Source organism: Nymphalis io, chromosome 19, assembly GCF_905147045.1.
Source record: "Nymphalis io chromosome 19, ilAglIoxx1.1, whole genome shotgun sequence".
NCBI lineage: Eukaryota > Metazoa > Arthropoda > Insecta > Lepidoptera > Nymphalidae > Nymphalis > Nymphalis io.
The window spans coordinates 1,451,804-1,658,362 of record NC_065906.1 but is presented as its reverse complement, the minus strand read 5'-3'; the positions used below and the strand labels follow the sequence as shown (position 1 = coordinate 1,658,362).

Genomic DNA, 206,559 nt, shown 5'->3' with positions numbered 1-206,559 from the left:
CAAAGAACAGTTATATAATTCAAAGAATATCTTCAAATCCACAGGTTTCTTCTAGGCAAGCGTGCTACATCCTAGACCGTGTCGATACTTAACATCAGGCAAGTTAAGTGTAAAAAAATATATTTAATTATGATAAGCTAAAATTTCTAGATTGAATACATATAATTGTATATATTTTGACATAAATTTCACATAAATATCGGATTGTAGATTAATCTCGGCCGTAAATCTTGTTTTTCCGCTACGTACACAAAACCTACGAAACAAAGCTGAAATCGTAAAATGTTCTGTATAAGCGTCCATCGAACATGACGCCCCATGGGGCTTGCTAGTGAAACTGTCTGAAGCGAAATCGTTTATGCATACTTCTCTACTCTGATATCTTCAGCGACCATTTCGCTATTCATTCTAGCTACAGTATTCTTGTAATTTCTCTAACACTTATTTCATACATTTTGGGGGGAAGACTCCTTCTACTTCTCCTAACTTAACTTTAACTACTTTTAATAATGAGATTTAGAAGTATCTAAATCTCATTATTAAAACCTTCGCCATAAAGATAGCGCCGTCTTAATACTCTTTTTACCTGCGCGTCGATGATGTATGCATAATATTAGTATGCAATAAAGATTATACACGAAAATAAATAAAATAGTGACATCAACATATAATAGATGGCGAAAGTTATATTAAACTATTTTATTTACAATAAGTGATTGCGACGCATTTTAGATATATAATATACACATATGATTAAACTTGTAATAAACTTAACTATTCAAAAAACGAACAAAACCAGATTTATCCCAAAAAGAAAGCTATATATATGACGGCGCCTTCGATAGATCAGCGGCACGCCCGTCATCGGTAGGAGCTTCTAGTACAGGGTCCATGGCGTAGGTTTCAGGCAATTAACCACAAAGATACAGTATGATAATTCTTGTATTTTATGTAGGTAATCAGCAATCACAAATTATAAAGTAGGTATATTATAACTATCGGAGTTGCGTGAACCAACGGTCCCGTTTGGAAGGTCCGAACTGTATCGCTCTCTGTAATGAATTGAGCTTCCGGCTCATCGCTCTCTAAGCATTAAAATATGACAGTTACCCCTCCAAACGATTTCGATCACGTGACTCATTACGTCACGGCTTTCACAACCCACCGTTACAACAAAATCAACTGAGTTACTAATTATTCGTAACCGACGACATATATATATATATATATATATATATCTAAAAGATATTCCATCATTGCCTTTCAATTAGAGTCCAAGTGCTCATTCTTTTCCCGCCAATAATTCCTAAAATTTCATTTCTTATTAACCGAAGATAATAAACGAAATTTATCTTAATATATTCAATGTTTACATCAAACATCAGAATAATTCGGAATTTTAATATATTATGGTTATACGTAACGTAGAGGCGCGCTGCGCCGCTTGAACGTATGGTCATTTTGACCGCATGTCACATGTGACACATTCCGCTCTCTGAATATCCCTTGATATCCGTGCTCACCCGACATCTAAAAAGATAACTCATTAAAAAAGAAGATTAACTGTACAAACTCATTAAAGAATGAATTTTTTATTTGCATAGAAGTTCAAAAATTACAATTTAAACTCAAATAGATATACTATAATGAAATGATAATCATAATAAAAAAAATTAAATTATTCGTGCACAACGAAGAGATTAACAAAAACAAATATAATAAAAACAAAAACATTTTTGAACGAAAACGAGTTAATAAATACATTTCGTTCTAAAACCAACATGGGCAAAGTTTAGTATTTACGCTTATTAATTATCAAAGTTAAGTTTTAAACTAAAGCGAGCATGAAAGCAACGGTGCAACGTTTTTCGATAGCTTAACATGGAATTTAGGTATTTTAAGTATTATTTATATTCTCAATATAAACTATATTACTGGCCATTGCATATGAGTACAAAAAGCTATTTTAAAAAGTACCAAGTTCCAAAGAATGTCAAAGAAATTTACAATACACTCCAAAAAAAGAAAAAAAGAAATTTAAATCTAGAATTGATATTATATTTTGTTATTAATTCAATTAAAAACAAAATATACTCAGAGCTTTGGCATTGTTAAAAAGATTTAAGTATATTCAGCTAGGAGATTCCTTTGTAAAAGTATTAAAAAAAATTGGGCGCTAATTTCAGACCACCATTTTGTTGGTAGACAGAAAGGTTTTCATTACATGGACATTAATTAATTCATTATTGGTACGACTTGGGATTTGTGGAATGTGTTCAATTATGTTATTTGGATTTTTAAATGAGTAACATACATCAATTTGTATATTTTTTTAAATCCGGTTTCACTTCTAGATGCTGAATATACATTAGAAATATTTGCGTTATACACCTTATCTTTTATTGTGCCGTGTGGTGACGGCGACGAATATCACCACCCCATCTCATCCCGTGGGAGGCGTAGAAGTCGACCCGAGGGAATATACACCAGAGAACGGGCAGCAGCGTCTCTCTGAGTACTATGACTAACTTACTGCGATCACCAACCCGTCTGCCAAGCGTGGCGATTATGGCATATCCCCCCAATGATTCGCGCAACTAAACCACGGCCCCTAGTCAGCGTGGAAATCCTTGGGGGAGGCCTTTGTCCAGCAGTGGACGTCTTTCGGCTGATATGATGATGATGATATCTTATCTTTTCTTACTCGTCATATTTTCAGATACAAATAAAGATGTTTCCAATTAGGTAGGCCCTCGGTGTAGGACGCCATCGACGTCAGAAAAACTTATAATACAGTACGGGTACAGTCCTTATAGGACTGGACGTATATATATACGTGTGCAAAATGTTCTCCTTTTAAATTAAAAATACCATTATTTTTTCACACTTCGCAGCAAATCGGCATCATATATTCGCGAGCTCTTTCACAGTTTTTGTTTTATATCTCATCCACCTTTTATATTACATTATAGTAGTTCAAAATTCCACGTAACCCGAAGTGTTTTGTCTTTACAAACAAAATTAAATTCAAAATAAGATATATCTTATTCATAATCATATAATATGAATAAGATACATATATCATTAAAAAAATAAGGTCTGTGGTCTTATATATTAAGACCACATTATTTTTTTAATCATTAAAAACCTTTAAAAGTTATTGAATATAAAATAGAAATACTTCAAACCTATGTAAAATTTGAACACGGATGTTGGAAAGTTACTCGGTAAATGGCACCGACAATTTTATTTAAATCGCCATCACTCCCAGAGGAATAACAATTCTAATTATGTCCTTCCCTTCATTGAGATCATTCGATATACATTTTAAAATACCTCGACGTATTTTATAAAAAATAAAAATGATTTTTAATGAAATTTCACTTTTTAATCATATCTCATTCCCCTGCCCGAAACGTTTGTCGGCCACCATGGGTTTAATCTACTAGTTTCTGACTGTATGTGATATTAAGAAAATATCGAACTTTAAAAAAATCTATTAAAGAAGAAATAAATTTGAAAGTTGTTCTAGATAAATTTCTTCCTATTGAAAATAATAAAACTAGATTTATTTCCAAATATTTAATGGTATGTTTTGCAAATGCAAATCAGGTTGCAACGGTTATGAAGGGGCAGAAGAACTAACGTGCAACGTGTTCTCCGTACTCAAGCTTTTGCAGATCAGTCTTGCAATAGCAATACTTACCTTGACAAATTTCAAACACAAAAACTCTGAACAAATTTATGTAGCTACTTATATATTTCAGTATTATATATTTATAAAGTATATTTTCTATATTTAAAAAAACTTAATTACTTATTAAAAAATCTGTTCTTTTCCGATAATAAAGTTCCGTTATAAGGTGTAGAGTTCCTCAACTATAACAATTTAATGCTAAAAATATTAATAAATTGTTTTTAGGGCTAGGTCGACGCATTTTTAATAAAATCGTAGTCTATACATGACTTGCCGATAAGCAGGTTTTATTTAGTTATTAAAAATAATCTTATTACTAAAGCTAGAATAATTGCTGAACGTCGTGTAGGAACTAAGTGTGTAACTTATACTTTGTATTTTTTATTAGAAGGGAGTAACTGCTAAGCTTCTGGCCGGATTTTCATTCGATAGTAGCACTTGACGATGCATTGTTTCAAAGTCAATTTGATAAAAATGTATTGATTTTTTGTTTGAATATTAAATGAGCAATTCTTGTATATATTAATTGTGTATCTCAGCTCTAACGAGCAGTATGTAATATATGAATGCAATTCTAAACAAAAAATTGCACCACTAAAACTTAATACGTAAGGAACTAAGTTCTTCAAAGTTTACAATTAAGCTCGCCCTTGGATGTTAAGGTTTTCCTTTCTTAATCCGTGAGATAAGTTAAATAAATCGTGAAGAAAGCTACATATGTTAGACGTACCTAATTTTGAAACATGTATGCCGATCCTTAATTAAGGAGTATCGTAGTGTAAAGTTCCTAATTAACAGAAGACTAACGTGTGTCACGTCTTAAATTAAATTCAAAAACACATATATATAAATCCGTAATAAAACAGTTCAAACTTCGTATATTTCTGAACTCAATACCTCGTTGTTGTGTAACTTAAATATAAGGCAGCGGATTTCGAGTTCCCTTGTTCGAATTCCAATCCAATTAAAAGCTATGCACTTCGATCAAGAAATTATTATTAAGGCTGGCTGATACCAATTTGATACTTTAATCCCACTAACATGCATGTTTTTTTCACCCAAACTAACTTCTTTCACACTGACTCCTATTGACAACCTTAGAGGTCTACCTGGAACTTTGAGCGATTAAGGTGCCAAGGTATATATATCATTATTTATTTCTCCACTGACATGTGCGTTACATTATTCTCTTAATTTTTCATATTTGCTCCGAATTTAAAATATATTTATATAATATATAAATAAGTCTTTGAGATTGTCAGGAGATAAATAGTATAGACCCATTTGTCCGAAAGGACAAGTTAAAGTAAGAAATAATAACTGAAAAGTTATTATTTCTTACTTTAACTTAATGTCAGTGTAACGAAATCTTCTAAATTCTACAGGCTTGATGCATTATATAATAACCTCGCCATCTGCTGCTGACATCAGATGCGACCTAAATCTCATAACTATCTCTCCACTAAATAAATAAACGGTCAACTACAAAAGCATTTCGCTGGACATTTGCATAAATTGAGAACGATGCCGAGTTCGCCTTAACTATATTAGTTTTGTTCGCCTTAACTATGTTAGGTTTGTTGATACTTATAATTATTCTGTATACAGTGCAGTAACAGTAACAGCCTGTTAATTTCCCACTGCTAGGCTAACGCCTTCTTTCCCTTTTGAGGAGAATTGGTTTGGAGCTTATTCCACTACGCTGCTCCAATGCGGGTTGGTAGAATACACATGTGGCAGAATTTCAATGTAACTAGATACATGCAGGTTTCCTCATGACGTTTTCCTTCACCGTCAAGCACGAGATGAATTATAAACACAAATTAAGCACATGAAAATTCAGTCCTTGCCTATTTTTGAACCCATGATCGGCGTTCTAACCACTAGGCCATCTCGGCCATTCTGTATAATTGTCTATAATTTTGTGTTATTTGATTTTTTTGATATAAAACTATCTGATTTATGAAACAATAACCAATATCATGTGTAACATTTGTTATACATTATCATATTTATTTAATATATAACAAAGATAGGCAGACTGGCCCACTTGCCTTTGGTAAGTGGTTACAACCACCAATAAGCATTGGAATTGTAAGAAATATTAACCATCCGTAAGGGATCGCCAATACGCCACCAGCTTTGAAAACTAAGATGTTACGTCCCTTGTGCCTGTTACTCTGGTTCATTCACCCTCCAACGGGAACACAACAGTACTAAGTATATTTGCTAAAATAAACTAATACTAATGATTTTATTAACTTATGATTTTATGTGATCGGGAACACGCGCGAACAGTTGATCACGGTCTTCACACACACATACGAACACGTACATACGCAATTGAAAGCAAAAAACAAACTACATCATCTACAAATTTATGTATTTTTCAAAATATTACAAAGCAGTACTATTTTCATGATGTAAGTAATATTCTAATATTCCGTGCAATGTAATAAGTTTGTTCTAAAACTTGGTATGGTCAGCCCAAGAAATCAGGTTTGATCCAGCGGATACACGAGTTATTTAAGCTTCACAATTAATTTTCCGAAATTCAAAAATTATATTCCTTTTTCACGGATTATGATATTGCCGCGTTGCACCGACGTATCAATAAATACGCCAAGCAACAAATTGCAAAGGATTTGGAACGCAGCGCCACCTAGCGCATCGATTCCGAACAGATTTATAGCCATTGGCTCTGGAGTTGGCATGCAACCAATTATCGGTCGCGTTCAATGTCTGTTCCGGTAACCTCGATCGTAAGGAAAATGATCGTAAAATTCGAACAATCTTACCATTCCGTTACGTTATCTTTCATTTTAATTGCGATCTGAAGTTGTCTTTAATGTTGGTGAACGTTTGCCACTTGAAGTTCAAATTAATTACGTTAAAATATGGGTACTCATATTAAATTGAAATATGGGTATAAAAACTGAGTACCTTAATTTTTCATATTTATTTTATTAGGCTATAGTAGCCGTTCTCAAAAATAACCAGCTGACTGTTCATGATATATTATAGTGCAAGTGAGTGCAAATATACTTATTCCCTCTCTATCGATATCAAATAATCCAATGCGACCAAAAAAGTTCAGGCGAAAGTCCAGGCTTTACGCGCTCTCCAAGGCACGCGACTGAAACGCTGCCAAATCCCAAGACCTGCACTGCTACTGAGAATTTCTGAAAAAAAAACCAACTATTTATTGATCCGAACCAAGATCTGAATCCTAGATAGCCTTATAAACTAGCAAATAAACCAATGACAGTGTGTAAGTTAATTTAAATATTGACTTAACCGTAGCATCATATATGAATACTACCAAAGGACATTATTTCCACTATTTTATTTACCAAAAATGTCAAGGTTTTGACAACCAGAAACTTTCTGTATGTATATCGTGGTTATAAAAATTCATGGTCTCCAAAATATTGTCAGGTCGTAATAGCTATTATTTGGTGGGAGAGAGCAAGATAAGCGGAATGGTTTCGAAGCCAATAGCGATTTCGATGTTTCCATTCGAAGTGACATCTGCGTTGTTTAATGTATTTCTAATCGACACGTGAACACATAGGGTTGCCAATTTGAGTTTTACACCAAAGTTAATTTATACACGATATTTCGAACCTCAGAAAATATTCAGAAAGTTTGCGGCGTCAGCTTAATTTATAGCTGAATTTTTGACTACAGAAATGATTTTTAGAAGAATTAGAAGCCAATTTATCGAGATGTAAACTTTAAAAATATTACTTAACAATAGTATATATAAGCCTTCTTATTTAAACTCGGATAGAGAAACAAGAATCCTGATTGTAAATAAAATGTGAAAAGATTAGCACTGTATGAGAAATTACCAATATCTTATTTTGCAAATGGCTACAACCCAAAGGCCTATTTGTTCCTTTTTGCTCATAGTAGAAATAATTCACTCATGCTTTACATCTTAAGTGAATTTATACGAGTTATTTTAACCCAATTTTTTTAATAATTCATAGTGTATTCATGGAGAAACTGTTTTGATACTTCAAAAAAGATTGAAACCCTTTATAAAAGTTGTTTTTTCTTTGAATAAATCTTAACAGCCGTCTGCTTTTCTATTCCAGTTTTTTTTTATTTCCAGGAAAATAGTAATATATAATTGGTAAATTATAATATAATTTAAGCACTACAATTTTGCCTTCTGTGGTTATTTATTATTATATTAGTCACTTAAAATAAATTATACCATATAACAATTCAGATCATGTTCAGACGGAGGTTTTAATATATTTAAATAGAGGTAAAAACCTAGAATAATTGTCATTTCATTTTATAAATATCTTCAGTGTACCCACGACCTCTATTGCGATTATCTTGTGAAATTAGAGCTAACACCTTACACACATCTATATAAAATACTGATATTTGTTAAATAATAACCATCAAATGGATAGTACCTACCCGGGTCTGCACTTAGCCTTTAACTGTTAGTATTTTCCCTAAGCGTACAACATTTTATTTAAGAAACCGATAAACTGAAGTAAAATATCTTCAGTGATATTTTCCTTTCGCTTCTCCAACGCCAAGTCGTATATCCGTGGCCTTGAAATAATATTTCGCGATACTGGTCGCTTTATCCGCATTTCCTTAATCTTATATATATGGTGATGTATCTATCTGTGATTAATAGACTTTGACCCCGTTTTACCGGCTACCACGAAAGTAGATATATATGTATATATTTCACGGAGAAGGGTTTTTATACTAACGACTTTGTCGAAACTCGCCGCTAGTTGGCGTTGGCTAACTTCTCTACCGTTTATGATTATTATTCATTATGATAATTAGAATATATTTTAGCACGTAGAATATTGTAGCGCAAGTCGTATCGAATAATTTACATACTATTTTAAAGAAATTTATTATGTTTTATATAAAACTAGCTACCCGACCGGGCTTCGCACGGGTATAATTAAGGTCCGCCTATAACGTTTATATCGTAATACATAAAACTTTTTTGGTTTACGCGGCGCACGTAAAGCTCCCAGTCGCCATGTTTTTTTCGACATCTTCAACAATCATCGTCATATTTCTGCCAATTTGTACAAAACATTAATATATTATACACCTGCCTTCGTTTATTGGTGAAAACTGTATGAAAATCCGTTCAGTAATATTTGAGTTTATCGCGTTCAGATAGACAGACAGACGCGGCGGGTATTTTGTTTTATAATATGTTGTAAATACTCATAAATGTATCCCGCTTCATTTAAATTTCACTCGACCATATTATCCCCGGGAGGATCCAGCGCAGGGCCATTGAAATCCTCACCGTAATAATTTTATTTTTATTCATTTTCCTGACGTTTACGTTTATATTTTTTTTAATTTTTTAACAAGCAAATATGAATCAATAAAAATATAATTTGATACATTTATTCAGTATATTATTGTTATAGATAACACAATCTTAACCTGATAATTATGCAGTTTAACTAAGTTATTGATATTTATTTAATACAGTATTTATTAATTTTTATAATTCCACCTGATTGCCTTAAACAAATTTATTTAAATTATAAACACACGCTTGATATTTGAACCAGGATTCGAACTCTAAAAAGGATTTGCAAGCACTAAACCAACGAAACAGTTAACCTTCAATTCAAAGGCAAGCCATTTACTGATAATTTATTTTACTAGGCAAAATAGATAAGCTAAATAGCTACCCGGATTCGCGAGGGTATAATAATAAAATCATAAAACGTTTCTATTGAATAAACATAAAAAATCTAGGCCAGGACCATCTCTAAACCATTGCGGAACACCTCACCAGTTTCCACAATTGGGTGAATATTTTAGGAACGCATCCGCCCGCTGCTTCGATCACCTATGAGGCATTACAAAGGTTTCTCTATGATTTCTTTCTGTAACTTGAACAACGTGTACGAAAATTTCATGATGATCGATTTAATAATTAAGACGCGAAAGCGTCGACAAACTGATAAACCGACAAAAAAATGATTATTTAAAAACGTAACTCTACTTATACAAAAGTTATTTTATATATTTTTTAATATTATTATCAATAGCAATAACTAAACTGACTGATAATACGGCTTTAAATGAAAAAAAAACAATTTTAGCTATAAACAAGAACATAACATTCACGCTTGTCTCGTCAATAGTAAAAAATCGGCTAAAACTACAAAGCACAGCTACCTATATTAATATCCGTAACCGTACCGTACCGTAACAGCCTGTGAATGTCCCACTGCTGGGCTAAAGGCCTCCTCTCCTCTTTTTTGAGGAGAAGGTTTGGAGCTTATTCCACCACGCTGCTCCAATGCGGGTTGGTAGAATTCACATGTGGCAGAATTTCAGTGAAATTAGACACATGCAGGTTTCCTCGCGATGTTTTCCTTCACCGTAAAGCACGAGATGAATTATAATCACAAATTAAGCACATGAAAATTCAGTGGTGCTTGCCCGGGTTTGAACCCACGATCATCGGTTAAGATTCACGCGTTCTTACCACAGGGCCATCTCGGCTTTTTTTATATTAATATATTAAATACTAAAACATTTTCCAAAATGTGCTACGTATTCTGGTATAAGTTTTATGTATATTGATTTATCAATTACGCATTACAAACAAATATTATATATTATTTTAGATAAAAAGGCAATTTTTAGCCTCGACGTTAATATCAGGATTACGCATCAAACTGTCCGGACGTCTATTAATTATACTTTTCTTGGAATTTATTGTGAAATATGTAGGTTTTCTCAAGATAATTCCTTAACGAAATTAACCGCGAATTAATAGTAGTATCGTTAAACCTTATCCGGTGTAAGGTTTCTTTGGGTAATTGCTGAGAAAATCAATACTTGTAAGTTGTAGCGAATAGCGACACTATGTAGACCGAACAATCCCAGTCTTTAAACTAATTACCGATACTAAAATATAAATAATATTTCTTATTTATGGCAGGAAAAGGACTTCTTATTTACTTCTATTAAATTTAAAAAAGATCGAAAATGACCCAATGGTTAGAACACGGTAATCTTAGAGAAGGTTCCGGTTCCGGGCAAGCACCGCTGAAGTTTATGTGCTATACAACATCGTGTTAAAATCTGTTTGTGTCGGATGAAATTTAGACACAAGTGTGTTTATTGTATTTAAGGACTGTGGTGAAATAAGATAAGGGCTTGCCCAGGAATGAGCTATTTACAAACTAATTTTTAATTGTTAAATTTATACGTCAAAGTGTATTATTTGTTGTGTAAACTTATATTTGTATTGAACACACATACACACATCGCCTATAAACTAAGTTAACTGCATACGAATTTCCTTGTCAACTGAACGTCAATCGACGGGCAGAATGTCTGGAGATATTGCTCGTTTCCGCTCACTTACATTCACAGCTGCGGAATAATGTTGGAAAATTGTAGTTTTAAATGGAAAAAAATATTCTTTATCATTTCTCTTTTGTAAAATAAAAAAGGATATAATGTTCTTATAAAGTAAAACTATTTGAAGCCGAGCAGGAGATGAATTAAAAATAGTAATAAAAATTCATTGTTGCGTGTCCGGAATTGAACTACCTGATTGAGCAACCTTCTATTGGGATATCACGTGCTCTACATACTGGGCCATTTTGGTTCATTAAAGTATATATAATTTTTAACCAATATTTTCTTTCACAGCGTATGGTAATTCGTCTATGTTTTGTATTATTTATCTTTTTCTTTTGAAAAGAGGTGAGCCGACTGACAATTTGGCTACCTGATGGTAAGTGGTCACCACCCATTATTTGTTATTTTTATTTGGTTTGATGGTTGTACCTACCTTATATACTTTACCTTATAAAATATTACATAAATATACAGTATCCTGATTCTATTCAAATAAGGATTGTCATATTTCTCGCTTCATAAGACATTAATTGGCAAAACTTATGCACATCAGTCTAGACATATTGACTTGAAATAGTTTATGGCAATAATTACTAGTTAAATTAAGTTGGTATCGTTATTTGATTTCTTGCCAAACGATTTTCTAAACTGCGGTCTTTGAATTTTGCATGAAAAATAAAAATATTGAAATAATGTAAATATTTAAAAATTTTGCTTTCAGCGCTTTGACTTGCCTAGTATGCTACTATATATAATAAAACCATATATGTTTATAAAATTCTATCATACCCTGATTGTCTCAGTGATCTTGTGGCAACGTATAAATGTCACATTGCTGAACTACTGCCTACGTTTTTCTCCCCTCCCCTTTCCTGTTTTTGAGGGGAAACTAGGAGCTCATTCGTGCACGGTGGAGTAAGCTCCAATCATTCTTCTCATAAAGGAAAGTAGGTCTTATCCCGCTGATAGGATATTTACAAGCTATTACTGTCTTTCTTTTTTACTTTTATGCTCCATTAATGATGTTTATTCTTAAATTCTTTGTTACGCCGCTTTGTATAAATATTATTACGAATAATGTGTTAGACATTAGAAAACAGCCGAGATGGCCCTGTGGTAAGAACGCGTGAATCTTAACCGATGATCGTGGGTTCAAACCCGGGCAAGCACCACTGAATTTTCATGTGCTTAATTTGTGATTATAATTCATCTCGTGCTTTACGGTGAAGGAAAACATCGTGAGGAAACCTGCATGTGTCTAATTTCACTGAAATTCTGCCACGTGTGTATTCCACCAACCCGCATTGGAGCAGCGTGGTGGAATAAGCTCCAAACCTTCTCCTCAAAATGAGGAGAGGAGGCCTTTAACCCAGCAGTGGGACATTCACAGGCTGTTTTCGGATTTTCGGTGGTAGACATTAGTCGTAATAATATTTATAGTAATATTTATAGTTTCGTTCGCGTGAACTTTGCTAATAGAATTTCCGTTTGTATATCTTACAAGTTATTTTATTTCCTGTGATTATTATATTAATATCTATTCTAATATACCTTTAATTGTGTACTACATAACACGAGCTTAAAAAGTCTTCGCGAGAAACAGTATTCTGTCGGACTTTGAAATCTGGATAAGATGAAAGTGAATACTGAATTAAACTGGTAATAACCAGTCTCGTTAGTGTTGAAGGATAGTTTGTAACGACAGACGAGCTGTCGCTGTTACCACTGTGACCCGTACCGTACAATTTGTGTTCTGGTAAATAAAGAAAAACGAAGATTTTTGAAATTAAACTTTATAATAATTCCCTTTATATTGTAGCCACAACTTCAGATTAAAGGGAATTTTAAATAATTTCCAATAAGACCAGTTTACAATTGTTTTATTTCTCCTTTTCTTAAAAACACAATGTCCGCATACCTTATCGTATAACAACGAACCATCCCTTTTTTATTAATATCAATGTCAAAATTACAATATCATGGTCTAAATTTATTCATAAAGACTTTCGAACCAAAGAGTATCTATAACATTAATAAAAATCTGTAATTAAACCTAATTCAATAACTGGAAGAATTTTATAAAACCTATAATGATTCTTTATAATCGTATACAAATATGTTAAGTTAAATATTGTACTTACAATATGCGACACTCAGCAAGCAATAAAACATTAGTTAAACGAACGGGTATTCGTTAACGTGTTACTTCACTGATAAACTACACTCGTCAAGGAAAACAAACTTCAAAATAGCATATCACCGTAAGCCGGTTTTCATCCTTCAATATACTAGAAATAATAGTAATAATAGCCTACTAATATGAATTTTCATGCGTAGTCGAATTTGGAGCAACTTGAGTGTATTGCAAAATTCGAAGATGTACTCAATTATTTACCAAATATTTTTACTTATTCGATTCACTTGAAAACAATAAAGTCTTTGTTATTTCAAGCCGAACAAGAAACCACAAACCACAAAATAATATTAACACCATAAATCAATGCTGAAGGAACCCACATAAACCACTGAATTATGTGTTCAGAGTTCGCCTCTGATTGTTTCCAATGGTGCAAAATTAACATTTACTGGAAAGTAGCATTAGAATTATTAGCATTAATTATTATTATTCTTAAAAATAAATCAGTCTTATAAATGAATAATAATAAAACCGTGATATTTTTGAGTCTGCAGTGCTATTCTGTAAGAACTCATACTATTATAATAATTAAAAATCAAAAAGATGAATTTTAAATTAAAACAAGTTTTTTTAGGTGATAGCAAACTTTGTGAATGAAACAAACTATGAAACAATAGCCAACAGGTCAAATATAAAAATATACATTGCTAACAACAATAGTTGTAAACAAAAAGGAATCGTTATTGTTTTGAAGGAAATCGTTATGATTTCTATTCGCCAGTTCTTCTCAAATCTGATGTAATCTGATGAATTTGATGGTTATAGAACTAATTTATAATTAAGGAATACCAATAATACATGAATAAAAAAAATCGAGTTTAGAATAAATGCATTTTATTATTATTATAATAAAATGAACGAAATATACAATATACGCACCACCACCTCTCAAGACTGCGTAAGAGAATGTCATACCGTTTAACGTCATGGCATACGAGTCTGTTTTACTCCTAAGGTTCGCAAAAGATGTTTCACATCAATAATGTAACTTGTAGTACGGAATTTCTTACATCGCCAATGTCTATGGATGGTGGTGGTACCATCAAGTGGCCCATGTGCTAGTCCACCTATCTATTTAAAAAAAAAGTAAAACATTTTATTTCTAAACAATCATCAAAGAAATAACAAAACAGACAGCAAAATGGAATCTTCGCACATTATAAGAATCTTAATTGCTTGAATAACTTAATAGACTTATGCGAAGATAAGCAAAAGGCTCTCAACCAACTTGAACTTCTTCCATAAACTTACTTTACATAAACAAACAACATGAAATTTGAGAACGATGAATACATAGGTATTTATATTTTTTAATTAATTTATACTTACTATATGGCGGTTATTATTGCTTGAATTAATGACTGTGTAGCTTTGTGATTTAATTTAATTTTAATCACTTTTTATTAATAAATATGGAAAATAATGTTAAATATTATGACCCTGATAAAGTCAGGAAAAGAAGTAACATAAAAAGGCAGCAGAAGAATGCAGGAAAAAAGCAAAAATTGTAAGTCAAACTTTAATTTTACTTAACTAAACGTAAAATAGTCGAAGGGAAATTTTTAATAAACTATTTTTATTTTTTAATTGCTACTATTAGTTCACGCCCACCCTTTATTTATATAATACCGTTCTGTCGAAACCAAACTTAATTGTCAAAGTTTATGCCAATAGTCGATAATTAAATTAAAGAATAAGAAATCGGATAAGCGGCAATGATCACTTTTCGATTCGATTGCGATATTTTGACAATTTGTTAGTAGAAACCCTCTGGTCTCAATGTTATTTTTTTAAAATTAATAAAAACAACCAACTGATACAGGACATTCAATATCGTTCCGTGATGGAGTTTAGGCGTATGCTTTACTAAGTTTGCTAAAATATAAAGTATAAATTGTATTTAATAAAAACTTGATTTGGTGACAGTGGTAGTGTGTTTTTGTATTAAGATTATATACACATATTGGACAATAAATAAGCTTACACTGACAACGGTGCCTTATTTCTGTCGTGCTTAAAACATAATATAATAAGACAATATTTCCGACAAGATTTTTTTTAAACGATTACAATTAATTTAAAAACACCTGTATTTATTATCTGTGAAAAGTGTTGGCAAAAATCCTTGTGGCGGGAATCCAATCCACCAATCAAGGCGTTGCCAAGGAAGGCTGGCGTCACGCAGACGGCCTGCTGTGATAGTTCTTTATTCTTTTTCTTGCAGTATTATGAAACAACGACGTACTCAAATAGAAGAGAGACAGCGAGAGGCAACTGCACAGAAAATCTTGTAATGCATGAATGTACCCATTTAATGGCGTACTATAGTATATATTCTCTCATTCTTATAATCTGACATAACCGAAAAAATCTTAGGAGTATGAACAACGACTTTAAGCGTTTTCCGAAGCACGGGAGTATGGTACTGCCATTTCTATAGATACTAATGTATTTTTTTTAATAATCAATAACTTTTCAACAGCTCAGCTTAAGGCTTGAACCCAGGACATCGAGATCAGTGGCATAATAAACTAGTAGTAAGTAATGAGACAGCTGAATGTAGTGAAAAAAACTTCGTTAGAGGAAATCCGTGCGCGACCGAACTTCGCTCATTTTAATAATAATTAATTACAATTTTTTATGAAAAACTTCATTTTTACAGGTAAGATATGTAGATAAAATTAAAAAGCAAAGCCTTTTCTAAATACTGAGTCAATTTGTTAGAACCTTTTTCGAGATACATGAAATAAAAAGCAAGCTGCTTTTTAAGCACTGTTTCTATTATTTTTGGGTTTAAACCGTTTGTGTACTGCTGTGTTTCGATTGAAGGGTGAGTGAGTCAGTGTAATTACAGGGCAGATATAACGTCGTAACGGACGTTATAACGTCTTAAATTTATGGCTTGAGACTTGCGATGCATGAGAACCAGCGGAGGCCTTATATAAATTACTGCATGATGTTACTAAAACTTCTAATCTAGCTAATCGATGTTTTGATTGATTATACATATTAAATTTTAGTAATGGGTTATAAATATTATGATGGTGACATTTTGTTTCAGTGAAAACTCTCTTTAAAATAAAATATATTTAAAAAAACAGTGGCTTATACTTGTTACATTGCCAATGTCTATGCAGTGTCCTGCAATGATTGCTGTATCGTAATTAAATAAACATCGTCATCACCAAATCGCAAACCACTGCTGGACATAAGCCTCTCACAAGGTACGCGAAAGCTTCCGGTTCTACTCCTTCTTACGCATCCAGTCGGATCACGACATCTTTTTCAGGTTATCTGTCCTCCTGACTGGAGTACATACTGGCGTAATTATATAAAGGATAACAAACAATCGAGAAAAATATTTTAAGCAAAACTATAAATAAACATATGCAGTTTATTTGATATGAAAAGTTTATTGAACTTGTAAGCTCTTGTGTAAACTACACGTCAACAAATTGAATTCAAAGATTGCAGGGTTGCCAAAAATCTGTATCTTATATGATTAAATGTTAAACTTTCTGCCGAGCCTTGTACGAGCGGTTTCTGGCATTTCGCCAGCAACGCAATGTTGCCAGCCATTGAGATACTGACATTTAGATATTTTTTAGAGAAATATTACCATCGATATATAAATTTAGAAAGAAATTTTAAACAAATATTCAATTCATATTTTTCTGTTCCCCATACTAATTATTATTAAACATTGAATTTTTAATTTTTCAACGTTTTAAAATTTGTTTTGATTTAAAACAGTAATTATCCTGTTACTATTTACGTTATAAATGACTGCGCCGAAAAAATTTATTGGGTTATCCTGTCGAAGATTCTCAGTAGTAGCCCGGAGTCTAAAAGGTGAAAGTGAGTATTTCCATGCCTTGGAGACCTCCAGCGCCCAGCCCCTGAACTCTTTCTGGCCGTGACGGATTGCCGATAATGCATCTGTGTTCGTTACTTATCCTTATGGCTTTTCTATCCTATGTGACATTCGCGAAATAATGCGTGGTCTGTCGCTGTTAGTAATAAAGCAACCTCGGCATGCAATTTGATATTCGCTATTTTATGTATTTGTAATTAAGTGCAATAAAGTTTTTATGTATTTGTTACGATATCAATTAACGAAATAAAACACACCTTTTCTGTTTATTATACTTTTTTGAGAAATCCAAACCTTTTCTCTGTAGTGCTATAATAACGATGATATTTGATGACAGTTAAACTCGAATAATGTTGTAGTTTTATAATTTGACGACAGAAAAGGCAAAGGTATTAATTTATACAGAATGGAGGGGTACAATATTGAAAATAAAATCACACTGACGAGCTCTCCCTAACCCATTAATAATAAAGATACCCATATTCTATATCGTATTCAAGATAATCTTTAGGTTTTATTGGTTCACGGCGACGAGTCTTAAGCATGCTCATTAAATCTGGGTAAGCTTCTATTAGCATTTTCTTATTTTGCCTACTAATCGTACCGTTTACAGCTATATTTCTAAATGATGAATTCCTCGCGTACTGTTGATTCATGTCTTTTATTTCGTTCAAACGCTTTAGTAACCCTGCATCTATTTTAGTTAGCTCAAGTTCATGGATGTCTTGTACCGCCTTCCTATCTTTTATGTATCTTTTCTTCATTTCCTTTATAAACTTCTTCAGCTGCTTCGTCTTCCTCTTCCTCGCTGTCGTTCCATTTCTGAATGATCTGTTCAATACTTTACTAATTTCTCGTATGATTTTCCGTATAGTTCTCTTTATTCTCCGCTTTCGTTTCTTCCTCTCTCTTAATCTCCTTTTCCTATCTCGACCTTTTTTTCGTCTTTTCCGTTCTTTAGATCCTCTGTTCCTATTCTTTTTTTCTTCTGAGTCTGTAGCTAAACTGGAATCAGCGAATGACACGTCGATACCAGCGTACATGTCGTAAGTGGTTATTTGTAAAGCGCAACATATAAATTTCGTTCGACCACAAAAGTAGTCGCCACGATATATGCGGTACTCTGCCTCGCATTCCATAGGCAGCATGCATGATCCCCAAGGCGCGTCGTGTTGGTTTGGATCTCCACAGGGAACACCCCACGGTCCTTAAATTTCAACGTATAAAAAACTAGATAATAAAATGGTATAGTAAATAATGATGTTCTCCTGCTCAATTTCGTAGATAACTACTAAGGTAATATTATAGGGCGTAAGTGTGTGCGATGTACATGTGGATTATGTACACATTTTACACATGTACTTTCGTAACAGAAAAACCTTTAACATTTTATTGGCCCATCTGGCGTTTGAACCTAGCGCTTTGATATTTGCAAACTTATAATATGGCCACTAGGGTAACGAGACACATATTTTAATATTTATAACTGATATTTTATATTAAATACATATTCATACTTAGTAATTGTAAGTTGGAGGTGTGTACACTTCCGTACCTCGGAAAGCACGTAAAGCCGTTGGTCTTGCACCTGAACTCTTTCCAGTCGTGTCGGATTGCCGTCTCATCGGATTATGGGAGTTAGGGAATAGAGAGTGCACCTGTGTTTGCGCACACTTGTGCACTATAATATTTCCTGCGTAGTTGGCTAATCTCTCTTGAGATTGGCCGCCGTGGCCGAAATCGGTCTGGAGGATATTATTATTATTACTTAGTAATACATAGAAAAAAAAGTTAAACTCTTAGTTAACTAGAATATACAAAAAAGGTCTTGAAACTTTAAACATTACATAAGGCAAAACATTTTTGCGTCAGATACGTTAAATATAGAATAATAAATAACATGTTCTTACTCGCAGCGATCATATTGACTTTGTCCCCTTTTGGTATTGAGGAGTTGATGGCTTCCAACTTCTTTTGCAACCAATGCTCTTTCCATTCGTCCTTCCAATTCTTCATTTCTATACTAGAACTTGCCGAATCACTCGTAGTATCAGAACTCTCCGCTCTTCTGCCGTCGTATTTTGATCTTTTTTTCTCATAATTTCTTATTGAATTTCTTAGATACCGCTGTTTATCCGAATTTAAATTGTGTTTATCATAAATACTTTTTAATTCATCATTTTTAATTATTTTTTTATCTCCTGTGTATTTAGGATGTTCGTTTAATTTTTTATACATTTTTTTCGATCCATCTTTAAAAAAATGTTTTCGTTTATCAATTTTATATGTTGACGATATTGCATTATCATTTATATCTGCAAAATGCCTTGCATATATAATTGCTGTGTAAATTATTATTAAATACAAAATCGCCCTCATTTTACGTTCACAGGACTAAAAATATTCAGTGACGAATTATCAATTTATTCTGTAATAAAATTATTTTATAATGGCAACCATAAAATTTTAAACATCAAACTTTTTCATTACCTATTCGAAATGTTTTATACAATGTTTATTACATTTTTTTGATATAAGTTTTCAACATTTCGAAGAAATTTTCAGTCCTATTTTTTCTTATTTTGTATATATGTATAATATTATAATAGGTAATCGCAATATTAAATATAATTTGAAAAAAACTATTATGTTCAAAAAAAAGGTTAAGTATTACTATTACAGTTATTTATATAACTATCACTTTATTTTTTTATGTTATAGGCAGGCGGACAAGCAAATGTGGCACCTGATGGTAAGTGGTCATCACCACTCATAGACATTGGCGATGTAAGAAATAATAACTATTTCTCACTTCACCAATGCGCCACCAACCTTGGGAAAATAAGAATCTTATTTAAATAAGAATTATTTTCATTGATGACGTAAGTATAGTATACAAAATAAAAATAAATTAAGGTACCTACTGTACAAATCATAACTACGTAGAGTGATGGCAAGATTTGGACTCTACTACCACTTACCATCAGGTGGAGTAGAGTCATTTGCCCTCCCGGCGAATATAAAAAAAAAAGAAAGATGCAGTACTACAAACGCAAAAACTTCTTCAAGCTGATTTGAAAGTAGAAATATTATGTTATTTATACAAAATTGGATAAAAAATTGAAAATTTTGTTTTATACTAATGTTCGCACATTGGCTTATTCGACCATAATTATAATTGAATAGGGAGGAAAACATACTATGAATTAGTATGTTTGTTTTTTTTTATTATTGATAAGTTTTTTTTATTATTGGTAAGTTATTATTGATAATTGATAGTGGGTATTCCGGCGCGCTCTGCTCTGTTGCTACACATTATGTACTCCACCACTTCATGCATAAATAAGATTTTCCAGCAAAAAAAAAATAATAAAAAAAAGACTAGGCACTATATTGTTAACAATAGCGTGCCTAAAACGAATGCAAAATAACGCCATTTTAAAATACTACACGAGTAATCCGATTCCGAAATGAAAGACCAAATTTTATTTTATTCAAAAGTCAAGTGCTTGCGTTTGAATTTGATTTATAGCGGGAGGCTCATGCATTATGTAATATAGCTTTATCTGTGACCTATCGTGGCGGCTGGCGCTAAATCACTAAGGGTGACGCATACTAGAAATATTGAGTGAGTTTAAAAACTACTTTAAATAAATAATTAAAAAAAATACATTTTTTTTATTTATTTGTATGTAAGCAAAAGGGGACAAATGGGGCACCTGATAGTCAACTACCTACATACATACATTACGTACATACGTACATACAATTTCATTTTTAATCTTTCAAGCGCTACATTATATATTATCTATAACCCTCTAGAAGACCAGAAAGCGCGGAAAAAGACATTATTTAAATAATATATTTTTGATTACTCGAGTGAAAACTTAAAAGAATTGATCAATAATCTGGGTTCAATTAACTCGATTGTCATTTGACATATATGTACAAACTATGTGCAGTAAAAAAGCCATAATTAATTCACAATTTATCACAATTTGTTTTTTTCTAGAACCTTCCAAAAATAGCAATATTCAATATTTTACACACCTAGTGTGTGTGTAAAATATTGACAGTCAGCGGCTGACTATATGTTAGATGTGATCTACCTTAGATTCAATACCAGTGCTTTTACTGGGTAAGATGTGGTTTGCAGTTGGAATTCATACCTTTGCCTGTGTCTATGGACAGCCCCTAGTAGTAACCACTTACCATCCGGTGGCCAATTGCCACTATTTCAAAAATCATTGATTAGTTATTTGACGGTATATTCGCAGCAAATAGAACAACTTACATTTGAAACGGAGAATCGTACTTAGCATTAACAAAAATACACAGTACACAAAAAAAAGGAAAAAAAAAGAGTTTGCAGATAAATCGCTAATTGCCGACAAACAAGCCGTGCATTTTGATTACTTAAAACAATAATTTATAGATAAAATAAAAACTTTATTTCTTAATTAAATAATTAAAAAATACAAGAGGAACTGTTTTTTTATTTCATCAGACTTTTATATAAGACAAATTGAGCTTACGAAAAATAAAAATAAATGCAAAATTGTTAATAAACATATGTAGTGTTTAAACATTTTTTTTTAATTTAAAGAAAGATTAACCTTAATCAATAATTCTCCCATCTCTCTGGCAGGTTTTTTTAATACTCAGATAATAATATTCAAATTAACTACCAATGGCAATATTAAATAAAGTCAATTTACAATTTCTACAATAGCTTCAGGATTCTCTAGCCATAGTCTATGACTTTTCCCTTTATTGGCTGGAAAATATTTATTCATCTTACAAGTATTACAAGTCAACTGAATGAGTTTTCTTTTGTTTTCATTTTTTATCTTGACTCTTGCCGATTTTTTGTCTATGAGTATACAGTGGCACTTCTTGCATAATTGTCTCTTTATGTCTGGATGTCTGGAAGAAAAATTTAACTTATTATATGTCTGCCTAATGAAAAATAAATCAAGAATGAATGAGGCTAGTACCTAAAAGCCTACTAGATGTCAAATCTAACAATCATAAAAATCAAGCCCCAAGCTCAGGTGAATGGATGCAGTCAAATAAATCTGAAAGAAATAATTGTGAATAACCAAGATAGCTAAACTAAGGCCAGACCACACACGGCTGTAATGCCTTAGATGATGATGGATGAAAAATAAATATGTCTGAAATAGCTGATTACACTAAAATAAAATGAAAAATAAAATTAAACTAGTGGACAATTAGAAACATATACAAGCGTATCACAAATATAATGGAAGGCTTGAAGGAAAGTAGAAAATGGTGTGAAATCTACATCATTAAAACTTATTTATTTGTTAATGTAAATAATTAACAAACACATTAACAATTGACCAAACAAACAATTTATCCAGTTACTTAGCATAATAATTGTTTTCCAGTTTTAAGCATCATGTGTAGGAAATAAATATTTATATGACACTTCACAATTTAATAATTGTAAAAAATTTAAATCATTATTTCATGTTACATAGATATAAATACACAAGACAGAATTATAGATATTGATGTACATATCTTTTATATAAGTACTAGTATTTTACTTAAAGCTTTGCTCATATTATAATTCAGAATTGGTATATGCAATTTCTATGGCTCTTTTTTCAAAAGTTAAGGATTTTCATACAAACTCTTACCCCTACCAATCAAATCAATAATCCTTTCTTAATGCTAGCCTACCTAGTGTAAAAGAAACCCGTGCAAATTTCCATGATGCTAGTCGTTTGGGCTGTACGTGGCTATGTCATTCTATCAGTCAGTTATTCTATTATACATATGTAGATATAAATATTATTCCTTGATCACTTACTTAGATTTATGTGTTAGAAATACTTATTTATGTACTTCATTTAATATATTTAATAATAACATATTTCTATATTGTATTTGATTTAATATAAATATAATCGGTTTATGAACATCATTGGTATTGTTTGGTAAAAAAAAGTTAAAAAAATAGTTTTTCCCGCGCATATATAAAAAAATGGAGAACTGAAAGATTGTCATCGAATTTACAATATATGATATTTTGTTATAATTAAATTTCAAATATCTCATACGTTATTATATTAAAGATATTAAAATTAACACATAATAAAATTTATTACTTCTACTGGTGTATTTATTTTATGTAAGCATGTTTGTTTCTGGACTACTACCATCAATGTACAATTGATAGCGCCATTCAATAATAAAAACACTTACATTTATGCTGGCTGGTTAGAATGTACAATAATAAATAAAGCAAAAAAAAACTTACATTTTCAAAACATTTTTCTTTGCCACACTAAGTGCGAGATTCCCGTAGTAAGCAGACAATGCTGGGTTCTTTTCTACTACTTTTTTACTTATCTGTAAAAAGAATAAACGATGTATTTGAGTTTAAAAATATTAAATATTTAAAATAAATTTCAAAAAAGTTTTCTTACTTGGTAAAGAAAATTAATTCTTTGCAAGCAATCATTCCCTTGTATTTTTTTCATTTTAGACTTCAACAATAACTCTGTTTTTATAGCTTTTTAATTTAAAAAAAAAAATTCTTTGTATTCAAAAAATAAATGACATGGTCCATGACATTGATAGTTGACACTGACATTAAACTTATTTTTATTTATTATTTTGTGTAATCTTTTACTAAATAAATCAAAGAGTAAAATAACAATATATATCATATTAATAAATACATATATATTAATGAAGATATAAATAATATAGAAATATCTGTAATGATTGCCTTTCACGTTTGCTCGTTTGTTTGCTATATTTTTCTAAGCTATAAATTGGATTTTAATAGAGGTATTTTGTTAACGACGGGATATACATTTTAAAACAGCGTTCTTTTTCAAGTTAAAATGGAAAACATAACACTAAATTTATTTTTTAAGAGCTTGATGCAGTTCTTGAAATGATAGCTGCCATATTGAATATATTATTATTCTTTTACGCTAGAGTAAAAAAGATAAGAAAACTAATACTGTGCCTCCCTTACTTCAAATTTCCGATTAATTATTTTTATAAAATGCATATGACATAACAGAAATTATAAATTTATGACTTTGGGAAAAACAAAATAATTTTAGGAAACACTGAAATAAATTTGACATTGACAGAAAAACTTAATAAATTGTTATACAAGTGCAATTAATCTAGTTTAAAATAATAAAAATTGAAATACGCGATATTGAGATCTATAATAAAATTTATATCAATAAATAGTAATTACCTTTATAAATATTTTTTATGTGTTGTACATTCAATAATTACTTGTTCAATCGTTACTTGAATATTTCTAAGAAACATTGCTATGTTGCCAAAAAACCGTGCTGTTTTATCTAGATTTAAAAATAGGAGTAAATACTATTATAAATATCTTTCATCTCAATCAAGTGTAGGTGAAATTGATGTTCCCTTTTCAAATGGGTGAGTTTAAAGAAAAGTTAGGTTATGTCGATATAATACTACTTGAGAAAAATTGAAAGGATATGGATATGATTATTTTATAATATAGTGCTTATTTGCAGAATATCTCTTAAGCTATCCACTGGAAAATATGCTCGGTTTGCTGACGGAGCATGTGTGGCCACACTCGGGAACACTAGTGTACTCTCTACAGTTGTATCTAAAGCTAAACAAAGTTCTAGTTCTTTCCTTCCACTGGTTGTAGATTATAGACAAAAGGCAGCAGCCGCTGGCAGAATACCGACAAACTTTCTAAGAAAAGAACTAGGTAAATGAAAATACAAAAATTATGTAAAAATATATATATATATATAATAAATATTAGTTTTATTTGATAACTGCATTATTCTATTTACAGTCCTTTATATATTCTATATATATAACAAACTTGGCTTTGACTTTCTTGTAAATGTATGAATGTTACCGATACAAAATCAAAAACATACAATAAAAAATATTAATATGTTAAATATATGATGCTTTGGGTAAAGGTTTACACCTTTGTGCAGACCTGGGTACCACTCCCACATATTCATTCATCTAAAATTAATCATGCCTATAAAATTAAAAAAAAACTTAATCATTTTTATGTTCCAGGACCAACAGAGCGTGAGATTTTAACATCAAGATTGATAGATAGATCACTGCGACCATTGTTCCCACAAAATTATTTCTTTGATACTCAAATAGTGTGCAATATGCTAGCTGTCGATGGAACCAATTCGCCTGAAACTGTTGCTATTAATGCAGCCAGTGCTGCACTAGCCCTTTCAGATGTTCCATGGAACGGTCCTGTCGGGGCTGTTAGGTAATATGAATTCAAAATGCAGCAAATGAAAAATTAAAAGACTATTTACAAGACTTGTATCAAGTTAATCAAATTTTTATTGTATTATTATATACAATTGAACTCTTGTAAAATTAACTGCATTATTAAGATATTATAAGACTTTTTTACTGATAACAAAAAGCTAATGTTAGAATGTTAAAACATTTTACAGACTCGGTCAGATAGACAATGAACTAATCATAAACCCTACTAGAAGGGACCTAGAGCAGTCTTCATTAAACCTAGTCGTTGCAGCAACAACTGGCAATTTAGTGGTGATGTTGGAAGGTCATGCTAATATCATCCTGCAACAAGATCTGCTCAAGGCCATCAAACTAGGTATGAATGTAAGTCAAATTTGCTGTTATACTTTAATGTATACGTAATTAACGACCTATAAATGTCCCATTGCTGGGTTAAGACCTCCATTTAGGAAGCTATGGAACTTATTTAACCGTGCTGTTCCGGTGCAATGTTTTTCTTCACTTCAGTATATAAGGAATTGTAAACACAAATTCACTAACGAAAACAGTATTTATTGCCAAGTTGTTTATATGTAATTTTACTAGTTTTCTTTTTAATAGTATTGAGTAATCATAAATGTACTGTTTCTTTGGCAATTAAAAAAAAGGTCCATATTGTTCAAAAATGTCATGGTTGCTTATAAAAAAGTGTCTAATACTTGTCTTTCATATGATTTTGTAATTTCAGGTACCAAAGAAGCGCAAACCATAGTTAGGAGTATAGAGAAATTACAGAAAACTTATGGTAAAATGAAAAGGGAATATGAAGTTCAACCGCCGATAGATCAGAGTATTGTAGATTCTGTCAAGACTTTGTCTTCTATGAAGATTAGAGAAATATTAAGGTACTTATACTCTTAACTAATTATACTCTGGAATAAGCTCCATACCTTCTCCTCAAAAAGGGTCCTCAGCCCAGCTGTGGGACATTCACAGGCTGTTAATAAATATACTCTTAAAGGTTACTTTATTAAATTTTAATTTAATTTCTATGGAATCAATATTGGTATATAAAATTAATAAATATTGGTATATTTCCTTGAGATAATAGACACCATTTGACTAATCGCCATAACATATATGTGTAAGTACATTATATCTTATGTTATGAAGAAGGTTTTCATTATATCTACTTTGTTGTAACTCGCTGCTAGAATTCCTCTGCAGCACATTAACTTCTATAACAAACCAAATGAAATAAAAAATTACTTTACTTATTGATTGTTAAGTTAGAAACTACCATCAGTTCGGAAACGAGATACCCTGAGCCAAGAAAACCATTTTTATAAATCAAGTCTTTCCATTGTTTTGTAAAATGTGTTCAAGAATTAAAATTTACTGGTGGTAGGGCTTTGTGCAAGCACGTCTGGGTAGGTACCACCCACTCATCAGATATTCTACCGCAAAACAGCAATACTTGATATTGTTGTGTTTCGGTTTGAAGGGTGAGTGAGCCAGTGTAATTACAGGCACAAGGGACATAACATCTTAGTTCCCAAGGTTGGTAGCGCATTGGTGATGTGATCGATGGTTAACATTTCTTACAATGCCAATGTCTATGGGCGTTGGTGATCACTTTTTTATATATATATATATATATTTGCCGGGAGGGCAAATGACTACTCCACCTGATGTGTAAGTGGTAGTAGAGTCCAAAGGCGACGACGGCCAGTACAGACGGGAAAAACGTTCTGCACTAGCCGCCTTCGCCTTGTCGGCCCGCAAGATGCCTCTTCACGCCTCGTTTGAAGGAACCCGGGTTGTAAGAGGAGGGAAACACGTGAGCTGGTACGGAATTCCATTTTTTGGAAGTGCGACAAAGAAAGGAGTTGTTAAATTTCTTTGTTCGCGATGGAATTGATGTCACCGTTAGGCGGTGACATCGAGAACCAGCTCGCGTGGACTTAAGAAGGAAGGGGGAAGCAGGAATTAGAGAGAATAATTCCTCAGAGCACTCGCCGTGATACAGTCGATAGAAAGCGCCCGCTGACTGACCCGCCGGACGGAAGGGCCCCCGAACCCCCCCGAAAGTGGCCGCCGGGACCCCACCTTCCGGTCACCAATCGGCACGACGGTCCACCCCGAGATTATGCGTGGCCTGGTGGGGCAGCCTCGCGAGCTGGTTAGGCACGCACGGGCCCCTGTACTATGCAACAGGCGGCCAGCGGAACAGCCGTTTCTTCAGGTCTCCCTGTCCGGCAGGTCAATACAGTTTCCCCGGCATTGGTTCAACAGCCGTCTCCACTGAACCAACACCCATCGCGACAATACTCGCTCGGGCACTGGCTGTACGCTGGCTGACCTCGAAACGCGGCTGCTAGCCACTTCACAAGTTTTTCACCATGCGTACAGTGGTAACAAGTCAGGCGGATGTTTAACATCCTACCACCAGATGGTCGCTCAGATATCCCTTAGTCGCCTCTTACGACACCCATGGGAACGAGAGGGGCAGTGAAATGTATTTCCTTCTCCGTCCCTACACGGATAACTTAACATCAGGTGGCCCATATGTTCGTCCGCCTTCCTATTCTATAAAAAAAAATATCCTAATATGTCTAACACTCCTTTATAGTGACTTCAGTCATGATAAGACGTCACGTGACAATGCGATATCCGAGCTCCGGCAGACGGTCCTCAACCAGCTAAGGGATACGGAAGCGGACGTGACCTTGCTCCAGGACTGTTTCAACTCAAACCTAAAGCAGATATTCAGGGACATGATATTTGAAACGGATGTCAGGTGTGATGGACGAGGATTGGACGAACTGAGGAAGATCACGTGTGAGGTATCAGGTTTCATTGGATACATACAGATCTTGAATACAAAAATATTTTATATTTAAACCACTGTCTATTTTTATACTTTTTAGTACAAAAAATGACAATAATTTACCCAATTAAGTAAAAAAACATATTGATTGCCTCTTCAACTTATAAGGCTATAAGATTCCGAGATCCTTGACTCAAATACGAGGCCGGGACCAATTACGGCTGTTTAATAAGTCAAGGTTTTATTATAATTAGTTATTAAAACATAGTTTACTTAAAATTGTTTGTTTAATTTTCTTCTATCAAGTTTAAAACACTTTATTGTTTATCTTCAGGCGGGTCTCTACGAACCCCTCCACGGCAGCGCGGTGTTCCAGCGCGGACAGACTCAAGTGCTGTGTACGGTCGCATTCGACTCACCAGAGAGCGCTCTTAAAATGGATACACTCACCATGATCACGAGGTTCTTATTATTTAATTTTTTCCTATAAAATAGTCGCATGTCGTCCAAGCTTCCTTCATACTAAATTTCGGTTAAAAATATATTAACAGTGGGGTTAAAGAGAAGAACTTCTTCCTCCACTACGAGTTCCCGTCGTACGCGACGGGCGAGGTGGGGCGCATGGGGGGGCCGGGGCGGCGCGAGGCGGGGCACGGCGCGCTCGCCGAGCGGGGGCTGCTACCCGTCGTGCCCCAGCAGAACTGCACCGTCAGGCTCACCGCTGAGGTGCTGGAAAGCAATGGTGAGTGAGTCCTATCGAACTTATTATTTGAAATTAAAGCGATTTTGTGACGTAAAGTGATACTAGAAAAAATAAATTTACATTAGCAGCAATATGTAAATGTCCCACGGCTGGGCAAAGATCTTTTCATAAGCGAAATGCTCGGAGTTTATCCTACCATGGTTGATATATGTGGACTTGCAATTGTCACATGCAGGTTTCCTCACGACGTTTTCCTTAATGTAACACAAGTTGAGCGCGCCCCGGTCCCCCAGGCTCGAGCTCCATGGCGTCGGTGTGCGCGGGCTCGCTGGCGCTGCTGGACGCGGGCGTGGCGCTGGCGGCGCCGGCGGCCGGCGTGGCCGTGGGGCTCGTGACGCGCGACAACGACTACCGGATACTCACCGACCTCCTGGTTTGTACTGATCACTATACTCTATCTCTCTTTCTCTCCCACTCTCTCTCTCTTTCTTTTTGTTTATTTTAAGACGGTAGTCATATGATTGGGCCTGATTGAGTACACCTTCACATAACCACTGGTATACTCGTTCTTCGCTCTCCCTTAGCTTATCCCATATATTTGGATCCGAAGCGATGGGTTTTATTTATCACACTACCAGTAAAATATTTCACAAACAACTCTGGTGACCTGTTGGCTTTTTGTGACGATGTTATTGTTTTCACCGAGCAGGATCAAATTTTCTAGACAAAAATACTTTTTTTAACCATAACAAACTAAGCATTCATTCTCCCATAAAATAATGAAACAGATAATTATTCACTATATATACATATATAAAAAATTAAGCACAATAACTACTTACCTAAATACTCCACCCCCAGGGTATAGAAGACTATATGGGCGATATGGACTTCAAGGTAGCGGGTACCAAGAAAGGCGTAACAGCTTTACAAGCTGACGTCAAACTGCCGGGACTTCCCCTGAAAATAGTCATGGAATCCGTCCAAAAGGCATGCGACGCCAAGAGCAAGGTCATTGATATTATGAACCAATGTATAGATAAGCCGAGGTGAGTTGAACGCAATATTATTATTGAATTGTATTAATTGCACTTTAGAATTCAATCCGTTGCCAATAATAAATCCCTAATAGTCGTCGCGTTATTATTTTAATCACCAAATATAAATTAGACTTTAATCCGTCAACCCACACACATTTTAAATAATTCGATAACAGATAGAATTCAAAACATCGATAACAGTTATATACATATACGTAAGTATATACTTAGCCTGTATAATGTGTAGTGCAAAACTATTAGAAAATCGTTTGAATTATGTACGTATAAGTTTTGTTTATCTTTACCTCCTCTTGGAATTGGACTTTATATTATATTATCAACAGCATTCAAAGTAGTAAACATTTTAGCATAATTGGTTGCGTAACTGATTTTATTTCAGTTGTGAAATTCAGCTCATACACTTACAGGTTTAAATTAAGAACTTAGTTTTCCATAGATTAAAAAAATAATCGATTTTATTATTGATGTGTTAACATCTTAGCGCTCAGTACACGCTAGCTGAATCTTCGAACGCTAGACGAGTAAGCGTAAGATTTCGAGCGTCAGATGACGTCGGCGTAAAAATTGTTATTGTAAATGCGTTAGTGTGTGCAATACATGAGCACACATTAATTCTCGTGAGTACCTTGGCACACACACTTTTTTTTATCGAATGGCGATTGATAAATCGATTTTGATTGTTTAAATTATTAGACAAATTCACAGCTTATTTTGATTTAACGTTTTTCATTTATTGTGTAGTAGTTTAAAACATGGACTTTCTTTCAAGGCAAGACCGTAAAGACAATATGCCAGTGATCGAGGAAATGGAGGTCGAAGTCCACAAGCGAGCCAAGCTACTCGGAGTCGGCGGCTCTAATCTGAAGAAGCTGTATTTGGAGACCGGGGTTCAGGTACTGTACGCTCTACTAAACTTACTGTCTCGTGGGTCTAGTATCTAACTTATGTGGCCATTGATTCAGCGAGGCTGTATTAGAATTGCGGTTGGGGGATAAAAAACAGTTTTTTTTCACTCATATAATTTTTCTTTTGAAAATTGGCAATGATACACTCCTGTGCTTCGGAAAGCATGTAAAGTTGTTGGTCGTGCGCCAATGACCTCTCCGGCTTGCCTTCCACCTGGATTATGAAAGGGTAAATAAAATGCGTGTTTTCACACACACATTGATCTCTGATAGTCCATAATAGCCGATATTCAGTTAGTAAACCGCGCTATTAAACGGCGGTTCCTCTTTCCAGATCAGCCCGATCGACGAGACGCGCTACAGCGTGTTCGCGCCGTCGAGCGCCGCGCTGGACGAGGCGCGCGCCCGCCTGCAGCGCGCGCTCAGCGCCGACCGCGCGCCCGACCTCGAGTTCGGCGCCGTCTACAGCGCCAAGGTACGCTGCCGGCCGCACGCGCACACTGCGGGCCGCACGCGCACACACTGCGGGCCGCACGCGCACACACTGCGGGCCGCACGCGCACACACTGCGGGCCGCACGCGCACACACTGCGGGCCGCACGCGCACACACTGCGGGCCGCACGCGCACACTGCGGGCCGCACGCGCACACACTGCGGGCCGCACGCGCACACACTGCGGGCCGCACGCGCACACACTGCGGGCCGCACGCGCACACACTGCGGGCCGCACGCGCACACACTGCGGGCCGCACGCGCACACACTGCGGCGCCCGCATACGCACACACTGCGGCCCGCACACGCACACACTGCGGCGCCCGCATACGCACACACTGCGGCCCGCACACGCACACACTGCGGCCCGCACACGCACACACTGCGGCGCCGCACACGTACACACTGCGGGCCGCACACGCACGCACTGCGGCGCCGACACTCGCACACACTGCAGTGCCGACACTCGCACACACTGCAGCGCCGACACTCGCGGACCATTTCACTCGCTCAAAATATGCATCGGTTCCAGGTGGTGGAGGTGAGGGACATCGGCGTACTGGTGACGTTGTACGCGGGAATGTCCCCCGCGCTCGTGCATAACACACAACTTGATCACAGAAAGGTATGGTTATAATCTTACTGGCATGTAAAGTGTTTATATCAATGTAGAGGAGTATCACCGGTTATAAATGTCAGGATAGGACATGTAGCTAAGTACTGGGTAACGTATACCTCCTTTTTGGTTATGCAGTCTTATTTTATGGCCCGGATTTAATTAAGTTTAGCTTAGTTACTTTAAGTAATAGATGAAATCAACCATTTAATTATATATTTTTTCAGATTATGCATCCTTCGGTCTTAGGACTAGACGTAGGGTCAGAGATTCAAGTGAAATACTTCGGCCGGGACCCAGTGTCAGGGCAGCTTCGTCTCTCACGGAAAGTCCTCTCGTCTCCCCCGCCGGGGATCGTCAGGAAATTGGACAAGAGCTAAAAAACTGGAGTAATAAAATAAGAGACTGAAAATAAGTGCTAGTGTTTTGAAGTTAGACGTCTAGTGTCAAGCATTTTTTAACGTCTGATAGACGCTAGTGTGATAAAAACCTAAACTCAAAATAAATCGTTGAAGCGTCTTTGAAAATGGAACCTTATATCTGAAGATTAATTTGTATATTGCCATAAAAATATATCGTCTTCAGAATATGTGATTGTAAATGAAATGTTAATTAAAAATACGCTAATTTTGCGTAAATATTTCAAATTTAAGTTTTAATAAAGTTTAAATAATTAACCGTGTTTAATTGCTACATCTCAATGTTTTTGATGGTTTAAATAAACCGACCACAAAGCGTAAAAGCAAATTATCTGGAATTATATTAATTGAAATAAAATTTAATTTATATTATAATGTTTCGAATACTTGCAGCCTTTACTTATAAACGTTTCTTAGCGATTGTTAAGTCAAACACTTATTACACTGACGAAAGGAAAATATTATATACTGTTAAGGAATTAATTTTATACTCTTAATAGTTAAAAATCATAACTGGACATGTAATAAAAAAAAAACATTTTGTTTTCAGTTTTATTGAAAGAGATAATCTGTACAATCTAAGAAAAATATGTATCACAAAAGGACGTTTGTCGAAGGCACTACAGTACATTTATCCGCGTGATCGTTTATAATAAATATATGAAATAATTTACTCGAAAATGTAAAAATAATATTACATTAATATCAACAAATGTATACTTAAGTCTTATTGACGTTGACATTTATAATAACAATTAATTAACTGTATATATTTGTCTCGTTACATTTCCGAGTAAACTATTCGAACACGCGGCACCTTATAATCTACCAACAAATTGATTGTCAAAAAATAAAGGAATTAATAACAATACTCTATGCCGGCTGCACACGGAGCTACATTATAAAACTGTATACATGCCGTAGCTACATGTGTAGTCGGGTCTGATTAAATACACTTTTTAAATTTACAAAAAAAGAAAAAACACATGTCAAATTCCACATGGTACATACTCGCAGTCTTTGATTTCGTTGTGACTACCAGCATTAATTATTATTACGATTATAATCACTATTTACATTATATTCGATGAAATATTATCAATAATTGAATTAATTCGAATAGGAATACTCTGCGCAGAGCGAGGCCAAGAAACACCTAACACCGTGCGAACAAATACAGTGGCAACGTGACACGGGACTTAAGGCACTAGTGGCGTGTGGTGGCAAAGTTACGGCCATATCATATTATATGGCTACGTTATCCGTAACAATTACGCACATACGGGAACACGAAAACGGACGAACATTTATTCAAGACTCGATTAAAATGATTCTAATGACAGTGACGTTTCCGCCTTCACAGTTCGTGACGTAACTAAAAAGAAACTAATATCGACAGATAATAAATAAAACGCAACGTACGAACGAACATGCAAACACACTACTGGCTCTGTCAATGTTTTTATTTAAAGCTACGTCACAGCTGGATTTTTATATAAAAAATATATCTCTATACATTCGTAGACATATTGAGATCATAATGACTAAGTTGTCATCGATTGCCACCATATTAATTATACACTCGCATACATGTATTTAGTTGTGACGTCACCAAACACATGTGTGCGAACGCAATTATATTGCTAAATACATCAAAGGCATGTGCAAAACGCAAAAAAAAACAACATAAAAGACCTACACAAATACCGTGTAAAAAATATAATAGACAAAAAAAATAACCACAGACAATATATCGTCATAGAAATATTATGAAACTTATTTTTTATTTAATTAATTATAAATGGCATTAGTCTCGAAGCGTTCAGGTACGCTTTAAATATTAATAAAAAATATATATACTTTAATATAATTATTATTCGTTTGATTTTGCAAAAATCACACTAAACTAGACAACCTGGCCGGCACTAATTTGATATTTATAAATTAGGAGACGCGTTAATATATCATTAAATAATGATGGCAAGACATAACAATGCAAATTTTCATATAAAATAGCCTCTGAATGCCGTATGAGGGTTACATTGACAAGACGAGCTGCTTTTGCATTTATATAATAAAATTTGCGTGGCGAGACCAGCGCTCAGTGGGCTTTGTAACACAAACATTTCTCCCCCCTTATTATTTCCACTACCCGTCTCCCTCTACATCCCAATGTCATATTATTATTGTCATATATCCTTAACATGTGTATAATCGTTTCTATCGCTGTCATATAAATTGACGTCTGAAGAAACCAACATATGTATAAGTATATTATATGTTTAACTCTTGAATAAATCTCTTAATTAGGTAACATTCAATCGCTATAAATATACTTATTATATATGATTAAATATAAAATATATGTTGTATGAATAAAGGCACAATATTTCGCGTAAATATGGGTACATAAATATAATTTTCGTTTATTTAATTTCAATCACCAGGACCTGGAGATTTTTGGACTGTCAGATACAATATACGACTGCGCTCATTTTTATCGCGGGTATACAATGAGCTTTATCGTCATCGATTTGATTTTAAATCGAAACGTAAGCCATTTAATATATAAAAAAAACATTTCACTCCAATAAACCTAATCGACAGAATATCAAATCGTGTCACAATAATGACAGCAATCCCCAAAACAGGACGTCACGTAACCTGAAGAATAAATACCGTCATCGAAACGTTACATCGACAGTCCAAAAGTTCCAGATCCGGAGTGCGTACATTACTGGCTGAGGCCGAAGAGCTTGAGGGCGTTGAAGGCGGTGGCGAGCGCCACGTCCTCGGGCCGCTGCGCCAGGAAGCCGGCGATGAGCTCCACGATGGCGGGCAGCGCGCACGGCTCGTTGCGTTGGAACGTGCAGTAGCGGTTCACGAACGTCATGGATCTGATAGGACAACGGAGATTAGAAAAAAAAAATCGTTTTACCGATTTCTATAAGCCAAGGTTCACGTCACTCCACTGGCAAATTTCAGCACTGTGAGTGAGCCAATATAATTAATTAGGAATATACATTATACATATATTGGCAGTGTAGGAGGTGAGTTTTTCATCCGAAACCAGTGTTGGTGAATGATCACAAGACTGTAAGTGGTCATCGACCCAAAAAAGTTTATTTGGAACAGTATTACCAAGAGTTAAATTATCTATGACTCATCATTATATTATATATCTAGTATAAAATATTTTTGTCCTAATTATAACTGTCAGTTCAGATTTATCAGGATTTATATTTATGTTACTGTGATCAATGCTTCTGAAGATAATGGGACACGTCGATATACATGAATTCTTAGATAATACTCCGATACTAACAGATAAACTGACATTTCGATTTAGATAAACTACTTTCAACAATATTATTGACATTAAAATAAAATAAAAGGTATCGACAAAACTCTAAGCTCGTGATTTAACTTTAAACTCGATAAAAGCATAGCAGTTGGACGTTAAGAGGTGGTAAGTCTCACAACAAATAACGTTCAACAACTAACATTATTTGCGTCGACAATAATTTACTATTGATTGGCAAAATTGCGATAATTTCGGCATATCCCAAAAAAATCCCTTAACCTTCCATCTCGTCAAATCTCACCCAACAAATATCAGATGCCACCTACCTCTCAGTTAACGAGTCCTTAACGTGCAAGGGCAGTTTCGAAGCCCTCATATTCGGGTACATGAAGGGCGAATCGGTTTCGACGAGCAATTTGTCCAACGGCAATATCCTCTCTGAGAGCAGCCGTCTAATACCGCCGTCTGATTTATCCTTGCATATGTACCCTGTGATACCAAGGTAGAAGCCCTTCTCTATATACTTGATCCCTTGCTCCACTGAGCCCGTGAACGAGTGGATGACGACGGGCGGTAAGCGGTTGCCGAATTCATCGAGAATTTTTATTAAATCATCTTGGGCTTCCTTTTCGTGAACAAAGAGCGGTTTTCGGAGTTCGCACGCCATTTCGACCTGAAATTAATGTTCGAATTACAATAATTTGAGACATTCTATGTACTTAGCAACACATTATTGATCTTAAGTTAAGATTACTTAGCTAAGATTCGTTTGTGTAAAATATGATGTTATGAGAAAATCTTGATTATAATCACTCTATTTGAACTCTTTGAATACATAAAGTTTTTATTTTTATATTAATTAATATTGTAGTGTATAAAATTACTCGTAAACAAATTTCTCACCGTAATAACACGTAATTGGTCAGTTGATAATAATTATGAACAAAACTGACGGCGTCGTACCTACCACTATCCATCACAGCAATACCGCGTAAGGTATTTACTGAGATTTTTATTATATTTTGTTTAGTATCATCGACATGACATACAGCGAGTAAAACAAAATAAAATATTGTAAGGGGTAGATACAAATCTAACAATTGTCATAGTAACAGCCTGTGAATGTCCTACTGCTGGGCTAACTCCTCTCCCTTTTTGAGGAGAGCTTATTCCACCACGCTGGTGCAATGCGGTTTGATAGAATACACGTGGCAGAATTTCAATGAAATTCGACTCAAGCAGGTTTCCTCGCGATGTTTTCCTTCACCGTCAAGCACGAGATAAATTATAATCACAAACTAAGAGCATGAAAATGTATCTGTTAAGATTCACGCGTTCTTAGCACTGGGCCATCTCGGCTTAACAATATAACAAGTGTCATACTTACATATAACCACATTCATAGTGGACATCGACATTCATAGACAGTTAGTTAAACTGAACATTTTGAATTAAAAATAATATAAATCGGAGTCATTATCCAAAAAAGAAAAAATTAGTAAGCAAGCAAAAAATTCGTATTTAGTATATATATATTATACACTGGCCGCCAAAAAAATCGACCCACCCGTATTTTTTTACTTACAAAGTTGTTATCTTAACTATGCGACGACCTAGGTGGATTGTTTTACTTATGGGACATGCATTTAACATTTTATTACCCACTTGATATTGATTTGGAGGAGTTGTAAGTGTTATTGAGGATATTTGGAATATTTTTAAAGTATTGATAAGAAAACGTTACTTTGTGCACAAAGCGCATGGTTAGTTTATTTCCAGTTCTTAACGCGGAGTCATCTCGGTTCGATGTTTATTATTAATTAAGTGTATGAAACTTTGTTGAAACAATAATTTTAATAAGTTTAAACATAAAAAATGGATACTTCTGAAGCAGAAGCTGCTCAAGTCGTAGCTCTTATTCATGAGGGGTTAAGTCAGCGAAATGTGGCTAGAACACTAAAATTAAGTCGTTCAGCGGTGCGAAGAGTGTACAAATGCTACTTGGAGACTGGGGAGTATCGCCGGAGACCAGGATCTGGCAGGGGGCGTGTCACGAACCCGACCGATGACCGTTTTATTGGTTTGACGTCTTTAAGAAACCGACATCTTTCGGCTGTTGACGGTCAAGGTAGACTCCGAGAAAGTCGTGGAGTGTCTGTGAGTGAAAATACTGTAAGAAGAAGACTTCGAGAGCAAAACTTAACCCCTCACAAGCCAGCAACAGGACCAAAACTCACAGCATCCCATCGACAAGCAAGACTACAATTTGCTAGGCAGCACGTCGATTGGACACTGGACCAATGGGAGACAGTATTGTTCAGTGATGAAAGCCGAATGTCTCTAGTAGGCTCTGATGGACGACGTAACGTCATGCGAAGGCCAGGAGAACGCTACTCTCAGTGTTGCATTCGAGAAACAGTCCGATTTGGTGGAGGCTCTACAATGTTTTGGGGAGGTATTTCTTTGACGGGACGCACAGACCTGGTTTTTTTCTGTAATCGTGCTGTTAATGCTGAAACTTACATAACGGACATTCTGGAGCCTCATGTGATGCCTTACGCTGGATATATTGGGGATAATTTCCAACTTATGCACGACAACGCACGACCTCACGTCGCTAGAATTGTTAAAGACTATCTCAGGGAAGTCGAAATTCCAGTTATGCAGTGGCCAGCCAATAGTCCGGACTTAAACCCGATAGAGCACCTCTGGGACCAGCTAAAACGTACGGTTCGAGCACGAAATCCAATTCCAGAAACCCTGAATCAACTGGAAGCTGCCCTAACTGAAGAATGGCAACGGACCCCACAGGAAGACATTAAAAAGCTAATCAGGTCACTTAATAGGCGTATGCAGGCAGTGATTAGGTCAAGAGGAGGAAACACTCCCTATTAAAGTAAGATTTAGGCACCCAAATTTAAAAACAAACGGCATAATCGTTTTGTACACAAAAAAATAAAATTGCGTAAAATTTTGTATTTTCGTATTTTGTCACATATTTACCTAAAAACCTATTTTTTGCGCACTATTTCTGTTTTTGTACAATCCTACAATTGCATTTTTTCATTATCAATCTTAAAAATATAAATATGTGGTAGTTTAAAACCATACGATAGCTTTTTTACAAAAAATGTAGGTGGGTCGATTTTTTTGGAGGCCAGTGTAGTTTTAATGGCATTTTTTTTCTTATTCATCGTAAATCATATTTTAAATGTCTTAAATTTTTTTTAATTCCGAAATTATAACATCCGACTTACATTATAATCGCAGTAATCTATATCACGTAATTTAATAATGCTAATAATTCCAAATTTGGAAACAATGGAAATCTAATTATAATTGAAGCACAGACACCATGAAGTAAAAATCGTTTTTGAATTTAACGCGATACACGTTTGTGTTATTACAAAAACAATTACTGAAGATTTTTTTATTGAATAAAAAGCAATATCGAATTCCAATACACAGGGCAGCGTAAATGTATAAAATATTTTATCCACTTTATTATACGACGGTGACAAATTGAAATGCTATAATAAAACCAACATTATTGTTACCGAAGCGAAATCGAATATTCCTGATTCAAAATCAGGCAAGCAAATGTTGCTTTATTTGCATTTTCATGTTAAATATATGAAAATTGATAATTATAATTTATATTGTGACGGAAAACATTTCGATTATTATCAGGCGGATGAAATTTTAACATGTGAGTGAGTGTCTATGCGCGTACGCACCCATGCGTATTGGTCATGGAATTAGCTTCAAGCGTTCTCCTCAAGAGGAAACACTTATACGCTTACATTAACACAATTATATTAGATCAGTTTCCACCCACGGTTTTGCCTCCGTGTTGAGGCTTGGTGTTGGGTATAAAAAAGCAGTAGAAACCTAAGTCCTTTAGGGTTAAAGCTTGCTTCATACGAAACGCGTAAGAGACAAAAAGACAGAGAGAGTTACTTTCGAATTTATAATATTAGTATGGATAATATATTTTAAACGACCCTTTTTAATATCGTAAACATTTCCATGTGGCTGTCTTTCAAGTCAACACTGTGTTTGCGTTATCCGAATCAAGAGTAAATCTCTTAAATAATTGCTTTGATCTTCAGAGGTCGGAGCGATCAGAGCGCGATCGCCTACGAGTCACGGAATTTTCGTCAAACAGGGCTGTGTAAATTTTACATACCAATATTTTTCGTTAGGATATTTTCAAGTTGAGGGAAATTTTTTTATTGATATTTATAGTTTATTACAGTGAACCGATAGATTGAATCTTCTAACGATAGAAAGATCGCGGGACACAGTATATTAAAAAACAACGTGGCTATCACGGGACGACCGGAAGATTTGAAACATCGAAATTGATGAATATTGTAAGAAAACTAAAAACTGTAATATATAATAAACTGTAAATTATTAAGAAGTAAGTTATATATATTTATTTACTGTTTTAGGGGGGCAGACTGTCACCTAATGGTAAGTGGTCACCACCTCTAGTATCACTGTAAAGAAACAGCCTGTGAATGTCCCACTGCTGGGCTAAGGCGTCCTCTCCTTTTTTGAGCAGAAGGTTTGGAGCTTATTCCACCGCGCTGCTCCAATGCGGTTTGGTGGAATACGAAATATGAAATTAGACACATACAGGTTTCCTCACAATGTTTTTCTTCACCGTCAAGCACGAGATGAATTATAATGACAAATTAAGCAGTATCACTGACTCACTCACAATACAACAATACTAAGCATTGCTGTTTGGCGGTAGAATATATGTTGAGTGATTACCTACCCAAGACGGGCTTGCACAAAGCCCTACCACCACTTACCATCAGGTGTCCTGTATATAAGTCATGAAATAGAATTAGCTGTACGTTCAATAATTACGGTTTCATTACTCAATATTATCTCTCAATACAATAATAACCGTTTCAACGTGACAGCGATCCGATAACCAATCGGCGTAATGTATTTATATTTGGAAGTGTCGCTTGCATTTGTTTTGCTTATCTGTTTAAATATCAACACACGTTTCGTTCTGAACGAGGAAATGATAAAACGCCTCGGCTACTTATTGACCGAATTACTTTAATCTTAATATATAAACTAGCTACGCGACCCGGCTTCGCTCGGATTGAATAAGGGTCTAAATAAAACGTGTATATCGTAATATTATACATATATAACTCTTTTATTATTATTTATTACTGTTATATGATTTTAAATTATAAATTACCGTAATTTAGTAATTTATAAATTTTATTGCTTATTATATAAAGATCAATTAACTATATTAATATTATTTTAATAATCATGCCGTGTTCACATGTTAAGGAATGTTATCTAGCATATGTTTTTAATTATATCTTGGACTGACTTATATATATCAACATAGTATATAATAATTATTTTAAGTCTTTGTATTGAAAAAAAAACATCTATTTACATGCGTATCTGATTACGGGAAACCGCAGCATACATGTTACATAACAAACCAACTGTATATAAAAACATAATCAAACCAGAACCAACCGTTTACATAAGATACCTTGTATGGCCTATCACAGGAGTAAAAGACAAATAAACAGCTTTGACATTTAATTGACATAAGAGATCTTGAATAACCACTGCGTGCAAAAAATATAATGAGGTTTGCTAACCATTTTTTTTTTGTCAACGACTTGACCAATGAGGATGGACTATTAAAATGTTGACGCTCGTTAAATACAGGCTTGTTTTAGTATATGACGCGATGGTAAAAAAAAATTTAATGACTAAACAGATTTAATTTTATTTTTATAATTTTAAGCCGAGATGGCCGAGTGGTAAGAACGCGTGAATCTTAACCGATGATCGTGGGTTCAAACCCGGGCAAGCACCACTGAATTTTCATGTGTTCAATTTGTTTTATAATTCATCTTGTGCTATATGGTGAAGAAAAAATCGTGAGGAAACCTGCATGTGTCTAATTTCACTGAAATTCTGTCACATGTGTATTCCGCCAACCCGCATTGGAGCAGCGTGGTGGAATAAGCTCCAAAACCTTCTCCTAAAATAGAGGAGAGGAGGCCTTAGCCGAGCAGTGAGACATTTACAGGCTGTCACTGTACTGTACAGCATAATTTACTACACAACGATGAATATCATAGTTCTTTGTGTAGTTTTATGGCTAAGATAGAATAAAAGTATGTTTTCTTGTCTTCCAAATTGTATTAAGAAGGGGTTTTTGTTTTATAATATAGGCTAGCAGACGGGAAAATTGACAACCTGATTGGAATGTGGACACCAATGCGCCACTTTGCCATGTCGCCAATATTTTAATTTAATAAAAATAACTATGCCTGTCTGTATGTTACGCTTTCACGGATTAACCACAGAACCGACTTTGATGAAATTCGTTATGAAGCAAACTTGAACTCTAAGAAAGAACATAGGCCACTTCTTTCTAACACATGACACTACACCCCCCCCCCCTCTAAAAACTATTAAATATATATAGATATAATTAATTAAATCTACTTATGTAAATTGTGAAATAAGTTATATAACTTACATATACCTGTGTGTGTGTGTGTGTGTTTCATATCAAATATAGTTTTGTGTACTAAAAGATAATATTTATTTTTACTGATGGTAGAGCTTTGTGCAAGCTCGTCTGGGTAGGTACCACCCACTCATCAGATATTCTACCGCAAAACAACAACAGTATTGTTGTGTTCCGGTTTGAAGGTTGAGTGAGCCAGTGTAATTACAGGCACAAGGTACTTAACATCTTAGTTCCCAAGGTTGGTGGCGCATTGGAGATGTAAGCGATGGTTAACATTTCTTACAAGGCCAATGTCTAAGGGCGTTTGGTGACCACTTACCATCAGGTGGCCCATATGCTCGTCCGCCTTCCTATTCTATAATAAAAAAAAATATGTGATGATGAAAAGCATTTAATGCCTGCTACCCCTAACTGTGGCCTACTCCACTTGTACGTACAACGACACGGCGATGTCACACGCTATATATAGCGTCGAGTGGGCTCAATGCGTTTCGCATGTTTCGTTTCAGCGATTAAACCGACAGACCCGATCGATGCAGCGAAATTGAAATTACTTAAGCGCAACTCGAGTCGTCGGAAATTTTAATTTATTTATACAATGTGATAGTCTAAGGTTAGAACTATACAGGTTCGGTAAAAAAAAATTCCTGACATGAGAAAAACCGGCGAAAGAAACTCAATATTATTATTTATCTATTTTTGTAATAGTTCACAATTTTGAATATGATATTTCTTAATTAATATTAGCATGTTCCAGCATATCGACTATCTTAAATTAAAAGGCTACTTCCTTCAAGAGCTATAAACCGCTACTTAAACTTCTCGTAGTGAGGTGTTATCATCAGTATTGAGTACATGGAGAGTTCCAGGTGAAAAAAGTTATCCCTATCCCGTTCTAACACTCTTGCATTCCGCGAACTTTTTGACCTGCCCTTGTCAGAGGTCACTGTGCTGCCGACTATGAAATCTAATATGTTACGTCCGTTGTTCTTGTTAAAGTAAGTAAGTAACAGCCTGTAAATGTCACCCTGCTGGGCTGAGGCCTCCTCTCCCTTTTTGAGGAGAAGGTTTGGAGCTTATTCCACCACGCTGCTCCAATGCGGGTTGATGGAATACACATGTGGCAGAATTTCGATGAAATTAGACACATGACGGTTTCCTCACGAAGTTTTCCTTCACCGAAAAGCACGAGATGAATTATAAACAGAAATTAAGCACATGAAAATTCAGAGGTGCTTGCCCGGGTTTGGACCCACGATCATCGGTTAAAATTCACGCGTTCTTACCACCGGGCCATCTCGGTTTAAAATTAAAAAAATTAAATTAATTCATCGTAATTATACTGAATCATATTGTTTATGTAATTATACTGAATCATTTTATTTATTTATTTTATAGAATAGGTAGGCGGACGAGCATATGGGCCACCTGATGGTAAGTGGTCACCAACGCCCATAGAGATTGGCATTGTTAGAAATGTTTTGATTATAATTCATCTGATGGTAGAGCTTTGTGCAAGCTCGTCTGGGTAGGTACCATCCACTCATCAGATATTCTACCGCAAAACAGCAGTACTTGTTATTGTTGTGTTCCGGTTTGAAGGGTGAGTGAGCCAGTGTAATTGCAGGCACAAGGAACAGAAAATCTTAGTTCCCAAGGTTGGTGGCGCATTGGCTATGTAAGCGATGGTTGACATTTCTTACAATGCCAATGTCTAAGGGCGTTTGGTGACCACTTTCCATCAGGTGGCCCATATGCTCGTCCGCATTCCTATTGAATAAAAAAAAAAAAATCTCGTGCCTCACGGTGAATGAAAACATCGTAAGGAAATCTGCATGTGTCTAATTTCACTGAAATTCCATCAATGTTACCCATCGCTTACATTGCCAATGCGCCACCAATCTTGGAAACTATGTAAGATGTTATATCCCTTGTGCCTGTAATTTTACTGGCTCACTCATCCTTCAAACCAGAACACTAAAATACCAAGTACTTCTGTTTTGAGGTAGAATATCTGATGAGTGGGTGGTACCTACCCAGACGAGCTTGCACAAAGCCCTAACACCAGTAAAAACTGACTCACTCTACTTTTAAAATATTGCACACACATACAGTCCAGAGCTTGGCTAGCGTATTAGGTTGGTCAGATGTATAATATTAAAAAAACGTAAAGTAAATAATATCCTTGGCGTTGAAGCTTGCTTCATAGCAAATTATATCAAAATCGGTTCAGTGGTTTAACCTTAAGAGCGTAACAGACAGAGGTACTTTCGCATTTATAATATTTGTATAGATAGAATAAACAGGTTTCTTATAGGCAAGCGTGCTACATCTTAGACCGTGTCGATGCTTAACATCAGGCAAGTCAACGGTCAAACGCTGGCCTATTAATAGTAAAAAAAAATTGTATATATAATATCTTCTACGCAGTTGACTAGAGGCTGGCTAATAGTGGAAATCATTAAAAAAAATGTTTAAAATGAATTAATTTATATGCCACTTAATCCAAGGAGATTATATATTATAGTATGTATCTAATCGTTTATGTTATGTATGTTAATCACGTGATATTATGTGTATATATATACTTGTGGTAGGGCTTTGTGCAAGCTCGTCTGGGTAGGTACTACCCACTCATCAGATATTCTACCGCAAAACAGCAATACTTGATATTGTTGTGTTCCGGTTTGTGAGCCAGTGTAATTACAGGCACAAGGGACATAAAATCTTAGTTCCCAAGGTTAGTGGCGCATTGGCTATAAGCGATGGTTGACATTTCTTACAATGCCAATGTCTAAGGGCGTTTGGTGACCACTTACCATCAGGTGGCCCATATGCTCGTCCACCTTCCTATTCTATAAAAAAAAAAAAGCTGGTAGCCCATTTTACTAACAAATTGTCAGTTTATCGCAATCGAATCGAATCGTAATCGTTGCCGTTTATACGTTTTCCTATTCTTTAATTTAATTATCGACAATTGGCACAAAAGTTAACAATTATGTTTAGTTTTGACATAACGATATCATAAAAAAAAGATAGGCCGAGATGGCCTAGGGGTTAGAACGCGTGAATCTTAACCGATGATCGTGGATTCAAACCCTGACAAGCACCATTGAATTTTCATGTGCTTAATTTGTGATTATAATTCATCTCGTGCTTGACGGTGAAGGAAAACATCGCGAGGAAACCTGCATGTGTCTTATTTCATTAAAATTATGTCACATGTGTGTTCTACCAACCCGCATGTGAGCAGCGTGGTGGAATGAGCTTCAAAACCTTCTCCTCATAAAGGGAGAGGAGACCTTAGCCCAGCAGTGGGACATTCATAGGCTGTTACTGTATAACGATATATGTTAACATTATATCAGTTCCGTTCCAATCCGAATAATTATAGAAGTCAAAATTGGAATTGGATTGTAATGGAATCAGAAACATGTCGTAATCGTTATTGATTAGTAGAATTCGGTCCCTGTTAGTAATTATTAATTAATCCTTAATCATTCGACGGTTTTAACACCGATTATTGATTACGATGTAAGATTACTACCAGACTATCCTATATGCTACCAACGAGTCTTATGTTACTTTGGCCATATTGCCCGGAGACAACCAGACAATCTGGATAAATCGGTTGTAGTAGGGAAGGTCGAAGGCAAATGACCACGCGGTTACCTACCCGCTGGTTCGACCAGATCCAAAATATAACGGGACTCAAAATTCCGACTGCTTGAGACAAGCAGGACAGAGGTGTGGAGAAAGCTAGTCGACACATCGGTGAAAGCATTTCAGGACAAGCGCGACCTTAAGTAATGAAGTTTACGAAGAAGAAGAATGATTACGGGTTTAAATTCTCAGATTTAACGAAGGTAAAGCAAAGAGCGCGACCTATCACGGAATATTTATTAAACTTCGATATCGTTTCTAATTATCAACATAATGTTACAAATACGCATATGTCTGTATACACGCTGCGCGCTGCGGTTTCACTCGCGCTACTGCTTCACCCCTTGAATCATAGTATGTTAATCAGCCAACTAGTTTTCGTCTGGCGATTTCAGGTGTCAATTTATATAAAATTCAAATCTTTCCTTGGGCTTCAAATTTTCTTTATACAAAATTTCATCAAATTCAGTTCAGTGGTTTAACCGTGCAAGCGTAACAGATAGACAAACAGAGTTTTATAATATAAGTATAGACATCCTCTTTAATTAAATCGACCTTATTTATTTCAGCTTTATGTACTAATTAGTATATATTAAAATAATCTTGATTATGGGAAAAAATCCATTTTTGTCCAAATTTGTCCGGAAGAAATTGCTATTTCAACAATAAGACCACCTTTAATAGTTCCTTTCTTGCCGTTGTCTATGGGCAGTGGTGATCACTTACAATCAGATGGCTACCGAACGGGCTAATGGGCTCTTAATTTTATAAAAATAAAAAAAAGTAATCACATTGTAAAAATATTATCAATGGATTGTTCGCAATGTACATTGTTTACTAACGCCAGTAGTGTGAATAATAAAATTGCTTACATGAATAATTACTCATCCAATTACTGCTGCAATTATTGCAATTAGTGAATTACGTCAAATTCAAATCTATTCGATGGCTTACATAATACTTGAGAGGAATAAAGGTAACGAATTCACTTTCGCGTGACGAGAAATTGCCTACACCGAGGAATGTTATAACTCCGATTTTTTAGTCTGTGTTTATTTATTTTTATTTTGACTCAATTTTAGGCGAAGACTTTAAAACGTAATTCCTATTGAATCTATTCTAATTAAACCACAATAGACGAGGTCCAAGTGAATAGAACGCGTCAATCTTAATGCATGCTCGTAGGCATCCGGGCAAGGTCACTGATATTATATGCTTGATTTTTGTTTGACTGCCTCGTTGCTCTACTGGCTAGATATCCGTAGAACTTCCTGGGTTCAAGCCCCGGGTCGAGCCGATTAAAAATTATTGGATTTTTATGTCCAAGATTCTCAGTAGCAGCCCGGGAGTCTGAAAGTTGAAAGTACCTCGGAAAGCAGGTAATGCCGTTGGTCCTGTGTCTGAACTCTTTCCGGTCGGATAGCTGTCCTATCGAATATCGAGTGAGGGCATAGAGAGTGCACCTGTGTTAGGCACATTTGTGCACTGTAAAATGTCCTGCGCTGTTGGCTAGTTTCCCTTGACTGGCTGCCATTGACGAGATCGGTATGGAGGACCTCATCATCAATTTATCTTTATAATTTAAAGGTGGAGGAACGCGAGATAACCCGAATTTGTCAAATATTATCCTAACTAACTAATATTATAAATACGAAAGTAGCTCTGTATATCTGTAACGCTTTCATGGTTAAACCACTGAACCGATTTTGATAAAAAAAAAATGAATTAAACTTGAATCCACATGGAAGGACTTTAAGGCTACTTCAGTAACATTTTAGATGGATTTTTTTTAAAGTGTTATTTAGTGTGTTATAAATTTAAAAATAAAATTATAAATAAAATTAGAAAAAAACATATAATCATAAAATGCAAATACACATTAATACCCTTCCACAAATTTTCAATTAAACTATGGTCAAATTTCGACCACCGAGCGACCATTAATATATATACGTTGATACAAAATTCGCAGTCGCATTACACGTTCTAATTATAATTTATCCACACCATACATTGCCTTGAAAACGTGAAAACCGAATTAACTCATTATAGCGTCTGACATACGTGTGAAAAATACTATTAAAAACCTGCTCCTAAGGTTATTCAACTACATTTGAATAAATCGGAAACTATAACATACTATCTACCTGCAAGATTAAAGTTATAAAATAAATAACTACCATTAGGATATATGTAAATTAAAACCGATTTTAATAATATGAGACACCATTGTTGCCGGTCGGCGCTCACCTGCCGCTTGAAGACCTCCCGCTGCACGCCGGGCTCGGAGAAGTCCTTGGTGTAGTTGAGGCCGCACTCGCCGAGCGCGACGCACTCGGGCGCGGCCGCCGTGGCCGCCAGCTCCGCCCACGCCTCCTCCTCCGACATTGACTTCGCGTCGTGCGGGTGCACCCCTGGGTCCACGATACACTACTCATTACTTACTGACACATTACACGTGACACTATTCTATTTACAATTATTAATTAAATTATTCCAGCAATTAATTCATAAAATATTTACTCTGTGGAAGGACTTGGTGCAAACCCGTCCAGGTAGGCACCATCCCCTGATCATATATTCGACCGCCAAGCAACTTGGTATTGTTGTGTTCCAGGCAAGAAATAACATCTTATAGTTCTACAGTGATAGAGTACAATGACAATGTATATGGGTGATGGTGACCACTTACCACAAATTTGCCCATTATAAAAAAATCCCACCTATATTAAAAAAAAGGAATACAGGAGAATTTAGATAAGAGCTTGTAAAATAAGTCTGTCATCAGTTTACAGGGTAATTATTTATGTTTACATAATGAATCTTTTGAACCCAAAATAATGAAATCTTCAAACAATACCATTAATGAAGCAAACAATGATATCACATTTCACATTAGTTTGTATTCAATCATTCTTTTAATCTATATTTGTTTTGATGCATATTTTGTTTTTAGAGCATGAAATAGTCTAAAACACTAAATACAAAGTGAATGTCAGTAAAATTCATCAAATTTGTATGTCGATAGCAATATTATGAGAGCACATATGCAATTCTGAGCAATAATAAAAAGGTAATAAAAGCTGATAAAAAATGTGCACATAATTTTTTCCATGTTCCTAGCAGGAATATATATAAGCACAGCTCAGGTGAGCGAGGCAGTGTAAATTACACACAAGGGAAAGAAAATTTTACATCCTATGGGTTGTATATTTTTGCCAGTGGTGACCACTTTCCATTAGCTAGACTGTTTACCTATTAGATTATCTATTTTACATTTTAAAAACACATCATCATTTATATTTAAATTACGTACACAATAAGCTTGCTTAGATCTTGCAATTTAAAAATAGTTATATAAAACAATGTGAAAATTATGTAACTTTTTAGCAATGTATAAATTACAATAGATTTATTCAATCTCTTATAAACATGCTATTTCATTGTGTAGCTTGTTACTTGTTTAGAATTCAATGAACAAGTAAACCACACATTTTTTTATATTGTTTTAATTATAAAAATTTGATGAAGATATAATAATAAGATTTCCTTCAAACGAGGCTTGAAGAGGCATCTTGCGGGCCGGTAAGGCAGGGACTACTACTACAGAACATTCTTCCCAACTGTACTGGCCGTCATCGCATTTGGCCTCTGCTACCACTTACCATCAGGTGGAATAGTCATATGCCTTCTCGGCACACATAAAAAAATAAAAAATAATAATACCTGCTGTTGAGTATATTGTGCTCGGATATAAGCGGGTCAGTCTCAGTGCTTCTTTACTGCTTCGAACCGATGTACCTGTGACCATGATCTTCTGGACACCTGGGATAATTTTTTTTATTTAATTTGTATAATTTACCAGACAAGTTTTCATAAATAAAATATACTTAATTGAAGAATCTAAAAGCTCTATTATAATTATTACCAATTAAATTACAGGCATAATTAGAAAAAATCAAATTTATTTTCATATCTAAAATTATATATACTATTAAATTAATATAAATGCTCAATATATGTAAATAAATAAATAATTTAATACATTGAATAATAAATCTAACAAGATTACAATTAGAAAGTTATTTTCAATGAATGAATATTCAGATGTTGCAATGCAATGCTATTGTTTTTTTTAAGCCAATTATCACAAAAAGATATCTAGAAATGTTAAAACTAATGATTAAATCTACAACCTAAATCAACACAAATGCTTAACACATGCGTTTTTTCCGCGGAACGACTTATATTCATTAATTCTGTTGTTGCATACATCACATATTTGCACGCAACTTTAAGATATATATAATATTTTCGATTCTCACACGTACCTGCATCTTTTGCCCTTTGAACCACCGAATCGAGATCACGGCTATATTTCTTGTTTGTTAAGTTTGCGCCAATGTCGATCACAATAAGATTCTCGTAACATCCCTTAAGTTCTTCGGATATCTGGATTTCTTCAGACGTCATACTTAATTTTGTATGAAGCTTATTGGTGCGGTGTTTACCTGTAAAATTACAATAATTTTATTATTGCATTCTAAGAAACACTCTTAAAAACAATATTTTACTTACAAATTGTATCAAACACTCCTGCTTAATAAGCTTCTTAATTTTTATTATGAATAGTGGAAATATACACCCTTTTCACTGAGATGCCACCATGTTTTTGAAGAAAGTTTACGTTTTTCTTGTATAAATTGTAATGTCAGATACAACGGCCCGTGATTTGCTATTAAGTCTTGTGCTCTAACGTGCCATTGGTTGTTGACACTGTATTGCAAATGCAAGCAATAAGCACTTACAATTCCTGCAAATAGAACTTCATAGCTGTAACGTTTTGTTACAATACTGTCACTGCCTAATTGTATCTTCATGATTGTCAAAATTTAACTCCATTTGAGTTCTTTTCTTAATTATTATTAAGATGATATAAAATAAAATATAAAAATAGAGGTTACTTTTAATATTTGATAAAAATATTCAATTAAATTTTATTTAAAATTTAATTTCAACAAAAATCGATAGGAATAGCTTAATAAGAAAAAAAATATAATCAATTTTTAAACGCAAAACGAAAAAAAAATGTAATGTCAAATAGACGTTGACAGCAATCAAATTTGATAAAGCAATCAAATAAAAAAGTCTTTCGTATCGAGGAAACTACACATAATCATAACATTCTTACTTTAGCCTCGTATTACATAAAATATACAAAACGTAAAAACTTCAAAATACATAAAATTATAAAAAAAGAACGATGAGTGTACGTAATTTTGTGTCGAAAAATCTAGCTGTTATAGTAATGGTCCCATTTATTGTTGGCGCACATTACGGTTGGTATAAATTACAAAAACTGGATAGTCTCGTTCCAGCTGAGGATCGAAAAAAGTTACCATTTGCCTCGGTGAGTTCTTAAGACAATAATAAATTATGTCTAACTAAAACGGCTTCTATCCCACTGGTCAATTCCCAGTCTGAAATTCGTTTCAACCTGTTAAAACGAAATCAGACAAACATAAAACCTCTATATAACCTTTTTTCAAAAATGACAAGCTAGAGTATTTAATCTGAGCTTTTTTTTAATAAGGACTTTATTTTAATAACTTTATTTTATTCAACTTTAGTTCTGCTACTGAAGATGCTATTATATTATATATAATATGCTATTCCCTATGGTTTTTATTTCTTACTTTGCGAATGTCGTATGTTTGGTGGCCCCATTAAACATTGATGTTATAATTATTAATTGTTTCATTTTTTTTTTCAGCTATTCAAATAAGGAATTATGCAGACAGTCCATGTACATATTAGAATTAAAAACAAATGAATATAAACTATATTATAAGCATTGTAATATATGATAGTTATATTTTTCAGGCAATGTAATATTAAATATGTTCAGTTTTATAATTAAATATTAGTTGTAATTATAATAGAAAATTATTAAAAATTATTATGTTTTTATTTACCCCTAATTTAAGTGTTTGTATAGTATATAATGGTTTTAAAAGTCACTGATTATGTAAAATATATCTTTCACTTTTAGTTATATACACTATGCTTAAAAGTTTAATATTTACGAGTTAGTATTTTATATTATTATTCTATAAAAGCCATATTTTGTAACAAATTGTGTTATGCTGTTGTGCAAATACTATAGTGTGCGCCTTGTAATAACAATTACCGCAGTATTCTGTCTAATTCGTCTACCGCTAGCCTTGTTATGATGCAGTTTATCCTGGGTTTGAATCCTTGCTTGGGCTAATATTTAAGTACATAGATTTTGCACGGAATTTCCAATGGTATGTCGTCATAATAGAGAATGTAAAGAGCACCTTTTATACTATCTGGCTCCTGTGCAGTAGGTTATTCCCCTGCTGAGCATGACTGGTCAGGCAGTGAAGTTTATTTATATTTATTATGATTTAATTACAACTAATTTAAAAAAAAATACCTGATTTTGTTTGGAAAATAAAACTGCATAAAAATAAATTTAAATATTTATTATCCTACTCGCTTTTATATTCATTGAAACGATAGATACACGCGCGACTCAAACTCGTTGACACCTAGATATTTTATAAAAATAGTGATATTATTGTAATCGTCATTTAAATAAAATTGATAATGAAAAACACTTTATTAGAATAAATATTTAATATAACATCCGCTGTCTCGCGGGTGGTGCTTGTCATATGGTGGGCAAGTGGCCGCGCGACTCGATCTCGGATTTCTTTTTAGGCTGTGATCGCTCCGTCACTATCAGCTGTGGCAGCATTGGGGATGATTGCACCTGGAATTTTAGGATTAGTTCCATATTTAAACCAATTTATATTTATCCAGGGCTGTGCAAAATACATACTTGCTTACAATTAAAATACAAATTACAAAATACCATTTGGCAAGTTTTTAAAATATAAAATACACACAGTATTACGCATTATTACAAAATAGAAATTACAAAATGCATTCAGACCATTATTTATAATGAATTTTCGTAAACGTGCCCTTCCCCAAGAATGACTTTACTTACACATTTGAAAGTATTATATCGCTTATGTGAACTTGGAATACAAGCGCACTATACCTACTATATAAGAAATTGACAATATTTCTATAGAAAATTGTACAATTTTGTCAGATTGTAGACTTATTCAGACACCGATTCAACTTTTTGCTAAAAGCATTTTGAAGACAATAGTATTCGCAATACCAACTTATACAATTTTTTTTTTATGAAATAAATAATTTTGTTACATAATCAGCTTGTTTGAAGTTAAATGACATAAATACAATCTATAAACAATATTATTTTTACTGGACTTTCTACAGACGTTCTTTGATTGCTTATTTAGTATTTGTTTTTCTAATGACGTATTTTTAAAAACAAAATTAACGTAATTAGCTCATTTATTGAGGATATTATTACAAGCAATTTTTAATCGTCATTTTACAAGATTTAATTTTAAGTAACATCTGGTTTGGAAACTAAATTCTACCGAGACGAACCAGTAACAATAGTCGTATGGCGATTATTGGCTCACTGCAGTAGATTAGAGATATGATGAAGGGTTGACCTTTTCGCGTAATGCAGCTTACGAGTTGACATTTTTAACCCTCAATAGGTTGAACCTATATGCAAAATAGTTGTATGACCGCAACACGACGTTTATATTATATTCTATAAATCTTGGGTAACGTTGCGTTATTTTAAATAGTATACTTTTAAGCTTTAAAGCCTTACTTTTAAGTATAACTGATTTCTCTCGTTCTGGCATCATTGATATGACATTCGAAATAAGAAGACACAGCATTGATTATTTAATCAGCACCAAAACAACGTTTATATGTATAGACGCAAATTTAAGATAGGTAAATTAAATTCAAAATGACATGTAATTTACTTGGAGCCAAGATGGCACAGCGGTAAATATGTCAATCTCAACAGAAGATAGCAGGTTCACAATCTTGTCCTCGACGGTAAAGGATAACATCGTAAGGAAATCTGCATGTGTCTGATGAAAATCGACCTCATGTTTATCCACCAAATCGCATTGGAGCAGCTTGGTGGAATAGGATCCAGGCCCTCTCAAATAAGAGGAGGAGGCCTTAGCCTATCATTGGATCATTTATAGCACGTCATTTAATTTTAATTACCGTTTATTGTACAAAAATAATAAACATTATTTATATTAAAACAACTACTGAAGCAAATTTGATAATATTATAGAGTAAATATCTAGCTAAATAAATAAATAGTTATGGCGATTTATCCTACGTGTTTTTTACGTTCTAGCGTTCTTATATTAAACATTCATTACTTTAGGTATTTACCTTTTCTCCTGATAATGTATTTCTCTATTTATCTACTCGAGCATCTATATACCCAACAATATACTATTTTTTTTTTTCGAATTGTGTAATACTGTTGGTCTTACTGGCCTCTACAGCGTCACCGGGCGGGATGGGCGAGTTGAACTCAGCCGGATGTTGGGAGCCACACAGGGCTCAAGAGAGACGGACGTCCTAAGGGTGCCTCCTTTGAGGCCGGACCTCGGCTTAGGACTCCGTTGAAATCGGGAGGGGAAGCAATATACCTAACGCTTCGTCTATCTTTCATTCCATCTTCTATTTGGATGATTGATTGTGTCTCTTTAATCACATAAAAATAAATATTTACTATATTCAATGTATATGAGAACAATGTCACAGCAAAAGCTCGCCCTTATCTACAATTCAAATACAACAACCGTCTACTGATACATAAACGTACATTAAGTACATATAACACGACAATGTAATTATCTTACGGCAATTATTGATAGCAATCTGCTGTCATTTCCCTTTGACTTTTGACAGCGTGGTTTCCGTGGGGTTCGAAGAATTGTCTATATTATTTTCTTCAGCGTGATCTAGATATTCTTGCTGTTTACAGGGAAACATTATAGTTATGGTTTGACAGCTCATAATCTGACGTAAATCTGAATAACCTAAACTATATATATACATACCTAGCTATAAAAATAAATGTGGATGATTGACGTCACCGCCGTGAATTTCTAGTTATTTTATAAGTATAATAAATTGCTAGTGAAATTATAATCTTAGACTTTTTATGATTAAGTACCAATTTTCAAAGATTTACAATTTAAAAAAAATATATAGCACGGACAAACCGCAAAATTTTATGTGTGTGTGTTATATGCATAAAAGTAAGTATATGAATATCGATTATAAGAGCACTAATTGGGAAGCATGTTTAGCTAGAACAATTTAGTATTTTTGAGTCATTAGGTACGTCTTGATTCTAATATATTTTATAAATACTTAATAATCTAAATATTAATTTAATCTAAACAGATTTTAGACGTAGGCGTAAACTGACAATGTGACTTAACTGCATTAATATTGCTTGAAATTCAAATATTCCATTTGAATTTATGTCTTTAATTTTTTTTAATAAAGGTGTTAACTTGAGAGACTAGAGATTAAAAATACATTGCGTTAAAATAGTGTATTAGTGTTTAAAATCATCATGTTTAATTTATACATTACCTGTGTCCTTCTCGTCTTCTCGAAGTCATCGTGGTCGGAATGCGGCACTGTGAAGAGAAAGTTCTCGAATATAGGATGCCGAAGCAGCTGTTCGCAAGTCCATCGCATCATGGGATCCTTATCCAAGCATTTCTGAAACAACAAACGGCTCGAAAGACCAAAATCATGCAGCTCACTTCGAATAAATATTTATAAAAGCAGCTGTTCCCCGTGACACTATCCGCGTCGTAATTTGACTTTCCAGTCAGTCCCTATACGGTTCCCAGCCTACTTTGTTGTAATTTCATAAAGATCAGTTCAGTGGTTTAGTCGTAACAAGATAGCAAACACAGTACTTTCGCATTTATTATAAATATATTTTGTTTATTCTCATCATCATATCTACATACAATGGTGTTTATTTTAAAACAACGATAAAAATAAATTGTTTTATGTATCTTTTTTGTAAATAAAACACAAATTATTTATAAAAAGTTAAAACACAACAAAAAACAAAAAAAACAATATAGACATGATATAAAAATTACGTAAAAAACGCGGTTCAAAATGTATATAAGTTTTAAAAACACTTCTAGTGACCCAAGAGCTGTCGCTCACTAAACTCGGAGACTGATCCTAGTGATGTAGAGATATAATAATGCCAGCGTCCTGGGTACAACTCCACAGGATAATCTTATAGGCAAAAATATTTAGATGATTTTTATACAACAACATAAGTAACTACCATTGTTCTAGCTATTATTTTCAAGTAGGGATAGAATTTTCATCCATTGATTGCTCATAATATATATATATATAAAGCCTTTTTTTTTCAATATTATATTATTTATAATGGATACATTGACATTTACTCGGTGGTAGCACTTTTTGCAAGCTCGTCTAGGTAGGTACCACGCACTTGTCAGATATTCCACTGCAAAACAGCACTACTTGGTATTGTTGTGTTACGGTTTGAATGGTGAATGAGCCAGTATAATTACAGACACAAGGGACATAACATCTTAGTTCCCAAGGTCGGTGGAGCATTGGTTATGTAAGTGATGGTTAATATTTCTTACAATGCCAATGATGCCAATAGACATTGGCAGTGGTAACCACTAACCATCAGTTGGCGAACTTGCTTGTCCATCTACCTATTCTATAAAAAAAAACATAGCTGAAAAAGTGTAATTTTAATATGTGGAATTATCTATTGGTGATTTCAACTCACCTTTAGAAAATCTACTACCAATTCGTTGTTAGCGTAACGTTGCGGAATCTTTTTCTCCAGGGGTTCCAACGTATTCGGTTCTGGTAATGCCATACCCTAAAAATAATTAATAAATATAAGAATATATTATTGACGAGATCATTTCTTTATTCTATATCTAGAACATTTTTTAATTATCTATTTTATTCTATACGATTAGTAGCACCACATTTCACTTGCGTTAGACGTTATTGTTCCGCATACATCGGTTTAAACGATACCTTTTATAGGTAGTCGATAACAGCTATACCTATCTCAATAAATACGTAAATATATACACATATTGGAGAGAGTCCAATCGAGTCAAACTGCCGCTTATCAAGCTTTTATGAGAGAGAGGGAATAAAAAGCGCTGCTATTTGAACACACATTTGTATATTATAAATCTCCTACACAGCTATGCATCTCTTAAAAAATACTTACACTTATATTTTATTAAGTATTAATTATCTCTTTCACTTATTATTATAAAACAGTACCTGAAAGAATGTATTTTGAGAGAATATTGTCATATGCCTCGGTAGAAGATCACCCAGAGTTTTTCTGATGAGATACAGCTGGTCGAGGTCACTTTTCCCAGGCCACAAAGCTTCGCTTGATAACAATTCCGCAAAAACACATCCTGAGTTAAAAAATAAAGCTTTTAAAACAGTAGTCTGATCGTGACCAAAGGCTGAAATCCTAGGACCTAGACTATGAAATAAGCCAACTTCTAATTTATGTATATACTCATAATATTTATGCTAATTTTGTGCCACAAAATTATTAAAATAACATACTTGCGATATTTTACGGTATTTTTTATTTATTAATCGATAATTATGTCACCAACAGATATATTTAATTGTTTAATGGCATGTGATTCGGTAGCGATAGATGGCGGTAATAAAATCTGTCAGTTTCCTGAATCACGCTGTCTAGATTCTCTACTGAATATATATAATGTGAAAGTGAGTTTGTATAATTGATCAGACAAAATAGATTACAGTGTTAAAAGTGGAAAACTTTTCTTTGAATACATTTAATAAACGATAAAAGTGGATAACTTTTCTTTAGATGCATTTATCGTTTGTTAAATGAATCTAAAGAAAAGATGTTAGTTCGGCGTAAACATTAATTTAAAACAAATATGTACTAAAAAAATTACAAGAGAGACGTATGAATATAAAAGCCAAACTTATTCATTAGTTAAAGTACACCGATGGAAAAAAAGGCAGATAAAAATTTTCACACACGCGGACAATCATACAAAATGTATATTAAATCCAAATTATAACTTAGCCTATTTCTAATACAAAATATATAATATAAAGGAAAAATAATAATTTGTTGTATGTAAAAAATGCTAAGCAACACAAGTTCGATTTATATTACCCTCCGTACTATGTGAACTGTCTTACTGTACTTTTTTTATAGTTCAATTTTATAGTAAGATCTGATTAATAAATCAAAATAACAAACGGTTATATACAGATTTACTCAATAATCGATACATTATAACTAAATATATTTAATAAATAGGTATGTCACGCACCAATCGCCCACACGTCCACAGGAGTGCTGTACATGGTGTCACCGACCAGCAACTCTGGGGCGCGGTACCATCGCGTCGCTACGTAGTCTGTGTAGCTCTCCCCGGGACCTGGACATGTATTTCAGAATACCAAAGTTATTTTAGGAGTAAAAACTTTTGCTATTGATATGGGAGCTAGTTTTGCTATGCGCTTGATAAGTCATCAACGGAGGGCCCAAATACACGTCCACCTACCTATATTTAAAAAAAACAATGTCTCTTTCTGTTTAGAAATCTATCTAGATTAAATTAAAATGATTCTCATTTTTTTCTGTGTATAAAATTTAATCTAAAAATAGTTATCTAAAATAGGTACAATTTATAAACGCGTAACTACATCGATAACGTTTTACAACACAGCCTTATTTTCTTTTACCTTAGTACGGCATAATCGAAAAATGCTTTTACAATCTATTAAAAATCTAAGGCTGTAGAACTTATCGCGACCTTGTTTAGCAGTTATCTTAAAAGAGCGCTTTGTAACGCGCCACGAACACGCTAGTCACTAAAGGTTAGAGTTTGTTGGTTGCGCTCGAGTCCATCAATCTTCGTAGCGAAGGAAATAGCTTGTCTAATGCTCCATCCTCTATAAATACATGTTGATACTTCGTATTATTAAAGATTACATAAACGCTAATGGCATTTATGTAACGTTTCTAGTCGTTTCACCTTTTTTTTAAAACGTGTAGAATTCAAGTTACCGATTTTGCAAACCACCTAAAAAAGTTAATCTTTCAGCAATTATTAATAGCCCATGATAATGTTGATTTATACTTAAGACTATGATAAAGCCGATTAAGTTTTGCATATAAACAGTAAAATACTATAATATTTTTGTAAAATGTCCTGGGTTGTATATATAAATAATACGTGACTCTTAACCGACAATTGTGTATTTAAATTCAGACTTGCACTACTGAAATTTCTTGTGCTTATAATTCATCTCGGCGACTAATTAAAAAATCGTGAAGGAACCTGCAAATGTCAGAATTTTTTTCATGTTTAAGGCGCAAACGAGCATGAGGCTCACCTGATGGAAAGTGACTACCACCGCCCATGGACACCCAACAACACACTGCAACACCCGAGGATATGCAGGTGCGTTGCCGGCCTTTAGCGAATGAGTACGCTCTTTTCTTAAAGGTGTCTATGTCATGTCGTTTCGGAAAAGTTGCCGAAGAAGGCTGGTTCCACAGAGTGCGAGGCAGGAAAACGAGGTGGTAAGAGTGGAATTTAGAATTCTTAAATGTAAATGAAAATCTAACACATGTGTATTCTCCAAACCTCATTGGAGAACGTGGTCTAATATGATCTAAACCTTCCCCTAAAAAGCAAATTTTATTATTATAGCCCAGCTGTTAGAAAGTTACAGGCTGGTACTTAAAAAATGTCCTAACATAAAAAGAATTATTAATTTTGAACATTTATAAGTATTTTATCGAAGTTACCTAAATCTAAATAGGTAATTAGTAAAGGCAGTTACGAAACACCCTCAATCGTGACATATAGAAACATATTTACCAAAGAGAGCGTGTAAGCGTGATAACAAACCATCAAACGAAAATACCACTAAATTGAGGAAACCTCATGTTTTCTATATTTATCTTCATTCAGTTTTTCCTCAAAACAGCAATACTTATTAATATTGCTATATTCTGGAATGAAGGGTTAGCCAGTGTACCTATAGACACAAGAGACAAAACAACTTAGTTCCCAAGATTAGTAGCGCATTGACGATGTAATGGAGGATTCATATTCCTTACAGTACAATGTCTATGGGCAGTGGTGACCACTTACCATCAGCTGGCCCTGATGACGCCTGTCTATTCTATAAAAATTGTTATCTTTTTAAAAACGAAACGAAACGAGTCGAGCGAATAAAAATGTTGATTTTTACCTCTATGATAGTTCAATGTTTTAAAATAATACAAGTACTTAAAAATTATATATTTATTAATGAAATGATACGATTTATGTATATTTTCTTTTTTAATGGTCAACAATCTAGTGTTGCTAGATTTAAGAAATAATCACTTTTAATTAAAACGCATATAACAATATGTAAAAGTCAGTTATTATCTTGGTATTTAAATAAATAGATAAGGTAAAAAAGAAATAAAAAAAATACCTGTTTTATCATTTTCTAAATATAAATCGGCAGTAATGTGATTACGCTTTAGGAATTTCCTAAATGTGAAACACTGAAACGCAAGTCATAGCATTAGTTTCTTTGATTACAAAATCCAAACGTACAAAGCCCTGTACAATAACGGAGTAAAAAACCTAATGCTTCGACCTTGGGCCCACAAGGCCGAGGTTCTTGTAACCATGCAACTTTGACGTACTTAATAAAGTTGCAATTTAATTTATACATTGCATATAAATCGGTAAAGTCGTAAACTTTGGAATATTTTATTAATGGTAGCACTATAGTTTTTAGAAAATATCCGGTGTAGCGATAGAAAAATAACTTGAAATGAGTTATTATTATATAAATACGTAAGTTAGTAACAACTTGTGAATGTCCTCCTGGACTAAGGCCTCCTTTCCCTTTTTGATGAGAGCTTATTTTACCACGCTACTACAATGCGGGTTGGTGCCAATACACATGTGGCAGTGGCAATTTCAATGAAATTAGACACATGCAAGTTTCCTCACGATGTTTTCCGTCACTGTAAAGCACGGTCATCGGTTAAGATTCACGCGTTCTTACCACTAGGCCATCTCGGCGTAACTTAGTATTTTGAAAAACAATACAAACAAAACTTAGATTTACATATTCAATGCGATTTGCTATTATCATATTATGCACTAAAACAGTTTTTGATTAATATATCTTTATTTATAGGAAAAAACTATTCCACTTAACTACTTATATAAATATTTTAATTTTACTTACAAAGTTTCGATACTTCGCCGACTCTCAAAACCAATTTAAATGTTAATTAACGTCAATAATCGATAATTAAATTAAAGTACAGGAAAAAGGATAAATGGCAACAATAACGTTTATATTCGATTGCGATAAGGTGACAATTTTTTAGAAGAATTAATGATGTCCTCCTGACCGATTTCGGACACGGCAGCTAATGACAAAAGTCAACTGTGCAGGACATATTATAATGCACAAGAGTATACACAAACGTAAACTCTTGAATCCAACTCTCGTTATCCGATGGGACGGCGAACCGTGCTTTTCGAGGCACTGATATGTTTACACTTCCAACTTCCAGACATCGGGCTGCTACTGAGAATCTTCGGTTGTAAATTTATACTGGCACGATTTTTGAACCAAGGACCTCGGGATCTGCGGCCTTATATCAAGCCACTAGACAAACGAGGCAATAGAATTGATACGCACATGTTGATCAAGCGAATGCGGCTACTTGTTTTTTAACTATTTGTTTTGTACAAATAGGAAAAAAATCCACACAATTGTTTTCTTTTTCGTATTTGTTGATATAAGATTTTAAGATACATAATCTTACTATATCAGCTGCTGCAGTGTGCTGTTTGGCTGTTGAATATGTGCGTCGTATCTACCCAGACGAGTTTACACAAAGCCCTACTACCAAATACCTTGCTGGGTTTTTGGAAAAGTAACAAAACTTCATTCCACCTTTGCACATATATTTACGATATTTTTTTCTCCGTCGAATATGACATTGATCGTCATCTTTATTTTATTGTATTAAATATTTTACAGACCCGAGGCTCAATGGTTAGAACGCGTGAACCTTGACAGATGTTCACGGGTTCCCAGCACCACTGAATTTTCATGTGCTTAATTTGTGTTTATAATTCATATCGTGCTCGGTGATGAACGAATACATCGCGAAGAACCTGTATGTGACCTGTATGTGTCTAATTTCACTAAAACTCTGCCATTGGAACAACAAAGTGGAATAAGCTCCAAGGGAGGGGAGGCTTCGGTCAGCAGTGGGACATTCATAGGCTGTTACTTTTTCTCATTATAAATATTTTATCAAACGCATTATTCAATATACATTGACATTTAACATTTTGTACCTATTAAGCATATATGTACTATATATTCATAAAGTGTACTTATTGAATTTTTTTTGGTTATATACATGTTATGTGGTGCTCAATAAATGTTATAAGTACAAAAAAACATATTTGAATATTTATATTACAACTGCGATAAACTTTTAAGTTGAGGAAATATGTTAAGTAGCTTCCAATATTTCAAGACTATTTTCTGCCAGCGGCGTCGCCCGCTTGTATAAGGTGGACGCGCCAACAAAGAGTTACAGTAGCAGTCTATAATTAATAGATCCACTTATATCTGACTGATCTCTCTCCAGTCATAATGGATTACGGTATCATAGGGCTATAGGAAATAGGGAATAGAAAGTGCAACTATGTTGTATAATAATATACCCTAAATATCTAGCTAGCTTTTTAGATTCGATAAAAAGAACTTCTCCATTATAAATGCTAAAATGTGTTCGTATGTTTCTTCGTTTGTCTTTCGTTCTCAGTGCTCGGAAACGATGGCGCGAAAACTAAAAAATATTTACTTAATTATATACAAATTAGGATTAAACAAAGTTGTCTTCCGGGACAAAATATCCAGTGCCAGATAAACACACATTAAAGTATTTCTAACAAATTAAACCTTGTAAAGCCAGTTACTGCTTGTTAGCGATGACTTACTTAGCCGAACAAAGTCTAAAACTGGAGCGATTGTTGATAAGGTAACCTAGCTAGCTATCACTGTTCTCATCTAGCTTTATCGATTAGAAAATAAGAATTATAATTTATGCCCATTATTATTTTTTATTCGACTACGCCGCAACTAAAGAGGATAATGTTTTTAATTATTTACCATTACGAAATGTAGATTACATCAAGAGGAACCCGCAAGATTTCTTGTACGAGTGTTATTAATCAAATCAAATTAAATAATTAATTTTATAAATTTAATTATATAATTTTACATATTATCATCTGTGAAAATCTACAATTAGGTACTAACTACAACCTTTTTTATCGTCTATATAATCAAGTATGGTAATATTTAAATTGAATAATTAGCAGCACTTTTTACTGTCTAGTGACACTAAAAAAGTGCTGCTATTTAAAAATACCCACTGCAATAAACCATTTGCATGTTAATCGAATAATTCCATAGTCCGTCTCCAATCTCCGAGTCTCCAAATGTAAATTATCCCCGTTTATTACTTATTCGCGAATAATTAAGTAGTTGGAATTAGGGAACTTAATAATACGCCATATTTAATATTGTTTGGGGTAACCCGGTAGTACTGTACTTAATTTCGTATAACACCACGGAATTTGTACTTCTGGTCAGATAGCTTTACTGTTCTCTCACGTTTTAAATAGGCCAAGCCTTATTAAGTACTTACAGAAATATATAATTATAGCACAATTTAAAAAGACAACTGGCGCCATCTATTAACGAAAAGAAAAATTAAAATAATCTTGGATATAATGTAATTCGATCTTGAAAAGTTACCAATTCAATTAATATCATTAATGTTTGATATTAAAATTACAGATGTAAGAATAACCCATACAGTCACAAGTGAATTATTTCTATTTTATAACAAGTGTTTCAACTACGTCATATCTTTTTATTATTATTTCGCCTGACGTTTCAAGAGATATGCACTTGTGATAAGCCAGATGGTAAAAAGCAATAATTGAAATTGTTCAACTAAATACGAAAAAAAACTCTTTTGAGAAAAAAAGTATGAATTAACTTTCGATTGAATTGAATTTTCGTATAAGAGTATTTCACATTTATAATACCAAATAAGTAATAATCTAAGAGGAAGATGTTAATTACAAAATCTGTGTACAAAAATAGTATATTTTTTGTTTAATACAATATGTCGTTTATGAGACAAATGAGATATTGCTCAAATAAAGCAATACCTACGTCACAGAAAACTGACAGAACAAGATTATCTGCCCATAGTGTTTTTGTAAAGACAAAAGCCACGGGGGAGAGCAACCCTTCAAATATTTGAATTTTGGAATATTTGAAGGGTTGCACTCCCCCGTGGCTTACTCGTAAATATTCCAAAATTCAAATATTTGAATGAATATACCTAATATGTTTAAGGGAGCGATTAGTTAAAAAATGTCATGTCTTTTTCTTTCGAACGTCGAATCAATGATGACAGAAAGAGAGAAATCAGCGTTTCACTAAGCCACGTTTATAAGTAATGTCTAACATTTGAAACTCACAATTTGATATGGAAACATTGTAAGTCTGAAATAAATGTATTTATTATTTATTATATTAATGTCAATCGTCAGGTCAATAAACTGTAATTTACGAGATCGATATGATTTCTGTACAAGTTGAACACGATTATTGTAATGGTAACATTCATATGATATGTCACGCTAGTACACAATTTCGGCTGTATTTGGGCTAACGTAGGGCTGCCAGCCGTCCCGGTTTATTAAGGGCACATCCTTTTTAAAACTACGCGCTATATTGGATGTAAATTAGACTTGATAATCTTAAGTCATGTCTTTTTTTAACGAATTAAAAAAATATATCTATATCTAGTATCTTATTGGAAGTCGTTTCGTCGTGACTTTAAGTTTCTGTATTTTTTACAGATGAAAGAAATAAAACATTTATGTGTAATTAAAGCAAACTTAAATATATAATACACATTACTATTTCAAAATTAGAATAAATCTTCAAAACGCTTAAATCTTTAAGCTCATTTAAATTTATATTTGGAAGGCAGAACGAGCAAATGGGCGACGTGATATTAAGTTATCAACCAATATTTTCACAGTAACAAATATAAAAAATCCTGCACTTAAATGATACGTCCCTTGTGCCTTTAACTAAACTGAGTCACTCATCATTTAAACTGGAAATAGCAATACAAAGTATTCCTTTTTTTTTTTATAGAATAGGAAGGCGGACGAGTATATAGACCATCTGATGGTAAGTGGTCACCAACGCCCTTAGACATTGGCATTGTAAGAAATGTCAACCATCGCTTACATATCCAATGCGCCACCAACCTTGGGAACTAACATTTTATGTCCCTTGTGCCTGTAATTACACTGGCTCACTCACCCTTCAAACCGAAACACAACAATACCAAGTACTGCTGTTTTGAGGTAGAATATCTGATGAGTGGGTAGTACCTACCCAGACGAGCTTGCACAAAGCCCTACCACCAGTAAAATTTAATAATAAAAAATATAATTTAAAAATAAAAAAAATAATAAATATTAAATATTTAACGGAAGAGTAACTATCGAGTGTTCCGTATCAAATAAAATAATCTTGAAATATGTCAAAATCAAGCTACCATTTTAATAACAGATATAGTTAGCTATTGAAAGATTGAGATTACTTGTCAATGTGAAGACAATTTTTACCAATAGTCAATTCTACCAACCCGCATTGGAGCAGCGTGGTGGAATAAGCTCCAAACCTTCTCCTCAAAAAGAGGAGAGGAGGCCTTTAGCCCAGCAGTGGGACATTCACAGGCTGTTACGGTTACGGTGAAGCCAATCACGGTCAACATCGAATGGTCAATCGGCGGTTATTTTATTAAATTTTTTTAAATAGACTACCCCACTTTTGTCATTTAGGTCATTCTAGGTTACATAGAGGCGACAGCCCTAGTCTAATACAACTTTAATACGTTCGACTTTCTACTTTGGCTAAAGGGTAAATAAAATAACCGTTAGCTTTCACCGTATTATACATAAATCTTATCTATTCAGATATAATTTTCATAGGAAGCTCTTCGCTCAATTTAATTTACAGAACCATCTCGACGATATATTCCTACAAATATTTCATGTTAAAGTTTTATAGAAGCTACTGTTCATTGATATATTCATCTATAATGTACAGATAACAACTCTAGTACTTTTTTATATATTATATACTTAAAAAAATATTGTTTCTTATATCATTTTATTGCGAAATACGATACTGTCATTCCTTAGAAAAATCTTATCTTTATCTTAAATATGCTTGTTAAAACAATCCCGACGTCTTCCCGACAAGCGTCGAGGACGAGTATTTCGGAGTTTTAGTGGGTAAAACTTCCATATAATCCAATATTAAGATCCCAGAAAATTTACCCTGCGACACAAAAAATGATGAATTGAGGGTAGATACAAAAATCTCCTCTGTGACTACAGCGCATCTACAGATAAAATATATTCATTAAAAGTAGAATTAATAGTTACTAGCTCGTCTCCGGACATCGATTCCAAAAGGTATCATTGTGTGCACTGAATATTCTGAGGAGCAGCTTCCACCTGGATAAAGGAATGAGGTTTTATCAAGGGAATGGGTAACTGGATTGCTAAGGAGATAGTACGTTAAAGGACAAAGGATAATGGACGAGAGTTCTGGTTTCTGATCCATGTCTTTTGGAAACCAATTAACAATGAGTTCATTTACGATAGCTGGCCACTGGATTTAGCTTAGCTGTCACAACTTTACTGTTTGCTGGTATAATATAGAATTAGAATCTGGAACAGTTCCAGATTAATGCATAAAATCTTTTAATGGTTCATTTGCCATTTAATCAAATTGGGATTCATAATATTGCTAATCGCTCTTGTTAGCTATTTGTTTTATATTATAAACGATGACAAATATTGAGAACGATTATCGACCTCCTTTAATAAAATTACTGGACTCTTCATCGTATTTTGTCGGCGTACGTACGTCTTGTAATCTGTGTATCTTTTAGCATTGTCTACATGTTCTATAAATCATAAATAGATAACTTAATAAATAGCAGTCAAATACGCACTGATCATCCTCGCGAAGCCGAAGTCGCAGAGCTTGACGACGCCATCGCTGGTGAGGAGAATGTTCTCGGGCTTGACATCACGGTGGATGCAATTGTGTCGGTGGCAGTACGCCACTCCCTGGAGCGTCTGCCAGATTATTTGCTTCGAAAGCAATTCTGGGCAACCCTGGTGGAAAACTTCTTTGAGAACTATAATAATTGTACTTAATTTACATAAATATTTACAAATATGTATTATTTGAGTTAATAATTAAGAAATATCCGAAATAAAAACTCTTGTAGGTGTAAATCCCATATTTTTACTTATCATTTTTAAGATTAACATCACAAATTTAGAAGTTAGTCATCAGTTTCAATTATTATTCATAAAAACCATAATAATCATTATTTAAACCAACTGTATATTATTTATTCATGAGTCACATTACTGTGGACGTTTTGACTAAAAAAAAATACGGTGAAACTCACTAGTTAATTTGTAAATACAATCAGGGACATATATACATACATTGTATGTAGATTTAGACAAACGTAAAAAAAAGTCTGAATAATATTAACATGTTCTAACAACTTCATTACTTGCCCGTGAAATATTGACAACCGATTTAATATGGTGATACTACATATTTTTATTCGTGTATTCTTGTGTGTTCTTGTTTAAATGTTGTAATTGTTATGGTCAATGTCGCCTGTCACTTTTTCACATTTCAGGACCGTCTTCTGTGGTGAGTTTCGAGTTTATTCTTTAAGAGTAGTACTACAGTTTAGGTATTTAATTTGAAAATTTGTATATTTTATATTCAAATATCATTTGTTTTTCGTCGGCTTGGAATCGCCGATTTGGAAAATTATTTTCTTTGCTTTTTGTTTGTGATGATTTGTTCCCATTTAAAATTAAATAAAAAATACCACCCGAAGTAGAAAAGATAAACAATGTTTTTTTATGGTCTCGAATTTCAACTTCTTTCGAAAAAGAAGTAACTTTTTTTAAGCAGTTAATTAGGTATTATTTACAACACGGTAGCATTGCGAAAGCATTTCCGAGGCGCTCCTCGTTAAGACGGAAAGGGTACCGCTGTTTTTTTAGTGGGTATTCCGATGTTCGGGGCGCACTCGGCGCCGTGGACACCGGCGAGTCCCACATACCCCCCCACTGTTCCCGTGAGGGCAACGCGTAATGCGTTTTTCCAGGTATAAAAAAAGATATTATTTACAAGCCAATATGATGACGATGTTCGTAACTTTAATTAAAAATGTAGCAGTTATTATGCCTTAAAGTTTTATAGATGATTTTGTAAAAAAATAAATGTGCCATGACATTTGCAGAAAATTGTTACTTTAATTGTTCATAAAAATGTTTAATATTACTTTTTATGTTTTAAAAAAAGTGATAACAATAAATTATTTTTAATTATGATAGGTATCTAACCCACATATGTAATTTAACTAGTAAGATTATTTAGTAAATTATCTACTGCATTTCTTGCCGGTTCTTATCCGTTGTAACTACATTCCAAACCGGTAGTAACTTAGAACGTAAATGTTCAACAACTGTGCAAAGGCTATTAAGTTGAAGGTTAGGAACGTAATCCAGCATACCGTTCAACTGCGGGTTGGTGAATATACATGGAGTGTAATTTCATCCGATACTTGATTAGTTCGGTGATTTATATCATTTTATTATTTAGATACCAATCATGTTCGTAAGAATATTTAACATGGGAAGATGTTTAGCAAAGGGAATATTAATCCCAGGAAATTTCTACCAGCTACCATAGAACCGCCGTTCGTCCTCAAGCGTTGTTATCGGCATCGATTCGAAATGTGGATAATATGTGTGAGGTGCAGTCAACATAATAAATTAATATTAAAAAAAAGAAATTAAAAAATATATATATGACACTAAAAAATGTAGCTATATGTACATATAACGATTTCGCTCACCGCCAAATACGAAAACAATAGAAAAACTAATTATCCAATTAATTAAACACAGTAGTGATTGCCGAAATTTCAATCCGTTACGAGATTTTTTTAGGAAAATACTCAGAAAGATATAATGAATCATATTAAAATGTAAATGTTAGCAAATATGTAAGTTTACGTATGATAATAATGCTGGAAGCGTCGTTAACGCTTGATATATGTTAAATATTGAGAATCCTTGAACTAATAGTCATAGTTACGAACTCGTCCAATTAACCATCACTGTATTGGAAACATGGAGTTTTTTTATCGTCAAATGTAACACGCAAACACTTGACATGATATCCCCTTAATACAAATTGGAAACACGACAATATTTACCCAAAGCCTTCGATTCAAATCTAAGAAAGAGTAAACGTAAACAAAGCTAATATTTACATATTCCATACGATTTGATAACAGCTCTTTGTAATTAAGCACTACAAACAATTCTTGATTATAAAAAAATAACGAAGCCTGTTTATTTCATATAGGTTTTTCGGTATCTATGCTATAGAAACTTATTTAAAATGTTATTATATTTATTCTAGTATTATTTTTACTATATAAATATATATACGACTACCTTGTTAATCTAGTGACTATATTTAAGGCCGGAAATCCCGAGGTCGTAAGTTCAAACCCCAAATTGGGCTAATAAAAAGTTATTGGGTTTTTCTGTCGAAGATTATCAGTAGCAACCCAGTCTGGCAGTTGGAATTATGTACGGCCCTTGCCTCGAAAGCACATAAAGTCCTTGTTCCTGCGCCTGAACTCTTTCCAGTCGTGTCAGATTGCCGGAAATAGAGTGCATCTGTGTTTGCGCACGCAATTGTGCACTATAATATGTCCTGCGTAATTGCCTAACCTCTCCCGAGATTGACCGCCGTGGCTGACATCGGTCAGGAGGACATCATCAATCGTACACATTAATACAATATGTACACTAATATTATAAATGCAAATAATTGTTTCTTTTCATTGTTGAAACTTGGTGTAAGTGCTGTTCTGGTGTACGAGGTACTATCTTATTTATTTTAATTCATTAAACTAATACTTTAATCTACGTCTTGTGAAATAGGGGGTTGGGAAGTGTTTGAAAGACTTTAATGTTATATGTGACAAAACACCAAAACATGAGATTATCTTTTGAACAAGATTCGTATTTCGTTTGAGTTCAAACTCAACAATTAAGCAACGAAAAGAGATTTGCAAATTTTTATGCAAAGTTAGACATAAATATATGTAAATAAAAAATACTTTCTTGCAAAAATATCAAAATGTCCTTGTTCTCATTATATTCATTACAAAAATATCGAATGTAGTCCATAGGATGTTCGCTAGATTCGTTTGCGCAAGGATCGACCGGCTCAAGCGTTTTGAAGGTCGTCTAACGTTGGCCCAATACTGCAATTAACAAACACCGGTCTGTGAACTCGCCTATTAATGATTGTCAAATTCAATTCAAAGATAAAAATGTAATTTATAAAATTTCATTTATTTAATATTTGAATGTATTTAAAGCGTTGATAATGATAAATGATAAATGAGTTTGAATATAATTTAAAGGTCAGAGGGGTCAACTGTGTAGGTTGTACCTATTATATTACATAGCAAATTAATCGTCGCTGTAATTAAAAACTTTGGGGTGAGCTGTTGTTGCTCCCACGCGTACAAAGTTATGCATGGACTTTATTCATAAATAACTTTTTTTTATTAAATGTTAATCACTACAAATGTTTAGCATGCGCGGAATTGCTTTAAATTTTTACATGCCGATTTTATTTGGTAGTTGCTCAATCGATGGTAATCGTTGATATATAAATACGAATCTAAGCAGAAGAATTCGGAATAAGCACCAAGCTTTATCCTCTAAAAGAGACATCACCTGGCACAGGACCAACGACTGAACGTGCTTTTCGAAGCACGTGTATGTACTAACTTCTAATTTCCAGACTCCGAGCTGCTACTGAGAGTTTTCAACAGAAAGACCCAATAACTCTTTATTACCCCGACCTGGGGTTTGAACCCATGACCTCGGGATCTGCAGCCTCATATCTAGCCCAACGAGACAGTCATAGTCTATGAGTAATATTATATAAAATTCCAACTAACTTAAAACTTACAAATGAAGTTTTATAAACGAAATCAAATATACCTACACAATATTAATTTCATTAATATTGTGTAGGTAGTAAGTATATTTAGTTATTCTATGAAATATCAAATATTATCAGCAGAAAGAGGAAATAGATAATTACTACCTGGTACAGTGTGAAACTATATTAAAAACATTTATTATACACATTAAAATGTTAAATGTAATTGGTTTTTATTTTATAAAAACTAGTAATATAAATAGAAAAGATTTGAGTTTTTGTATGTTCGTTTGTAATGGATAAACTCAAAATCTACTTAACCGATTATAACATTTCTTTAACATTATCAGCAAAAAAATAGAGATCTCTACGCAAATTACAATAATGTAACCCAAGGTATAAATTTTCTTCAATTAACCGCTCATCCCTTATTTTAATCCTTTTGTTTACATCTCAAAATGCATCAACTGCTAAATGGTCAATTTCTAAGCTCTTTAAGCTCTGCGTTGATGCATCAACTGCTAAATGGTCAAGTATCTAAGCTCTTTAGGCTCTGCGTTGATGCATCAACTGCTAAATGGTCAAGTATCTAAGCTCTTTAGGCTCTGCGTTGATGCATCAACTGCTAAATGGTCAAGTTTTTAAGCTCTTTAGGCTCTGCTTTGATGAACAAGTCATTATATGTGTGTAGATAACAACAGAAATACGTATGTTTTTATAACTTTTGATAGACAAACGATTTTGATGAAATAAATACTAAATGGAACCTTGAAATACTTCCTATAATAATTCATTTCTTTCAATTTGTACATTTTCAAAGATTAACCTGGACAAACAGACAGACAGGCAGACAAAAATTTTAACAATTGTTTCGGTTTTTGTAAATCGTAAGTATCCTTATAAACTTTTAAAGAGGCAGTTATTTTGAAATCACAGACATACATTTCAATTTTATTTATATGTATAGATATATTTTGACGATTCAATCGTGTTTTTATATGACTATGGTAAAAAATGTGACCTTTATTGCTGTATTTACGGATTATTATAATGTTGGCAAATATTAATTATGTTAATGCTATATACATAAGCTAGTCCAATATTTATTATCAAACTATAAAAAGTGTTTATATTTACAATTTTAAAATTCTCTAATCCTTTTGACTTCCTTGAAATCATCATTAAAATCTTATATTTAAACCGTCAGTGTGTGGTAAATTTAATTTTCGATCAGGGGGCAAATTTGATTGTTTTATTTTTTTTACAACCTTTATTTACTAAGAAATATATTTTCTTAATGCGTATATGAAATTGTGTTACTAAGTAAATACCAATTACAGGCTAACTTTTCACGCAAAAAAAAGTTAAAAGTTGTTGTTCTAATTGACGAAAAACAAAAAAAAAAATTTTTTTAACTTAAATCAAGGTGTACGTTAACAAAATATGAATTTTGAAATTAACTATAATATAACATAACCTAGTGAATAGCTTTATGATCTTATTATGAAACTATTGATCAAAACTTTAAAAATAATATAAATATTTGTAACACAAACAAAATTATTGAAATTAAAATTTTCAATTTTAAAATTTTCTTTTGTTTTTTTTTTTTTTTATAGAATAGAAAGGTGGACGAGCATATGGGCCACCTGATGGTAAGTGGTCACCAAACGCCCTTAGACATTGGCATTGTAAGAAATGTCAACCATCGCTTATAGCCAATGCGCCACCAACCTTGGGAACTAAGATTTTATGTCCCTTGTGCCTGTAATTACACTGGCTCACTCACCCTTCAAACCGGAACACAACAATATCAAGTATTTTTGTTTTGTTTTTGTTATAAATGTTACGATACATTCCCGGTTCTATACCTCACAAAAAATAAGTTAATTAGTTGAATTGTTACTAAAAACCAATTCTAATAATTTATAACGGTTACGATTCTATTCCGATCCAACTTCGACCGAAATGCAACAATTCAGTTGCAAATAATCGTAGAATAGCAAAACGGTTAATCGGCAACGATTGCGTTTCGATTCGATTGCAATAAAGTGACAATTTGTTTGTAGAATTAAATTAAAGCCCCTTTCTTTTCTACCGAAATATTGCACACACTTTTTGTGATTGTATTATTATCAATAGGTATTTAGTCTCACATATGTTTCATCTATCAATTATGTTATTATTATGACCGAGTTATCCGGCATAGAACCTACTCACACGTAGCCTTGTGGCGTACTGTCAATACTACTCAGAGATATCAGGATGAAACCATAGACTCATCGCTTCTTTTTATTGATTTGTTATATTCATAACAGTTCCATACAATCTAGCAAAATAAAAATTAATACATAGCCATAAAGTTTGCGAACTACTGAGCGAACTATTGCATGAGTATGTTATCATTGTTTTTATGAAATATGTGTATTAATAAAACGATTAACGCTTACATTGAACTATTTACTTCAATGTGAGCGTTACACAGCCAGCGTTTACCTTTCCTTAGCGTGTAAACTTTAACTCATAGATAATTATATATGTATATCTTTCATTGACTGCCTCGTTGGTCTAGTGACTAGATATAAGGCCGCTGACCCCTAGGTCAAATCCCAGGTCGGGCCACTAAAAAGTTATTGGGTTTCCTGTTGAAAAATTCTCAGTAGCAGAACGGAATGTGGAAATTGGAAGTGCGTACGCTTCTGTACCTCGGAAAGCACGTAAAACCGTCAGTCCAGCGTATGAACTCTTTCTGGTCATGTCGGATTGTCGTCTCATCGGATTATAAGAGTTAGGGAATATATAGTGCATCTGTGTTCGCGCATACACTTGTGCACTATAATATGTCATGCGCCGTGGCCGGAGGACTAATATTGAGAAACGTCTATATACTAGATAATTGTCCATTTATCACAAAGACGCATGATGATGAGAATGTCCTCATATTGTTGAGAATGGGGAACTGTTAAGAAGACATTACAGTGCACGAGTGTGGCGCAATTGGGATATTAAGTCAATAGTCACTGACATTCTCTTGGCTAAGCTATCATCACACATACACATAATCAGCTCGACTATGATAAGACTTCATTTGAATAATATCGACGACAGTATGAAATAATATATCAATTTTGTATTAAGCGAATAGAAAAGCACGATAAAAGGAAAGAGAGACATGAATATGTCATGTCCTGGAAATGTTTTCAATAACTCGCAAAGTAAATACTGCCGTTAATTTTATTTTACGTGTATATATGTGAATCTGTATATGATGATGATGATGATATGTTTTATTGAAGGATAGTTAGCAACGAAGCTTGATTTTCAGATATTATGAGTATTCAAGTTTTTCTTCAAGTTCCGATGAAACGTAAGCAGGCAATCTGAGAGCTAGACTATTGTGGAAATATTGGAGAAAAGACAATATCTACCATTGGCGCCCAACGTCTATTAATTTAAATTTTTAATAATTGTAAATTGATTTCGTAAAAAGTATTTTTTTTAATATATGTATTATGAATTTGGCACCTCCTAAATTGTTGCCCGGACAAGATTTCTGTCCTTTAAATCCGGGGCTGTATATAATGTTTGTATTCAGAGTATAATATAAACTCCTGCTTAACTCTTCCTGCTTCCCCCTTCCTTCTTAAGTCCTCGCGAGCTGGTTCTCGATGTCACCGCCTAACTGTGACATCAATTCCATCGCGCACAAAGAAATTTGGCAACTCCTTTCTTTGTCGCACTACCAAAAAATGGAATTCCTTACCAGCTCACGTGTTCCCCTCCTCTTACAACCCGGGTTCCTTCAAACGAGGCGTGAAGAGGCATCTTGCGGGCCGGCAAGGCGGGGACGGCTAGTACAGAACATTCTTCCCGACTGTACTGGCCGTCGTCGCGTTTGGACTCTACTACCACTTACCATCAGGTGGAGTAGAGTCATTTGCCATCCCGGGGCATATAAAAAAAAAAAACAATGTGAAGAAATCTTTAACGATTTTCGACGATAAACTATTTGGATATTTGATTATCCTTGATGTTTCACGTTCGTATTCTGTTTTGAGTTTTAAGATTCCTAAATTATAACTAATAAACGTCAAACTAATAAAATATTAGCTTGGAATATTAATCGCCATCACTTCCATAGCGCCATGATAAGGTTACACGTGTTACCGATATTATTGGAAATCGACCGGTTTTTAATAATGAAACTAACGTGTTCGCTTTATTATTTTGCTATATTTCACACCAAATTCATACAATATTCAATATTTCCTTGTTAAAATATAATCCTTTGATCAAAATTTACGAAAATAATTTTATCGTATTTATTTTATATTTGTATTTTTTTTATATACTTTTAATTTTAACGTGTATTAATAATAAACGTAACGTAGGATGCACTCCAGCTAGGTGGAGTGACGATATACGCAAAGCCTGCCAGCGGATGGAGATTGAGAGCTGAAGTAGAGCTCAGTGGCCTGCCATTGGAGAGGCCTATGCCCAGTAGTGGACGACAAAAGAATGATGATGATAATAAATATATTTTTTTATTAATATATGTGTATTTTATATTTATATTGACATTTATTTGTTAGTTTGTTTTTGTTATAGATTTATGTTATTTTATTTATTATTATACAGTACCGCCTATTTCATACCCTACGAGTAATTCCTTACACCTTTGGTAGCCTGGAAGAGATCGTTATGTTGCGATAAGGTCGCCAAAGTTGTATGCTTCTCATAATTAGGATGTATCCATGTTTTGTAAGCAGGGATGGTCCAGTGGTTAGAACGCGTGAACCTTAACCGATAGGGTTCAAACCCGGGCAAGCACCACTGAATTTTCATGTGCTTAATTTGTGTTTATGATTCATCTCGTGCTTGACGGTGAAGGAAAACATCTTGAGCAAACCTGCATGTGTCGAATTTCACTGAAATTCTGCCACATGTGTATTCCACCAACCTGCATTGGAGCAGCGTGATGGAATAAGCTCCAAACCTACTCATCAAAAAGGAGAGGAGGCCTCAGTCCAGAGTGGGACAGCAGTAATAATACATCAAAACAAATGGTTATAAGTGTTATAGTTCGTTTGTTTATCTTAGTTCCATGTTTCACCATCCCGTCTTGGGGCTTCATTCTATTTTTAAATAATGTTAACATTTCATAACATGTCTTAAATAGAGGAAGGAATTTGATTATCTCTGTGATTCAGAAGTATTCAAATTGAATACCAAGTGTACTTTGATTTTAAATTATCTTATTTGAAATCGTTATATGTGAGATTCAATCGGTTTAGAGTTAGAAGCGTAATTTGTTCTGTTGATGCGAAATAAAAGAAACATTAACGATCAAACGTATAAACAAATGTTGGGCTTATATATTTGCTAATAACTGTCCTATATTACAGTTCTTGATTAATATGTCATTATTCATGAATCATACATTATTTCCTTAACTATATATACTTTAGTTTTAGATACAAAGGTCCAACACAAGTTGTATTGGAACTTTGAATATTCTCGACGAAATTTAAAATATAATTTTTAGTCAAATCAATAATTAATACATGGATTATTTCAGATCTCGTCCAATGATGTCACGCCAAAGTAATAATAATAATATCCTGAGACATTATTCACACACGGCCATCTGATCCCAAACTAAGCAAAGCTGGAAACCAGACAACTGATATACTACATATAATACTTTTCCTTTTGTAAATACATACTTATATAGACAATTACACCCAGACTCAGGACAAACAGACATGTTCATGCAGAATGGAAGATGTTTATTAATCTTTCTGTCATTGGAATAAGCTATAGGTTAGCGAGCAAAGACACTTATTAAAAACTCTCTTTAAATAAATCATAAATAATACCGTATAACTTACAGCGGGATATTTCTCTAGCTCGTGAAGCACGGTGTGATCGCAGTATTCGAACACGAGGTGCAATTTGCGTTTACGACGAAAAACTTCAATTAAATTCACCAAATTCGGATGTTTTAAATTCTGAAACAAGATTAGAAATTAAGAATATTATGTAAGAATATATACATATGTAACATTAGTCATTATATATAAATTCATATTCTCAAGAATCTAACGAAATAGCTCAGAAGAAACAAAGGAAAGTTACATAGTCTTAAAATAACAAACTCTTCACGGAAGCCGAAGTTTTCCGCATTAAAATGCCGTCCAATTACTTTCTGTAATTATGGGTGTATAATCTCCATTTACAATAAATTCATATTGACCGACGAAGACTGCGGTAGTAAGACTTTAAAATCCTGTTCATTGATTACCCTTGATGGATTTACGAGATCCTATATTTGTTTAATAATAAAAATATTATATGCTATAAATTGTAATCAATAATATAGTTAGTGTTTCAGATCTTGCAATAATTTCTGGATGAGCAATAACAACCTCATACACTGCTGGTAGGGCTTTGTGCAAGCTCGTCTAAGTAGGTACCACCCACTCATCAGATATTCTACCGCAAAACAGCAGTTGGTATTGTTGTGTTCCGGTTTGAAGGGTGAATATGCCAGTGTAATTACAGGCTCAAAGGACATAAGATCTTAGTTCCCAAGGCTGCTGGCGCATTGGCGATGTAAGCGATAGTTAACATTTCTTACAATGCCAATGTCTATGGGCGTTGGCGACCACTTACCATCAGGTGGCCCATATGCTCGTCCGCTTACCTATACTATAAAAAAAAAACAAAAAAACAAAATAAGACTATTACTATTAAAATATAGTCCAGATGATGAGTCCTTCTAATGATTGCATCATCGTTAAAATATAAAAATTAACTGCAAGAACTTGGAGTTCCATTAAATTTAAATACAATATTATATATGTCAGAGAATTTTTACCGCACAGTTCGTGACCGTGGCAGTTGCAAATTTAGTAAAGTTTCAGCAAATAAATTGGTAAGATTCTATATTTAAAGTTTTCTAGAACGACATTCTATTAGCATTTGTGGAAGCTATTTACCCGCAGGTTATTATAAGTCACTGAATGAGTTTTTACCTTTAGCATGCGTATTTCTCTGAGAGCGATTTTGCGTATGAGAGGATCATCTTCGTTCTCGACGAACTTCTTGATTGCTACTACCTCGCCAGTGTCTCTATTGCGACACTTGTACACGAGGCCGTAGGAACCTTCGCCGAGTTTTGCGAGCTTCTCGTAACGCTCCATCGCGCGACTGCTTGCGCGCGACCTGTCACCAAAAGAGATTATCATGAATTTAGAGGAACTTACGGCTACAGCCCTCGAACATATCGTCTACAGCGCAAACAATAATATGTTATGCTACTGAAAATTATCCTTTACTTAAGATTAAGATCTGACTTAAGAGGAATTATTCAAAATTGTTTTTTCTGAAACATGGCAGATGATTCTCACGGTGTTTTTATGTCAAATGATATGAGGATGAGATGATAAGATTAATATTTTTATACAAGTACCTGCATTATATAAATATGAACCTACTTGAAAACGCTTTAATAATAGTCTAGAACATTTTTCCTTAATTAATCAAATAGTTAAAATTCTTATTGTTATGTAATTATTTTATTGGAATTAATATATGTTTAAAAGGATGTTTAGGTTCTGCTTTGTCGCAGGTTTTTTATATGATTTGTAAAATTAAATATTATTTCCGTAATAGCCTGTGAATGTCCCACTGCTGGGCTAAAGGCCTCCTCTCCTCTTTTTGAGGATAAGATTTGGAGCTTATTCCACCACGCTGCTCCAATGCGGGTTGGTAGAATTCACATGTGGCAGAATTTCAATGAAATTAGACACATGCAGGTTTCCTCACGATGTTTTCCTTCACCGTAAAGCACGAGATGAATTATAATCACAAATTAAGCACATGAAAATTCAGTGGTGCTTGCCCGGGTTTGAACCCACGATCATCGGTTAAGATTCACGCGTTCTTACCACAGGGCCATCTCGGCTTCCGTGGTAAATATTATTTGCGATATATTTAAATTAACATTATTAAGTAAAAAGTAGTGTTAAGCCGACTTTTGTGTCACAAAAAATGCTAAGTATATGCTCGTGTTCAATTTATTTTTCGATTAACAATATTAAGACATTCACAAAAAATGACTATTCTTTAAGTCATTTAAATTACGTGAGAATATGTTTTTATAGTGTTTTTTTATGAAGGCCTTTTGGTAATCTTTAATCCTACAGCCCTAATTGCTAGTTTTGTTTTGTTTAGTTATTGCTATGTATTTATATAGTATTTAAAATTAGTATATAACGTCAGTAGAAGGAATTTTAGACGTAACCAGAACTTAAAAATGTGGTGAAATAACTTCCAAAGCATCTCAAAAAGTATTTTCACAGCAGTGGGGCATTTACTAGCTGTTACTTATGTTAGTTTGTAGATTATCTACAAAACATTATTCAGCAATCGTTTCCATTGATTGTAGTACTTAGTAGCACATTCATTATATTATAAGAAGCCGAGATGGCCCAGTTATATAAACGCGTGAATCTTAATCGATGATCGTGGGCTTAAACCCGGACAAGCACCACTGAATTTTCATGTGCTTAATTCGTGATTATAATTCATCTCGTGCTTGACGGTGAAGGAAAACATCGTGAGGAGCCCTGCATGTGTCTAATTTCACTGAAATTCTGCAACATTTGTATACCACCAACATTGGAGCAGCGTGGTGGAATAAGCTCCAAACCTTTTCCTTACATTACTTATAAGTTACTTACATTAATTATAAGTAAAGAATGAATTACCTTGCAGGCAAAACATAAGGCGATACAATGGAAATATTGATCTCGCCTTTCATAATGCAATTGCTTTCACTGTATTGTCACTATGTTTCATATTTAGACCTTTTAAATAAATTGAGTTTTAAGTTCCAAATGTATATTCGTCCAGCATTATTTCTTATAATATACGAATTTGGAGAGGACAAAAATGTCGTTAGGATTTCATATTGATTATAATTGAAGACCGAGAAAAGCTAATTATGATTTGATTTCCTTTTGACAATTATTCTTAAATGACGTTCTTAGAGTGACATAATGGAAAATATAAAAGAATAAAGTTAAGCTTTATGGTATGGTAATGTAAACACAAAATAAACGAGAAATGCGGTAAGAAATGTACACGACACGACATAATACAACGCCATATTACTTATTTATAAATTCATTAAAGGTTCGTTCACTTTTATATGGAAATAAAACCAATCACCGAATACTTATCTAATTATAATAAATAAATTTTATTCTAGAGAAAACACCAAGTGGAAATAAAAATTCAGCGCTTATATTATGTAACTTTTTTTTGGACAATTTAACTTTCTTCGGGAAAGATTCATATAGATTAACTTAAAAGATAAATACCTTATATAAATACAAAGTTTGAACGAAATCATTTCCGAGATACACGAAACAAACTTATATATATTTATATATACTACATATATATACGTATACAAAAATTGCTTACTTATTATTATAAAATGTAAATGTTTAATGCTTTTCATTTCATTGACCCGAAACCCTAATTCGAATATAAACGATTATCTTCTTATTTTATAAGTATATAAGATAAATTAAACTGTAGTTATAGTGAGGTGCCCTAGCTGGCCTAGATCGAAATGGTCTAGTGGTTAGAACGCGTGAATCTTAAACGATGATCGTGGGTTCAAACCGGAGTAAGCACCACTGAATTTTCATGTGCTTAATTTGTGATTAAAATTCATCTCGTGCTTGACGGTGAAGGAAAACATCGTGAGGAAACCTGCATGTGTCTAATTTCATTGAAATTATGTCACATGTGTATTCTACCAACCCGCATTGGAGCAGCGTGGCGGAATAAGCTCTAAAACCTTCTCCTCAAAAAGGGAGAGGAGGCCTTAGCCCAGCAGTGGAACATTAACAGGCTGTTACTGTACTGTACTGTATAGTGAGGTCAATAAACTTTAAATTTAAATGTCATTACTATCTTATTATGCATTTGATATACCAATTACAACCAAAGTATTTACGATAATGGATCCTCATCATCGAGAATAGGGGAGAGTGGGTTAAATATCGGTTATATTTAAATATAAAAATAATAAAAAAAGCATTAATAAATCTCTGTTTAATAATAAATGTTTAACCAAAGTTGAAATGTCTGTTCGCAATTTCACCATTTGCTTGGGGTACCATGGCGATACTTCAGGAAATTCTGAATAGTACATAAGCGTTTCTTCTGATGAATTACACTTCCAAAATTATTTTTGTATGTTGTTCTAGATTTTTCACTTTTTTTCCAGTCTTTGCAATATTAAAATTGCTTAATACTTTTTCAAGGGCACTATTTTGTGGTAAGTTTCATCTTATTTATTATATGAAGTATGGGGACGTAAATATGAAACAAGTATTTAGGAAGGTATAAATGAATCTGTTCGCAATTTTCAAATATCGTAAAATCACGAATTTGCAATTACCGTTGCCGCATTTACCCGACTCTCCCCTAGTTGTCAATTCGAGGACACTAATGGCTTATCTCCGATATTATTCTATCAATTGGCTGAATTGTATTTGCGGCGACTAAAGCAACCTTATATGCAACCAATGCAGGAGAATGTCGGTTAGATTACGACCAAGGCCCTTTCTGATAGGGAGGCAGCCGTTACTTTTAAATTGACCTTAAGAAAGCCGATATGATATGCCACCAATACCTCAAGTTATCGCTAATTTACAGCGTTAATAACTCAACGGTTTACGCAAGGGTCGATCCAGACCCCTTATGCTATTGAGGTCCCCACACCTAACACAAGCTGTACGCTTAATTAAACGGGTAAATAAAAGAATATCATTTTTTTAACGGGCATTTTCTAGTATTCTTTGGAAAAAAAGCACTTGTCTTTGAATACGATATTTGATTATTTAATTTGTTTCTGATTTAACTCATGCATAAACATAAGAAAACGTATAGAATATTTTTCGGCCTTTAATAAATAGTTTTTAAGTTCATTTACCTTATAGTGTTCACGTGTTTTAGGCACACAAATATATAAAAACGTGATTAAATCTTAATTTATAATAGTATTATTTTGTATTATTCAATTCAAACATATCGCTTTAATGTATACAATTAACTATTAAACATTATTTATGAGCAAAATAATTACTTACTTCGCAAAAAACTATTTTATAATGGAGCCTATAAATGACCTGTAGCTGGGCTAAGGTGCCTGTTCTCTTCTGGTGGAAAATGTTTTGGGCTTCCACCACGCAATTAACAGCCATGATAACTAAATTGGATTGACCTTCTCCACTGGCTGACTCATAGTTTAAGCGTTGATGGTATGGGCTAGGTTATACAGCTATCGATTTGGAGGTCCTTGGTTCAAAGCCTGGGTAGTCGTTCGGTCCGCCGCATTCATCGCGATCCGCGGTCTCTAATCTAAGACTCGTCTGCTCCAACAGTCTTTCGATATACGTGACCAGTCCACTGCCACACTGGTATGCTAATTTTGCAAGCTCTGTCGGTAACTCCGTTTCTTCGCCGGATAGTCTTATTTCTGATTTATCCTTCAATGATACACTGGACATAGCTCCCTTCATAGCACGCTGAGTAACCTTCAATTAGTGGGCTGGTCCCGCAGTTAGTGCCTACGTTTCGGACCGTATGTCATGACTGGACAGTATCAAGTATAAATTGAGAAGCAACATTAATTTCCAAATCCTCTCAAAAAAAGAACAAGCCTAAAGGACTTGCTATCCTTTATAACTAGAGGCCTGAGAAAGGGCCAGCAACATTTTTGGTATACAAGAGAATCGACACCATCAAGCGTATTAATTAGAAAAGTAAGTCTTTAATCAGTTTAAAAATATCGTGCCATTGTTGCTTAACCAACCAAAATATGCGCTGTCGCAATTACTGCGAGAGTCAAGGTGATATTAAGTAATATGTTGTCAATTAAAATATATTTTTTAAATTAATACACTTATAATAATTGATTATCAACCGTTTTGTCAACTTTTAAAGCGATTTTCATTAATTTAATCGTAAAATCACATTTATAAAATACCATTCTTGTATATAATTATTAATTTTATTAAACTTTTTTATTCACACACACAAACAGTCAACATTCAGGTTTAAAATAAATAAGAATTAAAACTATAGTAAAAAAATATTTCGCTTTAATTGATAAAAATAGAAAATATTATTTAAAATAAAAGGCATTTATTTTATATTACTGTACGACTGTATTACTAAATTTAATTAATTTCTTAATCGGATATTACGTCAAACATTTTATCAAGAGCATCAGGACAATCATCACGTACAATTTTATATTTTTCAATAAATGTTGTAATAAAAGATAATAAAGAAACAACTAAATTTCAACTCGGCCAATGCAAAAGTATTTATTTATTAGACTGAATAGTCTTTAACTCTGTTCTATTTATACTAATATTAAAAATGCAAAAGTAACTCTCTATTACGCTTTCTAAGCCAAACCGTTGATTTTGATAAAATTTGGTATGTAGCAAGTTTGAACCCCAATGATGGACATATTTCTTTTTAACTTAATAACCGCACTTCTAATACGCGGGCGGATACTAAATCGATATATTTCCGACATTTCTTTATTAAAGTTTTGATAAGAATTTGGGCCAGACACTATGTTCAAGTTGAGTCTAATCAAAGTTACTATTAGAGGATGAACAATACTCTTGTTAATCAAGTTGAGTGACTGTGAATGTCCCACTGCTGGTCAAAGGCCTCCTCTCCCATTTTTGAGGAGAAGGTTTGGAGCTTATTCCACCGCGCTGCTCCAGTGCGGGTTGGTGGAATACACATGTGGCAAAATTTCAGTGAAATTAGACACATGCAGGTTTCCTCACGATGTTTTTCTTCACCGTAAAGCATGACATGAATTATAATCACAAATTAAGCGCTCGAAAATTCAGTGGTGCTTGCCCGGGTTTGAACCCACGATCATCGGTTAAGATTCACGCGTTTTTTGAGCTTTCAAGGCGATTATATTATTCATTTTATTTAAAATGCATTCATGTTTTACCGTAGGTACTTAATAAGTGCATCGTCCACAGACGGAATAAAATAAAACATACAAGACGACTCATTAACTTTCAAATTTTTTTTTATTGGCATTTAAAATATGAATTAATTCTTTTTTAGGTACAAAAAGTAAATTAAAATTATACCACATATTTTATACATATCTACTTGCAAAACACTTTGTTTTAAATAGGAAGACAGACAGGCAGATAGGCCAACTGATGGTAAGTTTTCCCTATCTTTACATCATCAATGCGCCACCTACCTTAGGAACTAAAAAGTTATGTCCCTTGTGGGTTGTGCCTATAGTTACACGGGCTCACTGAGTCACTAACCCTTAAAAAGAACAATACTAAGTAATGCTGTTTGGCAGTAAAATATGCGATATGTATAGAAACAAACGAGCTTGCACAAAACGAAATTATTATTAATATTTACTAATTTATATTAGATGGCACATTTTTTGTCTAGGAAACTTATATGGTAAGGTAAAAAAAAATTATATGGTAAGTTATAGGAAGCACCTTACACCTATGTCATTGCTCGGCTGCCATTATTTATGTCTAAACTAGTTTACAATGACATCATATAACAGTTTAATGAAGAAACATCAGACAAGATATATATATCGGTAACATTAAGGCGGCTTAAAGTATTATGAAAACTAAGATTGGCATTGAATGATTTTAATTCAAGGCCACTCACCTTCTCGGTAGTAGCGGCAGGTTGTTACCAAATAACCAAAGCCGTTTATCACCGAACCATTTCTCCATGCAGGACGCCACGTTGTTCCACAGCTTGAGACCTGAACGAAAACTAATTGAACAAGCGGAGGCAAAACACTATTCATTCGTGATCCCTAACGAACTTGTTAGTATTTCCCGCGAAAAACAGTGTCAAAATATTTCGCGTTTGTTTTTGCGTATAAACGTCTTCAACGAATAGCTGAACTTTACGGACAAAGGTGTTGACTTCGTGAAAGCAGCACCGCTTTTACTTGGGAGTATGGAAATATATCGATCCATGGATTTGTTTACAGTTTCTGTCGGCCTGTGTACATGACAACCGCAGTTGTAGGGCTAGTCACCGACGACCACAATTCTATTCCATTTTATTTTACTTAAAATAACTAATACAAAATTAAACATTTGATTAATTTTATATTGTAACATTTTTCTACCTCACACCCTAAAATAGAGAATTGACTATAATCATTGATCAATCAATCTCCAAAAGTTTGGCTAAGGTACTAATTTCGGAGACTTAAAATCTTACATTTTCGCTAGGACACCCGGCAAACAACTTGAAATTATAATAACAAGTACCTATATCCATCCAATCACCTTGAATGGTACAAATTATTAAAGCTCATTTATTATCATTTTATGAAAAGTTTGGAGTTAACGACCCGGTATTGACCTGAATCTCAAAAACTTAACAGACTTTTATAAGACTTTCATATTTTTTCCTTGATCTTAGAAGGTTAAGATTGTGGTAACCCTATTGAAAGCAGAGTACAACTATTTCTACGCGGGTTAAGCCGCACGAAAACACGATCATTTATTATTAATAATTTTATTGTAATTCATAATAATAGAATTAAATGACACGTCATTTTTTATTGTTTTAAATATTGAAAAATAAATCGTTGATTTTAATGTTTTGTTTAAAATTTCACATATACATGCAAAACTGATATTTAATAATTATAATTATATATCTTATACCTTTTCTATAAGTATAAATAAGTATGAAGCAAAAAGTATAAAATGGTTCAAAAATCATAACATCTAATCAGAGTTTAGTACTAAAAATTGATCACTTTAATATATTCATTTCAATTTAGTTATAACTTCTGAAGAAACTAGTGGTGCCCTCTTGTAGGTAGCAAAGCAATTACGTTGACAATAATATGTCTTTTTCTCGCTCATACATTTATCTATATTTTGTCTCTTTTCGTTGTTTGATAGAACATTCTTCATTCACCGTTACTGCAGTACGCACTGTGTACAGTGTACAGTCAGTCACTCAATTGCTCATTCAATCAGTCAGCTCCTCCTGTCATCGTACCGTTATTGTCATTCTGTCAAATACGCTCTGCGAAGTGGTTTGTGGTTCCTACGTGCGTCGCGAGCTCAACTGTCTTCTCCGATCGATGATAATGTTTTTGTTGTTATTATAGACAATAAAAACATCGTTCAGAGCGATCCGTTATCAGCAAGGTTAAAGCTATAGACTATTGCAACTGCGTGAAATAATTGGGCAATAAGACCGCTCACTGCGAATTGTTTGTTGAAATTCGCAAAATAGAACCTGTGTGTTGATAATCGAGAGATGTGGAGATTAGTGTTGTGTTAATTTTTGTTAAGTGGACTGATGTGTAACTCTTGTGCTTCTCGTGCTTTCTTTAGGTTCTTTTTTGTTTTGTGATAACATCACCCCAGATATGGGTTCCACGGGGCTGACTTTGGCAGATTTGCCCAATATATTTATTATGATAGGCGCTCTCGTTGCGCTTTTTGTGATGCTAGTCATACTTCTGAGGTACGTCTTTTTTATTTTCTGTTTAATTCCGTCTTGCAACACACGAAGTACTATTTATAACATAAATCACCTGATCAAATAGACTTAACAAGTTAGATAATTCTATTTCCTGCATTTTAAATTCATACACTTATATAAATTACTTGTAAGTTAAATTATATATATTTTTTTTTAATTTAAAACTCCCAGTTTTAAATTTAAAAAAAATTATAATCATTTCAGTATGCATAACATTAAATGCATTACAAGGTATATTATTTTACAAAAAATGAGAAAAGTTATGGATCTTTAATTTTTTTTAATATAAAAACAGTAGTATGAAAACCAAGTACAATAATATAAATAAAACAATATTTTACAAAAAGATTTTTTTCAAAAATAATCTTAGTTATTAATTAATAGATTTTATAAGCTCCTGTCCTTGTCTCATTAAATGTAGTAAAGGAATGAAAGCTTAAATAATTCATTAGAGCCATACTTGGACATTAAAAGTGTTTATTATTTGAAGTTAATTAATTTACTTTACAACAGTCTTTGGCAGTTTATTGCAATATCTTTGCATTCAAGAAGAATTTAAGAATCTTGTATATATTATGCATATTTAAAGCCTTAATAGTATTATTTTAGATATAAACTAGTAGATTACTAAAAATATTCTATTTTTTAAAGAAGTAATTTTATTTTAGGAGAAATAGGTTTTTTTTATAAATAACTATAATTTTAAAGTTTTTCTTGTATAGAAATTAATATAATTAATAAAAAATAATTCTACTATTAATACTTTATACAAAACTATGTTAATAAGACAATTAATCAGTTGTTTAATATATTTATTTATAATTAATGTAGATAGATATATTATAGATTAATTCATTGACTTCAATGTCTATGATAAATAAACCAGTGACACCTGACACTATCTAAACACTTAATACAACAATCATTATACTATTATTTTATACAGATTTATTTTGATTTTATATTCAGAATCAACTTCTGGTATAGATAGATTGTATATTTTAGATAAATATCTGTGTTTTTACAAATTTCCATAAGTGTTTTTGATAAATAATCTAGAAACATCCTACACTATCTTTATATTAATAAAGGTTTATTTATTATTACCCATAGTGAGTACAATGTGGTATAAAAAATATAAAAGCCAAATCTAATTCTAAGTAAATCAAAGTACTCTTTTTTTAATATATACTATTTATTTTTGGAAAAAACATCATATATCTGTGTTTTTTTTTTTTATTGAACTTTTTATTTTATGTTTATTAAGAAATTAATTATGAAATCAGTTCTAAAATAATATTAATGTTTCTTATTTTCTTAATTCGAAACATATTTTATTTAGGTTCATTTAAAACAAAGACATTATAATAGAAATTAATAAATAATCCAAAGTAAATTCTGAAATAAAAATACAATTTGCATCACAAACAATAAAAAAACATCACCTATAATTATTTGAAAACGCTATGTTTTTTTAAAAAACGAAACTTATTATAATGCCATAAACATTTAATTTTTCTTTTAAAAAAAAAAAATAACAGCTATTAAATCACACTACTACATTATTATAGAACCGTAAACTATTATTTAATTTTATAAGTTCTATATTATGAAATCTTTTTATCAATCCATACTAGTATTATAAATTCGAAAGTGACTTTGTCTATCTGCTATATTTTCAAGGCTAAGCCACTAAATCGATTTTGATTAAATTAAATATGAAACAAGCTTGAGCTCCAAGAATTGATAAAGGCTACTTTTTTAAACTAATACCCGCCCTCTACTTCAAACACTCTGGCAAATCCGTGGGCAAATACTAGTAAGATATCATTACTCAATCATATAACAATAGCCCTTGTCTCTTGAGAATGTTGATAATGTATTGATAGAAAAATTAGTCTGAAATGTCATGTCAACTGATTTTGTTGTAGAATAACAATGTTTTATATGCATAAAACAATGCTGGCTATTATAAAAAGCAAAATGTAATACAAGTAAAAAATATTTTACTAAAGTACTGCTTTGAGCAGTATTTTTGCCGCTCTTGTGAATAAACATAATTTAATTGAATAGAATAATTATATAAATTACAATTTAATATTAAATGAAATATTTTTAATTTTCTTGTCACAATACCATTTTTATGCACCATATTTATTCCATTATAATTGTTTACGATATTCACTTATTAATTGTAATTTATGTAATGTATTTCTTATGTAATTGATTATATAAATTTGCATGTTAATAGTAATTAACAGTTTTAATTCTCTTATTAAAAGGTAAAGGTAAAGATACACTGATATATATTGTTTCAGGAACATGGAAGTCATAGGTATAGTTGGCGAGGGGAGGGAGGACACGTGGCCAAGGACAATGCAGCCCCCCAGACTGTTGATGCAGCGAGTTCATATACCTTTCACCTTTAAATTACTAGAAAATGAACCAATAGGATACAGTGGTGAGTTAGCGTAGTTAATAATTAACCAATCAAAAACAATACATATTTATATAGGTCGTTTGACATTTGTAAAAAATTCAAATTTGGAATGATTTAAAAGTAATATTTGTCAAATCGCTTGTAACAAAACAAACGAAAGCTATATTTTTGTATAATAAATTCTATGTTATCTTTTTTTATTTAGTGTTATGTCTATATTTAATCTTGCATATAAAGTGTGTTAGATATACATATGTATTATGCCTTTTATGTTGAGATGACCTTAAATATCATCTACTCTCGTCTTGCCGGGTCTAGCGGTCTTTAATAAAAACAATTCTAATTTGATTCCAAGTCTTATCATTTTCTTTAATCAAATTCTATTTGCTTTTATTAATCCATAAGCAGTAAAATGCGCCTTCGTGTTTTGCCCGCTCAGTATACTAAAGTGCGACATAGCCATTATAATCGCGTAGCGTATTAATTTAAAAATACTAGCGGCCCCGACTTCGTCCGGGTCCGTCTGTCCATAAACAATTATTATCTGTTTTATTCAATATTTTATAACAAAATCTTGATACATTAGATTTTGAAAATAAAGTCGCCTTGTTACTCGCTGATAATGAAGCTTTCTGTAGCGGAAAGAAATTTAAAAATCGGTTTATTAGTTTGAGTTTATCCATTACACACACGCACACAAAAAAAAATCAAATCAAATTTTTGTTTAGATAAACAATAACTAACAAGTAAGGAATGCTTAGAAATGTCGCTTAGCGGACGTTCAGTTAAACATTGATTATCTCTTTCTGTCATTATCGATATCACATTCGAAAGAACAAGATATAACATTTTTTGACAAATAACTCGCTTGATAAGTAAGGCCGTTATTGTTATTTATTTACAAACGAAAAGTATATTTTTTATATAAAATAAACTCATACTAAGGCGACTACCAGTACATTTTTTTACACGCACAGATTTCTAAAAATATTTTGCGTTATCCTTATATTTAGTTATTATTGATGTACTTTTGAATAACGACAAAGGACATAGGCAAAATATCTATCAAATACACTTAATACATAAATATCAAAAGGATTTTGTTTAAGAGTAAGTTTATAAAAGTTTTATTATACGGCTACTATGCAATTCCGGGTACTTCTATATGTATGCGCCCACCATCTGTAGAATCCATTTCTAGAATCATTCGATTTTATTTAACAAGCTGTCGTAAAAACGTACCTTTGCCAAGCTTATGTTTTGGTTACATGTTATCGGAAGTAACGTGGCGTTCCCTTTATTGTCCATAAAAATCCGTACGAATATTATAAAGCGTAAGCGTGTTTGTTGGTACCTTTGACGTCTTAACTGCTCTATAGATGATCATGAAATTTCGTATACACATTGTTAGGGGTTAAAAAAATGACACGTCACACGCGGGAGAGTCGCGGGCGGAAACAAGTATTCTATAGTTATCAAACATGAAATTTGCCCACATTAGCTGCTGTTTCTTAACTTATCTTCTAATTATGTACAAATATAATGAATCTAAAGATTTTGTTTATTAAACTATCAATCGAAATTTAGGCATTTATAGCACATTTGGAAAGTTTCCAACGAGGAACAGGAATACTTAATACTGGTAAAATCGCGGTAAAAATAATCATATTATTTTCTTACAAACTTAAGTGAAACTCATAAACGTTTTATAAACATAATCATAATTCCTTATCAACGAAGTCTTTTATGTGTCTGAACGCAGAACATTCTGTGATTATCACGTATCCACAAAGTGTTAATATAAACAAAAATTTAATCTACGTAACACTTTAACTTATTTCACAAAACATTGATATTTTTGACAACATTTATCAGTTTTAAAATAGTAGTAGTGTCCTCCAGAACGATTTCGGCCACGGCGGCCAATCTCAAGTGAGATTAGCCAACTACGCAGGAGATATTATAGTGCACAAGTGTGTGCGCAAACACAGGTGCACTCTCTATTCCCTAACTCTCATAATCCGATGGGACGGCAATCCGACACGACCGGAAAGAGTTCAGGCGCAGGACCAACGGCTTTACGTGCTTTCCGAGGCACGGGAGTGTACACACTTCCAACTTCCAGACTCCGGGCTGCTACTGAGAATTTTCTGATAGAAAAACCCAATAACTTTTTTATTGGCCCGACCTGGGAATTGAACCCAGGACCTCCGGGTCTGCGGCCTTATATCAAGCCATTAGACCAACGAGGCAGTTTTAAAATAAGCTAAGCCCGGACTTAGAGATCCAAGGCTACTAGGTGCTTTGATATTTGAGCCCTTTCCCCATTAAAATATAGTGAAATTATACTATTTTTGGCTGACTGGTGCCCATAGGTCGGTACCCTGTGGCTTAGGCATAAATACTAAATTATATAATGCGTAGGAATAATTAACAAAGTCGTTAGGTACTTTTAATCTTATTACCTGCGTTAGAAGTTTCTGGTTAAGTACTTCCGTTAGCCTTATCGTATCATTGGCTTACATTAATTACAATAAACTTTCACGTACTATGTTTTAACAGCCAGTAATTATAGAGAATAGACCAGTACTTTTATGTAATAATTCACTTCATTACTCATCCGAGGAATGTTGACAACCTATTTATGGTTGTTATATTTATTATGGTCAATGTCGCATGTCACTTTGTGACATTTCATGATCGATTTCTACGGTGAGGTTGGAGCTCCTAAAAAATAACCCTACTGATTGAATCAATATCGCACACATGAAGACATACACGTACATTGACCTAATGTGATGTAGATCAACGTAATTCCTATGATTCCTTAATTCTACAATAACGCGTTTCAAAGTTCTAATGTAAATTCCTACGTTATCAAAATCAAAATAGTTTATTCAATATAGGAGCATTACACTTACTTATAGATAGTCAAATTAGAGACCATCGGAAAAGAAACACCCAGCCCTGACAAGAACCGGCGAAAGAATCTCGGCGGACTTTTTTTTAATTTTATAATGCCGTAAGATTATAACATATTATACTCTTAAAATGAGTAAAATATCAGAATCACATTAATATAATTCAGCCCAAATAAAGCGGTGAGTTTTCGAGTCTGTTCTTACAGAATAGCCATACTGTCGCATAAACGATTACTATCCTGTATCCTCTCTTTTTTTTGATGCATGGGAAGCTAGTTGGACCTGACTCTTTAAAATTGACGTAGGTTTCCTTGCAATGTTCACAGCCATATGAATCGGAAGCATACTGATCGTTACGAAAACTCAAAAAAAATTTCTAAATATAAATCTGAAACTTGCTTAATATCCTGGAAACCGTGTTGTTTAATCAGACGGATCTTCTCTCTCGCTCGCTAAGAACATTTGTAAGAGATTTGATTTGCACCAAAACGGTCTCTAGCGTGGGTTGGAGTGATTTTTATCTTCTATTACGGTTTCGAATTTTGTATTTGGTCGCTAACTGATAGCAAGGACAACCTAAATAGACATCGTTTTGTTTTTTAAACAAATAGACCACCACCCACAATTATTTAAGCATACGCTAATCTCCGCTAAATAAGTGATGTTTGCTTGTAGACTTTGTTCCGAGCGTGTACATAATTGCAATTGTGCCATTAATATACTACTATTTGATGGTAAAGCTCTGTGCATCATTTTCTACCGCTAAACAGAATTAATATTAATGCATCCCGACTTAAAGAATGAGCGGCACCAGTGTAATTACAGGCTCAAGGGACATAATTTCTCAGTTTCCAAGGTTGGTTGTGCATTGACGATGTAAGATATGGTTAATATTTCTAACAGTGCCAATGTATATGGGCGGCGGTGACCAGTTACCATCAGGTGGCCCATTCGCCATTTCGCCATGACTAAAGAATCTCGGTCATAAGCTGCTAATCTTATGAGTCTTAACGACTTTGTTCTCTTTAAAGCAGACCCGAGCAGAAACCTACCTACCCTACTGAAACATACATCAAACACGACTATACTAAAAACAAAGGTTTATGATATTAAATAAAACATCACTCATTCTCGAGACGCCTTTGTCTCAATTTGAATTACGGACAAAATACGTAGTACACCCAATACAATACATATTTTTAGTACCTAATACATATATTTTTTAAACAAACAATAGTGTGATTCAAAAAGAAGAATAAAGTAAACAACGCCATCTATTGGTAAAATTAGGAACCCAAAAATAATCAGAATATTCTAGATGCATTTTTTAAAGCGATGTTGGTCGAATGCAAAATTCTTTACCGGTCAAGGCTGGCGCTGTAGCGTCGATCTATTATGGTTATTGTTAACAAATTTTTTTATGGTATTTTCATTTCGCAAAACTATGCTCTGAAGTCTCGTTTGTTCGCTGTCTTTGTTTGTACCACGTCCAATTATCCACGTCATGTGAGAATGTAGGTTGATGTCCTTGTTTAGAATAAACTAGTAATGTAACAGCCTGTAAATGTCCCACTGTTGGGCTAAGGCGTCCGATCCGTTTGTGGAAAGGTCAAGAGATTATATTACGATACTCGAAATGTAATTTTCTTTATGGATACGTGGCAGGTGTAATAAAAAAAGTTAAGCTCACGTTAATAAGTTTTTATTTAGCAATCTTTACTTATTATAAATACTTATTATAAATGCGAAAGTAACTCTGTCGGTCTGTTTCGCTTTCACGGCTAGAACACTGAACCGATTTTGATGAAATTTGGTATGAAGCAGGCTTGAATCCCGAGGTAGGATTTTTTTTTTATAGAATAGGAAGGCGGACGAGCATACGGGCCATCTGATGGGAAGTAGTCCCCAACGCCCTTATACATTGGCATTGTAAGAAATATCAACCATCGCTTACATAGCCAATGCGCCACCAACCCTGGGAGCTAAGATTTTATTTCCCTTGTGCCTGTAATTACACTGGCTCACTCACCCTTCAAACCGGAACACAACAATATCAATTACTGCTGTTTTGCGGTAGAATATCTGTTGAGTGGGTGGTACCTACCCAAACGAGCTTGCACAAAGCCCTACCCCCAGTACTATATATAGCAGTACAATAGGCGACTTTTTATAACAACAAATTGGTTGAACCAACAGCAACATCTCCCCTCTTACCTAACATACGAGTGAAGCCGCGGTTGAACACAAGTTTCATATAATTATAATCTTTTCTAATATTAGTTATTTTTCTCAATAGCCGTGCTCTTCTGTCCTGCTTACACTAATAATAATACCGTTACTAAAACAATATTTCAGTTATTTGGATACAAATAGAAAGTCCCCCCAAAGGCAGTTATTTTAGTAAGCCATTTCGTCGTTTGTCTTTCAATGAAATAGTTAACAAGTACGTAATATAATTGTACACTGGATTTTATTGTATTTTTTTTTCATCATCATCATATTCAGCCCACATTAATCCACTGCTGGACATAGGCCTCCTCACAGGCGCGCCAGTTCTCCCGGTTCTGTGCTAGTCACATCCATTGAACACCCGCCATCTTCCTAAAATCGTCTGACCATCGGGCGGGTGGTCTGCCGACTGGCCTTTTTGCTTCTCTAGGCCACCACTCCGTGACGACTTTAGTCCACCTTCCGTCTTCTCGTCTGGCCAAGTGTCCAGCCCATCTCCACTTTAACCTCGTGATACGCTTCCCAATATCTTCGACTTTTGTCTTTCGTCGGATTTTTCGTTTGGTACACGATCAACGAGGGAGATGCCTAGCATAGCACGCTCCATCGCCCTTTGTGCCACTTTTATTTTGTGCATGTTATGCTTAGTAAGCGTCCATGTTTCGGCACCGTAGGTGAGTATAGGCAAGACACATTGGTTAAACACCTTGGTCTTGAGGCATTGTGGGAGTTTGGATATCAACGTATCTTCGAGCTTTCCAAAAGCAGCCCACCCTAATCCAACGCGTCGTTCGATCTCCTGTATTTGAGATTTCTGATCAAATGATAAACGATACTGGTGGTAGGGCTTTGTGCAAGCCCGTCTGGGTAGGTACCACCCACTCATCAGATATTCTACCGCAAAACAGCAATACTTGATTTTGTTGTGTTCCGGTTTGAAGGATGAGTGAGCCAGTGTAATTACAGGCACAAGGGACATAAAATCTTAGTTCCCAATGTTGGTGGCGCACTGACTATAAGCGATTGTTGACATTTCTTACAATGCCAATGTCTAAGGGCGTTTGGTGACCACTTACCATCAGGTGGCCTATATGCTCGTCCACCTTCCTATTCTATAAAAAAAAAAAAAGATAGATATAATCGCTGACCACCTGTACGGTGTCCTTACCTACGATTATGTTAGGTGCACGTATGTGGCGATTAGTCATGATTTTGGTCTTGGACATGATCATCCTCAGATCGATCCTCAGTGAAACTTCTTGCAGATCTGCTAGCATAAGTTGAAGTTCTTTGGTGCTCTCGGCGACAAGAATCAAGTCGTCCGCGAACCTAAGGTGCGTCATGCGTGTTCCGTTTATATTAATACCTCTCTCCCTCCAATCCAGTGTCTTCAAAAGATCTTCTAAGACGGTGTTGAAGAGTTTCGGCGAGAGGTTATCGCCTTGTCGGACCCCTCTGTCAACAGACACGAGGTTGGTGTTTTTGTGCATGCGCACCTGCATAGTCGCGAATTTGTACAGCTCTCGGAGGATATCTACGTATCGCTTGTCAATACCGCAGCGATGGAGAGATTGAAACACGGCCTAATATTCGACACTGTCGAAAGCCTTCTCGTAATCAACGAAGGCAAAGCACAGGGGTTGGTTATACTCATTGCACTTCTCCATTAGCTGCTTAACAGTATGGATGTGGTCCATAGTTGAGTATCCACTCCGGAAGCCAGCTTGCTCGATAGGTTGGTATTCGTCGAGGGTGTTAGCGAGTCGGTGGCACAGGACTTTAGCGAACAGTTTGTAGACCTGAGAGAGAAGGCTTATTGGACGGTAGTTTGTCAGTTTTGTTTTGTCGCCTTTCTTATAAAGTATCGTGTATAATCTATATATAGTATCGTGTATAATAAATAAATGTAAGTATATAATCGCATTCTTCCATTGACCGGGTGTAGAACCCTGTAGGTGAATTTCGTTAAAAAGTTTTACAAGGACTTCAAGTATAGGTTTTCCACCTGCCTGCAACATTTCGACATGCACCCCGTCCTCACCAGAGGCTTTACCTTTTTTCATTTTGCTTAGCGCATGCTCTACTTCATCTGGTGTTATATGAGGTAATTCACCTTTTTCGATTCGCTCTACTGGCGCTGCTCTGATGTCCGTCGCATCTTGTATCGATTGCGGTATTTTTGAGGTATACAGGTCCCTGTAAAACTCTTCGACGGTCTTTATAATTTAGTCACGATCAGACACAACATTGCCGGCATGATCCGCCTTTCAGCTTGTTTATTTCCCTCATGCCCAAGCTAAGTTTTTTTCTATAAACTTTCGGGCTCCTATTGTCTTGGATGGTTTTTGCAATAGTTCTGGTGTTATAATTTCTTAAGTCATTACGGATTGCCTGCTTTATAGCCTTATTAATCTCTCTGATTATAGCCTTTTTTTCAATAAATTTTTTTTCTAACGTTACGCATAAGACGTTGTATCCTTTAGGTACCTACTAAAATTTTACCTTGACATTTTATTTACATCGAACCGAAAATACGGATGCGGATATGCCTTACGTGTTAAGTTTAATTAAATGTACATAAAGAAAAACATATATATCCGGTTTATATTTTATTAATAAAAATAAATCTTTCTAACGTTACACAAAAAACGTAGTTTGTAGGTACCTATTAAATTTGACTTTGATATTTCATCAAACCAAAAATAGTGACACGGTAAATATGCAAACGAGTAACTCGTTTTCGTTTTAAAGATTTGTTGGCATTCAACTGTTAATCAAATATATATTTTTTAATATTTTATTATAAGCAAAGTAGCTTATTGTGACAGGCTGAGTAGGTGTGAGAGAGAGAGATCTATATCTCCCTCTTTGAGGAGAAGGAGCTTATTCCACCACGTTGCTCCAATGCGGGTTGGTGGATTACACATGTCGCAGAATTTCAGTAAAATTAGACACATGCAGGTTTTTATTATTTTTAGGAGAAGGGTTGGAGGTTATTCAACCACGCTGCTCCAAGTAAAATTAGATACTTGCAGGTTTCCTCACGATGTTGTCCTATACCATCAAGCACGAGATGAATTATAAAGAAAAATTTATCTCATGAAAATTCAGTGGTGTTTCCCCGGTTTTGAACCCACGATCATCGGTTAAGATTCACGCGTTCTAACCATTAGGCCATGTTGGCTTTTTTAATATAATTTAATTTAAATTTGATTCTTATTCATGACTTTTAAAAGTCTATGTGACATGTCGTTAAAAAAATAAACACACAAACGTCATGGTATGCTAATAAAATGCTAAAGATGTTTATAAATCAAAAAACATGAATGAATTGTAATTGAAAACTTATTTTAATATTTTATATTAAGGCCGAAACGTTCAGTTAATATGTGTAAATTCCAAAAATTATAAAATATAGGGTCGTTAATTTTAAAATAAAAAATAATCTACCATATCCAATAGCTCAGAGCCATCCAGATCACCCCATAAGTTCAAAAAAAGGGATCGAAAATAGGTAAAACCTTAACTTAGGTGGAAAATAATGACGAACACATACACACAAGAATTTTATATATCTAATATATAAAAATCTCGTGTCACGGTGTTTGTGGTCGAACTCCTCCGAAACGGCTTGACCAATTGTTATGAAATTTGTTATGTATATTTGGCATTTATGAGAATTGGTCGTAAAGTATATTTCATACCGCTAGCTGATAAGGGTACCCCTTTCAGATTTTTTTTTTCTATTTTGTAGATATTTTTTTTATTTTGATTTAGCATTAAAAACACTCGCATTTTGTAATCACGATTTTAGTATTTTTGTATATATTGTTCAAATATCAAAATAATTACTTATAGTGAACCTCATCGAACTTTCGTCTACGTCATTACGAGAAGAGTCACGTCATTTTGACATTTAAAAATTTGAAAAATATTGAACGATTTATTTAATTGATAAGAAATATAAACGTGTTTTAAATATATTGAAAAGGTAAGGTAAAATACTAAAAGATCAAATAAATTATCGGTATACCGTTTTTATCAGTAAATATAACAATTTGGTCTATTTGTGTGTGTGTGTTACAGTGAAAATGCCAGCAAGACGAATGGGGGCCCATTTGGGCCGTCGAACTAATAAAGCATCAAACATGCGTAATAATAGAGCAGTAAGAACAGACGAACAGATCCAACAAAATAACGAAAATGTGCGTGTGAGCATATCACCATTGAACGGTTTGCTCATCGGTACGTGTCCGTAGTAGCAAGGCTGTTCCTGAAGTCCATTCGCACACGAAAAAATATCGCAAAGGATTTCGTTCCTCCCCGGGTCTCTTCTTTCCCAACTGTACATTTTTTCAGACATTGTTTCAGGCAGAAGGGACAATTTACATTGGACTTTGTCGTGTCTTTATCGCAATTTTATGGAGGAAAGTCAAGAAACCGAAATTGTAACAAGTGTAAATAATGCAATCTTGAAACATAAGTTAATAAATCATGTAAATTAATTCATGTGTACATACATTTCATACATTCAATATACACATGATTCCAGTGTTAACTATTGACAGTATAATCAGAGAAATGATAGTATAATCATATGCTCAGCGTCAAAAAAACTGTCGAAAGAAAAAAAAATTAAATCAATGACCATTATTTTTCAATTATAACAATATTTAATTTATAGTAGACTGTTTTGATTGCTTGAAACTTTTAAAGACATTTTTGATGTTTAATTTATTGTTAAAGTGCTTAAATTACTTTGACAATATTCAAAATAAAATCCTTTCGAAATAATATCATTATTTTGAATCAAATTTATTAATTTAATGCAATAAGTAAAACTTAATTCCATTTGAATTATGCTAGCAGCGCCGCCTTTGAACAGACTATGTTTGTTTATATAGTTTGTGTGAAATAAATCATATCGTGTTGTGTAAAATATTAAACTATTTAAAAAAAAAATTAGCAGTAATTCGATTTGTCTGTTTTAATAGAAACTGTTAGTTGCTAATAGTTGAATCGATTGAAACGCAATAGAAAGACGCGGTTGCCTCACTGGAATCATAAAAGGATTAATTTAAATTAACATCTTAGGAGTCACGGCAAAATTAAAATTCTCGCGCAAGAAGAAAAATTATGGTGATGGCCAACGATGCGACAGGAAAATAGCCAGCGCAAAGATTATGTTCCATTCGTATGTACTATTTTTATCCCATATTCTACTGCCAAACAGCAATATTTAGTATTGGTGTGTTCCGGCTTAATAGGCGATGGAGCCAGTGTAACTACAGGCAGAAGGGACAATTTAGTTCCCAAGATTGATGGCGCATCTAAGGAATGGTTCATATTTTTATAGTGCCAATGTATATAGGTGGGGGTGACCATTTACCAATATTATAAAGAAAACAAATAACGGATCACCTTTTTCTGTCTCTAAAGTTCTGTCTCATAATGTGGGACGAATGTATAATGAGCCAACACTCACACACAAAATCCGTAGACATAACCTAAGAAAACAATAATAAATAAAAACATGAAAAAAATCGCAGGTGGTTCGCAGGCTTTATGCATATATGTATAATGACAATCAATAAGTCGTAAGACCAAACGAGGCGGACATCGTTTGGTCTTGCGACTTGCGACTTGTGTGGGTCACACACACACCACACCATGTTTATCACACGGACAATTATACGTGGCACGTTCTCGAGGATACTTTTGTTGTTCCATCAAACCATCGAGCTTATTTGTGTTGGCTAAAGACGGACTGACAAAAAATATCGTACACTCAATTTCTCTTCGAAATTAATTAACTACTTTAGGATAAAAATATATTACTTTTTTTTCACTTTACATTTAACTTTTAATCAAACAACGAATATGTCCATTACATTAATCAAATACATTGAATTGAGAAAATGAATGGTTGGTGTTTTTTGTTTTTATCGGCGGTTATCGTCTACGCGCTCCCTTTTTCTGTTATAGATCCTATCACCACACACTTACAATAAATACGTTACTTTTTATTTAAAAACCAAAATATTCAGTAGGCAGAACAACGTTTGCTGTATCAGCTAGTGTATATATAACAATAATGAATATTATTTTATTAATACTTAGTTCAGAGATCGTTCGAGTTCGAGTTTACGATTATTCGGTTGTATTTATTTGAGCTGAATTGAATTCATATTATTCCAATAACAGACACATCCTCTGATTGTCCAAAGATATATACAAAACGGAAATAAAATAAAAAATACATATTTCACGGTCTAAAAGTGTACAAATCATCATAATAGGTCGAGACCAATTTTTGTATAAACATATAATTCAAAAACTGAGTAAGTTGGTTGTAACCACGGAAACTGACACTGTCGAAATGTTGGGCAAAATAAATACGAAAGTGTATGTTTATTTGTTTGTTACACACACGTTATCAACGTCTATATAAATAAATATTAATGAGTTTTTCCGACAAAAATTCTCAGTAGCAGCCCGGAGTCTGGAAGTTGGATATGTGTACAGTCTCGTGCATAGGAAAGCACGTCGCAATGCCGTTGGTCCTGCGCCTGAACCCTCTCCGGTCGTGTCGGATTGACGTCCTATTGGATTATGAGTGTTAGGAAATTTCGAGTGGAAATTTACCTTGAGATTGGTGCCGTGGCCGAAATTTGTCAGGAGGACATCATCATTTTTGTGTTTCTTTCTATTGACTTATTTTTAAACTATGTAATGTGTTGTACATTAAATATTTAAATAAAATAAAAAGTCATTCTTTGCCTTAGGTCTCACAGACCTTCTCTCACAGACTTTCTTATCTTCTGTGTCTTTCTTTACTATATAGTGTTAGTTTTATACCTGTAGTCTGGAATCGGGGATAAAATTATTAATGTTAACTTCATCATAATAAGTGTCAAATATCTTGCCTGCATAAATCAGAAATGCTATTTAATATATTCGATAGTTTTCTGCTACCGAGTGAAACTCGAAACGGCAAAGGCATTATAAAACAATATATATGCTTAATAATTGTAATCCCATATTTAATAAAAAAATATATCCAGTATCCACTAGATATATGGTTGACGTGATTGACGAAACAGATGCACACGAATGGTTTGACAATTTGTCCAATTGTGATAGCCGAGTCAATGCCCCATGGTAAGGTACTCCCACTAGTATAGCTGGTCATAGAACTTGTTCAAAGCTTGTACGTACGACTTTCTAGGATCCGCTGGGAATTTACTTCGAGGCATTTAACGTAAAGGTTTTCCATTCAAAGCTACCTTCTAAAAGATATATTTTAAAGTTTTTGTTTTGTAATTACGCTGAGTATTAAATAAAAAAATTAAAAATAGTAATGTTCCAAATTCTAATTTTAATTCTACATACATTAATATACTAATTATTGCATACATACTCATTAATTAATAATGCACACATCTAAACTGTACTTTATCCTTACTTTTATAGCTAAACGGGACCGCAATCCCACACAAACAGATCAAGCAAAAGACCAACATCTTAACAATCTATTCCGTGCATGGGAATAGTAAAAACCAACATCCAAACGCCGGGCTAACTAAGAACTTATTCATCAAAAATAAAATTGAGATAGCCGCGCTTTGAAGTAGCTAAAGAAACGAGGAGGTTGAAACTTTTGAGTAAGCATCGATTAATGATCTTGCACTTTACCATAAGCAATTGAAACATTTAAGGTTTGGACCTCGAAAGAGTATTTTAAATAATTCATTCATTAATTCTAGCCGAGATTGACAATAAGTGACAGTTGATGTTGTTCTTTTTCGATTTTCAAATTGAATTGTAATTCGACGAACTGTTCTAAATTTAATTTCCTAAATAGCTTTATTTAAAATTCAACTATTATCGACATTCAATCGTTCCTAAACGTCATGATGGGGATAATAAAAATCAAATATTTCCTTTATTATATTAATTTGTATTCCAAGAGTATTTCGAACTCTCAAAGCCGCAATAAAGGTGTGTTTTCGTCTGCGTGGGCTTTTGGCAGAGGTCATACTACGAAGTACCAACGTGACTTGATTCGGATCATTGCCAATACGCCCACTTATAGGCATTATAAAAAAAAAATATCTGACACTGTTTTCATTGTTGCCAAATATCAGACATTGTCTAAATGTCAAATGGAAATCGTTTCGTACGTGCTCGGAGGTTTCAATAAAATAATTTTACACTTTCGCTCGGTACTGAAACAAAAGAACACTCGTCATAATATTCTTGGTGGAACGATTACCATGACACACTATGTCGACACATTTTCACAAACACATACGTCATTGACCGATGTTGTACCAATTTGCATCAGTAATACCACACTTGATAGATTATATATAAGTATAAAGAAAAACAAAATTAATAATTAAAAAGCCGAGATGGCCCAGTGGTAAGAACGCGTGAATTTTAACCGATGATGGTAATTTCAAATCCGGGCTGGTGGAAAATTCAGTGGTAATTTTGTTATTATAATTCATCTTGTGCTTGACGGTGAAGGGAAACATTTGAGGAAACCTGCATGTGTCTAATTTCGCTGAAATTCTGCTACATGTGTATTTCACCAACCCGCATCGGAGCAGCGTGGTGGAATAAGCTCCAGACCTTCTCCCCAAAAAGGGAGAGGAGGCCTTAGCCCAGCAGTGGGACACTCACAGGCTGTTACTGTTACTGTAAAAATTTACTGCACGCGTGATACATGTTATATAACAAAGCTTACAATTTTTATGCAGCCTTTATTAGTTCATTATATACCCACCCAATGATTACTAATTATTCTCTCGCATGTTGGCATCAATGGTTGTTATATTATGAAGATTAGTAAGACAGTGCTATTAAACGTTATTTCATGTAGTACTTACCATCAGGTGGTCCATACGTTCTGAAACGCTGTTGATTTCGTCCAAATCAACAGCATTTCAGAAATGGTTCTACAATTATTACTTATTACTAAAGTAAGGCCACTTAGGATTACAGTTTTATAATACGAAGCAATATACCTTCGTCAAATGTAAAAAAAATGTTATAATTATTAATTACGACCATTGTTACTTTTATAAAAGACATTTTTCTTTGTATATTAATTATCAAACCTTTTTAAGTAAATTAAAAATGGAATTGCGATCCCTTGTATTTATCATGAGATATAATATTTGTATAAGCAATTAATATCGAGAAACGTACGTGTATTGGACACAGTTACGTCTTATACGTGTAAACGCTTTGATAGATTAAGCCTTCCGTTAAAAATGTTGGTCAACCTTCGAGTCCTTATTAGTCTTGATCAAAACCTAGATATTGTATATTTGCAACGTTATTAATATACGAGCCGTGACTGTGTTTTTATATTATATGAAGTACTTAATAAAAAAATCTAACATAAAAATATTAATGGTAGCAACACTTTTGATCTTATGATCTTTTGATGTTTGTTGATCTTTTGATGTTTGTTGGCTTATGTGAGACTTATTTTGTTACCAAATGTTTATGTATTATATTATGCTGTATGTTTCCCAAATAAATAAATAAATTATCCCCGGGGGTTGTCGAAAAATCCTTAAATCGTTTTTTAATTATAACCCATATAAACAACAAATGATATATATATATATATATATATATATATATATATATATATATATATATATATATATATATATATATATATATATAAACTTGTTGTTATCATATTATGTTTGTCGGAAGACAAGCTGTTGACAAGGAGACAAACGACCGTGAGATTTTACTTCAAAAGTTTAGGGCACATTCAAAAAAGAAAAAAATATATAATTAGTATTATTTGTATAATTAAGAACAGCAATGAAGGCTTAATTTATTTAAGTTGTTATAACTATTGATAAATTTAACCGATTTTTGTTAAATGCAAATTATACGGTACACTGAAAAACTTATTTTCTTTTCTAATTTTATCCTACAATACAAACAGGCAGACAAAAATTAGTAATTAGGAAAAAGTTAATACAACTTTTAAAAAGTAGTTATTTTAAAAGACACACTTCAATATCATTCATTTGTTTGAAATCAATCGCCTTATACAAAACCCATTTTGTTTTCCATCAGGAGTGAGATGCTGCGTCTCATCAACAGTGAGGTATTGGCATGCGAGCTGGTGGGGAGCGCCCGTCAGAGACTTGCATCAGACGCTCTGGGGTACGCTTCCAGAGATCCTCGCGTCAAGACATTTGAATTTTAGTAGGTAAGTCCAAACCTTGATACTTATATTGATATATTTTTACGATTGATTTGAAAATAAAAAAAATACTGTATCAATCCTTATTGTTGTTACCCCTTTTTTATTTTGAAAAATGGTCGTTGAATATGTTTTATTAAGTTTGACGAGCCGGTTGGCGTGGTTGGTGGCTTGCCTTTCACGCCGAAGATTGTAGGTTCGATTCCCACCCAGGACAGATATTTGTGTGCATGAACATGTCTGTTTATCCTGAGTCTGGGTGTAATTATCTATATAAGTATGTACTTACAAAAGAAAAATAGTATATGTAGTATATCAGTTGTCTGGTTTCCATAGTACAAGCTCTGTACAAGCTTAATTTGGGATCAGATGGCCGTGTGTGAAAAAAATGGCCAGGATATTTTATTAAGTTACTCACAAGTTTCAAACACTAAGCATATATATCTACCTACATGTACATTCGTGCTTTTTTCAAAAACAGTTCTTTTTTAATTTGAAATAAAATGTTTTCCTTATTAATTTTATTAAATTAAATATAATGAAAAGCAATATTTAAGAAAATATCCGGATTTAATATAGAAATTAAGGTATTGTATTTAGAAACTGTATATATCGGAAGAATACATTTAAAAATGTATTCTTAAATTTGATCTTGTAGTATTACTTTCACAATCCTTGAGAAATGCAATGATTACAGTTGATTTAGATTAGTATTAATAATATTCGATGCAGGAAACACTAATCCAAAATCAACCGGGGAAGAAGACAGCGCTGTGCGTACCTTCTTACGCCAAAAAGAAGCCTAGCCTACGCCCCTGGGTGTATGTTCTCAGGTGAAGGAGGCCTTCAGTGGTAGCCTAACCGTTGAGACGCCACAGTACACGATGATGTACTACCGGTTTTTGGTGGGACTCCGCCAGGAATACTCCCACAATACCTCCACTCCCACTTAACGGTCTAATGGACGTGCTAAAAGCAGCGAGAAATGTGTTTTCCGGCGAAAGAAAAATAAATAAAGTTTATAAACAAACTAAGTACGTATTGAGTTTCCTGTCGGTTCTTCTCGGGTAAATTTACTTTTCGAACCGTGAATAGTTTTATGTTAGATTAATCTTGTAAATACAAAATAGCATTGAATTAAATTCATTTTGATTTTTACCAGCACCTATGTAGCTTGCAATGTTCGTTAGTTCATGGTCAAATCTTGCAAGCCGAATTAGAAGTTCCTCTTATCTTTTGAAGTTGAAATTTCACATTTCGGTTCAGTTTGAATGATAATTTTTATAGTAAACGTGACGTGTTCACACGATTTTTGGCATCCAAAGAAGAAACTCCTCAACGATTAACTGCATAGACACGAAATTTTGTATTTAAAACATTTATTATTACACACATAACCTTAATCAGCGGCTGTAACAACTAACTTCATCACTCACGCGTTAATTGTTGAAAACCGACTTATTGTGATATACTATTTTGATGGGTGTTTTCTTGAAATGTTATGACTATTACGGCCAATGTCGCATATCACTTTCTGACACTTCACGACCGATTTCTACGGTGAGTTGTGTTCGCTCTTAAAGAATAGCTACTAATTGAATGAATATCGTTTACGTGAAGTAGTACTTTTTTTTATATATAGAAAAGGAAGGCAGACGAGCATATGGGCCACCTGATGGTAAGTGGTCACCAAACGCCCTTAGACATTGGCATTGTAAGAAATGTCAACCATCGCTTATAGCCAATGCGCCACCAACCTTGGGAACTAAGATTTTATGTCCCTTGTGTCTGTAATTACACTGGCTCACTCATCCTTCAGACCGGAACACAACAATATCAAGTATTGCTGTTTTGCGGTAGAATATCTGATGAGTGGGTGGTACCTACCCAGACGAGCTTGCACAAAGCTCTACCACCAGTAAAAAACGTAAAAAAAGTACATAAAACGTAACGCGATGTTAGAACAATGTAGGGTCTACGATTCCGTAATTCTACAATTAAGCGCTTTAAAGCTCCAATATAAATTCCTATGTTATCAGAATTACATAAATTAAACAGCCCAAATAAATACGACCGAATAAATATAAACTCGTAACTAGGTTATAATCTGTATTTTCTCTGAATAAATAATTGTAACATAAACATTTATAATGTACACAAAACATATTAAGATTCGTATATAACTAGAAGTGCACGCGGTTTTACTCGCGTTACATTTTTATTGTATATGTATCGGAAAATCGAAATACCTAACAATAAGACTGGAAGAAAAACTACATCTGTTATTCTATCCCGAGAGCAGTTCGATAAATCCTAATTATAGTTTAAAGTCATTACTAATTAAACAGCGGTAAACAAATAACGGCCTTATAAACGTTTGTTTAGCAAGTGATTTTTTTTTTTCTCTTTTCTGGTGTGTATCTACGCTATTTGTGCGCAAAATATTCTGCCAATGTCGCGTATAAAATACACATGATATGTTCGGTTTTAAATTTGAATCGTTTAATGATGATGAGTGAAAACTATGTAATTCTACGATAGATCTAGAACAATATTATAATTGCATTAAATAATTATTTGAACACAAAAAATAAATAATATAATAATAATTATAATTTTAATTTATTTCTCACAATAAATTTTATTAAATATTTAATAAATGGTAAGTAATGTCAAAAGAAATTTCATGTTTACAGGACGTTGGATGTTAGCAGGTGATTAGTCAAACAATACTGTGTCTTCTTCTATCCAATGTCAAATCAATAATGAGAGGCAGAGCGAAATCAATGTTTAACTAAACTGTCGCTAAGCAACGATTATAAGTAAGGCCGTTCGTATATACATATAAATCTAAGCTTGTGACGAGCCGGTTGGCGTTGTTGGTGGATGCTTGCCTTTCACGCCGAAGGCTGTGGGCTCGATTCCCACCCAGGACAGATATTTGTGTGCATGAACATGTCTGTTCGTCCTGAGTCTGGGTGTAATTATCTATATAAGTATGTATTTACAAAAGAAAAATAGTATATGTAGTATATCAGTTGTCTGGTTTCCATAGTACAAGCTCTGTACAAGCTTAATATGGGACCAGATGGCCGTGTGTGAAAAATGTTCCAGGATATTATTATTATAATTATTATTATAGACTCAACCGATTTTGATGAAATATAGACGGTAACTTGGAATACTTAACAGTTAAGTCTTATCCGTAACAGTCTGTGAATGTCCCACTGCTGGGCTAAAGGCCTCCTCTCCCTTTTTTTTTGAGGAGAAGGTTCAGAGTTTATTCCACCACGCTGCTCCAGTGCGGATTGGTGGAATACACATGTGGCAGAATTTCAGTGAAATTAGACACATGCAGGTTCTCTCACGATGTTTCCCTTCACCGTAAAGCACGTGATGAATTATAATCACAAATTAAGCACATGAAAATTCAGTGGTGCTTGCCCGGGTTTGAACCCACGACCATCGGTTAAGATTCATGCGTTTTTACCACTGGGCCATCTCGGCTTTTTTAAGTCTTATATATAGTAGTTAAATATGATGTAAACAAAAGCTATATTGATATATTTATATGATATGATTTGTTTCAACTTTATTTATTTTGTACATATATAAATATACAAGTTAATGACCGGCTCGAGTTGAAAAGCCTCCTTCAATGTTTACATAAACAATCATTCGATACAACTTAGTATGGTAGTATGTCAGTAACCTTCAAGCGAGTGCCGACAATAACTGTACAAAGATTCATCTCAAACGATACACTTACGTATTGAATACGAACAAAAACAAATATCAATTCTTGTATGTATCTCTTAAATCTCTTTGTGTGTGTGTGTGTGTTCAGGTGAGCCTGAGTTAAAATAATATTTAAAAAAAAAAATTTGAATTGACATTATAAAGAACCGTTTTCGCTTCACGGCAATGATGAGAATATATTTTCAAACGGAAAAGCTCCTAAAAGGTTTTTAATGTGTTTTCGCAAATTCAATTATGAATGGTGTCAAGTCACATTCTCTAATAAAGATGACGCATCATAAATTGGTGTAGTATTTGGGTTGAGGAGCCTTTTTTTGCTTTTATCTTTTTCTAGTTTCCGCCCGCGACTTTTCGATAATTATTATACAATTCGATCATTGTATTTTATATAATAATATTTACTTGGTGGAATGAATCATCAGAAATTAAAAAGCTGTAGTAAGTATTGTTGTGTCTAATTTCATTGAAATTCTGCCACATGTGTATTCTACCGACCCGCATTGGAGCAGCATGGTGGAATAAGCTCCGAACCTTCTCCTCAAAAGGGAGAGGAGGCCTTAGCCCAGCAGTGGGACATTAACAGGCTGTTATTGTTGTTGTTGTTACTCGGGTGATGTAACGATCTAACGATACAACATACGTCCAAATCTGGCCAGGCATTTAAAAAGTTATGGTGGTATAAAGAAATCTACACATATATGAACCCTAAAAACATTACATTCCTTTTCGAGAAATCGTGCAAACAATATTGGTACAGTAAATATCCTTTTAAAGATAACGTAATAAATTATTTAGATAGTTCATTAAACTTACTTATTGTATGACATTTTTGATAAAAATGTCATCGGACCAAATTCAGCCTGTTCCGATTCTTCGTGCCCTGGGGTATAAAACTCTTGGTCTCATAAAAAAAGATAGCGATGAAGTTTCACATGAAATTGAAAATTCCCTTTTTCTGATGAAAAGAGAAAATCTGGAGAGGGTGTTGGATTTTAAAAGCATACGACTTTGAAAGATGATCACAAACTATGCAGTCTGTCTTTATCTGCCTTTATCTATTTATATAATAGGAGCATTTTATGTTTCGAAGTATATAAATATAGCTTTTGTTTACATCATACTCAACTACTATATACAAGATTTATGTGTTTGTTCAACTTACAAATTTATTTAAATTACATTACAAATTGAAAATCTAAACAAACAAAAGGTTGCACATCTTTAGTTGTAGTTTAGTATAATCTGTAATATACTTTATCGAATAAGGTGTCTCGTCCATTCACGTTTTTAATATAGGTTTTTAATTTGTTAAGTGGCCTATACAAGAATATCGAAATAAGGATTATACGGAAACGTTTATACAATGTTATCATATTTGTAATTTATTTTTTAAAATTGTGGATATACGTAATGTCATTTGTAAATATATTCTGACGCAACCGTAAGTATGCCAGGCTTTGCCAAAAGCATTAGAAATATAAATAGAACTAACTTTTTTTGTATTATGAAAGTGGTAAAAATATCTGTAACGCGATCTCGAAGTAGAGGCACATATGGATGGCATTTGACGTAATATGTATGTAAATAACAAAAATATAACGCTACCATAGGGCAAGACGGCGCGGTGCACCAGCGCCCTCAAACGAGAGGGGGCCCCTAAGGCCGACGTGTTAAAAATAAAACAATTGATGAGATTTATTTATTGAACTAGATTATATTTACATACATATATAGCAATAACATGTATAATATTTGCGCTCGTAGATACTAACAAAAAGGGTTATCTACAGTTTCTATACAGTTGAACCAACTTTAAGCGACATCTTGGCCAATAAACGCGACGCCTAGCTACGCCACTGGTTTCTTATCTTATATTTCTCAACTCGTCTGCTACGTAACTAAGCCTCCCCCGTTAGGGATGATAGATGAGCATCCCGTTGAAGCTTCGAATCTTAAGTGATTCCTAAAAAGATTAAAGTATCAGCTCCATTACAGATCGAAGGATTTTTATTTTCTTTGTTATTATAGTAGCAAGCAACCAACCCGATAAGAAGTATTTACGTTTTTCTGTCAAAAAATTCTCAGTAGGGACCCGGTGTCGGAAGGATTTGCCATTCCATCGGATTATGAAAGTAATGGATGGAATAGAGGCTCAGCGGGATTTTCATTATTTTGTTTTTTTTTTTTTCTCTTGCAATTGCTTACAAATTTTAGTATAAAAAGAAACAGCCAGGAAGCGATCGTTTTTGATTTCATTTCTAAGGTAATCAAGGATCTCTCAATAAAATATTTCGAGAAAGCCGCCAGGCACTCAAACCCTCTCATACAGAATACTAGCAAGTATAGCCCTCAGACGTCCTAGTCGCCACCGATGATAAAATCTCATCGGCCAACGCTAACTTGTTAGGGAACACAATGAACACACACCGACCCCGCCGGCGGGGTCGACGACTCTCTTTCATTAATCCCGTCGACGCTTAGGCGTATGACGGCATTATAACGCAGAAGTCCTCCCCTCCCGATTTCAACGGAGTCCTAAGCCGAGGTCCGGCCTCACAGGAGGCACCCTTAGGACGCCCGTCTCTCTTGAGCCCTGTGTGGCTCCCAACATCCGGCTGAGTTGAACTCGCCCATCCCGCCCGGTGACGCCGTAGAGGCCAATAAGGCCAACAGTATTACACATTTCGAAAAAAAAAAAAAAAAGCGATCGTTTCATTCCCAATGTGCGCTAACATCAATAAACTCACTCATTGTAAAACAACCTTAAGCGTTCCTTTTAATTTTTTTTTTCATTAACAACAGAGGTATTTGAGCACATTCTGGTATACTGTTGTTAAACAGTATGCATTGTCCTACAAAAGAGTCCAGTCGACTATGCGCAAAGCTCTTAAAAATAGAAACATTTTAAATTTCATCGAATGAGACGTCTGGTCAAACATTTCCCAAAGGTAATCAGAACGTATATCGCATTTCGATGTCTAAAGTTTATACAAACGGTTACGTGGGCACTCCTCTTATAAAATATGTATAGAATGTGTCTGATCGAATTGCTAACAAAAATAAACCTAGACTTTACAGGTCGAGCGAATTTCTAACGTTGCTTCGATTCTGTTTAACGAATAATAAAATAAATGAATTAATCTAAGCGTTGAAATTATATGTAAATACCGCATGATGGTGTAATATATTTTAAATTTAAAGCACAGGCTTTGTTTTTTCACACTCGGCGCCGGAGACGTTCTAAGGCGGAAGTCATCCGTCCATCCGTGAGGACTTGCGTATTCTGAGCCTTTTTTTTAAATATTAAATTATATTATATTAAATATTATGTTTATTTATTTATTGATATAAGAAACACCATCAGCATATTCACAAAATTAACAACAAAAAATTACGATAATAGGAAGCTAGTACAGTGTGATACACTATTACAGGGATAACGAAATAATTATAATGCTAACAGCTAACATTACACTCCTCCCTCCCGATTTCAACGGAGTCCTAAGGCGAGGTCCGGCCCCACAGGAGGCACCCTTAGGACGCCCGTCTCTCTTGAGCCCTGTGTGGCTCCCAACATCCGAAAAAAAAAAAATAACATTACACTAAATAGTTGTCTCATAGTCTGTGTTTTCCTATCGGCTTGGTATCTAGTGTAATAATTTAATTATAAATATTGAATATAAATGTACAAAGTTACTCCCGTGCCTCGGTAGGCACGTAAAACCGTTGGTACCGCGCCTGAACTGTTTCTAGTCGTGTGTTCTAATAGTCGGATTGCCATCCCATCGAGTTATGAGAGTGAAGGAATAGACAGTGGATCTGTGCTAGCACACACGCTCGTGCACCATTGTTTCACTCGAGATTGGCCACCGTGGCTGAAATCGGTCAGGAGGACATCATCATCCGATATAACATTGTACTAATGATTCGATCTTTTTTATTCGCAACATTTAGTTAATATAATAATATCCCGGGACATTTTTCACACACGGCCATCTGATCCCAAATTAAGTTTGTACAGAGCTTGTACTATGGAAACCAGACAACTGATATACTACATATACTATTTTTCTTTTGTAAATACATACTTATATAGATAATTACACCCAGACTCAGAACGAACAGACATGTTCATGCACACAAATATCTGTCCTGGGTGGGAATCGAACCCACAACCTTCGGCGTGAAAGGCAATAATTCACCAACCACGCCAACCGGCTCGTCTATTAAACAATGTTATACCGCAATTGTAATTCAAATACCAATACGTATGATTCGTATCGAATAATTTACAACCTTCATGTTCGATATAATAATCGTAAATAAACATGTTCATTATCGATTTTTCATGCACTGAATTTCATGTCCTCTTTAATGGAATCCATATCACAATCGCAATAAATAATAACTCGTATAGTATTTGGTATACAGGTAATATTTGGTTGTTTGGTTTTTCTCTTCAATTTAAAAGTTTTATGGTGACCCGTATTCTAGCCGTGAAAAGCCGGATCTCTAGCTAGCGAATAAATAAATCAGTTCAGTAACAAACAGCCTGTGAATTTCCCACTGCTGGGCTAAGCCTCATCTATTTTTTTTTTAATGAGAATGGTTGGAGGTTATTCCACCACGCTGCTCCAAGTAAAATTAGATACTTGCAGGTTTCCTCGCGATGTTTTCCTTCGTCATCAAGCACGAGTTGAATTAAAAACACAAATCAGCACATGAAAATTCATTGGTGCTTGCCCGGGTTTGAACTCACGATCATCGGTTAATATTCACGTGTTCTAACCACTGGGCCATCTCGGCTCTTCGAAATAAATAAATACAAAACTTAATACATCATTATATACTAACACACCTTCAGAGTCTCCTTTTATGTTCGAAGGGCATACATACCAACAATCGTGTCAATGGACTTTCCGATCGTATGTTTACGTTCAAAATATACGCATCATAAATTATTCATCAACGTGTAGGTGATGTAAATCGCCTTAATATAGACTTATAATTAAAATTATACTCTTTCCTATTTCATTATTACGGGAAATTATGCAATTGAAATTTTTTATGAAACAATTATCAAATTGTGGTTTCCAATTAGGTTACAATTTCAATTGAACAAGTCCATTACAAATGAGTGACGTAAGAGCTAAAGTAGGGGTTTTTATTAAGCGCAACGGCCAATATATGACATGGCAAACCCGTATTGTTATACAAAGGTATTCCCAAATGATTATTTAAAGTCAAAAATCTTTATTTAATGTAGAAGCGTTTAGAATTTTATTTTATAGTTCATATTGATTTTGTGTGAAGGTTTCTGGTGCGCGAGTGCTTATAACAATATTTAAATTGTAACACAACGGTTTTAAATGCTGAGGGTATGTTTGGAAATAATCGTTATCTGATTGGTTATTTTTGAAAACAACTCTGATACGATATTGATGCCTTCTTTTTCGCTGGAAAAAAGCGGAACAAGTGGGGGGCTCGCCGGTGTCCATGGCGCCGAGTGCGCCCCGAACATCGGAATACCCACTAAAAAACCAGAGGTACCCTTTCCGTCTTAACGAGGAGCGCCACGGGATCGCTTTCGCATGCTACCACGAACGATATTGATGCCTATATTAAATAAACAATTCTTATATATATATATATATATATATATATATATAATTCCGATCGTGTTGAATTTATAGTTTCGAATTTGTTCTTACTGAATGGTTTGACACTACAGGTCAATGTATATATTAGCGTCTTCGTGTAAAGTAAATCTTTGAAACAGTGTCATCATGTCACCTGCTTAGCGTGAATAGTCCATACGGTATCTACATCATCGTCCTCATGCTTATAAACGTTTATCGAGTGATAATGAAATAAATGAGTACTCTTGAATGTGAAATCATGAATAACATTACAGAGCCAACAATTTTTTTCTGGCCCGACCAAGAATTTGACTCAGAATTTCAGAATTTGTAGATCTTTAAGCAAGCCTAGACCATCAGGTCATTTGGCACTACACGTCCGATGACTCCATAAAATCGAATCGCATTTGCTTCAAATTCAAAATGTCTAACTTCAAGTCAATGCTTAGAAGATATTCAAACAAAGAAATCAAAACAAACGTATTGATAATTAAATCGTTCCCTGATGACTTGTTTAAAAATACGATACGCCGTCAATGCCATTGACTCGTAACGCCATTGTTTCGCAACTGTGGCACTGGGTTTATAAACTACAGCTACAAATCAATCGCGTGGTAACAAGCTAAGCATTCAACTTCAGTTTCATGTAAAAAAAAATAATTGCTTTGATTATGTTGATTGTATTACGCGGCTTCATCCGCGTTACTTAATATTTCATTCTATCTTTCAGTCGTATATTTATAATCTGTTTAATTTAAAATAAGTGCGTGTATTTTTTAGTTTAAGTTTGGATTAAGGTAAACATTATAAATACATAATGTTTTTGTAAAATTAATATCGCAGATTTAATCTTTTGTATTCTATACATTTTTTCTTTACATTATAGGTAGGTGGACGGGCAGATGGGTCACCTGATGGTTAGTGGTCACCACTGCCCATGGACATTGGCAGTGTAAATAATATTAACTATCCTTTTTATTTTTTTCACACGGCCATCTTATCCCAAACTAAGCAGAGCTTGTACTATGGAAACCAGACAACTGATATACTACATATACTATTTTTCTTTTGTAAATACATACCTATATAGATAATTATACCCAGACTCAGGACAAACAGACATGTTCATACACACAAATGTCTGTCCTGGGTGAGAATCGAACCCACAACCTTCGGCATGAAAGGCATCTACCAACCACGCCGACCGACCCGTCAAATCTTCTTTACATTGCCAATGCGCCACCAACCTTAGGAATTAAGATGTTATGTCCCTTGTGCCTGTAGTTACAATGGCTGCACTCATCCTTTCAAACGGAACACAACAAAAAACAGTATTGCTGTTTGGCTAGCGATAGTGCCATATAAAAGATAATAGAAAATAAACTTTGAACTAGTTAATAAACAAACGTCAAATATAATAATTCGTTTAAAATTGAAATCAAACAATTACAAAATGTAATTATTCATGAAATTTTGTTTTTAAATAAATAGCGTCATCGCATTATCTAATTGTTTTTTTTTATTTGTTTAATGTTACGTTATGCTCGTCGTAAGCAGGAAAACCTACATTCAACTTAGATTACACATGCTAAGGGTTTCCATAACATATTTTCTTAAAAGGATAAAGAAGATATATGTTTCAAAGAAAGTTATTATAATTTAATTATCGTTTGAAATTTTTGTATTATAATTTATTTAATACGTAAGCATTACACAGTGAGTACCTTCGGATGTGCAACCTGAGAAAAACCGTACGAAACTTTAATAACTTATAAGATCATAGCTTTACTTCGCGTACAATATGAGTATCTTGGATACTATTTTAGATTTTATATTAGATTTATTTTATTTTATTCCTTATTACAGCACCTTTTTTTTTTATAGAATAGGAAGGTGAACGAGCATATGGGCCACCTGGTAAGTGGTCACCAAACGCCCTTAGACATTGGCATTGTAAGAAATGTCAACCATCGCTTATAGCCAATGCGCCACAAACCTTGGGAACTAAGATTTTATGTCCCTTGTGCCTGTAATTACACTGGCTCACTCACCCTTCAAACCGGAACACAACAATAACAAGTATTGCTGTTTTGCGGTAGAATATCTGATGAGTGGGTGGTACCTACCCAGACGAGCTTGCACAAAGCCCTACCACCAGTAAAAAAGTAACCTACCTCATATCCTATAAGTTATTTCTTACAACGTTGGCTGCCTGGCGTTATGTAGCGATAAAGTCGCCAAAATTGTATGCTACTCTTATTTAGGTTGTATCCATGTTTTTTTTCTTTGGGGTGCACAATAAAGTATAAGTTTATATGTTATGTATGTATGTATGTCGTCGAGATGGCCCAGTGGTAAGAACGCGTGAATCTTAATCGATGATCGTGGTTCAAACCCGGGCAAGCACCACTGAATTTTCATGTGCTTAATTTGTGATTATAATTCATCTCCTGCTATACGGTGAAGGAAAACATCGTGAAGAAACCTGCATGTGTCTAATTTCACTGAAATTCTGCCACATGTGTATTCCACCAACCCGCAGTGGAACAGCGTGGTGGAATAAGCTCCATACATTCTCCTCAAAAAGGGAGAGGAGGCCTTAACCCAGCAGTGGGACATTTACAGGCTGCTACTGTACTGTACTGTACTGTATGAATATATAAGTGTATAAATGTTGGTATATTATATACTTTTATTATGTTTATATGCATTCAATAAATTTTAAGTATAAGTTGTTCGCACCCTACGCCCGATTAATGATCCTGGCTAAAAAAAAAAAAAAAACAAATATTTCTCTTTACAGAGATTGCCTGGAAGAGAACTGTAAGTGATAAGGCCTTTGCATACTGTATGTTCTTTTATATGTTTATAAATTGTGCAATAAAGGATTAATAAATAAATAAAAAGTATAAAGTATTATGGCGCATGAAAATAAAAGGAATCGCATTTTCTGTACCCTATTTATTTGAAACTAGTCTTAGCCCGCGTATGAGGTAGGGGTAGATGTAGATACCTTATGACTTTTTTGTACCGTTGACAACGTGTATGCAAAATTTCACAAAGAGTAGTGAGTAGTTAAGACGTTAATTAACAAACAAACTCACTTTCGCCTTTATAATATTAGTAAGAATTAGGGCGGTTTGTAAATTGCATGATGTGGATTTGGTACCTGCATCACGACTGCGGAAACCTTGAGGTTACTTTTTATTACTTTATTAGTATTTAACCCCTTTTTAAACTGTTTCGTCGTTTAATGTTAATTAATGTTATCGTGTGTGATCGAAATTCGAGAAACTCAACTAGGATAGATTTCAGTTTTATTTAATTTACTTCAAAATGAATACAAACAAAAGGCCACAGGTTTGTATTCATAATGACTAAAACTCGATATTGATATTAATGTTTTTATCCGACTGTGCTCACTAACTTATCTCAGTCGTGAAATATTTAAATCCTATTTACTATACCACACACATACCACAGTGTAATAAAACATACGTGATATCAGATATGACTCTATACACTGTACTGTATACGCTGCTTCGGTTCGTGTATCCCTTAGATGGTAATATCAATGTCTTTAATTGTCACTGGTTAATTGTTATTAAAAACAAATAATTATTTGTTTCAAACAAACATATAAGTTTAACTTGAAATTTTATTCTCTTTCAGTTCTAAATAAATTTGATGTCATAAGTTCGTTTTGCTCCTTACATTTGAATTAGCAACAATTTATCTTGTTACAGAAGCAGTTCACACGATGAGAAGGAAATGAAACTGTCGTCAGAACCTTTGCAGTTGGGCCCTCCGCCTCGAACCTGCTACCCGCTAGTCGTAATCCTGGCGCGCGATCAGCGAGACACAGCGGAGCTTAGGCCGGATGATACGGTAAAAGAATTAAGCCTCAATTAAAATTAAAAAAAAAAACAAAAGAGCCAAGATGGCCCAGGGTTATAACACGTGTCAACAATCGGAACCAAAATTTGTAGGTTCAACCTGGGCAAGCACCACCAAATAATTCATATTTTTAATTCATTTATAATTCATCTGTTCAGTGAAAAGAAACATTGTGACGTTTCGTCTGCATGGTGCCGATGAAAATCTGCCACTTGTGTATCCATCAACCCCTAAGTGAAGCAGTTTGGACTTTTTCTTTAAAGCATGTTATATGATGAACTTACGAGCAGGTTGGCAATTTTTTGTCAATCTTCGTCATTGGAAATTGAACTGTACTGACTAGAATATATGAAACATTTTCTCCAATTTTGTCTTCAATCCAGGTAGCACTAGTAACAGTCGTCCACATCCGGGACGACCAGTGTCCGCTGCCCAGCGGGATCATAGCTCAGTATTTAAAACAAGCCAACGGACATTTGTCCTGTTTAAAGGTAAAGTTTTATATGAACACGATATCTAATTAGTTTGAAGGAAAATATCGTGAGGACACTTGCATGATATTCTGACACATGTATATCCAGTAACCTATATTTGTACAGCATGGTTAGTGTTTTTTAAACCATAACTTTTCCTCAAGTGACGAGCGTTCAGCAATGGGCCGTTTACAAGCTGTTACCTTATTAATTTACTTAAATTATTTCTAGTGATGAATCCACACCTTCGCTTAATTTTATATTCTGCACGAAAGAAAAACATTTTGTAATTGTGATGTTGATGTTTCTGACACTAAGGCTAATTCATGTGTGCTGGTGAATTCCAGCTGTTGAATGTATCTTTGATCATGAAAAGAGACTTAATCTCGGGATTAAGTATTAAAATCTCGTGCGATGTCTCTAGACATATCGATAGTATTGTGTATAGAATGTGTCGAATGTGTTCCAGCAATTATACGTGTCGGGCGAGTCCGGCGAGGCGTGCGAGGGTGACGGCGAGGCGGGCGGCGGGTACGCGCGCGAGGCGCTGTGCTGCGTGTGCGCCGCCGCGCCGCTGTCGCGCGCCCTGCTGCCCTGTCGACACGCCTGCCTCTGCGCGCGCTGTTTGCGTGAGTTCCATTTTTTCCACGCACAGTATTTCCGATCGTTCTTACCTCAAAAGATATACAGATGAATACACACAATAATTTTAACACTTCATTATTTGTACCAGATATAAAATAGATACAAAAAAATCCCATTAGAGAACTAAGTAAATAAAGAAACTTGAACAAAACCCCATTCTCACCTTACTCGAAACCTACATAAAATCGAATTACCCAAATTCCGAACAGTATGGCACAATAATTATATTATTTGAAGGAGCTCAGCTTTACAACTCATTACCAAATTCAATTAGAATATTCAAAAAAGATTAAAAAGTTATATAGTGGCACAAATTGGTATAAGTTAATAAGTTATGGTATAGTACTATATATTTAATGGTATTTCCTAAGTTTAAGCAGACTTTGTTCTTTTTTTAGGAAATAAATGTCTTACACCTTAAATATAAGTGTCGATAACATCAATGTATTGTAAGCTACTAGAGAAATATTCTAATTATTAATATCTGTGAAATTAGATACGATAGAAGCCGAGATGACCCAATGGTGAGAACGCGTGAATCTTAACCGATGATCGTGGCTTCAAACCCGGGCAAGCACCTTAATTTGTGATTATAATTCATCTTGTGCTTTACGGTGAAGGAAAACATCGTAAGGAAACCTACATGTGTCTAATTTCACTGAAATTCTGCCACATGTGTATTCCACCAACCCGCACTGGAACAGCGTGGTGGAAAAAGCTACAAACCTACTCCTCAAAAAGGGAGAGGAGGCCTTAGCCCAGCAGTGGGACATTCACAGGCTGTTACTTTACTGTACTGTACTGTGAAATTAGTGCACTAAGTTATCAACCTAGTTGATCGTGATCTAATGACTAGTTATAAGGCAGCAGATCTCAGAGGTCCTGGCTCCTCAGGTCGGGCCGATAAAAAGTTATTGGGGTTTTACTATAGAAAATTTCTCAGAAGCAGCCCGGAATAGCAACTTCCAAATTGGAAGTTTGTCCCATTGGATTATGAAAGTGAGGGAATAGATAGTGCTGTGTTTGCGTGAACACGTTTCCGCATTCGCTAGTCCCATTGATCCATTAAGGGGTTAGCCGCCGTGGCTGAAATAGGTCAGGAGGAATTCAAAATTTGAACTAATTAAATAATTTAATCTTACTTTACAAATCGCAGTTACCTGGTGGTAGGGCTTTGTGCAAGCTCGTCTGGGTAGGTACCACCCACTCATCAGATATTCTACCGCAAAACAGCAATACTTGATATTGTTGTGTTCCGGTTTGAAGGGTGAGTGAGCCAGTGTAATTACAGGCACAAGGGACATAAAATCTTAGTTCCCAAGGTTGGTGGCGCATTGACTATAAGCGATGGTTGACATTTCTTACAATGCCAATGTCTAAGGGCGTTTGGTGACCACTTATTATCAGGTGGCCCATATGCTCGTCCACATTCCTATTCTATAAAAAAAATACCTATTTGCACTTAAACGGTGCACTTTAAATTATAAGATTTATTTAATAAAATACGATTAAAGATTAACATCAAAAGAAACGTGAAGTAATTAATTCAATTTAATATCTTTATGTACATTTCAGTTATTGTTATAATAGCATATATAATAGGATAATAGGATTCTTAATATACTTCTAGTTAAATACAATTAACATTTATATATAAATAAAAATTACAAAATAAAATAACGCGATAAACTTTGAATCACTAATTCCTCATCAAGTAATATGCCTTAGTTTAGAGAATTTTCGAGACGATTTATTGCTACAACGTATATGAATATAAATGGCAAGTGATTGTATTTGACGATAAAAAAGTTGGAAAGAGACGCGTTTAAGGGACGCGACCACTCATAGGGGTGAAATATTTGTGTGTACTCGAATGGGTTCAGCTCATCAAACCCGCTCTGCCAGGCATGGAAGTCACACTTCACTAGTGGTACGAGACTAGGTCCTTCGCGTGCCACCGCTATCTCGTCAGTCGCTAACAGTGGCAGTTTATCGGCGGTTACATTATAGCCAACAAACCATTTTTGTGGTAGTAGATCGATCAGCAACTGTTCAACTCGACAATAAAAGCTTAAGATATATAAATATTAAGCAAATATTTACAAAGAGCCCATGCTTCACCAGTTATTAAACACGACCGGCTCTTCCAACGTCACAGTCAGTCAACAGTCAGTGGGCCTTGAGATACGAAGATATTTTTTCATTCCAAAATGCAAAGTGAAAGAGAACTTACTGCTGCCGCTTCGAACAAGTATTCACATTTTGAAGTCACCGACGCACCGCTACGGACTTGTCTGTGATTCCACGATGGTACTCTGTCTTGCGTCGCTGCGGGCCGGTCGGCGTCCGTCCGTAATATCACGCACCGTGGGAACCTTTACAAAATAGCGTCGCTGACCTCGTGTCATTGTTACAACGGATAAAATTATACACCGTTAAACTGTTTCGTTTTAACATACAATTCGAATATATGCATAATTTTGATTATATTATGCATACTAAGCATTGTCTACACTCAACATCAACTCCCTGATCCCTCGTGTTGATTTAATTAAATCGTAAATGTTTACATGTGGGAATTATATTCAAACAATGACAACTCTAATAAATTATTGACAAAAAAACACTTACATAAAATATCCGGTTTTAAATAAAGATATAAAATTCGATAGGATTTATGTATAATTAGCAGAGAAATAGCAATGCTTCTTAATCACGTCGGAAAACATAACGCCTAAAACTTACCAAAGTAACGGTTTTCCCCTAAATCAACAGTAAAGCTATTGGGGACGGCAACAGCCCAAGCATCTTTCACATTAAGCTGAACATAATATGGGCCTACCCATATTAAGCTCAGCTTAAGGCGTTTCTATTAATAGCTTCTATTTCAGACATAATAATCAATATTTACAATTATTAAAATATACAATACTATATTATCGATCAAATAAATTATAAAATTAAATCACTAACAGTTTTTATAATTTCATAAAATTAATTTCAAAACGATCCAAATAAAATCCGGCTACATCTATAACTATTACGTCTGTCCAAAAGTATTATTTTTATTTGAACGCAGTTTTGTCGACAGCTGTTAGGCTTCGAGGCTATTTTCGTAGCTTCTAACTTCCATTTAAAAGTTACAATAATACCGATCTATGAAAGACCAAATTTTGGAAAATATCCCATTTCTATTATGTAATAGAAGAAATAAAGTAATCGTATATATGCATTTTGAGGATATTAACCCTTATCAGTCCATGGTGTTGTTTTGACGCACCAAAAAAAAAACATATAATAGAAAATAACAAAAGCAGTGTAACTTTCTTAATAAACAATATAACATGTGAAAATTATAAAAATCGATGCAAAAAATGTTCATATTTAGAAGCGTTAAAACGATGTCTGATTGTGTGTGTGTGCTTATAAGTATTTATAAATTATCTATCACGTCGTAAATCTTGTGAACAAACTATGACGTAGACTGAAAGCTGTGTCGTTTTTATCACACGCGTAATAACTTGAAATGATTAACGATGAATGATAAAATACTAAAGTAAGCAGGACATCCACAGGGAAATGTCGATACGATACGATTGTTATGATTAACTTTATTAAATGACCATTTAAAATGTGATGGTTTTACGAATGATACCGTAACCGTAACAGCCTGTGAATGTCCCACTGCTGGGCTAAAGGCCTCCTCTCCTCTTTTTGAGGAGAAGGTTTGGAGCTTATTCCACCACGCTGCTCCAATGCGGGTTGGTAGAATTCACATGTGGCAGAATTTCAGTGAAATTAGACACATGCAGGTTTCCTCACGATGTTTTCCTTCACCGTAAAGCACGAGATGAATTATATATGGTATAGGTATGTTCTTACCACAGGGCCATCTCGGCTTCATTTTTACGAATGATAACCTATAATTAATAGAGCATTTGCCAAAAACTTTTTTATCCTCTGTTTAACTATCCTGGAAAAATTTTCACACACGGCCATCTGATCCGAAATTAAGCTTGTACAGAGCTTCTGCTATGGAAACCAGACAACTGATGCACTACATATACTACTTTTTTTTGTAAATACACACTTATATAGATAATTACACCCAGACTCAGGACAAACAGACATGTTCATGCACACAAATGTCTGTCCTGGGTGGGAATCGAACCCACAACCTTCGGCGTGAAAGGCAAGTATCTACTAACCACGCCAACCGGCTCGTCAAATATATCTACTGTGTATCTACTGTTGGTTGTCCAAAATAAATAAAAATAAATAAATAAACGTCCTGCTGGAGAAAAATCTTTATAATTAATACCTAAATAAATTTTACTTTTTTAATATTAGTTTTAAACTAAAACTAAATTAAATAATCGGTTTAGTAGTTAATACGTTAAAGAAACATACAAACAAATAAACTCACTTTCACATTTATAATATTAGCAAGGATATAAGTATTTAATGTCAAATATTTATGTGTTCCACGCATGCCTTAAGTGATAACGTGTGTTTCTTTGATGTTCGTTATCAATTCGTTTTTAAATAATCTGATTGTGATGAAATATTTCAATAAAGGGTCGTTCCGCGAAAATATTCGCCATGTTGATTGAAAGGCTGTACAATCAAATTCTTGTTTCTCTTTTCTTTTTGCATGCTCGACACATTGGGAAATAATCCTGAAAATATCCATACAAAAAGTTCAATTTGTATATGTTGGTGTAAAATATTTTAAAAAGGATTTTGCGATTAAAATAAATACACATACAACATAGAATAAAGCACTCGACGATAAAGGGTCAACATACAATAAAGGGTCGTTCCGCGAAAGGTCTCGAAGATGCCGAAAGGTCCGGAAAAAAAATATTCGCACATTTGTTCTTCAATGCAAACGTTTTATGTCGAACCTTTCTGTATCCTAATCGTGCGAAGCTAGGACGTGTAGCTATAGCTTCTGTCTCACTCGCACTTTTTCTAAATATTCCTCACATTAAACTGTATTCGAAACTCAACAAACCATAATATGTATATATTTTTAGTTCATGTTATAACTTTTCTGAAATAGGATGCTGAATTTTTACGGTTATTTTTATAATATTTTTAAATACTAACTACTACAATTTGTGTATCATTGTAAAATTTAAAATAGTACACATAACTCATTATCAACCAGCATTAGAAAAGCGCATAAGCTCATAGCGATCCTGTAACGCTCTCCGGAGAGGGTACAGCTGGTTTTTACTGGGTAATCCGGTGCACTGGATGTTCTAGGCGCCAGCGAGTCCCTCATACTCTCTACTTCATGTGGGAGATATTTCCAGCGAGATCAGACAAGCGCATAAGCTCCAATCTTCCGAGGGAGGGTCTTAGCCCAGCGATGGGACATTTAAATGTTGTTATTATACGTTGTACACACTGTGTTAAATATACAACAATAATATATAACAATATGCATGTATTCGCATTATGTATTCGATCCGTGAACCGATGATCTGCGTCGCCGAAGTATAAAGAGGAAGCGGTCACGAGTTCTAGCTTAGCGACAGTCATGGGTTATTTATACCTTTGTACTCGTTGTGTCACGTTTTCAAATTATTCTTTGTTTTTTTTTTAATTGTAGTTTTAAGTGTAGTTCCTACTTTGAGGGAATAAAAAGATTCGGTTTATTAATAGCATATGTTTAATTTTATTATCTTAATATACTATATATTAAGATGATAATATATATATATATATATATCTCTTCTGTACGTGTGTTTTTCATCTCTTCCTAAATAGCAGGACCGATTTGGATGAAATTTTGAGTGAGTGTTCCGCTAGTTATTCGTATGAAAAATTGATTATTTGTTCCTTGTTGATCTTTTGAAAAAATATAAAACGATCGGGTCAAATAGCTTCTACATATATTAAATCTTATAATTGTTATAATTATAAAGTCCTTCAATTAATACCCACTTTTACCCTTTGAGAAATGTCTTTACAGATGATAAATTATAATATTAATTTTGAAATCAGTAATATACATACATATGCGTTTTTTTAACAATATGGAGAATATGTTGTCAACTAATGATATTTTAATTAAATCAAATGATTATCGGGATGAACACGGGTCTTGAATAAACGTTAAATATCATGATAATAAAGGGAGCGATTTTGGTCACAGTCGCCATTCTTAACGAATAGCCAACTGCGCGGGAGATATAGTGCTCGAGTGTGTGTCTCTATTCCATTACTCAAAAAATTCGATGCGACAGTATTACGACACGACCGGAGAGTTCAGACAAGACCAGCAACTTTACGTGTTTTCCGAGACACATGTGTAGACTTCCAACTATAAAACTTCGGCCTACTACTGCGAATTTCTCGGAAATAATTTTTAACGCAAATTAATGATGATCACGAATTATATATATCAAGTTATAGTTATATCAAGTTATAAAAGTTTATTTTGCTTTATTTTCAAACCAAATATATAGTATCCCATTTATATCTATTAACGAAGTATATTTTGTAATATATAATAAGGTCAAATTTAAAACGCCAAACGCTATCTCCTATGAGCTCATAATGCTATCAGTATTCCGAACTCGTCGTACGCATCCGATCGCATCTGTGCCAATGCCAGCAGTTTAAACTCTAAACCTTCGCCAGCGACCTTTGCACACCCATTTGGTGAGGATAATGTTAGGGCCATTATCGGACGTACAATAATATTTATTATTATTGTTTTTGTTTCGTAACTGTTTATTATTTATTTATAATTAGGAAGACAAACAGTTACAAAGTACGTATAAGATTATCAAATTAAAAAATTTATTACTATTACTAAATTTACATTATTAAAAATTAATAATATCCTGGGACATTTTTCACACACGGCCATCTGATCCCAAATTAAGCAGAGCTTGTGCTATGGAAACCAAACAACTGATATACTACATATACTACTTTTCTTTTATAAATACATACTTATATAGATAATTACCCAGACTCATGACAAACAGACATGTTCATTCACACAAATGTCTGTCCTGAGTGGGAATCGAACCCACAATCTTCGGCGTGAAACGCAAGTATCTACCAACCACGCCAACCGGCTCGAAATTAAAATTCATTACATAGTAGTTTGTGGCACAACGGTAACAACTAAAATAATATTGATAATAAGAAATTAACAAATAAAATTAAAATGATAGATTTTACTAAAAATTCATGCAATATGAACAAAATAATAAAATAAATAAATATATCTTGTAACACACTTGTCAATTGTCTAAATTTAAAGCGGATGAATCTGTAAAACGCAACTGCGTATATAATAATATTATATACTAAAATCTTCACCTAAACGCGCAGCACGTCTTCCGCAAATGTCTCCACATTTGTTAGTATAGATCAAGGGAGTGTTCATGCCGTGGGGATAATCTAAGTAATAGTAATCGACAAAGTAATTTCGGTTTCTTATTAAAAGGTTTTGAATGCACGACAAAACTGAAGTCGCTCCCAAGCTTAAATAATGTACTTCTATTTATTGTATTGAAAGTTATTATGTATTTAACAATAACAATAACAGCTTGTGAATGTCATACTGCTGGGCTAATGCCACCTCTCCTTTTCTTTTTTTTGAGGGAAGGTTTGAAGCTTATTCCACCACGCTGCTCCAATGGGGTTTGGTGGAATACACATGTGGCAGAATTTCAATACAATTTGACACATGCAGGCTTTTCCTCACGATGTTTTCCTACACCGTCAAGCACGAGATGAATTATAAACACAAATTAAGCACATGAAAATTCCGTGGTGCTTGCCCGGGTTTGAACCCACGATCATCGGTTAAGATTCACGCGTTCTAACCACTGGGCCATCGTCGGCAACATTATGTATTTTACTTAGCGTTATTAACAATTTATATATTATAATAATTAAAATAAACTAATTACAATTTATTTTTTTGAATAATAAAGATGATAGCTTGAATGATAGAGTGTATAATGAGTCAACACCGCCCATAGACATTGGCACTGTAAAAATATATTAACCATTCGTTACGTCGTCAACACGCCACCGACCTTGAGAACTAAGATGTTATGTCCCTGTTACAATGGCTCACTAACCTTCAACAATGCCAAGCGTTGAAGAGTTCAACGCTTGGCATTGTTGCTGGGCTTTAGAATATGTGTTGAGTGGGTGATACCCAGACGGGCTAGCAGAATTAACAGATTCGAGACATATATAACGCCTATTATATGTATATTAATAATAAATATTATTATTTCAGCTAAATTAGACAAGTGCCCAATATGCCGGAGCGTGATCACAAGCTACTTCTGCATCCGCAACGAGGAGGAACCCCTATCGGAGCTCAAGCAGCCGTTCCCTCTAAACAGACGCCTCCTAAATTTATTCCACTATCACTAGCTATTAGTAAGTACGGTCAGCGTAAAAATGAATTCGTTACGAAACGTCTAACCTTCTAGATTAGCATTTAAAATCGATTAATGTTCAAACAATTGTCATCAATCATTATGAGTTATATTTTCATTGCATACTCCCAATGGTTATTGAAGAACAGTATTCAACTTGACCTGACCTGTAGGGCGATTCTATAAGAACTCTCTGAAGTGAAAACCCGTGAAATGTTGACAACCGACTTTAGTGATATACTATTTTGATGCGTGTATTCTTGAAATGTTATGATTATTACGGTCAATGTCGCATATTACTTTCTGACATTTCACGATCGTTTTCCACTTTGAGTTTCGAGTTTGTTATTACAGGATAGCCCAACTGATGGCAAAATAAAAACGATTTCGATATATATTTAAAACAATCGATTATTTGAATTTTGCAATCGATTTAAACGATTAACATTTCGAAATAGGTTGTGTTTGAATGATTCGTAATGACATAATTATTATTTTTTAAAACAAATGATTTTGAATTATTAAATTTTTATTTGTTTTGTTTTGTATGGAGTAATACAATGCGCAAATAAATGACCTTAAGTGAATTGCATTTAAAATAGACTTGCGATACTATTTACTAAATCACGATATAATTAAGAAACAGGGCTATAATTGATGTTACTATTTTTAAAATCTTGTTTGCAAGTTTGTGCATAATTTCAATATACCTTTATCAAACGGTATTGTTTTAATATGTAATTGCGTGTTTTATTACAAATACTCTAACTGAAGCAAAACGTTTTTATATTCTGGCGACACTTTGTACCACGTCGCAAAATAAGATAATTAGAAGATTAGACGTTTCATTAAATTCACTAACTACACGAGAACTTATGATTAGTTGTAATTAATATCTGAAATAACGTAATTAAAATAAATTGTTTGTAAAGAGAAAAAAAATTGAAAAAACGGCACAAAGATTTACGATTCTGTGATAGAAGACCTTTTTTCAGACTTGGACATCAATTCGCAAATATTAACAAAACGATTGACACACAAATATTATCAATGAGACTAAATCGTCACAGTCGTAGGGCGAAGACTGTTTTGAAAACTATTAAAGTATTATTCACGTAAACATAAAATTATACACTTACTGCCGCGTATATATTACTCACATTTAACTCAATCCCAGCTAACCCAAAACTGTGTTCCGTCAAATTTTTCACTCAGTTTTTGGTACTTATTCATTCCTGTATTGAACCAAAAATCACACACGGAAAGCAAAAGTACCGGTGACACTATGGAGGTCAGTGCTTTTGATTTCACAGATTTCCGAACGTAGCATTGTGAGTATTTAAATGGATGCACATCGCCTTACGCCTATGCCCACGATTCCAATTGAGGTCGACAGAAGTGCCTATTGGTCTCTGCAAACATATTTTAAACTTCTCCTTTGTAGGAATGCAATGTAAAGTAAAACCGATGTCAGACTAACATTTAGCCGGTTTTCGGTGAACATGACCCAACCTTTTTTGGGGGCAGGATCCGCGCCTGCTCACGGCATCGTGATGTGTTTCCAAAAATACACAAATGGCATTCAATTTGGTGTAAGGCGTTCCTAATTTTTCCTTTATAAATGTGAAATATATAATAAGGAACGTCTTAAGTGATCGGTAAATGTCTCTGTGTGTTTATATACGAAGATTCACCACATTGAAAGGTCAGTAATTATAATAAGAAAAACACATCGAAACTTAAAAGACGCTATCCCTACTAGTATCTACTGTATTTAAGAGTTGCAGATACGTCTTTGTACCACGATTATTACGAAATATTAATTCGCTAGCATTTGCCATGAAATTAATAATACGATACATGATAAAATTAAATATCTCCCGACCGTAGGATTCTTCTTTAAGTGCCATCTTAAGTGAGATTAAACTCATGTTGGGCCAATTAATACAACCCAGAGCAACCCCGGCATTATAACGTCATATTATAAAAGACCAACTCTTCAGATATCATTACGTCATACAATTATATAATAAAATCCCATAATCAAAAATCAAATCTTAATTTCATGTTACTTTTATTTTTTATTACTTTAAAACTTGGTAGCATTTATTTTTTTTTAACTATACTGCCGAAAAACCTAAAAACTATTTATTCTTTTGAAGTTATCAATATTATTCTTTATACAATTTCTAATAAAGGGATTTAAAAAAAATGTATTGATTGATATTTTTTTATCTGTGTATATTATTTAGTGATGTATTTAAAAGACAAATTATATTAAGTTGTGAAGATTTGTAGGTTATGTTTTTTTTTTTCATAATATTTTATTGTAACTGTGTAATAGCTAGTCTTTAATTGCTTTTATTTTCTTGATTTATTTATATTTTTGCTTTTTATAGAATAGTTAAACTGTTTTATTTACACTTTGGGCACTTATAAATTTAAAAAAATAAACATGCAATTGTTCCTATAAATCAGTTTCAAATGGCGTATGTATATTATTTAATGTATAACTTCAATATAATTTTCAAAATAAATGTAATAAATGATATGTTTATAATATATATATATAAAGTAAACATAAGATCAATTAAGAGTGTGGGTGCAATGTATGCAACTGTGATAAATGCTTTGTGAATACGCTAAGTTTTGTAAATAATATAAATAAGTAAATTTTAAGTATTAACGAATAAGTTACAATAACATTTTGTTTTTTTTTTTATTCACGATAACGTAGCTTAATTCAGGCACTAGATACAATTATAGTTCCAATTTGATGTCTATTATAAATAAAATTAATATAATTAATCGGCCTTCGTTGTTAAACATTTGTCATTATCAAGGGTCTTCCAATAAAAGAATACATAAAATACATCTATTTTGTGACATAGTAAAATTAAACTATTGAAAATAACATAATATACGATATTTTTTTATTGTGTGAAAGAAGCCTTATCTCATTCAATTTAGTTAGTGGTTTTATTTCATAACCTCAAAAGAACATAATTTGCAATAAGGTAAGGCTACTTGAGAAATGAATAGGATTTTGTTGAATATATTTTCTTAATATAAACAAATCTCATTGATCTCAATTGCAAAAGTAATGTTTTAGTGAATGAGAGGAATCGTCATATAAGCATAATGTAGATGGTTATTTTAATATTGACTCAGGCCAGCGGTTCTCAATCTCTCTCTCAAGAGCTCCGTGACGTCACTTCAAGTGTTCCATGATTGATTTAAGTACACTAAATAAAAACAGTATCACATTATCTATGTTATATAACGTATATGATGAATTTATAAAAGTACACTTTGTAAAGTCACATGTAGTTCCCGTAAAACATTAAGTTTTTTTATAATCATAATAGTCTTACGTAACGTAAACGTTTCAATAATCAAGATTTAATGTTACCAGCTTCAAAAATATTGAGAACTGCCTTAAACAACGATTCAACTACATTTAAATATATAAGTGATATATAGCTAATATGCCACTACTGATTTAAGGTCTTTGCTTAATCGTGATCGCTGATACATAAAATATACAAATTATAATATTATTATTACTCGATGCCTACTATACGGTATTGAGCTCCATTTTGTTCGAAATTAAACTTAGAAAATCTAAGAATGTTCATCAAATGCATTGATTATATTAAAACCAGATTATGACACTTTTTAAAGATTAAATTGAATACTTAGTATTTAGTTGTGCGAAACGGGCACAGATTATTTCGCCAATGTCACATAGGATTTGTAAAGGTTACACCTTCGTCTATTGTTTCGTCAGCTGACGGGCAAACTGACACATGTCACACACGTTAAGTCTCCATAGAAGTATACATCACTAGATTACGAGACGATACGTCATAAATTGTCACAGCAAGCCTTGCCACTAAAATGAGGCCTTAATATGCTTCATAATCAGGTAATTAGTTTTGTAATTTAAGATATATTTCAGTCCCTATGTTTCATGTTTATCTACCGTCCAACCGCCATTAAATCCATATCATCAATAGGATAAATTATATAACTCTACAAAAACATTTTAGCGTTCAAAATGCTTGTTTTTTTTTAATAAAACAATGATTACCGATTGACCAAATATTCAAACGACCAATTCAAATAGTAGCGGAAAAATATCGATTAGAAATTCGATAATTGTCATGTATGACAGATAGTTTTAATCATAGCATCGATATTAACGCTACTATCGATATCAGATGCTGTGATTATTAATGTCTAAGTAAGTATCGATAAACTTTCGATAGTTATAACCGTGCATTATTACTACAAATTTCTAAATTCGATAATAGAAATATATTTAATTCCCTTAAATTAAAAAAAATATATACCTTCTTGATGTTTAACTAAACACCATATAAAATTACTTTTTTTTTAAATACAAAATGTTTTTTAAACGATAGTAATCATTCAAAATGCTGGAGGACGAGGCACGAGATGTTTCATAAAAAATGTATTTCGTTATTATAATTTGTGTTAAATTTTACGTAGAGGCTAAACTAAAGAAATAGCAAGTGTATATTTTTGTCTAAAATATTGTAAAATTTGTAAATAAACAATTGCCAAAGTAAGACCTAAGCTTTTATTTTTCAAAACATTAATTAAAAAAATATGTAATTACTTATTTCAATACAACGTATATAATAAGTTAATCCCAAAAACATTGTTTATAAATATATATATACCCATTAATACTTTCACTGTATACAGATTAATAACCAACAGTATACATTTAATTTTATTTTAACCTCCCACTCCTTCTTTTTCCTTTTCCCTTTCAGCGTACAACTGTGAATTTTTGACAGCAGAATACAAATTGAACAACAAATGCAGAGCTTGTATCCTGTCATTGAGAGTGTCACCTTGCACCGGAATGTCAAATAGAGCACAGACTAAATCTATGTATTGCGATAGTGAACAATCGATGTTGGCGGGAGGGAAGCCAACCTCATTCAACGTATCCTCCATAGTGTCTGGCCATTCCTCCATCAGGTTGTCTATATCAGGCATCTTACTGAAAAATAAAATTCTTAATTATCATTTTTATTTATTATTCAATCTCATTTGTGAAGAGTCTCAGGCTGGATAGTAGATTATCTATGCCTTTTTCATTAAAATAGTTAAACAAAAAAAACGTGCAAAACTGCAAATTGACTTTTTAATTAAGTTCGTAAAGTCTACATGCCTTATTATCTTTAATAAGAAAAAGTTCTTCCCATTCCCATATGACAAGATTAAATAAAACAACAGTCGAGAGCTCCAATCTCTTCAAGAGACATAAAGAGTAAGATAATCAAAATAATACGAATATTTCTCGCGCGACCACAATGGTATATATATCATGACGCTTTACGCTCTAATACTTCTCATTACCACGCCCCATAATAAGACGTTACATGTCCAAATGGCTATATATATGTTGAGAAAGTAGATTTCATCATCTTCCTATTATGATATTAAATTAGAAAGCTTGTTTTAAATAAGTAACTTATTGTTCGCGTTCAACATCGAAGGAAATTTCATTATTATTACTGATTATTGAATTTTAAATGAAGAATCCAAAAATGTTATTTAAAAAAAATGGTTATTCTGTTACTTATGGTAATTATGATTAATCGCATAAGTACACGTTCGTTTAACGTTTCAATAGTACGTAATGGAACATTGGATTTTGAATAAAAATTGGATCATGACTAAGTTATTCGTTGACGTCAATTTGACTACGGACATATGTACAGTACGTTGGTGAACAATAGATCAGGTGAAATGCAATTCAAAATAACTTCTAAGCTTGTCAACAATCTTCAGCACCATTTTAAAGTAAATATTCAACTGAACGACATAAGCCTCCTGTTTTGCAGACAGCTCACAGAGCATAGCAGGATATGCAGGTTTCCGCACGGTGTTTTTCTGTAACGCCGAGCACGAGATTCATTATATATACTTCAGTACTTGATAACTCAATTTTGATTGGCCGGATATTAACCTACTATCTTGATTTCATGTATTCTAACAACTAAGCCATCTTGGCTCTTTTGTTCTAACTCATCTAAAACTTAACACAATTCAGCGTCAAGACAAAACAAAAAACGAAAGAATAGACATAATTAGATAATTTGTTAGAAAATGCACATGACAAAATTATGATGACGAATTCAGTTGCAAGATTCGACGTACAGATGAAATTAAATAAAAGCTTGTAATAAAAATACAATTGCTGAATACAACGACAATTACATTGTTAACTGGCGGCAGCACGGCGACAATGATCACATTGTACTGTCAGCTACAAAAATTAACATTATCTAAAAAATATTGTATTTAAAATTTACAAAAGAAACTATAAAATCAAAACGTAACATAAAATACAGATGTATTTTCGTAGTTAAGATATAGATGAGTTATATATATAGGTACTTATTATACCCACGTAATTGTTTGTCAACGTGTATTCTATCAAGATATTTTTATGTGAACCGTACCTCGTGTAGGTGAAGGTGGGTGGCGGTTTGGCAGAGTGCAATTCACTCACGTCCTTGACCCAGCGCTCGATCGCCTTCGGGTTCTTCTCTGCATTATCTATCTTCCTTGTTAACTGTGAATATAAAGAGATAAACTAATAACCCCACTTGGCTCGTCTATATATATTGTTTTGTATTGCTCGAGTTCAAAGTGAAATGCTTAAATTAAATGTTCGATTCTTTAGCCCCACCAAGCGGATCAGTGATATTCTGTGAGAACTCGACTTTCAATTTTCATTAAGCATCCGTGAAATGTTGACAACCGACTTATCGTGATATACTATTTTGATGCGTGTATTCTTCAAATGTTATGATTATTACGGTCAATGTCGCATATCACTTTCTGACATTTCACGGCCGCTTTCTGCGGTGAGTTTCGAGTTTATTCTGTAAGACAGTATAGCCCTACAGAAATCGTGAACTTTAATCGATAAAAAGAAATATGGTTATTTCAGTTCGTGTAATGTTAGTACATATTTAAATGATGTTAGTAAATAAATAAAAACTAAAAAACAACTGCAATTTAAACAGTGTTTATATTATTGTTAATATTAGTCTTTGTTTATACAACTATATGAAAGATATCAAGATGAGATCATAGACAATTTACTAATTTTTAAAGATTTGACATTATCCTAAGTCTTTGGTTTACTCTTTTGCGTAATGCTAAATATTAATACATTCTACAAATAATCCTTTATGATTTCGAAGCCTTATCAAAGTCCTCGTACAACAAGACAACATTCTTTTATGAGAGTAGTTTTAAAAGTACATTATTTCGACATGCTAGTATCGGGTCATATAAGATCGTTAGTTTCATCATCGTGGGCTTAATCAGCACTAGTTGCTTATCAAAGTCGAGCGAGAATAATTTAGGGCCCTTTTAAATTCATCGCAACGGACGCTGTAAATGGCTACTGCCTCAACAATAATGTGCTGCACTCACGTTAATGACAAAATATAGGGGTGTTTTTCGACGGCCACAAAACATCAATATATGTATATATATATATACTACTACTTTAATATTAATTAGACATATTCCTTACAGAAATAGTAGGTAATTGACGGGCCCGTTAGTGAGGTTAGTAGATACTTGCCTTTCACGCCGAAGGTTGCGGGTTTGATTCCCACCCAGGACAGACATTTGTGCGCATGAACATATCTGTTTGTCCTGAGTCTGGGTGTAATTATCTATATAAATATATATTTACAAAAGAAAAGTAGTGTATGTAGTATATCAGTTGTTTGGTTTCCATAGTACAAGCTCTGCTTAGTTTGGGATCAGATGGCCGTGTGTGAATAATATCCTAGGATATTATAATTAATAGAACGATATGGTATGGTTGTGTTCAATTCAATTCATCTATCATAAATTTATATGCACCGAAGCATTTCGTGGGCACAAACTCGAATGTATAAAAATAGACCGTAAACTAAACAGTCGGTTCCCATTAATTTAATTCTATTATCGTCCTATTTAATACTTAGCCGGGACGAGAACATGAACATTGCTCCAAAGGGCACGATTATCAGTGTATTTACGCACAAGAGGGTTTTTCTATGGGCTATAAACACCTTTATTAAACGTAAAACAAGAATCAAAAGTTCTTTTTAAAGATAAAGACGATTCGAATGGCAGGAGAGGTAATAAGCTACTTTGACCTTAAATTTTATGTCTATAATATATATTTATTAGAGGATTTGCGAAAAAATGACTTTGAATATAAGTAAATAAGTGGATTTGATTATAAATTATAATAAAGATTTTAATATTACCTAGTTTTTAAAAATCGCATTTACTATATATTATAGTCATATGTAAGGAATATGTCAAATAATTAAAAAGCACTAAATTGTCTATGGTTTTATCGTAATATCTTTGATTAGATTAGCAACAAGGGTACGTGTGAGTAGGGTATGTCGGATAACTCTGGAACGATTAACACGTAAATAGCGGATAGTTGAATAAACAAGACAAAAGTCATAGTGACAATAATATACTATATTTAACGCTTTTTTATCTTTATCTCCTCCTTTATTTATATACTTTTGTTAACTCGTCGGTACCGTTACACATTACAGTTAAAATGTTATTGTTTGATAAATTTAATAATTATGGTTTTCTGACAATGATACATAGTACATGTATGTGTAACGCTTATTTATCTTCATCTACTCTTCCTGCTTATAAAAAGTATGCAAACTCACACACTCGCATAATATAAAGCACTTTCGTTTACTTTACCGGCAATCGCGCTTAAAAAACACTTAAATATAAAAAAAGTAAGCGTAGAAAATTTATAACTTACTATATTTTAAATTTTTATTGTAGATTTCTTACTATTGTTATAATTATACATATATACATAACAAAAATTACCACAGTAGACTTTGCGCTTGTGGTTTTCGAAATAGCTCGCAGCTGGAGATGTAATAAAGCCGAGTCGCTTTGCTCTGCAGCTGGCTCGTCCAAAACTGTTAAACCTGCGACGAATAAAAAAATACAAAAATGTTATATTTTTTTATTAGTATTTATATATAATATATAAGTAGTTGATATTAAGCACATTATCTATCTTTTAATATATACATTGTATTATATATAATATAAGCTAACTATTATTAATTATTATTATACTTTCCCCATTCAACTCCAGATATAATAATAGGAAGCCAACTTTAAATAGTGTTATTTTGTTACATTGTAAAACAATTGAAATGTTATTATAAAATAGTACAATGGTAGGATCAGACAGCGGGCGGAACGGGGCGGTGATGTCACGTGAGGGGAATCAGTCTTCTAGTTAATATAGAACACGTCACACACAGTGCCGTCACGTGAAGGGACGTCCCACCATTTGCGTGAATACTAATATGAAAACTCATAGAAGACAACGCGCCGCTGTCATGCCAGCGTCGCGTCACCGTTTCCCACCCCGTCCGCGGACTGATCAAGGCTTATTAACGCTCACCAAGATTGTCAATATGTTCCAAGGCATATTCGGCGAGCGGCTCACCGCGCAAACCAGTCGCCGGAGTGGTCACTTTGATGAAAGCGTCCGTGTCACCCACCGCCGGCACGTACTCCGGGACGAACGGCTGTAGCTTGAATTCTATGTCAATCTTTTGTGGCGTGTACCTTTGAAATTGTAATTGTATGTTTTTCGAGTAGTATAAAAGAAACAGACGAGATGGCTCAATGGAAACAAATTGTAGATTTCAGAAATATTAATTACGAGGCTACGTCGTGGTGTATATTATAAGAAATTAGTAAAAATGTTATCTAACTTTTTCTAACTTCTTAAGACGCTCGAATCAAAGCGCATCGTTATCTTATTTCTTTCACAGGCGAATATAAATGAAAACAATCATTTATTTACACAAACGCTTATCATAGGACATTGTACTGTTTCCGTTCACACGTACGCGTAAAAGTTCTTAAAATGTCTCATAGAATGATATGCTTATATTATATGCTTTGTGAACTTGTATACTTGTACACGGCAATGCTCTGTATTGTCGTATTTCAGCAGGAATTTGTGTTTTTTTTTCAAGGTATACATATAGAAGTGGCAATTAACGATCAGGTCAATTGCTAAGTTTTGCTCCTGTGTTGTTTGACAATTGCAGGATTATTTACTTACACTTATATATTATACACTTTTAAAAACTCTCATCATGCGATTTCAACGACATTTAAAATAAAAATGTAACAACAAAATTTGTATTAGTACTTACTTCATAATGTATTGGAACACATTCTCCAATTCCGGCGGTACTTTGAGGTCCTGATACTGTTTCGGATCGTAAGCACCCTCCGCTGGAATCACAACCCCCCTCCGTCTCCCACTGCCACCACCTACTAAAGGATCTGCGACTTCTACGCCCACATCCGCACTATCTGTGTCTGATATGGCAAAATTATATGCGTTTTGTATAAATAAACAATTGAAATACTTATGCAAATGATTTAAATAACCTATTTAGAACTGAATATCTTAGAGTTCGAATAGATGACTTCACTTCCTTAAATAATTTCTTACGATATATTTTATCTTTAAATAACTAAATAAAAATCTAATCTAATATTAAATAATTAAGTAACACCACATTATGAATACCTGAATTCGAAGAATCATGACGTTTGCTGGACTGTCTAGACAAATCACTGTTCCCTTTAGCTGTCTGTTTTATAGAAGTTTCTTGATCTGGTTTTCTTTCTGGGGACTAAAATATATATATATATATAATATCAAATTTAATAATATTCGCATGTAGCTCCGATTATTTGCTTAATACTTAAGTACTAGATGTTTTTTTTCTATCTTATTCAATAAAAATACAATATACTAGTATCAAATAAATATAAATTCGTAATTACCTGGTCTTCGTCAGAGAGATTTCCAAACTTCTCAGGACCCGAATCGCTTTCGCTTTCGGAATCAAAATCGTGCCTTGCCGTGTGTCTCACGGGCGGGTTGAACTTGGCCATGGCTGCTTTCACTGCTTCCTCGTCAGAACTCGGCGGACTGTCTATCTCTCTTGCATTCACTTCCACTGTCTCGTCGTACATCCCTTGGATACTTCCAAAATCAGAAGCGTTTCTCCCTTCCGTATTGAACGAAAGAGTTTGACAGTGTTTATGATGTTTGTCGGTGGTTGCCATGGCAACGCGCGAGGTAACTTTCCACCGAAACCTTTGCAATGCTCAAGGGAAAGACAGTAAGTGCACAATAAATGGGGCGTCCCGGTTTTTTTACAAAGACTCCTGGTACTGATAGGCACGGCCTCGCGTGTAACGTGCCGACACATAACGTGTGATACGAGTACATTCTTAATAGACCTTTCGGTACTACGATAGACGTTTGTACAAGGTAGTTTTAATTTCTAGATTAGGATTATTGAAAGCGAAAATCCAGCGCCACTGTAAGAAGTGGGGTGCCTGGCCCTCACAAAGGCGCCGCAGCCTATAGAGCGCACAACACATCACCTTATTTTAACCACTTAATCTGAATACCTTGCCTAGCCATCTTGATAAAATAATATTTTGATATTAAATGTTTTATAGTTTCGAGGTTATATGGCACGATTACCTATAATTATTAATTACTAACTTATTTCCGAACCGACCGAACCGAAACAGCCTGTGAATGTCCCACTGCTGGGCTAAAGGCCTCCTCTCCTCATTTTGAGGAGAAGGTTTGGAGCTTATTCCACCACACTGCTCCAATGCGGGTTGGTGGAATACACATGTGGCAGAATTTCAGTGAAATTAGACACATGCAGGTTTCCTCACGATGTTTTCCTTCACCGTAAAGCACGAGATGAATTTATAATCACAAATTAAGCACATGAAAATTCAGTGGTGCTTGCCCGGGTTTGAACCCACGATCATCGGTTAAGATTCACGCGTTCTTACCACTGGGCCATCTCGGCTTTTTTTTTACGTTTATTTAAATTACTTATTTACGTTTATTTAAATGTTTTTGTTTAAACTTATTTACGTTTATTTAAATGTTTTTTTACATATGTTAAAGTATGGATTAAAATTATGTACTATGCACTATAAAATTCAGTAGTGCTTGCCCGGATTTGAACCCACGATCATCGGTTAAGATTCACGCGTTCCAATCACTGGGCCATCTCAGCTTCATCTGTTTATTTTTTAGAAGAATTGTTCTGTATTCTGTCCTGTACGCTGGCCTAATAACACGTAGCTATCAGCTGTGTTATTATATCTATATCAAAGTACAAAATTTTAAATATAATTTATTTATTTCACTTTAAATAAATGAAAGCCGTTGAAGTTTCATAATTATTTCACTCAAGATAACTTTCACAGTCGACGTTATTAAAATCTATTTGTAATTCGGTCATGGCTGATAGCATTTGTTGGATGAGCGTAACACGTTTTATATGAGAATTTGTAACATTTATCTATTTACTCACAAGTACTCAAACGTTGCTGTATACATAAGCCGATCGAAATATTTTCGAATGAAGTAAGAGTTTTACAAATAATTACAGAATATGTTACTGTATTATATTGTATTTTTATTATCAAATAAAATAATAAACAATAATAATTCCTTATCATGACAAATGGCTCGGTGGTTAGAACACGTACATGGTTGAAATCCAGGCAAACTGCACTGAATTTAGTCGATTTTTAATTATAATTCATCTCGTGCTCGGCAGTGGTGTAAACCATCGTTAGAAAACATGCAATCGTCTTATGATATTCTGCCACAACAACCCACATGGTGCAGCAGCATGTTGGAATTAGCTCCAAGACTTCTCTTCTAGAGGAAAGTAGATCTGTGGTTAAAAGTGGTATATTTACAGGCTATTACTTTACTATCACCCAGGTCGCAATATTTATATAAAACCATTTAATTTTAAAATAAATACGGCATGGTCATATCTTGGGTTATTAAATATTATGAATATGCAAAATAATAGAAAAATTACAGTCTAAAACTGTAATCTAATATCTAACGACCACTGTTATAAAAACGTAATCAAATCCTCTCGAATATAACATAAAAAACCTGTATAAGTCCTTTCAACCATTGTCCATGGCAATAAAAACTATCATTACAATTATCCAGAGACCGTGAATATCGTATACCACTTAGGACTTTATTAAACAATTGTCTAAAAAAAGTTAAACCGGTTTAAACTAATCTGGCTCATCTTGATATCAAATTCCACTACAGCCGTGATAATTTCATACGCTGGTTCACACTAAGCACTAGGTTTGAGCGACAGTTCGCACCTTTGATTCTTTTATTTAAAAGTAACAATGCGTAAATGTCGCCCTGCTAGGCAAAGGCCTGCAGATCCTAGCTAAGGTAATATTTGTATATACAAATTGTATATTTACTGTTTATAGAGAATAATAATATAATTTACATATATTGCCTTATATAGAGAAAGTCCAAATAAAAAATATGTTGACCTACTGAAACATTAATTATAAATTTCCAACAAAATTATTATTAGAGTAGTAAAAATTGATGCGAATTATATATATAATTATCTTATGCAGAAATTATTGAAATACTTAAGTTAACGCGTAATAAATTAAAATTATATTTAATTATAATAAAAATAAAAATACCTTTTTTTCGCAAAATCAATACATTTATTAACTAAAATAGTGTTTAAACTATCTCTAACACAATATTATACAAAAATATTAGATTCAACAATTCGAGCATTGAGATATGAAAAGTATCGTCATACATAATTAGTAGACATATTTTTCGTTATAAAAATATAAATTTCAATTGAACACTAAATATACCAAGGGAATGGTTTGTGGTAAATTGGGCCCAACATTTGGATTAACGCTCAGACATGTAAAGCACACAGGATTCAAAAATATATATATTGGATAAAAAAAATATGTATGCATATTGTTATGATGAAAAAAGTTGGATTATATTTCTAAATATTGAAGTTTATTAAGCTTGATACATGGTAAATGAGCTTACCATGCTTATAATGAATAAAGAAAAAAAAAGTAATTAAAACAGGTAATAACCTACTGTTTACTTCCAATCTTAAAACATTTAACTTTTTTAATGAAACCTCCTTTGTATTCCTAAGGATCCTTAATTCAAATAACTAAATTAATCTGAAAGTACTACAGAAATTTATTTTGTATTCTTTATGTATCCAGGAAAAAACTAATGTTATAAAAATATTTTATTTTAATATATATATAAAAATATCTCATTATACAATGTCCAAAAATATATACTAATTAACTACACAATATTTCTAAAATGTTAACAAAATCTAGCAAATAGTAGCATTAAAATATTTTTTTTTTCATATATGTTTAGTACAAGTTACAACCAAAAAGTATTTACCATAAAGATTTTTCAATGTGCATACATTTAAAGTTATATAATCTGTATCTAGAAGTTACAACTTTTAACATTATGTCCAGCATAATATGAACAGTGTAACATTACCATAGACAATGAATAGGCCTTTAGCTATAACATGTAAGACAAGTATTATTTTAATAAATAATTTATAGAGTAAATTCTGTACTCATTTTTGCCTTAAGAAATACTGAATGTTATTGAAATTTTGTATCAATAAGTTTTGCAGAAATTTTCAAAGTATAATGTCACAATATTTTAAACTGTATCACATAAATAAACAGTCTTAATTGTTAGTATTACAGATTTGGCACTTATTTGAAGTTCAAACTTAATGCAACTTATCGCAAGATAAGTACATAAGCGAGTCATGAAAAACCAGTCGATACTAAGACACGTTATAAAGTAAATTTAATTTGCAATTATTTAAATTATAGTTCATCCAACTTTATTAATGAGCTCATCGCAAATGGCCGTCAGTTCTTCATTGGCCTTGGTTTTTTGCGTAAGGGATTCTTCGAGAGACGTTATATGTAAATCCTTGCGTTTTATCATAGCATTAAGTTTCAAAACTTCCGATTCGTGTGCTCTATTAAATTTCTCCAATTCCTGATTCGCGTGATTTAACTTAGAGGTGGCATGTTGCTTTAATAGTTCATAATTATTCTGCATTTTAAACAAGTTGTCCTCGAAATCTTTTATCGACTTCCTGTATGTATCTTCATTTGCTTTCATACTTAGTATGATTTGTTTACTTTTCTCGTATTTACTGTGCAAATCGCTGAACGACACCTCCATACTAGCTAGATGCGCAGTTTGTTCATCTCTTTCACTAATTAACCTTGTCCTTTCCTCTGTATTCCGCCTTTTTTCTAGCTGCATTTCAGCTATCAAGCTGGCAATCGTTCGCTCGTATTCCTCTACAACAACAGCCATACTTTTATTGACCTTTGTCTTCTCTGCCAGACGCTCATTTAAGTCATTAACTTTCTTTAGTCTTTCTTCAGTTTCTTTCTCTAACGCATTGACTTGTGACTCCATTGTAGCTAATCTTTCCTTCAATTCTTTACTTTCAGATCTTAAATTATGGACATGTATTTCTTTTTCGGCTAAAAGTTCTCTAAGTTGCGTGAGTGCAACGTCGGTTTCATTATATTCTCTGTTTCCTCGTGACGGCGTTGTATCAGGGTCCAAATTTGAACTGTTACCGCTTAGAGACAGAAGTCTATCAATAACAGCCATAGCAGGTGAAGTGAACGTCAACGAGCGTCTATTTATTCTAGGCGGTGTAACCGACTTTCTTGGTGAAGCGAGAGAATTAATAGCAGGATTTACGACCATCATAGGTTTTGTAACCATAACTGTTTCATAATTATTTTCTTCAAACATAGGACCAACATTTGATGCACTAGCTGATGGTTTTTCTTCATCAATTACATCATTCTGTTTAGATGCTTCTAGTGTTTTCTTAGGTGTACTTTGCCTCTTTTGGATTCTATTTAATGCAGCTAATACCCCATCTGATGACACTCTTTTAGCGAAAAGCGGATCGAATTTTAGGAATAGACTTTCTTTGCCGCTGTCTGCTACTACGTTACATTTGTTTTGATTAAGCAGAAATTCAAATGCTTCAGCGTCTATGAATAGTTCACCGTCTTCTTTATTTTCATTGTTAATATCTGCATGTATATCTTCGAACTGCATCATATCCGCTTCATTGCCAAAATCTGAAACTTTAACTACATCAGCAAATTCTTCGACCTCGAGAAAGGGACCTTCAACTGTGTCCTCATCTTCTGTATGGATTTCTCGCACTGTGTAATCCTTGTCAGTATTTCTTGAACAACAAGTTTCACTACTAACATCAGATGATAAAACCTTATCCTCTTGAGTATGTTTTTCTAAATCGGGGGTTAAATATTCTGTTTGTTGAGGCATTTCGCTTACAGGATCTGAAGATGTTATATTTTCCTCCATTAAAGTATTTTCTTCTTCAAATGTTGGCGACGGTGACATGCAGATTTTAGATTTAGTGGCAAAAGGATTAAAATTCTTGTCATCTATTTCGGGAAGATTAAAAACATTTTTTGATGGAAAACTTAAGCGAGTAGGTTCAATATTTAATGATTTATTTTGTTTTACGTCAAGAGGTTCGTCTGGATGAATAAGATCTGTATTCGAAATATTAAAGTTTTCCACCGTAGACGCATCAGTAACTATAGATTTTATATTATCAACATCTAACATAGTTGTTGTACAATTTAAGTCATTAGTTTGATTTTTGCCTAGTACACTTTTGTTGTCTTCTTGATTTAAAGCACCGACTTGCTTCTTACTAGTTCTTGTATCACAGTTGTAAGAACTGTTGAAACGTTTTTTGGTAACTTCTCTTTTTTCTCTTTCAGGCTGTGACTTTCTTCTATTTTGCGGTTGTGCTCTCTTCTTAATATCTACTTTGTTTTGAGTAATATTTACTGACACATTAGAATTATTTGGACTAATATCTGGAGGTGGTGACATTCTAATATTAGTTTTAGTAGCAAATGGGTCATCTATTTCATCAAAGTTTATATTATATCCTTTTTGAGATAACTTTGGAGAAATGGGAGGTGATGTATCAATTTTATTCTTTGTGTCAAACGGACTTTCTATATCATCCAGTTTGATATCATATTTAGGAATATTTAAATCAAGGTCATTCACAGAAACATAAGGACTATTATTTGCAGATATCACAATTTCTTCCTCAAATAATTTATTTTCTTTTAATCCTACATTATCATCCAAAATGTTAACCTTATTTTCTTCATTCAAGACACATTCTTTATTTTCTAATTCTTTTTCTTCAACTTCTTTATGTGTATAATTAATGGATTGACTATCCATACATCCATCAATTACAGAAACTGTGTTATCAATTGTTTGATTTATAGCTATGTCAACGTTATTTAGACATTGTTGATTTTCATTTGTTTCTAATACTGTATTAGACGGGTTTGTTTCACTATCGGGTAAGTCGAAAGGAGTAGATTCTTGAATTATTTCTGTTTTATTGACAAATTCAACTAATTGTGACTTATTAGTTGAATTTGAAACATTTTCTGTAGCTAATGAGTTTTCCTTCATTTCATCAGAATTAGGCAATGATGTAATATTAGTTAATTCATTAGAGGTTATTTCAATATTTGTTATTACGGCTCCTTCATTAATGCTGTCCATACATTCCAAATTATCTTTAGCATTATTATTTTTGATACAGTCAAAATTGTTATCATCTTCTATATCATCATTTTTTATTATATGGTCCATTAGGCTGTCTTTTTCAATATCATCATCACTCGGTAGTGGAATATCAGAAGGTAAATGATCATTAACATCATTCGATGACACATCATATAAATTAACATCTTTTTCAATATCTTGTAACTTAATATTTCCTAAATCATTGACATTATCATTATTTTGAAATTGATTTTTAATTAAATCATGAATACTAATTTTGTCTTGTTTTAAAGAAGTCTCGAGTTCTTGAGTGTTTTGATCAATTGAATCAAATATTTCATTTATTTCACAATTATTATCTACAAAATGTGTAACATTATCATTTAAATATTCTTTAGAATCAACTATGTGATCATTCTCAACATTATTCTCCTGTATGTGATCTTCTAGATTAAAAGTATCAGACTTGAGATCAAGTGTATTATTTACATGTTCATGTACAGTTTGATCGGATATTATTCCACATATTTGTAAGATTCCTGAATTTAATGGTAGAGTTCTGTTTTCTTCTAGCTCTAGGCTTTCTTTGTTAATAAGAATAAAATTATTAGAATCATTGTTCTGGTTCAACAAAACATTATCATGACAATCTGTTACTATATTTAATGGCATAGTTGCATCAAAATTTAACTGTTTCTCTTCGTTTTGTTTTATGTTTTCCTTATTATTTGAAGAACTCAAAATGGAATTATTTTGATTTTCTAAATCAATTGTTTTCTTTTCTTCATTTTTAATAAGGTTTTCCATTAATATATCTGGTTTTTGCATATCAATATCTGATGCTATTTTTGTATCAGCTGAAGTTAGACTCATGTCTTTAATCACAAGAATTTCATCCTGTGTATGACATTCTATTTCTTTTTGTGCATTAAGTGGAATGTTAGATATTTGTTCATGAAATTCATTATCTAATTCAGTTTCACATTTTTGTTCTTTAAAATTGACTTCACTAGCCTCTACAATTATTGCATTTGTAGCTTGTACAATTTCAACATCTTTTGGCATATCTACTTGACTTGGTGTCTTATTTTGTTTAATAATATTTTCCCCACATATTTCTCGAGTTAAATAATTTTTTTCTGAATTAGCCAGGTGTGTGGTACTTATGTCTTGTTTTAAATCAATCTGTTCATTTTTTGTGTATGTCGTCTCACAATCCAGAAACTCACCATCAGATTCTACACCACTAGCCACATCAACATTAGTTACACATATTTTATCCTCTAGATCAGTAGTTTTATCACCAATACAAGATTCATTGTATGATATATCCATGTATTCAACTGTACTGTTTAGCTGTTGCATCTCATTTGTTTTAGAAGATAATTTTTTATCGAGCGCCAGTGATGTTGACTGTTGTAAGAATAGTTTATGTATAGGCATTTTCTCTTGTTTAAATATAATAGTTGTTTCATCTTTCCATTGTAGTTCTCTTTCCAAATCATCATTAAACACCACACTGTCTTTTAAAGGGCTACTTCTCTTTGATAGATTAATGTCATTATTTTTATTGTTAGCTTTTGGAGTAGAGGCTAACACCTCAAGTTGTTTTATTTGTGCTTCATCCTCTGAATGTGAGTCATTATCTTTCTTCTCTATATTTTCTTCAGGGGGTATGGGACTCTGCGATGAACGAAACATGCTAAGTACACTTTTAAGCCCTCGCATAATAGGTGATCCACCATCACCTTTAGGAATATCTTTAGTAGGCGTTGTTGCTTCAGGTGTCTGGACTGCAGAAGATGAACCACTTGGCAGGGATAAATTTTCATCAATATTATCAATCCCATTAACTGTAATTGTTATATCACTAGGATCGTTATCAAGTGACCTTCTTACTGATGAATTAATATCTGTTGTTAAAGCTTGTAAGGGCAGTTTAGCCGATTTTGTAACATCACACTTAGTAATGGATGAGTTCAATGAACGAGTTAAGTTAGCACTATTATTAACAATGGTGCTGTTAAGACTGTCTTCATCAAAGCTATAAGTTTTATTATCCTTACAACTTGCCGTGTAACTCTTAGACATAGGTGAAGAAGCTGGTGTGATGGAATATCTTAATTTCATGTTGAGTTCTGACACATCCAACTCTTCATATCCTTTTTCAGTGCAAGGGGTTCTTGGCAAGAAGTTACTGTTCTGTAATGAGTTCTCTTTGTCGTCAAAATCACTCCCAACATTATCTATATCCATTGGCTCTACTTGAGCCATTTTTTAAATGTTTACACAAATTTGAATCACAATTTCATTTATTATCGTTTAAGCTACGAAACGAAACTACACCAGTTCCTCGTATATTTAACGCTACTTTGATAACACAAACAGTAGCACGAAATACAAAAAATAGTCCAATGTTTACAGTATCTGATTTCAGAGTTTCACTTTGATTTCTAAAACGTAATAACAAAATCGACGCCTTATGTATGTCATATGAAAACAAAAATGTCCGAACACGCAACTCACTCTGAAAATCTATTTTTAACCTTTTTGGACTGAAAGCAATGCGACGTTCATTTTATGTAACACTCGCGCCCGAGGGAATCTTGCCAAAAAGCAGTTAGGCTTAATTCGAACACTCACACCGGTCACGGATTTAAACCGTTTGAAAGTTTCAATTTGTAACTGTCAGTGTCACTTATAAGGTAGTCTGTTCACGTACTGACTTAATTTTATTTTTGGAGAACTAGGTACCAAAATATGGTTTTAAAAAAACTGTTATGCTATTTTAATTACACAGTAAAAACTATAAACTATCTGTATTTTTATTTCATTAAACATAATATCAACAGGTATTTAATAATTTTTAGACATTACAATCCGTTTTATTTCTTCATAAGTAATATACAATACCGAAAAAAAATGTTGTAAGTAAATGTTAATAATTATTTTGTTCATTTTAATGGAAAACATATGTTTAAATCATTATTTAAAGTTAAATATATACTTTTTGTCAGTGCTGGATTTATAGGTTAGGACTGAGGTTAAACTTGGATAAAATGTAATCAGACTAATGATGAATGATTTAATTTATAATATATAATCATCAATCTCGATTACGGTAAAGAAAGTAATCACAAAAGTAAAGTGAGTGCCCCAAAGTGTATCCTCTAAAATTCTGCCCATTTGCAGAGACAATACAGAAGTTTTTGAATAATCTTACTGAACCAGATTTTCTTTTTTTATTTTTAACAGTTTTTATTAATGTTTTAAAATTATCAGTGTGTATAAATAAAATGTAATAAATTTGTTATAAATATAAAAAAATTGCTTTCAAAGTATAAACATTTTTTTTTTGTTTTGTTAAGAAAATATTTAAAAACTTATGTGGATGATCTTTTTTGAATTTCTAGCGACTAAATGTTTGTGGCCTTCCGCTGTTTGCTCCGCATATTCGATGCTGTTTTTGGCAATATTTTATATGATATAATTGCATGCAAATATAAATAATTGCACAAAACTGGCTCTAGATTCTACATACAAAGTAGTTTTATTATATTACGCCCTTGTATGGACATACTCTGTTATAAATTGTAATGGAATTTCTAATCTGCTTTACTGTCAAGTTTCAATATGTCAAAAGCAATATGTTTGATATAACTGTTAAGTCAAAAATCATCTCAATTTTAAAATCACTATAATCATTAAAATGTAAATTTTCGTAGTAGGTACAGGTTAGTTTACTTAAATGTTTTGTAATTAGTTCAATAATTATACAAATGATTTTAAAAATTTAGAGAAACATCATGTTTATTAATTCAATAATAAATGAATAATTTTATTGTTTTTGATTTTAAATAAAAATTATATGCTTAATACCCACATAGTTTATTCATATAATTGAATATTAATGCTAGTTGTTATCATTAAAATAAGCTAATTTATTAAGATTCACCATTGTATATGTAATAACCGTACATGTTATTAATTATGCCATATTAATTAATGCCAAATCGTATATGTCAGATTATACGCATCATATTTACCTATTATTCAATGTTAAGTAATCAGTCATTCGGGCAGTATGTTTTTTACCATTGTGAGCGAATGTCGGGTATATTTTTTTTTTACAATTCACGTTCAAAACTAGTTTTATAAAAAACAATTACAGTTATTGGTGAGCCATAAACTAATGCATACTTTTACTAAAGTAAAATTAATTTTAAAGAATCATAGTCTTAGCCTTCTTTTTTTCAGGATGAAATATGGAAATTGAGAATGGAGTGCAAGTAAAAGTATTATTTTTTGCACGTTCCAAAGAATTGGCCGGTACAAGAGAAACAACAATACGCTTGCCCACAAAAATAAGTTATGAACAATTATTAAATTTAATAGCCGTTAACTTTAATTTGGAGACTATTAAAAATAACATATTGCTGGCAAAAAATGAGGAAGTTTGTTCTGAAAATATAGATATAGAAATAAGAGAAAGTGATAAAATTGCTGTTATCCCACCCCTGAGTGGGGGTTAATATTTACATATATTTTTTTAAATACATAGCAATGGATCATCTTAAACTGACTGTGGATAAACTATCTGTTGATGCCGTTAGTGATTTAGTTGTGGATGATAGATGTGGAGCTGTATCTCTATTTGTTGGGACCACAAGAGATAATTTTGATGGGAAAAAGGTAAGGACTGAATCTTAATAAAAGATTGCATATTCAAACCTAGGCATTCAACATTGATTTTTTGTGTCTTTAATCAATGCTTATATTTCCTTTGCGCTTAGTCTTAAAAGACGTTGTGTGAGAAATTTGCATGTGTGGAGTAAAAATTTGCCATGTGTGTATCCATCGAGCATTGGAACAGTGGAATGATCTCTAACTTCTTCTCAAGAGAGGAGGAACTTCTTCTCTTCTTCTTAACATGGCTGTAGGCCATTTACAGACTATTATTATTACTAGAATTATATTGCTTTACACTTCCAATTCATTGAATTCCCATATAACACATTAAATATTATATTTTTGTCTATTGAATAAAAAAAAACTTTTATATAAATTATAATATAGAACTGTTTACATAGGTGTTAAGGCTTGAATATGAAGCATATGAAACTATGGCCTTGAAATCGATGAAGAGTATTTGTGATGATGTCAGGATAAAGTGGCCGGCTGTTCATGGCATTGCAATTTATCATAGGTATGTATCATATTCATTCAACCAAATTCTTTTATATAATTCATGTTTTTAAGTTGTATGATAACATGACTTGAATATTTTGTAGCTCTTTTTTTCATTTGAATGTATAATTGTGTATGATTGGACGATATTCACGAAGCGGTTTCATTACACCACTTAAAGAAACCTTTTTTAAAACCGGTTCTGTTGGTAAGGTTGAATGTACTTTGCATGTAATATCAGGCTTACTTTTAATGTTTCTTTGTATCTCTTAAACATACAATACAAAATAATTTTTTTTGGAAATATTCTTCATAAATGTTTATATGTATAATAAAATAAAAGTGCCTTCAATTACAACATTAAATAAAAACCGTGAATTGTATAACTGTAATAATATATAAGTTATTTCCAAGATAAATGACCAGATTTAATATCTGGTTTCCATAAGTTTTTTGACAAAAGCCTCCTCTGACTGTCACCATTAAACTAGACAAGTGTCACTCTAGTTGGTTCCAAGGTTTTGGGGGTATTGTCATCCCATCTGCATAGTTAGATCCCTATTTAGCGTCTGCGATCATTAGGGTATTAAGTCATTGTTTGCTCCATTGCTTATGTTCATATAGTTTTCGTTGACACAAAAATGTAGATAAGTAAAATTTAAAGACTAGCTTATGGTAATTATCTGTTATTATTTTTAGATTGCATCATTTCATATTATCAGAGTGCGTAAATATATACGAGGTCATTCGTTTATTTACATTAAGTAGAAGGTTTAAATTATTTTATCATTGCATTTAACTATGAAATTTTGTGGGTTTTTTTGTTTTAGTACTTTTTGAATATGAAATGAAAACATTTAAATATAAATGTATGCAAATACAAATTGTTCATTTTATACTTTATTATTTGTTAAAATAAGTATTATTATGATTTTGACAAACAAAAAAGTTTAAGTTTTAAACACCCTACTCTTCCTCTATGTATATCTCATTTTTAAATATAAAAAATTAACAACTCCTAAATGTTCAATGCTAGGCAAAGGCCATCTCTCTTTTTAAATAGAACGCTTAGAGCTTATTCTATCACGCCGCTCCTTTGCAGATTGGTGGCCTTAATCTAATCCAAAGGTTAAAGTGACAAAATTATAGTTATAGCATAATATTCTCACCGCAGCGATGATTTTCATTTTGCACGATTAATAAAATAATTGCAAGATACTTATTTGATCTTGAAATTTAGTAAAGATTTTGCTAAAGAGGCCCTCAATAAAAAGAAAAAAGACGAGGCATTGTTATGAAATACCTTTGCATTGCCACCAAAGGAGAAAATACACAAATATATTTGTATTATTTTACGATTGTCATGTTAAATAGTGCACAACTATAAAAGTATATTATATCACGATATTTTTTTATATTTAGTTTCGAATTTAAAAAACTATCAATCAAATGATTTGCATATACTTTTTATCGGTTTTTTTTTTAAAACGACGCCTTGTGTAATTAATTTAAACAGCATCAACAATGATTATTTTAAATAGCAAGCTATAATCGTTTTTAGTTACACAAGCTGTGTACACAAACATGTGACATCCTCTGCCATTAAAATTACAATAGCAACGTCAGAGCTGTACGTATTTCTTTGGATAATAACGTTTGAACAAATGTTTTGTTACATACAATACTGCATATTACCGTTAGCCATGGGTATAATATGGTAACCAACCATAGTTGGTTACCAAGGTCAAAAACATTATTAATAATCTTAATTATGTCATGTGATACAAAGCAGGTTTTTTTTTTTAATATTTCGGAAAATAAAAACACAATACAACTTAATCGGATACCTGTCGGTGCAAGGCCATGACTGCTCAAAGACACTTGCACTTCAAGAAGTAGAGGCCATTCCTCATACGGTCAATGCACCACGAACCATGGGATCTGATATTATATCCCTCACGTAATATTCCTTGCTTACTCACCCTTAAACCAAAATAGAATAATAAATAAAGCATTGATACTTAGCGGTGTAATAAACTTCTTTTCACCTGCGGTTTTGTCCGCGTGTGAAGGAGTGACACTGAAAACGTGTGTGCAAAATTTCATGATGATCGGTTGAATAGTTAAGACATGACAGTGTAACGAACAAACAAACTCATTTTCGCATTTATATTAGTAAGTATGGTGAGAAGATGGTATCCACTAACCATGGGGTGCATTTCTGGAACGAAAGAAAAACGTTTCTGAATTAGTTTTTCCACTCCCTAGGTTAGGCAACGTGCCATGTAGGGAAGCGTCGGTGGTGATAGCGGTGAGCAGTCCGCATAGACGGGACTCCCTGGACGCGGTGTCCTACTGCATCGACCAGCTAAAGTCCAACGTGCCGATATGGAAGAAGGAGGTTTACGAAGGAGCGGAGCCGGTTTGGAAGGAGAATGTCGAATGTGCGTGGTCCACTAAACGTAGAGCTTGCAATGGAAAAGTCTAGAATGTGCTGGATTGTTACGTGAATACGTACCTAAAACATCTCTTGTGATCATTTATTTATATTGTATTTTGACGTTTTGGTCTTAACGTTAAGACATGTGCTTTTTTTTCGGAATCCTCGAGATCGATTTCTAGTAAAGAATAGTTTTTTTTTAAATTAACGTTGAAGATTTAATTATTAAATTCGCATCTAAATATCCCATTTTTCGCAATTCCTTAAAGTTTTGGATTTGGACACCCTCGCTAATTTGTTTTTTTTTTTACCATTTATGTATAAAATTGTAAAAAATAGTGACAGCTGAGCTGTTCGATGCTAGGCAGTATTTGTCGGTTTTTTTTTCGTTTCTATTATTTCCTTTTGGAGTAGGCGAAGATGTTACAGCGACTTTGATTGACCTTTTATTCGATATCGTTGTTGTTTGTCTGATAAGATCATATGCCGTATTCACGTTAACAATCCATACTTAGAAAAAAAAATGCATAATTTTTGTTTGAATGTAATTGTTGAATTAGATTAGATGCCTCATTTTCATTTTAATAGATTATCAAAAATATTTATAACTAAGGTTGTGGTATATATTTAGCAGAATTATATATAAGAAACCTATATTATATAGAAGATATTTTTGTAGATTATATGAAATGTATATTTATTTAAAAAAAGTTAATTGAGCTGCATATGAATTAATTAATTTTTGTATATTTTTTTGGTATAATTTAAATACATAAAAGTGTAAAATATAAGATTTACAGTTAATTATAGTGTATGTACCTAGTGTATATACATATATAGAAAAAATATATTCGTTCCTAAGTTGCTATATAGTATAATATATATATATATATATATATATATATATATATATATATGGTAGATTTTCCAAAACGCATGCAGGTCTAGATTATATTTTATTATTATTAATGAAAATTTTATTAAAAACAAATATTTACTGTTATCCGCATTAGATGTTGGATTATTTTTACATAAAGTTAATAATGTGCTGATTTTGCACAAATTTGTTTAATTATTTAAACAAAATCTGTTTATTTTTGCATGAATTAGAAAGTACATTGTTACATATAAATAAAATAAATATTTTTCTCGTTTTAAATGTGTTGTTATTTTTCAAATATCCTAAATCAACTCCAGCTCATAGCACATTCTCATTATCTCCAGGTAATACACCAGATTCACAGACAACACAGTCGACCATAGAAAATCCCATAGACAAGAACTTAATACAGATTAATGTGTCGAGTGAAGAACTTCAACAGCGTATACAAAATTTCATACAGAGGAAGAGAGATCAAGTTAATATAAGTAACATACACGACTTTATTCCGTCGAAAAGTGAGAATGAAACGGAAGATATAGAGACATGTGCAAGAGTGAGAACGCAGTTCGTCAAACGAACGGATTCTAAGGGGCATTTGAAAAGTATGTTATAAGAAAGTTAGCTATCGTAATAAGATTTAAGGAAATGCATATATTTAAATTCTTGATTCTATGAGAATACAGAATACAACTTGATAAAGAATAAACTATTTTTTCATTTTCATTTTCATTTTCATGAGAATAATATTCTTATGTTGTATATATATTTTTTATAGATACAAATTAATAAAAATCTAATTAAAATTGACTTAACAAGTATTTTATGGCTAAATTTCTAAATTTTAGAACAGAGTACTTTCTAGCATTTTAATTAAAAAAGAAAATTACATAGACTATAATTTTTGCGTAATCTATGATAACGACAATAACATTAAAAATGTTGGTGTTGCGCGTAAACGGCCTGTTATTCTTTTTTAAACGCTACGTGAGATTTTGGCGCCATTGTCTATGATATTTCGTTATTTAGTTTGCAGAGTACACAATGAGTGGGGTCCGCAAACTGTATCCATGGATCATCAACCTCCAATTAAAACTGAGGCAGGCTTGCCCGCAGCCATCGCAGAGAGAGTGCTGGCCATCGAGTCGTATCTCAACACGGGACCCGTGGCACCGGATATATACAAACGGCTGAAGGACATGGAAGATAAGATTGCTTGTTTGCAGTCTATCTCACCAGAATATTCCCATTTTTGGGTAAGTATTACCAATTGTGAGAAAGTACGGGGCAGTATGGGGTGGTCGATATTCAGACCTGCAAGAATCTTAATAGAAGCAATAGCCCAGGCAACCGATATTATAAAAATTGACTTAGTAGTTATAAAGGATATTTTGATTCATGAGTTGAAATGGCTCAGCGTTTAGAACCGACGATTGCGAGCTTAAACCCAGACTGAATTTTCATGTGCCTAATTCGTGCTTATCGGCGGCGTAGAACAACATCACGAGGAAACCTGTTTAGTGTCTAAATTCACTGAAATTCTGACACATGTTAACCAGTTGGAGCAGCGTGGTAGAATGACCTCCAAACCTTTTCCTCAAAAGGCAGTGGAGGCCTTAGCCCAGCAGTGGGCATTTACAGGCTGTTACTTTTTATTTTGATTCCTTAAAGACAAAATATTTTTATAATAGTTACAATTATTGATTTCATGATATATCATTTTAAAAAGTCCCGTCTAATATATGATAGTCTACCGTTTTTACATATGTATTTTACCACTTCGAACATCAAATGTCATACAAATGGTTTTGAAAGACGAGATTACTCATAATCGATTTCACCGGCATATTTGTTTGTGTGAAACTACCTTATAATCATATCAATAAGGTCTAGTATTGAATGTTTGGTCGGCTATGTAATTAGCTATATTTCCGTAGTTGTTGTTTTTTATATATTTTTTTTTTATAGAATAGGAAGGCGGACGAGCATATGGGCCACCTGATGGTAAGTGGTCACCAACGCTCTTAGACATTGGCATTGTAAGAAATGTCAACCATCGCTTACATATCCAATGCGCCACCAACCTTGGGAACTAAGATTTTATGTCCCTTGTGCCTGTAATTACACTGGCTCACTCACCCTTCAAACCGGAACACAACAATATCAAGTATTGCTGTTTTGCGGTAGAATATTTGATGAGTGGGTGGTACCTACCCAGACGAGCTTGCACAAAGCCCTACCACCAGTAAAAGACATTAAACCATCTGGCTTATATATTGTGGGCATTAGGAGGGGGGGGATTTGGTAACTATGTCCTTTAATACGCCTCGGAAAGCATGTAAAGCCGTTGGTCGTGCGCCTGAACTCTTTCCGGTCGTGTCGGATTGCCGTCCCATCGGATTATGAGTGAGGGAATAGAGAGTGCACCTGTGTTTGCGCACACACTTGTGCACTATAATATCTCCTGCGCAGTTGCCTAATCTCTCTTGAGATTGGCCGTCGTGGCCGAAATCGGTCTGGATGACATTATTATTAAGGATATCTTGAAATCGTTTAAAGCGTTGAGTTCTAAAGTGATAAGAAACAAAGTAAAAATATAATTGTCACGAATAATGTTGTTAGACAAGTAAGTAGTCGGAAATTAATGTTAGCTTTATATTGTTACAGAGAAATAAGCGGGAACGTCAGGAAATTAAACAAGAGCTGCAAGTGGACTACGCGTTCTCGGCTGACGACATCGCCAAGAAAATAGAAATGCTCGAGAAGCAAAACAATTGTTAAACGATGATTTTATCCTTATGTATCATTTTACAAGTACTTAGGGTTGAAAGTCGCAAAATTTAAAGTACATTAATGTTTATTTTTTATCTTATTTTGTATAATTTCATCTCTCCATTAGTAAAAATGTATTGTATCAGATGAAATTCTGACATGTTTTATTTATTACTTCAGGCTGTTTCTGTTAACTCATACTAGACAACCCATACTATATGAGATATGATAGGATATCGCGTGTGAGGAGGTTTTAGACTTTATACCGTAACAAACAAATAAACAAACTTTCGCATTTATAATATTTAGGATAATGAAACAGGGTGCTACAGTCTTTATACAAAACTTATTTATATTCAAAAAACATATTCTACCACTCTTCTAGTGTTTACGAGACACGATATGAATTTAAAACCGGACAAGACCTTTAATCTTTGTGTAAATCGTGTTTCAAATAAAAATTGAATGGCGTATTTTTTACTTCTTGAAAATTGTTTACCTAATATTTCATATATTCGCTCGCTTAGGTAAGGGGGATGTTGGTATTAGGGGAGCGTTTGTTATATTAAAAGTAGCCTATGTCCTTCCTCGGAGCCAAGCTTGCTTCATACCAAGTTTCATCAAAATCGGTTTAGTATCTAGCCGTGAAAACACAACTGTCGAACTACTTTCGAATTTTTAATATTAGTATAGGTTTAGTGTTTGCCATTTATGTTTGTTATAAGTTTATAAATAAAACAAAATAAAACCTTATTATAACTATTTGTATTTACAAAGTGTTTTTTTACACTATATAGCTATCAAACAAAAAATATAGATTAAAAATATTTGTAATGGAATTTGTATTGTCACTCCTTTGACTGATTTTTTTTAACACAATACATTCGAAAGAACTATTAAACAATAACTGAAATAATAAATAAAAACATTGACGCGTGTTACTAAATTAAAATTGCACTATATCTTTTGAAAACACTTTTGTTCACATTAAATTGTCTTTGTAAAATTCGCTGATTCATTTCGTTTGGACTTCGAACCGTTAAAGCAATAGTTTACTGAGTTCACTCGTTCAGTTGGCCGGCTGATTCGGTCGCTGGAGGTAGATCACGAAGCCGAGGGCGCCCACCAGGGCCGAGATGAGATACAAGTCCCAGTTCGACAGGAAGGTCGATTCACCGGGCAGGAAGATGAAAGCGAGTGGACTCTGCGAAAGAGACTGTCGAGGGCGGTTTTAAAACGACGGAATCTTTTATTAAGAGCGAATGAAACGAGCGAGTAATTTTATGAGCTGCGAATAATTTAAACGAATAAATTGAAGATAAGATAGGGCATTTTATTAAAATTGTAATATGGAGCAAGTCGTATATAAATTTGTTTTTTTTTTAATTTTTGATTATTTATGCTTTAATTTTCTGTGAATACTAGTAGGTACAGAATGTATCAGCGTAAGGACACACGCAGGGGACGGACCTCGAGCAGGCCGGCGAGCGCGGAGTGCGCGTGCAGGCGCGCCAGCGCCAGCGCGGCGGGCAGGCGCGCGTCGGGCGAGGCGTCGGCCGCCAGGTCGTAGCAGCGCTTGGCCAGGTGCAGGTCGCGCGCCAGGCCCAGGCCGCGCTCGTGCATGTAGCCCAGGTTGAAGGTGGCCTGCGCGCTGTGCAGCGTGTCGGCGGCCACGCGGTAGTGGTGCGCGGCGGCGTCCAGGTCGCGCGGCGTGCCCAGCCCGTAGTAGTGGTAGTCGCCCAGCTTGACGCGCGCGCCCGCGCAGCCCTGCGCCGCGCCGCGCGCCCACAGCTGCAGCGCGCGCCGCCAGCGCTCCTCGCCGCCCCCCGCGCCGCCCGCGCCGCCCGCCTCGCCCTCGTCCAGCAGGAAGGCGGCGTTGCTCTGCGCCACCTCGTAGCCGCGCTCGGCCAGCGACAGGTACTGCAGGAAGGCGGACTCCGTGTCCCTCGCGCGCCACGCCGCGTGCGCCAGCATCAGCCGGGAGGCCCACGGGCCTCTTTCGCATACGTTTTTAAATAGCTGAAATACAGACGGATCCCGGTGAAAGGGGGTCCCGGCTCGAATACGAACGTCAGGAATAATGATTAGAGTACGAGCGAGAGATTTATGCTCCCCGTGCTCGTAGGCTGCGACGGCGGGGGCTCACCTCGACGGCGGTGGTGCAGGAGCGCAGCACGCCGAGCCCCTGCGCGTGCATGTGCCCCAGGTAGTAGAGCGCCAGCACGTGCCCCGACTGCGACGCGAGCGAGAAGTACTTGTTGGCTTGCTTGAAATCGCGACGCACTCCGGCACCGGCTGTGAACGAACTTGGATTAATTTTTTTAGGCCAGAAAAACAATTTTTCGTACACATAGAAGTACAAAATGTCATTGAAACATTTATTCTTAGCAATGTTTTTTTACATGACAAAAAAATGCGTCATTATATATATACAACTGCCTCGTTGGTCTAGTGGTTTGATATAAGCACGTAAAGCCGTTGGTCCTGCGCCTGAACTCTTTCCGGTCGTGTCGGATTGCCGTCCCATCGGTCATATTGAGAGTTAGCGAATAGAGAGTGCACCTGTGTTTGTGCACACACGTGCACTATAATATCTCCTGCGCAGTTGGCTAATCTCTCTTGAGATTGGCCGCCGTGGCGGAAATCGGTCTGGAGGACATTATTATTTTACAACATATTTCTGTTTAATCAACCTTACCAAAGTACATCAATCCAAGATGCAACTGGCCCTCCACCCAGCCCTGGTTTGCCGCCATCGCGAAGTATTTAAAGGCCGTTGCCGTGTCTTTCGGTACTCCTAGACCCTGAACATATAAGTAATTTAATAAATAAATATATAACTATTATATACAATATAAGCATCGATTAAAATTCTTCGTCCATTGAGTACAAGCTTTGTTTGCCTCGAGCAATACAAAGGTATTGCTTTGTTACGGTAGAATAACTAATGACCGACCCAAAAGTCGTTTGATAGACGCGCCATAGCTTTCCCAACTTGTTAGAAAACTAAAGATGTACACCAATTTACTCGTAAGGAGATTCGAAATAAAAATAGTAAACGCAATCATCCATGGGCTTAGGACAGCCAAGGTCAAATCCGCTCGTGATTTGCAGTGACGTAGCTAAATAAGGGCCCGGTACAACGGTGCATGGCAAAAAATCGAGAACCTTCTCTGAGATTCTTTAAGCTTATAATTAACAGCCCTTAAACGGATACCAAGTCATACGAAAATATTAGTTACTTGCATAATAAAGAAAGTTCATCAAAAGAAAATAATCTAGTGTAAACGATTAAAATATTTATTATATATGTCAGAGATAATAAATTTAAGCGGATATACGATGTCACTTATTAGAATAGCAACACCACAATACGTGATGTATGTCATGTAGGTTGGTCGGTTGTCAGACGTCAACTGTGAAAAATATATGACGGGTGCCTATTTTATTGTACAGCCGAATAATGGAAATATACAATATAATGGTGTCAGATACATCAGTAGCGCGTGTGATCGTTTGTCTAGCGACCCCCTTGGTCTCTTGGTCTCTTGCTCTCAGGACAGCGCCAGCACCGGACGTGCGCACTGACTAATTTAATAAAATCAACATATTGGACGACAATGGCAATACATTTGAATCCGCGACATATATATAATATATATAAATACACAATACCTTGCGAGTTTTCATTTTCGCAAATTCGTCAATCACTTTGATGTCTTTGAACCTAGGGGCTGGACTAACTTGGAGCTTACCGCTGCTGATTGGAAGGAATAATAGAAATACTAAACTCACTAACATGTAAATACATGAGGCCGAGGCCGCTTTGACCGACGGGATTGTTGAGTTCGGCCGCTCTCCTGAAGTACTTGAGGGCCGTGTCGTTGTCAGCTTTGATTCCGTCGCCTCCCTCGAGGTATATCTATAATTATAATTATTCAATCGTGCAAACGGTTAAAACAATATTTTTTATATAATTTGGGCCAAATATGAGCCAAATGATGGTAAAATTGAACAAGTTATATCTATTCAATACCTGTGGCTACAGAGCATTTAACCAGATTTCGATATTAGGCGATATAAAACCTTTAAGGGGGTTTACAGATACCCAGGCTTGTGATGGACTAGCTCTATTCTACTCTATCTACGAATATAAAATGAGTAATATATATGTAATATAATCACCTTGCCAAGGAAAGCGCTCGCGACCGCGTTCCCAGCCTTAGAGGCCTGCTGGAAGTAGTGCAGCGCCTTGTTGAGGTCCAGCGTCACGCCGCGACCGCCCTGAAAGTGCAGCTGGCCGAGACCGACCTACGAGAGTATCGTGTATAAACTAACCGAGCGAAATTAGCAAATAAAATAAAACTAAAAAGAGCAGTCACGGTAGTCTGCAATATAAGTAGTTAGGTGCTATTAAAAGAACGTACGAAATGATTATACGATAATGTGTGTGTGTGTGTGTGTGTGTGTGTGTGTGTGTGTCTGTGCGTGTGTGTCTTTGTGTCTGTGTGTGTGTGTGTCTGTGTGTATGTTTGTGTGCGTGTGTGTGCGTGCTTGCGTGCGTACCTGCGCCTGCACGTCGCCCTTCTCGGCCAGCAGCTGGTAGTACTCGATGAGGTCGGTGTCGAGCGCGGCGCCCGAGCCGCCGCCCTCCGCCTCGTCCATGAGGCGCACGCGCTGCACGGCCGGCCCGCCGTTCAGGCTCACCTGGTCGGCCACCTTCTGCGCCACCGACATGTACAGCTCCATGGCCTTGGGGCACGAGCTGGGCAGCGTGACGCCGGCCCAGTGGCGGTAGGCGAGCGCCATCTGCGCGTAGTCGCTGTCGCCCAGCGCGCCCAGCGTGTAGTGCAGCAGCGCGCGCGCCTGCGAGACGCCCACGCCCACGCCCGTCGCGTACAGGAAGCCCAGCCCCTGACGCACAGTGACAACTCGTAAATATTGTCGTGTCATTCGCTATTTAGTAGAAACATGACACCGCAGAATTGTATGGAACGTTCCTCCTCATTAAGAGAGGACCTCTGTCTACCACTTTCGTATTTACTTTACGTATTTTACAAATAAATATTAAATTATTGACTTGTGTTTATAAATAAATAATCTCATACTCCACGTAAAGAAAAACATGGATCTAAAATGCACATGCCACTAAAAACGGTCGAGTTCCAGGTCGAGATTTTTCGGAAGTTTCGGGCGAAAGTCATCATGATATATCGTTCTTATGATTTCATTTTAATCATAACTTAAATGTTTCATTCATGTCGTCATTCACTCAATAGTATTAAGTGACTAAAAAAAAAGAGTGTTCTCCATTCTGTTATATTTTTTTCTGTTTGTTACCGTCATTTATAATGCGATTCGGACTCTTTTTGGGTACCACGACTTTCCGTTTGGTCCCATTTAAATTGGAAGAAAAAATACCACTCATACGAATAAAAAATAATGGAATGATTTTTTTATATTCTTCTACAGTCTCATGCCAATAGGGTAAAGATTGAACTGGCAACAGCTATCAACATACTATTGCGTTTGAGTTCTTTCATCTTACTTATAAGTAACTAACCGCATGAGCGTCGGCGTTTCCTTCTTCACTTAACTCTTCAAATATCTTCTTAGCCTTTTCCACGTCGAGTTCAACGCCCTCGCCGTAAATGTACGACCAAGCTAGTTTGATCTTAGCGGGTACGTAGCCCCAATCGGCGGCTTGCTTCACCTGAAGTATAGCTGCACGAAGGTCGGGCGATCTTCGGTCTAATTTGGCCATGGCTAATTCGTATAGTTCCTTTGCTATAAAAAATGCAAAATAATGTAGTTTCAAATTTAAATAACGAAAATGCAATATGGCAACATTGAATACACATAATCTAAAACAATTTAACAATACACGTAATTTAAAATATCTGTATTACAGGTTAGTCATACAGAATCGCGCTGATTTTCAATTTCTACATCGCCGCCATTTATTTTACCGAGTTCCGAACAGGTTTACGGACAAGGTGAACCTTTGCCGTTTTCTGTACCGCTGACAATATGTTAACAAATGAGAAAGTGTAACAAACAAACTCACTTTTGCATTTATAATATTAGTTAGGATTATAATTGTCAATTTATACGATTTTCTCAATTATATTTATCAATATTTCACAATATCTAAATTGATCTTAAATCAACGTTTATTATCGAAAACAACAAATGGCAATCACTTTTCACATTTTAACTAAAGTAATTGGTACTTTGTTTTCCCCTTTCGAGAGGAGAATAAGCTAAAATAATAATCCATTATATACATAAGATTTTCCATATTTTTTTTACTAATAAAAAAATGTTAATATCAGCGGGAAGTGAAATCGAAAACAATATATAGTTTTTGAATAAAACTTAACATAGGAATGTTTTACACAGGAATGATGTACACATACCTTCTTTCATTTCAGGTGACAATTCTATTTCTTTCTCTTCAGGTAATGGAGGCAACGCATCAAGGATATCCTGTGGATTTTCTTCCATCGTCTAGAAATAAAAAAAATTAATTAACAATTTTAACTTTTGCATTTTTTTCTCATGAAATCACACATATTGATTGTAACCATAAATCAGGGATTTTTAAGAACTGAACATGTGTATTTAAGCAATAAACCCCATTTAATGTGTAAAATTTTAAATTGTAATAGTTGGAATTTGAATTTATGTTCAATAAATATTTAGTAAATATAACTTACTAAAAATAATTAATTAGAAAAGTCTTGCAGTCTAGGATATATCGGGTTCGGTGACTTTGAAAATGTTGAGACTTTTAAAACTCTAAACATACATCATTTTACATACAAGAAAAAAGTGTATCAAAACAAGACGGTGAAATAAAATTATCAGACTGTTACCATTAGTATGATCTCATAAATGGTTTTTAGTGTATTAATAGTGGCTATACAAGTTAAAAAAATTACAACAAAAATAATATGTAATAAATTTAGCTTGGCTTATAAAAAATTATGTGACTAAATATTTGCTATTATAAAAGCTAAAACTTTTTTTTTATATGCTAATACCATGATCTAAAAGAATTATCAAAGACAAAATGGTCTTAGTTAGCCAGTTTATTGCGAAATGTTTTAGACTATATAACATCATTCTACAACCTGCAAGAACATTTTAGTGTGGATGAAACGGATCAAAGCAGATAGCTCAATATTAATTTGTAAATTAAATTACCTCAAACTCATTTTCATGCAGGTTAGACGTCTTACTGGGCGGCATCCAATTGGGCTCTGTTTGTTTCAACAAACTAAGTCTTAGTAACTTTAAAGTATACTCCATTTGTCCTATTTTATTATCTGCTTGAACAGGATCTAATGTGTCTAAAAATATTAGTGAATGTAAATATGTAATTAAATTAGCAAGCGGAGACTTCACAATGGTTTGAAAACCACTTGTTTTTTGGGCTTAATTAGTTTTTATAAATCATCTTTTTTTTGATGTAGCATAAAAAGATTGTGAGAAAACCTTAATGAGACTTATGGAAATCACATTTACCAGCATTGAAATGTGATGTAATAATCTCCGAGCCTTTTTCTTAAGGGTGGAAGGCTTAGCCCAGCATTTACTGACTCTTTCATAATGATAAGTTTGTTATAATAACTTATAAATACATTTCTTTACCTAGGTTTTCTTCCTCTTTCTTTAAAAGTCGCGTAGTTTTACTAACTGCATCTGCATACTCTTGCATTGACATTATTTGTTTATTAATAGCCTCAGTTAATTCATTGTAATATTCCGGATCATTAATCGCTTCCGACTCCAAATTTTCCAATGATTTTTCATCATCATCAGAGGAATCTTCGCCTTTCTTATTACTTTCAGGGCCGAGCGCCGTAGCCGCCGATAATACAAAACATAGCCACAAAATATACACTTTTAAATGATTCATTTTATCCAATATTTGTAATTTTCTAAAACACGACTAGACTTACGTGTCCGTCGCAAACACAAAACTAAAACATTAAAAAATTATATATAACTTTTACTCTACATTTATTCACATAATTATGACACCCACTTAAAAATATACACGTGTACCTTCTGATACAATTACATGATTTTACAATAAAAATATTTATTTAACAAATGTTCTTATTTCTTTAAGTGCCAAATGCGATTTGTCACTGACGGGTGACAGATTACCAGGCAATAATTGGAACAATAAGTAAAACCGAATCGGATAAGCTCTGCAGTGAAAACTTGCATCTGTTATAATTTTTTATGATTAAGTATATATAGATATATTTTGGCTCGTTCTTACAAAAGCTTATATATTTACATAAATACTGAACCTATGTACATGTACATGTTTTTATAATCTCAATCATAATAAAATTGCGACAATGACAGTGTCAATTGTCAAAATGTATTGACAGTTGTGACTGAGTCAAAGTTCAAAAAATTGCAAAAATATTTGTTTTGCGAATTTTAACAACTTATTAAAACTGTTTTTCAATACAAATTAAAGATATATATAGAATAACTATGCACTTACGATCAACAGTAACTATTTAGCAGTACTGATATTGAATAAATAAAGTTAAAAGCGGATTCTCAATATTTGTTTAAATCAAATAACCTGGAAATATGTTAAGACTACAAATTTTAAAAAATAGGATAGCTATATCTTCTCAAAGGCGGTTGAAATCTTCAAGCAGCTTTATTAGAAATACATTCATAAAGTACTTTAAAGACAATCATGAACATAAACATATTAAATCTAGTTCTGTTGTGGCGCTCTGTGATCCCACTGTACCATTCGTGAACGCTGGCATGAATCAGGTAAATTTCGTAATTATTAAAAATATCAATGTGAGCCTTATCACTGATTGCAACTTCTTTTTTTAGTTTAAAGGTGTGTTCTTAGGAGTTGTTGATGCTTCATGTCCCCGTGCTGTTAATTCACAAAAGTGTATTCGTGTTGGAGGTAAACATAATGACCTCGACTTAGTTGGCATTGATGGCCATCACCACACCTTTTTTGAGATGCTCGGCAATTGGTCTTTTGGTGATTATTATAAGGTATAACAACTTTACTTCAAGTTCATATTCAGTTTTTATCTATTTATTTACATACTTTTAAATATAATGTATGGTTAGTGTAAGAAATAAAAGTAAGAATATAAATGATTTCACAAAACTTTAACAATATAATCATAATTTTTAAAAATATGATTATTTTGAGGAATTTTATTGTACAAACACTTTGTTGTCATGGCCATTAAAAAATTTAGGCTTTAAAAACTTTCAGAAAGAAGCTTGCCAAATGGCCTGGAACCTTCTATTGGGTCCGTACAAAATGAAACCTGAAAATTTATTGGTTACATATTTTTCTGGTGATGCCATAATAGGCCTGGAGGAGGATCGAGAGTGTAGAGATATTTGGAAAGGGATTGGGTATGTTAATATGAAAAACATATTTTATTTATAAATACTATGATCAATTGAATAATTACAATAATCATTTTTATAGAAATGCGGACAATTAATTTAACCATCTGATGGTAAGTGGTTCACCTACACTGGTCACCCGTAGATATTCATTTCTATTACAAGAATTATAAATTAGTTTATATTGTAAATCTGTGATTTCAATAACCAATTAAATTAGACAGCAAGTGATAAGCATTTCAACCAGCAAAATATGGTTGTTTCCGGGTAGAATGCCTGGTTATTTGTCGGTACCATCAATATAATATTAAAAAAAAAAAAGAAACATAAACAAAATAATGTATTGTATACAAAGAATAATAAAACCTACTCTATACCTATCAAGTAACTAAAATAAAATGTAAAATTAATTAGTAATTTTTTTTACAATATTACATGAAAACAAAAAAAAGGTGTTAAAATAACCTTTCTTAATCATCTGTGATAATTGTATGCTGTAATATAAAAAAAAATAAAAAATATGTGATAATTTTTTTTTATCTTAACAGTATTAAATATTAACCTGTGAATTGATATTGACAAATAAAATGAATGAATGAATTTGATTATGTTTTTTTATTCTAGCGTACCTTCAAGTCACATCAAAGGTCATGGAGCTAGGGATAACTTCTGGGAGATGGGACCGACAGGACCGTGCGGACCTTGTACTGAGATACACTACATACACCCAGATGGGTCGTTAACGGAAATATGGAACATTGTGTTCATTCAGTGCAATAGGTGAGTTATATTATGTAACTAGGTGAATGTGCTGTTTCATATATGAATTAAAACGTTGCCTAGAAATTGATATATTTTGAGACAATCTTTGTCATAACAGGAAAAAATTATATTGATCTTCATGATATATTGATCATTTTAAATAAAACAGTTCTTTGTTTTTGCATAACTTTATTACATTTTTCATTGTCCATCACTAGATGATAATTTATGCAATAAAATCTTTATAGAACATTGTCGTAATGTTAATAAATTAAAAGAAAGGCACCGATTTTTAGTCAAGCATAGTCCAGAAAACCAGGCGTTGCCAAAGCATGCATCGCTGCAATTTCGTTTGTCAGAATTGCAGCTAATGTAGACCACTTCACCGAATCGCTTTTCGCATGTATTTATATCGCTTGGATACCTTAATAATTTTAAATAACGTCAGACTATTGATTATTGTTATTTGTCTAACTTGTCTAGTAGCTAGTTTGTAGGGCTGAAGATCTTGGATTTACACTAAACCATCATTATATATTGGTTCCTTCTCAGTAACGGCCTGAATATGGAAGTTGTGCTTACACCACCTCCCCCAACCCTCGATCACAAATATCCGAAACCTTCACAAGTCCTCACGATGTATTCTCTCACCGCCGGGATTAATATGAATATATAATAAAACTACGATGAGTGTAGTTTGAAAGGGGTAACCAACCCTGTAAAAACAACACTTATCAACCCCAAATTCGAGATGCGAATGTCTAATGCAATCTAATAATCTCTTCTATGTAATTCAAATATAAGAAACTATACACACAGATTTAACTGACTACCAACGCCATCTATTATCCCGTAACAAAAACGATTAACAAATAATACTTATTTATACTTTTACTTATTAATACTTTTTGACAATATTTGGATATATATAATATATTTATTGAAAAAGTTATAATTGTTAAATTAAATATGTTCTAAATGTCGAATTCTTTTCAGAGAAGCAGATGGCTCAGTGAGTGCCCTCAGGCGCCAGCATGTGGATACTGGTATGGGGTTAGAGCGCATGACCGCCTTGCTGCAAGGTGTACCCTCTAACTACGACACGGATCTCTTCCGACCGCTCATCTCTGCCATTGAAAGGGTGAACTATTATTCATAAACTCACCATTTTTATATTAGACTAGATCAATTGCCTTGTTTGTGTGACCAGTGACCAGCTTAAAATTCTACTGGCCTGGTATGGTGGTGACGTTTAAATCCTTGTGGTGGCTTTTCTTGTGAATGGCATATTAAATTCAATCTATACATCTTATTATTATATATTTATAATTCGAAACTGAGTTTTAAAGTGATTTTGTTTTTATGTTCAAAGAATAGTAAAGGCGCGGCGAAGTATACCGCGAGCTACAACGCCGACGCTAAGCTGGACCAAGCGTACAGACGGCTGTCGGACCACGCTCGGATGGTAAGCGTGTGTCTCGCCGACGGCGTGTTCCCTTCATCTAGGTGAGGAAATGTTCATTCTTATATGTAACTAACTTCCGCCCATGGCTTCGCCCGCAAGTATAGGGGTAGATATCCTATGAACTTTTCTGAGCCCCTGACAACGCGTATACGTGCTCATGATGATCGGTTGAATAGTTGAGATTTAAAAGCGTAGCAAACAAACAAATCAACAAACTCCCTTTCGCATTTATAATATCAGTAAGTGACTAAGTAATAATAATAATAATAATAATTTATTTACACACCCAAAAGATACATGTACACAATTTATTTACACACCCAAAAGATACATGTACACAATTTATTTACACACCCAAAAGATACATGTACACAATTTATTTACACACCCAAAAGATACATGTACACAATTTGTTTGCAGTATTATCTAACTCTAGGGTTTTTATTTACATTAACAGCACTGTTGGTGGATCTCTGACGCTGAAACTAATATAAATTGTACTATCAGAGTCAGCGATTCCTCGACAATTCATTGCACACTAGATTAGATTCCTAGATACCTTTAAAGGCGTAGTAATATATATATGAAAGAAAACAAGTGAAAACAAGAAGGAATATAAAACAATTAATATAGTATGTTATTACGCGTGCTTTTGTATGTATATATATGTATGTGTGTGTGTGTGTGTGTGTGTGTGTGTGTGCGTGCGTACGTGTGAGTGCGCGTGTGTGCGTGTGTGTTCTTGTGTGCATTTATAATTGTACTCAACATGCCCAAGATTACTTTTATTTATTTCAAAAGATTTTCTGTGTCTAAATAAGACTTCAAGAGACAATCAACAAATATGGATATGATATAGCGTCCCTAGTGCCTTTTTTAACCCATCGTATTAACGCGTTGCATTAAAAAGTGGTATGGGGGTATGTGGAACTCAATGGCGCCGAGTGCACCGAAACACCCACTAAAACCAGCAGTACCCGCTGCATATTCGGTGTACGTCACCGATCCCCGGTGCCCCTAATGCCTGTAATTACGGTTAAAGACATTATTTTCTCAAGAGATTTACATTAAAATCACTTACAGAGAAAATTACAGATAAATTAGAAAAAAAAAATTAAATCGAATAGGCGTACATAGTAAAACAGTGAATGTTACAATAACCGAATATTATCAAAATAATATCGGCACAGTGCAAGCAAGTACGAGTAGTTTGTGATGTAAATGAGGGTAGTCCAGTAAAAAGAAAATATAAAAAATAAATAACTATAGTGCGTATACAAAGCAATGACAAGTAAGGGAGGTGACACATTAGACTCATCTGATGTTTTTAGATTTTATATATTTAAATTACTGTTATATAATTTAATTTCAGCGTCAACTTAAAGCAAATCATGCGCAAGTCTTTCAAAATAAGCTCAGAGGTCTTCCAAAACTCCGACCTCCTCTCCGTCCTCTATGATGAAATGATCACCACATTGGGAGACACGTACCCCGAACTCGCGTCCAAAGAGAAAGACGCGAAGCTAATAATCGACCACGAGAAAGAAAGTTACATACAATTAAAGGCTTCGTTGGCGAAGAAATGGCGGGATCTCGTAAAAACACACCCTGAGGTTGAAGAATTGAATGATGTTGACCTGGCAGGTTTTGCCTTAGGATACAAGGAATTCAAAGAGGTTTGTGTATATCTTCTATCTATCTAAGCCTAGGTGGCCCAGTGGTTAGAACGCGGGAATCTTAACCGATGGTCGTGGGTTGAAACCCGGGCAAGTACCACTGATTTTCATGTGTTTAATTTGTGTTTATAATTTATCTCGCGCTTGACGGTGAAGGAAAACATCGTGAGGAAACCTGCATGTGTCTAATTTCACTGAAATTCTGCCACATGTATTCCACCAACCCTTCTCAAAAAGAAGAGGAGGCCTTAGCCCAGCAGTGGGACATTAACAGGCTGTTACCGATAGTAATAATAAAATATAAATGTTTGTTTTCAGTCAATGTCAAAAATAAAATCGACCGTAATTCCAGGGGAGGTAGTATTTAAATTATACGACACACACGGGTTCCAAGAAGACATCATCGAGAGGATAGCGAAATTGAACAATTTGGAAATAGATAAGAAGGGTTTCTGGAAACTTCTATCGAATCACAAAGCAAGACATAAAACTGCGTTCAAAGAACAAACAACCAATAAGGGTATCATGTTCGATAAAGCAATACAAGTTTTAAATGAAAATGGAATTAAGAAAACTAACGATCAACCAAAGTATGATTTTAACGAAATAGACGATGAGATAACATTCGATCCTCTTAAATCGAAAATAGTTGCAATACTGAACGAGGATGGCGAATGGCTGGACTTCTCAGAACCATGCGAAAGTAAACCCTATTACATAGTGACGGAAAGCACAAATTTCTTCTGCGAGGAGGGCGGTCAAATAGCCGACGATGGTTTTATAGATTTCAATGAAAACGTGCATTTCAAAGTGGACAGTGTTTTTAAAATTCGTGACATCGTTTTCCATAAAGGTCACTTCGCTTTGAACAAAGACAGCGATGTGTACGTGAAGAGAGGTCATTATGTGATGTTAAAAATAAACGGTGATAGGAGAAGGGATATTATGGTGAACCACACGGCGATACATTTGTTGAACGCAGCGATTAGGAAAGTGCTACCAAATAGTGTGATATGCCAGACGGGGTCGAATGTTACCGACAAGTGGTTCACTTTAAACTTGTCGGTTTATGGTGAGAAGTTGTCGCAGAAGGTCGTTTTGGAAGCTCAGGAATTAATAAGGTTAAATATTATAACAATATTAAATTATTATTTGGTTTTAAGTGATATATTTGATATATTATTTTTAGATATTTATAAATTTTAAATTATTATTTGGTTTTAAGTGATATATTTGATATATTATTTTTAGATATTTATAAATTTTATGTCTTGGAATGTTAACGAGTGGTGTATTGTTTGTTTCCTTACTTAGACAGACGATAGAATCCAATGCCTTAGTGCAAACTCAAGTTATAGATAGTACCCAGTTGTCATCAGAGCCCGGCGTGCTCACAGTCCCCGGGGAGACTTACCCTGAAGTGGGCCTTCGCTTAGTGACATGTATGCCTCCTTTAGTTTCCAAGTAAGTGTTCGTGAACCTTTTTAATTATTAGTTCTTGTAAATTATCTTTGTAATAAAAGTTGTTAGAAGGGTATTGTATTACACCCATTTTTGAAGTACTTTAATTAGATTTTATAGTGCTAATAAGCAAATAAAAAAAAATATTTTTATTCAATCGATGAGAGCCATAAAAATGCATTTAAATTCTACATTTTCAAATTTCGCGCGTAAGTTGACGAGAACGCTGGACGCAGGGGACGCCATATTGCTCTGTGGTCATGACGTCAGATCGCTGTGTAAACAAATGTTACGTCGGTTACGAAAATAATTAAAGTCTACATACGCCGATCAGTTGACAGACTTTTTAGCTTTCACGGCCGTATGACGTAATCACACTACTACTATTTCTTGGAGTTTTTGAAACAAATATTTTCAAATTCAACATTTCCGATCGTTTCTTGCGTAAGCTACCTAAATAATGTATATTTAGATGCTCACTCGTGCAAAGTAAAATCCCCCACTGCCCTTATTTTATCACAACCACTAAACTCGAATCGGGTGTCGCTAAGAGTTACAATTCCGTGGGCAGGGAGCTGTGCTGCGGCACGCACGTGCGCGGCGCGCGGGCCGTGCGCGGCGTGCGCGTGTGCGGCGCGCGCGGCGCGGGCGGGCGCGCGCCCGGCCTGCGCGCGCTCGCCGGCCGCGCCGCGCTGCAGGTGCGCTCGCCACACACGCTGCCTGCGACCGGGCAGCGACGTTGAATATGTTTATTATAACTCGACTCGACTAGCTTTTATATACTGAAATTTTTACTGGTGGTGGAGCTTTGTGCGAGCTCGTCCTCGTCGTAGGTCCCCCGCATCAGATTTTCTGTCGCGAAACGGCAGCACTCGGTATTGTTGTGTTCCGGTTTGAAGGGCGAGTGAGCCGGTGTAATTACAGGCCCAGGGGACGTAACATCCTAGTTCCCGAGGTTGGTGGCGCATTGGTGATGTAGGCGATGGTTAACATTTCTTACGATGCAATTTCTATGGGCGATGGTGACCACTTCCCATCGGGTGGCCCGTATGCTCGTCGCATTTCCATTCAATTAAAAAAAAAATTTGAACGAACAGGTTCCATAGTAGTAACTATATTTTTGTAAAAGTGACCAATTCACTTATTAACTGGGAGAGGTGAATTTGTGTCCCCAGTTAATAATCAAAAATGTCGTCAGGCGCAAGAACTCTTCTGCCGAGCACAGAAGCTGGCCGAAGTGATAGACCTGGCCGACCCCGAGCGTGTGAAGGGGGAGATTTCGGCGATAAAGAGGGAGTTATCGGAGCTCTGTGGGTCGGGCGGGGCACCTTACGGCGACTACGCAGACTGCCTGCAACTACTCGAACGCTTACAAAAGAGAGCTACTAATAAGAACGACGTAGCGTTACAGTGAGTATTTATCTTTTTTTTTTATAGAATAGGAAAGCGGACGAGCATATGGGCCACCTGGTGGTAAGTGATCACCAACGCCCATAGATATTGGCATTGTAAGAAACGTCAACCATCGCTTACATAGCCAATGCGCCACCAACCTCGAATACATATTGACACAAAGACAATATATGAATTTATTAATTACAGATAACTCTTACTATTATATTTGACGGGCCGGTTGGCGTGGTTGGTAGATACTTGCCTTTCACGCCGAAGGTTGTGGGTTCGATTCCCACGCAGAACAGACATATGTGTATGAATGTATCTGTTTGTCCTGAGTCTGGTTGTAATTATCTATATAAGTATGTATTTACAAAAGATAAGTAGAATATGTAGTATATCAGTTGTCTGGTTTCCATTGTACAAGCTCTGCTCAGTTTGGGATCAGATGGCCGTGTGTGAATAATGTCTCAGGATATTATTATAGGTAAGTAACTTAGGTGGTAGGGCTTTGTGCAAGCCTGTCTTGGTGGGTACTATCCACTCATCAGATAATATACCTCTAAACAGCAATACTTTGTATTTTTGGGTTCTGGTTTGTGGCGCATTGGCGATATTTTAAAATTAAACTAATTTCTCTATTTCAGAGCAATCGCCCAAGCGGAAGTTGAGGAAGCTTGTCAAGAGGCGATCCGCGAAGGTCGTCGCTTCACCGTGCATTTTTTGCGCTGTTCCTACCTCATGCAAAGCGATGCCGTCAGGGCGACCCTTGAGACTGGAAACCAGAACTTGCCCACGTTACTGTTAGGTTGCGCTGGAGGAGTCGTGGTGGCCACTGCTCGAGTGCCTAAGGTAAGTGGAATTAGTAACAAGTTTGACAAATCAGGAAATTTCTGTTAGCCGGTGTCACAAGGAGTTGAAGAATTTATATTTTGTTTTACTTTTTACATTACTTGTTACTATATTAAAGACAAAAGTATAAAATTAATAATTCCGCTTAAATAATTAAAACATAGAATGTAAACAATAAAAAAAAAGTTATTCGTCTAATTAATTATTCTACTCAACTCGTAGCATAGTTTCGTTATTATTCCAACGGTACACCCGCTTATTCTTATAGACACTATCTAACCAAAAGCCATCAATTTAGCATTCATTTTTATCAAAATAAATGTACATTAATATAATACAAAAATAAGAAATTTTGATAGCGTTGCTAACGGTACTTCCTAACAAACAAATTAACTTTTTTTATTGCTATTGGGACAATGACCCAATTGCAATTAAAAAATAACTTGAACTAATTTGAAAAATTATTGTTTTTAGGAAATGACGACGTCAACGTTCACAGCAGGGAAGTGGTTATCTTGCGTTCTGCCGATATTCAAAGCTACCATCCTGCCGGCAACGAACGACCGATCTTTGCGAACACACGCAGAAATGAGTGCAACTAAGGTATGTTAAAATGGTGGCCATTTCGTTATATGCAATTTCTAAACTGAGCTTGTTATGAAGCCAATAGCGGAACGGTTCACGGGTTTTCTACTGTTTAAAACAGTAGCAAAAAAATGTAGGAGTGAGGTTGAAGACAGCTTCCATACCACACCTTCACTTTATTCTTAATTGGTGGAAAATATAATTTAAAATAGGAAGTCTTTCTGCAAGCCCTGTCTACCTTTGCGCAAGTCTCGGTAGCCTATGATATATTCTATCGCCAAACTGTAATGCTCAGTTTTACTAATTACTATCAAAAGGGACATAACATCTTAGTTCCCAAGGCGTATTATTTCTTATAGTGCTATGGTCTAAGTGTGGTGGTGACAACTTAACATCCGGTAGCCCATTTGCCAATCTACGTTCTTATTTTAAAAAGTATCACTTATTTAATGGGAAGAAAAAAATATATATATATTCCGAGATTATTATGTATCATAGGTAGGCGGACGAGCAATTGAGCCACCTGGTGGTAAGTGGTCACCAACGCCCATAGACATCAGCACCTTAAGAAATACTAATCAGCTCTCGTTTCTTCAATGCGCCACCAACCTTGGGAACACAACAGTACTAAGAATAAGTATTGCTGTTCGGCGTTTAAAAGCAAGTTATGATTTCAGGTAAGTTTAATAAACTGCGAGCAGATGGTCCAGGATTCTATGCGGGTTGCAATTAAATATGCGCAGTCGCATATCAAAGATCTCAACAGTACAGATATGGGGGACAAAGAACAAACCACGCAGAATAGGCAACATAACTAGGATGTATGCTTGTGTGTTACAAATTGTTTAGGAACACGGTCTTATTACTTGAATCAATGAAGATTAAGTAAAAAAAATCTTAAATTTATGATTACATTTATTAGATAATCGAGGATTTTAATGTTATCTCGATAGGATAGAAGGTTTTTGTTATACACAAAAATCTTAAGTTTTTTAAATGATTATAAAGTAATTTATTGATTTTTCCACTGCTGAGCAATTGCTAATATAAATGGAGGTATATATATATATAATAATTATATATACATATTTATGTATAGTCTATATTAGTTTTAATTAGCAATCATGCAAATTGTGTTTAATTTATAAATAAATCGGTGCTGTTGTTATTTAAATAGAATAATTATAAATCGTAGAAATTTTATCTGTAGTAACATTGATTTTCGTTTTTTTTTTGTATTTGAAACAAAACAAGGCAGATGGGCAAATTATACGCCATACACTAGAAAAATGGACAGTAAAGTTTAATATATTGTCTAGAATTACACTTATGGACTTTAAAGGGTCAGTGGACTCTTCAAATCATTGAGTTGTTTGTCTGATACAGATTATAATAAAATATTAATAAATATGTCAATTTACAAGTTAGACTATTATTTGAAATGCTCAAATATAATTTTTGTTTGAAATATCTGTCAAAAATAAGAACATAAAATTCTTGAATGAAATATTTTTATTCATTCATCCTCCTGATCACCTTTTTTTATTTAACAAATTATTTATTAATATTAAAGTTATTGTACAATATAATTTACTAATTGAAAGCAATTCTTGTGTTCATAATATTTATTTGGAATATAAAATCTTTTATTTTTCCAGTCGGATTGTTGAAATAAAACAAACTATTATTAAAAACAAAAAATCTTTTATTTACAAAAAAATTAACTATTTCTATGTACACATTTGAATGATAAAAATTCATCACACTCACGTCGATAAAATCCATCGCACACTATTTGGGTTGATCTTACGTACAGGCGCATTAATTTTAATAAACATTTTTATCAAAATATTTTTATTTATGTGAATTTCACCGTGCCGATAAAAAACGTCGTCCACTAGAAACGATCGAGGCACCGCAATGGGTCGGTACGGGTCCGGGTCGCTAGTGGTTGTCCATGTACTGCAGGTCAGACAGCAGCAGCACCGTCGCCGGCAGCGGGCGCGGCTGCGGCGACAGGATGGTCAGCGTCTGCCGCTCGGGATCCACCGCCGTACTGCGGACGAGAGGGACGGCCGGAGGGTCTCAAAACTACATCACACTGAGAAACGGGGCTCCAGCCTGAGTCGGCTGTATGAATGGGCTGCAGGGGCTCGGCGGTACTCACACGCACACGAAGCCGGCGAGGTTGCAGTGCAGCACGTGGTCGTCGGGCCCGGCGGCGAAGGACACGGCGAGCAGGCGGTGCGCCAGCGCGGGCGCGGGCCACACGCTCACCAGCTTGGTCAGCGCGTCCTCCGCGCGCATGCCCAGCGGCATGCACGAGTCGGGCAGCGACGGCGCGCCCACCTGCCGCACGGGAACGTCCGCGTTACATTATCTACACCTTACATTTACATACCGCGCTGAGCTATAGTATGCATGCGCTGATGATATCTGTCAATTCAAGGTCAGAGTAGTTTTTCTTTACTCTTCCTGCCACTAAAATCAGCTGTAGCATATATAAAGTAAATCGGATACAGTTATATTGAACAAGCTGAGCTAGCAACGAAACCAGCAGCATGAGATTATTCAACATCCGTGTGTTCTTTACCTTATATATCTTCAAGTCGGAGAACTTGACGTCAAACGAATGTGGGTAGTATGGTGTTCGCTTTCCATAGAAATACTCCCGTATCCGAGCATCCCTGGCCTCAGCTCGCTGGGTAGACGATCTCTCTACTACCTGCAATTTCCACATTTTTAAATTTATAACCTAACAATATCAGAAGCAGATTGGTGCATAAAACTGATGGAAACAAAAGTTTTGACTGATATAAAATTTATGTTAATAACTTTTTTGCATAATATTTACTTATGCATAATGAATTTTCATAATGCAAATATTCTTGACATCTATAAGTTTCCATTATTATTATTAATCAAATATTTTATGAAAGTAAATTACCCCTCCACTTTTTGGTAAGTAAACAACTTTGACAAATTTCGGCATATCCCTCTTCAGCTCATTGTACAGCCTTTCGTTATCTAATACTAAAATTACATCCACCTGAAAAGCAAAAGAGAAATTAAATTATACAAGTAAATAGATAACAAACTGAATTAATTATGAATACATTTGCAACACTTTATAACAATATTTGCAAATAGCAGATCATTCGTTACATTCAGAAAAGTCTTTATTTAAAAATAATTCAGCTTATGAAATGATAATGGTATATAATATTATATTTATACATGGTATGGTAACAGCCTGTGAATGTCCCACTGCTGGGCTATAGCCTCCTCTCGCTTTTTGAGGAGAAGGTTTTGGAGCTTATTCCACCACACTACTCCAAAGCAAATTGGTGGAATACACATGTGGCAGAATTTCAGTGAAATTAGAAACATGCAGGTTTCCTCACGATGTTTGCCTTCACCATAAAGCACGAGATGAATTATAATCACAAATTAAGCACATGAAAATGCAGTGGTGTTTGCTCGGGTTTGAACCCACAACCATCGGTTAAGATTCACACGTTCTTACCACTGGGCCATCTCGGCTGTATCTATATTTATACATATTGCATTATAATAATTACCTCGAATGCCTGTGCGGCATGTGTCAAAACCTTATATCCCGCTCCTTTCACCCAACCGCAAGTGTTTATTATTACACCTGACGTTGACGCTGCAATTGAATTAAATGCCTTTTAAAATAACCAATAAACTGTACGTACAATAAGCTTATCATTGATCACCTAAAAGTCTCATCTCATGTTATAATACACATTTAATAGATAAATTTAAATCCGTATTATAAGTAAATATTTTATTACATGGTTTTATTAAAAAACTATTTATTTTTTTGCCATAAATGATATATTTAGATAAGTCAAAGAAGTTTTATTCAATATTAATAATCTATTTAGAAGTTTTATTTAATATTAACCATGGTTTTTTTTTATATAATCTAACCTTTCTTATTATTTTCACATCGTTCAGCAATCACCTCTGCTAGTCTTGACACAATCGTGTTATACAGTTCCAGATTCTCTCCAGGTGATTTATGACCAAAGTGATAAACAAGAGGTGCTTGCTGACTGAAGCCTTCTTCTATAGATGCCGGCCTCTCGACTAACAAGGCACCTAGTGAAAAGTACATATCATGTTATATTATTATTTTCTAATAAGAATATGTAACGTAAACTTACTATGGACTTATTTTGTTTTATATGTCTACATTATACATATATTACGATAAGCCTTTAAGCTAAAGGTGTCCGGACCTTTAGCTTTTAAACACTTGCCACAAAATTATAAGCTGTATTGTGCCAATGTTCTAACAGACTTACTAACTATCAATTTTGTCAAGAGAATCACTTTCTTACTTTTGTACTGAACATCCGAAGAAATAGTTGGCTATTTCTGTATACAACTGTTGGCATGCTTCAGAAAATCACCAACAATAATAAAACATGACACAATATACTAGTGTTTTGCCAGCTGTAAATATCAGCTAATTTAGTCAAAATTCTTTTACCAAAAAGAACAGCAAGAAAACAATGAATGTTCAAGATTTGGCTTAATGGTTAGTATTTTCTACAAGGCAACTGTTTAGATAAAGCAAATTATTATCATTTATTTATTTATTTGGATCTCCAACAGTTTTACATAACATACAACTAAACATGCTTTACATTTATTATAAAACTAATTATGTACAACCAATTACAGAAGAACACACCATCCCCAACCACGATTACCAAAAGAGTTAACAAATTTATATACATTTTTGTATTTATTACATATTTAAATAAAAAAACAACAGAAACAAAAAGTTGTAACTAATTCAATTTCATACACAATGAGAGCCTATCGCAATCACTATCCTGTTTTTTTTCAGATTGACCTATTGCTCTAGGCCCAAATGGCCTTGACAGCATCACCGGGTGAGGGGGCGAGTCTTTAACTGTTACTGTGTTTTACACAATTTTTATATTATTAATTATAGCATATACACTAATTTATCAAATAACGTAAAAATTTTCAATAAACTTACCTACAGTTCCAGGGACACTAATGTGACCTTGGCCGACATCTAATTCCACAAATATTGGACGTCTTCCCATTCTTACTGCATAATTTAGTAGTATCCTAGTTAATGTCGACTTGCCTACATCACCTGGCCCCACCACCATGGTGACAGGGCCTCTTGTATTCTCCTGTTCTGCTGCAACTCTCTGCTGTTCCAGTGCTGCATGAACATTCAGATAGACTACCTAAAAGTAAAAAATAAATAATGAACCACTTCACTTTCATCATGATTTTCTACATAAAATTAACTTAAACAAGGGACCCTAAGGTTTTGCTTTCATAGGTCTTAAGTAGAATCAATAAAAGGATACAACTAAAATCTATATCCTTACAATGTATTGCCTTGTCCTAATTAAAAAAATTGCTCAATTTATTTATGTTACTAATGACTTGAATGTACTAGACAGTACCAGACAGTAACTTTGCATAGCAGTTGCTATTCTATACTTAGAACTCAAAGAATTAAGATATTTACAATGGAATTTTGATATATACTATGTTTTGATGTAACTATACTGATGAGCATATTTTTTAATATAAATTAAAAAAAAAATCTGAATTAATTACCATGGGAGTTTCCTTAGCGATATAACTAACTTCAGTGCGACCTCGGAGCTCGACCGTGCACCCATGCCACGTGAACACTGCCACTTTAGCACCAGTATGGAACTCATAAGGCTTTCCTTTAACTAGCTCCGTGCCAAACAACTCGGCATAACCGCTTTTAACCTAAAAACAATATAATATTAAATCATAATGAGCTTTGAAAGGTATCAATCATAATATGCACTATACAAATTTATTTAGGACTATGATAATTTACTTCAAACTTACCTCTAAAACAACTTTTTCGTTTTTAGATTCTACTTCAAAACGTAATTCCGAGTCAGGTTCTAATTTAAATTCTTGTAGTTGAACTTCAGTCATTTTAATGGTATCTCAAATATTACTTATATTTAAATTATTTAACAATGAACTTAAATTATTTTTGCAAAATAAAAACAATACCATCAAAAAGCTTTTTTAAATTCACACTTGACAGAATACAGATTTATTGTAGATGAAAAATAATGCCGTCAAATTGACAACGTAACGCTGTCAGGCAGTTTTACTACAAAAAGTTGAAATTCAATTTTATATAAAAATTATAAAACCATCTCTCTTGTTATTTTATATACTTACTTAAATAGTATAAAAACTTTCAGTACACCTGGGTAGGTGTATCTTTTGCTACTCTTACATTTATTCATATGCAGTTATATATTTTTTCACTTGCAATATCAAAACGTCAAAAACAACGACAAATAGTTTCAAATTATGTTTTGATTTAGTAAGAGAGATTATACTTGAATTAATGTATGATATATTCCTTTAAGATTTAAACAAATTGATTATAAACATGGAAAATTCATTTTTTGAATATCGTGATAAAACGGGAGTGGAAAGTGATTCGGACACTGAATTTATTGATAATAGTATAATGGAAGAATCATTTACTCCAAAAACACCAGGAAAGAAAAATCAGACTGCTTTCATTCCTGAATCTGACAATTCTACAGGAGGTAATTTCATAATGATTTATTAAATAAAAGAAAAAACATCTTATAAAAATATTTTCTCTAATAAACATATGTTTATTAGAGACCCATATAAATACAATGCACGAGAAGCAATATTATTTCACATCCGGTTTTCATTTGAGAAAATCTCTGTCCTTAGGATTCATTAAACCAACTGAAGCTTTATCGTATTATTACTATAAATGTACTTTAAAACATTAACAGATCTATTTTCGTACATTTTTTTATAGAAGTTTGGGTGTGTATATGTATATTTAATTGAAAGTAACATTTCTTTTCAGAAGAGTCTGAGGAAGAGAATGTAACGAACAATGTGTCAAAAGCAATCACAAGACGAAGTAGCGCTCAGAACTATCACATAATATTGAGCAGTGATGATGGTAATTATAATATTAAATGGTGGTTTATTCAAAGCACTGCTAATAGAAACACAGTAGGTAGGCCAAAATATACAAAAGACTTGCCAATCAGTGGCATAGCTAGGTGGACAAGGGCCCTGCTAATAGAAACACAGTAGGTAGGCCAAAATATACAAAAGACTTGCCAATCAGTGGCATAGCTAGGTGGACAAGGGCCCTGGTGCATAAGTAAAGAATCGGACATCTTCATCCCCTCTTTCTGCATAGCTTGAACTTATATTGGCCTTCAAAATTATAGATAGGAAAAAGAATTGGAAATAGTGAGTTAAACTTATCCCTAGTAGGCTAAATCCATACATCATCTCTATGAGGGGTAGAATCTCTATGTATTAAATAGAAGAATATTGGAATAAATAAACAATGACACATGAAAATATTTATTTATTTTTTCTTTTTTTCTTTTATGCTCCTCTCTTTCTGAAGCTGAGGTTAGAGGGCCCTCTGAGCTCTGGGGCCTTGATGCACTGCACCACCTGGCCCTCTAATAGTTACACCACTGATGCGAATACATTAGGCTAGACATATTTAAGTTTATTATTTAAGTATATATGTTTATGACTGTTTTTTTTTTGCATATTCATTTAATAATATTAATTCAACATTGCTTCTATTTTTATGTATATATTGAATGAACTGGGTATCACTTTGTGTATATACTGACAAAAAGCCTTAAAGATAAAAAGGAAAATCAGACTAAACCATAAAAAGGGAAATATATCTAACACTTAACAACTGTATCAGGAAGGCAAATATGCTACCCTGTTGAATGGTCACATCTACTCACGAACATTATAATGGCATTAGCTATCACTCTTTGTTCATGCTGCCAGTTGCCACAAGGACAAAATAATATAGACAAGTAAAAACTTGTAACAGAAATTGTCATATTCTTAAAGATAGCGGCTTTGTAATTATCTTTTTCTACGTTGTGTGATACAATTTTATCATATTTTATTTCAATTTTATTACAATAATTTTATTTTAATTTATCATTACTTAATAGACCAAAGCAAGAGTGGGAGTATAAGGAAACAGTCCAGTTCATCAAAGAAATTAGTTGTTAGTTCCTCTGAGGATGAAGGTGAGCTTAAACCTTTTTTTTTTTTTTATAGAATAGGAAGGTGGACGAGCATATGGGCCACCTGATGGTAAGTGGTCACCAAACGCCCTTAGACATTGGCATTGTAAGAAATGTCAACCATCGCTTATAGCCAATGCGCGCGCCACCAACCTTGGGAACTAAGATTTTATGTCCCTTGTGCCTGTAATTACACTGGCTCACTCACCCTTCAAACCGGAACACAACAATATCAAGTATTGCTGTTTTGCGGTAGAATATCTGATGAGTGGGTGGTACCTACCCAGACGAGCTTGCACAAAGCCCTAACACCAGTAAATAAAAAATAAAGAAATAAAATAAATAAAGAAACTTAAGTTATTTTAAGTATAGATTGTACTTTAGCTACAAAACAATTAGTTATAATTTTTTATACATATTTTATATAATTAGTAAGTCATATTGAATATTTCTAGATTAATGCTTATATACTATTAAAGACAAAAAATGGTTTTTGGTAGGTCCATATTTGTAGCAAAGAAAAATAATTAAAACAGTAGAATGTAATAAAATTAAATGAAAATATAGGTAATATTTTTGATACTAAATTTTGTTATTTTAATCCAGGAGAAGTTTCTCCAGAAATCATACCAAAACGTCGTCCAAGAGTTAAAGAAACAAGCAGATCCTCTGATTCTTTTATTATACCAGTGCGTAAAACCAAAAAGAGAATGATCCTTGAATCGGATACCGAAAATTCAATTATCATAGAACATGACAAAAACAAGAAACTGGCTTGTTTGAAGGATACACCAATAAAAATTGACGATACAAAGAAAAAAGTTTTCAAAATACAAAATATGAGTTTTAAGAGTAATGATAGTATTGTTATTAGCGAAGATGATGAGGACCAGGGTAGTGATAAATCTCACGAAAGTGATAGCAATGAAGAACGAGATGATGAATATATTAAAACTGACATTACAAATGTGGATGATAAAAAAGTTGATGACATCGTACAGAGCAGTGATGGAAATGACGACGTATCTCATAGCATAAATGATGGAGATGACAATGGTGATGACAGTAACATGAATAGAGTAAGCACAAGTGACGAAGGTCCTGATGAGGACCAAATGGTGATGTCGCGTGCAACACGAATGAGTATCATGGGTGTGATACCAAAGGAACACGATAGTGACGATTCTGACTTCATACAGTATGATGATGTAAGTATGAATTGATTCATGGTCAACGGTCCTACAAGAGTAAGACATGGTCTTTTTATGAACTGCTATTGACTGTTTCTGTCAAAAAGTTTTCAGTAGCAGTCTGAAAGTATGTATGTTTGCATGGCGGTCGGTCAAGTGGGTCACTTGATGGTAACTGACACAGCCCATAGACACTAGCGCTGCGAGAAATATTAGAAATATTATATAAAATTTTGCGGTAGAATATAGGACAAGTACGGGTACCACCCATACCCAGGTGGGCTTGCATAAATCTGTCCCACCGAGTAAAGCATTAATTTTTCAGACAAATCAAACATCACGAGCAAGTTCTACGGCGAATTTGACGGACTCACGGAATTTGGAGACGAGTGCAAATAAAACTCTACAATTAGAGCCAGATGTCGACGAAGCTTCTAGAATATCGTGCTCGCCCATAACGAGCCCTCTCCGCGATATAACAAATGAAATCGACGATTCTATCAAAAATGATTCGAAAGCATATAGTCCTGAAATATGCGATTTAACCAGATCGGAACCTTTTAGTATTAAAAATAAGGTGCTTAATAATTTGAGCAAAGTAAGCAATGTTATTTATAAAGAGAATAAAATCGATGATGACATCACAATCATAGACACGAAACCGGAAATCATAGCGTTGAGCAGCGACGATGAGGAAGTGGTAAGATAATGATTTTATTACACTATAATATGTATATCATCCGTGAATGCTTGGGGGGTGACATACGAGGGCCCATGGGACACGCTAGTGGCTTAAATATATAATAAATCTACATTGGCTATCAGTTGTCTGGTTTCCATAGTACAAGCTCTGCTTAGTTTGGGATCAGATGGCCGTGTGTGAACAATGTCCCAGGATATTATGTTATTATTATTTTGTTATTGGCTGGCCTAAACTTATGCTCTCCATGACATATATTAAAAAAAACATGTCACCTAAGTCACAGACTGCACTCCCCGATTTTGATCCTATTTTTATTTTACATCGGTAAGCAAACGAGCCACCTGGTGGTAAGTGGTCACCACCACCCATAGCCATAGCTAAGAAATATTAACCATCTCTTACATTGTCAATGCACTACCAACCTTCGGAACTAAGATGTTATATTCCTTTGCTCACTTATCTTAATTATACAAAGTTTTACTGTTTGGCAGTAAATTATGTACAGTATAGTAATAGCCTGTTAATGTCCCACTGCTGGGCTAAGGCCTCCTCTCCCATTTGAGAAGAAGATTTGGAGCTTATTCTACCACGCTGCTCCAATGCGGGTTAGTAGAATACACATGTGGCAAAATTTCAATGAAATTGGACACATGCAGGTTTTCTCACGATGTTTTCCTTCAACGTCAAGCACGAGATGATTTATAATCACAAATTAAGCACATAAAAATTCAGTGATGCTTGCCCGGGTTTGAACCCAGGATCATCGGTTAAGATTCACGCATTCTAACCACTAAGCCATCTCGGCTATAAATATCGATAAATTATACTCAATTAAAATTTAGGAATAATCTCAAAAACATATTCAATATCAATATATTGAACTTATATAAGAAAGGTCACACAAAAGTTATGTAAATATATACATGTCCAATATTTTAAACTAGTTTGATGAGCTGATTTTCAAATAAATAAGCCTAAAGAGAATACTATAATAATAAAATTTCTAACTGAAAAATAAATCTGGCAACTTACATATTATGTGCACATACTTACTAATAATAAATATAACATTAAAAACAAATATATATTCGATCATAACGACCATATTTGTGTATGGCAAGGTTTTTACGTGTTCACAGTTTCGGCGGGAAAAGATTTAAATAATTTAATAAAGGAATATTTTATAATTTTACGGTCTATAAGTCGGATCGAAGTAACTTACAAATTAAGAAATAAAAATATTTTATGAAGTTTTTTTTTTAAAGTAATTTAAAAAACGTGGGTAGATTTAAAAATGTATCCAACAGTCAGACTCAGACTCATACGAGTGACGCATCTTAATTTTCCGGGCATTTGTTTTTTAGAAAAGCAATCAGTGATTACGTTTAATTTTGTTTTGTGATGTTTTGTTGAATTTGTAAATTGGGAAAATGCCAAAAAGCGTGAGTAATTGTTTTAACGGCGTCGTAATTATGATATCTAATGAATTATTATAAACACACTGGATATACTATATAATGTAAAACTTGAAATAAATATATCTTAGAATACTACTCTACATATATATATATATATATATATATATATATATATATATATATATATATATATATATATATATATATGTAGAGTAGTATTCACCAGTCGATTATATATATATATATATATATATATATATATAATCGACTGGTGGTAGAGCTTTGTGCAAGCTCGTCTGGGTAGGTACCACCCACTCATCAGATATTCTACCGCAAAACAGCAGTACTCGGTATTGTTGTGTTCCGGTTTGAAGGGTGAGTGAGCCAGTAATTACGGGCACAAGGGACATAACATCTTAGTTCCCAAGGTTGGTGGCGCATTGGTGATGTAAGCGATTGTTAACATTTCTTACAATGCCAATTTCTATGGGCATTGATGACCACTTACCATCAGGTGGCCCATATGCTCGTTCGCCTTCCCATTCTATTTCTATAAAAAATCACACAAGCACTTTCGAGTCGTCAATTAACAAGATTAATTTATGTTATTATATAGACCTATATAATTTGACGATTTATTCAACATTTCGGTTCAGAAATTTTTTTTACGCATCGAATTATTATTTGATACTAATACAGAGTGCAATAAAACTCTAATTAACAAAATATATTTAAATAGAAAATATATACATAAAATTAAATCAATATATGTATACATTTAAATCGATATTTTTTTTTTTTTTATAGAATAGGAAGGTGGACGGGCATATGGGCCACCTGATGGTAAGTGGTCACCAAACGCCCTTAGACATTGGCATTCTAAGAAATGTCAACCATCGCTTATAGCCAATGCGCCACCAACCTTGGGAACTAAGATTTTATGTCCCTTGTGCCTGTAATTACACTGGCTCACTCACTCTTCAAATCGGAACACAACAATATCAAGTATTGCTGTTTTGCGGTAGAATATCTGATGAGTGGGTGGTACCTACCCAGACGAGCTTGCACAAAGCCCTACCACCAGTATATATCGGTCGATACATGCGAGTACAATAATTTAAAAAAATTGGATAGTGTACGCGTAAATAATTAATTAGGCTGGGCCTGATCAAGACATAGAAATATATAACAATTTATTAAATAAATTATTGTTTAGGTAAAAGATGAAAAAAAATCCCCCAAGATAAAGAAGAGTCCTAAAGGAAAAACCGACGAGTCACCCGTACAACGAGTGAGCAGTGACATTAAACAGTACCTCCTGCCACCGAGCTATCCCAACCAAGTTGTGTACGTCAAGAAACATGTCCGAGAGAACGAGCTCAGTAAACTCAACGGACTTAGGGAAGACTTGCAGAACATCAGGGTAAGTGATGAGGTGGTACCATCCACTCGCCACATAATACACATGTATTGATACCAGTGAAGTAACTTTTGTGCTCGTGTCCAGTACCTGCTGGAGAACATGGACGTGGCCACGCTGCCGGACGGCGGGGTCAAGCTCATCGAGCGGCTCACGACGCTGGAGGCCGACGTGCGGCGCCAGGGGGACAAGGTCGCCGCCATGGTCGTCGAGCCCGGTGAGGCGCGATAGCAATCAAATAATTTATAGTCCAATTTGTCCTAGAGGCTTGGCACCTGGATAAGGATAAAGTTATGGAATTTACGAATCTAAAAATGTATTAGACGCAGGAAACGGCTGCATTTTAAATAAACCCGGTGCTTTATATTTCATGTCACAGACACAATAGAGTATTATGCTGACGTTGTTAAATTTATAAATAAATTAAATAAAAGAAATAGTCGCACAATATGTGACACAAGTTATTTCTACAATATAATATCGTCAGTGATAATGTAGACATTAATCCAAAGTTGTAATTGTAAATAGCCCCCAAAAGGACCGTCCGTATTGATGTATTGTCGCTTTTTAAACACATGTCTTGTTTTTTGCACCATTGTAAATTTTTAGTAATATAAAAATGTTAAAATTGGAAAAAAAAGTAGATTAACACCGACGACATGACGTTATTATAATTAGAAATATATATATAATTATTTATCTGTTAATCTATTCAGATGAGCCCACAGCGGCAGACATAGCAAAAGACGGTTTCGCAAATGAAAACAAGGGGCTGTCGTGGGACGACATACAGAAGGCCAGCAACGCAGTGCAGCCGCGGATGTTCGGCAGGCAGGCGATGGCGACGCACATGGCGGAGCGCAACCTGATCCTGGAGCGCCTGCGCGACCTGCACGCCGCGCTGGCGTCGCGGCCGCCCGAGCACGAGCGCGCGCCGCAGCCCGGCGCCGTGCGCAGCGCGCTCATGGCGCACCAGCTGCACGCGCTGGCCTGGCTGCGCTGGCGGGAGGCGCAGCGCCCGCGCGGCGGCGTGCTGGCCGACGACATGGGGCTCGGCAAGACCATCACCATGATATCGCTCATCGTCGGCGACAAGGAGGCCACTCTCGACGACGACGACGACGAGGAGTACCCGGAGAAGGGTCGACGTACGTGTTCGGTCCTTCAATATGCCATCAAATTCATCAAATTTTAAAGTATATCTTAGTACACCGGCGGTCCGTCCGGCCGTCTGGGTACCTGTGTGGTAGTACCACAGCAGTACTTCATCCTGAAATATACCAAATTTAACTTAAAATATAATGATATCTCTTGTGTTGGAATAGGCTACATATTTTTATTTCGCTTGTGGAATTATATATTGGTAGACGTAACACACATAGTTGTTGTCTGCAATTGACACTAAGTTGTAATACGAGTAGTTCAGTTGTATGTGGTTGCAGTGGTACAGGGCGGCACGCTGGTCGTGTGCCCCGCGTCGCTGCTGCAGCAGTGGGCGGGCGAGGTGACCACGCACTGCGGGCCGCATGTGCTGTCCGTGTGCGCGCACCACGGCGCAGCTCGCGCACTGCAGCCTCGCCGCCTGGCCGCCGCCGACATCGTGCTCACCACCTACAACATCCTGCAGCGAGAGAGCGAAAAGGTCAGCCGACGTGCTTATTATTGTTTACATAATACGCCTAAAGCTACAGTTATTGAATAATAATAGCAAAAAAATAATTACATGTACAAAATATCACAATAATGCTAAGGCGCGTCATGGACGTGACGTGACAATGAATAACATTATGACGTCACTGACGTCATAATGTTACTCATTAAGAACGGAAATATAAGTAATCATAATTTATATGATACGAATCAGCTACCTATACCCGACAGGGCGGCGTGCTGACGCGCGTGTTCTGGCGGCGCGTGATCCTGGACGAGGCGCACGCGGTGCGCAACTACAAGTCGGCCACGTCGCAGGCCGTGTGCGCACTGCGGGCGGCGCGGCGCTGGGCGCTCACGGGCACGCCGCTGCACAACAAGGACCTCGACCTCTTCGCGCTGCTCAAGTTCCTGCGCTGCACGCCCTTCGACGACCTCACCGTGAGTGCGCGCGATACTAGTATATTAGATTGTATTGACATTTGCATTATTCATTATGAGAATATCCTCCTGGCCGATGTCGTAATCTACTGCGCAGGACATATTACAATGCATAAGTGTGTGTGCCAACACGAGTGCCCTCTCTATTCCCTTAATCTCATAATCCGATGAAAATGGAAACATGATACGAAAATTCCGATAACAACTTCTCCGTATTTTTTTTTACGGATCCACAATAAATACCTATGATAATTTTAGATATCGTCCACTTATGTCAATGCCAATTGAAAGTCAGAGTTGTTTATTTATCTGTACCTCTTCTGCCATTCATCATCACTAAACAAAATTGACTTATTTCAAACTTCATTTTAGATGTGGAAGAAATGGATCGACAACAAGAGTCACGGCGGTCAGGAACGCCTCAACACCGTGATGCGATGCATCATGTTGCGGCGCACAAAACAGCAGCTGCAGGAGCGCGGACAGCTCACGTGTCTGCCGCAGCGCAACGAGCACCAGCAGGACGTGACCCTCGACACCGACGAGATGAACGTCTACCAGAAGGTCACTATACAATGCCGCTGGACAGCATGATTCAAGAATTTAAAATAATGAATCAACGCCATCTAGTGACAAACAACATGTTTAACAGTCGCTTTCCTAAATAGACCATATTTTTCTATAACAAATAATACTTTATTAATATAGGTTTATATACAACAAAATTATACTGACGAGTGGTTTAACCATTTGGACTGCCACTGTTGCGTATTGGTGTAAGGTACACAGTACTTTTTTTTATTTTTTTCTAATTAATTAATTTCAGTTAAGTTTTTGAGGGCGTTGACAGGTTACAATCATAAATCTTAGATATATGTTAACATTCTTTCTGGCAACCTGAGCTTTTAATGAAAATTAAGAGTAGGAGAAACGACAAAATATTAGCAAGCATTTGAGTTAAAAATATGAGCATCCAATATTACTCAGTCACTACTTACCTTTTTTTCTTGTTTGGGGTTACCATGTTCCTCATTAATAGAGATATGTTTTGTAGGTGCTGGTGTTCTCGAAGACACTGTTTGCCCAGTTCCTGCACCAGCGGGCAGAGAGGCAGGCTGACGCGCAGGGCTTCCTACCGCCGGGCAAGGACAGTCAGTATGCGAAGGTACACAAGCAGATGATCGCATTGCAAGGTATGTACCGTCAACGATTCAATTTCTTGCCAATTGTTCTGATGTAATGTCGAAAACCATTTAAAGTAACTTTAATTAGTAAAGAATATACTTTAAAAGCAAAATTATTTTATAGTAATTTTCATGATTATACATAATGATGACACATGAATATAACAAAATGAACATTAAGATACTTCACTATAAAACTTAATTCCTCTCAGGTGCGAAACCCGTGAAATCTCACGAGATCTTGGTGTTGCTGCTGCGTCTTCGACAGGTGTGCGGGCACTGTGGCCTGATAGCCAGCATGCTGGACCCCGACGACGCGCCAGTGGACGAGGACCTGGGCAGCAAGGACCTTCTGGCTGAGCTCAACAAGCTCACCTTGAACGACTCTCGCTCCAGGAGGAAGGTTGGTGGATATTAAGTAATCTATTGAGGGAATTTCCAACATGGGGCTGTTTAAACAGATTTAACGTAAATCGATTGCTTTATTGGATGTGTCGAGGAATACCGAAACACAAAAATATAAATAGGTCGTGATCTAATTTTTTTTATATTGAACTTGACGTTGTAACTTATATAATGTAATTTATATTGTTATATAATATAAAATCCGTAGAGTGGCGAAAAGAAAAAGGAGGAGGAGGAGGAAGAGGAAACGGAGGGTACGACGGCGGCTGAAGCCATCCGCTCGGTACTGTCGCCTAACAACCCCGTGTTCGACCTGCAACGACGATCTACCAAGATACGAGCCGTCATGGAATGCCTGCAGGAAAAAGTTTTCTCGAACAAAGGTCAGTGTCGTCTCAAGGAAAAATAAATTAGGTCAGATTTAAAAAGAGCGTATCGCGTAAATTTTTTATTATTTTCAATATAAAATTCTAAGTTACTTGGGGTTTAAGTTTTTTTTTTTCAACCGTAACCGTAACAGCCTGTGAATGTCCCACTGCTGGGCTAAAGGCCTCCTCTCCTCTTTTTGAGGAGAAGGTTTGGAGCTTATTCCACCACGCTGCTCCAATGCGGGTTGGTAGAATTCACATGTGGCAGAATTTCAGTGAAATTAGACACATGCAGGTTTCCTCACGATGTTTTCCTTCACCGTAAAGCACGAGATGAATTATAATCACAAATTAAGCACATGAAAATTCAGTGGTGCTTGCCCGGGTTTGAACCCACGATCATCGGTTAAGATTCACGCGTTCTTACCACAGGGCCAACTCGGCTTTTTTAGCCAACTCGGCTTTTTTTTTTTTCAAATGACCGGTTCATTAAATCTAATGACTTCACTCCCCATGATGGTAAGTGGTAGTGGAATCCAAACGTGACGACGGCGAGTACAGTCGGGAAGAATGTTCTGCACTAGCCACCCCGCCTTGCCGGCCCGCAAGTACACTTACTCGTGGTTCACAGGAGAAAAAGCGGTCGTGGTGTCGCAGTGGACTTCCGTGCTGTCGCTGGTGGAGCGAGAGCTGCGCGCTGCCAACGTGCGTTGCGTCACGCTGAGCGGGCGCGTGCCCGTGCCCGCGCGCCCGCCGCTCATCGCCGCGCTCAACGACGCGCGCTCCGACGTGCGGGTGAGTGTGAGTGTGAGTGTGCTGTGAGCACACACGTGCGCCGCGTCACGCTGAGCGGGCGCGTGCCCGTGCCCGCGCGCCCGCCGCTCATCGCCGCGCTCAACGACGCGCGCTCCGACGTGCGGGTGAGTGTGAGTGTGAGTGTGAGTGTGCTGTGAGCACACACGTGCGCCGCGTCACGCTGAGCGGGCGCGTGCCCGTGCCCGCGCGCCCGCCGCTCATCGCCGCGCTCAACGACGCGCGCTCCGACGTGCGGGTGAGTGTGAGTGTGAGTGTGCTGTGAGCACACACGTGCGCCGCGTCACGCTGAGCGGGCGCGTGCCCGTGCCCGCGCGCCCGCCGCTCATCGCCGCGCTCAACGACGCGCGCTCCGACGTGCGGGTGAGTGTGAGTGTGAGTGTGAGTGTGCTGTGAGCACACACGTGCGCCGCGTCACGCTGAGCGGGCGCGTGCCCGTGCCCGCGCGCCCGCCGCTCATCGCCGCGCTCAACGACGCGCGCTCCGACGTGCGGGTGAGTGTGAGTGTGAGTGTGAGTGTGCTGTGAGCACACACGTGCGCCGCGTCACGCTGAGCGGGCGCGTGCCCGTGCCCGCGCGCCCGCCGCTCATCGCCGCGCTCAACGACGCGCGCTCCGACGTGCGGGTGAGTGTGAGTGTGAGTGTGAGTGTGCTGTGAGCACACACGTGCGCCGCGTCACGCTGAGCGGGCGCGTGCCCGTGCACTCGGACGAACGTCACGTCATGTCGTGATAGACGGTGACACGATATTGTATGCTACTGACGACCACAGCCGCGACCTTATAACGAGATTATTAACTTCAGTAACGATGAGCACACCATAGTCAAACCGTTTTCTATAATTATCTGTTACACAGGTGATGCTGCTGTCGCTGTGTGCGGGAGGTGTGGGTTTGAACTTGGTGGGCGCGAACCACCTGCTTCTACTAGACCCGCACTGGAACCCGCAGTTGGAACAACAAGCGCAGGACCGCATCTACCGCGTCGGTCAGACCAAGCACGTTCACATATACAGGTACATATACGTTACACTTAATCTAGCACGATATTAAAGCCCTACTGGTGGTAGGGCTTTGTTTACTGGTGGTAGGGCTTTGTGCAAGCTCGTCTGGGTAGGTACCACCCACTCATCAGATATTCTACCGCAAAACAGCAATACTTGATATTGTTGTGTTCCGGTTTGAAGGGTGAGTGAGCCAGTGTAATTACAGGCACAAGGGACATAAAATCTTAGTTCCCAAGGTTGGTGGCGCATTGGCTATAAGCGATGGTTGACATTTCTTAGAATGCCAATGTCTAAGGGCGTTTGGTGACCACTTACCATCAGGTGGCCCATATGCTCGTCCACCTTCCTATTCTATAAAAAAAAAAAAATCCTTTGTACCGAACAATGATAGAAATTTTTGCTATTTTCTATAAAGTTTATTAACTGCAATGGAATTTGATATAATGTGACAACGTGAGTCCAATGCTCGCGCATATGTGTATATACTCAAAAGTAAATTAATTATATTATGATACAGTAAATTTGTTACCGTTTGTATTGTGGATCGTACATCCACAGGCAACTAGGCCACCTGTGACCTGATGGTATGTGATCACCATCCTTCACATCGCCAATGCGCCACTAACCTTGGGAACTAAGATGTTATGTCCCTTGTGAATGTATCTGACTGAGGGCCTACATACAGCCCTACCACCAAGTAAAGTAATTTGCTTAATGTGGTTATCCCGAGTGAATTAAAAGTAACAAAATAATACTTACGGAATATTTTTTTTAAATCAATGTAAAAAATACTAAAATAACCGAAATGCTACGTTACTTTATTCAACATAACATAAAATGTTTTCATTCATAACGTTAATGCCAACAATGAGTGACGTCTGACGGTATTATTTCATGAGACATCGAGTGCCAGATTTTTTTCGCATCCGCCGCTTAGAGAAAACAATCTATTATTTATTTCGCACGACTTGGCAAATATTTATATGGAATTTTGTAATATTCTTTGAAGTTTGATTCGTTATTTGTTTTAAGCTTAATGATGATGGAATATCGTTTAATAACGGACGGTTTTTTTTTTAAATACCGAATGTATAGACACGGATGCTTTAAAATTCGAACGATTTTACTTTTAATGCATTGCAATAAGTTTTTATTGACTTTTTTTTTATAAAAACTTTCAACTCAATCAGATAAATGTGTTGACATTGAAATAAAAAAAAAAAACAAGCATTAAATACATTAATTACACACTTAATATATTTTACACTAAATGTATGGTTAATAAATAATAATAATAAAATATTTAAAAAATATTTGATATAATGCATATAAAAGTACAAATTAAGTTTTGTTCTATGTATATATATATATATATATATATATATATATATATATATATATATATATATAAATGATTTTACGTCATTTCATTTATTAAGAAAGAATAATATCTGGCCATATATAATAATAATAATATCCTGGGACATTTCTCACACACGGCCATCTGATCCCAAATTAAGCTTGTACAGAGCTTGTGCTATGGAAACCAGACAACTGATATACTACATATACTATTTTTCTTTTGTAAATACATACTTATTTAGATAATTACACCCAGACTCAAGACGAACAGACATGTTCATGCACACAAATATCTGTCCTGGGAATCGAACCCACAACCTTCGACATGAAAGGCAAGCATCCACCAACCACGCCAACCGGCTCGTCAAAAATATATTCATAAATGTTTGCTAAACACTCTTATTTCAAACCCACCATCACATATCGAAGGATTAAATAATTGAATTCTTACTTCCTCACTAATTAGAAATGCGAAGTAAGTTTGTTTGTTACTATTTAACGCCTTAACTACGGAACCAATCTTCTCGATAATTTTACATGTTGTCAGGGGTACAGAAAAGGAAATAAGATACCAAATAACCTAACCTAACCTAATCCCTTCAAAGGATAATCATATTATTTTATATTTACAATTTTTTTTAATTAGTATTTGTTTGGTAATTTTACCTTTGTATACGTAAAAATATAAGTATATATGACCTGGTCCAATTTTTAGATCTTATTCCGGGTATAAATTCAAAGAATTAAAGCAAAAACCTTCTCGATAGTGTATTTCAATGAATTATTTTATTGTGAATTTCACGCAATATTCCTTAGAACCGTTTAATGGTTCGAGTTCCGTGACATCGGCGGCGGTCGTTTAAAAAGTCATTGAGCGCGCGTGCGCTGCCAAAGCCCCCCCCCCCCTCGCGAGATGTCATCGCGACCAAGTATTCCGGGAATTTGGCGGTGATCTTAATTACGGTCACTTGTAACAACACTCAATTCCATCTGGAATATATTATCAATATTATCATTAAAATATTTTAATTGATTTATCGAAATTATTATAACGTTCCGTAATTTATTTTTAATTTAAAAATATATTTATAGATTCGACGTTAAATGTAGACTGAACTAAACTTAAACGCTCGTTTCAAATTATTTAAATCGGTCAAGGCCGCGACTCTCTAAAATTATATCATTTTTCCAATACTTAATCCTTGTTCGCTTGACATAAATCATATAAAAATACGTCGCGTATAGAATTTGAATTAAGAACTCGGAACAATTAAAAATAACGAGATACATAAATCAAGGTTATTTATTGATATTTAAAGCCCTCACTTATATACGTTGCTTAGTGACAACTGCTTAGTTAAACAATGCTTTCTCTATTTCTGTCATTATAGATTTGATATTCGAAAGAAGAAGACAGCATTATTTGACTAATCACCCGCTAAAGAACGTTTATAAGTAAGGTCGTAAGTGATTATTATAAACGACAATTGCATAGAATATTACAGTGAATATTATTTAAAAAAAAAACTTATATAATAAAGTTTACTTTAACGGAATACGGACATTACCAATCTTGTAACATTATGTTACCAAACAACCTCACGGAAACTCGGGGTTCTGAACAAAGTGTGGCGTTTTTTCGCGCCACAATAATTGTACCTGTTGTACAAAACACAGGTACGGTCTTGCGTTGAATATTACTCAGACCTTTGGGATGGCTCCGCTAAGTACCTACTGGAGGATTTGGACCGGTTGCAACGACGTGCGGTCCGCATTATTGGCGACGTAGAGGTCACAAACACCCTCGAGCCTTTACAAATGCGTCGAGACATAGCAGCGCTGAGCGCTTTCTATCGACTGTATCACGGCGTGTTCTGAGGAACTATTCTCTCTAATTCCTGCTTCCCCCTTCCTTCATAAGTTTACGCGTGCTGGCTCTCGATGTCACCGCCTAACTGTGACATCAATTCCATTTCGCACAAAGAAATTTGGCAACTCCTTTCTCCGTCGCACTTCCAAAAAATGGAATTCCTTACAAGCTCACGTGTTCCCCTCCTCTTACAATCCGGGTCCTTCAAACGAGGTGTGAAGATGCATCTTGCGGGCCGGAGTAGAGTAATTTGCCCTCCCGGCAAATATATTTAAAAAAAAAACAAATTTTATCCATACTAGACTGACATACAGAGTTCGCAGTTATAATATACATTCAAATTTATAATATTATAAATTATTTAAATTTCATTAAAATATCAATATTAAAATTAAAGCAATAAGTAACGTTGAAAACTCTCCATCTTTCAATTAAAAACATTCTGACGAAGAAGTTCTTAGGTTCTAATTTAGAACCCGAGCGAGCAATACTGAATTTTCATTTGCTTTATTTCATCTCGTTTTCGACGGTGAAGGAAAATACCGTGAGTAAGCCTGCATTTTTGGCCCTGGCATACCTTGCAGGAGGCTTTTACCCAAACGCTTATCTTAGGCTTTTCGCACAAACTATGTAAAAATATATATTTAGATATTTGTTAATTTGTAGTAATTCTTTTTTTTTATGTATATAGTATAAATTAAACTCTTAAATTAAATGTTTTTAGTCTCTATTATGTGACTTGTGTGGAAAGAAAAAAAGCTATTTATTATTAAACCTGCATGTGTCAGATGAATCTGCCAATCCGCATATGAGTAGTGTGGTAGAAAAACTCCGTTTTATCATTCAAAAGTGAAACTGATTTTAAAAAAACCTCGAGTTGGTCTTTTTTAAAATAGAACACAAAATCATACAAATTGATGTAAATGACTCACTCAATTGCTTTTAAAAATCCAAATGACCCAATTGAACATGTATCTAGAATAAATCACAAGTCGCGCCAGTAATGGTTAATTAATTACATTACCTTCCTGTCAACAAACAAAATGGCGGCTTTAAATTAGCGCGCGTTTTTTTTTACAACACTGTTATATGGACCAAGGAGTCTCCTAACTGTGTATTTATTTGTAATATACTGTCCATCAGGTTCACGTGCTTGGAAACAGTCGAGCAGTCCATCAGACAACTGCAGAAGGCGAAACTCGAGCTAGCGGACAACGTGCTCACCGGGGCAAGGAACAATAACGCATCGAAACTTACCATCGAGGACCTCAAGCTACTTTTCAATATGGGCCCGCAACCTACCTCGTGAAATTAACAACATATGTCGTGTAAAATATGTATAATAATCATTTTCTCATTCTCATTCTCTCACGGCCTCTTAGGGTTTGTTCATTCATATTGGCTGCCTCGTTTGTTCAGTGGCTTGATCAAAAGTGATTTGGTTTTTCGTTCGTTTGACGAAGTGTGTACACTTTTGCGCCTCATAAAGAATGTAAAGCCGTTGGTCCTGCGTCTGAACTTTCTCCGATCGTTTCGGGTTGCCGTCCCATCGGCTTATGAAAGTGACCGAATAGAGAGTGTACCTATGTTTGAGCACACACTAGCGCTCGATAATTTGTCCGAATTTGGCTTCGAATCCATCCTTTGTCGTAAATTTTAATTTCTTTGTAATCGGAGAAAAGTGCTTCTTGTATGTCATTCCGAAATTCTTAATAAAATTATAAATTAGTTATTGTTATGTAATGCAATGTACTTTGTTGGTTTTTTTTTGTTACATTCCCTGTTTATTTTAAATTTGCAGTCCAAAGCTATTTTTTATAAAGGCATTATTCATTTTCGACTTGTTATTTATAAAATATTAATCTGTCAAATTATATTAAGAATATGATGTCGAATGTTTTTCATACAATCCCTTGGGTTCCTCAAATTTTATATATTTTAATGATTAACTATGAATAATAATTGATATAGGTTAGTTATGAATAAGTTTATTAAATTGATATAATTTTATAAATAAATAATTATTTGTTTATATAAAAAACTGTTTGTTTTATGCTCGATCCTTAAAAATACAACATTAACCGTTCGTTTTTGAGTGACAAGTAAAACACGAACCATCTTTTATAAGCTTTTCAATTACGACTCCATTAAAATAAACAATACTCATATTAGATGAACGAATCGTTTCTTGGATATATTAACCGGACATAAATGGTTAGTGTTTTATATAAATTAAATAAAAACAAAATTATATAATATACCTATATATATGGTATTTATATGTTGTAAAATATTCGGATTTGTCGAAATATTTTAAAATAATCCTTAACAGTACTGTTAATAGCGCGGCGATCACCTGGCACCTGGCACTTCATCAAAGTGGCTGAGGTTAAAATACTGACCCTGACTAAGGCCGGGGAAATGCCAGTGACGTGTCCATTGTCTTATAGTTTAAAAGATATATTTCTTCGAAAAAACTATACTCAGACACAACACAGTTTATAAATAAACCAGGATTCATGGCCGCACCTCGATTATGAAATGGTCATTCCACGTTGAGTGAGTGTCTCGGGAGCATCTTTTTGGACAATATAGTTTGTGTATCGTATCGAAATGAGTATTGAGCGTAGGTCTTGCACGGGTTCGGCCCCCCACGTGACCAAGAGGTTATGTGCAACGCTGATGTTCTTTATTGGAATTGTTTGTATATTTGGAGGTAAGGCGCGTTTTATTTACTAACAACGTTGTGTACAATTAGTTTTGTTTAGTTTTGATCGTTATTGTTTTAAATAAACAGCTGCCTGGAATAAGACATCAAAATTAATAATCGTGTTTTTTTAATCTAAATAAATCAATGTAGGTCACAGGTAGGACTATTTACAGTGTTCATATGTGCTTAAATGAATAAAATCTTTAGAAATTATATTTAGTTGTCAATATTTGTAAGGTTGCAACATTGTAATTTTTATTCTTCAAAATTGATAATAGTTAAAAAATAACCGCCTAATATTAAATATGATAAAAATGGTCTTATAACATTGCAAAACCCCTGTAGCTGAAATGTTACATATCAAATATTTAAAATTACGAAATCGGGAAATAATTACTACAAGCGAAAAAGCACCTTAATATTATGACTATATGACTGAATTTGAATTGCATATATTTAAAGAATTAGTGTAATTATTCAAAATGTCTAAATATTTTCCAGGCTATTTATTAGGACGGATGGCGCGAAATGAAGTGAAAAGGACGAATGACATAATATCCATCAATTTAACAATAGCAGCGGATAATTTGTACAGAAAAGCCAAAAGAATATCCCCTAAGGCCGTACATCACAATGATCCAGATAAATTAACTGCGAAATTGTTGGACGTATTCCATTGCAGTGTGCAAGACTGTGGTGGGATAACGAATTACAACGTCGCTGATTTCGTTAAAACAATAATTAATAACGAAGTCACTAAATTCGTTAAATCCATTAATAACGCATCACTTTACATAGATTCGTTAAGGTGACATTTGTCTATAATAAATAGGCTTATAAGGTATTTTAAGTAATTTTAAAATTAATTCATTATGGTATAGTATATATATTATGGTTTTGTTTATTAAATAGATAATAAACAAAATAAAACTGCATACATATATTCTTACAAATAATATCGACCTTATTAACGTTGCTGATTAGTTGAACACTGATTTCTCCCTTTCTGTCATTAGAGATTTGACATTCGAAAGAAGAAAACACGGCATTGTCTACCTATTCACCTGATAAAATTTATAAGGCCGTTTATTAGTACAGTACAATAATCTTAATAGTGGTGAAAAATGGATGAATTATTACAAAGTTTTTACACTTGTGTATTATAATAATTATAAATAAAATAAACATTTTGCAAACAAAAGGTATACAATAATTATATAAGGTGTAAGAGGTGGTATAATTTTACCCTGAAATGTACATTTAAAGTTTAACTCAAACATAATAAAATTAAGGAAAATTGTAATAAGGAAATAAAGAATATTGTTTTTTTTCCTTTCTATTCCATTATTACTTTATCCCATCACCATCAGTTAATCATAATCCATTCCTGAAAATAGACCTCTACTAAGGAGCGCCAATGCTCCTGGTTTTACGCCTACCACATCCGGTTCTAGCCACCTTTTTCAGGTCATCCGTCACCTACCTACCTAGCAGTCGGAATTCCAGTTTTTCTCCGATCTGTTCCTTCTCCGTAGCTTGCGAAGCGACCTTGAATTTATGGACCACTACCGTATTTACTTCAAAGTGACTTAATTGTACCTATCTAAAAGTATATTTATTCTTGAAAACAGCAGTGCTGCTTAATTTATTGTGCCGCTTCATAGCAAAGTAGCGAATTTTTTTTAAATTTATATTTTAGACGTCAATGTAAATAATTATTATGAAATAGCATGCAAATAAATCTTGATGAATGTATATTTGAGTTTAATTCGACCAAATGAAAGAACCTGATATCACGCTCGTAAACGTAATGCTCGTAAGAAGAAATTCAAATTCAATCAATTTCCCGCCATGACAAGTGTCTATCAATATTCTTGCTTGCAGATGAAAAATGTAGATTATTATTGTTTTATACCAAGGATAACAGATATTCTCCAGTAATTTTTAGTAATAATTTGTTTTACATCTAATATTTTATATTACTATCTGAGTATTACACTATTAACTATAATCTTACAAACCAGAAGTGAAAATGACTTTTTTTTAAAAAGAATACATGAATAAGTATTTTACAAAGAAATACACAATACAAATTACTTTAAACGCTAACAAAACCAACTAAAAATGATAATTTAAGTTATTGTATATTCGAAGCTCCCAAACTTCGCGCCAAAAGTGATATTCCTCTTCTATGACGGTCGATGACACACTTTTCTTTTTTAATATATTCGGGCACAAGGAACTGACACATTCAGTCGAAGATTGTTAAGAATAAATTATATGATAGGTTATGATTTTATAAAAACCTCGAATTGATCTTTATAAAAATAGAACACAAATTCATAGAAATTGATATCAATTACTCTTAAAAAAAACCAAATGATCCAGTTGAAGCTTGAGCTCATTTACACACAAATCATAAGTCGCGCCAATAATTAATTACTTTCCATTCTGTTCTCCAACAATGTGGCGGTTTTAAATTAGCCCGCGTCTTTTTTTTTCATAACACTGTTGTAGAAATCAAGGAATCTAACTATATAGTATTAAGACTAAAATTGAATTTCGCTCTTTACATTACATATTCTTAGAGTATTACATATTGTTAGAGTATTTAATACTCTGTTAGTCTAAGCATCATATGAATTAAATATAATTACTTATATTTGTACTATAAAGATTACCTACCTAAATAAATATTAGCATGATATAATTAGTATTCATTTAATTAAAATCAAATTTTAATAAAATCATTTAGGTTTATTTTTTTATACTAGTAGCCGGATACAAATTGTAATTGACAAACTCAGTGAGTATTCATTCATCGTAGACTGACTTTAATTGCAACCAATCAAAATAAGAGTTTCAGAAACATACGTCAAACTTGCAAAGTATCACCAATCATATGATGTATACCAGAGACAATCTATGACGTCATGGCGTCACTTCGGCTTTTATAGCGTTACTTTCAACCCGCCATTTTGTCAAGCAAATAAGCGGGCGAGGTGACTTCAAAGTGTACACGTGCTGTAAATAAGTGAAAAAGAACAAATCGAAATACTACAATTTATACATAATGGTGGCGGTATGTATATTGTTTCGTATATAATATATAATGTTACGTAAACATTTAAATATTAACGTTTAACGACTATGTAATTTTTCAGCAAACGAAGGTGTTTGTGGGAAGTCTACCCCAGGGCTCAAAACCAGAGGAACTCCGAAAATTATTTGAACGTTTTGGAGTTGTGACAGAATGTGATATCATGAATAGATGCGGATTTGTTCACATGCAAACCGAAGATCAGGCCGCTGCCGCTATCCGGGCACTTAATAATACCACATTCAATGGCGGCGTTATTACAGTTGAGCGTGGAAGGATCAAGGAGCGAGGACAGCGCGGTGGTGGTGGTCGTGGTGGAATGCGGGGAGGCATGAGAGGATCTATGGATCGCAGAGGTGTCGGTCCAATGCGCGGTGGACCTGGCGGTCTCCGCGATGCTCCCTATCCTCACATGCGCGATTCACGGCCGATGGGCCCCATGCGCGGTTCTGATATGCGAGGACCACCAATGGGAGGTATGCCGATGAGAAACGGAATGGGCGGCGCACCGTACGACCGCAGCATGGAGAGACCGCCTATGGGTGGTGTATACGATGATCGTTACAACGGGTATGGCGGGGAAGACCGTCGAGGCTTCGCGCTAATGGACGGTCGAGGCACCCGTGACCAGTACGGTGCACCGCCACCGATGTACCCTGACGATAGACGCGGCTACGGTGCCCCAGTAGACGATATGGCAGCCATGTATCCAGACGACAGACGGGCACCTATGTACCCAGACGAAAGGGACATGATGGACAGAAGGGCACCAATGCGAGGTGGGCCTATGCCAATGTCCTCCGGTTATGATAGAGCACCTCCCAGAGCTGCCCCTATGGGCAATGGAGACATGTACAGTAGAAGAACACCACCTCCCATGTAAGTAGTAGACTATAAATTAATCATTGTTGATCTACCTTACTTTAAGCAACATTCAGAAAAATTTCTAAATTGATTTCAATTATTATATCAATAAGATAAGATGTATAATAAGTATGTACTTCTTAATTTTATCTTCATTTTACAAGTAAATTTTCTTAATCATATACTCATTTCGCTGTTAAAGATATAATGATTGATAATCATTTACAGAGACTTTTCTTTCATTAATCAAGCAGTGTCATTAAAGATGACAATGGATTGATTTGGGTACAGATGCTTTTCGTAATAAAAGTATTTATATCCTATTCCAACTACAAGAGGAGTTGAGACATAACAAATTTTAGACATAAACATTGGTCGATATCGTGAATAATCTATTACATTAATTATAGGTTAAATGCCATTTTGAATGTTGACGAAGTTTATTAGTTATCATAATTACACAAGTTAAATTATACTATAAATAAGTAATTGAGTAGATCAATTCTCTATTATAAAAATATAAATCAAGAACTGCTTCTAGCATTATATTATGCAGTTATTAAAATATTATATGAAAATCTAAGGTTTGTTTATAACTACTCTTTTGATTTGGATTGGGCTATACTTTCTTATTTATATCGTCAGAAACTTAATTATGAGTTGTTTGCTAATTCAAAAGACCTAAATATTGAATGTTTTTCTTTTTTTTTTTTTTGTTTGTATTTGTACTGATCAGATTTTATCAGCATTTCTTGATTTTGATAAATCGAAATATTCACTTTTCTGTTATCAATTAACAAGATAACATTTAATTTAAAACTACAACTAGGACTAAAAATTAACAATGAATGCCATTGTTCTGCTTTTACACCGCTTAAATAACATCTATGGAAGACATGAGTAGGATAAGGTTTTATATCCCATTTCTAATATATTTGAATTTAGTACATAAATGAGCATTTTAAGTCATGATAACTTCAGCTCTCACATTATGAAACAATTTAAGAGCTAATAACAAAATGGATCAATTGCCTATGAACATGGATAGTCAAATCATAAACATAAAACTGCAAATTACTTAAACTGCACAATAATCAACAAATACTACCTTTTTTTAAAGTATGTATCATTTACTGTTTTTTTTTTTTCATTTCATCTTCTATCTAGATATTAAGAAGTAGTTTTTTTGCATTTAGTATATATTTTTGTAACACTATAATGTTAATGTAATTAGCAAATTTATATAGAAAATGATAAACTGCTTATTAACAACATCTTCATACAAATATATAACGAGCAATATTACTTAGCATCATAACTATCGCAATAATACGTCATTACAGGCGTGGAGCGGCTGGTGCTGGTGGTGGCTATGACAGAGATCCCTACGCACAACAGTACCCTCCCATGGGACGGTAAGAGTCACCTTCACAGCTTATTTGGCAACCAGAGAGAACAATCATTCATTTATTTCTAATAGCTAATTAGGTCATCATAATTGATTTTTATAAAATAATGTGTGAAAATTGACAATATTTCACTTTAGATGTTAAATTACTTTTTATAATAAACTAGTTTTTAATAATATCATTATTATCATGTCATTGAATTTATCTTTTGTATCAAATAAAGTTTTTGTAAATTGATAACTAATATTTAGTTAATTTATCATAGTATATAGTACCTTGTTTACTCATATTGAGACGATCAAAGACAAATTTTGTAACTCTGCGTCATCTCACTCTCTGGTTGCTATCACGAGAATATTATCATTAAAGGCGTGTGACTCATTCTATTCGTTCGAAACCAGCGGTACGTCTACTAACCGTTCGACACCATCGACATCCACATTTTAATTATGTAATGAAACAACAAATTAAAACAAAACAAATTTTGCAATGCAGCTAATAACGAATCGGACGCGTTGCGAGCAAGGTGATGAATCATTTCACTAGTTGCCTATATTGTTTGATTGCTGTCGGGCGGCAGTCTGACGCGCGTGGCGTGCATGTTGTAGCGGCGGCGGGGCGGCGCGCGCGCGGGACGGGCCGCGGCGCCGCTAGCGGCCGCGCCGTCCCGGCGGTAGCGTAGGTCGCGACTCGCGTCTCTCGCCTTCGCCGCCACTCGCGATCCGATACCGCGCCCGCACCGGCGGCGCACGCGTTCTTTGTATTGTTAGCGGTAAGACGGCCCCCTTTGTAAGCTTCGACATAAGTTGTTACATTCGTGGGAACTGTACGATTTCATTGAATGAGTAAATGACAAATTGACGGAATTTCTTTTTTTTTAAATTGTAATTTCATGAGATCGTTCGTTGTTGTGACATATCTGAGCGATTCGATAGATATGAATGATTGCGTTTAATTTGTAAGTCTCTAATTGTAATAGGTGATTAAGATGTATTATATTTTACTTTTAGATTAAATTCCTTTTTTGGAAGCAGTATCTTTTTTTGTCGATTGAACCTTATCCTACATAATTCATTTGCATGATACCAAGACCCCCCCCCCCCCCCGTCCTCCGGCGTCCGTTCTCGCTTTCCTCCTGCGCTTATCCTTTGGTTGCGGCTACTATGTATAACATGTGATTGACTTGCAGGACTCCAAAGCTTGCCCGGTCAAACGGGCGTCGAGCTCGAATTAATTATTTTGTTGTTTAAATATTTCCTATATCATGTAAAGTTTAGACTACTACCGTTGGAGGTTATCGAATTGCCGGCACATAAACCGACGCTTACGGCTGTTAGGTAAAACAGTACGGTCGGTATCCTTCGGGCCTCAGGAATACCAGCTTCCATGATCTGAATTATCAAAAATGTATCTAACGTCGCCACGTGCGTCAACATGAAACAGAAAGTGCGTGCGAGTCCTTTCAGACGTTAGTAGCGGCTAGAGGTCGCGTACCGCGGGCGGTGCCGACGGCGAAGCATAGCCGATGCTATGACCATACGACGTACGGCGTTAACGTTAGGCGACAGCGGCAGAAGACAGGATTGCGAAATGTTACAATCGTAAGTACGGCTGTAGACGGAATACGTTAACGGCGAACAAGCGGCCACTTTAACCTGTTGAGGCTACTTTATACTACATTTAATTGTGACAATCTGCACAGTATATATGAGATGTGTGCGTACAAAACGGCTGGGCGTTATTTCTTATACGAAACGATATAAAATATTTCGCATTGTAATGCCCGGACGGACAACTGTTCACAACGATTACGCGTTATGCGTAATTAACGTTTTATTTAAAAATGACGTTTAATTTCAATAGCGTTTCCATTACACTTTTTTATTATAGCAAAATTACGTGAAGGTTACTTAAAATAATCTACTTATACCACATTTAATAGTGGTGTTACCTAATCACTACCGCACCATACGATTTATTAATATATTGTTTAATTTGGCAGGATGTGGGCCCCTGGCTGACTTGGAGGTGGTATCCCAGGTTTGAACTAGCTCTCAAGGCCTTCAGATACGACGGCAAGACATGACCCGACGGTGGCTATTTCTTGTAACAAAGCACAATTTGTTAAATTAAATAAACGATTGTTAATATGTATATTTTTTCATTTACAGACCATTAAAAGAATTCCTCTTAATAAATTCAATCAATTAAACCTCTCCCAAGGTGCGCCAAAGCTCCCGATCCTCCGCCTTCCGCATCCAGTCGGTATATATAATAAAAGTAGTTTATTAATATTTGTATACAAATATAGAGAAGAAACCAATAGCAAACTTGATTTATGATGTGTATACTTTGATACAAATTTTAGATAAGT

At 34.5% G+C, this 206,559-nt stretch overlaps 14 protein-coding genes across 21 annotated transcripts; 6 read left to right on the top strand and 8 right to left on the bottom strand.

Annotated features, from left to right (window-relative positions):
* Positions 1–17,517: 17,517 nt before the first annotated feature.
* LOC126776214 (uncharacterized) lies at positions 17,518–19,576 on the bottom strand. The gene is made up of 2 exons (XM_050498524.1): positions 19,080–19,576; positions 17,518–18,376 (listed from the first exon to the last, which is right to left on the bottom strand). Exons 1-2 carry the CDS (start codon positions 19,546–19,548, stop codon positions 17,631–17,633), a joined length of 1,215 nt encoding a protein of 404 aa, XP_050354481.1. The 5' UTR covers positions 19,549–19,576; the 3' UTR covers positions 17,518–17,630.
* A 2,088-nt stretch (positions 19,577–21,664) lies between these two features.
* Positions 21,665–23,772, bottom strand: LOC126776231 (uncharacterized). The gene is made up of 3 exons (XM_050498551.1): positions 23,631–23,772; positions 23,462–23,553; positions 21,665–22,095 (listed from the first exon to the last, which is right to left on the bottom strand). Exons 1-3 carry the CDS (start codon positions 23,682–23,684, stop codon positions 21,879–21,881), a joined length of 363 nt encoding a protein of 120 aa, XP_050354508.1. The 5' UTR covers positions 23,685–23,772; the 3' UTR covers positions 21,665–21,878.
* Positions 23,773–24,316: 544 nt separating this feature from the next.
* On the top strand, positions 24,317–32,701 carry LOC126776203 (polyribonucleotide nucleotidyltransferase 1, mitochondrial). 3 transcript variants are annotated; one of them, XM_050498504.1, is made up of 14 exons: positions 24,317–24,621; positions 24,723–24,928; positions 25,258–25,468; positions 25,662–25,828; positions 26,201–26,357; positions 28,085–28,298; positions 28,617–28,744; positions 28,834–29,024; positions 29,279–29,418; positions 29,847–30,034; positions 30,816–30,939; positions 31,286–31,426; positions 31,978–32,070; positions 32,289–32,700. In XM_050498504.1, the coding sequence occupies exons 1-14, from the start codon at positions 24,506–24,508 to the stop codon at positions 32,439–32,441; spliced, it is 2,229 nt and encodes a 742-aa protein (XP_050354461.1). In that variant the 5' UTR covers positions 24,317–24,505; the 3' UTR covers positions 32,442–32,700. The 3 variants fall into 3 exon arrangements, with proteins under 3 accessions (XP_050354461.1, XP_050354462.1, XP_050354463.1); XM_050498505.1 differs by having other exon boundaries at positions 24,534–24,621; positions 24,710–24,928; positions 32,289–32,701; XM_050498506.1 differs by lacking the exons at positions 24,317–24,621; positions 24,723–24,928; positions 25,258–25,468 and having other exon boundaries at positions 25,701–25,836.
* A 1,238-nt stretch (positions 32,702–33,939) lies between these two features.
* LOC126776218 (3'-5' ssDNA/RNA exonuclease TatD) lies at positions 33,940–50,709 on the bottom strand. Its single transcript, XM_050498530.1, has 6 exons — positions 50,570–50,709; positions 50,323–50,502; positions 49,718–49,816; positions 48,242–48,405; positions 36,111–36,457; positions 33,940–35,377 (listed from the first exon to the last, which is right to left on the bottom strand). The coding sequence occupies exons 2-6, from the start codon at positions 50,462–50,464 to the stop codon at positions 35,215–35,217; spliced, it is 915 nt and encodes a 304-aa protein (XP_050354487.1). The 5' UTR covers positions 50,465–50,502; positions 50,570–50,709; the 3' UTR covers positions 33,940–35,214.
* A 1,696-nt stretch (positions 50,710–52,405) lies between these two features.
* LOC126776215 (cyclin-dependent kinase-like 4) lies at positions 52,406–85,268 on the bottom strand. Its single transcript, XM_050498525.1, has 9 exons — positions 85,022–85,268; positions 78,283–78,472; positions 77,137–77,256; positions 67,182–67,347; positions 58,336–58,443; positions 57,281–57,423; positions 56,763–56,858; positions 55,553–55,684; positions 52,406–52,790 (listed from the first exon to the last, which is right to left on the bottom strand). The coding sequence occupies exons 1-9, from the start codon at positions 85,087–85,089 to the stop codon at positions 52,689–52,691; spliced, it is 1,125 nt and encodes a 374-aa protein (XP_050354482.1). The 5' UTR covers positions 85,090–85,268; the 3' UTR covers positions 52,406–52,688.
* A 1,093-nt stretch (positions 85,269–86,361) lies between these two features.
* On the top strand, positions 86,362–129,693 carry LOC126776217 (cell growth regulator with RING finger domain protein 1-like). 2 transcript variants are annotated; one of them, XM_050498529.1, is made up of 7 exons: positions 86,362–86,860; positions 89,197–89,339; positions 104,582–104,717; positions 117,859–117,997; positions 118,390–118,497; positions 118,949–119,108; positions 127,406–129,693. In XM_050498529.1, exons 1-7 carry the CDS (start codon positions 86,763–86,765, stop codon positions 127,543–127,545), a joined length of 924 nt encoding a protein of 307 aa, XP_050354486.1. In that variant the 5' UTR covers positions 86,362–86,762; the 3' UTR covers positions 127,546–129,693. The 2 variants fall into 2 exon arrangements, with proteins under 2 accessions (XP_050354486.1, XP_050354485.1); XM_050498528.1 differs by having other exon boundaries at positions 117,856–117,997.
* A 2,544-nt stretch (positions 129,694–132,237) lies between these two features.
* LOC126776063 (intraflagellar transport protein 46 homolog) lies at positions 132,238–138,717 on the bottom strand. The gene is made up of 7 exons (XM_050498333.1): positions 138,480–138,717; positions 138,220–138,325; positions 137,837–138,005; positions 137,071–137,237; positions 136,479–136,582; positions 134,057–134,169; positions 132,238–132,588 (listed from the first exon to the last, which is right to left on the bottom strand). The coding sequence occupies exons 1-7, from the start codon at positions 138,669–138,671 to the stop codon at positions 132,318–132,320; spliced, it is 1,122 nt and encodes a 373-aa protein (XP_050354290.1). The 5' UTR covers positions 138,672–138,717; the 3' UTR covers positions 132,238–132,317.
* Positions 138,718–141,232: 2,515 nt separating this feature from the next.
* On the bottom strand, positions 141,233–147,901 carry LOC126776062 (MATH and LRR domain-containing protein PFE0570w-like). Its single transcript, XM_050498332.1, has one exon. The coding sequence runs from the start codon at positions 147,490–147,492 to the stop codon at positions 142,435–142,437; it is 5,058 nt and encodes a 1,685-aa protein (XP_050354289.1). The 5' UTR covers positions 147,493–147,901; the 3' UTR covers positions 141,233–142,434.
* Positions 147,902–149,475: 1,574 nt separating this feature from the next.
* On the top strand, positions 149,476–157,149 carry LOC126776060 (molybdopterin synthase catalytic subunit). The gene is made up of 6 exons (XM_050498329.1): positions 149,476–149,910; positions 150,309–150,424; positions 152,674–152,849; positions 154,070–154,330; positions 154,755–154,981; positions 156,393–157,149. Exons 1-6 carry the CDS (start codon positions 149,782–149,784, stop codon positions 156,504–156,506), a joined length of 1,023 nt encoding a protein of 340 aa, XP_050354286.1. The 5' UTR covers positions 149,476–149,781; the 3' UTR covers positions 156,507–157,149.
* A 94-nt stretch (positions 157,150–157,243) lies between these two features.
* Positions 157,244–164,733, bottom strand: LOC126776059 (protein sel-1 homolog 1). 2 transcript variants are annotated; one of them, XM_050498327.1, is made up of 12 exons: positions 164,571–164,730; positions 164,154–164,485; positions 163,707–163,852; positions 162,917–163,007; positions 162,061–162,284; positions 161,064–161,411; positions 160,683–160,808; positions 160,297–160,419; positions 159,196–159,301; positions 158,644–158,792; positions 157,968–158,516; positions 157,244–157,713 (listed from the first exon to the last, which is right to left on the bottom strand). In XM_050498327.1, the coding sequence occupies exons 2-12, from the start codon at positions 164,419–164,421 to the stop codon at positions 157,567–157,569; spliced, it is 2,277 nt and encodes a 758-aa protein (XP_050354284.1). In that variant the 5' UTR covers positions 164,422–164,485; positions 164,571–164,730; the 3' UTR covers positions 157,244–157,566. The 2 variants fall into 2 exon arrangements, with proteins under 2 accessions (XP_050354284.1, XP_050354285.1); XM_050498328.1 differs by having other exon boundaries at positions 163,707–163,762; positions 164,154–164,733.
* Positions 164,734–164,949: 216 nt separating this feature from the next.
* Positions 164,950–175,649, top strand: LOC126776080 (alanine--tRNA ligase, mitochondrial). Its single transcript, XM_050498353.1, has 14 exons — positions 164,950–165,314; positions 165,381–165,554; positions 165,784–165,929; positions 166,548–166,703; positions 167,682–167,826; positions 168,058–168,191; positions 169,523–169,826; positions 170,145–170,947; positions 171,141–171,290; positions 171,859–171,985; positions 172,486–172,697; positions 173,330–173,534; positions 174,009–174,137; positions 174,797–175,649. The coding sequence occupies exons 1-14, from the start codon at positions 165,120–165,122 to the stop codon at positions 174,935–174,937; spliced, it is 3,021 nt and encodes a 1,006-aa protein (XP_050354310.1). The 5' UTR covers positions 164,950–165,119; the 3' UTR covers positions 174,938–175,649.
* Positions 175,650–175,803: 154 nt separating this feature from the next.
* LOC126776193 (protein CLP1 homolog) lies at positions 175,804–180,238 on the bottom strand. The gene is made up of 9 exons (XM_050498494.1): positions 180,030–180,238; positions 179,763–179,924; positions 179,161–179,380; positions 178,077–178,247; positions 177,701–177,789; positions 177,067–177,168; positions 176,713–176,844; positions 176,287–176,468; positions 175,804–176,175 (listed from the first exon to the last, which is right to left on the bottom strand). The coding sequence occupies exons 1-9, from the start codon at positions 180,120–180,122 to the stop codon at positions 176,064–176,066; spliced, it is 1,263 nt and encodes a 420-aa protein (XP_050354451.1). The 5' UTR covers positions 180,123–180,238; the 3' UTR covers positions 175,804–176,063.
* Positions 180,239–180,546: 308 nt separating this feature from the next.
* Positions 180,547–197,865, top strand: LOC126775885 (transcription termination factor 2). Of its 2 annotated transcripts, XM_050498039.1 has the most exons (17): positions 180,547–180,757; positions 181,057–181,155; positions 182,198–182,275; positions 182,879–183,480; positions 183,788–184,162; positions 186,800–187,006; positions 187,091–187,220; positions 187,720–188,151; positions 188,446–188,645; positions 188,885–189,094; positions 189,467–189,658; positions 190,149–190,287; positions 190,491–190,681; positions 190,892–191,066; positions 191,683–191,846; positions 192,722–192,879; positions 197,246–197,865. In XM_050498039.1, the coding sequence occupies exons 1-17, from the start codon at positions 180,595–180,597 to the stop codon at positions 197,409–197,411; spliced, it is 3,681 nt and encodes a 1,226-aa protein (XP_050353996.1). In that variant the 5' UTR covers positions 180,547–180,594; the 3' UTR covers positions 197,412–197,865. The 2 variants fall into 2 exon arrangements, with proteins under 2 accessions (XP_050353996.1, XP_050353997.1); XM_050498040.1 differs by lacking the exons at positions 180,547–180,757; positions 181,057–181,155; positions 182,198–182,275; positions 182,879–183,480; positions 183,788–184,162 and adding an exon at positions 185,487–185,607.
* Positions 197,866–201,749: 3,884 nt separating this feature from the next.
* Positions 201,750–206,337, top strand: LOC126775898 (RNA-binding protein 4.1). Of its 3 annotated transcripts, XM_050498061.1 has the most exons (5): positions 201,750–201,894; positions 201,977–202,791; positions 204,120–204,191; positions 204,794–205,786; positions 206,188–206,337. In XM_050498061.1, exons 1-4 carry the CDS (start codon positions 201,886–201,888, stop codon positions 204,837–204,839), a joined length of 942 nt encoding a protein of 313 aa, XP_050354018.1. In that variant the 5' UTR covers positions 201,750–201,885; the 3' UTR covers positions 204,840–205,786; positions 206,188–206,337. The 3 variants fall into 3 exon arrangements, with proteins under 3 accessions (XP_050354018.1, XP_050354019.1, XP_050354020.1); XM_050498062.1 differs by lacking the exon at positions 204,794–205,786; XM_050498063.1 differs by having other exon boundaries at positions 204,120–205,786.
* Positions 206,338–206,559: the final 222 nt, after the last annotated feature.

What these genes read in the sequence shown, in the direction of transcription:
- LOC126776231 (XM_050498551.1), bottom strand. Translation starts at nt 23,684, where the DNA reads ATGAAAAAAATACAAGGGAATGATTGCTTGCAAAGAATTAATTTTCTT. An exon ending in GAATTAATTTTCTTTACCAA is followed by an intron (nt 23,554 to 23,630) that starts GTAAGAAAACTT and finishes TTCTTTTTACAG; the next exon opens with ATAAGTAAAAAAGTAGTAGA. An exon ending in AAGAAAAATGTTTTGAAAAT is followed by an intron (nt 22,096 to 23,461) that starts GTAAGTTTTTTT and finishes TTTTTCTTCCAG; the next exon opens with ACATCCAGACATAAAGAGAC.
- LOC126776060 (XM_050498329.1), top strand. Translation starts at nt 149,782, where the DNA reads ATGGATCATCTTAAACTGACTGTGGATAAACTATCTGTTGATGCCGTT. An exon ending in ATAATTTTGATGGGAAAAAG is followed by an intron (nt 149,911 to 150,308) that starts GTAAGGACTGAA and finishes CTGTTTACATAG; the next exon opens with GTGTTAAGGCTTGAATATGA. An exon ending in CAGAATATTCCCATTTTTGG is followed by an intron (nt 154,982 to 156,392) that starts GTAAGTATTACC and finishes ATATTGTTACAG; the next exon opens with AGAAATAAGCGGGAACGTCA.
- LOC126776203 (XM_050498504.1), top strand. Translation starts at nt 24,506, where the DNA reads ATGTTGCCAAAAAACCGTGCTGTTTTATCTAGATTTAAAAATAGGAGT. An exon ending in GATGTTCCCTTTTCAAATGG is followed by an intron (nt 24,622 to 24,722) that starts GTGAGTTTAAAG and finishes GCTTATTTGCAG; the next exon opens with AATATCTCTTAAGCTATCCA. An exon ending in CTTTCTAAGAAAAGAACTAG is followed by an intron (nt 24,929 to 25,257) that starts GTAAATGAAAAT and finishes TTTATGTTCCAG; the next exon opens with GACCAACAGAGCGTGAGATT.
- LOC126776215 (XM_050498525.1), bottom strand. Translation starts at nt 85,089, where the DNA reads ATGGAGAAATGGTTCGGTGATAAACGGCTTTGGTTATTTGGTAACAAC. An exon ending in TGGTAGTAGATTTTCTAAAG is followed by an intron (nt 55,685 to 56,762) that starts GTGAGTTGAAAT and finishes TTGTTGTTTCAG; the next exon opens with AAATGCTTGGATAAGGATCC. An exon ending in AGAAGACGAGAAGGACACAG is followed by an intron (nt 52,791 to 55,552) that starts GTAATGTATAAA and finishes CTAAAATTCCAG; the next exon opens with GTGCAATCATCCCCAATGCT.
- LOC126776080 (XM_050498353.1), top strand. Translation starts at nt 165,120, where the DNA reads ATGTTAAGACTACAAATTTTAAAAAATAGGATAGCTATATCTTCTCAA. An exon ending in GATATTTGGAAAGGGATTGG is followed by an intron (nt 165,930 to 166,547) that starts GTATGTTAATAT and finishes TTTTTATTCTAG; the next exon opens with CGTACCTTCAAGTCACATCA. An exon ending in ATGCCTCCTTTAGTTTCCAA is followed by an intron (nt 171,291 to 171,858) that starts GTAAGTGTTCGT and finishes TTCCGTGGGCAG; the next exon opens with GGAGCTGTGCTGCGGCACGC.
- LOC126776218 (XM_050498530.1), bottom strand. Translation starts at nt 50,464, where the DNA reads ATGACGTCTGAAGAAATCCAGATATCCGAAGAACTTAAGGGATGTTAC. An exon ending in TCAAAGGGCAAAAGATGCAG is followed by an intron (nt 49,817 to 50,322) that starts GTACGTGTGAGA and finishes AAATTATCCCAG; the next exon opens with GTGTCCAGAAGATCATGGTC. An exon ending in GGGAGGTCTTCAAGCGGCAG is followed by an intron (nt 36,458 to 48,241) that starts GTGAGCGCCGAC and finishes CATTAATTTCAG; the next exon opens with GTCGAAATGGCGTGCGAACT.
- LOC126776193 (XM_050498494.1), bottom strand. Translation starts at nt 180,122, where the DNA reads ATGACTGAAGTTCAACTACAAGAATTTAAATTAGAACCTGACTCGGAA. An exon ending in ACGAAAAAGTTGTTTTAGAG is followed by an intron (nt 179,925 to 180,029) that starts GTAAGTTTGAAG and finishes TATTGTTTTTAG; the next exon opens with GTTAAAAGCGGTTATGCCGA. An exon ending in ATGCCGCACAGGCATTCGAG is followed by an intron (nt 177,169 to 177,700) that starts GTAATTATTATA and finishes TTTGCTTTTCAG; the next exon opens with GTGGATGTAATTTTAGTATT.
- LOC126776062 (XM_050498332.1), bottom strand. Translation starts at nt 147,492, where the DNA reads ATGGCTCAAGTAGAGCCAATGGATATAGATAATGTTGGGAGTGATTTT.
- LOC126775898 (XM_050498061.1), top strand. An exon ending in AGAAGAACACCACCTCCCAT is followed by an intron (nt 202,792 to 204,119) that starts GTAAGTAGTAGA and finishes ACGTCATTACAG; the next exon opens with GCGTGGAGCGGCTGGTGCTG. An exon ending in CAGTACCCTCCCATGGGACG is followed by an intron (nt 204,192 to 204,793) that starts GTAAGAGTCACC and finishes TGCATGTTGTAG; the next exon opens with CGGCGGCGGGGCGGCGCGCG.
- LOC126776214 (XM_050498524.1), bottom strand. Translation starts at nt 19,548, where the DNA reads ATGAGGGCGATTTTGTATTTAATAATAATTTACACAGCAATTATATAT. An exon ending in AGTCAATATGATCGCTGCGA is followed by an intron (nt 18,377 to 19,079) that starts GTAAGAACATGT and finishes TTGAAATTTAAG; the next exon opens with GACCGTGGGGTGTTCCCTGT.
- LOC126775885 (XM_050498039.1), top strand. Translation starts at nt 180,595, where the DNA reads ATGGAAAATTCATTTTTTGAATATCGTGATAAAACGGGAGTGGAAAGT. An exon ending in GCAGATGATCGCATTGCAAG is followed by an intron (nt 190,288 to 190,490) that starts GTATGTACCGTC and finishes AATTCCTCTCAG; the next exon opens with GTGCGAAACCCGTGAAATCT. An exon ending in ACGCGCGCTCCGACGTGCGG is followed by an intron (nt 191,847 to 192,721) that starts GTGAGTGTGAGT and finishes TCTGTTACACAG; the next exon opens with GTGATGCTGCTGTCGCTGTG.
- LOC126776063 (XM_050498333.1), bottom strand. Translation starts at nt 138,671, where the DNA reads ATGTACGACGAGACAGTGGAAGTGAATGCAAGAGAGATAGACAGTCCG. An exon ending in GTGTTCCAATACATTATGAA is followed by an intron (nt 137,238 to 137,836) that starts GTAAGTACTAAT and finishes ACAATTTCAAAG; the next exon opens with GTACACGCCACAAAAGATTG. An exon ending in CCCACCTTCACCTACACGAG is followed by an intron (nt 132,589 to 134,056) that starts GTACGGTTCACA and finishes TTTATTTTTCAG; the next exon opens with TAAGATGCCTGATATAGACA.
- LOC126776217 (XM_050498528.1), top strand. Translation starts at nt 86,763, where the DNA reads ATGGGTTCCACGGGGCTGACTTTGGCAGATTTGCCCAATATATTTATT. An exon ending in GACATTTGTCCTGTTTAAAG is followed by an intron (nt 118,498 to 118,948) that starts GTAAAGTTTTAT and finishes AATGTGTTCCAG; the next exon opens with CAATTATACGTGTCGGGCGA. An exon ending in CCTCTGCGCGCGCTGTTTGC is followed by an intron (nt 119,109 to 127,405) that starts GTGAGTTCCATT and finishes TTATTATTTCAG; the next exon opens with CTAAATTAGACAAGTGCCCA.
- LOC126776059 (XM_050498327.1), bottom strand. Translation starts at nt 164,421, where the DNA reads ATGAATCATTTAAAAGTGTATATTTTGTGGCTATGTTTTGTATTATCG. An exon ending in GAAAGAGGAAGAAAACCTAG is followed by an intron (nt 163,853 to 164,153) that starts GTAAAGAAATGT and finishes TAATATTTTTAG; the next exon opens with ACACATTAGATCCTGTTCAA. An exon ending in GAAACGCCGACGCTCATGCG is followed by an intron (nt 161,412 to 162,060) that starts GTTAGTTACTTA and finishes ACTGTGCGTCAG; the next exon opens with GGGCTGGGCTTCCTGTACGC.